The 248482-nt window shown below is 32.1% G+C and overlaps 5 protein-coding genes across 8 annotated transcripts; 3 read left to right on the top strand and 2 right to left on the bottom strand.

Moving 5' to 3' along the window:
* The first annotated feature begins 41517 nt into the window (after positions 1-41517).
* LOC139488233 (uncharacterized) lies at positions 41518-167696 on the top strand. The gene is made up of 27 exons (XM_071273714.1): positions 41518-41676; positions 42986-43296; positions 108920-110371; positions 112130-114606; positions 115140-115370; positions 117987-118150; positions 118775-118942; positions 141105-141341; positions 142972-143096; positions 146672-146833; positions 147956-148048; positions 148685-148828; positions 149163-149271; positions 149936-150159; positions 150543-150782; positions 151723-152179; positions 152444-152610; positions 153426-153653; positions 154410-154580; positions 155187-155347; positions 157008-157674; positions 158601-158733; positions 160581-160828; positions 161468-161642; positions 162779-163990; positions 164360-164472; positions 165953-167696. The coding sequence occupies exons 1-27, from the start codon at positions 41628-41630 to the stop codon at positions 166121-166123; spliced, it is 10089 nt and encodes a 3362-aa protein (XP_071129815.1). The 5' UTR covers positions 41518-41627; the 3' UTR covers positions 166124-167696.
* Positions 79162-85171, bottom strand: LOC139489339 (uncharacterized). Its single transcript, XM_071275647.1, has 2 exons — positions 84790-85171; positions 79162-81261 (listed from the first exon to the last, which is right to left on the bottom strand). Exons 1-2 carry the CDS (start codon positions 85169-85171, stop codon positions 80663-80665), a joined length of 981 nt encoding a protein of 326 aa, XP_071131748.1. The 3' UTR covers positions 79162-80662.
* Positions 167697-177458: 9762 nt separating the features above from the next.
* LOC139488231 (AP-1 complex-associated regulatory protein-like) lies at positions 177459-213211 on the bottom strand. Of its 2 annotated transcripts, none has more exons than XM_071273713.1 (9): positions 213066-213211; positions 212015-212066; positions 187769-187789; positions 187130-187155; positions 182248-182344; positions 181165-181337; positions 180414-180493; positions 179426-179521; positions 177459-178651 (listed from the first exon to the last, which is right to left on the bottom strand). In XM_071273713.1, the coding sequence occupies exons 1-9, from the start codon at positions 213107-213109 to the stop codon at positions 178467-178469; spliced, it is 774 nt and encodes a 257-aa protein (XP_071129814.1). In that variant the 5' UTR covers positions 213110-213211; the 3' UTR covers positions 177459-178466. The 2 variants fall into 2 exon arrangements, with proteins under 2 accessions (XP_071129814.1, XP_071129813.1); XM_071273712.1 differs by having other exon boundaries at positions 212015-212063; positions 213066-213201.
* Positions 192386-203294, top strand: LOC139488227 (uncharacterized). The gene is made up of 3 exons (XM_071273706.1): positions 192386-192756; positions 200820-200966; positions 201605-203294. Exons 1-3 carry the CDS (start codon positions 192540-192542, stop codon positions 202009-202011), a joined length of 771 nt encoding a protein of 256 aa, XP_071129807.1. The 5' UTR covers positions 192386-192539; the 3' UTR covers positions 202012-203294.
* LOC139488230 (methylthioribose kinase-like) lies at positions 212886-246316 on the top strand. 3 transcript variants are annotated; one of them, XM_071273709.1, is made up of 9 exons: positions 212886-212954; positions 218749-218858; positions 224444-224578; positions 224745-224874; positions 225114-225285; positions 240376-240619; positions 241265-241427; positions 243290-243386; positions 246069-246316. In XM_071273709.1, the coding sequence occupies exons 2-9, from the start codon at positions 218778-218780 to the stop codon at positions 246214-246216; spliced, it is 1170 nt and encodes a 389-aa protein (XP_071129810.1). In that variant the 5' UTR covers positions 212886-212954; positions 218749-218777; the 3' UTR covers positions 246217-246316. The 3 variants fall into 3 exon arrangements, with proteins under 3 accessions (XP_071129810.1, XP_071129812.1, XP_071129811.1); XM_071273711.1 differs by having other exon boundaries at positions 212928-212958; XM_071273710.1 differs by having other exon boundaries at positions 212934-213024.
* The last annotated feature ends 2166 nt before the right edge of the window (positions 246317-248482 follow it).

Genomic DNA, 248482 nt, shown 5'->3' with positions numbered 1-248482 from the left:
AAAAAACTGCACCAAATTTTAAAAAGATGGTACATTTAGTCTGTTTGTTAGATCTGAAGTACCTGTTTTGGTACATCCGAAGTTGCGGGAATCAGTTCTTTCTTATATGCAATTAAAGGTGTGTTGATTTTTTCAGTACAAAACACCATAAAGTGTTGCTTTGACATGCAATGATTGCCACTTTATTTGAACTTAAAATGAAAGAGGTGTTCCTGCTTGAAATGGAGGAGTTTAACATAGAAAGCAATGGGACCATAAATTAGTGGTGTACTTCCTTTAAATGATCATGTTTATAAACTCTATTGACGGATATACTTTTTATACTATTTGTTTTGCTTTATGTTTTTTAAAAATATAATTCTCAACTTTTAACTTAATAAATGAGCTTTTCATAAATCAGGACTTCTTAATAAAAGTTGCTGCTTATTTATAGAAAATATGAAAATCCTAGATGATTATGGACATGCGCATACATAATTAAGGATCTTTGTGTTTTTGTTAAAAATATTCTGTTATTGATGTTATGTTGTCAAGTTAAGACATTTCTATGGGTACTAACTTTTCACCTCTAATTGCAGATCTTCTTTTTTATGTATGACAATACACGATATTCCGAATTTTAACTCGTTAATGAACTTCCCCATTTGACCTGCGTCATTTTGGGGGGAAACTCGTCATATGACATTGTGACGTAAATATATTTGCCATGTGATGTTAACTTTTTTCTTGATAAAAGCACCAGTATGAAAATCGTGTATACATTTTTTTTTCTTTTGGAGAAAAATTAATCGACATGTGTTACTTTGTTAGTGTACTTGCTTTTCAATGATTATATATACTAGAACACACCCGCGAAATCGCGGGCATCAGACCGTAGTTTAAAGAATGTAAAGTGTTGTTGGAAGAATTTTGTAAAATATTGAATGACTGGGTTATTGGGGACAGGAAAATGTTTTTTATCCCTCCTCCTTTATTTCCAAAATTCCCAACTTTTGGTTTTCTATCAATTTCAAAAACGCTTACACAAAAATCGGCAATCCCGCGTCACGCTTAAACCCCAATGAGACCCACTTTGTACATAAATAATGCCGCTAGTTTTCTCGTTTGAATTGTTTTACATCGGCATGTCGGGGCCTTTTAAAGCTGAGTATGCGGTATGGGCTTTGCTCGTTGTTGAAGGCTTGTACAGTGACCTATAGTTGTTAATTTCTGTGTCATTTTTGGTCTACTGTGGAGAGTTGTCTCAACATGGCAATCATTCCACATCTTCTTTTTTTTGTAATCAATGAATTTTGTAAAAGATTTAATGATTGGAGAATTTCAGTTAAGGTATCAAAAGTTTACATGAATTATTTTAGCGCTTATCTGTATAGTATGAACATTCATTACGTATATAAATAAAGTGTATTTACTTTAAATTCCAAGTTTACTAATCGATCCATGTTGGTCATTGATATAGTATACAGACCTTCTATTTAATAAACTCTGTGACCGCCGTGGATAGTAAACTTGAAAATGATAGCAGATAGAATAAAAATACACTTTATCCTGCAATTGGGTGTTCTACTATACAGATACAGCCCTACAGATATCGCTATGCTGTATCTGTATACTATACAGATATCGCTTTAAAGCTCCGCCCTCTGTCAGACCTGGGAACAGTATATAAATATATGTTCCTGGTCGGACTGAGTATTGCATGAACCTGCGTGACCTCAGAATGTGTCTTGCACTCGCATTCCAATGAGGTATCAATTGCGAATTATCGAATTTTATACGTTCTCAGTCTGTTTGTTTTCAAACATTTCTTTAGAGTAATAAGAATCACATCAATTTTCTGATAATACACACATGAACAACAGTCTTTCGATTTCAAAACTTGAATGTCCATCTGATGAGTTAAGCTTTTTCAACTGATTTGTTCGTTCTTATGTTGTACGGTTATACCACGGTCCCAGGTTAGGGGGAGGGTTGGGATCCCGCTAACATGTTTAACCCCGCCACATTATTTAGGTATGTGCCTGTCCCAAGTCAGGAGCCTGTAATTCAGTGGTTGTCGTTTGTTTATGTGTTGCATATTTGTTTTTCGTTCATTTTTTTTTTATATATAAATAAGGCCGCGGTTAGTTTTCTCGTTTGAATGGTTTTACATTGTCTTATCGGGGTCTTTTATAGATGACTATGCGGTATGGGCTTTGCTCATTGTTGAAGGCCGTACGGTGACCTATAGTTGTTAAGTTCTGTGTCATTTCGGTCTCTTGTGGACAGTTGTCTCATTGGCAATCCGATACCACATCTTCTTTTTTATATTGAATGTGTATGATTGTGTAACAAAAACAACCATGTCAATTTCAGCATGCATGTATGTCGAGTCTGAAGCGTTATACAACTCGTACACTCCTGTTTCAAATTGGACAATGTTTTGTTATTTGTTTTTTCTGTTGAAATTAGTTGTTCAGTTGAAATAGATAATTATTCACCTTGAGCGATGTTTTATTGTTGAACATTCGAGATTCTTTTTTTGCGAACCCGTCTTCAGCTGAAAGTGTGATTACTGTATCGTATTACTACACGGGTCTCAAGGGATTTCAAATCGAAAATAAATGCAAAACATGTGTTTTTGTGTCTTTAAAAACACAAATAACATACAGAATTAATTGCAGGAAAAAGACAATAACTGTTTAGGTCTTTAAATATCAGCTGTATTTGTACTCGGCTCGAAACAGGTGTAGTAGCTCACTAAAAGCTCGCATACTCCTTGTTTTCTAGCCTCGTACAAATACAACTGATATTTAAAGGCACAACAGTTATTGTCTATTTATTCGTACATGTAGTATATGTAGTTCAAAGAAAAACGCAAACCGGAAGTCTAATCTGACTTAAAATTTCGTCCAATGACGGGACAATATCCGGATGTCTTTTTTCTCGTTTTTCTCCCAAAATAACTCGATCTGAATAATCATATGGATGGATGACAAATGCGACTATGCACTGTACATATAGGACACAGAGGCGTGTTGATTAATTTATTGTGGAAAGAAGAGAAGCGACACACAAAATGAGGTCTTCTCGTTTAATAGTATAGATTATATATTAACCAGTTTATTTAACATGATGGATTCATTTATAACAAGGAAATTCTCATTGATAGAGATATAGGTATCAGTCAAATAAGTCGACCTCAGACATAATGTATACAAAATTTACTTCAAAATGTACAATTTCAATCTCTATTTTAAGATTGCGGTGTTAAATCGACTCCTCTTCTACGTTTACTTAACAACTACCTACGGTTTGCTTCATTATGTTCATACGACGCTGGCGTTTGAAAAGCGATGCATTTAAAATTAATCACACCCAATTACCAGTTATGGATACTAAAGTTATATGTTCCCTTTTGTTATTAAATATATGTTTTTATGGTATTTTACATCCTACGTTCTACTGCAAAGTAAATAATTTTATCCCGATTTAGAGTAATTTTTTTGCAATATGATTGGCTTATATTGTCCTAATTTTCAGTGCATTTTTTTATTTAGTCAAATCGAATTATCTCCCTTATACCATTGACCAAGGAAAAAGTAAATTGAAGACCTATTGGCGATCTTCTGCTGTTGTCTGTTGTATGGTCGGGTTGTTGTCTCTTTGAAATATTCTTCATTTCCATTCCCAATTTTAAGATTGTTTTAGTTGATTCCCAAAAGTGGGATATGTTGGATATATTTTTGGAAATATATATAGGGTCATAAAATTTTTAGAATGAATTTGTTATACTGTGTGCGACTACGGAAATTATCATGGAAAAAATACAATAAATAAGTGGTGTCATAAATAAAACCCAAAAGTACCTTCTTTAATCCTTTCATTTCATTCAAAATTCACAGTGGTCATGATAATGATTTTAAATAGACAAATTGCACAAATTACAAAGATTTATCAAAACTTTGATTCATTGAATTTGTTGCGAGAACAAATCTGTGTTTCCTAAACCAATATTTAAACACCAAAACATTATTGAAAGTTTTCAGTTCCGATCATGTTTATACAAAAAATTTAAGTTTGTTTGTCTGGTATGGATAAGAATGCTTGGGCTTCTCTTGTGATTTATTTATAATTTTGTCATACCGAAACCTTTTAAAGTCTACCTTACGACATGCTTTAATCATTGTTGAAGGCTGTATGACCACCTGCATATTTTAAAGCTTAAAGTTTGTTCCTTCGATCTGTATTGATAGAATCTTCTTAGTTCTACTCATTTGTTAACCATTTTTGTTTCGGAAACGGAAATCAAATTTGCAAAAATTATAAAACAGGGTGAAAAGGGCGCTGTCGTTTAAAGTTTTAATCCTGATATCTGTAATAAGTTTATTTACCATTAAACGAAAGAATTCGCTAAAAGAATTCGCTAAAAGTTGACGGCAGAAATATCATTAATGCAAGCCATAAGCTACAACGTATTATTGGTTAGCAATGGACAATATTATCAGTTTTTTTTTTTATTTCATTTGTCGTTTTATATATTTTTTAAATTAATAGATTTTGTACACTATTTCGGTACAACCAATCACCCAGAATGTTCAAGAGTAGTCTGCTGATGTTTGTCGCCGGATAAAAAAATAAAATGACTAGTTTCACCGTATCATAATTTGGTAAACGTTGAACATTATTTTTAATGTTTAGTGATTTCTTAATTAATATGCACTTTTCAAAGCACGAATATAATTATATGTATTTTTTAATTCATTGTATCACATAATGATCACATTTTACAATGACATAATAAAATATACACTATAACAATCAGTAACTAGCCATTGAGTTGGCTTCAGAGACACATACATATGTATGTACTAAACATTTTACCTTTATAAACTCTAACGATTTGGTTGTCTGTTCCAATACCACCGAACACCCGAAATGAGTAAGGGGTCATTGGTTAAACGATGTTTATCGTCTCCTCAGCTCTAAAAATCTAAAATGTAATTATTTAAATTTGTTTAAAATGGAACGAACAGTTGAAGAATGTGTATTTTGGCCACTCTTAAGACAAATCTAGACATAAAATCTTAAGAGAATAGGTCATATCCATAAAAGGGGGAAACGTTTTTAAACAACGATGAACAATGTCGATCAAAGGATTTGTGGTAATCATTTTAGTTGTTTGGGGATAATTTGTAATGTACAAGCGAGCGGGTTTTTTTTTTTTTTTTTTTAAAGATTTGACTTCTAAAGAAACGATTGACTGTAACATGTCCGTGTTGTCTTTGAAACCAATGAACTGCTGCTACACAACATGCATAATATGCACGTTTGAACATTGATTATGTGATTTCTTGGAATGTGTGATTTAGGTCAGCAACAAAATGTAGTTTATGAATTCATCAACCATTTGATTTCCGGAGGCGGGGTTACTTGGATGATTTTGACAAAATAAGGAGATACGTTATGGGAAAACTATTCAAATGAGGTGAATAGTCTACTCTTGAATGCTTTGGGAAATTTACGAATAGATTAACTTAGCCGTATTTGGCACAACTTCAATTAATATCAATTATTTGTTCATTTTTATAAACCTGTTACAAAAATTTGGAATATTTCGAAAAGCTAAGGATTTTCTCATCCCATGAATAGATTACCTTAGCCGTATTTGGCAAAACTTTTTGGAATTTTGGGTCCTCAATGCACTTCAACTTTGTACTTGTTTGGCTTTATAGCTATTTTCACCTAAGCGTCACTGATGAGTCTTATGTAGACGCGTCGCAACGCCCGTTTGGTGTATTAAATTATAATCCTGGTATCTTTAACATAGATACCTTCACATAGACACGATGAAATGAATCTTCACTATATGTATTTAGTTGCATGTTTTGTACGAAATTACCATGATAAATGTGTACAAAATCAAAAACTATTTCTGCGCAATTAAACCTCACATAATTATATAGGTTGCATTTCTGTTAATATTGACACTGCAATTTCCTATAAGCACTCCTTTTACGGCTAAAACTGTACCACTTTTACTATAAAGTTTTGAAAAAAAATCTTATCCTAGAATTGAAAGTTCCTATGCTCCACAATGTTTTTCAAAGGTCAAAATATAGGGCTGTGCGGCATATTTCCAACGTTTTTTAACTACCCCTACCTCGAATGAAAGGTTACCACAGATTTCAATGTAAACAATATGCGCATGTTTATTTACTGGTAACATTCCCAACTTATGTCTCTGTGAGATGGAACACAGAGAGCATAACTGGGAACCAGTATGTAAACAAAATAAATTTTCTATGAATATTCAAGATCTTCCCAAAAGAGGCGTGTTTTGAGAAACAGCTGTATTTACAAAGTGCAACCTATAAACAGCTTACATAACAAAATGTGAAGATGAAGCTAGATGCTATAAAGAGACTGTGTCGCTCACCTTAGTCTATGTGCATATTAAACAAAGAACACAGATGGATTCATGACAAAATTGTGTTTTGGTGATGGTGATGTATTTGTAGATCTTACTTTACTGAAACTCTTGATGCTTATAATTATCTCTATCTATAATGAACTTGGCCCAGTAGTTACAAGATAATAACCAAAAGCTACAAATTTTCTTTAAATTATCAATTCAGGTGCAGCAACCCAACAATGGGTTGTTTGATTTGTCTGAAAATTTCAGGACATATATATCTTGACCTGATAAACAATTTTACTCTGTTAAATATGCTCAAAATTATTTTGTTTCAGAGACAAACGCCAAATCTACATTTTACCCCTATTTTCTATTTTAAGCCATGTTGGCCATTTTGGTTGGTTGGCCGGGTCACCGGACATATTTTTCAAACTATGTACTCCAATAATGATTGAGGCCAAGTTTGGATAAATTTGGCCAAGTAGGTTCAGAGGAGAAGATTTTTGTAAAATTTAACGACGGACGACGACGAACGACGGACGCCAAGTGATGAGAAAATCAGTTAGAATTCCTTCTCAAATATGGTATAGAATATTAAACCATGAATACTTCCTCGGTGCTAGATATTCGAGCTGACAAAGTGAAAATGTAGGCCAAGAAAGCATTTTAATGGCTTCATTTAAACGAAATATTGCACTAAAAATACCAGGATGATCCTTCACATATAAGTATTATTTAAATGTGTGAGTGGTTTTTTTTTCCAAACCAAAAGAATATAAGTGACCATCATGTAACAACATAATAGAACAACACTAGACAAACATAGCAACAAACCAAATAAAACATGAAAACCAGATGATGCAAAATGCACAAAGGGTGTCCCTCTTCTAATGTTGAGCTTTTGGTGCTTATTTAATAGGATCAAAGATGAGTACCATAATTTAACAAAGAAACATATATTTAGTGCATACAAATAGCTTTTTCTTTGAAACTATCTCAAACATTTAATAATATTTTGAATAAATGATACAATGGTCGGTGATCTTATACTTATTTTGAGTATTTGGTGTCGATCTGAAATCCGAAACGGCTATCACTACAGGACAAAAGTTATATAACCAAATAAGAAAGATAGTGAAACGAAAACATCGAAGAATGGTACAAGCGTGTTTAACACCATACTGAATATACATTGTAGTTAATCCCACAAATTGAATAAAAACACCTTAGAGTTCTAATATAAATAATGGATCAAATTAAGTAATATCTCCGTAGTATTGCCATTTGTATCAAGGAAAATGAAAGTTACAAAGTGTCATGAAACAAACAAGACTATTACTATCCACACTGATATGTGTCCACACTTGTTACATAGAAATATATTATAATACATTTAGATTCTTAATTAATTTCAGCTTTCATTACTTCAATTAATAGATTTATTGACATAAATAAAATGCCATCTTTTAAAGTACTTCTTTTTCACTTTGTAACCTGAGACATGTTCCGTGAGTAAAAGGTGAAATTTTGTTATCAGTCATATAATATTCAAAAACCAATCATCATTTAATCGATCGTGTCCTGCTCAGAAATATTATGAAAGATGACCTCATGTCGTTTGATAATAACAATGGGGTGGTTATTGACATAAAAAAAGAGCATGCCTTTTAATATACTTTATCCCATATAATTGACCACTTAACAATACGGCTGTAGAATTACAATAAACACAAGGCATAACACAGGCAGTGATCTATGCAACGGGAAGTTATATAAAAAAAATCTCCGATCTGTTTTATTTTGTTGAAACTGATGTACAGGTTCTTCTTTTGACTTTTATAACAGCAATTTTCAAGATAATATGCATTTGCAGACTTCTTATTTTTTATGAGTCGTACATGTGGAAATTTAAGAAATAATGAAACAAGAAATTATTTCCTTTGTTAATGAATCTCCACCGTATAATGCCTGGTCGTGGAGTTAAAGAAACGGGGAAGCTATCGAGAGAGGAAATTTTAAAAGAAAATTGTAGAATCACGTGCACGTGTGTGAACTGGTGGAACTTGACAAATAGAATGGGTTGTGTACGCAATACCTCGCATAGCACCGGAAATAGTTAGGATGAAAAAAAAAAACGATCCCAATAATTCATCCGAATTTTTCAAATATACACATGTATAGAATCATTCTGTACTTAGGGGACGACCATTTGATATTCTAAGGGGGTGCAGGAGGATTTTGAAAATAGATAATCACAAAAATGAATGGTTTGTTCTGTGGTAGTTTGAAAATAAATTACCTGACTGGCAATGTATTGACAATAAATAACTCAGCAGGTCTAATCGAAAGTATGAGATGGCACCAGATTCTTCGTAAATTCATCTTTTCCCCAAAAACAATCGCGAAACACTTCCCAAATTTTTTAATGATAAAAGTATAAATATTATTTAAATATACTTGATATGTCTGAAAATTGGTTTTATTTAACTTTCAAGAGGTATCTTGTCTCAGGAAACCTTACCTCACTTTTATTTTAACATATTTTAAATGCTTCATGTCGGAAATTTTAAACTAAACCCTTGTCTCCATATCAAATTGTGTTCACAGCGAGTGCCTTGCAAGAAGCAAATTCTGTTTTCCCTCAGACGTAGCCCTGATTTTTTCGAGATCAATATTTCTTATTTATTTGTCTTTTGTTCATTGATTGCCCTTCTATATTCTGTTAGTGTTGCATTCTTTTTGTAATCTAGTAATTTTGTTATGAACTTGATCATGAGTTTAAAAAAAACGGCAGCCACAGACTTAACTATGTGAATTCTATTTTTACTTTATCATGCACATTGGTTTTATGATGTTGTCCCTAGAAACTTAAGTCTTACACTGAATTTATACATTTTGCTTTGAGACCAAAATATTGTTGAAAAATTATTAATACAAAACTTGCATTTTCAGATTATGAAAGGGTCTTCGGAACACTCAGAAAGCATGATTTTGCATCATTTGTTCTATAGCTTCTTGGGCCTTCAGTGGCTCCAAAACCCTTTAAAAAAAATTTTCCTCGCTCCGCTCGGCGAAATATGTTTGCCAATAATTTTAAAAGAGGCGTTACAACCAAACTTCAATACTATGTATGTATGCAATACATGTATATGCAGTTGGGAATATAAAAGATTCATTTCTGCAGAGGATGATCATTGATTCTGATTAAAATGGTACATATTAATGACTTGGCTATACATGTATTATTTATAATAAATAAATCATTTAAAAGTTGTATGTTTTCGAATATCATAAATATAGTTGTGAAAATGAATAATCAGTCCCTTGCTTTAATGAAAATGAAAAATATCAAATGGTCGTCCCCTTATCTGGACAACTACTCGATATTTGGTTTCAAATTATTCGAACAATACAAATATTTCAAAAAAGATGTGGAACCCTGTATAATCAAGAAAAGATGGAGCTAAAGTCTATACAGTATCTTTCTTTCAATTGAAGTATATTTATATACCAATTTGCATTTCTCTTTGCAGCAGAAATATCAATAAACATTTTTCAGTATGTATCATTATCAACCATGTCAACCGATAAGGCTTTTATTTTTTAGCATTTCCAATACTTAGGAAAATATGTAACACACACCCACGATTTGTATGACAATAATGTACGGTACAATGAGAATAATAGCGTTATATAGAGTAGATTTGTGGTGACGTTACAGTAGACATCAATAACGTCGCCGAAAATTTTATAATTTTCCGCTAAAAATCAAACTTCAAGAGAATTTTGCTTGAAAACTAGTACGGTTGCTAAGGACTTTCTGTGCACCAATGGATTCGTCGTTTATTTTTGAATCGCAATTCAAATTTAAAAAAAAATCTGTTGACTAACGAATTAAAAATCATGATAAAGTAAAAATAATTGCCGTTTTTATGAATTTCCCTATATATATATATATATATATATATATATATATATATATATATATATATATATATATATATATATATATCCTTTGTATTTCTGGCGTATCATGTTGTTAGTTTCAACAGCTTGTATTTGAAAAACGAAAACGATTACCCCCTTTTTTATTTTATATTCTGATGTATTTTTACAAGCAGAATCCACATGTAAAATTAAAAAAAAAATCCATTGATTAGTTATATTACGTACACTTCGCCACAGAAAACTACACGACCCCGACGTTAATTTGATGTATAACCATTTAAAACGTCGAATGTAACATGAAACTGTTAAAGAGAAGAAGATACCTCTCGTTACCAGAAAAGGTAATTACCAGAAACTATAGCCGAGGCTCCATCCTTGGTATCCTTCGAGGGAGCTTTCAACACTTTCTATCTAATACCGCCACGGAAGCCGGATTGGTATAGGCCAGATGAACGAAAAGCAAATGGACCCCCCCCCCCCCCCTTTTCCTTCCCCCTTATTACTTTGCTTTATCATTATTCAAAAAAATAAATCTGTCATACTTACTTGCTTGTATATTTTTGGCTATCTTACACAATTACTCTTTTCTTGCGCCCATCGGAAGCGTTGACCATTGGTCAAGTTTGACAGTTCAACGTACAATGTAGATGTAGAAGGTAGAGTACCCACATAGGGCAAGAGAATATATGATCGGTATCTTCTTTTTTAAATGAATTTTTTTCAAGAAGCGGTTTTAAAAAACTTGTTTTTAACATGCAGGCAACATTACTTTTCTGGAAATATGAAAATATACCTGACAGAATTATCTGGGATTTTAAGAAATATATATACTTATTGAGCAAACAAAACATGTTTAAAAAAAGTTAATTCAATCTCATTCAAATCAGATACACAAGTAAGAAACTGTGCAAAAAATAAATCAAATATCCTTTGTAAAGTTACTAATGAAATCAATATTTTTTTCAAATAGGTATAAACTACATGTATCAGGCACGTTTCCAGCCATTTTGAAAAGGTGGTTCCAAGCTCCGGAACATCAGTGACCGTTCACATAATTAAAAAGTATAGATAAATTAAGAAAAAAAATCGAAAAATGGCGTTATCACCTTGTTATGAGCTACTAAATATTTCATGTGCCCCATTTAAGCTAGCGTTCACAATGAAAATTAACAAAACAAACAAGTAATGTATCGTGCTTTGCTTTGACTATTCTTTTACTCATATAATCATTGTTAAGATTTATGAGCACAGTTTATTTATCTAAACCAAGGGGGGGAATCTACGTCATCACGCAGGGTGTCGGCGATTGAAATTGGACCACCATTTTGTCGCTTCAAGGTAAGAATTTGACTTATTATGCCAGTTATATGAGGGTTATGATTATACAAAATAGTCCACAAAAGACTATATAAAGTAGGAAAATAAATGAGCCATCGCTCAATATTATTGGTTATCTCAATTTTGCAAACACTTCGATACCAGTTTTAGGAATTGGGTCAACATGCAGGATATCGGCAAAATTTTTCATAACAACATCTTGATTATCAAGAACCGCCTACTTTATCAACAAATGAACATGTCCGAATTCTTTATTGTACTCGGAAAAATACTTGTTACTCACAAATATCCGTCATTATGGTCGAAAAACGTCTTATTTTTAAAAAATTGAAAAAGGATGTCGGCAACACATCGAATATCGAAGGATGTCGGGGACACACTAATATATACTATTTTTAACACATATGTTATTCAACATGTGACTAGATCTAATTTAAAACTAATGGTCATGACAAAATCAAATTTAAACTTGTGCAGGCGGAAACGATCGCGAATACAATCTGATGTTGAACAGACGACCAGATCGCCCACTATATCGCCACCCGTAAAAAAATCAAAACCATGCAAGTCCTCATTTGTCATCAAAATAAAAACGCCTGGCAAAAATGTTAAGTTTCCCCAATGCCAATTACTGAAGAAATTTCACCAAAACCGCCAGTAGACTTGCGCAAATGTCACGATAGAGGACCAACAGGGCCATGCATACGATTGTTTGCAGATCAACTTCAAAACGACATGTTACATGAAATGGAACATGAAATAAAGGATCCCCCAAAAAATGACAAACTGCAAGAATTAGCACTTGCTCCTGCAGTTCTTTCGTATTCTAATGTGTGGTTGAACAACGTGTAGTTATATAAGATTGTTTTTTTTTTTACAGAGGATGACCTTGAGGTCACTCCGATGTATTGTTATCGCTTTTTCCGTCATTCATAAATTATAGTCAAATTAGTTTTGGGTTTTCAACACCAGTGAAAAAAGTGCATTTTCATACCTGCGATTTCTGTTCTCCGGTTGTACGATGTTTCAACAAAATATGGAATCATTTCAGTTGTTGATTTAGTGGTGAAAATTTGACTGAATTATATCTTAATAAATACGATTTTATATGTTTAATTGGTCATGTGTTGGTGTTTCAGAAAAAGGTCAGGTACTCTTGTTCATTCATAAAATTATCGTTCATTCATAAATTTATCGTAAAATAAAAATCACTACACAGGTTATACGTGTAGAGTAAATGACCACCTGTAATCTAAAAATAGCGGTCTCACTAATAACGACAAGAAGAATTTTAGCGACAAGGAACGTCAAGAACGGACAAGAAGAATAAATTAAGCGACAAGAAGACTATTTAGCGACATGAAAACTTCTCGTATCGCATGAGGATGACACATATCAAATGAACAATTATGTGTGGGACTTAGTTTTAAGAAATGATGTCAAAGTAACACTATGAAAATATTTTTAGTAAGATGAAATATATATTTATTTTTTACAGGTTTATGTCTTGTAAGTTATTTTATTTCTGTCCCATTTTTCAACATTAGCGTCTCGAAAGGTGAAATGTTTTAACTGAATGGTTAATTTAAATTAATTATGAAAATTGTTAAAATTAAATAAAGAAAAGTAATTATTGCCCAGTTACAAACACTACCAGGGGATAATCCATAATTACCCCCAACTTTAGCCTGGTAAACTTGTTGTCTCCTTGTGAAATATAAAACATATTAAAAATGATTTCCTGCTTAAGTCTTTTATTGATATAAAGTCAAAACCTTCTTGCTTTTCACTAGACAACCATGTCCTGTCAGGTTTAATTCTTATATATGTAGGACTCTAAAGTGCGATGGTACTCTAAAGTGCGATGGTCACGCTAAAGTGCGATGGTGTACGCTAAAGTACGATGGTGTCTCACGCTAAAGTACGATGGTTGTTTGTTTCATAAAGTGCGATGGTATAGCACACTCAGGGGCGGATTTAGGCGGGGGCGTGGCGGGCGTGCGCCCCCCCCCCCCCTAAAATTTGCAAAGCATGGGTTGTCCTCAGCTGAATAAAGTATCTGAACAGACGACGAATATTAATGTCGTCGCATTGCATCTGTTTTAACATTCAAAGAACTATATATAAAACATTCAATAGTTTTAACAGAATCAACGTGAGTACTAATAAACTGACTTACGGTTTATTTATAAATTCTATAAATATATTATACTTCAAAGAAAGGTGTCAAACGCGGTACTGCGTTTGGTGAAAAAATATCATAGGCTTTTAGCAGTTCAAATAAAACAATTGTGACAGGGTAGTTGCGGATTTTATTAACAATTTCTTGGATAATCGAAGTTCAATAACACCCCTACCTCACTTTCCCACGAAGTAGGCGAAAGTGCCCTACCCGCGGTTGGGTTGGTTATTTCATCATGACACGGCCAAGAAAACAGTCCTGTTTAAATTCTTTCTTAATGAAATATAGGAATACTGGTTCAAGCGAAAGTTAGTTTATTAATTTGTATCATTATTTAATATCTCTGTATGATATCAATATAATATGTTTCTTACTTTCAACCTGTAAAGTTTGCCGAAGCATACATACACGGTAAAGGCCCCAACCCGTACTACCGTATTACATAGGATCCCACGAAAATAAACATATCTTCGCAATTGGACCTCATTCTGATTTTACTGTTTTGCGGTAAAAATGTATATAAAAATTTTGACATGACCTCCGGAAAAAAAGAGAAAAATTAAGAAAAGGCAATTAAAAATCGCTGGCAAAAGTAGAAATTTTTTTTTTGAAATCTTATATTGGTTGGTGAGCTATTATTGAGTAAATGAATAGAAGCTCGCAGATTTCTTGTTAATTAGGTGATTGCAGATTGTAAGGGGTGGATTTATGCGGGTTTAGCTTGAAACTTTAAATTCTCGCTAATTTTACCACAAAATATTTATTTCTCACTACGCTTGGCAAGATATCTACATTGCACCTCTCTAAAAGAATATTTCAATAATTTCGATATTAATACCTCAAAAAAAATTTCGCCTCGCTCCGCTCGCCGAAAATTAAATTTGCGCCCCCCCTAACCGAAAATCCTGGATCCGCCCCTGACACTAAGTGCGATGGTATAGCACACTAAAGTGCGATGGAACAAAAGAGAAAGGTTCAACGGCACTAATTTTAAAAACAAGTCTTTTGTGCAAAATCTAGTTTGCTATGATATAACATATAATGCGATAGGCTTTTACTTTACCGGTAGTCTTATTTGACTGTTTCTAAATTTAGAAGATGACCTAGTAATAATTGCTTAAAAGGTAATTTAGGTGTCACAAAATACTATATTTCCTTTAAATGAATTTTGAACAATTCGGTCGTATTGGATTGATTGTTGGTTGATTAACGTTCAGTGACAAATATTTCATGCATGTTCAAGACGAGGGGCATATTGGATAATTGATGTATCCGTTTAAACAGCCTATTAATGCAAACACATCCCTTTGTCAGTTTCAAATACAAAATTTAGTCATTGTCAGAATAGATAAAATTTATTTGTACATGCTTTAATTCAAATGCGAGAGAAAGCCTTAGGGGTTGTTGTTCGAGCTTTCCCCTTTTTCGTAGCGAGTATTTTACTACAATGTACCCACTGATATTTAAATGGACAATTTATGATTTACGCTAGAAAACGTGTACCTTAATTTTACCGACGTTTATACTTTTCAATAAAATTGACAATATTTTAACGTAAACTTAATTTAACATTAATATGCATCTTTTCGCTTCCAATTTTTTTTTCATCTTCCAGCATGTTCATTTTTGGTTTGTATAAACGACTGTTAACGTCATAATCTAAGTACGTTTAGTACGTCTATACTTTCGCGGACCATCGCACTTTAGCGTATGGAGGCATCGTACTTTAGCGTACACCATCGCACTTTAGCGTGACCATCGTACTTTAGCGTCCCCATCGCACTTTAGAGTCTTTAGAGAAAAATAAGTCCCCAAAATATTAACATGGCAGCAATTGCTTTTACAGCCTTTAAGGCTTTGATTTTTTTACAGAAGAGTGACCACCATGCACTTGCACTGCACTATAATAATAGTAGAATAGAATTATCATATACAAATAGATGAAAATTATATATACATGCAATCGTAATATTAATAATATATATAACAACAAACCAGTGTATTCTCTACGACTATTATTATATACTAGTAAGTATAATAGTCCAAGGTATACTGATTTCTTGCACTACAATATAATAGTTATTACGGTGAGGTTGAATTTCCTGTCCTTTATTCATCATCCAAGCACGAACTTCTATCAGAAAAAAATATCTCTGTAAATTAACCCAAGTTTCAGGTATAGAGATGTGATCTGTTTCTGTGACATGCGCTTTTGACCATCCACAAGAACCTGCGGTCATCCGATGTTCAGTACTTCAGTACTTTGATTAAATCTGGTGTCTGGGATGACATTGCATAATTGTCTGGCGGGAATGCCTTTACCAGCATAGTTTCCCATGAGATCTTTTTGTACTGTAGACATGAAAGTTCGATTAAAAAGCCAAATTAACTACGGTATCATATGCAAGTAAAATGTAACGAAACGCACGTCTGGCGTATAATATTTTAAACCTGATACTTTTTATTAGCTATTATTAGTGTATTTCTCTGTCCTATATATTTTCTTCCATTTTTTTGTAATGTAATCCTGTCAGGTAATATTGTCATTTTAATGTTAAATTTATTATTGCCATTAAAGTGGAAGGTTTAGCATGTCACAAAACCAGGTTCAATCCCCAATTTTTTCTTCTTGAAATGTCCTGTAACAAGTCAGGAAAATTGCCATTGTTATATAATAGTTCGTTTCTGTGTTTGTTACATTTTAGTGTTGTATTTCTGTTGTGTCGTACTTTTCCTCTTATATTTGATGCGTTTCCCTAAGTTATAATTTGTAACCCGGATTTGTTTTTATTTATCGATTTATGAATTTCGAACTGCGGTATACTACTGTTGCCTTAACTAAACATCCGGTAGATGTAGGGCCAGATGAAATGTCATATATATATATATAGTATAAAATAAACTCATCATAGATACCAGGACTAAATTTTATATATAAGCCAGACGCGCGTTTCGTCTACAAAAGACTCATCAGTGACGCTCGATTCCAAAAAGGTTTTAAAAAAGCCAAATAAAGTACCAAGTTGAAGAGCATTGAGATCCAAAATTCCAAAAAGTGTTGCCAAATATATATATACAGCTAAGGTAATCTATGCTTGAGGTAGAAAAGCCTTAGTATTTCAAAAAAATCAAAATTTTGTAAACAGTTAATTTATATATAAAAAGACTTGGTCCAATAATTGACCCCTGTGGAACCCCTGGCTTAACTGAAACGAAATCTGACTTTCACCTTCTAAAACTTTTTTTCTCTCGATTATTTACAAAAATTGATTCCTGAAATTGAGTGCATGAAATGGAAGCAAGCAAGGAACACTAATTCTGTTTTTTTTCCGTATCTTTATTATGGTTGATATAATCAAAGGACACTTACATTGTTAATATATTAGTGTGTCCCCAACATCCTTCGATATTCGATGTGTTGCCGACATCCTTTTTCAATTTTTTAAAAATAAGACGTTTTTCGACCATAATGACGGATATTTGTGAGTAACAAGTATTTTCCCGAGTACAATAAAGAATTCGGACATGTTCATTTGTTGATAAAGTAGGCGGTTCATGATAATCAAGATGTTGTTATGAAAAATTTTGCCGATATCCTGCATGTTGACCTAATTCCTAAAACTGGTATCGAAGTGTTTGCAAAATTGAGATAACCAATAATATTGAGCGATGGCTCATTTATTTTCCTACTATCTATCGTCTTTGGTGGACTATTTTGTATAATCATAACCCTCATATAACTGGCATAATAAGTCAAATTCTTACCTTGAAGCGACAAGATGGTGGTCCTATTTCAATCGCCGACACCCTGCGTGATGACGTAGATTCCCCCCTTGTAAACGTACCATATATCATTTCCCCCTATAATTGAAACAACAACATTATAATTGTACAATTTAAAAGTAAATTCTAGTATTCTATTTATGTGCTGGTCTTCATTTTTAGCGTATCTTTCCCATTAAATGAAAAAATAGACGAACATAAACTTCACACATGCTTTTGTTTTACAGGTCTATTTATACATATAATATGTATAAGTCTTTATATAAGTAACTTTGAAACACATATATGGAAATATCTTTATTCTTCAGTTTATGTATTTTTAATTTTATTCACGACCAATACATGTAGATACATAGACTTGTGCCGATTTTCTTTCTGAGGTGGTTCAGAGTTTGAATTTGAAATTAAATTAATGTCACAATATCAATCAATTATATATGTTAGCGGCAATAAGTAAAATCAGGCATTAATTAAGCTTAAATCATAGGCAATAGTTGTAATAAGTTTATTGCAAATCAGCATATAATATAATGCTATAGCATCAACAACATATATAATATAGTAAGCGACATAATATAAATGCAAACAGGAAGCAAAATAATAACAAACAAAAAACAAAACAAAACCAACATATTAAACAAATAGTATTATATATAATCTACTTTATCAGTTGTGAGCGTAGTTTCCAGTTTTCACAATAATATTTAGGCAAAAATCTTAAACGCAGATGTCTATAGGCTGGACAAATCATTACAAAATGATATTCATTTTCAATAGCTTTCATATTGCAACATTGACATAGTCTTTCATTACGAGGCACATTATTATATCTACCAGTTTCAATGTTGAGTTTAAGTGAACCACATCTAAGTTGTGTTAAGAGTTTAACATTGACATCAAAAAGTAAATATTTTTCCAAACAAAAGTCAATTTTGAACATTTTCAAAATATCCAATTTTTCACAATCCAACATACTAGAACGCCAGCTTTGTATAAACTGATCATAGAGGCGTAGTTTCAAAACATCATATGAAAAAAATACATTTTCTTGGTTATACCATAAAAAATTATAACCAAGATCATTTAACAAGGTACGAACATTTGACGCCCAGTTTGTTTTACCATTCTCAGCATCATTAACTAACATTTTATATACATCAAATACAATAGGAGGTTTCTTGGTAACAATTTTCAACCAATATTTAAGTATTCTTTGTTTTCTAATAATATGCATTGGCAAATGTCCAAGTTCACCGATAACAGCACATATAGGTGAATTTTTACCAACTTTAAGTACAAATCTACAAAATTTATTATGAACCTGTTCAATGTCCTTGGCATGATGAAACCCCCATATCTCAGAACTATAGCTTAAGATCGATCCAACAAGACTATCGAACATTTCACATTTCTGTTGAGTTGAAATGTACAACATCTTAAATGAATTAAAGAGTGACGCAAGAGCTTTATTAGCTTGCTGGGATAATCTCTTTTGGGTTTGCTGAAATTTTCCGTTATAGTGAAATCAATTCCCTAGGTAAACAAAAGAGCTCACAACTTTGAGCTCGTGCTTGTCATACTACCAACTGTTATTGACTTGTTGCCATCCATTACGGAATACAATTATTTCAGTTTTATCTTTGTTCACTTCAATGTTCCATTTTGAACAATATTTTAGAAATTTATCAAGAAGTAGCTGCAGTGCCTCTGGTGTTTTACCGAATAAAACTGTATCGTCAGCAAAAAGTAGCAGATGAATCAAAATACCATTCACACTAACGAAGTCGTCGTTGTTACTTGTTTCAAGCTCCTCAGCAATGTCATTAATGAAAAATATAAAAAGTAAAGGTGATAAAGGCTCACCTTGTTTCACGCCAGAAATATTTTCAAACACTTCCGAAAATTCTCCATCAGTTTTCACACGGAGACGCACAGTTGCATATATCGACTTTATCATAGTAATTGTTTTGCTACTTATTCCAGAGTTAAAAAGTTTATACCATAATATTCGTCTGTCTACATTATCAAACGCTTTACAGAAGTCAACAAATGCACAGAATAGTTTTCTTTATTTTGTAAAGTATGAGAAATAATACCGTGAAGCACGAAAATTGCATCAATTGTTGATTTATTCGGTCGGAATCCAAATTGGTTTGCTAATAGCTTTTCGTTCTCTTCAGCCCATGTTATAAGACGTTTGTTCAAAATATAAGTAAAAAGTTTTGAAAATATACTGACAAGTATGATTGGTCTATAATTATTTGGGTTTGACAGGTCCCCTTTTTTCGGCACAGAAATAACAATTCCATCACTCCAATTTTCAGGGTAATAACCATTATCGAACAGAAAGTTAAAAAGCGTCAGTAGAATAGGCACAAAAAGTTCGGAATCGGACATGAACATTTCTCCTATGATTTTATCGAATCCTGGACTTTTACCCATTCGAAGGTTTTTAAGTGCGTCTTTAATTTCGAAATCTGTGATAGCGCAGTCAAGTTCTCCAATAGAAAGATTATTCACATATGGATCGTTAATTAATTTTCTAATATCTGACGATATTTCTTTTTGGTCACCACCCAAGACGGCTTTAAAGTGCTTGTACATACTGTCCGCATCAACTTTACACGATGATTTGGTTTTTCGTCTAATTTTTGACCAAAATGCTTTTGGTTCCGTTTTTGCCAATTTGCACAATTCAATACCTTTCGATTTTTTATATTGAAATTTTGCAGAACGTTTAGTCTTGTTCGATTTTGTTTTGCCTGTATATATAATTGTTTGTTTGCTTCATTTCCATTACGTAACAAAAGGTATTACGAACTGAATTAAACTGAGCTTTCTCAAATTTACATCTCTGGTTGAACCACTCATTATGTTTTACTGTCTGATTAAATTCCTTTTCATGGGTCAATCTTGAACTACCGAACACCTCAAACGCACAATTATAAATTATATCCGTTAATGACTTTACCGCCGAGTTTGCATCACCAACTTGTTGTAAATTTTCAACAATCTCAGTCATAACGTTCTTGTGCAAGTTCAACTTAGTTTTATATTCTTCCACTTTATCTTTTTCCCATTTTATAAAGCTGGATACTTTTGGCAAATTTTCTTCTGTAACAGTTTTGATACCAACTTCAAATACAATGAAAATTCATTAATATTAAGAATGCCAAAGTTTGAAATTTTATCATAATCATTTGGTGAAACTAACATATAGTCAATTAAACTGCGACCATTAGGTGAACAAAATGTAAATTTTCCATCTCGATCATTTCCAAGTCTTCCATTGCAAATTGTTAGACCGGTGTTATAGCACAGTTGTATAAGCAATTTACCAAATCGGTTAGCAATAGTATCCAACGAACAACGAGTTGGGATATTGGGAACTTCATCATGCCACATAAGATCAATGTACTTATCTAGATTATCAGAAGGTAAAATATCATTAATTAAACCAGTGCGACTATTAAAATCGCCGCATACAAACACACTACCTTTGTTACAATATTCTAAAAAAAATACTCTCAATACAATTAAAAAAGTCACAATCATTTATTGAATAAAATGACGATCTTTCATGTGGAATATAAACAAAACATATATTATGTATGTCATCTTGCATATGAAACAAATCTTTTTTTAGTTTCACTAAAACAATACCATTTGTTAATTTTTTTTCTACAATAATACCGTTATAAATATAAGGTTTACAGTAAACAGAAATACCACCTTCCCTTCTAACTCCAATATTCTTTTTTCTAGAAAAGCTTGTTAAAATTTCGAAATTTGAGATATCAAGCCTTTCGCTATCACTCAACCAAGTTTCACATAAAAAAAATTAAATCATATGCATTGATCATATTTAGGAAGTCATTATCATCAAAACATGAATATAAACCATGAACGTTCCAACTGAGACATCTAATGTTATTAAATTGCCCTCTAGTGTGCTGCTATTTTTTTGTATTCTTTGCCACCAACATGTATCTTGTCTCTCACAAAATAACATTTATGTCCTTCATCGCACAGTTTTTTAAGTTCAGGTAGTAGAGTTTTCCTTCGTTTTTGTATTTCACCTGGCAATTGTTCTGAAATTCCAAAATTGGTGTCTTTTAGGTTTTTACCATTTTTTCTCACTTCCTCACGCTGTTTAAAACTACCAAATTTGACCAGAACTGGACGGATCCTCTCACCTTTGTTATCCATTCTATTGGCTTTCAGTATCTGGATGGATTCGCGCATATTTGGCATTTTAAAGTTTTTTTCACAGATTATCAAGGATTCTTCTAGACAATCTTCATCATCTTTTTCAGGAATGTTATAAAAAACTAAGTTCTCAATATTTGATTTTATTTGTGTATCTAAGAGATCTTCTCTCATTTTTTCATTCAAGTTTTTAATTTTTACAAATGATTGTTCAATTTCTTTTTTCTGTGCTGTCATTTTTTTTTTCAACGCTCGAGACATCTGAATGTTGAGTATTTATAGTTTTTTCTATGTTGATGACACTTGATTTTAGTTCGTTACATTTGTTTTTTTGGTCTTCATATTGGTCACTAACATATTGTGTTGAGATTTCAACAGCTGCAAGTCTTTCACTAAGTGATTTTGTTTCTTGGTCTACTTGTATAACTTTCATATTCATAGAGCTCACCAATATACCAATCAAGTTTATCTAACCTTGTTTCGATATGACGCATATTTGTAAATAATTCATCAACCCACACTGGTCTCTGTGACATCATGGATTGAGAAGAATTTGGTGGAGGATGCACCATGTTTGGAGTAGAACAAAAGGGGGGTTGAGCCATTTGTTGAAGTGGTGTTTGTTGAAACGGCTGAAACGATTGCATTTGTTGTGCATATTGTAATGATGGGTTCACAATTGATAAATAACTGGAGTCTGGATTGTATTGCAATATATTTTGATGCGATAGACCACTTGCACTTGTATTTGAATTGTTTACATTTGTCATTGTTTTAGGTGCACTCGACTCGTTCGGCACAGGACCGATAGCTTCTTTATTTATGATTTTAGACTTCTTTTGTTGTTTTTTTTTTTACGGCTTTTTAAGTTCAGTTTCACTAGACACATTTCCGTTACTTGCATTTGCTTTCCTTTTACTGCTCTTGCTATTCATAGTGTTACATAGTAATGTTTTTTCATCACAACAAATTGTTTACAACTTATCGGCTTGCCGCTTACATCATAAGCTAACGCCTAAGTTATTGCCTGAAATTTTTAGGCATTAAGCTTATTACCTGAAATCTGATGATGATTATTCAACCTATTGCCGAACATAATTTCAGGCAATAAGCTCTGGAATTTTTGTATTTTCGGTAATTTATTCCTGATATAAAGTATTTTCTTATTTATGTTACAAATATTAATAAACATTCATTTGACTGATCTTCAAATTTTAGTATTTTTCATATTCAAAACAGATTAAACTCGTACTTTTGTGGGTTTATTCCCGATTGTCCCACTTTTTAAAATTTTAGAGTTCTGATTGTCCCACATAAAAAGTTCTGATTGTCCCACATTATTTTATGAAGTAAAATGTTCTTAGATAAACAAGGTAACTGTTGTTTGTTTTGCTAAATAAACAAGAATTAATTATTGCACATAAAATATTAATTTTATAGAAGTATAAAATATCAATTTTATAGAAGTATAAAATATCAATTTTATAGAAGTATAAAATATCAATTTTATGTAAGTATAAAATATCAATTTCATAAAAGTATGAAAATATTAACTTTATAAAAGTATAAAATATCAATTTTATAAAAGTACAAAATATTAATTTCATAAAAGTATGAAATAATAATTTTATAAAAGTACAAAATATTAATTTTAGAAAAGTATAAAATATTAATTTTATAAAGGTATAAAATATTAATTTTACAAAAGTATATAAAAGAAAGTCATCAGATAAAAACACTTTTAATATAAAACCAATATTATATCTCTGACTTATGAAATATATCTACAATGTTACGTTTAATATTTATAAAACAAATGTCAATACCACAATTTTAATAATATTTTCTTTGTAAAGTTTTCAAATAAATAAATAAATAATGCATGCGGTACGAGCATACGTTCAGATATACTTATATGGTCCAGATCGTACGCGTACGGTTCAAATACTCATATTGTCTGGACCATATATACATGTAGCATTGTTGAAATATTTTTTTGTATACTTGTACTCGTCTCGTCATGGATAATACACAATACAGAACCACATCCGCGTATATAATTTATTCAATTCATCTTTCATTCTGAAACAAATTCATTTTCCTTTTCGAAAACAAAACAAACATGCAAACCAATGAGTGATGAAAATCTGCTGAGCACTACAAAATGCATGAATGTGTTGTATTTTTTTTTATCATTATTTTGATTTCAAACAAGAACATAATGGTTCAAAGTCTATTTTTGAGATTTATGGACCATTTTGGCTGCTGTGGAGCCCAACAGACATGCACTGAATGGAAATCTTACTTATGTTTAATAGATATTTGCAAAGAAAGGAGTAGGTCCTTTCAGGTTCATCTGATGAAAGATTTTGTACACTTTTTAGTCACTTAAGTGTCTACTTCAGTCGATTCAATTAGTTTGTGTGAAAGATTTGAACTGATTTAGACATTTTAGACGCTCATATTCAAGCTTAAATATGGAAAATCTATCAAATACGTCACTTTTTAGATAGTTTTTGTCAAAAATGAAAGTGGCCGCATCCGTGTTCACCCTCAACCTTTATATATGTTATATATTATCATCAAATACAACTTACATTTAAATATTAACAATGAACACGAATGCAGCCATTTCCATTTAAGACGAAAACCGTCTAAAATTTAACTCAAATGCTAAAATTGTGAAGATTTCAGTAATTTAGCATGACTTAATGATGCTAGTTCCCGAAATATGTGCATTGTATTGTCAAAAACAGTCCATATTTAATTTGTGCAGCAGAAGTATTCTATTTTCCAATACTTAGCTAAAAGTTTACACTATAACAATTCTGTAAAACTGATAAATTTTGGGGCGAAAAAGGGGTCTTACTGAACCTACTCCTTTAAATGTCAAATATAGGCTCCACATTATGTCTCCAGCATATACATAAAGAGAACGCTATATTGGAGTTTCTTGCGGATGAACAAAATGTTTACTAACGAATAAAAAGAGTATAAAAGCTAGATATATAACTTTTCCGAAATGTTGTCTGTATGGTTGATAGAAAATCGCAACACAAAGATCAAATTTGTGGTGATCTTTTCATTCATCAAAAATATAATTTGTGCTGACAAGATGTACTTTCTTAGAACAAAAGTCCATGCTTTTAATTAGATCTATAATATCAGGTGTAAAAAAGAGAAAATTGATATTTTGATAATAAAAAAAAATTGTTTGGACTCTAGCGGAACTTGTTATTGTGGACTTTAACGGTGTTTTCTAGTAGACTTTAGCGGAAGTCATTTTGTGGACTTTAGCGTAAATTTTGTGGACTTTAACGGCGTTGTGGACTTTAACGGTGGCCCACACAGCACACAATCTAGACTAGTACAAATGTATACAAATCAAAATTACAATCGTTTAATTTATTCTGTCATTGATCATGACGCTACATCTTGCCCAGTGCCTGAAGACACATGTCCATTGCTTTACACTATGTGTTCTCCAGCCCATGTCCCCGTTAATTGCATCATTTGGCGTATACTTGCCCACACCCTGATAGCTCTGTTCTGGAAAGCGTTAATACAATAAAAAGAACGAGTACCCAAAATGGATGCAACGTAGCTTATGACTGACCTGACCAGAGTATCAAATAATGTTGTAAAGGTACTGTGCTGGAAACCACCATGCGCTTAACATTTAACAATTAATAAACTTAGAGCTCGACTTGCAGACCTTGCTACAGCTTTAGCCATTTCATTATAATCGAGATATTCTGTCAAATGTAGACCAAGATATTGGTAACAAGATACTTTTTGTACTGTATTATTATTTAACAAAAAAAAATTTAGATGTCTAGTTGTTGAACCGACTGAGAGTTCCTAAAATGGACAACTTTAGTTTTATCTGAGTTTACATTCATACAATTGGTAACACATCCATTACTTAATACATTTAATAGAGCTTGTAAATTATTTTCATTTTCAACAATAAATACAATGTCATCAGCATACCAACTTTTTCACCAGCAATGTCAACACCAATGTCTAGTGCTTTTATTACATCAATTGAAAAAGTTAAATTGATTACAGATTATTATTTTTAAACTGCCATTTGATATTCCTGTTTTAATTATTTAAAAAATCATTATGAAATGACATTTACAAGCTTAATTGACAAAACATATTCTTTTAACTATATTTTACAATTGATTTTTTTTTGTTTGTTCAGATGCAGAATAATAATAATAATTAACGCATCGAGGCTGTCATGTTAAAAGGTTTATTTGTTACTCAATATACAACACAATGCATTAAAAGAACTTTTTAAGTTAAAAGTCAACCGATTCAAATTTTAAATAGTTAATAACGTTTTAAATAGCAATTTAACATTAAAGTACAATCTTAGGGGAAATGGTTGCTAAGTATAAAATCAATCATTTAAACTAATGGGGCAATGTATTCGTCGTGTGAGTATTATAGTGTTATTTAACATTGAGAATGGAAATTGGGAATGTGTCAAAAAGACAATAATCCGACCAAGAAGAAAAAAGTCGAAGGCAAATGGTCTCCAACACATCGAGAAAATCCAGCGGACTTCAGCTGGTCCTTTAACGAAAATTTGAACTAGTTCATTGAAAATGGACGTCTCACTAAACTCTAAACATTTGAATGAACTGAAATTAAAAAAAAAAAACATACAAAGGCTCCTAACTTTTGGTAGGCGCAAAAATGCGGTGGGGTTCACCATGTTTTGTGAGATCTCAACTCCCACCCTATACCTCTAAACAATGTAGAATAAACGAACACATAGTAGTACGCACCATCTTGCGGATTTTATTTATCAAAACTCGTTCGCTGTGTCCGTAACTTTTTCGATTTAAATGAACGTTATCTATGTACGTGCATTACTGATAAATTTTGATTTTACCAGTTCAACACTGTAATTTGACCACGATGCACCAATAATTTTTCTCGAGTGTCCGACAACTATTACACGTTTGTATAACAGAGAAATTTGGATTTATGAAAAAGTTGACAAAGTTAAATTCTCTGAAAAAATGGACGACGTTGACTGGAATGCACTGCTTCCTGGTAATAAAGACGTGGATGAACTATCTGAAATATTTACTGAAACATTCTTAAATATAGCGAGGGAATGCATTCCCACTAAATTAGTTACTATACGTAGTTCTGATAAACCATGGTTTAATGGTGAATTAAAAAGAGAAATTCGGAAACGAGACCGTTTTTAGAAAATATGCCCTGAAATCTAAAAGAGAATCGGATATTGCGAAGTATAAGAAACAGAGAAACAGAGTTAACAATTTAAAAAAACTTGCTTAGGAAAGATTTGAAACTAATTTAGATAACATCATATTGAGTAATGCCCCAAATTCAAAAAAAACTATTGGAAAATAATGAAAATGCTGATAAAGTCGAATAAGAGTTCAAATAATATTCCTCCTCTACAAAACATAATAAAATATGAGGAGTTCAGTGACATAGTTTATGAGGATAGCGAGAAGTGCGATTTGTTGAACAAATATTTTGGTTTGATATCCAAACTGGAGGAAGCAAAATGTTCCTATATCAGAGTTTAAAGAAAAAACTAATACTTATATTCAAGATATATACATAAATCAAAATGAAATAATTGATATTATTGAAACTATTGATCCGAATAAGGCATCAGGACCAGATTTGATTAGTCACAGAATGCTGAAAATTTGCCCTAAGAAAGTGGCGGTTCCTTTACAAATAATATTAAATAAATCTCTTCAACAATGTAAGTATCCTTCTAGCTGGAAGATTGCAAATGTTATTGCTATTTTTAAAAAGGTGATTCGTCATTACCTTCAAACTATAGACCAATTTCGTTAATAAGCTGTGTAGGTAAAATCATGGAACGAATTGTTTTTAAACATGTATATAATCATTTACATATGAATAAACTAATTTATGAATATCAGTCTGGATTTTTGCCAAAAAATTCAACTGTACATCAGCTACTAGAAATGTATAATTGTATTCTTAACTCACTAGAAAAGAAGGAAATAAATTGTTTTGTCTTTTGTGATTTTTCGAGAGCTTTTGACAAGGTTTGGCATAGAGGACTCTTGCATAAAATGAAAGCTTACGGAATACATGGTAATTTACTTAACTGGTTTGAGAGTTATCTTTGTGATAGGCAACAAAAAGTTGTGATTAATACATCATCATCCTCATTTTGCAGTCTTTCAGCTGGAGTACCTCAAGGCTCAGTACTCGGTCCCTTATTATTCATAATATATATAAATGACATTGCAGAGAAACTCACATCTCTAACTAGACTCTATGCGGATGACACTTCGTTTAATTACTCGGGGAACGACCAAGAACAAATAAAAACTGTTATTGGTCGTGACCTCGAAGAGCTAAACGAATGGTCACGGAGGTGGCTAATGTCTTTTAATCCAGACAAAACAGAAATAATGATTTTTTCAAATAAAGATGCACCCGTTCTAAAATTCTGTTTAAATGATAAAGAAATCCCTATAACAAAATGTCACAAACACCTTGGGGTAACGGTTTGCTCTGATGCTCAGTGGAACCGTCATATAGACAATCTGATTATCAGTGTTACGAAACATTTAAATATCCTGAGAAAACTCAAGTATCAACTTTGTAGGAAAAACTCTATTTAGTATCAATAAGACCAATATTTGAATATGCAACTGAAGTTTGGGATAATTGCGGGATAGGATATGTTAATAAACTTGAAAGTTTGCAGCTAGAAGCTGCTAGAATAGTTACTGGTTTGCCTATTTTTACAAAATCTGAAATTCTGTATGAGGAAATTGGGTGGGAAACTTTAGCTGACCGGAGGAAAAGACGAAAATTACAAATGTTTTATAACATTCAACATAACCAAGCTCCGGATTGTCTTTGCAAACTTGTTCCACCTAGTGTACAGAGCACAACTGCATCCCTTGAGAAATAGAAATGACATCATTGTTCCTTTTTGTAGATCATTTCTTACTAAAGAATCTTTTATACCATCAACTATTAACCTATGGAATCATACCGATTTGTCCCTTCGAAAATCAGACTCTATATCAAAGTTTAAAATCCAATTAAAAAGGTTAAACACCACAAATAAATATGTACCTAAGCACTATCTATATGGACCGAGGAAACTAAATATGATTCTAACACAATTCAGATGCTACTCATCTTTCTTGAACTATGACTTGTTTAGAGTCAATATAATTGCTGATCCATCTAGCTTTTGTGGATGTAACATTGAGACTGTACATCATTTCCTTTTCGACTGCTCTTTATATACACACCAGAGAAAAATTATGATGAACAAGCTAAGATGGCTTCCTGATTACCTTATACTGAATGTTAAGTTACTTAAATCTGGTAATCCGATTCTCGCGTATGAACAAAATGTGAACATATTCAAACACGTATTCGAATTTATCAAAAGGTCTGAGAGATTTCTTGTTATGTAGAAATGTTTTTACGGTACATCCACGTCATCATTATCATCATCGTCATCGTTTTCACTGTTTACATTTATTTCTGTTTCATTTTTTTTCTCAATTGATAAACTCGTAAAATATTGTTTATTTTGATATTGCAATGGGTCTATCTTGCCAAAAAGAATGATTTGAAGAACAATTTCTAAAGTTATTTTCTCTATAAATGATATTATAATAAAAGTTAAAATAACATTTTCATTATACACTTACACATGGATATTGTATTACTACAGTTACAATAAAATCCAATATTTGTCATATGATTATTTTTGAGGCAATACATCTCATCAAAATTATCAAGTTGTCCAGTAGTCTTTTTTTAAGAATCTTTTGGCCTAAAATTGTCTTGATCAACATAGTACGTATGCCGAACTTTTGAATAAGTAACTACGACATGAGACAGATCAAAATTGATTTATTAATCAAAATTGTTTATCTTTAACTGTAAACAATCGAATGTATGAATGAATGTATGTCACTTTCAATTTACTGCAATTACGGCTCATGAATTTTACACCTTTTATTATCTAAATCAGCGAAATCAATAGTATTCAGAAGATAACTTTTGTTTCGTGTTATAACGAGTTTTGATACTTTGGCTGGATACTTTCAACCACATACGCAATTGCAGCTTTTTTAGTTCAGGTGTTACATATATCTGTCATTAATATGTACAGCTGATAGAATTGAAAAAAAATATGGTGGCAGTGTTTTCTTGTTTTGTTTTGTGTTTTTTTTTTCATTCAATTACTAAACCGTTTGTTGAATTTATGTGCTGGTTCTTTTTTGTTTGGTTTTGTGTGTGTGATGTTTGGTTACTGTAAAATTGTGTAATACATTAAAAGTGTGGCGAAAGATATTGAAAACAAATTGACAATGCCATGACAAAAAACGAAAACGAAGAAATTAATAGAAAAATTATATACAAAAACAAAACATGGAAAACTAAAGACTGAGCAACCATGATTATCCAACCAAATTAAAAGTTGTATAACACTAATTAACATAAGTGATACAACGCTAATAAACATTAAGCATACTTGTCATCGTACTAATAGATGCCTTTCATGAGTAACATTTTGTTGATAATTCACTTCCTATTTTACTTAGAATTTTTCATTATGTTTTGTTGAACAAAATAAATATCATCGACCTTTCTTGATATAAAGCAAACTTTACACGGCATTTGTTTGTTTAAATGTTAGTGACTTTAAGATCTTTGTAAATATTTAAACCTATCACAACATATCATATGACTTTCCCTTTGAAATCACACTACAGATGAAAAAACCAAGATTTTACAAATAAACAGTGTATTAATTTTAATTTTTTAGATTAATATACTTTAACAGTGTAAGAAATATGTTTATCTTTTAAAAAATACAGGTAAATCTTCACGGCCGACGCTCGGCTAACCGAGAGATTGGTCGGTTAATCTATATTGAGTATGCGGCTATATCGGCGGTTGGTCTGTTAATCAGGTTGGCTAAAGTCTGTTAATCAGGTGTTATCGAGAAAATCATTGAAAGTTCAGCATGTTTCATTGTATAACTTTATAAATGTACTTTCATCATAAAAAGTATTCATGTCTAACAAAACAATTCAATGTACTGAATTTAGTGGTGTAATTATTATTTTTCTAGCTTCGATGTACGATCTATAAAATGAAAAGGCGGGTTACTCATCATTAAATTTATACACATTTTACACACATAAAATGTACACAAAATGACACATTGGTTAAATTTACTTGCATTCAATATTTTTAACATCGAAAAAAGAAAGGCATTATGTTTTTTAACCATATTGATATCATTGTGTGAAAAATCTACACGAAAATCTGTATTTTGGTGACATAAATCAATAATTATTTAAAACCTGGTCTGTTAATGGGTCGGATGTATAAAACCCGGTCTGTTAATTGGTCTGTTAAAAGTTATGAATGGCAATAAAAGTATAATTTTATTGCTATATGGGGTGTTATCTGATCAAATGAGTAGGCTCAAGACGAGCGGCTAAAATATACGAAAACAACACATGAGCAATGAAACATAACATATACGGAAACAACACATGAAATTGAAAATTGATAAAAATGGTTTCAAAAATTGTAATATTAAAGTAATATTAATTTCATCCAAGAATGATCGCATATATCATGTTGATTCTGTTTAATTGTCATGAATGACACAAATTTGTCATCCACATTGGTAACCAGTATATAAATCAGAGATAGTAACTAAACATCAGTAAGTAAAATATATTGGGATAACAAAATATGAAAAATAAAGAAAGAATAATGAGTAAGATAAATAAGATGTAGAAAAAAATGACATAACAATTTAAAGAATACAGAAATAAACAATACCCCCAATCCGGACCCTCATGGTATACACAAGAATCTGGATGGAAACGCGGAATAAAGAATAATATATAAGGACAGAAAAGAGTGATACATTGCTAAAACCGAGAGAAAAATAATACTTGTTTATGAATACAAACATGAAAAACCGATGGCTGTTGAAACAGGAACGGATTGCGATGTACTTATATTGGTGACAAATTCTAGAAGTTTACATGCGGACAACTATGATGGCAGGTTAATGCCATTTTGCGTTTTAGCGCTTTAGCTTTTTCGCCTTACATATTCTATATAACGAAAACGCGAAAACGCGAAACCGATTTCTCGTTTTCGACTTGGCGTTTTCGCGATTTCGTGTTTTCGCCCTATAGAATATGAAAGGGGAAATCTCGAAAACGCGAAATGGACTTCACCGGCCAACATAGACAACTGTATTTCTCCTCTGCACTTATGTAGAAAGGAACTAAACCGAATAAAATGAATTGAAACTTAAAATAACCAAATGTAGCTGCATTCGCCCCTTTCCGTTTACTTCTTTAGAGTGATTTGTAAACAACATATGATTAAGTAATAGAAGAAAGAACCAATTAGATGATGCTGACGAATTCGGTTTTAACGTCCAGTATCAAATATCATGCTCATATGTGAACGAGAACACGTTACTAGTATATGTACCATGTGTTGTATTAGAAAGACACTTTCAGTCGGAATTGAGAACGTGCTACTTCGAACAGACACAAAAATTAAGGCTAATTGAAAACGTCAATAAAAAATTCATGCATATTCCAGAGGCCAATCCATATCACGCTATATTGAAGTGACACACCCTTCAATAAAATGCAAAGAAAGTCAAAATAAAAATGCGCTTTCTAGGATACTGGGCGCCGTATTGTCATTTTTGTTTACTCAGGAACATCTCATTCTTAAATTTTTCAAGGGGAAAATATAAAGGTAGCAAAATTATTGTCGTAGCTAAATAACTCTTAACTGACACAATTTCAATTGTCCAACCCATTAACAGACTTTATTCCCATAATTTTCACTAAAACGTGGTATTATTCACGTTATTTTACAATTATGAAATATTTACTAATGTCAATTTATTTTTTAGAACCACAGTACTATATTTTGTCCTTTAAATGATATCTAACTTTGTTTGTTTCGCCTTTTATTAAAAAAATTGCTATGCGTATAAGCATAAATACTACATACTTGCGCGACGCCTTTTAGTTTTACTGAAAACTGCGCAGACTAAGAAATGTTTTTACAAGTGCAAAATGTTCTATGATAGATATCATTTTGTCAGACACTTTTCTTTTTTTGATTTGCTTCTTATAACATGCCAAAAATCTATATATTTAATCAAGTTTAACATTAAATTAAGCGTTTTACTCTTAACAGACGTATAACCAACCCGATTAACAGACCAATCTCCCATATAGCCGCATACTCAATATAGATTAACCGACCAATCTCTCGGTTAGCCGAGTGTCGGCCGTGATCTTATGTGAATTTTAAATTAACATTGATTGCTATACAAATTATTTATCAAAACATCTATTGTTATATGCATGTGGGAATAGAAGGAATAGTGGTTTTTAAAATAGGAGGAAGGTGCAATAGACATGACTTTTGTATTCATTACATTTTAAAATAATCTAAATAAAGCTGAAAATTTGTTAATAGATATAGGAAGATGTGGTATGAGTGCCAATGAGACAACTCTTCATCCAAATAACAATTATAAAAGTAAACCATTATAGGTCAAGTTAACATAACACAACAGATGACTTCCACTTTGACATATGACCAAGCCAGTGACATACTTTCGTGCAACAAAACATTATAACAAAAACAACGAACGAAGGTGCAATAGACATGACTTTTGTATTGATTACACTTTAAAATAATCTAAATAAAGCTAAATATTTGTTAAGAATGTATTACATATATTACGTTTCAGTATAAAAAATGAACACGGCATTTGTTTGTTTGAATGTAAGTGATTTTAAAATCTTTGTAAATATATTAACCTAAGACAACTTATGACGTTCTCTTTGAAATCACACTTCAGATAACTTCCACTTTGACACTTGACGAAGCTAGTGACACACATTTGTGTGAATGTAAACTTTATAACAAAATCAACTAATGATTGAACAATATACATGACTTTTGTATTCAATACATATGAGTTTTTGGTAGATGGATTTCTATTTGTATCCATTTGATGCGTTGAGCCTTTTCACTGGTTTTTATAGTTTGATCTTATTTTGTTCTGTTAAACCACTGTCCCACGTATGAGGGTTGGGTACATGTAAAAAAAAAATAACCCCGCGACACTTTATAAGTCCCAAGTATGGAGCCTGCAATTGAGCGATAGTTGTTTGTTGCTGTTGATCATATGCATTGTTTGTTTATTGGTTTGTACAGTTTTTGTATTGTTCTGTTTTACCACTGTGCTAAGAGTAGGGGAGGGTTTGGCGCCAACTTACATTAGTTTTCTTGTTCGATTTGTTTTACATTTGTCATTTCGGGGACTTTTATAGCTGACTATGTGGTATTGAATTAGCATATTATTAATGGTTGAACGGTGACCTATAGTTATTAATTTCTTATCATTTGTTTATATGGTGAAAAGTTGTCTCATTGGCAATCATACTCATCTTATTTAAAGTATACATGATAAAAAAGAATACAGTATATACAGTAAATCGAACTTAACAAATATGCAGGCTATTAAACATTTACGTGTGCAGATTAATATTATGGAGTCAACTACATACCACTATTTGAACTACGTAACGGTATTTCACGAAATTTTTTGTAGAGACTGCTACGTAATTGGAGCATTTGCAAGTTTTCTTAAAATTTTCTCATTCAATACTGCTGTTATGGAAATTCAATCTTTAAATGTCAGACATTGAAACTGTGTGTATTTAATATTCGTCAATACTTCGTGCAAATTACATGCTTCATATTGCTATACAAATGTAGAATTGGCATACTACACATAGAAGCGTTGCCAAATCACTGATGCACAAAGATTTTCTAAAATTAAATCGTAGAAAGATTTTACAACCGTTCTATATTAACGGAAAAATAAGTGGAAATGCACGTCAAAATGACGAATTGACTGAACCTTGCCTCGAAATCGTTTAATTTCTTGTTAAATTGTTCTCATTGTACGGAAAGAAAGGTATGGGAAGATAGATACTGACACGGAGATTTCAAAACTTGACATTATGAACACCTCAATACTTGTTTTTCTGAGTATGGAACGAAAGAAATTGGTCATGTCAAAATGGAACTGGCCGGTTTTGTCAATGTTTACCACCCGGTTTTGTCATAGATTTCACAATGCATAACCCGGTTTGGTCAAATAAAAAAAAATCATAATCGCATTAGATGATGATTGATAATTTAATTTCAGTGTTAAATGGAGTTGTGTGGGTCGTTGGAAAACAAGTTCTTTTACAGGACAATGGCTAATTATTTATATGATCAGTCTCAGATTCAAATAAATAATAAGCAAACACTTGAATTCCTACTCTTATAGAACACAAATAATTTGAATTTTACTTTGCATTCAAAATTTTTTAACAGCAAAATAGATAGAAATGAAGGTTATAACACAAATTGAGGTTAACATATGTTTAAACTTGAAATTCGAGTTATTTTTTATCACTAATTGTAACTATTACTAGTATAATAGTCTCAGGTCATCAACAAAATTCAATAATAACTATTTTGTTAATCCATGGAAGTAATATTTAAATATTACTTCCACGGTTAACCTTACTATAAAAACGGGTCTGTACTGTCGCCATTGTGTTATGATGGTCGTACACTGACGTTGGTCAATATATTTTGACAATATATACGGACAGACGGATTCAGTTTATTTCAAATTGGACGTAATTCAAACAGCTTTTACATACCGCCGAGCGTAGCAAGTCGAACAATATTTTCTCTATTTTTTGCTTTAAAAAATCGTTAAGTACATGAATCAATATAGTTTTGGCAATCAAAGGTGGGATGGGAGGCGTGCAACCTTTATGTCTTCTAGGTTCGCCACTTATCTTATAAAGTGTATACCGAATTAAAATATTGTAAGAAATAAGAAAACAGGGACACCCACGAAATCGGATTATGCTAGTTTGATTATGTTTATTATAAACACTCTCATTGATATTTTTAAAGAGAGACCAAGAGATTCGAATTCATAGCGTTTTGAACTATTTGTATAAAGCTGCATATGTCAAAAGTTAGAGGGTTTGACTGCAACATATAAAAGTATGGAACACAGATCTAACGATTTTGTTTCTATTTGCCATATGTCCATTGCCCTTGCCCTTGACCTCATTTCTATATTATTTTTCCTTTGACCACATGCAATTCATGTAAGCGTGCACTTATTTCCTTGATTAATTGGTAAATGTTAGGGGTTTGTGTTGAAAGTTTTAATAATTAGAATGTGTTCATGTCCGTCTGCCAGGATCCATTAGACCACGACTTAAATGGTCCCATAAACAATCGGTTAAGTTTCTGTGACCATTTTTTTTTATCTTACAGACCTTCCAAATAAATTTTAATGCAATCATTTAAGCATTTGTGACATGTCAGTGCGTACACTTAAGTATAAATAACATATCTTATTTTTTTTTTTGAACAAAAATGCCAGTGAAGTTGTTGGCTGTGTCCGATCAAGTTATCTCGTTCGTGAAATTTGAAATTTTCAGTTGTTACACAATTTTTTTTTAAATTCAAGAACGGTGCAATTTTGTTTGGAATTCTTGGTTGTGTTTAGCTCACTTGACTTGACCGAATAGGCAAAGTCTTTTTTTTTTCATCACTTGGCACCAGTCGACCGTCGTTCATTATCTTTCAATAATTTTTTTTACATAAATTTTCACATCTAAAATTACTAGGCTGCATTTAACTAACCTTATCTAAAATCATATGTCTTTTTTAATAATAATTAGGGTATCGAGTTTTAAAAATTCAACTGTGACCCCGCTTGTCAACCAAGATGGCCGTTATGGCTAAAAAAATAAACATTGCAAGTGCATAATGTCAATTATCTGAAAACAGCCGTAGACATAGAAAATTCGAAAGGGGCAGATGATTATCTTCAAAGTGTTGTCCATTTTCTTCAAATTTCTCAAAAAACTTCCTAAAGGAGTTATTGCATTGCCCTTAAATGACAAATTTGAAGTTCTTTTTATCAATTTCTAACTATTGTTTTCAAACATATAAAAGTAATATAGGATCAAGAGGCTCTCACAACTACAGCAAACCGGATTTATTAACAATTTATTTGTGTCCTGGCAATATCACAAAAACCATAACCGATGAACGGTGAAAGTGAAAATCGTTAACATCAAATTTGACCTCCATTTTGCCATCAGTACCAACATATTAAATTTGAAAAGCTTAGGTTGAATAGTACATGAGTAAATGCAACAGCATGAATGGAAACGCCATTTTTCGATCTTTCAAGAACCATAACCCCTGAACGGTAAAAGTCAAAATCAACATTATTGAACTTGACCTCCATCTTGTCATCAGTAACAACATATTAAAATTTGAAAAGCTTTGGTAAAACAGTTCACAAGTAAATGCACGGACACGACTGGAAACGCCATTTTTCAATCTTTCAAGAACCATAACTCCTGAACGGTAAAAGTCAAAATCGTCCTTATTTTACTTGACCTCAATTTTGTTGTCAGTAACAACATATTAAAATTTGAAAAGCTTTGGTTGAATGGTTCATGAGTAAATGCACGAACACGACTGGAAACACCATTTTTGAATCTTTCAAGAAACATAACTCCTTAACGGTAAAAGTCAAAATCGTCATTATTGAACTTGTCCTCCATTTTGTCATCAGTAATAACATATTAAAATTTGGGAAGCTATGGTTGAACAGTTCACCCGTAAATACACGGACAAGATTGGAAACGCCATTTTTCAATCTTTCAAGAACCAAAACTCATGAACAGTAAAAGTCAAAATCGTCATTATTGAACTTGACCTTCATTTTGTTGTTGGTAACAACATAATAAAATTTTAAAAGCTTTGGTTAAACGGCTCATGAGTAAATGCACGGACAACATTTGGTTGCCGCCCGACCGCCCGACTGCCGTACATCTCCAAATCAATAACCGATATTTTTGTCACAAAACTCCAGTTAAAAATGATATAGGAAGACAAGATATACAAATAAGTTGACTTGGCCGGTATCCTTATAAAACTTATTGACCTTTAATTAAGAGGGTTTTTTTTCGTTTCTTTGCGGTTTTACACGCCTGTCACAATTTTTGACAGGACGTATTATTGTATACATCCGTCCGTCCGTCCGTCTGTCTTTCCTCTCATCCGTCCGTTCATCCATCTATCAGTCATTCTGTTCGTCAGTCCGTCTATCTATCGGTCTATCCTTCTGCCCAGCGTAAACATGTCTCACAGTAACTTCAGAACAGCTTATCTAATTTTCATGAAACTTAATTTCTTATAATTGTCAAACGATCTGTAAACCTTTTAGTGAAAATCAAATTAAATCATTCATAAATTGTTGGTTTAAAAAAAAACAAAAAAAGACCGGGTGATATATATAGACGAGACTGTATGATTGTGTAGTAAGCAACATTGACAAAACCGGTGTATTTTAATTTGACATGACCCATTTCTTTCGTTCCATACACAGAAATACAAGTATTGAATGCTCATAATGACAAGTTTTGTAATATCCGTGTAACTATCTTCCCGTACCTTTCCTTCCGTACAATGTGAACAATTTAACGAGAAATTAAACAATTTCGAAACAAGGTTCACTCAATTCGTCATTTTGACGTGCATTTTTACTTATATCTCCGTTAATATAGAACGGTAGTAGAAAATATTGCATCTCACAATAGAAAATAGTTGTATATGTATATATATTCTTCGATATCATGAAAAATAAGAAAATAAGGAAACACCTATCTTTCTTCTGTTTATTGGTGTTCCGTCATTGTGCCGGATGTTTGATACCATCGAGTCCGAACAATTTTGCCGGTGTGGTTTAGACACAGTGTACTAGTGAGACATGCAATGATTTAAAAATAAACACTCACAAAATTATACGTTAACAATCAACGGAAACGGATGTCATTTTTCTGATTTGAATCGGAGAAAACGATGGACTAAGCCTGGTTTAATATCTGGCGTTTAAACGTATTGACTTACACCTAGGCTCAGTATTGCCTTAGGGAGTTGGGAACTTATTTGTGGTAAGATAATTTACCAATTTATCAACGAAGAATTTATTGCCAAAATAACCATGTAAAACATTATCGGTACCATCGCACCGACTATACTGATGACACCTTCAGTGACTTAAGTACTAACTGTTCAGCAGCAGTGATATCGATGGGTCTATCTTGCCAAAAAGAATGATTTGAAGAACAATTTCTAAAGTCATTATCTCTATAAATGATATTATAATAAAAGTTGAAATAACATTTTCATTATACACTTACAAATGGATATTGTATTACTGCAGTTACAATAAAATCCAATATTTTTCATATGATTATTTTTGAGGCAATACATCTCATCAAAATTATCAAGTTGTCCAGTAGTCCTTTATTATGTATCTTTTGACCTAAATTTGGCTAGAACAATATAGTACGTATGCCGAACTTTTGAATAAGTAACTACGACATGATACAGATCAAAATTGATTTATTAATCAAAATTGTTTATCTTTAACTGTAAACAATCGAATGTATGAATTTAGTTCGGTGTTATAACTAGTTTTGATGCTTTCAACCACAGATGCAATTGCAGCTTTTCAGTTCAGGTGTTACATATATCTGTCATTAACATGTCCAGCTGATAGAATTGAATAACAATATGGTGGCAAACAGCGTTTTGTTGTTTTGTTTTGTGCTTTTTTTCATTCAATCTTTAAAACCGTTTGTTGAGTTTATGTGCTGGTTCTTTTTTGCCTTTTTTGTTTGGTTTTGTGTGTGTGATGTTTGGTTACCGTAAAATTGTTTGATACATTAAAAGTGTGGCGAAAGATATTCAAACTCATAATTTGAAAACAAATTGACAATTGTTAACCCTCGAAATTCATTTTTCCCTCGGGCGATGCCCTCGTGAAATATGATATTTCTTGGGTGAACAAATCTTCATATTTGCCTTAGGCACGGGAAATAAATGCATGCCCGGTTTAACCCGACAATAGTTGATTATTCGCGCTGGGATATTTCGCCAAGGCTGAATCCGCATACATTGTTCTGAAAAATGAATAAAAACTAAAGGAATGATAATTACATTTAAACACATTCACACTTCAACAATTAAGACCAATAATAAGGCGCAGAACTATTTTTAAATGTTTAAACCCAAGATTCCTTAAATATTGAGGCACACTTTTGACACTGTTCAGCAGATTTTAATGAAATAGCTAACCAAAATGACACACTGCTAATATTAAGGCATACACTTAAACGTATAAGTATTTTTTTGCAGTCCAATGTTAATGTTAGGCTTATATGTTGCCTTTTTCAGATGTGCGGAGCTTTGTTCCGTATATGCTGCTTTAATTTTCAATGTTCCAAATAACCATTAAACGGCTATTTTGGTTTACATTTTCTGTTCAGCTACATATTGATCCGTTTAACAAATATCTTATTATTTATATCTGTCAACTTGTGTTCTACTACTGAATAGACGTTTTAAATAGAGAACAACGAAAGACATTACTCCAAGAAAAAGATAATAATTAATGTCAAGTTATACAGGCAATTTCTTATGACATTACATGAATTTAGTTGACATGGATATCAATAATGTGGTCATTTTTATAAATTTCCTGTTTACAAAACTTTACATTTTTTCGAAATACTAAGGATTTTCTTTTCCAAGGCATAGATTACTTTAGCCGTATTTGGCACAATTTTTTGGAATTTTGGATCCTCAATGATCTTCAACTTTGTACTTGTTTGGCTTTATAAATATTTTGATATGAGCGTCACTGATGAGTCTTATGTAGAGGAAACGCGCGTATGGCGTACTAAATTATTACCCTGGTACATTTGATAACTAATTATATACAACTAAATCAATTTAGATATGATTATGATCTTTTACTAGTAACTAAAAGGAACATGTAAAATTAATGATATACTTTTTCTTTTGCGTACGTGTACGGGGTTCGTTCTCCCTGTTCTTCAGTGTATAAAGTAAGAATGCTTGCCTTTATTGTTAGGTACCCTTATTTGACTAGCTTCTTAGAACGGACAGTCACACTTACAAACACAAATGCTTTTCTAAGTGATTATTCCTTTGCATACGACGTCCTTTAATGTTATTTATTTTATTTAGTACAATCAATATTCTATATTATAAAATTATATTAGAACATTCTATTTTTGTACATTTACATGGAGTTGTACCGTTGTGTTTGTAAGGTTTAAAGGATTGTGAGGGTAAACAGAGTTCATGTTGTTAGTAAAATGTATTAAATTAAAATCAAGTAACATGCCATATGTTTATATCAGTCATTTCCTTATCTGTAATACGAACATGTTCCTGAAGATTATTCATTTTGGAAACTTTCCATCTATAATTCATGGGAAAGCAACACATACAATATTTCTATGGGCGTGTTATGATGCCACTGAAATTATAGAATCGTTGTTTAAATATAATAATCAATATAAGCATCCTGGTTTTTGATTTCCCTATTAAATTACTCTGTTCCAATTTAAATGGTATATTTTAAATGACAGTTTTGGCATGAGCAAATTTGATTGAGCAGACAACTAATCAATGTTTAACTTTTCTGCTGGTTTTGATAAATAAGTTTTAATTTGTTATTTGATTTTAAGTTGGAAGAACTATAGAATGATGATGGTACCGATATTGTTACTTCTGTTTCTTTGTGGATATGAAGGTAAGGAATTATAATATTAGTAAACTCTGTATAACAAGTGCGTATTTTATTTAATTGCATACACGACCATTTGATGATTTAAAACACATGCCCTAGAAATGAAAATAACACGTTATAAACTGAGTGCGTCCGAACTTTTCTAGATTTACCTTTATCAGGAATGCTCAGAGCGGAATATTAGAAAGCGTCCGAAGCTCTTTTCTAGATTTACCTTTATCAGGAATGCTCAGAGCAGAATATTAGAAAGCGTCCGAAGCTCTTTTCTAGATTTACCTTTATCAGGAATGCTCAGAGCGGAATATTAGAAAGCGTCCGAAGCTCTTTTCTAGATTTACCTTTATCAGGAATGCTTATAACGGAATATTAGACAGCCAAGAAAGTATAATATAAACAGGTGAAAGGCTATATAACCATACAGAACCTAATAAAATAGACAAATTTATCTAAGGTCATCTTTGCCCGATTGAGATAATTTGGTATATTGGTTGGTTCCGCTGTGCTTTTAATTAACATGAGATGGTGCACTAATGGTTGACTGTTCTGAACATTTGGTAGATTTTTTGGGTCTTACATATGAGATGGTTCACTATGTTTATTTTAGTTTTTCAGTGCCGTAAGCTCAACATTGCATTTCTGTTTAATTAATTTGAGGTTATTAATACAGTGTTTTATCTTTAAATTTATTCTTTTCATTTGAACTAAATTATGCTAGACAGTACTTCAAATTGACGCAATGATTTGTCTATTTGAAAAATCTGTTTGAATATATCATCTGGCATATGATTTATGAAGGAATAATTCTGTTCATAATGGAAGACAATTTTGACATCAGACGCTAGTTTTCATCTGAAAAGGGTCATTAACAACGCTTGAATTAAAAAGTTAAAAAAAATAATCATAACTAAGCGTGTTTCACAAATGATATCGGATATGTTCCTTACGTCGTAACTACAATCCCCTTCACTTTCATGAATGTGACCTACCGAATTAGACTATTTATCGGATTTGTAATCACATAAGCAACACGACGGGTGCCACATGTGGAGCAGGATCTGCTTACCCTTCCGGAGCACCTGAGATCACCCCTATTTTTTGGTGGGGTTCGTGTTGTTTATTCTTTAGTTTTCTATGTTGTGTCATGTGTGCTATTGTTTTTCTGTTTGTCTTTTTCATTTTTAGCCATGGCGTTGTCAGTTTGTTTTAGATTTATGAGTTTGACTGTCCCTTTGGTATCTTTCGTCCCTCTTTTAGGTACTAAATAATTTCAATAAAGTAATATTAAAATATATGCATGTAACTTATTTTATAGCTGACGCTGAGATACAACTGCCTGGAGGCCATAAAATTAAAGCGTTTGAGGGCAACACAACACAAGTTCTAGTCTCATTTACAAAAGCAGACGCAGAGCTTCTTACAGCAGTGATCAGCTCTGACATAAGTATTACAATAAACGGAACGATAAATACTTTACATAACAATGGTTCCGTTAATATAACGCCTTCAGACATCAACACGTTAGACTATGGGACTTACAGGATCGAGTTCCATCTGTATGGCAATGGTAGTAGGGAACAAGTAGACGCTGCTTTATTTCACGAGAAATCCCTCTCAGGATTAACGGTAAGACAATTTATTTATTTTCAATGAGTCAGACCAATAATGTCGTATGCGAAATTGTGGCATACTTTACTTCCATCTATCTCATTCGGGTTTTTTTCTTACCCTCCTCTTTGGATATATACAAACCATGTGTACCAAACTACAGATACAACGTGTGCTTTGTTTTACAGCTTGTGTAGTAAGTATTCGTCACTTAGAATTGTTCTCTTTGTAATTCATATAAACTAATTGGTTTGATCTTGGTATCAAGTGAAGCAAAAGTGCACATGTTTAAAAGTTGCATTTTTTGTGGAGCGTTTTTTTGAGGAGCGTTTTTATTTTATGATGATATAAATACAAGTATTATTTTTGGTTCAGGAATTTGCTATATATTTCAACCAAATAAAACATACAAGTGAACATCAGCAGAAAACAAAATCTATTGTAGACCAAATTGTATACCAAATTTTGACCAAATAGACAATTATACTTAAGACTAGTATTCTGCTTCTTTCAACATCTGGTTTGTAAAAATCCAACCGTGGATGCAATATTTGTGCTGTTGAGAAAAAGAGTTTTTATATGTTATAAAGCAAAAAATAAAGGGTGACGAATACTTTTGGTTTTGCACTGTACATGCATAAGGATGATAAAATATTCAAGGAAAGATATAAAATAAGCAAGCATTGAAGACAAGCATACTAGTATATATTAACATTGACCTACCATATGGCATATCGCAATACGACTGTCATACAAGTGAGAGGTTTAGCTAGCTATAAAACCAGGTTCAATCCACCATTTTCTACATAAGAAAATGCCTGTGCCAAGTCCGGAATATGACAGTTATTATCCTTTCGTTTGATGTGTTTGAGCTTTTGATTTTGCCATTTGATTATGACTTATATCTACAAATTGACTATGAGGGTCGGTTGAAAACAAAAATTTACGACAAAAGAGATGATTTCAGTTTCCAAATTGTGTAAATTTTCATTTTTAAACCAAGAGTTCCAAGTAGTGCAGTTGAAATCATCACTTTGTAAATTTTACGGACGCCATCACGAGTTGGTTGACCGTTATGGAATATCCGTTTCACAGATGATATCGGATATGTTCCTTATGTCGTAACTACAATCCCGTTCCCTTTTCACGAATGTGACCTACCGAATTAGACTATTTACCCCTATTTGTGACATTTTTGCCTTTTGTTTTTGCTTGTTTTGTTCACACATCGTTGTCAATATAATGGAATTTGATGCGACTGTCGTACAAGTGAGATGTTTAGCTAGCTTTAAAACCAGGTTCAATCCACCATTTTCTACATTTATAAATGCCTGTACCAAGTCAGGAATATGACAGTTCTTGTCCATTCGTTTTTGATGCGTTTTGTTATTTGATTTTGCCATGTGATTATGAACTTTCCGAATTGATTTTCCTCTGAGTTCAGTATTTTTGTGATTTTACTTTTTATTTATATTATCTTTTTTCAGAGAAATTTCATTTTGGACTACGGTAACATAAACTTGCAATTATAATCAAAATCAGTTTTTGTTGATGTTTTCTTGTTTGTTCTACTACTTTATAGACTTTTCACTATTTTTACAAAGAGTCTAGTAAAAAATCTAAGGTATTAGAGAGTCATGGAAAGTTGCCCCCCCCCCCTTTTTTTTTTCTTCACCTTGTATCAGTAATGGGACTATTACTGATCAAAAGTATGGTCATGGTCATTTAACTGTTTTTATTTACTATCAGCGAATAAAATTAAAGATATAAAACTTTCATTTGAGATTATGAATGGGATTTTTGTGAGTTTATGCAGTGCTTACATCAGGCTAAGTTATCTGCCAAATACATGGTATAACGCAATGATATAGGGTATGGAACCTATGTTTTAATGTTTAACATCACAGAAACAACTTACTATCCATTTATAACAATTTAGGACATTTTTTTTTATATAAAAGCATATTGTCAGGGTGGGAAAAGCTAAAAATAGCTCAAATGCAGTTTTAAGGCTATACATTTTCAAAATCTGACTGTTTGGCCCAAAACAAATTAAAATGTGGTAAGTATCATTTCTATTTATCAGTTAGAACAAAACAAAAACAATCATTTTCTGATTTTGGGGTTTCACCGCATTTCGCTTAAAGGTGTCAGACACCAATAGACAACTTTCGAGTTCGATGCATTTCCGTCAAAAACTTTAGTTTTAGTGAACGTCACTAGTGCGTTTAGGTGCGTCGTGACTTCCGTTTCAATGTTGAGCGAGTGGTTGAAAAACTATAAAGCTATATTGCACGAATTATTCGGCAAATAGAATTCTCATAATTGACAATCTGTACCGCTGTCATTAGGGAATTGTGATTAAGTACCTATTGAACAATTCTTTATCTCTAATTTATCCTGCACAATGACGATCACTAAGACGCTTGATGAACGTTCATAGTGCAAGGATACAGGCGAGCCCCTCTATCTGGTAAATGACGTCACAAAGGCGCGTATAATTGACGAGTTTTTTTCCGGTGACTGATGAACTCGAAAGTGGTCTATTAAATATCCCTATCTGTTCAACAAAATTTTTCAATTTTCACAGCTTTCTAAATATTTTACCTTAAGTTTAACTTCATAGAAACCAGGTATATCCTGAATTGTACATGTAGCAGCTTTCTGCATGCCAATTTTCAACATACCTTTAAAGCCTTCTAACAAAAAAAATGACCTTCAAAGATAGGTACTCCAAAAATAACCCCTGGTTTTCTGGAAATCTTAAATTAGTATACTATGGAGCGCATTAATCCTCAATTTTTAATGCAAACTATTAGACATGTAAGTTTTGTCTCAAAATGGTCTAAATCTATTTCTCTTTCACCAAAAGTTTCATTTCTGCAAATTTGTTGGTTAGTTTAAGTAAACAATGACATTAAAAACACTATTTTGTGTCAGAGAAGGGCTACGTTCTAAATTAGAGGGAGTAATTAGTGGTCTGACTACTAAACGATAGTTGCTAGTCCCATAATCTTAATTTATTTTTCATCTATTCAAACGAGCTAATGCATCATCAGACATTGAATGAAATTTGGACGTAAATATTTGAAAATCTTCTTAGCTACTCAAAAGTCAAACTTGACATTTATCTTTGCAACTGAAAAAATTCGACAAGAATTTGTTGCAATTTGTCATTCAAAATATATAATGAGATTATTATTTCAAAAGCTGTGCCCATATATGGTCATTTAGAAAAAAATCTCGCGCAACTTTTGCACACAACTACCAACGTAATGACTTATTGTAGAATTAATTTCTTATGTCAGATTATTTCTTTGGAAAAAGTTTGATGCAGGATATAAAAAGGGTATTCATATCATAACAAAGACGGGTACGGGACCTAAAGATCCAATATTTCGAAATATTTTGCATGACAAACAGATTTGTTTTGTCATTTTGTTTACTCGTATAATGACAGTCCTTCAACAACAACGCTGAGTCATCCGGAGATTTTTTTCACGATTCCCCTAAGCGAGGATATGCAGGTTTTTAAGTGGTTCCTTGCGGAAACACCATTACATTAGTTTCATCTTAGTGTTTGTGTTGTCAAATTAGTTAATTGCTAAGTGATGGCAGTTCAATTTAACTATGATGTTTTAAAAGAATTGGTGTCCCCATGTACCACCGAACCTGTTATGTTGGTTATGATTTGCGTCATAAGTAACTTTTACTTTTTATTCTAGTATTTGTTCCGAAATTCCGGAGTAATTCTGATATCGTCATCTCCCATTCATTCAAAAATGGAATTACGTAAGAAAAACACCATTCGTATATACAATAAATAAAAAAATGACTATGTGCGTACATGAATTCGAATGATCGATGATACTTAATTTTGTATATCAATGTTGTGTCACAGCTACATGCAATAGACTTTTAGATTGAGATTTTGTTTTTAATGCATTTTTCAAAGCATTTAAATGGAAAGATACCTAAGGTAAAAAAAATATGAACAGGCAAATAAAACCATATTGAAAATAAAAATACAACAGAGACAATAAATAAAGACAACGGTAGTATACGGCTATTCAAAAGTCATGGATCCGGATGTTTTAACAGTTTATGCTCCGCTAGAAGCACACTTCTAATTGCTTAATAATTAGTAAATGTCAGGTAAAAAATACCAACCATGATAAAAGTGTCAAAATTAGCGTACAATGCATATGACATACGAAATAAATTGGCTATATCAAATATAGATTTTAATCAACATGTACACGAGGAAGTTCTTCATCCAAAAAGATTTACACACATTAACACCTATTAACATTCCATAAAACGTGTTGTAGCAATCAAATATTTGGTTATTTCTCATATTTTAATGTTAATTACACAAAATTTGAAAAAAAGTACATTCACAAAAATACTGAACTCCAAAGAAATTCAAAAAGTAAAGTCCCTTATCAAATGACAAAATCTAAAGTTAAAACACATCAAACGAATGGATAACAACTGTCATATTCCTGACTTGGTACAGGCATTTTCTTATGTAGAAAATGGTGGATCGAACCTTTTTATATAGCTAGCTAAACTTCTTACTTGTATGCCAGTAGCATCATATTCCATTATATTGAAGACGATGCGTGGACAAAACAAATAGACAAAATAAGTAAAAACGTAAAATAATAGGGGTACAGATTTTAATTTTCGACAATTTTGGAATATTTTTCGAATAAATAAAGGCAACAGTAGTATACCTCTGTTCAAAACTCATAAATCCATGGACAAAAAAACAAAATCGGGGTAACAAACTAAAACTGAGGAAACGCATTAAATATAAAAGGAGAACAACGACACAACATTAAAATTTAAACACACAGAAACGGACTAAGCATTAGACAAAATTCTATGAGAATAACAAATGTAAAATGTGCTCAATGTCGGTAAAGGTAGATACAGAGGGATCGTGGATCATGCGTACTCTTTTGCCGATCTTTTATGCTAAAATCATAAACCTTTTACAAGTATAACTCTAAACGTTGGATTGTCAGACCCCCTTTCCAAAATCATAGATACCCATCCGTGTTTTACACTTACAGTAAACTATGAGCCTTTGTGTTTTTGTGACCTCACTGTTACGTTATTTTGTTGGGATTTTTTTTTTGTAAGTGAGTTTACTAAATTTATTCCTTGAATAATTGCACAATACGCTTTTACTTTATTATATGAAATGTAGAATTGTGAAAATTGGTTCTTAAAATATTTATTTACAAACACAAATATGTTGAAAATTAATTAAACACAATCAATTAGATCAAACGTTAGTTTAATGTAATGTAATTCTACACATATCGAAGGCTGATATTGTTAATACAATAACCATGTATTATCTCAACCAATCATTCAATATGATTAATGCTTTATTTCAAAACTTTTTATTTATATGTTTTAACATCGATTTAATTGTGTCATTAAGATACTTATTATTACATTGCACTGAAGCCCAAACTGAAATAACGTGTATTGGAATTTCGTCCATGCAGCGAAATCATGAAAATTGAAATATTAGGTTTTTCGCTTGCTTTAACGGCGACTAATGTTTAAGTCGACAATTTACATCAAATCAGAACATATAAAAAAATAAGATGCGGTATGATTGCCTATGAGACAACTCTCGACGACGATGCTTGAACAAAACAAATCGAAAAAATAGGTAAAAACGTCAAATATATGGGTACAGATTTTAATTTTCGACAATTTTGGAAAAATTTTCAAATAAAATGTGCTCAATGTCGTTAAAGGCAGATATAGAGGGATCATGGATCATGCGTACTCTTTTACACTTACAGTAAAATATTAGCTTTTGGGTTTTTGTGACCTCACTAGTACGTTGTTTTGTTTGTTTGTTTTTTTGTGAGTGATAAAATTGAGAAAGGAAATGGGGAATGTGTCAAAGCGACAACAACCCGACCATAGAGCAGACAACAGCCGAAGGTCACCAATGGGTCTTCAATGTAGCGAGAATTCCCGCACCCGTAGGTGTCCTTCAGCTGGCCCCTAAAATATGTATACTAGTACAGTGATAATGAACGTCATACTAAACTCCGAAGTATACACAAGAAACTAAAATTAACAAGAACTATCTTTAAAAAAGATATCCGACGTATTTGAATTTGAGTATATGTTTAAAACTATCATTTCGATAACCTTCAGAAGCACAATGACTTAATCATGCAGGACCTCTTTAATTAAATCTCCATCTGAATGTAACTACAAGAAGGCGATTGCAGTGCACTGAAAACCTGCATAGACCTCCACCAGACACCAAACGACAAAGAAGTTAACAACTATAGGTCACCATACGGTAATCATCAACGGGCAAAACCCCGAATGCATAGTCGGCTATATATAAAAGGCACCGAAACGACAAAAGTTAACGAGAAAAATCACGGCCTGATTTTTGTTCAAAACAATAGACAAAAACAAACATGATACATAGTAACAAGCGACGACCACTGAATTACAGACTCCTGACTTTGGACAGACGCATTTAAAATGTGGTGAGGCAAACTAGATTTAAGGCGCCAACCATTCCCTAAACGGGTACAGTGGTGAAACAATATACCATGATGTACCTAAATAAACTCATCATAGATATCAGGACTAAATTTTCTATATACGCCAGACGCGCGTTTCGTCTACAAAAGACTCATCAGTGACGCTCGAATCCAAAAAAGTTAAAAAGGCCAAATAAGTACGAAGTTGAAGAGCATTGAGGACCAAAATTCCTAAAAGGTTTTGCCAAATACAGCTAAGGTAATCTATGCCTGAGGTAGAAAACCCTTAGTATTTAAAAAATTGAAAATTTTGTAAACAGTTAATTTATAAATATAACCATATCAATGCTAATTCATGTCAGCACAAAAAGTGCTGACTACGGGGCTGGTGATACCCACGGGGAAATAAATCTCCACCATGAGCGATGCCAGTGGTTGTCTATTTATCATAAAAAGTGCATTATCTGCTTATAAACTGTTTGATTGAATATAATCACAAGTTTATTTAATATTTATTTCAGTTTTTATAACAATTTTTTTTTTAAATTGAAAAACACTTTAAACAATAGTTAAAGTCTTTGTAACAATCACTATTAGTGCCTATTGATGTAGTAATAATATGACATTTCTATTGCTCTCCTTATAGAATGTTAGGCCTGGATGGTATCACCATTCTCCAGCATGACAAAGGAATTTTGTTTTATTGAAATTTGTGATCATTAAATTTAAAACATCATTTAAAACAGATTATCTCCCTCATGCTTATATAATTAATTGCAGTTCCATGCCAGAGTTTCAATATACTTTGATTGTTTTATGTAATGATCAATGATCGCTTTATGATTTAAGTTTGTATTATGTTTGGAATTTTTTAAATATTTCGATTAGAATCGTCAATATTATTTTTTAAAAGAAAAAATAGAAACTTTAGAAACCAAAGCAATAAAAAGTCGTAGCTGAACCATTGTAAAAAATAATCAACAAAAAAGAACGACGAAAATTCTAACAACAAATCATACAACGTTAGAAAAATTCTAAAGAATAAGCAACACGAACACCATCTACAAGCTATTAGCTCAAGAAGGGTTGGCAAATCATATTGTGTTCATGTCGTGTTATTCAAAGCAAGTAAAAATGTTGTGAACAGTCTTATCATTAATGTCACAATCAAAAAAGATAACGGGGGTTGTAGCTACGAACATTAGATAGCATATATAATATGCGCATGATCATCTGTGATACAGATATTTCATAACGGTCTACCATCTCATAATGTCGTCATGAACATTTGCTAAAGGATGACTTAAATTTTATCAAAAAATTGTACATGTCAACAGAGGGACAAACGAGAGTTTGTCTAACTATAGAATTTTTATCTTAAAAAAATGATTTGTCAAAATATTTTATCCTTCCAAACTATATCATTATATTTTTTAAACAGTTGAGTACTAGCTGAAAATAAAATGATAGCTTTAGCTAATTTGTCTGCTCTAAAGACCTATGTTTAAACATGCATATAGTCCTTTGATTCTTATAACAATCATCCGACTTTTAAATTACATTGTTATTTTGTAACGTAGCATTATCTTCACTGTAAACTCTTACAATTAATTTCTAAATTTTGCCTTAGTAAGCAAAAGGTTGCCAATTACTATAAAAATTTTAAATAACGACAAATAAGAAGTAATACAGTCAGGCATTGAGTTGACCTTGGAATCAACTGGTCTAGTTTTCTGATGAAAATTCTATACAATATAATTAGATATCAAGGAGTGTTCATCTGTATTACAATGCAAAGTACTTATTATTAAAATTGATTGGATATTTGGATTAAAAAAAAGGTATACTATAAATTGAGTGGTAAAAAAATATGCACATTGTATATTAACAACAAGTTAATTGGTGTTTTTTTTCATAATTGACAACAAATTTCTTCATGAGTTCACATAAAACGAACACAAAAAATGGATTTAAATCAGCCCTAACATATGAAATAAATTTAATGAATATTATCAAAAGCCATTGTCTATAATGAGTCGTACGCATCCTTTGAATCTGCAGACATTTATAACATTGCTCTGGACTCCCACATAACTTTTTTGTTTACGTCATGGCTTTATTGACTGAACATCATTTCATCATTATCAATTATACAATTAAGAACGGATATTAGAAATATGTCTAAAGCACAACAACCCGACCAAAAGGCAAAAACCAGCTCAAGGGTCTTCAACACAGCGAAAAACTGCTCAAGGATCTTCAACACAGCGAAAGCATCACACCACCTGGTTGCGGGTTTCAACTTGGCCCTAAACAAAAATGAGTACTATAATCCTCTTATTTTGAAAAACTCTAACAAAAGCTTAATGAATTTATGCAATCGTAATCGGTTGAATGAAACAAGTCCATAAATTGATCTACATGTACATTAAAAGTGCATAGAAATGAATAAAATTGACAGTCGTATAATCTCATTCTTCTGCTTGATTGACTCATTGTTAGTCAGAATTGGAAAAATAATGAAAAAGTGAAACATATACTATTAAATCGTCTTTATAATGAACATCACTTTTTTCTTTATGTTCACAAGTATGACCAACATAAAAGTAGTGATAAGATAGTCAACGGTTAGACTATAACTATACGGTATGGGGATTTATAATTGTTGAAGACCGTACGGTTGTCAATAATTACTTACATTCACTTCATTTTGACTTTGGTGGATGGTTATTTTATTGACAGTCTTACCATATCTCATTATTTTTTTATATAAGAAAAACACATAGTTATGTAAACTCGCAACTATCAATTGAACGTGATGAACAGCTGTTAACAATTTCAAGTAACGATTTTCAGTAAATCATTTAAATATATATTTAAAAAATGTTTTTACTGAATATAAGTGATCATAAGTTTTCTTTTTAAGTAAAACGTTTTAATGATTTTATCTCTGCATATACCCACTCATCATTCGGATATGAAATTATAAAATTAAGGAAGTAATCATCAATGTGAACCATGGAAACTCATGTCCCTGCTCATGCACTTTTAATGACATTAGTTTCGAATCGGAATGTCATCTTTAAAAACCTACAAGTGAAGAATAGTATCATAATTGCAATTATAAACCAAACCCTGACGGAATTTTATAGAACATTTGTTCAAACAAGATAGGTGTAATTGCATTGTCGATAACAAATTTTCCAGTTGAATAAAAATAGGTTTACAGCTCTGTTTATCGAACAGTAGAAATTGACGAGCTTATGCAACGCACGAGGTACCTTGGAAACCAAATAAAAGTGACGGGGGCACAAGTTTCCAAGGTTCCAAACCTTCGTGATGGGTCTCAGACAATTTGCATTTCAACGATGAAGATGTAGATGTAGATGACATATGTCTGTTTATTCTGCCGTATTTATAATTATGATACGACTAACAATCACAATAGATATTCCTGCTACACTAGTCAAATGTAGGATAGTATTTGTAATATCAACATGAATACTTTATGCCTAAACACAATACACTCTGCTATTAACAATCTTCTCGTCTAACGTGGAAGAAAATGCACAAATACGGGACTTGAGACTAAATGCATATTAAATTTTCAAGCCTTGAATCTTCAGAAACTTCCACCATTTTTTCTTAAAAATATGCTTGTACCAAGTCAGGGCTATAACAGTTGTTTTTCAATCGTTTGACGAGTTTAACTTTTTGCTTTTGACATGTTATAAAGGACTTTCTGTTTTGAATTTTACTTGGGGTTCGGTATTTTTGTTATTTTACTTTTTTTTCAATCATCCTTGCTATATTGTAGAACCTGACTTCTAATTGCCATGTTTATCGTCGTATTCATGTTTGTTTTTCACATCTAATCATATTTCGATTTTGAGTCTTTAATGTTTGCTAATGAACATTGATTGATTTAGTAGTACAGTGATGTTTGCATGTAATTTGGGTATTGTTACTTTCGATCTAGCTAACAGCAAAGTTAGGGTTATCATAGACATTTTGTTATTTTTTTCTAAATACGTTCTGAATGGTAAAAAGTAAAATCACAAAAATACTGAACTTAGAGGAAGATCAATTGGGAAAGTCAATAATCACATGGCAAAATCAAATAACAAAACGCATCAAAAACGAATGGACAAGAACTGTCATATTCCTGACTTGGTACAGGCATTTTCAAATGTAGAAAATGGTGGATTAAACCTGGTTTTATAGCGCTAACCCTCTCACTTTAATGACAGTCTCATCAATTTCCGATATTTTTACATTGATGTCTTAATGGAATATTGTTACGGTTTTTTTCTGAATCCTTTTTACTTCGATCCTCTTGTTTTTCGTTTACTTTTATTCTGTGAACATACAGATATTTAAATTGATTGATTCATTAAAATTTATGTTGCTGTTTGTTTATTAAATAGATGAGCGCCGTATTCAGACAGCACATATGATGATTATCAATACTTACCACGTAATTTGTAAAATACAATAAAATCTTCTTTTTTTTTATCAAATCTTATCAAATGCTTGCTTAAATTGTTATAATGTTATTTACTCAATGGTAGATAACAAACATAACAAAAATCTTCGAGGACATTTCAAAAACGGAAAGTTTTAATCTAATGGCAAAATCAAAATCTCAAACATATCAAATGAATGGATAACAACTCCGATATTCCTGACCTGTTATATGCATTGTCTTATATTAAAAATTGTGGGTTAAACCTCTTTTTATAGGAGGAAAGTTAATGAAAAAGTGAAATATATACTCTTTAAGTGTCTATTTAATGGACATTATTTTTTTCTTTATCTTTGCAAGCATGTTAAACATAAAAGTATTGACAAGATACTGCACGGTTAGATTATAATTATACGGAATGAAGTTTTTCTCGTTGTTGAAGGTCGTACGGTTGCCTATAATGGCTCATATCCACCTCGTTTTAACTTTTGTGTATAGTTGTCGCATTGACAATCATATCACATCTCCTAATTTTTTATATAAGAAGAACTCACAATGTAAATTCTCAACAATCAATCGAACTAAATGGACTCTTGCTGTTGTTATGTTCAATTAACGATTGTCAGTAAATTAGTTTTCATTTCAGTTTTGTTTTTTGTTTTTTTATTTTTATTGAAGCGTATATTTAAAACAAAAAAATCACTCATGAGTATTATTCTATTGATTAGACATGTTTAATGATTTCATCTCTGCATACTAACACATTATTTAGAATCGCGATAATTCAGGGAATTAGCATGTCCCTGCTAATGTTTATTTATGAAAAAAGTTTCGAATTTGATTATTATCTTTAAACACCTACAAACGAAGAATAATACCATAATTACGAAAAAAAACTAAAAACCTGATAAAATGTTATAGATTATTGTCGATATCTAGTTTTCCAGTTGAATACTGTTATGCCCTGCTAATGTTTATTTATGAAAAAAGTTTCGAATTTGATTATAATCTTCAAACACCTACAAACGAAGAATAATACCATAATTACGAAAAAAACTAAAAACCTGATAAAATGTTATAGAATAATTGTCGATATCTAGTTTTCCAGTTGAATACTGTTATGCGGAATTAATATACATTTACAGCTCTGTTGAACGAAGTGAAAAAAGTAACGAACTTATGAAACACACGAGGTACCGCAAAATCCAAATAAACGTATTCTGACCTATTGATATTTATGATACGACTAACGACACCACAAGTTAGTCCTGTAGTCTAACGTAAGATAATACTAGTAGTATCTATATCTATAATTTATGCCTGAATTCAACACTCTGCTTACTTGCTTCTTATTGTCGATCGTGGTAGAAAAATGCAAAACAGGGAACGTTTGACCAAATATATATTCAAAGCCTTGTATACCTCCAGTAAATTTTACCATTATCCACATAAGAAAGTCGCTGTACAAGTCAAGACTATTAATTTTGAAATCGTTTGATGAGCATGAGTTTTTCATTTTGCCAGACTATAAAGGACTTTCGGTTTTGAATTTTATTTGGGGTGTGTTTTTTTTTAGCTATTCTTCTTTTTTCCAAACATACTTGCTTCATTGTAGAATCTATATTCTGTGTGCCATGTTTTTCTTCGTATTCAGGTTTGTATTTCACATCCAATCCTAATTCGAAAAAGTAAAATCACAACAATACTGAAACCCGATGAAAATTCAAAACGGAAAGTCCCTTCTCAAATGGCAAAATTAATAGACCAAACACATCAAACAAATGTAGAACAACTGTCATATTCATGCCTTGCTACAGGCATTTTCATATGTAGAAAATGGCGGGTTGAACCTGGTTTTATAGCTAGCTAAACCTCTCACGTGTATGACAGTCGCATCAAATTTCATAATATTGACAACTATGCGTGAACTAAATAAATAGTCATAATAGGTTTTAAGTCTTTAATGTTTGCTTCCATGTGTACATTAATTGATTTTGTGATGTTTGCATGTAATTTGAGTATTGTGACGTTTTCTAACTAGTTTTCGATCAAGCTTACAGCAAGTTGGGGCTTTCAGACATTTATTGTTTTCGGGTTAGATACTTGACACGTGGCATAGTTCTAAATGGAATCTTGTTACCGTTTACTATAAAAATCCTTTTCATTTCGACTCTTTTGTTTTTCGTTTGAATGTTGTTTACCTTTATTCTGTAAACATACAGAATTATTTAAACCGATTGATTCATAGAAAATTAAGTAAATGTTTGTTTATTAAATTGATGAGCGCCATATTTAAACAACAATTAATGCTTATTTTATACTTCTCCCGTATAAATGTATTAACTTATTTTTTCACTTTTTTTATGATATCTTATCTCATGCGCGCTTAAATGTTATACTGTCATCTACTGTATGATAGAATCTACTGTTGACATGCACATGCATAGAAGTTTTAGTTGATTATAATTTAACGTGCTTCTTTCGCTTTATGAATAAACCCATGCTCTAAATCCAATATAATTTGTTTACCCATGTGTATATTGACTACTGCAGAATAATGAATTTTATCAAATTTGAATGCATTTAATATATTACATTACATGTAACTTAAAACACTTCCAAACTCTTAAATGATGCACATGTTGTTACTAATTAATTTATTATGGCTGTAATGTGTTGCAATTTGAAATTGACATATTTAAACTAGATAGGAACGACAACCGTTCATAATGGTTGTTCCAAACTCCTCCCTCTGAAAAATTCCATTGCCAGTCGTTTGCTTATTTGCAAACAAAAAAGTGAGGTTAATGGAAGAGCCTACACAAACGCTCTACACTTATACACATATAATATAGAAATAATTACCGTAATTGTCCTAATCAGAATCGAAATACTTGATGCAAGCTATACTTTATTGTAGTTTTAACATGGGGAAGCATTAAATTCGTGCTATTTTAGCCGTCACTAACGCTCGGGCAAATATAATCACGAATATAATGCCTACCCATGTTAAAACTACAATTCAGCATAGAACTATTATTTCCTACCCAGCACATGCATCAGTTGAGTTAGTTTGCTGCAGCTATACAGTGTTGTCATGTGTCCTTTCTTCATTTCTGCATTCTTTACTCTTAAGCTCTTTTTTGTGATGTTAAAATTTATCTGGTTTAAGTTATTTGTCTACAACTTGGTGCTCATATATCTTTGACATTTAAATGAAACCTACTGATAACACTTGTACTATTATCCGTTTCCTTTTTCTGCTGCTTAATGAACTTTGCCTATACAGGAGCACATTTTTTTCTAAATCGCAGTGAACACTTATGACTTCGTATAAATATTGTTGGAAGGTAAAACAAAGATCAACATATTTTTGTTGTTCAACCTCAAATGATATGCATGCAACTACTAATACATTGTAACCGACATCATAAATACAGAACGTACATTATTGTTACATTAAAGATAAAAGCCTAATCATACTTCCTCGAGCAAAGTTGATTAAGATATATTTGACTTTTACTTTAAGGTCCAACTTCTACCATTTCGGTTAATATGCATCACTTACTAGCACATATTGGGCTTCTACGGAACCGTTCAATATTTATAAGATGGATGGGCCGGTGCAAAATGGGGCGGGGCAAGAACTTTTTTTGTGGAAATATTTGGATGGGCCAGAACATATTTTATAGGAAAACTTTTGCTATCAATTTAATCGGTGTGTAGGAATTATCTTTTGCAGGCACTCAAAACATGTCTTAACAAACTGGTAGCTTGGCTCATTTCTGTCAATTTTAAGGATTTAATTACGGGGGAAAGAGCTAGAATTTTCTATTCAGACTATCTTTTACATTATTTTATAATAGAATACCAATTTGTTTAATATTTTGGTGTATTGCTATTAAATTTATGGTTTTAATTAATAGGTAAGAAAAAAAAGCTAATTTTTTTTAGATAAGGCTAAATTCAGATAGTCAACTTTGAATTTTTTATAACTTTTTCAAATCAACTTGGATTTTCCTACAACTCTACAGCTATCTCATTTATGTATTGGATCTTATAGAAAGCCAGATTGTTTGGTTGTTAGGTGTATTGCTGTTAAATTTATGAATTTGATTAATAGGAAAGAAAAAACCTCAAATTTTAATTTTAGGCTAAATTCAGATAGTCACCTTTAATTTTTTAGTGACTTTTTCAACTCAAATTGGATTTTCATAAAACTCTACAGCTATTTCATTTATATATTGATCTTACAGGATGCCAGGTTGATTGGTAGTTTGGTGTGTTGCTGTCATTCTTATGGGTTTAATAAAAAAAAGTTTTAAAAAGCAAAAATTTTCAGTTTAGGCTATATCCAAATAGTCATCTTTAAATTTTTTTATTACTTTTTCAAATCAACTTCCATTTTCATAAAACTCGACTGCTATGTCATTTTTATATTGATCTTACTGAATGCCAGGCTGTTTAGTACTTTGGTTTTTTGCTGTTGTTCTTATGGATTTAATAAAAAGGTTAAAAAATGCTCAAATTTTCAGTTAAGGCTAAATCCAGATAGTCATCTTTAAATTTGTTTATAACTTTTTCAAATCAACATTTATTTTCATAAAACTTTACAGCTATTTCATTTATATATTGATTTTATAGAATCCTAAGTTGTTTTGTTGTTTGATGTGTTGCTGTCATTCTTATGGATTTAATAAAAAGGTTTAAGAAAAAGCTCAGATTTTCAGTTTTTGAATTTTTTTCATTCATAACTTTTTTCTTATCGACTTGCATTTTTATAAAACTCTCCTGCTATATCGTTTATATATTGATCTTACTGAATGCCAGGCTGTTTAGTACTTTGTTTTTTTTGCTGTCATTTTTATGGATTTAGTTAAAAGGTTAAAAAAAAAAAAGCTACAATTTTAACTTTAGACTAAGTTCAGATGGTCACCTTTCATTTTTTTTATAATTTTTTCAAATCAACTTAGATATTCATAAAACTGTACAGATATCTAATTTATAAATTGATCTTAACGAATTCCAGGTTGTTTTATAGTTAGGTGTTTAGCTGTCAAATTGAGGGAATTAATAAATAGGCGAAAAAGGCTGCATCAAAGTCAAAAACATGTCTGTCTATATTTGCTTAAAAAGACCATATTAAATTTCTTTCTTTTTTGAAGAGTAGAATAGATAAAGATATTCAATTTTTTTTTTGAAAAGTAGAATAGATAAAGGGACATTGATATTTGAACTATAAACATGTTCTGTTATTAGAACAATAATTAGTAATTCAGTATATGATAATATGTTTGCTAGTCCAAGACTTATTGTCCCTTAATTTAAATTATTTCCTTTATTTTAAATCAATATTGTATTTGAGGCTGCAGATATAAAATCAAATTTAAATTCATACTGGTTTTAAAAATTGATAAAATGTATGGTTCTGATACACACATAAATATATACATATAGAATTAACTAGCACATTTTAAATTTTGTATTAACTCTAAAGTCTATTCTTTGATTTCAAGACATAAAAATATAAAAAAATTTAGAATAGAAAAAGAACCTAAATCATTTTTGATTGTGTTAGAGTTTTAGAGAGGCAAGGACTTTTTTTATAGATTTTTTTAGATGGACATAAGAACTTTTTTTCAGAATTTAAAAGGATGAGCATTTACTTTTTTAATGAAACAATATTAAGAATGCACCGGCCCATCCATCTGGTAAATATTGAACGGTCCCTAACGTTCCTGATGAAGGTTATCCAAAAAAGCGCTTCGGACGCATTACATTTATAAAGTAAAGTTTTTCATTTTTACAATAGATGTTAACGCGTTCGAGTTTGTTATGTATAAAATAAAATTGAGAATGGAAATGGGGAATGTGTCAAAGAGACAACAACCCGACCAAATAAAAAACAACAGCAGAGGGTCACCAACAGGTCTTCAATGTAGCGAGAAATTCCCGCACCCGGAGGCGTCCTTCAGCTGGCCCCTAAACAAATATATACTAGTCCAGTGATAATGAACGCCATACTAATTTCCAAATTGTACACAAGAAACTAAAATTAAAATAATACAAGACTAACAAAGGCCAGAGGCTCCTGACTTGGGACAGGCGCACAAATGCGGCGGGGTTAAACATGTTTGTGAGATCTCAACCCTCCTATATATACTACCAAATGAACAAATATTAATCTCGTTTTTAGAAAACTTGTTATAGGTTTCTCTATTTCAACCATGACCAACCGTACGTCAAACATAAACTTCAAATAAAACTATGTAATTTCATTTCGTTTTGAAATGTCTGTTTGAACAATTATATGTTATTATCAAATGATGATACATATATCTTTATTTCGCATATTAGATTTGTCTTATTTAAAAAAAAAACTTATATTGATCTCTTTGATATATTTGTAGTATACTTGTATATCAAACGGTTTTTGTAATTATTTATTTGAAATAAAAAAAACAAAAGAATCTACTTAAACTTTACAAATTTCATTGAATAGAAAATCGTTTTAATCGAAAATGTAATTAAGATTTTGATATAAACTTAGTAAAACAAACACAAAATGTATGTGATAATCAATTTATCTAAAGTATTTATTATTCGTGGTATGCTATTTCATGGAAGCATAATACGTTCAAAGTCATATTTATCAGAATGGATATGGAGTATACGTCAATTAGATATTACAAAGCCAATAACTTGTGCATATTTTAACGAACAAAGAAGTACTGAGAAAAATCTCCGTAAAAAATTGATATATTAACATGATTGTACAGTTTATAACAATATTATCTGTTCAAACATATTTGTGTATATCAGTAAGTAAGTATAATGCTAGTAAGAAAAATGACACGGTTGCACATTTTCCCACTTTGAATCTAATTGAAATTACAATATATAAAAAAATATATAAAGTATTGTATTTTATTGTGCAGTTTTGTTGTAATGTGTTTCTTGTGAATTTTGTGTTCTTTTGTTGTCTAACCAAAATTAACCTTATATCATTTCAGTGAAATTCCAAATATTATCTCCTGATGCCAGTATTTACTATCATCTCATTCTAATTTTGTCATATCAACAATCTTCTCCCGATTGTGTTAATTGCAACAACTCCTTCTACGTTCTATTAATTCTGACCCCTTTTCCCTTTCTATGAAATAATCACATATCCTCCCAATTATTCTGTAGATTCAAAAAATTTCCCAATTCTGGTTACTCATATAACACATGTAAATAGTTATCAAAGGTACAAGGATTATAATTTAGTACGCCAGACGCGAGTTTCGTCTACATAAGAATCATCAGTGATGCTCATATCAAAATATTTATAAAGCCACATTTCTTTTACATTCAAAAATCTATCCCCTCCCCCATGTTCAAATAATTCTTATATTCATAATACATTTTTAAAAATGCAATATATCTCAAAAGAGAAAATCTAAATGGAAAAAGTTGAATTGATGTCACAGCGTCACAATCAATTACAAAAATTGAAAGACTGAACCAGGGGCCATGTCAACGAAGCTGTCCTAGGACTAGGACATGTCTTAGGATGGTCTTAGGACACGTCTTAGTCCTAAGTCAGGTTAACGAAAGTCTCCTAAAATAAGATATGTCCTAAATTTGGTCCTAAAGTTAGGACATACAAATAGGTGTCTTAGGATAGTCCTAAAGGTTACAATGTCCTAAAACGTAATAAAAACAGCAAATATGGCATAAACTCAATACTAAAAATACTAATACAATATTAAACTATCAAACTGTTATAAAAATTAAATTAATAAAACATTTTTTTTTAAATTTTTGTTAAAGATTTAATTGTATTACATTAAATTATTACGTGCTGCCTTTTTGAAGCCTAAAAAATACTATCAGTAAAGCAACTTTTTTGCGACTTACCAAAACGGTGCAATAAAAATTTAAATATGGGAAAAAATTACTTCTTTTTTAACTAATCCTCATTCGATACATGTAATGAAATCGAGTGGACCTAAGGACAAAACTAGTTAACGTACTAAAATTGCAGCACGAATATCGTATTTAACCAAGGTTTTGTGACTATTTACTTTTGTTTTCGTATTAAAATCATTTATATCTTCCATCATATTGTTAAATAACGTATTTATTAGTATTACGTTAAATCTTTAACTTTTATTTTGCGTTAATTGTTTTCCATATAAAAGTAATTCTCCCTCTCTTTACATATATAAATATTAAAATACAATAAAATCTATGTCATAGAAATCTCTATATATTTTTTTCAATTAAATATATATGTGTTAGGATGGTCCTAGGACCATCGTAGTTAGGACTGTCCTAAAACAGCTTTGTTTTACATCCTAAGACATGTCTCAGACACGTCCTAAGACCATCCTAAATAATGTCCTAAGAAGACCTATCTTAGGACATATCCTAGGATACTTTCATTGACACGGCCCCAGATGTTTTTATGGTGTTAAGAATCAAATTGAAAACATACAAAAATTGTGTTGTTTACCATTTAATTTTCTTTTACAAAAAGACTCTGTTTTGTTAATTTGTCGACATGATTTCGTTATAAAATATAGGTAATGAACTTGTAAATGATAAATTGTATCCAATCTAGGCAGTCATGACCAATATTTGATGATGTACACAATCGCCTTAATTACCAACTAATAAACTCAGCCAATCAGTAAAAAGTTAAATACCAAGGGATCAGGAAACATGTGCTATTTTAGTTAGTTCAAAACAAAATGCATTGACATTTATAAACATTGGCATCCCAATGGGAACAAATTGTGCCCCTCTACTTGCCGACTTGTTTCTTTATTATTATGAGGCTGACTTCATGCAGGAACTTCTTACGAAGAAAGATAAGAAGTTAGCAATATCCTTTAACTCTACTTTCCGATATATAGATGACGTTCTTTCACTAAACAATTCAAAATTTAGTGACTATGTGGAACGCATCTATCCCATCAAATTGGAGATAAAGGATACTACAGATACAGTTAAGTCGGCTTCATATCTTGACTTACATCTAGAAATTGACAATGAGGGTCGGTTGAAAACAAAACTTTACGACAAAAGAGATGATTTCAGCTTTCCAATTGTGAACTTTCCATTTCTAAGTAGCAATATTCCAGCAGCACCTGCATACGGGGTATATATCTCCCAATTGATACGATATTCCCGTGCTTGCATTTCCTATCAAGATTTTCTTGATAGAGGGTTACTGCTCACAAGGAAGCTATTAAACCAAGAGTTCCAAATGATGAAGTTGAAATCATCCCTTCATAAATTTTACGGACGCCATCACGAGTTGGTTGACCGTTATGGAATAACCGTTTCACAAATGATATCGGATATGTTCCTTACGTCGTAACTATAATCCCCTTCCCTTCCATGAATGTGATCTACCGAATTAGACTATTTACCGGATTTGTAATCACATAAGCAACACGACGGGTGCCACATGTGGAGCAGGATCTGCTTACCCTTCCGGAGCACCTGAGATCACCCCTAGTTTTTGGTGGGGTTCGTGTTGTTTATTCTTTAGTTTTCTATGTTGTGTCATGTGTACTATTGTTTTTCTGTTTGTCTTTTTCATTTTTAGCCATGGCGTTGTCAGTTTGTTTTAGATTTATGAGTTTGACTGTCCCTTTGGTATCTTTCGTCCCTCTTTTATAAATATTGGATATGTTAAAATGAAAATGAAAACGATTCTATTCAAGATATATACAATTCCTATTTCAAAATTTTACGATTAATTGTTTGATAATTGATTAATTTAAATTTACAATACAAATTCAATACTATTAATGAAGATGTTCACATGAGTTCGTCTTACCAAAACGAAGTTAATAATAATGATGACTTTATACATGTATTCCTGGATTTACTTTGACTACGTCATGACTTAATTGAAATTCTAGCATTATTTTAACATAAGTAATTATGTATAAAATATAGTCAGCTTTGACAATTGATTACGATGTAGAAGATTAATATACACTAAATACATGCACACATGAGGTATTATACAAACCAAATTTACGTATTAAAATATATTCATAATAACGAGAGCAACAGCAGCGCAAAACGTTCTAGCTCCTTTACGAGTCCAGCGTGGAAAACATTCAGCACGTATACTACTAGGCCTAACACATTCATTGAATGTGATTTGAAAACAATACGAGAGGGGACTTGAGACCAAAAACACTTTAAAAGTCTAGAACTTTCAGAAACTGTCGAACATTTTGATTGTACCTGACTTTTATCTGCCATGCATATTTTTTGTCGTATTTATGTTTGTATTTTTGAATATATATTTGGTTTTATGGGTTACTTACCTCTAATTTAGTTCAATTTTAAGTCTTTAATATTTGTGTTTGAAAAAAAATAGGCTTAATTATGTTTATATGTAATTTAGGTTTTGTTACCTTTTTATCTTGACCGCAACACATGTTGGACTGTAACATGCGCACTGTTTCCAAAATAATTTTGTTTCTGTTTTCTCTTTAATTTAAGCTACCTCGAACTCTATAAAAGATATCATGTTCCCGAGAAACCTTGTATTTTACATGTACACTTCACAGAAGTGTTTGCATCGATTGATTGATTGACCATAAACTTCATATTTGTTTATTAAATGGATGCGCTCTCGATTTAAACATCACATATAATGATTATCCATGCTTACCTACATGTAGATTATTGTTGACTTGTTTGTCACTTTCTAATATTTCTTATCAAATGCGCGCTCTAATTGTATTAATTTTATCTACCGGATATTAATAAAAATCAGCTATAGAGGTGTCAGACCACCACTTAAAAATCCCTATTTGTTCAACCAAATTTTGCAATTTTCACAGCTTTCTAAATATCTTACTTTAAGCTTAACTACAAGGAAACCAGTTATATCCTGAATTGTACATGTATCACCTTTCTACATGCCAATTTTCAACAAATGTACAAAGCCTTATAAGAAATTTCTAAATTTGAAAACACAGGTACTACCAAAATAATTCCCGTTTTTCTGGAAATCTTAAATTAGTATACTATGTAGCGCATTAATCCTGAATTTTTAACGCAAATTAAACTCATAGACAACTGAATTTTGGCTCAAAATAGTCTAAAAATATTTCCCTTTCACCAAAAGTTTCATTTCTGCAAATTTGTTGGTTAGTTTAAGGGAACAGTCATTATTTATCAGCTGAGGGGGTTGGTGCATTTTAGGGGGTCATTGGTAAAAATATCATACCACTTGGGGGGGGGGGGGGGTTACCATCAAAAAATATTTTTTATGAGGGGGGTCACACAATTAAACTTGTATATAAATTGTTGAGGATATTGAAATGTGCAATCTGTGAAATAATGGCTGTCGTTATTAAATCTCTCAAGTTAGTGAATCTAATCACTCCTTTATATATCACAGTCATCTGTTACAGTTCATTATCCATAGGATGTGTAAATTTACAATCAAAGGATTAAGAACTGTATGAAACATTTTGACCTAGTTTTGACCACTGGAAACATTATTGTAACAATTATAAAAATCATTGTAATAAATTACTTTGCTCTTCATGGGCTCTTTAATAGGAATAAAAAAATATCTTATAATTATTTTATGAAATTATTATTATTAAAATTGAGAAAGGAAATGGTGAATATGTCAAAGCGACAACCACCCGACCATAGAGCAAACAACAGCCGAAGGCAACCAATGGGTCTTCAATGTAGCGAGAATTGCCTTTTTTTCTCTTTTCTTTATATTTTAACCCCCAATATTATATATTCTTTATTTTTTTCTTGTATTTTTTCTATTCTTAATTTTTTTCCATTTACTGTTAATTTGACCCTTTCTTCTTTATTTCTTAAACCCCTTCAAGACCCTCATAACAATACTTAATGCGCACCATGGCATTCACACATACAAAACAATACACTTTATGATTTCGAAAAAACATCTCCACTGAAATAGAATTCGTGATATTTGCAATGTGTTATTCCAGTTGCACTTTCTATATTGGGATTCTGATTTTTTTTTCCTTTATACCTAAGTAAATTAAGGTATAAAGGTAAAAAGAATTCAAAGACAAATGCCTGTGATTTGGATTGCAATACAAATAACTATATGATGACAAAAATTAAAATCCAATAATTGTTTCCTCTTCTTTTTTAATGTTTTATCTTTTTTCATTTACAAATAATTCTGTGACAGCAAATGTACATTTATTCATTAAAGAGAATAAAAATCATTATTGAAAGTTTATCTATATAAAATTTGTAGAGTTATTAGTTGTAGCAAAGATTTGTATAGTCAAATCCTTGGTTGTAGGAAAATAAATTTGATTAAAGAATTTTCTGTATTTTTTTTTCTTTTTCGTCATCCCATTAATTTTAATTAGCACATGCTCATGTATATAAAAATATTTGGCATATAGTGCCTTTGATAGTTTTACTATTTTTAAGGATTAGCATTTTTAAAGTTAGGGAAAACAATAAGTATAGACTATGACTTAATTTTGTACATGAATGTTCAAGTTAAATAACAATACATTTGTTCCTCATTTAAATGCGTATTTTGTCACATCTCAAGTCCTACATACACATGTCAGATATTCTTATTTTAGAAAAAAAGTCAAGAAGAAAAATTCTTTGTTATACTCTGGGTTTCTCAAAGCCTGTTACAATGAAGCTTGTAGTCATCACCTTCTCACAACTGTTAATTACTTGGATTTTTTTTTCGAGGCGGGGGTCAAACTTTTCAAACTCTTAGAGGAGGGTCATTATGTGGTTTTTAAGAATGAGATGGGGGTTGCCAACAAAAAAGTGTATGTGAAAAATTTGAACCGACCCCTCAGCTGATAAACAATGACCATTCCCTTAGTAAACAATGACATCAAAAGCACAATTTTCTGTCAGAGTAGGACTACTTTTACTAAATTGAAGGGGGTAATTGGTGGTCTGACACCTATAGACATGCACATGTATTGAATTTCCATGTTTGTTTGTTGTAGATATACGCTGTTATACTATGTTACTTGTCTCCATGTATTAATCTTTGAAATAAACATGTAAAGCTCCTTTTTGAGTTTTTAAAAATTAACTAGTTTTTTCTAGTATTTTAATGAAATCTACTTATTATTATTGTTCTGATCTGCTTTTCCTATCTCTGTTGCTTAAGGAAATTAACTTCTAATGGTCTTTTTTTGATTTTACAATGAATAAATATGGCTTTTTTATATGAACAAAAGTATTCACATTGATTTGAATATAAATGGAAAAAAAGTAAACATAATCATACTTTTGTTGTTAAATCTCAAATGATAAAAAATGTACATTATTGTTAAGCATAATGTAAAATCGTAGTTAATACTTTAAGACAGACGCAAAGAGTAAAATAAATTAAAAAAAAAAACCGAAATCTTATGAAAATCCAAATCGGAGAGTACGTTATGAAATTGCAAAATCAAAAGCCTAAACACAGCAAGCTATATGCATATACATTTTTTAACGAACGAAGAAAATTCTGCGAAAAAACACCATGTTCGACTTAAGGGCATACGATACAGTTTTGAACCTGTATTTACAAGTTGATGAAAATTTGCATATAGGCTATTTTTTACCTGATTAAGGGGGTAGACCTTGGTTCAGGGAGATAACTCTTTAAATCAGTTAAGCGTTTGTAAAAGTCAAGTTCATCAATGTATTTTAAGCATTTACCTGAAACAGATTGAAAATAATCTATGTAACCTAGAAGCTTAGAATATATTTTAAAAAATGGTTGACACAAACGTACTGATGATTTTAAGAGTTATTTCCCTTAACCTAGGTCTACCTCCTTAAATCAAATGTGTAATAAAAAAATATACCTTCATGTGCTACTTTTTGAGTAAAATGAGGTCGAAATTTTGTATATTTGCTCAAAATTCAGATTTGTGTCCGTATTTTCTTTTTCGAAAGAAAGACAGATCTTTTTTGTTTTAAAAGATAAACACAAATGGTTTTTTTTTGTTAAATAATCGGTAATTTCTGTATTTTATAAGTATCATTAAAAATTATGCAATTTTTATTCAGAAATAACTCATATTTATCACATATTCATGAATAGACGAACAAACGTCATTTTTTGCTGCATATTTATCAAAATTAAAAAAAATCCTCTATTTACAGTTTTATAAAATTTGGGTCACATAATCTCCTTGCAAAATGAAACAAATTGCCGTTTTAAAAAATAGGGGTCCATGCACTCGGTTTCAAATTAAATCAGTTTGAATGATAAAAATCAGTCGAAAATGCATCTTTTCCCGATATGTCATAGTTTGACGTCGCGAAAATAACATTTTACGTTAGCAACGTCATTACCTCCCCTGTAACTGTATCGTATGCCCTTAACGTCGATTTATATTACAAAATACAAAATTATGCATGTCATACCCATGTTTGTTCAACACAAACTTGTGTCAACTGCAATCAATTACAAGCCCTTGAAAGAAAGTTAAAAACCTGAATGCTCTTCAACTTTATACTTGTTTTGCTTTATAAATATTATGAAATGAGCGTCACTGATGAGTCTTATGTAGACGAAACGCGCGTCTGGCGTACTAAATTATTATCCTGGTACCTATGATAACCAATTAAAAAACAAATCTTGTCACGGCGTCACAATCAAAATCTATTACAGAAATAGAAAAACGAAACTTGGCTTTTCTCATTAATAAATATTAAATGTCTGCAAATAATTACTAGATAATGTTTACTACTGAAATTTAACGAAATTATCCTTGGATATGTTATAAGAAATGTCTTATGGCATTATTCATGGATGTGTCTGTCGAAGGATGTAAAACAAAGATATATTAGAATAGTTTAAACGTAATACTTATAAATACATTATCATATGCTATCAAACATTATGAATTAAATTTATACAACTAAACTAAATTGTCTTAGGATTTGTAAGAGGCCATTATCGTGTTGAAATTTAAGCTATAATAAACTAATTTTGTCCTTATGTACACTCGATTTCATTTTTTTTCTTCTGAAACCAAACTTTTACTGTGTTCCACACTTCAGTTATGATACCCTCGGGAACTAATATCCCACCAACAGAAGTATCGATCCAGTGGTGTAAAAAAGACAACACGTTAAAAGTATCATGTGTCAAACTACTTATTTGAAAGCTGCAATACATGACCATTTCAGAATAATTTGTAATTAGGAATGCAATTTTAGTTCTTTAAAAATGTACTTCCACAAATGACACAATGTACAAAATGTATTATTAGAATATGTGTATTACGTTAGTACAAGCAAAACCAGACAAAGTAATTATAGATTTTTGTATCAAGTTGGTCTAAAACAATCTGAAATAATGAAACACAATTGAATTTTTAAAATTGTAGAATTTTTTTTTTTAATTAGTTAAACTTTAACACTAGCATAAAAGTTTAATTGTGTTTAAATATTTTTTTTATTGCATTTATGTCATATTTGTTGCTTTTATTTCAACTAAGGACATTGCAACTTTTAGGACTATCACACGACCATTCTAAGAACCCTACGTATAACGTCATGGTACCCAGATTGCACCTATTTTGACAGTTTTTTAACCTTCGTTTATTTATACTTCAGACAAAAGTTTTCATTATATATATGTTTATTTTGTAGATGTATCATTATTTAATCTATGGTTTCCCATATTTAATTTTGAATCCATATGGAATCTTAGAAAAATTGGTCTAAACTGACCTCCAAACCATCAATGATTCTGAAATGAAGAGTACCCAAATTGCATCCATGCTAAAATTCGCATCTTCAAAAGTCTACTTATAACAGACCTTTGTTAATGTTTTTCAAATATTTTGAACAATTGGATATTAGTCCATGCTTACTCTTCATTTTTTAAGAAAAAGATGCTTGTAACATATTGTATTTGCTCATTTTAAAAAGATGACGTTTTGATGACGTCGCATGGTGACGTTTCAGTACATTTTGCTTTTGAAAGTTTGCTATGGCTTGCTATCAGTTGTAAAGCAAGTCCTTGGAAACGTCCGTTGTCGTCAAGCTTTATCAGCAACAATAGCAGGGGGAATTAATTAGGTGGCGCTATAGTCGTCCGTAACGTCAAAAAGTCCGCCAAATCAATCGGCTAAAAGATTGACGTTTAAAGTATTTTTTGCAACTTGTCATGCTTTTATTACAATTAAATTTTAAAATTTGTAGGTTTTGTGACCAATATAATTTCTTTACGACATACACACATTACAAAAAATAGCTTGTTATTGCTACTCCTTTATCCTGTCAGTTCTAAAAAAAAATAGCCATCTTTTTTGTTCGCCAAAAAAATCGATTTTTCCTAATTTGACGTTTGCGTATCCAAATACAGAAAAGAACGGTTATAATCTTAAATGAAACCGGGAAACCTATTTCAAATTTATACACTGTTTTGAAGCCATCATTTTTTACTTTTATACATCAATTTTAGTGACCACCAGCCCAGATAGCAAACATGTGTTGGGCCAATATTGGCATTCTGTTGGCAACATTGTTGGGCCAATGTTGGAAAACTATGTTGGGCCAACGTCATTTTGCTCATCGGCCCTCAGTTGGCCCAACATGTTGGGTCTTTGTTGGCCCAACATCAGTATGCCAACGAGGTTAACTATATTTGCCAACAATCTGCCAACAATGTCAACTATTTGCCAACAGTCTACCAACGTCGTCTAGTTTTGAAATTATGTTGGACTAATGTTGGTCGAACAGCAGTATGCCAACGATGGCTTCAGTCTGTCAAACATGTTTTTCATGCATTTGATGATATGTATTAAATAAAAATTATTTCTAGTATATAATGTGTATTATATTGCAAGGTCAATCTCAGCTGTCATGTGGAGAGTGTGATATTACACTCGTGTCAAATGAGCAGCTGAGTTCAGTTGTTTAGATTAACAACTTGCAGAAACTATATTCAAATTTTATTTGTTTTTTTGGGCTGGTTTTAAGTATTTTTTGTTTGTGCATAAAATTATTCAATCATTAAGATACATACATTTAAATGACTACACAGATTTGAAAATATTAGATAAAGAGAATGAAGAGAACATTTTTTGGTTTGCACTTTGAAATAATATCTAAAAAAAAATTAAAAAATCTGTGGTATAATACGGGGAGATAAGAACTTAATACGTTGGCATATTGTTGGCACAATGTTGGCTCATATTTCAATATTGTCATGAAATATCAATGATATGTTGTTGTTTTTTTTATAAATACTGTATACTGTTTTAAAAACTTTTGAATTATTCAAAATACTAAGAATTTTCTAGCTCTTGGCACAGACGGTTCCTATTTGGGAAGACTTTATTATTTGATTTTTTACTAAGTCCTCAATGCCCTTCAAACACAATCTATATTCTCTACGATAACATAGAATCATTCAAATAAAGTTCGAATAAAATTGGTTAAGTAGTTTCAGTCAGAAGATCTTACACTGAACCAATGGATAACGTAAGTCAAATATCGTTGGGCAAGCTACTTTAAAAATAACAGTTGGTAAGAAGATGTTGGACCAACATTGGGCCAATAACACCAAAATGACAGTTGGTGGAAAGTCGTTGGGCCAACAAGGGGCCAATAGTGTCAAAATAACTGTTGGCTGAGTTTTGTTGGGCCAACAAGGGGCCAATAGTGTCGAAATAACTGTTGGCCGAGTTTTGTTGGGCCAACGTCGGTTTCTTGTTGTGCTGCCAACGCCAACTATTTACCAACTGTGCCAACCAATCACCAATGTTGGCCCAACAAAGTATTGCTATCTGGGAGCCATGTCAATTTTTATCTGGTTTTAGCTACGTTTCTACTTCAAAACAGTAAAGTTTAGCTTCTTTTCATTGTACCTGTTTCAAAGTACTCTAAAATACTGATTTTATTAAAGACATGATTGAAATTTTGATTAAAAGTTGTGGATTTTCACAATTCCATACGATACTTGTATTTTAAAGTAACTATAAAGCCCCTTTTGATCCCCTACACTAATTGACGGTGACATTGTTTTCTTTTTTCAACATACGTCATGTAACGTTTATAACAAAATATGTGTCAGGGTCATGTGCATAGTAAAAATTTACACATTGGAAAGTGAAACAACAAACAAAGATCTTCTTTATTGCGTTTAAAGCTAAACGTCTTGGAAAATTCTGAAAGATCTGACAAACTATTGATAGCCTACTATATGGATGAACAAAAGCACAAAAATAGCAATAGAAAATGCATTGCAAAGAAAATTCTGTACGAAAAAAACATATGAAAAAAGAAAATGAAGGTCAGTTAATAAAATCTTGCTTATATTATTATCTCTTTACTTAGTAAGCTATATTTCCATTCTCAATTTTATAGTAATAAGAGCAAAAACTAGCTTATCAAGCCAAGTCAGCCAAACAAGAAGTTTATTCATAGAGATGATTTCTTACAAAATTGAATTTATTCAAATGGCAAATTCTTGTCAAATTTAAGCATCTTTGATCATTATTGAAGTAAAATGCACAAAATTTGTCCCACCAGTTTCTTTCCATAGACATTGGCCTAAACTTTGGGTGAGACAGACTATCGCAATGTTCTGCTCCAAGATAATGTAGTACTATAGTGACTAACAAGATTTTGTGAGGTAGACGAAATTGACCTTAAAACGATCATATTGACTTTTTTTGCTCCCAAAATAGGTAGATCGGACATATTATGACTTTATTTAACGACTACCTTAGTTTGGGATTAATTGTAATTAGCATGTTCCTATAAGACTGAAAAATGTTGGTTTTTTTTTGTAAGATAAATAATTATTTTACCTGGCGTAGCCGTGTGTAAAGTGTATTTTGACATTTCTCTCCGAAACATGACTTGTTGATTGGAATAAAACGTCTTATTTGTAAACTTTTTCTGTTTTTCTCCGCAATTGACTATTAAAAAAATAATCTATCTACTGTGTATTTGGAAAATTTTGTGAAAATAGGAGAATTGGCAATTCTTACCTTTCATACCTATACTTTCATTGATAAAATATAACATGGACTCATCCAGTGTCCAGTTTAAAGGTCATTTTAGTTATTGTAACATTCATGCACGTTCTGATTTAATAAATAGTCATGTATGAAAAGTATAAACAGTTTGAAGGTAAACTAATAATAACTTAACCCAATCAAATTGCTTTATATTCAATAACAATGACTGGTCCACATTATAATAAGTAATAGGGGTAAGCTGGGTAGGGAGAAAGGGTAAGATATTCAAAAAGTTTGGGCTTCAAAAGTCCACATAATTTTTGACTTTATACAGAAAATTTGTCCTTTTAAAACATAACATGTTTCCAAAACAATACGTTACTACAAAGTAAAATCATTTATCAAAACACTGCAAAAATTTTCATTTCGATTCGTACAGAAGTTTTCTCATCAAGTGCGTTGAAATAAACAGTGGTATAGCAAACATCGAATTCCCTCACAAAATCTTGTTAGGCACTATAGTGTTCGAATTCTGATTATTGGATATTTTGAGTTGATACTCTTTTGAAAAGATAACAGCTTGAATAAAAAAGGGATTGAATGTTCACCGACAATATGAATTTCACTTCATTTTGAAAATAGGTATCACAAACACTGCTTTGCGGATCGGTCATTGGTTGAAGGGAAAATCAAAAGAAATATACGCGAGACAACGATTCATGAATGAATATTTCATGAATGAATATTTCATGAATGAACATTTTCCCGCACTATTTTTTACTATGTACGATATTTACAAATTAATGTTTATTATTGAATAAGTAAAAGCCCGAGTGTATCGAAAGAGTCCGGTATGCAAGAACAAGTTGATATTTGACCAAGTTGTCGGATAATTGACAAGTGATAATGGTTTAACAAATTTTTTAACAAAACACAGGTGATAGAATATTAATTCTAATATGACGTGCTTCTTTCGCTTTGTAAACAACACCGTGATAAAATTCTCGATATATCTATACTTAGCGCAGACTCCAAGATGTACACAAATGGCTGTTTAAATATGCCTCCCACGTAAATCCACATGTATCGTTACCTATGTGTAAACGGTTGTGGATTTCGTTGTATTAACAGTTACAATTGAATAAAACCCTACAGAACATTTATTCTGATTCTGACGCATAACAAAAAGAATTTACACATTAGAGAACGGAAAAATGGACAAAAACAAAATAAATTAAAATTCCGCGAAATTCCAGTAATGATTTTGGCGCATTAACGTCATTTCAAAACATGACGTCATACGTATGAAAACGTCAAAGCTGTAGGTTTTTCTATTGCGTTTACCTTCTAAACTCGGATACAATTGCATTAAAATAAATTATTGAGGTAGATGTTGCTTGTTTTCTGTTCTATTGCATTATTCGCACATTTACTGATTTCAGCAAGTCAACATGGCGGCTCCTTGGTTACAACATGTCAACAGTGAATTTGACGGTAGCTTACGATAAAAAATGTAAATTTAAAATTGCAAATGTTGGGTTTACTGAGAAGTAACAAAAGGAATCACATTTTTTTTCTAGCGGTTAGTTAAGAAATCATTCATGCAGGTTTATTAAATTTGTTTTACATTTATCGAACAGTGGGTAAAATAGAACAGCCACACACACGGTGTATACCCATCATCGCTTCAGTTTTTTAATGATCGTATTTGTCCTATTAGAATCGAAATAACGCTCAGGATAAAATTCGAATATCACGGCCCAGGCCATGTGTAAATTTCCAACAAATCTATGGCTTCCATGAATTATTTCTTAATTTTAATGCAATTATTTTGTAACAATGGTTCTGATTGGATGACAATACGCGTAAAATTCTCTATCTCCTTGTCTGTAACTAAGGAAGCCGACATTTTGAATTGCTGAATATATTGACATGTACAGAAAATTTCTACAATAATAAGACAAAAAACTCACATGTTGCACCTAAAAATTTTCTTTTTATCAAATTTTCTTTTATTCTGAAGCGGCACAGAAGCAAAAAAACGCCCCCCCCCCCCCACCCCCTTTCGTGGGAAAAATTTGGTTGATTATATAGGGAATCATTGAAGCATGACTGGAGCATGCCCCTGCCAACGCCCCCTTTTAAAAATAAGAACCCAAACAAAACGCACAACGATAATTATATTAACGAAAGGAATATCAACAGCTTTTCTATGACCGAATCAGATTGAATGTTCATTAAAAACTCAGCGGCAGGTAGCAATATTCACGGAATGAATCTTGGTTTTTTATAAGTTACTTTGTAAACTTTTAGTACGATCATGATTTCAACAAATCAGTCGGGGTCCCATGATGTGTAAGCCTAACACTCTAGGGTACCAAGTATGGTATAACGTTGGTATGGATTCAACATATTGCATGCCTTCCTTGGCATTAAGATTAACAAAATTGCTACAAAGAAGAAAAGAATCCAACTTTTAATGACATTTTACGTTGGCATTTTCGGCGCCGGAAATTGACAACGTTTATCTATATACTGACACAACTTCGGTTGAGTTCGATTCCGGCAATTATGCTTAAAAAATCACATCCAGTAAAATTTATTGATGTCTTATCATATATTTGATATGTTTCAACCATTTTTAGTGGATAATTTTTTCGAGAGATGAATTACTATCGTGTTCTTCAGAAACGAGGTAAAGGGAGGAACAGGGCCCCCATAGTGGGGACATACAAGGTAAAGGTGACCATTCTCCATTTCTACTCGATAGAAGTGCCTAATTTTTTCAAAACACATACATTTTGTACCAAAGTTTAGCATATGACAGTTTTAAAAAAATTGAGTCGGAGATTTTTTAGAAACACCTCATAATTTTAGCATATCAATAGACGTAATGGAAAAATAGCCAAAAATGGCGCCTTCTTCAATTTCGAAAAAAATCTATAATTTTACAATTCAGTGACACAAACTGCTATATTTAAAGTGGTTTTATACCTAATGATTCACCTTTTCATGATATTTGAATAAATATTTACTTTAAAAACAGAAACTCTTCCAATTTTCAAATCTACCGACCATGCAAGGAAAAACCTATAAAAGATTGAGACCCCTACTTCAAAATGGGAACAATTTTTTGCCCTGGCATGGACACCTCTGTTCTTTACGAATTTCGATGCCAAAAACTCGCAAGAATAAGTTGTAAAATTTTTTAGCAAATCGAAGGATAGGTATTTTTTTGTTCCCATTTTTGATATAGCCATTTAATCCTATAGTGCAGAAAATCAAAATCCGATATTCTATGTTTAGATGTAAAAAAATAAGATTTCCTTATGTTTCAATGATCAAAAATGAACATAAAATGTAAACTCATATATTTTTCTCATGTAGATATGCTTAAAATCGACAGTATTTATCGTCCGCACTTTGCCGCAAACGAATTTAAAAAAAATACAAAAGCGCGCCATTTTTCAGTTGACGTCGGCCGACGCAAAATAGTCCAATTTTCGGCGTAGGACTACTGAGCGCCGCCGAATCACATTTTGGCCGAAAAGGCACATCCGGTTGTCCTACTGGTTTATGTTTGACGCCGGTAGCATACCTATGACGTCACCCAGGGAAGGGACCAAAGAAGATAACATCTTTTCGCGACATTTTCTTTAATGAAGATTTTACACTGAAATCATGATTGAAATTGAATAATAAAATTGTTTTGCATTAGAATAGAGATAACTGTATTGTATTTGAAGCTTTGCGGACGACCATCGGTAGTTTTACTGTCACAAATACCCGTTTACCTGTCTCCGCTCCGCGTCGCCAGGTAAACTAAATTTGCGACAGTAAAACTACCGATGGACGTCCGTAAAGCTTCAAATACAATACAGTTATCTCTGACTTAAATAATCGATAATTATATGGCTTATGTCTCATGATCACGCCAAGGACGAGTAAAGGTAAATACCGGCTTTAATACTATAGAAAAGTGCATTGTTTTTGTCAAACTGACATCGATCTGAAAGTGTTGATGCCAAAAATCATTTGAAAACTTTTAACTCCGTTCATATATTAAAGTTTAACATTCTAATGTGGATATAAGAACCTTCACTCGTTAAGCATGCTCAAGTGGATCGAACTTACATCAGAAAAACATTGTCTTAATGACAATAAGTATCATAGCAACCGTATAATTTAAAAGCAACACAGTCATCATCTACTTCTTAGAATATTACAGTTCAGTGTATCAAGACCGAGATCAATCTAAAGACAAGTGCTGTAGAAATTATTAAAATGATTAAATAACATTTGTCCATGTACTGGCAAAATGACTTTCTTAGTGCTTAACAATGCAGTGGCAGATCCAGAACTTTTAATCCTCACACTTTATTCCTGGGGGAGTATGATTCTTTAAGATTGACCAATAATTAACAATGTGTCGTCCTAACACATAGGCAATGATTACTAGTATATCAAATAAATGGCTTAAAACAAAAATCTCAAATGGCATTGCCCCAAATGGTAATTACACAGCAGCAACTCAAATATGTTACAGGGTTATAAACACCTCAGATCAACATTGTATAAATCTAGTGTATATAAACTTTTTATTCCTGAGTTCATACTACTATTGTTATGCCTCCACCATATTGAGTTTTATCCTTGTCTGTAAGTATGTTCGTCCCTAACTTGTATGTACGTCCATCATTTTGTTCATGCATCCCAAAATAGATTTCTGTTATCTTACTTTCAGTTTGCCTGAACCAAATTTTATAAAACTTGTACGCAATGCTTATAACCACAAAACACAAGTCAAGTTTAAATTTTGTTGGCGTCACTTTCACCATTCTAGATGTAAAGGGGTGAAATTTTGAGTATACCCTTTCAAGTATATATATCCTTATATATAAGTTTGACTTGTAGCTTTCTTCGGTTAAGCTGGGGTCACACATTCACGATTTTTACTGACGTCCTTGACAGGACCATTCCCGATTTAAATTTTTAATTAAAAGAGGTAGGGCCAATATGCCGAGGATTTTTTTCACAGAAGGGCCAATTTCAAAAAGTGCCAACAGAGTAAAATTTCCTATAAAAACCAAAAATAAAAATGCTTTTTGATCAATATCTCGATTTACATATAGTATGATATGTGTGATCAATAGTTAATTTAACCCTAAAAAAGGATGAAAGTCCAATATCCGGATTTTCGGATGTTTTTCTGTGGAAAAAACAGGGAATCCCCCAAGAAGGACATTTCAAACCAAAGAAAAGTCATGCTTTTTATGACTGTTGTTATTCATACTACTTTTTACTTCAAAAATGAAATTGGTTTAGTGTGTCCTTATTACATAAAAAACAACTTTTTAAAGAAAAAATTGTAACATCGATAAATTGTACCAATATAGCTTCTAAATAAGAGTAATAATGATAAGAATCGCCGTAGCTCCACCAGTAGAGCACAGAACTACTAATAATTGACGGTTTTGAAGAAAGGGTTCGAACCTCGCTCAGAACTTTTGCATTTTTTTGTGTTGTTATATTAAATTTTAAAGTTTCTATCATATGTTTTCGGTTGTTTGCTTGATTCATAGAGTCATTTTGGTTCATTTTGACTATTCAGTTAGTGTACTAGTAAATAATTTTACGTGTATCAAAGAAAAAACAATGTATCGCTTATTGTGTGCAATCCTATGACTGTCCATACTCTTGAATTACTTTCTATTCATGTGTTTACGTTTCTACATATATCCAAGGGACAACTGCCGTCAAACTGATGTAAGTGCCTGTACTTAACCAATAACACGAGAATTAATTCTATAGAAATTAAGCCTACATGTTGCGGGTGTAATATACACATAACTTAATTAAAGAATCAAGTTTAAGGCAAAGCATAACAAACAAACAATTTATGTGGAATTAATGGCCACAGTTCACTTTGAATGACGAGGTCTGACATGATAACAGAATGACGACATGATTGTTTTAACTGACAAATCTGTGCACCATTGGTAGCAATGGATGCTCAAGTTCCTCCAGGTTAAATTCTAAAGAGAACGAGGGCCATGATCCCCAAATACGTCGGGTCTTATTCGCATCACCCCCTGGTTTCAGGGGAGTAAAGATTAACAATTTAACAATTTCTAGATCATAAAACAGTTAAGCTCGAACTGGTACCAATTCAGAACCGGCCACTCATGGTATACATGAGATGGTCTCAACAGAACTTCCTGCGGTAGCGCAGGAAAGTAAAAAACTAATATGATCCGACGTACAATACAGGAACGGATCATGACCCCTTAATCTTGCCAGACCCCGCCAAACAACCTTTTACTGTGACAAAACATTTTATTACCATATAATGAACAATTATACTATTATTTGAGATATAAACTCTGAAAGTTCATAACAAAATTTAAAGTTCTATGTGCGTTCCAGGTGGATAAACTAAAATCATACTGATTGTTCCAATCCCATTGCTGGTGGCTGTTTGTCCTGGTAAAACTGTATAACACTCACTCGAATTTAGAATACGTAGTTCTCAAAAGTTTGTTCGGCAAGCAGTTCCAACGGCTTAGTTTAGTCATCTTTATTTCGTCCAACAACGTAGTATGTGTTCAAACTTCTCTCTGAACAGCCTGAAAAATGAATAAAACAGCAGCAGACACAGGTAATTGTTGGTAGATTGTGAGGGGAGGTGGGTGGGTTTTGAAACTTTCACTTTCCTAGAGCGGCTAGTTCAATTGTGTGGCTGAGTCACGTGATGTTTATAAGCCGCAAGCAAAATGCGGATCGGAATGGTACAAATGTCATTTACGGAAAATACATATATTAATCAAATCTCTTTCATTAAATTGGTTTATCTTAAAAGTGATAAACCTTATTAATTAAAGAATCAAGTTTAAGGCAAAGCATAACAAACAAACAATTTATGTGGAATTAATGGCCACAGTTCACTTTGAATGACGAGGTCTGACATGATAACAGAATGACGACATGATTGTTTTAACTGACAAATCTGTGCACCATTGGTAGCAATGGATGCTCAAGTTCCTCCAGGTTAAATTCTAAAGAGAACGAGGGCCATGATCCCCAAATACGTCGGGTCTTATTCGCATCACCCCCTGGTTTCAGGGGAGTAAAGATTAACAATTTAACAATTTCTAGATCATAAAACAGTTAAGCTCGAACTGGTACCAATTCAGAACCGGCCACTCATGGTATACATGAGATGGTCTCAACAGAACTTCCTGCGGTAGCGCAGGAAAGTAAAAAACTAATATGATCCGACGTACAATACAGGAACGGATCATGACCCCTTAATCTTGCCACTTGAGTGTGTCTATACGCACTCATTAAATACCCCCCCTTTATTTTCTCTTAAAAACCATAAGAAATGCTATTCCAAATTAGACCTCCGGGAAACGGCGAATTTTTGGAGATGACAGGAAAGTTTCAATACCCCCCTGTATGTTGTTCAAGTATATATTATAACCAATATCGGATAAGTGAGTTCCGTCATATCTATACAAGTTCAACTCTTGAGCTCGGATATTGGGATGCTGAATAACACAGTGCCCATCATTCAAGACATAATTGTTAATGGCTGAGTTTACTCTTTTGCGAGATCTTTCAATAGCTTTTCCATCTGTAGCACCGTGCCAATACCTTCGCATTAGCATTTCGCTCCATACGATGCGAGTGTTAGGTAGAAGTAAATGTAGACGCAAAATATCCCTTTCAATATTTTGGATAAGTTCCAAGGTTTTAACTTTTACCAGATCATTGGAACCAAGCTGAATGACTATCATGGCGGGAGGAGAAAATTTTTCAACTGCGTGTAATACTTTGGCATTAAAATCATTCCACAACATACCCCTTTTTCCAAACCAGCGTATGTACACCCCTCTGCTTTGAAGACCAATGTTTGGGCCCCCGTGTCTCGTTTTTGCATTTGTCTGTGCCCAATATACAATTGAAGATCCGACGAACCAAATAGCTTTTGAACCTAAAAGGAGGTATATAATATGTATTATAATATTAAAACACTTCGTGAGCTGTAATAAAATTTAAAGACTCAGATACGAATATAGCGTAAATATGCAACGGAAGACCATCGGCCGCACTGCTTTATAATGTCGTCTTTAACACCGTTTTTTGCCATATCAGTTGCTCGTCCTATCCGAAAAGAATGAGAACGAATGTGAAACGGTAGTTCACAGAAACCCAAACATTTTTGAAGCAGAGAACAAAATTGGTATTTAGTTAAGGCCAAACCATTAAAATGTGTATATAATTTATTTGATCCATTAACACCGGAGAAGCGAACCTGCAAGTAAGATTGTAATAGCCTAATAGGACAGATATTCGAATCGGCATGGCTCTGAATGATCAGAGTTATGGAATTGTGCTTTTGATCGGTTTTTGAGCTGCATAATTTTACATGTAATTCGGTTTGGCCATTACTCTTATCAAAAGTGACATCTTCACATTTTAAAGCATGTCCGCTTTCGTCAGTACGACTGTTTATAGCCAACTCACTTACTCGAAGCATGGCAAAATACGCAAGAGAAAAAGCAGAAGAAAACAATAAAGTTTCATATTGAGAATTGCAAACGCTGCGTAGACTGTGAATTAAACGTTTTAACAAGTCGAACGATATCGGTGTTCGAACATCTAGTTTTTGCGGATTTTTCCTACGCAATCCTTCAATCATTTTGCTGATGATGAATGATTTTGTGTTGTCTGTTATATTGTTAATCTTGTGTGTGTGGGCCAATCCGGAGATGTAAGTAGAAACAGTCGACGCAGAGAAACCTTTGTACGACAGGTATGCTATGAATTGAGCTATTTCGTCGATAGGTACCGGCCAGATATCACGATAGTTATAAATAAAGCGAAACTTTTTAAAACATTCTACAGCTGTTTTATAAGTTTTCCAGGAGTTCGAAGCCATTGAACATTTAAGTAATAGGTCTGCCTCGTCTTTTAAACTTTCCATAGATGGGCCGGAATCGTGTGTGGGTTTGCATCTGCTGTGGGGCATAGTTTCCGGAACTTCTGAAAATCACAACGAGAGAGGGAGTCAGCAAGAGAATTCAAATGACCTGGGATATGTTCAGCTTTAATCAATATGTTGCATTCCAGGCAGGCCAATACAAGTTTTCTGATTAGGGACATAACGCTTGTCGACTTTGAAGACTTTTTATTGATTATAGAGACTACACTCTGGTTATCTATGTGAAATAAAATTTTCTTGTTTTTTAACATGCCTCCCCAAATGTTCAAGGCAACTACTACTGGGAACAATTCTAGAAAGGTAATATCGGTTAAAATTCCAGAAATTATCCAATCGTGGGGCCAACTCGCCTGGGCCCATTTCCCTTCAAAATAAATACCAAAACCTTTTCCGACCCCACCTGCACTGTCAGTGAACAATTCGAGATCTGAGTTAGATGACCAGAATTTATCCAGAATTACGGTAGTACCGTTATAGTTGGATAGAAATAGTAACCAAATATTAAGGTCTTCTTTCATAGCCTTAGTTATTCTAGTTCTGTGATGGGGCCTACGCAAATTGCAAGTGGCGTCAATCAAACGACGACAGAACGCTCGACCCGGAACAATTACCTGACATGCAAAATTTAGTATACCAATCAAAGATTGTAAATCCCGAAGGGTGATTTTGGATCTACCTAAACAACAAGAAATTCTGGCTTTTAACTCAATAAGTTTGTCTTCGGGTAGACGCATTACCATGTTGATGGTGTCAAATTCTATACCAAGGAATATCAACACTTCCGTCGGCTCGACCGTTTTTTCCTCTGCTAACGGAACCCCCCAGATTTTACAAGAATCTTGAAAACACTTTAGAGTGTCATGGCATTGTGAAGTTTGTGCTTCGCCTCCAAACAGAAAATCGTCCAAATAATGTAATATATTGTCGTTTTTTGACTGTTGCTGTACAACCCAATGCAAGGCGGTGGAAAAAGATTCAAATAGCGCCGAGCTAATACTGGCCCCCATTGGGAGGCATTTATCAAAGAAATACTGATTCTCAAATTTGAACCCCATCAGATCAAAATCACCGGGAGAGAGTCTTAGCAAACGAAAAGCCGATTTTACGTCGCACTTGGCCAAGAGTGTGTTCTTTTTCAATCTGTGAATCATATTGACAGCGTCGTCTATACTTGAGTATTTTACAGAACAGTACTGCTTGTCAATAAAGTCATTAACGGAGTGATTTATAGGAAAGGACAAATTGTGAATTAACCTGAATTCTGAACTAGATTTTTTAGGGATAACCGAGATCGGAGAAACCCGAAAGGTGGGGAATGGAGGTTCTGAAAAAGGACCGGCTACCCTACCCAGGTTAATTTCTTTAAAAATTTTGTCCCTAGCTATGGTGGCTTTCTCCCCAATCAGCTCTTTAGAATCAATATCCCTAGGAAGTCTCGGACCGGAATATTTTAATTTAAACCCAGTTTCGAGACCTTGGATCAGGTCTCGCGCAACCTCTTGATACGGGTAGTTTTTGAGAGCTTTCTTTACTTCATCGACGTTTATTGGCGAATTACCTAGAGAATACAAATGTGTGTAACCTGCAAATTAAAACAAAAACAAACACAAATTAGTTAACATGATAAACTATAGTAAATACAGTACAAGGAGAGATAACTCGCCCATTTCTAAAAAACAAGTTCAATATTGTACTGAAAGAAATCTACATATAATTTCTTGGAAAAATAATATTTACAAAACAAGGTAAAGAAAGCGGAATTAATTTCTGCAATCTAAATAGGGATGACTACCATTACATTTCGAGCATTTGTGCGTAAATTTGCAATTCTTGCCAAATCTACAAGTACCCTTGTTATTGAAATATCTGCATGTAAACACGCGGCGTTGTCCTACATTTTGACTCGATACCCCACTTGTTGATGAATGCCCACTATGTAATTGAAGGTTGTTGCCATTTGAAAGTCCTGTATTAAAAGAAGGACTAACGTTCGGAGTAGATACACATAGCAACCACAGTTCCATATCGACAACTCCCCATGAAGAAAAGGGGGAAAAAACTTTACGTAATCTAAACTGCTCATCGTAATGAACCCAGCCTCCAGTGTAACCTCTCGAGGCTGCCCTTCTGACTGTTTGCATGTATTTGAAAAACTCCAGACCTTTGTTGGGCCATTTTTCGAGCAATACACTTCCATAAATCATGAAAGCGGAAGTCCAGACATGAATACTTGTTATTGGACTTTTCTTTTGGTTAACTAATGATAAAACCCCCCCTTTTAATACCAGATCACCCTCTAAATTTTGCTCCGAGTGGATCTAAGAAGAATGTTCAGGTCAATGAACTCACCGTTCCATATTTTTTCCTTAATTTTGACCGGAATGTGAGATGAAATGGGATCAAAAACACTTGAAATGTATGAAGGGGATTGGTCCACTTGTACATGTTGTAAACTAGTATCTAAAGACCCAGAACCCGACCCGTGAGAAACAAAATGATTCGAGACAGATAACATACCAAGGTTGTTGTTTGCTGGACTCATCCCGCTGGGGCCAGGTTGTGGATTGGGAGGTTTCCAAGCCCCCCTTGGTCTGTCCAGTGCGTCTCCCTCGTTACCATTTGGACTTTCTGTATCCATTTCATCTTGAATCCTGAAAGGAACGAATGGGGGTTCCTGATGTGCGTCTGATACAATGCTGATAACTGGACCACTAGCAATTGCCAAATTAGAAGAATCGGTCGCTGTACTAGAAACTTGTACGGTTCTTGTCGTGTTCTGTGATTTTGAAAGTGCTCCTCGTGTGGACGGCACTTTGCCTTTTCTGTATTTCTTTGCTGGACCTGCAGGCTGCTGTGAAACTTTTTTGGGAACATTACGAGGCCTCTTTGGTGGTTTCATAACTGATTTGAAATCTATAAGTTGCGGATGTCGAAGATTTCTTGACGATTGTCTTTTTTGAAACTTTCACTTTCCTAGAGCGGCTAGTTCAATTGTGTGGCTGAGTCACGTGATGTTTATAAGCCGCAAGCAAAATGCGGATCGGAATGGTACAAATGTCATTTACGGAAAATACATATATTAATCAAATCTCTTTCATTAAATTGGTTTATCTTAAAAGTGATAAACCTTATTAAAATAAGGCCATTTTGTTTATATAGATTAGACCGTTGGTTTTCCCGTTTGAATGGTTTTACACTAGTAATTTTGGGGCCCTTTATAGCTTGTTGTTCGGTGTGAGCTAAGGCTCCGTGTTGAAGGCCGTACTTTAACCTATAATGGTTTACTTTTTAAATTGTTATTTGTATGGAGAGTTGTCTCATTGGCACTCACACCACATCTTCCTATATCCATTGTATACAATTTTCATAACAACAAAACACATTTCGTCGAAACCTTTTTTGAACATGGTATTATATGTAACAAATGCAGTGAACAACAATTTTGTCGCCAAATCACAAACTGTAAAGATACTAGTACTGAAATTTTTACCACCGTCTATACACGGGTACATAACTCATCAGAAAAATAAAACAACATAACAGAACAAATCAATTACACTACAAATCGTGATTGTAGGTAAAACATCAAGAAGCTGTTGCATCTGTATCACAACGAAGGGCCGATTTGTTAAAATTACAGAAAAGGCAATACAACATGAAGTAGTAACACAGGGTGATCTATGACCAACTGATGTAAGATGTACTCCGGTTAAAATATATACATGTACATGTATTTTCTTGTCTAATCTTATAGACGATAAAGCCTTAAAAAACCAGGACAAATACTGTGTAACAGATACACATATTCAGAATGAGAAAATCACGATTTGAATTAGTTCGATATTACTTGGCTCCTTGAGAAGTTACATGGTATGGCTCCTTGCATAAAGGATGTTAATAATTTAAAATAAAATCAATATTAAAAAATCAGTAGTCATGGCCTTGTTTTTGTAGGAATACCTGTTCAAGGTATGAAAATAAATGATGTAACGTATTTTTATGTACTATAAATAGCATCTATCGGGCTATTTAAAACATGATTTACCTATCTTATCGAATGAAACAAATTGCCGACAAATTGTCCCTACCTCTTTGTAATGCGGGGTTCACACATTGCCGATTATTGCTCCCGTTTGAGATCAGACAGCGATACGAATTGAAAAGTAAAAAAGTTGGATTACTATCCTCAATTATCTGGAATGTCCTATCATTGTCTGATCGCAGTCGTTTAAGTTCGTAACAGATTCCTACGGGTCGGGAAGGGTCCGAATAGTTCGGCGAAGCACCCCGACAGTTAGGTGCGTCCCGTAACATTCGGGGCAACTCGGCCGATTTAGTATAGTCGAATTACAATCGTGCCTATGTGGTGACAGATTCTGTTGTATCGGATCACAATCCCAACAAGGTTCTGTGTATTCTGGACGGTGTCCTGTGGAACGGGAATATCTGGAGAAATATTTTATTGCTGTTTTTTCTGCCGTTTGAGTCCAGATTGCATCCAGATCTTGTCGATTGCGAACCGTTTTTGCCGAGACCATTCCGGAACAGTCCCGTTATTAATACGAAATTCGTCAATAATATCCACGTCAGAGTCCCGACAATTACAGAATACAATACGACTGAGACCAGACTAAGGTAGCAATACACAGTTAGGAAAAAAACTTAAAATTGACACTCATAATTTTTAAACACCCCCTTTCCCCTCCTGTCTAACAAAGAAGGCTTTATATGTGTGTTATGCATGTATATACTTGTAGAAAGAGAATCTTCCATAGATTTGATTTCTAATGGTCATAAGGGTGAAATATAATCCCTTTTGGGTGTAACCATGGCAACAATCTGCATTTCTTAGATACAAAATATAGCAAAAAAGGGGGGTGAACATGTCACAAAAGTCTCCAAAATTTGGTCTAAAGGAAAATTTCAATGAATTACAGTGATACCTTTCCTGAATCCATAGGTTTATATCTATCAAGTGGTCCAAAAAAAATCATATGTCTTCCTGCTCGTTTTTCCATAAAATTGAATTGAAAAGATCGAGCGCAAAATCTTTGTTGATAAACACTACAATAATTTATGGACCTATGAACGGTACGGATAGGAAAATACGGACTGTCAATCATTGAAATGGCCTATAAAACATGTTAAAATCAATCTAAATGTTCATATAAACCCACTAAGAAGGCTATGTTATTCTTCAATTACCTAAAAATCAATTTTATTGTACAAAAACTTTCATATTTAAAAAATTCACAGGGGCCATAATGCGAAACTAAACTTCTAACTGTGTATTGCTACCTTAAGGATTAACATTTTTTTTCCCAATTCCACTTTAAATGGATTTCTGTTTTCTACTAGTTAAAACGAGCATTTTCGCCTGCTAGTTTTTAAAATCGGTTCAGAAATAAATATTTTATGAAGGTTAGCAGTTGACACTGAAATGCAACAAAAAAGTGATTTTATGAAACATGCCATGTCAAAGTGCATTTTCTCCTTTTTTAGTCAATTTTCTAAAACTATACCTTCTAAGACTGTCTTTCCTTGTTTAAAAACCTAAATTAACCTTAACAGTAGACAACTTTTACAAGTTAAAGCTATTTTAAAGCTCTAGAATGTCAATTTTGTTGTGTATTACCATACCAAGGCCTTGGTTAAAATTTAGTCAATACTGAATTTATTTATAACAGCGGGGAAAAAATTGGGCTTAGTCCATGCTAAATTGTGACTTTATACTTGCTAAAATAATAAATTTGATTTAGTCGCATGAAAAAATATAAAGCGTTCCCTTCTAAGGTTTCTACATAACACGCAATCTTCTTTTCCAAGGGGTAGCCAATAAAGTATCAATTAATAACGGAACCAAGTCTATGTGTCAAAATGTCTATATTGGTTGCTATGGACAATAAACAACAAAACTAACATACATTGTCATACTAAAGGTTGTTTCTTCCTTAGAATTGTATCTATAACCTAAATATCAATAGTTTTGTGGTATGTTTGTCTGAAAAAAAGGCAATTATTTGCTTTGTCAAATGCCATAAGGTAGCAATACACAGTTAGGAAAAAAACTTAAAATTGACACTCATAATTTTTAAACACCCCCTTTCCCCTCCTGTCTAACAAAGAAGGCTTTATATGTGTGTTATGCATGTATATACTTGTAGAAAGAGAATCTTCCATAGATTTGATTTCTAATGGTCATAAGGGTGAAATATAATCCCTTTTGGGTGTAACCATGGCAACAATCTGCATTTCTTAGATACAAAATATAGCAAAAAAGGGGGGTGAACATGTCACAAAAGTCTCCAAAATTTGGTCTAAAGGAAAATTTCAATGAATTACAGTGATACCTTTCCTGAATCCATAGGTTTATATCTATCAAGTGGTCCAAAAAAAATCATATGTCTTCCTGCTCGTTTTTCCATAAAATTGAATTGAAAAGATCGAGCGCAAAATCTTTGTTGATAAACACTACAATAATTTATGGACCTATGAACGGTACGGATAGGAAAATACGGACTGTCAATCATTGAAATGGCCTATAAAACATGTTAAAATCAATCTAAATGTTCATATAAACCCACTAAGAAGGCTATGTTATTCTTCAATTACCTAAAAATCAATTTTATTGTACAAAAACTTTCATATTTAAAAAATTCACAGGGGCCATAATGCGAAACTAAACTTCTAACTGTGTATTGCTACCTTAAGGATTAACATTTTTTTTCCCAATTCCACTTTAAATGGATTTCTGTTTTCTACTAGTTAAAACGAGCATTTTCGCCTGCTAGTTTTTAAAATCGGTTCAGAAATAAATATTTTATGAAGGTTAGCAGTTGACACTGAAATGCAACAAAAAAGTGATTTTATGAAACATGCCATGTCAAAGTGCATTTTCTCCTTTTTTAGTCAATTTTCTAAAACTATACCTTCTAAGACTGTCTTTCCTTGTTTAAAAACCTAAATTAACCTTAACAGTAGACAACTTTTACAAGTTAAAGCTATTTTAAAGCTCTAGAATGTCAATTTTGTTGTGTATTACCATACCAAGGCCTTGGTTAAAATTTAGTCAATACTGAATTTATTTATAACAGCGGGGAAAAAATTGGGCTTAGTCCATGCTAAATTGTGACTTTATACTTGCTAAAATAATAAATTTGATTTAGTCGCATGAAAAAATATAAAGCGTTCCCTTCTAAGGTTTCTACATAACACGCAATCTTCTTTTCCAAGGGGTAGCCAATAAAGTATCAATTAATAACGGAACCAAGTCTATGTGTCAAAATGTCTATATTGGTTGCTATGGACAATAAACAACAAAACTAACATACATTGTCATACTAAAGGTTGTTTCTTCCTTAGAATTGTATCTATAACCTAAATATCAATAGTTTTGTGGTATGTTTGTCTGAAAAAAAGGCAATTATTTGCTTTGTCAAATGCCATAAGGTAGCAATACACAGTTAGGAAAAAAACTTAAAATTGACACTCATAATTTTTAAACACCCCCTTTCCCCTCCTGTCTAACAAAGAAGGCTTTATATGTGTGTTATGCATGTATATACTTGTAGAAAGAGAATCTTCCATAGATTTGATTTCTAATGGTCATAAGGGTGAAATATAATCCCTTTTGGGTGTAACCATGGCAACAATCTGCATTTCTTAGATACAAAATATAGCAAAAAAGGGGGGTGAACATGTCACAAAAGTCTCCAAAATTTGGTCTAAAGGAAAATTTCAATGAATTACAGTGATACCTTTCCTGAATCCATAGGTTTATATCTATCAAGTGGTCCAAAAAAAATCATATGTCTTCCTGCTCGTTTTTCCATAAAATTGAATTGAAAAGATCGAGCGCAAAATCTTTGTTGATAAACACTACAATAATTTATGGACCTATGAACGGTACGGATAGGAAAATACGGACTGTCAATCATTGAAATGGCCTATAAAACATGTTAAAATCAATCTAAATGTTCATATAAACCCACTAAGAAGGCTATGTTATTCTTCAATTACCTAAAAATCAATTTTATTGTACAAAAACTTTCATATTTAAAAAATTCACAGGGGCCATAATGCGAAACTAAACTTCTAACTGTGTATTGCTACCTAAGCCGTTTGCAATGCGATAGAGCGGACTGTGATAGGATTACGTTCCGACAGTACCTGCTGATCCCGATTATGCCGACAGTTTTCGAACGGATAACTAGTCACTGTCTGATCTCTGTCGGATTACATTCGGTAGAATCGGGACGCAGTCGTAACAGACTCGGTCGAAATTTACCTGGCGAAAGATACAAATTGGATTAGAAGCGGATTGAGAACGGGATTATCGGGATAAATTCGCTTGGAAACGGTTGAATATCGAAGCCTCCTGAAAAATATCTGAATGTTGTCGTGATTAAATTATTTGTTTTACAAATTTTAATTAAAGTTTGAATTTCCATCCACGATTCACAGGATCTTGATCAGACTTTTGACAAATTTTAATCGGGAATGATCCTGTCAAGGGCGGCAGTAAACATCGTGAATGTGTGACCCCAGCTTAAAACAAATAATTTAATCACGACAACATTTACGTGTTTTCATTTTCATATTTATTGAACGGTAAATGGATTGTATTTTATTAAAAGCATAAAGGATTATAAAAAAAAAAAGATTTACTTTTGAATACTTCTAATGATTTACGTTTTGAACATAGAATGAAATGCAAAACAGTGTGGCTGTGGCCATTGCTTGACACATTAAATTCATCCATTGACTGGGGGACAATTTAGGTGAACGTTTGTATGTAACGACCACTGCTCACTATGTACGTTTTAAAGACACTTAAACTATGGGGTCACCAAAAGTTCTCAACACCTTAATAAAGTAATTTGAAAATCTAATCAGAAATAACACGATGTTTTGATTTATATCAATTATATAAATCAAAACATTAAGGTTATTCCTGATTAATTTTTTGAATTATTTTACAATTAAAGGCGTTAAGAAACCTTTGGTGACCGCACAGTTTTTAAAAATGTCTATCGTAGGTACGTCGTGAACAGTGGTCGTTACAGACAAACGTTCATGTAAATGGTCCCAGTCAATGGATGAATTTAATGTGTCAATCAATGGTCACAGCCACACTGTTTTGAATTTCATTCTATAGGACAAAACTACAATCAAGTCCTTACAGAAACTGCTGCATTGTCAAAATTCAAACGAATTGAATGAGTAGGTCATTACGAGTAAAATTTAAACACTTAAAATATGTATGTTCTATTGATTTCATTGGTTCAAAGACAATACTTTTAATGCTCCGAAAAATCTCTATTCAGGTCTGTATAGACTAATTTATCATGGAATTCTTTGAGTGATTGAACATCAATGTTTACTCACACCGAAACATTTAATGTATTGCTTTTGACGTGAAATGAAATGTTTAAAAGGCATTGTAACTAAGACAATAAAAACATACTGAACTATATATTCGACAGCAAGAACTTCCGCAGGTTGAGCAGGTACTCCTTGCATGTACGTAGCTATGTTTACGTCAAAACGCCCAGGCGTACACTTAAATTTTGCACACAAACTATTTTAATAGACACAAATTAAATAAAACTGTTTGGAAGCACACGATGCTTGAAATCCTTTTTTCGATGGCTTTTAATTGAACATAAAAGTGACGAAACTTACTCTTCAATTAAATGGTATCATATGATATACGTGTTCATTTTCTGTCATAGTCTTGGCCCGTATGCATAAAGCTACTTATGTTAAGATTTGTTCCAAAAGGACGGTTTTTTTTACATGTCCTACGATACATAAGTACGATTGGAGATTTTAATAAAAGTGGTTTTATGCTTATCAGCCTCTGAATCTTCTTTATTACTTTCCCTTTGTTTAAAGCTATTCATTATCTGCTTAGATATGATAAGTGGTTTGTATTTTTGTCAAGCCTGTGAGATTTGTGTAGACGAAACGCGCGTCTTGCGTACTAAATTATAATCCTGGTACCTTTGATAACTATTACACAAAATGCAAGACAAAGCGATCCTAAATTTCGTCGTCGTCGTTAGCGGCTTCAATATTCAAAAAGTTTTTTTTTTATCCTCTATTTGACTAATAAATGGGATTCGCTTTATGCAGTCAACAGTACGCTTTTACACTGAAAGCAGCAAAACACATGGTTCCATGGAACCCTTCATGCAGACTGAAAAGTATGAACATGTATATGTTGCTATTGAGTTCTCAATGACAGAAATGATATACCCCTATTTTTGACATTTTTACATATTGTGTCTGTTTGTTTTGTTCACGCATCGGTGACAATATAATGGAATTTGATGCGACTGTCATACAAGTGAGAGGTTTAGCTAGCTATAAAACCAGGTTCAATCCACCATTTTCTACATTTGAAAATGCCTGTACCAAGTCAGGAATATGACAGTTCTTGTCCATTCGTTTTTGATGCGTTTTGTTATTTGATTTTGCCATGTGATTATGGACTTTCCGAATTGATTTTCCTCTGAGTTCAGAATTTTTTGTGATTTTACTTTATATTAATCTTTTTAACTCGTTAACTTACTCTGGGCTTCGTCCCATCAAACCCACCAAGAGGCCCCAGACCCTTGTCGAGGTTCGGCCGTACACGTAGAAATGGCTTAGCTACGCTACTGCCTTGTGAGCCTTCTGTTATTTTGTAAAATTTGTTTTCACGATCATTTGTATCATACTGGTCCTATTGGATTGGAAATAAACGACAAGATCTAACGCGTGACCCAAAATTGTTCTAAATTAACAATGATTAAACGATACTGACAACATCAATTTAACTTAATGAAATATTTGTTTGATAATTAATTGTTTCTATTCAGCCTCAAATGTTTATTTCGATCAACTTTTCTTTTAATATTCAAATATTGATACTGCAAAAAAGGTGTTGATGACATGATTTACTCCTCAAACAAGAATATATAATTACTTGAATCAAGTATATCGAACTGAGCGAAATAACTTTTCGAATGTTACCGAACAAACTGAGATGAGTTGCATCTAAAAAAAAAAAAAGAAAATAAAAAAAGAAATTTCAATTATATAAATTAAAAAAAAAGATGAGGGATAAATGCCAATGAGACAACTAACGGCCTAATTTATGTACAACAAAATGAACGAAAAACAAATATGTAACACAAAAACAACGACAACCACTCAATTGCAGGTTCTTGACTTGGAACAGGCACATACATACAGAATGTGGCGGGGTTAAACATGTTAGCGGTATACCAACCCTCCCCTTACCTGGGACAGTGGTGTAACAGTACAATATGAACTAACTATAAGAACCAGTTGAAAAAGGTGTAACTCATCAGATGGATACAAATACAACACAGAGTTGACGTGGCCAGATATTTGTACATCACAACAACAAAAGGCACTTAGTACACATCTGAGAGTACTCGCAGTTACTGACAGCTAATTTAAAGCCACTAACAGCTAATAAAAATGATAATGCATTTAAGACTAAATTATCCATCAGTAGACATCCAACAACCTTATAATTATGCATGTTTAAACATATTATTACTGATTTAATGCTTCGCTTACTAATCCCTGAATCTCGTTCATTCATGGGGTCAAATATGAAATCACTAATAAAAGTTGAAATATTGCTTATATCTTTAGAGCAGCAATCTCAAATATGAGTACCATTCGTTTTGTGAATTTCCTGACTAGTTTGGTCTTTTTTTCTTATTTGGAAACTAATACAAAACCAATACGATTAGCAATTGTCAAAATAGAGAAACAAAACGACTCAAAAGTGGAGATTTTATTAGATTACAACCGTTGTACTTCCTATTGTAACTGGAAAAATTAGCTTACTTTTTTATTTGTATAATCTATCAATCAATTAATCACTTCACCTAATAAACAGTCTTGTATTCAACCGTATACACAATTTTATACACAACTTGTTAATCAATCATCGGTCTTTATAGTTTATGTTTGATATATAGGATAGATTTAATATTTTTATTGCGTAAACCCCTGAGGGTTTACGCAGTATATATTGGACGAGTGATGTAGTCTTTCGGAACACCGGATGTTAGTCGGAACACTTCTGGTCTTTCTATGACCACCTTTCAAATACATGCGCAATAGCTATGACCACCTTTCAAAGGCATGCGCAATAGCTTACTAATCTGTTGACTATGCATTAGCATCTTAAGTTGCTATAGAGATATTTTACGTATGATCTGAAATTTATTATGATATAATATTTTCTTGCACACGATTACAAGCTGCTAATATTAACCTACATGCGTAGTATTTTAATTAGTCAAACGATGTAACCAGCTGTGTTTAGATATGAGATAAGATTTCATGTAAACAATGCGCTTTATATTCTGAACGAGAATAATTAAAAATAAAATCTTTAGAAAGAGTTTTAGTAGCATTTTATTTTAGATTTTACGTTTAGTGAAGATGTACATGTTGTAAAAAGCAAGCTATTTATTTTTTTATACTGAAATTAAAGGGAAGTCTATCTTGCATATGATTAAATTACAGTTATTTTTTTTGGTTAAATATTGCAACTTTCATAAAAAAAAAATGGTTATTAAAAATAAAATTAAATAGATATTGAATATGAAAAAATAAAATATTTTGAACGAGAACAATTAAAAATAATATCTTTAAAAAAAGTATTAGCACTTTTTGAAATTTTACGTCTAGGATAGACCAAGGACATGGAAATATAATCATAAATACGTGCCTCAAATAGGTGTAAAAACGAGGATTTAAAAAAAAAATCGTTTATTGAAAATAAAGTTAAAATTAATTATGAAAGTTATGTCCGTATTTATTTTCATTAATATTGCAAATTTAAAGTTATTTTCTTTGTTTAAATATTGCAACATTATTTACTTTTTTTTAATAGCCTCTGAATCCTTTTCGTCATTAAAATGCGACTGATAAGTATAGATATTCAATATGAAGGGGGAAAAAATAACCGTGACTGAAATCTAAATCTAAAATTTATTTTTAAAAAATACACATTTGACCATGCAGATGTAAGAAATGATACTTCAAGCAATGAAACAACGAATTAAATGTGCCACTTTAATTACGACTGATAACCTAAAAATGAATCATGCATGCATTTTTGGCAGACTTAACCAGGTCGGCGATAAGATATCGAATATAAAAAAAGAAGATATCGGGTTTGGTGTCAATGAGACAACTATCTACAAGAAACCAAAATAACACAAAAATACAAACTATGGGCCACCGTACGGCCTTCAACAACAGGCAAAGAACGTACCGCATAGTCGGCTATAAAAGGCCCCGAAATGACAATGTAAAACAATCAGTCAAAAAAAAAAATTAACAAAGTCCGTATCATCGTATGCGTAACTTAGTTGCTCACCAGAGGAACTCTACGCAAGCGTTTAAACACGCGTTCCATAAGTTTGAAGTACGTCGAAATGCAAAGGTATACGCTTGGTGAACGCTTTTACTTCAGGAAAATTTTAATGGAACATAAAAAAAATCATTCAGCTCAAGCGTTTGTCAAACGTATATACCTGTAAACTGCACGCACATAATATACACGCTACACGAGCGTTGAAAACGCTACAAATAAGTTTTAGACACGTTAAGGGAACATTGCATACAAAAATACTCGTCGCCTTAAAGCTTTCATTTAGGAAAAGAAGTCCGATACGGGTGAAACTTCATCAAACCTACAGAAGATATTACACCCTCTCCAACCATGCAACATGGGACTAGACATAGAAGTACAGGAACTACTCACATTAGTTTGAGCTGTACAAGATCTACAAAAATATCCCGCCTGCCTCAAAGGTGCATATAGGATCGACCATGGTCCAGCACTAATGATACAAATACCAACCAGAGTTACAATGACATGGTAGTAAGTCTTTAAAGGCCACCGAGCGGCCTCCAAAAATGAAAAAAAAAAACACTATTTAGTCGGCTATTAAATGCCACGACCATTAAGATTTAAAAACAAAAATCAAACAAAACTAAACAGCCTTATTGATAACAAAATAATTTACGAAAACAACTTGACCGACATGAATTATGAACAACAACCAGTGTACTACATGTTTCTGGCTTTAGAATGGACATTGGCACATAAACAATGTGGTGGCCATAAACCCAACCCTCCCAAATGAACAAAACCTTAAGGACAACACATCGCAAGAAAAAACTGTAAAATATCAGTTGCAATTCGCGTCCCTAAAATTATGGGTACGGTGCACAATAATCACTTACATAAAAACAATAGACACAAATCACTGAAATAATCGGATTCGCACTTACCGAAAGCTATTTCAAAGCTAGTGAACATGTAGACGAACCAGTGGACATGCATAGACGGACTGGTAAACATGTAAACAGACGGGCGAATGTGACAGACTTATTGACAAACATTCACATATAGACAGACCTGCAGTTGGGAATGTAGGAAGACTAGGAGAAACGCTAAGGTACGCTTTACGCACACCCAATACACGCTTTAAGCTCGTTGTGCACACGATACAGATATGATTGACAGGTTGAATGCATCAAAATTACTAGCATTTTGGTAGCGTGCATGATTTTTTTTACCTCGGCCGACGTACGTCGGATCTATACGTTGATGTGTGAAGCCGGTATTACATTATTTAAACCACTAAACAGGCAATGTCAGTTTCTAATTCTTATGCACAACAAAAGTAATATAAGACAATACATCTTTATTAAACAATTATCTAATATATATATAATGCCAAACAAGCATTTGGGTTTACGATTGCATTTCTTTTTTTAAAGAAAGCAACTTGTTTATTTATTATTAACACTGCTTACAAATATATTGATACTCATTACTCAGAGGTGTATAGCAAAGGGTAGCAGGGTGTGTTTTGTTTAACACAAACAAAATTTGTATGAATTAAACCATGGAAATAAGATATGTTGAATTCATTTAATCATTTACATAATCAATATGAAATATGATTTATCCATAATTAGGGTTACAAATATCGCGCGTGAATTATTTGAAAAGTAGGAAAAGATAAATAAATGAGAAAACTGAAAAAGCATGTACAATATGAATATTTTATTAAGCCATTCATATAGAATTATGGGAGACGATTATTTACACATGTATGTGTGTTTATTCTGCATAAAATTGCTTTTCAACAGTGAAAAAAGTATTTGTATATAATTGAAAATAGGGATTTATAATTTGCAATGAAAAAAATATCCCAATTTGAGAAACAGATATTCAAAAAGGAAATATTTTCTTATTGCATAATCACTTGAAATACAAATTGAAAACAATGAAAGAAAACAACCTTTCAAAGTTCCTTTTCTTGTCTTTCTTCAAGAAAAGTATGAATGACGTTAAAAAAAATAAAAAAGGAGATAATTAATGCCTCTTTTAAATCTGAAAGTTCGAAATATCAAAAAAAATTCCCACAAAAAAAGCATACTATGTTTGTACAATTCATTAAAACAATAATCGAAAGTTTATGTGAATAAAAATTACCATATATAAATATTTGACAAATACGGCATGATTGACAAAAAACAGAGATCAATTGATGTCGATGTTACTACTATAATAGAATGAAATTCAAAACAGTGTAGCTGTGGCCATTGATTGACACATTAAAATCATCCATTGACTGGGACAATTTAGGTGAACGTTTGTATGTAACGACCAATGCTCACTATGTACTTTTTAAAGACACTTAAACTATGGGGTCACCAAAGGTTCTCAACACCTAAATAAAGTGGGCGTATGACATTTGCGCCGATTTTGAAAATTTTCATTCTTTCATTTGCGCCGATTTCATTTTTTCATTTGCGCCGATTTTATATTTTTTCCTAATTGAATTTACAGGTAAGTTACAGGTAAAATCATACTTTTACATTGACTGATCACAGAGTATAAAGACAAATCAAGTGACATTGCAATTGGTAAATGGCTATCCCAATGTTTCGGGTAACCGTTCCTTTTCCTAAATGAAATCGATGACTGCTTCACATTTCACATTGTCTGACACTCCTTCTCTGATGACAAATGTCATACATTCTTAGACAACGTACAAGTACACATTCCATAACGGTCACCCAATTCGTGATGGGGTCCATAAAATTAACAAAGGGATGATTTCAACTTCACCATTTGGAACTCTTGGTTTAATAGCTTCCTTGTGAGGAAATGCGATCTCTAGAAATGCCCCAACCAGTAAGTATGCCAGACAAAGAAAAGATGGCCTTCGTTATCGACAATTACGCCAAATATAGAAGAGACGAAATCATAAGAAAGGAATATATTAGATGTGTTGCCTATACATACTCGGCAAGAGCAGATTTATGATTTGAATGTATTTCGTTTTTATGGATTTGAATGCTGTACATATATTTTTAATTCGTCATTTTAGCATAAACAAAGTGCTTTTATCTTAGGTTTTTACTTCTCGATTTTAAGCAGGAGACAACAGTTATATACATGTTATGATTGAAAATTCATAACATATGTACAACTGGCTAACTGAAGAGGTCTTTAATGATAAATGTAAATAACATTACTGGGATAGAGAGTTGTCTCATCTTCTTATATCATTTCACCTGTAATTTACCTGTTATTTACCTGTAAAAAAATCGGCGCAAATGAAAAAAAAATTGGCGGAAATGAAAGAAAAAATCGGCGCAAATGAAATGCAGATCGGCGCAAATGCAAAACGCCGAATAAAGTAATTCGAAAAATTAATCAGAAATAACACGGTATTTTGATTGATATCAATTATATAAATCAAAACACAAAGGTTATTCCTGGTTAATTTTTCGAATTATTTTATAATTAAAGGCGTTAAGAAACCTAGTTTGGTGACCCCACAGTTTAAATGTCTATCGTAGGTACGTCGTGAACAGTGGTCGTTACAGACAAACGTTTATGTAAATTGTCCCAGTCAATGGATGATTTTAATGTGTCAATCAATGGCCACAGCTACACTGTTTTGAATTTCATTCTAGATCACCATACTGTCTCTTCAACAATGAGCAAAACCCATACCGCAAGGCAAGCTATCATACTAGGCCCAACATGAAATAACTACTGTAAAACACAAAACACTGACGACCGAATGTATGTACACAATAATATACGAAAAACAAATATGATTTACAGAAATAAATGTCAAGCACTCAATTACAGGCTATTGACTTTGAATAATATGTATTTAAAGAACGTGGCGAGGTAATCCAGTTTGCCGACGACCAACCCTCCCCTAAACCTGGGACAACGAGCGCGAGGTAATCAAGTTTGCCGCCGACCAACCCTCCCCTAAACCTGGGACAACGAGGTATTCAAGTTTGCCGACGACCAACCCTCCCCTAAACCTGGGACAACGAGGTAATCAAGTTTGCCGACGACTAACCCTCCCCTAAACCTGGGACAACGAGGTAATCAAGTTTGCCGACGACCAACCCTCCCCTAAACCTGGGACAACGAGGTAATCAAGTTTGCCGACGACCAACCCTCCCCTAAACCTGGGACAACGAGGTAATCAAGTTTGCTGACGACCAACCCTCCCCTAAACCTGGGACAACGAGGTAATCAAGTTTGCTGACGACCAACCCTCCCCTAAACCTGGGACAACGAGGTAATCAAGTTTGCCGACGACCAACCCTCCCCTAAACCTGGGACAACGAGGTAATCAAGTTTGCTGACGACCAACCCTCCCCTAAACCTGGGACAACGAGGTAATCAAGTTTGCCGACGACCAACCCTACCCTAAACCTTGGACAACGGTCAAACATCACAACGCATTAAGAACAAAATCTAAAAGTCAGTTTAAAAAAGGTCTTAATTTATCAGATCAATACTAGGAAGAGTATTAGCGCCACACATTTTTTTCGTCCTATGTTTGCGTTAAAACGCAAACCTTTGTATAACGCAAACATTTGTTTTATCTTATTTCTATTTTAAGATTCAAAGGAAACAGTAGTTAGTATTGGAGGAGGCTGTATATATTAAAATTTATCACCTTTGTAGTCAAAGTAAAATGCTTGAATAATTATATCATTTACTAATAATAAGCAGAATAATATAAGAATATGTGGTATGAGTGCCAATAAGAAAACTCTCAATCTAAGTCACTATTCGTAAAAGTAAACCATCATAGGTCGAAGTATGGTCTTCAGCACGGAGCATTGGCTCACACTGAACAACAATCTATAAAGGCCTCCAAAAACAATATCCATGTTGAAAATCGAGTCAATTGAGGTTATACCGAAGTAAAAAAATAAACCTTGCTAATATAGCTATAACCTAATATAAATATACTTCCAAAGTAAGCTCTCGTTTGAGAACTGTGTAGAGTAGGTTAGATTCAAACATGCTACCCTTTGGCAATAAATGTATAGAATGAAGATGCTTTTTATTAATAAAATTATGTTCTCTCTATTCAAATTGCTACCCAAGCATCTTAAAAATACTTCATTATATTGAAATGAAAATTCAATGACTTTCTATCAAAGAATCTTGATCATATTGTGAGATTTAATAAAAAGGTTTCCTTGTCAATAATTCATTTTAAAACAGAAAGATAATTTTGTCTATTTGACTTGGAGGTTTCGCAATTGTATGACATTATTTTTTATCTTTCAATTTGAATATGACTATATACTAAACTATATCTATTTTTTTGTTAAATTATATGCTTTTCTGATGCACAAATCAGTCTTAATTTATGTATAATTGCACTTCAAGTATTCCATTATTCCTATGCATATTTATTATAATGATTTGGCCTTGTATGTATGTTTCTTTTTTTATCTTCTAGTAAATCACATCCGAAATGAATGACAGACGGACATATATACAAAACTTAATGAATAATTGAAATCAAAATATTTGCGTTAAAAAAAGGGAAAAAATGTATGGCGCTAATACGCTTCCGTAGTACAATACAGAGCGCAAAAACAACTTACAATACACAAGGTACATTTTTAATTGATCCTTCTTTATGTTTTGTAAATCTTTCATTTAGAGAACATATCTATCCAACTCATTTAAACTCTCATGAATTAGTTATTATTTGCTTCGAAAAAATGCCTGTACAAAAAATGTACCTTGTCATGAATATAACAGTTGTTTATCATTTTGTCCGTTGATTGATAGAGTTTGGTTCTAAAAGGTTTTTTAATCGACGTCCCTTTTCAGGATATTTCTTGGCGTTCGGTATTTTTGTTATACATTTTGGTCAATCATAAATATTCTTTATTTCTTCACTTTATTAAACATATTTAATAAAAGGATGTTAAGGTTTATTTAATGAAAACTGGCCCTATTAACTTCATATCTAAAAATAGACATGGTTATACTTTTAAAACGGAAAAATTCATCGGTCATTATTTCCATTATATATAAAGTTGAGAAAAAATACCAATTAATCACCGTGTAGAACGCCACATGCGGGGTGTCGGCTATGTTTGACATGGGTGGCAATTTTGAAGCGACGAAAAAGTAACAAGGTAAGTTCAAGCATCAAAATTTCTTATTTTAAGAACTCTCAGTACCATATAATGTATTGCACGGAAGGAACCACAACATAATCTATTTTCTGAAAGCAGAAGCAGTCGTTTTCAGTGCTCAGTTTTCTCAAACACCTCGCCCTAGTTTTCCGTGTTGCAGATTTTGAGGCTTTATATGCAAATTTCTGTATAAAAAACTACTTAACACAACTACCCTCCGTATTATTTATATAGAATTGTATTCCTCTCATGGACTTCTACCAAATACCAGTTTCTTACTGAAAATTAATTGGTTTTAAAACTATTATTCGTCAGAATGTAAAGTGTCGCTCGGGGTGTCAGATTTTGTATCTCAAGGGGTAGAGGCTTGTCATAAAAAAGAATACATTTTCTTATAAATCGGTCTCTATCTGATACTTTTTTTATTCAAACACACCTACACTGTTATGATGACAAATTACAAACTTATGGTATGTCATTTGGTCCATATTTTAGTCTTTTAAGTAAGGTGCATTTTATTGATAAACATATCAAATAAAGCCTCAAAGTAAAAAATAATTGGATATGCATATAAGTTTAATGTTATTTGTTTTATGTTATACCTTTAAATCACAAAAATATTAACAAATACACGTAAGAATATGAAAATTACACGTATGAATGATGAAGGGTGTAACCGATTTATTATCAAATCATTAATGATTTAAATTAAGTTGCATAGGAATAATTAATTAAATGCTTTGAACAGACCAATCTTTAATCTTTCTATGATGTTTTTTTTTTTTATCAATTCCGTAAATGCAAATGTATATTCGAGATCGTAAATGATTTTGTAAATTTTTTACTTAGTATCTGTATCAGTTAATTTTCACAAACTGATTTACCACCAAATAGATTTGTTGTTGTTTAGACATTATATAATTGCATAAACGTATATATATATTCGTGTTAAAGTAATGGAATTAACGAGAAGGATTTGAAATAGACCACGAAGAGCAGTTTGTATGTCATGTGTGTACCAAAAGACATAAGCACGAGTCATCCCTTAATAAGCACCTAAAGATACATAACGGAGAGGAGCATCCTTGTAGGAAATGTGAAAAATCATTCCGTACCATGGACCTATTAAAAAAACACAAAAGAAGGACACACACATAAAAAACTACCCACCTTTGTGCTGAGTGTGGTGCTTGGTTTAATTAAAAAATTGCATTGAATAATGTGAGGTTTAAGTATAGAGAAAAAAAACATTGGTGTGTTCAATTTGTGACAAGAATTTTAAAGAAAACTATGCTTTAAAACGCCACCAGGAGTCGCATATAAAAACAAAGAAGAATGTCCTAATTGCAAACAATACTTCAGGGATGTTGTACAGCACCTTAAAAATGGTAAAGTTAACAATAAAAGGACAAGACAGTATGAATGTGACATCTGTAAAAATATTTTGTTGTGCAAAACATATTTGCAGAAGCATTTGATTTGTAAGCATCAAAATCCAGAACAATACAGATGCGCTTGTGGGAAAACATATTCGTATTCCAGCTCACTGAGGAGGCACGAACGAATGTGTCCAAACCATTTATTTTGAAGCACAATATCTATAACGGCTATAACGGCAGGGATAGTCTATACCATTTCAATTTTCGATGAACAAAGTTCAAAAGACATGGTGATGAAGTATGATGCAGTTTGGCTGGTGGAGGTTTCGGGCAGATCTTAAATTGAGGACTATTTTGTGATTTTCCCTCAGGTTTGGGTTTATTGAGCCATAGCCTTGACTATTTTCTGACCATAGCAGTGACGGAAATCATTTACCAGCTTTAAAACTAAATATTTTGAGCCATTTTTTACTATGAATGAAATTAAAAGCACATGTTTATAAGACTTATTTTGTCATAGTAAAGAAGTTGTGTTTGAAATAAAATGTATCATATGAAGATTAATTTACATGCAAATATATCTTTCTTTATGACAAGCCTCTACCCCTTGAGATGCAAAATCTGACACCCCGAGCGACACTTTATATTCTAATGAATAATAGTTTTAAAACCAATTAATTTTCAGTAAGAAACTGGTATTTGGTAGAAGTCCATGAGAGGAATACAATTCTATATAAATAATACGGAGGGTAGTTGTGTAAAGTAGTTTTTTATTCAGAAATTTGCATATAGAGCCTTAAAATCTGCAACACGGAAAACTAGGGCGAGGTGTTTAAGAAAACTGAGCACTGAGAACGAGTGCTTCTGCTTTCAGGAAATAGATTATGTTGTGGTTCCTTCCGTGCAATACATTATATGGTACTGAGAGTTCTTAAAATAAGAAATTTTGATGCTTGAACTTACTTTTTTACTTTTTCGTCGCTTCAAAATTGCCACCCCATGTCAAACATAGCCGACCCCCCGCATGTGGCGTTCTACACGGTGATTAATGTAGATTAATGATTTTAAAATTAAAATCTAAAAATGAGTGGATGTGATATAATTGCAAATGAAACTACAATCAACTTGATTTAAAAAAAATTAAAAAGTGGTTAATATTTATTACAAATCAATGTCAGAGACCGTTACATAGAGAATACTTAAACAAATTTCATAGCTTAATATCGAATTCAAATAAATTCTCTCATTATTCAAATAGTTAATCATATCGATACTTTTATAGTTACAATTTTAGAGTGTAAAAAAACAACGGCTTTGAAAATTAAAACTTTTAAACGAGAAGAACTCATTTTGTGTGTCGCTTTTCTTCCTCCCACAATAAATTGATCATCATGCCTTTGTGTCCTATGCATAGTCGCATTTGTCATCCATTCTCATTACTATTCAGATGGGGTTATTTTGGGAGATAAACGAAAATAAAGGTGTCATACCACCAATTACTACCTCAAATTTAGAACGTATGTAAAAGTCGGGCAAAAAATAGTGCATTATTTTGATGTCATTGTTTACTTAAACTAACCAACAAATTGGTAGAAATGAAACCTTTGGGGAAAGAGAAATATATCAATAAAATTGAGAATGGAAATGGGGAATGTGTCAAAGAGACAACAACCCGACCAAATAAAAAACAACAGCAGAGGGTCACCAACAGGTCTTCAATGTAGCGAGAAATTCCCGCACCCGGAGGCGTCCCTCGGCTGGCCCCTAAACAAATATATACTAGTCCAGTGATAATGAACGCCATACTAATTTCCAAATTGTACACAAGAAACTAAAATTAAAATAATACAAGACTAACAAAGGCCAGAGGCTCCTGACTTGGGACAGGCGCAAAAATGCGGCGGGGTTAAACATGTTTGTGAGATCTCAACCCTCCCCCTATACCTCTAACCAATGTAGAAAAAAGTAAACGCATAACAATACGCACATTAAAATTCAGTTCAAGAGAAGTCCGAGTCTGATGTCAGAAGATGTAACCAAAGAAAATAAACAAAATGACAATAATACATAAATAACAACAGACTACTAGCAGTTAACTGACATGCCAGCTCCAGACTTCAATTAAACTGACTGAAAGATTATGATTTCATTATATGAACATCAGGCACAATCCTTCCCGTTAGGGGTTTAGTATCATACCATCATAACATATATGAGAAGAACATAACCCGTGTCATGCCAACAACAGTTTTTAGAATAAATGTGTTTAGTTCCGATGCAAAGACCTTATCAGTGACTCAATATTAACGCCAAAATATGCAATCTTTAATGACTTGACAACAGTATCGTAATTATATCCCTTCTTAATAAGTCTATTCAAAGGTTTTGTAAGTTTCTGAGGTGAATACTGACACCTTTGTGCTTTATAAAGAATATTTCCATAAAAAATTGGATGTGAAATACCTGAACGTATTAGAAGTCTGCATGTTGAGCTATACTTACGAATGATGTCTTTATACCGATGATAAAATTTAGTAAATGTTTTGACTAGTTTGTGATATCGAAAACCCTGGTGTAATAATTTTTCAGTAATACATAAATTTCTCTCGTTAAAATCTAAAACATTGTTACATACACGAGCGAATCGTACAAGTTGAGATATATAAACACCGTAAGATGGTGACAAGGGCACGTCACCATCTAAAAACGGATAATTAACGATAGGAAATGAAAAATCATCCCTTTTATCATAAATTTTAGTATTCAGCTTTCCATTTGTGATATAGATATCAAGATCGAGAAAAGGGCAGTGGTCATTGTTAGTATTAGCTTTATTTAAAGTAAGTTCAACAGGATAAATTTCATTAATATACATACTGAAGTCGTCATTATTGAGAGCTAAAATATCCAAATATCTAAAAGTATTATTAAATTTGTTTATCAGATGTTGTTTCGATGGGTCTTTGCTTATTTTTGTCATAAATTGTAACTCATAACAATACAAAAACAGGTCCACAATAAGTGGTGCACAGTTAGTCCCCATTGGAATTCCGATAATCTGACGATATACGGAATCCCCAAAGCGAACAAAAATGTTATCTAGTAAAAATTCAAGGGCATATATAGTATCAAAGCATGTCCAATTAACATAGTTTTTTTGTTTATTGCTACTAAAAAATGACCTAAAAGAGTTTGAACATATATATTCACATTCTGATTTTTTGAATGCCCATTTAATTAGGTGTGTGAATTTTTTCTTAATGAAAATGTGAGGCAATGTGGTATACAGGGTAGAAAAATCAAAACTTTGAACAGATTCAAAATCACCAATATAAGCATGCAATTTATCAAGTACTTCCAACGAGTTCTTGACACTCCAAAAGTAATTTATTCCACTATTTTCGAAGGCCTTATTTGAACAATTTATTATCAGGTTTTTAATTGTACCAAGTGTGCTGGTAAGAAGAATAGACAATTTAGTAGTTGAACAATGGCTTGAAGACCATTTTGAGCTAAAATTTACTTGTTTATGAGTTTGCATTCAAAATTGAGGATTAGTGCACTCCATAGTATACTAGTTTAAGATTTCCAGAAAAAAACAGAGGTTATTTTTAGTGGTACCTCTATTCGAAAGACCTTTTCTTTTTTATATGATTTTAAACATCTGTTGAAAATTGGCATGTAGAAATCTGATACATGTACGATTCGGGATATACCTGGTTTCTATGAAGTTAAACTTAAGGTAAAATATTTAGAAAGCTGTGAAAATTGTAAAATTTGGTTGAACAGATAGGGACTTTTAATTGATGGTATGACACCTAAAGGCGTACGGATATTCATTCCGTCATCAGACCGACTTTTATGTCAGACATGACTTCCGGTTTTAACATTGAGAACCAATCGTATGATAGATAACAAAAATGAAAAATGAATAAGCCAATCAGAGTGTTGTCCATATCGTGGTTTTTAGATTGTAAGAACCACTACTATTATACCTCGGTTTTAACAAGGATTTGTATACAAATTCAAATCCTTGGTTTTAACTTGCACATAATTTTCATATGTACTCGGACGGGGACAGGACAATTATTTATTTTTTTTGCGTTTATCTGCATGTTCTGTATACTATAATTAAAATATACTACTATAATATATTTATAGACACTCTATATAATATAGGACATATAGCAGTGATCGCCATTGAGAAGAAACTTAGAATTAATAGTTAATAGAAAATTAAATACACTTTAATATTTATAATATGGATACGTATGTTCATAGCAGAGACATAGTATGTATTATATGTCTCTGTTCATAGTATACAGAAACGCCAAAATAATGGAATATAACAGAAAACAAAATGATAACGGACTTTGAAAAAAAGAGTGAGGGCTTAAAAATAGTGTCCTGTCTCCATGTACCTATATGACTTTTGATATCATTTCTTCAATTCTCCAGACATAAAATCTTTTACAAAAATCATTCCTTAAAGAGATAACATACTTTCAACCAAGCTTAAAATGCTCGCGATTTATTATCGGGTTGATAGATGACTTTCTCTATAATATGGCATTGATCGCCTATGAAAAGAAACTTGAAATTGATAGTTAATAGCAAGTATACTTTATTTATAGGGTACGTATGTTCATAGTATACAGAAACGCGAAAATAATGGAATTTTACAGAAAAAAATAACGGGCTGAAACTTTTTCCAAGCACCTATGAATTTTGATACCTTTTCTGAAATTCTCCAGCCTGAACTCTTTTACTGAAATTCTCCAGACACAAAACCTTTACAAAATTTCTCCCTACAAAAGTATACATTCCCGCGATTTTGCGGGTGTGTTCTAGTACTAATCTAAGTATAAAAACAATATTTAGTGTCACAAAAATATAAACTTTTTTTGTAACCATCGAAGTTCATATAATACGAGGTAGGGTTTGTTTTGTTTTTTATTCTATTGCATTTGATTTCAGCGAGTCAACATGACAGCTCCTTCGCTTCGAAATGTCAATTTTGGATTTGACTGTAGCTTACGAGAAAACATGTAAATTAAAAATCGAAAATATGGGTTTGAGAATTAAACATATTTTTTTCTAGCGGTTATTAACGAAATAATCAATGCAAGCTAAATATTTATGAGAATATTTGAGCTTTATCTAACAAGAAGTAAAAAAGAACAGCTACACACACGGCATACCCTACCTCGCTTCAGTATTTCAATGAACCTATTTGTCCTATTAGAATCGAAATAATTCATGAAAGCTAAAGCTCGGGATAAAATTCGAATATCACGGCCCAGGCCATGTGTAAATTTACAACCAATCTATGGCTTCCATGAATTATTTCTTAATTTTATCCCGTGATGCCAGTGTGTAAATTGAATTTGAAAGACTTGGGTAAATGCACATTTTTACAGAATACTTGAAAAACCGGAACCTCTTACCATGCATTTGGTTTGTGGAATTATATATATTAATCATTAAACCACTACTGTAATGTACTTTCTGCTGATGATAGGGAGTTTCCCTGTCTCTCTTTTGAATAAAACAACGAGTGAAGATAGTGTGATCGGGGTGTAAGAAAATGTGGTTTTTTGTGTCTGTTTATGAGAGGTCCTTGGTTAACATTTTATGGTTTGAAGTTGCGCGAACTTTCAAACCGGTGTTATTTTTTTAATATTTTTATCGTGTTTGATAGAATATATTCCGTGTTTTTACAGGTCACGAACAATGTTTTGGAAACTTTGATTAACCAGGACACACAGTTTGGTGCAACATTAACAGGTGGAAGCAGTGCAGTTGTAGAATGGATTTCAAATTTTGATTCCATTGTTACATATGGTGTTTGTAACGGAAGTCTAGAGACTATTGAGACAACCTTAGCTTTTCCGTCTGCGCAGAACTATACTCTGACTGTTTTGGTTATCAATAGTTTAGGACAAAATCTATCTGCGCAGATTGACGTCATAGTATGGAAACCTGTAGAAGGGTTTTCTTTTAGCATATCACCTGCAATAGCAAGTGTCAACGAAACGATTACATTTACTATATTACTGGACAACAACAACAGGTTACCTATGGGGAATATCATTTTCAACATATCGTTTGGAGATGGAAACAATGATGTTAATTCTGACAACGTTGCGAGTGATTTAACAACAAACGGGATCATTTTCAGACATACTTACGACAAACAAGGAAATTATTCTATTACTTCCTATGCCTACACATCATTAAGCGAAACAAAATTTAGTCGTACAGCCTTTGTTTGGAATAACATTTCACTTCCAACAGCCGTGTCCTACATTGAAATAAAACAAAATGGTTTGTTCCTTTCTGATTACATTACCAATACTCCCTTTATGTACTATATTGCATATGGTGACAATAGGAATAAAACCAGCTCTACTGATATCATTACGAATAATCAACCGCTAACCATAAGTGAATGGGATAATAGTTATGCAAGTGAAGGAATTTATGAAATTGAATTTGAAGCTTGGAATCCATTTTACACAGAAAAATGTAAATATATTGTGAAAGTGCAAAATCCAGTACCACTATTAACATTACTACCATTGGAGATGTCGCCTTTATTGCTCTTCCCTGCAATTCAAAGTGGTGTAAACTTCACGTTGAATATGACAAATGAAAATAGCCTACCACCGACAAACATGACTTGTAAATTTTGCTTTGATGCAAGCACTTGCTCTGCAGACAAAGATGTTGATTTTTCATCTGATAATTTCTACACGATAAATCACAATTACACAGATACTGGTGTAATGAACATCACTGTTAATTGTTCGAACAATGTCAGCCACAGAATGGTAACCACGAGGATAAAAATGTTACCTGGGATACAGGGTTTTAAAGTTACAAATGGATATGTGTTATCTTTACCGACAAACAATTCTACGACTTCAGAATTCAGTTACTCGCAAGGTACCTTGATGTCAACATTAATCAAAGTACATGCAGACGAGATAATTTATATTACAGGCACTGTTGATAATAACACAAAGACTGGTTTTGTTACAATTAAAGAAGAGAACCTACCAAATGTTACCTATGGTAGCTACAAAGTGACACTCGAGCTCCACAGCGTTTCTGGGGAATTCCATGAAATAATCTTAGCACTTTTCTATGAGGAGCCAATATCTGGTTTTCAAGTAAGTCGTTACACGAATATACTCATCATACGATGATTTATGAAATATATTCTGAAGTACAGTTAAAACAATATTTTGATTTTCAAACGTTCACATATTTAAATTATAAAATAAAAATACAGGGATTCGGAAACCAGAAGAACTTTATAATTCCATCGTCCCTGAAGTAAACATTGGAATGACAGTCCGAATGTGTTATGATTTTGAGTCGAAAGTCGATTTTATTAATCAATAAGTTTACCGATACTCTGACATAACTAAATAAAATTTGAAACACCTTATTAAAAAACGAATTTTGAGTGAATGAACTCTGTAAGTTTACCTTTTAAATTATTACGTATGATGCCTATAGTTAATGAAGTAACGTTATGTTTGTGTCAAAAACAATAATTCCCAAACACTTTCAAAACTGTGTCGTAAGAGATTCATACTCATGTCGTTGAATATTTGTTCCAAAACATGAAGCTACGTATACCTGTCTCTATTAATTCAGACTTTGTATTTCACATAGACATTATATAAAAATAATAAAAATAAAAATGTAGTTAATTTTATATCTATGAATGGAAAATGAAGATAGCTGGAATATCTAAATAATTTTGAGGAGGTAACCTTCAGAGTTCTATATAAAAGGTTAATTTAAAGGCAAAAAGGACAAATTAGAATAAAAATCACAAAAATACCGAACATGAAGGAAAATTCGAAACGGAAAGTCCCAAATGGTAAAATCACAACTCTCAAAAACATCAACAAATGGATATCAAACGCATATTCCTGACTTGACTCAGACATTTTCTGATGTATAAAATAAAAATTTATCCAAATGAACATTTTGTGAACAGTTGTTTAATTTACGTAGTTTTTGGAACTTTAAAATTCGAAAAAGGATACAATATACTAAATACTCGAAATGTGGCCCTTTCAATTTAAGCTTATTGCCGAGAGAAAATGCACTGATTTCAAAAAGTCTAAAATCATGCCTTTTCACCTTATTTTTTTTTGGAATATATAACGAAAAACAGTATTCTTACATCTAAAGTGAATGAACATAGAACGACCAGTTCAAATGAAGGTAAATGTTCTGATAAATTTCTCTCTTAAATTTCATGTATATCAAAAAGTATATAATCATAAAAGAGGGACAAATGATACCAGAGGGACAGTCAAACTCATAAATCGAAAATAAACTGACAACACCATGGCTAAAAATAAAAATAGACAGACAAACAATAGTACACGTGACACAACATAGAAAACTAAAGAAAAAACAACACGAACCCCACCAAAAACTAGGGGTTATCTCCGGAAGAGTAAGTAGATCCTGCTCAACACGTGGCACCCGTCGTATTGCTTACGTGATAACTAATCCGTTAAAGAGCCTAATTCATTAATGTTTGTATACATTTTGTACGAAATAACATTTTTGACGTGAAGAACTTTTTTTTAGAATATTAACTAATCCATAATCAATATTCATCTATCAAATCGGTATAAGATTTTATTCTAAGATTCTAAGAATTTGGAGATTTTAGTGACGGAAAATAAAAATATAGCTTTATTTTGTGAAAAAAAATTTACAGGCGGAATTGGGAAATAATATTACGCTATAATCAGTCACTTATGGTTCAATGTGTCAAAGTAGTCCAAAACCATCGTATTATTAATATAACTCGCATTTCCCCCAGCGGCTTAGTCTGACACAAAAAGTTGATAGTTTTTTTTTACATTGACATTATATAGTATATGTACGTATTATAGGTTAAAGAAGAAGCTGATCTGGTCTTAGTGAAAATGGCTACTTCATTTAACGTTCATTTTACAACAGGCAGTAATGCAGAAGTAGAAATAGTTATCAGGGATACCGAGTCCATATTAGTGTCATGTGAAGGAAATGACCGTGTCAATCAAGTCACTTATCAATACATTGATGCCATAGACTATACTATTAATTCTGTAGCAAGAAATACTATTACCAGTTCCAACACAGAATATGCAAAAGTAAAAACTGTCAAACCTATTAAAGGATTTGACATCAATGGTCCTACAGATCCCATTGATTCTTATACGAACGCTCGTTTGATTGTAACATTGGATAACTCAAGTCGGTTACCAATGCATAACTTAAGTTTGAATTTAGACTATGGTGACCTTTTAAACAGTAACATATCATTTAATGAACAATTGACCGATCAAGCTTTGAATGCCGGATACGTCAATAGTCATGAATACACCCAGCAAGGTAATTATACCGTGAAGGGTATTATGATGTCTAGTCTAAGTTCACAGACCATGGATCATGTTGTATATGTATGGGATAATATAACAAGCCTACGACTGACATCAAACAGGAGTGCGGTAGTAAATGAACCAATAACTTTCTCCTTTATAAATGTTCCAAGATGTGGATTTGAATATAAAATTGAATATGGAGATGGAGATGTAGAGAACAGTTCGTCCAATATTCTCTACGAAGACTATACTGAGACCACGTTTTTCCACCACTATTCATCACCGGAAGTTTATGAAGTAAGCGTGACACTTTGGAACTCATTTTTCAAAGTTTTTCATATATATCTTATAATAATCCAGTACCCTATTGTGGATTTTTACTTGTCACCTCAACATGCTCAACCACCTGTACAATATCCTATTCCAGATGGCGAAGTTATTTTTACGATTAATATGACCAATAATAATCCAGACCCGACAAATGTTACCTGTCAGTTTAGTTATGAAAATGGAATTGTATCTAGTAATGATTCAGTTGATATAACATATAATAAAGACGTATCGAGAATTCATTACTATACCGATGATGGGTTTAAAGATGTCGAAATTATATGTTCCAATATTGTCAGTAGTGTTACACTTACGACTCGGATAGATATAAAGGCGGTTAAACTAGAGGATTTTACATTTTTGTATCCACATGTCGAACCAATGAATATGACTTCAAATGCAACTGATATTCCAGTTTCTGTTGAATTTAATATCGCTTTGTTTGAGTGTGTCCGATTTCCACCAGAAGTACACTTTAAGTGGGACTTTAATGACTCCTCTTCAATTGAACCAACACAAAGTAGTTCTATGGAACATACGTTTGCGGAAAGGAGAAGGTATAAAATTTCAATAATGATTTATGACAACGAGAAAGAAACAACTGAGAAACTTGATATAAAAATAGGCGCGGTAGATTTTGATATTAGTTCATACCTCGGAGGGGTAGGAATTACGAATTTCACATTTACTATGACTGGACTTGGCAATGGAGAATATGAACTATTTCCTGGTATTGATACCGTGATACCGAAACAACAACTAAATGAAAATGAAGGCGTTAACATCTACAAAGTTTATGACGATTGGGGATCATTCTATCCAAGAATAATTGCTAGAAATGAAAATTTTACTGAGTTCCTGTACTTTCCTGAACCTATTGTTGTCGACTATAACATGTCTGTGATGAAAATTGACATGCCAAAAACTCTAAAAATGCCGAATCCGGGTATAGTTAATGTAACAGCATTTCTAGATGGTACTACTATTCCACTTCCGTTTACGTCATGTACATACGACATGCAAGATTTTATTGATTTTTCTGTTGTGACCTTAACACAAAATATTACTGATACTAGTCCTATGATATATACTTTTAAATATTTAACTCTCGGAGACCATGATGTCACTATCAATTGTTCAAATTATTACGACACATTTTTTTATCAGAGTACGATTACAGTCACAAACAAATGTTTTACAATTGAAGGAATATTTGATCGACAATATGCCAGACCTACTACACCAATGATAGTGTACACAACGGAAAATTTTGATTTAGCAAATCGAATGGGGGTTCACTGTTCAAATCAGACAATAACGTTTAATTGGGATGTGTATCGTATAACCACAGACCCAGAGAATAAGCAACTTATAAATAATACGGGAAATGAAGCTGATCAAGCTAACAGAGGAGCATACAGATTTTCTAAAGGAAAATTCAAGGAGGGGTTATATGAAATATTTCTGAATGTTTCGTTATCAACAACATGGATTCCAGAGAGAACGTATCTGGAGTTTATAAGGCCGGATCCAATTGCATTTATCGAAGGTGGATTTCAGAGGACCAGTAAAATTTCTAATAAATTTTTAACAATAGATGCTTTGACATCATCTTATGACATTGGTCTTGGATATGGTGGGAATGTAGATTTGAACTTCACTTGGACATGTTACCGGTAAGTTATTCTTTGCAATTGCGAAAAGTGTCTCCCACTTTTATTTTTATTTTTCATTACGCAAATATAAGAAAAGTACAGGCTTCAGAGTTGGACGCAGTGGAGTATTATGGAGGTAGCATCACCCCCTCGCCGTGTTTTGTAGATAACTAATATGCCAATGCTAATGGGGACACCTAGTATATCCCTCCTTTTTATATGACAAGCATGTGATGAACCCCTCCTTTTAAAAAGACTGGATCCACGTCTGGGCATTACCCTTTGAAGAGGCATGCATGTTGATTTATGAAAAAAAATGTCTTACTCTTGGTAGTTAACGGTTTTTGACTTTCGTAATAGATTTTGTCTATTATTTCCTATTAGCATACATTGTTCAACGATTTTTTTCATTTAAAAAACTGGCCTTCACATCTGACATTTTCATATACCTTTTACAACATTAAAACAATATTATTGAATTTACTTTGAATTCAGTAATGATTCAACCATCTAATCCATGTGTGAAATAAAAATATTGTTCTTTGTTTTTGTAGAAAAAATGCGTCTGACTTGGATGATTTGGCAAAACAGTATGAGGAACTAAATTATGGAAACACAACCTGTATAATAAACGAAACATCTCGGGGTATAGCTAATCTAACATTTGAAGAAGGAATTCAGCAAGGTTACATTGTAGCAGTTAATGTAACCTTGGATAAAGTATTTGCCGAGTACACTCAACTGACTATGACGGTCGATGGCAATAGCCCCGATATATACATTCGGTAAAGTATGACTATATGATAATATTATTATTTGAATATTGTATGTGAGCTTGAATTGCCTAGTTCGACGTCATGAAACCAATAATCCATTTCTTAAGTTGCAAACTCTGTTTTAATCTTTGTGATGAGACCAATAGTCATTTTTTTCTATTGAATTAAGTATCAATTTTTAAAATTAGTTTACAAAAAAAATAGTTGTACAGTAGGACAAATTGTTCATGCTTTTATAGAGCAAGTGGAATGAGCCTAGTTTATACTGCAATATCTGACTATGTCATTTCGAAGTACATTACTCAGTTATGGCAAATAATGGATGGTTAAAAGGTGATTATAAAGCGAATATTTATAACAATTAGGTACATAAAAAAAATTGGCAGATGCGGGCATGCAGCTTTCCCTGAGTTATTTCTTTTTGTTACGCTTCCAGTGGATGCGCCGAATGTAAAATGTTTAGTCCATTTTTTTTTTCAATGAAATTGAAAATCAAAAAGTAATATAAATCTACTAAATAACATTATCTATATGTTAAAAAGACATTGGTTGAGCTGCTAAACTTCTAACATGTTGTGAAAATCAGCAAAAACTGTGAAAATAGCCACATAATGAGATCGTGTCATTAATATTTAGATTAAAGCAACACACAGCTGTATTAAAAAAGAAGTTTTGCTACAAAATACATTCAAAAAATATAATTTGAAAATCATTTTGTTTTTGCTTAGGTTTAACATTTTGTTCCTGTACATATTTGACCAAAAACTACATGTGTATGCGTGACATGTTCATTTTAGGTCAAATACGTATATTTCAATATGTTTATGACGTCACGGTTACAACGAATCTGTCCCTTCTGCACTTAAATGTTATCAAGTATACAAGAGACGTGTAGTATATCAACTAACAAAGTGTAAATTAAAATGAATATCAAAGTTAAGTCCATAGTGGTATAATTGTGTAAGAATTTACAAAGTTAACATTATATTCACCTGCCGAAAAGTGATATTCATCGCACTAAACGTCACATGCTTTTATTTGTATAGTTATTGTAAAAACTATTTGTTGTATGCAATTTTTTTCGGTATACAATTGTCATTGAAAACATTGATTTCTTTCAGAATATTGAATAAAACAATTACTGTCTTTCGTGTCGGTAAACATGTGGTTTAATTGCCCTAACCGTTGGCCTAAATGAATTTCATTTTTTTTTCTCAAGTCAATAAAACCAAATATTTCACCTTATCAAAAGACAATAAATGTGATGTTTCGTCCCCGAGGGTATCACCAGCCCAGTAGTTAGCACTTTCGGTGTTTACATGAATATCAATTATATGGTCATTTTTATAAATTTCCTGTTTACAAAACTTTGCATCTTTCGTATAACTTTTGTGATCTGAGCGTCACTGATGAGTCTTATTTAGACGAAACGCGCGTCTGACGTATCAATTATAATCCTGGTACCTTTGATAACTGTTTACACCACTGGGTCGATGCCACTGCTGGTGGACGTTTCGTCCCCGAGGGTATCACCAGCCCAGTAGTCAGCACTTTGATGTTGACATGAATATCAACTATATGGTCATTTTTCTAAATTTCCTGTTTACAAAACTTTGCATTTTTCTAAGGACTAAGAAAACTAAGGATTTTTTTATCACAGAAATGGATTACCTTAGCCGTATGAGTCTTATTTAGACGAAACGCGCGTCTGGCGTATTAAATTATAATCCTGGTACCTTTGAAAACTTTTTACTTTGATAAATAATTGCATTTTTGTTAATTTTAAACATTCTTTTGAATTGATCTTTCAAGATGTTTATACAAATCTTTGAATCTGAGTGGGTGTTTATTTTAACTGCACACACAAAGATTGTATGCCTCTTTAGTTATCGATTTATTACATTCGGGTTTTTTTTTTTTATTATTGTAGATTATAACAAATTATAATTCAAAGTGAATTATTTACTAAACCTTTCACTTGTTTGACAGCATCAACTAGCATTTAATCGGCAACGATTAATAAACAAAACAAACAAGACATACTAGATAAAAATTTCAATGAATAGGGGTACAACAGCAACACGAACCCTTAAGAAAGCTGGGAGTGATTTCATGTGCTCTAGAAGAGGTAGCAGATACTGCTCCAGTTGTGGCACCCGTCGTGTTGTTCGTGTTATTACAAAGCCGGTAAATATTATTATTCGGTAGGTCAAGTTCGTGTTAAGGGAACGGGATTGTAGTAACGACTTAAGAAGCATATCCGATATCTGTTATACGGATATTCCACAACGGTCAAACAAATCGTGATGGCGTCCGTAAAATTAACGAAATGATTATCCTTTTCCTTGTGAGCGTTGCGATGAACAAGTGTTTTTAAAAATTTACTCAATTTGTCATTCATTCCATTTAAAACAGTTAAGTTTTTTTTTCTACATGTGAAACTTTGCAATAACTATACGCGCGTTATACTTTCTGATGTTATTTAAATGAGAATTGAATTGAATATTTTTTCACCAAGGGTTTAGGCGTCGGTCTTAATTGTTTGTGTTGTGTATGTTTTAAATAACTTCAATATTCAAGTATCACACTAAAATACATGTTAGAGTTCTTAGTCGTTTATTTCAGGTGCAAACTCAACTGTGATTCGAAATACGCTGTAACTGCTCACTCTATATGGGAAGTTGTTTGTATTGATTGCGTTAGTAAACCTACATACATGTGGAAGTTAAAGGAACAAAATAATGACACTTTGGGCTGGTCAGAAGTTTCCAATTTAAAAACGAAAACAGGTAAAGATTTAAAACATAAAGCATAATGATGTAGATTGCAAATGACCAATGTGAAAAGGACACACGATGTAACTATTTATTATTTTTCTTATCATAAGCTCTGTAAATGTATAAGTATATTTGCAATACAATTATTAAGTTTCGAACTTCGTTATAAATATTAAATCCATAGACGACTTTTGAGTTCGTTGCATTTTCGTACAAAACTATTCATGCATTATTTGTCACTTCCTCCCTATGTTGAATAAGCACCTGCAAAAATATAATGTTATATTGTACGAAGTTTTCGGCGAATTAAATCAGAACTGCTGTCATTTGATAATTGTAATCAAGTCCCTACGGAGCAAATGTGACTTCTAGTTTATCTTCAATATTAAAAACACATGGTGAAATTCACCAGTGCAGGGATACAGTCCATCTGGTAAATGACATACTAATGCCGCAAATCATTGACGAAATTTTCCAGTGAAAGACACAAAGAAAGAGTTTTATTAAATCATAGCTCGAATTTGGCCTTGTAGTCTTAAAACTTTCCTCAATTGTCGGAATAATAATTTGAGCTCAAAACACCACTTTCAGTATTAATGATTTCAGTGTTAGACTAATCTGAAATTAATATTTCAGGTCGCACAAAGCAGTCATTTGAAATAGAGGATTTCAGTTTAACGCAGGGTAAAAATTACAGAATAGAAGTATCTGTGACAGACCTGAATGGAGTAGGAGAAGCTAAATGGTCATTCTTTACTAATGCGATTCCGTATGGTGGTGTTTGCAAAGCAGTAAATCATACAAGTATGAAAAGTAGAAATAAAAAAAAATAGAATTAACTACAACCTTATTATCTAAACAAGTGAGGGGTTTAGCTAGTTATAAAACTAGCAAATGCCTGTACCAAGTCAGGAATAACAATTGTTATCCATTCATTTTGGTGTGTTTGTGCTTTTGATTTTGCCATTTGATTACGGACTTTCGATTTTGAATTTTCCTCGAAATTCAGTATTTTCGTGATTTTACTTTTTATTATGCTTTGATATACACCCGAGGCACATGAGGGCATTATCTTTACGTCGAAGGCTTAAATCAATAATTTATTCCCAAGATTAAAAATGTAAAAGCTTAAAAAAATTGTGACATCTATTGTTAATGTATGACTGGTCTGCATTAAGAACTCATGATGAAGGTAAATACAAAAACTCTCCTGAGTTATAAAAAATACCAGGTTTAAAATGTAATACGCCAGACGCCCGTTTCGTCTACATATGACTCATCAGTGAATAGAACAAAAACTTCTAAAAATTGTGCCAAATACGGCTAAAGTTTAATTATGCCTTGGAAAAGAAAATCCTGAATATTTTGAAAAAATCATATTAGTGAAAACAGGAAATTTATAAAAATAATTACCATAGAATTGATATTCTTGTCAACACCGAGAACTGACTACTGGGCTGGTGATACCCTCGGGGACGAAACGTCCACCAGCGGTGTCATCGACCAAAGAAATTTGTAACGTGTTGCTTTTATTTTTATGGAAAAAAACGGCGAACTAGGCAAAATATTTGTGATATCTCACTTTCAATGATGGTTTACAGTGAATCTAATCATGAAAAAAGAACTCATTCATTTAGTTTATGTTTTAACGGAAGGTTGGTAATTCTTGACTCCTGTTAAATATATTAATTTTGTTGTCACACGTTTCTTCGTTTTATATTATATTAGCATTACAAATATCTACATTGCATACGTCATGATTAAATCAGTGTTCCAGATTAATGGATGTTTTCAATTCGGGGTTCCATTTAGTTCATAACAATCGACACGAGAAAACCATGCCACTAAATAAATGATATCCGATAAAAAATGAATTGAATAAAACATTTCGTGTGAAATTTAGTGGATACATTTAAATATACTCACTTAAAATCTTACTTGAACAGATTTTTTTTTCTAAAATATATTTATTTTCAAGAGATTTGGTTATATTATCAAAATACAAAACTCAAAGGTAAATTTAAAAAGGGAAAAGTGCATAAAACTTAACAAACGGTAGACTATATCAACCAATAAAACGAACGGATATTCCCGATTTGGTACCCCAATTTTCTGATAACTCTTCTTTGTTAAAGTCATAAGAAACGAGTAACCGGTGAAAAATAATGTTCTTCTAATTCTTGAACCAATGCATACAAACATCATAAACTTAGTCTTCTGTTCAAGAATTTTTCATTTTTTTCTCATAAATTTCGTATAATCGTCAATTTGTTTTTCAATCGGTCAGTGTTGTTGTGAAAATAAGGCAGGTAATTAAAGTTCGTGTTTTGAAGCTGAAGTTAAACGATTGTCACCTGTTTGTCAACAATCAACAAAAAATCAACAAAAAAGCATGGAAATTGAGCACGTGTTTAACATGTAAATTCAGATAATAGTTTATTTTAAGGACATCCATGCGTATTGCGATCACCGGATTTTTACAAGATGGGTCACACTGAGGTCGCTTTAATTTGCATACGGGGAAATTGCTTCCTAGAAGGAATCAATTAAAATAAAGTAAACTTCTTCTTAATATGAATAAATTAAAGAATTTTCTTCAGAAAAAAGTATATGTACATATGTTTTATAATGAAAACTATCCATTGAGTTATAAAAAAACATATGCATTATTTTTTTTTAATTTGAGGTTACTTATGACTTTAAACATGGCTATATAACTACGGATGTCAAGTTGGTTCAATATTCAACATTCAACATTCAACATTCAAATTTTTTTTTTTTTTATTTTTTTTTTTTTCTCGTATCCATTTTCAACATTCAACATTCGATTTCAACATTCAACATTCGATTTCAATATTCAACATTCAACATTCAAATTTTTTTTTTTTTTTTTTTTCGTATCCATTTTCAACATTCAACATTCGATTTCAACATTCAACATTCGATTTCAATATTCAACATTCAACATTCAAATTTTTTTTTTTTTTTTTTCTCATTCAAATTTTTTTTTTTTTTTTTTTTCTCATTTAAAATTTTTTTTTTTTTTTTTTCTCGTATCCATTTTCAACATTCAACATTTGATTTCAACATTCAACATTCGATTTCAATATTCAACATTCAACATTCAATTTTCAACATTCAACATTCGATTTCAACATTCAACATTCGATTTCAATATTCAACATTCAACATTCAAATTTTTTTTTTTTTTTTTTTTTTTTTCTCGTATCCATTTTCAACATTCAACATTCGATTTCAACATTCAACATTCGATTTCAATATTCAACATTCAACATTCAAAATTTTTTTTTTTTTTTTTTTTCTCATTCAAATTTTTTTTTCTTTTTTTTCTCGTATCCATTTTTTTCAACATTCAACATTCGATTTCAACGTTCAACATTCGATTTCAACATTCAACATTCGATTTCAATATTCAACATTCAACATTCAAAATTTTTTTTTTTTTTTTTTTCTCATTCAAATTTTTTTTTCTTTTTTTTCTCGTATCCATTTTTTTCAACATTCAACATTCGATTTCAACATTCAACATTCGATTGCAATATTCAACATTCAATTTTATTTTGTTTTTTCTCGTATCCATTTTCAACATTCATTTTTTTTTTTTTTTTTTTTCTCGTATCCATTTTCAACATCCAACATTCGATTTCAACATTCAACATTCGATTTCAACATTCAACATTCGATTTCAACCTTCAACATTCGATTTCAACCTTCAACATTCGATTTCAACATTCAACATTCGATTTCAACATTCGATTTTCAACTTTCAACATTCGTTTTCAACATTCAATAATCGTTTTCAACATTCGATATTCCACTTTCAACATTCGTTTTCAACATTCAACATTCGTTTTCGACATAGGATTTTCAACTTTCAACATTCGTTTTTAACATTCAACATTCGTTTTCAACATTCGATTTTCAACTTTCAACATTCGATTTCAACATTCAACATTCGTTTTCAACATTCAACATTCGTTTTCAACATTCGATTTTCAACTTTCAACATTCATTTTCAACTTTCAACATTCGATTTCAACATTCAACATTCGTTTTCAACATTCAACATTCGTTTTCAACAATTGATTTTCAACTTTCAACATTCGTTTTCAACATTCAACATTCGTTTTCAATATTCAACATTCGTTTTCAACATTCAACATTTGTTTTCAACATTCGATTTTCAACTTTCAACATTCGATTTCAACATTCAACATTCAACATTCGTTTTCAACATTCGATTTTCAACATTCAACATTCGTTTTCAACATTTGATTTTCAACTTTCAACATTCGTTTTCAACATTCAACATTCGTTTTCAACATTCGATTTTCAACTTTCAACATTCGTTTTCAACATTCAACATTCGTTTTCAATATTCAACATTCGTTTTCAACATTCAACATTCGTTTTCAACATTCGATTTTCAACTTTCAACATTCGATTTCAACATTCAACATTCGTTTTCAACATTCGATTTTCAACTTTCAACATTCGTTTTCAACATTCAACAGTCGTTTTCAATATTCAACATTCGTTTTCAACATTCAACATTCGTTTTCATCATTCGATTTTCAACTTTCAACATTCGATTTCAACATTCAACATTCGATTTCAATATTCAACATTCGTTTTCAACATTCAACATTCGTTTTCAACATTCGATTTTTAACTTTCAACATTCGATTTCAACATTCATCATTCGTTTTCAACATTCAACATTCGTTTTCAACATTCGATTTTCAACTTTCAACATTCGATTTTCAACTTTCAACATTCGATTTTCAACTTTCAACATTCGATTTCAACATTCAACATTCAACATTCGTTTTCAACATTCGATTTTCAACATTCAACATTCGTTTTCAACATTTGATTTTCAACTTTCAACATTCGTTTTCAACATTCAACATTCGTTATCAACATTCGATTTTCAACTTTCAACATTCGATTTTCAACTTTCAACATTCGATTTTCAACTTTCAACATTCGATTTCAACATTCAACATTCAACATTCGTTTTCAACATTCGATTTTCAACATTCAACATTCGTTTTCAACATTTGATTTTCAACTTTCAACATTCGTTTTCAACATTCAACATTCGTTTTCAACATTCGATTTTCAACTTTCAACATTCGTTTTCAACATTCAACATTCGTTTTCAATATTCAACATTCGTTTTCAACATTCAACATTCGTTTTCAACATTCGATTTTCAACTTTCAACATTCGTTTTCAACATTCAACAGTCGTTTTCAATATTCCACATTCGTTTTCAACATTCAACATTCGTTTTCAACATTCGATTTTCAACTTTCAACATTCGATTTCAACATTCAACATTCGTTTTCAATATTCAACATTCGTTTTCAACATTCAACATTCGTTTTCAACATTCGATTTTTAACTTTCAACATTCGATTTCAACATTCATCATTCGTTTTCAACATTCAACATTCGTTTTCAACATTCGATTTTCAACTTTCAACATTCGATTTTCAACTTTCAACATTCGATTTAAACATTCAACATTCGTTTTCAACATTCAATATTCAACATTCGTTTTCAACATTCAACATTCGATTTCAACATTCGATTTTCAACTTTCAACCTTCGTTTTCAACATTCAACATTCGTTTTCAACTTTCAACATTCGTTTTCAACATTCAACAGTCGTTTTCAATATTCAACATTCGTTTTCAACTTTCAACATTCGTTTTCAACATTCGATTTTCAACTTTCAACATTCGATTTCAACATTCAACATTCGTTTTCAATATTCAACATTCGTTTTCAACATTCAACATTCGTTTTCAACATTCGATTTTTGACTTTCAACATTCGATTTCAACATTCATCATTCGTTTTCAACATTCAACATTCGTTTTCAACATTCGATTTTCAACTTTCAACATTCGATTTTCAACTTTCAACATTCGATTTCAACATTCAACATTCGTTTTCAACATTCAATATTCAACATTCGTTTTCAACATTCAACATTCGATTTCAACATTCGATTTTCAACTTTCAACCTTCGTTTTCAACATTCAACATTCGTTTTCAACATTCAACATTCGATTTTCAACTTTCAACATTCGTTTTCAACATTCAACATTAGTTTTCAACATTCAACATTCGTTTTCAACATTCGATTTTTAACTTTCAACATTCATTTTCAACATTCAACATTCGTTTTCAACATTGAACATTCGTTTTCAACATTCAACATTCGTTTTCAACATTCGATTTACAACTTTCAACATTCATTTTTCAACATTCGATTTTCAACTTTCAACATTCGTTTTCAATATTCAACGTTCGTTTTCAACATTCAACATTCGTTTTCATCATTCGATTTATTCAACATTCCAACATTCACAATTTGTTTTCAAAAATTACCATTCTTTTTTTTATCTTTATTCAATTCTTCAACATATATATTCAACAAATATATTACATATTACACAAAAATATCACAAGGCAATGTTTTGAAGTAAAATCACATATATAATCAGCACAATAATTAGAAATTAAATGTTATGATTCTCAATATTGGATTTTGACATTCTTGTAATTGTATCATTCAACGCTTGGCTTTAAGATTCAACATTTGTTTTGAACTACGGTGATAAAGTAATCTAAGACTTTCAAATTAAATTGTTTATATCTTTGATAAAGATTAATTTGTTACATTTAGATATTAAACAGATCACAAATTTAAATTGTACAATATAATATTACATAAAGATGGTACAAAAAAATAGATTGATTACAACATGACACTAACAAGGGAGGTAATTACTTTTTTAAACTTACAAGAAAACTAGCACGTTAAACTTAGAGTATAGATTCACAGGTCAGAGATTGTCAGATCAAAATTTTTTTAATCGGAGATTATGTCGACGGATCATATGCAAAAGTCTTTTTCAATCTAAACAATAAGGGTGCGTGATCTTTAGTCTTAAGTTTGGAGATGATCTAAGATGATAAGACATAACAGTGACTATCCTCTATTACTATTGTGGCTATTGTAAAATGGGTATAAATGGTCCGGTTCCGCTTATTTATTTCCCCTCAAAAACAAACACAGGGCTGCCGGTTCCTTGCCGGTATTGTCGCAAAACGTTCTGCAAGTTCACATTTAAAACCGCGAGTAGCTTTCAATTTTTTTGCCATTCGGAGTCTATTCAGTATGAATATTGCTCATTTGTGAAGGCTATATGGTCACTTAAACTAGAAGGTGTGGATGGCGTTTAAGGAATAGAGAATAGCGGGGATTGAATATTAGAGACAATGGAACAAAAATGAATAACATAGAATAATGAGGTGTTCAAATATAAAGAGAATAAGTTAACTGGCAAAAAGTATGAAGAATAGAGAAAAATGGCTCACACCATAATTTAAAGAGTATATAGAGAAACATTATTAAGGGTTTCGCGGAACCCAGTGTCTAGCCTACTTATGCTGTTAATCGCAGGCTCAACAAAAAGTGTGACAGAATGAAGTTTAACCATAATTTCGTTTTTGACTGGTAACCGATCGTATAAATACGCGGATATATATCATCGATTACAAAATAACATAATAATTATCTTATCGCTTGTTATAAATTCATATCTGCAATGAATACTAATAAGAACGGAAATTAATAATACAAACATATTGTGTCGTTAGAAATATTTATATGCATTAAAATCTATGCACACGTACAAAAGAAATGTGTTAACGCATGCGGAAGAATATCACAAGAAAGTTTTGTTGGAAATTATGAATGTCTTCTCAAATCCAATATATTGGAAAAATCGAATTGTGATAGAAGAGTGTCCACCATGCATGTGTACTGCACTTTTATTAGAATCGTAGAATAGAATGTTATACCATGAAAATTATACATACATGTAACTGCTATATACAAATATTAATATAATATAAATATAAACAACACATCAGATTATACTGATTTGTATCACCACAATGTAATAGATATTAAAGCAGCGAGGTTGAATTCCCTGTCATTAATTTTATTCTTGTCTTATAAAAACATAGATATCTGTACATAAATCTCAGTTTCAGGTATAGAAATGTGATTTCTTTCTGAGACAACTGCTTGTGACCATCAACAAGAACTTGCGGTCATCCGATGTTCAGTACTTCAGTACGTTGATACTACTTGTAAAACAATGTAAATACGAATATAGAAACCAAAGAGATTGAAACCGAAAACATAAAAAATAATCAGTTCGGAAACGTTATTTTTTTTTTTAAGTCAAAGAAGATTTAGTGTAAACCGATATACTCTGTTATATGTTGAAAATGGAAGCGCTAGCTGAACCAAAAATAACCAATAGTATATAAAAAGTGCATGGAATGTATTCTTGGTCCATAGTTGTTAGCTTGAGAAAAAACCTTGATCCATGTAAACATGCACATATAGCAATTACTTAAAAATACACATCTAGTAAAATGAAAATAATTGTATAAAATCGTGGTTGATATTAAGATTGTGGTCTTACTTATACGTTAAAATGAATAATATGCATTATAATGTAAGTATAAGTCACTGTTTTTAAAAGGTTATAAGCAAAGACAGCCAATGTGATATGTTGTAAGCACGCTCGTCCTAAGAGTAAAGAGATTCGCCTCAGACTTGTCCTGCATTTGTTTCACTCATAGTATCAAACTAAGTTTTAATGTTTTAAAACATTTTGAAGATACAAAAACGACAAAAAATATGTACAAAACAGACTCTTTCGTTCATTTCTTTTACAAAAATTAGGCAGTTAGTTTTCTCGTCTGAACTGTTATACGTTGTCATTTCGGGGCCTTTTATAGCAGACTATGCGATATGGGCTTTGCTTTTGAAGGCCGTACAGTGACCTATAGTTATTAATTTCTGTGTCATTTTGGTCTCTTGTAGAGAGATGTCTCATTGACAATCATACCACATCTTTTTATATATTTCAATCATTTAACAAGACATCAAATTGTTATTTTGTGTTATTCTTGCATCTATAATTCTTCTCAAACAATTAAAAAAATTTCAGTTCAAATTCAATGGAATTTTGTATTTGCACCGGCTTGAAAAAATAAAACCATATAAAGAAGCAACTTCGAAAATCTCTGTACTTAAAGCGGCATTTCACATGAGTAAAATATAAGATCAACGTTTGAAATTTTCCGTGAAACAACGTCAAAATCGTTGTTTTATTAGAAACGTCGTGTAACGCTAAGTGGCACCAATACCGTGCGTAACGTCCTCGTTATTTTGTCCCTGGTAGATTGTTATTGGTTTTCATACGTTTTTTTCTTTATTTATCTCTATTATAAATAAGTACGTGAGCTTTCATAATATGTTAACATATGGTTACTGAAGTTCTTTTGCGTCCTTGTTACAAAATGTATAAAGTTTATTACTATACTCATCATAGATATTCATTGCGTCCGAAGCATTTTTCGGGCGGGGAAAACAACAGTATATTTCACCTATTGGTACTTTAGCGGAACTATTTCCTTGTGCGTGTTTTGTTTTCTATACATCAGGTAAGACTTTTCATTTTTAGAACCTGTCTATCCCCCGCCTTTCCCGTGCAAAATATCATAATAAAACACATAATCATAGCTAATAGTTTATTCTTAACCCAGACTAGAAAACATGCCTTTGAACATAGCCACTCACAAACAAAATATATTAAAAGCAATTTTTTTTACACTTTTTTATTTTTATGTTGTTTTAGAATATAAATTTGACTTGAATTTATATGAGTATAATACATATACATGTACATGTATATACCAATCTAAGTTAGTGTATATCTTGTTTCTAGTCTTACTTTACAGTAGAGCTACTTTGATAGATCAGGTTGACTGATAAGCTGTCTATATAAAGTAATGGGACAATGCATGGAATGAAGACATCACCAAGTCACCGTATGCAACATTTAAAAAGACATCCTGAGCTTATCATATAGTCATCACCTACCCACCAACACGGTGTGAGCTCTGGTTTCCGCGTATTTATAGATTATAGATCGGTTACAAGTCACACGCAAGTTACGTAAAGGAAAGCTCTCTGACTCGCAACAATAGACCGGAATGACTTTACGATCATCCGCTGTAAAAGGGACAAAATATACAGATCCGAGAGTAATCGCAGTTACTGACAGCTAGTTCAAAGCCAATAAAAACTAATACAAAAATCATGTATCTAAGACAAATATGTCAATCAGTGCAAATCCACATCCAGTGGTTTTAGTATAAAGACGTTGTTAACAATAAGAGAAGCATAGATAACAACAGATTGTAGTACCTTGATGTGTAAAACAATGATATTTGATATGGTTTTAAGTTACTGATAACAAAATTACTATTTATACCAATGAGAACAATATTCAAAAAATATTTTTATAGTGTTTGATTGGTATTGAAAGGACTGCTAAGTTTGCTGCCCTGATCATTTTTAATTTACATGCATTCAGTTTCTTTTACATTATTATTGATAAATACTACATTGCAGAAGAAGTGGCAATATATCTTTAAGTGAAAGATATTGTTTGTGACCTTAGGGAAATTTATTTGGATATGCCGATTATGGTCTCATTGAGATTTACCAGACCTTCATTCAATTTCAGCACATTTTTTACGTTCCATTTATGGACTTCATGCTGTTCGTTCTGTTCGTCCGTTCGTTCTTCCGTTCATCGGCCTGTTTGGCTTCAGGTTAAAGTTTTTTGGTAAAGGTAGTTTTTGATGAAGTTGCAGTCTAATCAATTTGAAACACAGTACACATATTCCATATTACAAATTGTGACTTGGATGGAGAGTTGTCTCATTGGCACTCATAACACACCTTCTTATATCTATATAATCTTTTGATCGGTTTAATTGGGGTCTTGAGCTGGCATGTCAGTTACTGCTAGTAGTTTAATTTATGAATTAGTTTCATTTTGCGTAGTTTTTTTGTTGGTACCTATTCCGACATCGGACTAGGATTTCTTTTAAACTGAGTGTTACTGTGCAAATTGTTGTGTGTTTGTTTATTCTACATTGGATAGCTATAGTTGTATAGTTGTATAGTAGGAGGATTTAGATCTCACAAAGTATGTTTAACCCCGCCGCAATTTTTGCGTATGTCCCAAGTCAGGAGACTCTGGCCTTTGTTAGTTGTTTTATGGTGTTTTTTTTAATTTAATTTTAGTTTAGTGTAGACCTATTGGTGGCCTTCGGTTGTTTTCTGTTTTCTGCTCTTTGGTTTGGCTGTTGTCTCTTTGCCACATTCTTTATTTCCATTCTCAATTGTATTAATTGAATAATTGATTAGTTGATTGCTTGATTTGTTAATTGATTGCTTGCTTGATTGATTGATTGATTGATTGCGGGATTTGCTCATTGTACTACAAACAAAAGTAATGATCATTTGAGAATCCTTTATTTGTATTGTAGTCTTCATTTAACCAATGAAACTCTACATTTACTTTTGCCTTAGAATTATATTAATGACTGTCTGGTAACTATATATAAGACATGCAAGAATGTGAAATATAAAAACTTATTTGGCCTTCAATATCTCAACCTTTTGAATGTATGTAACTTCTTTGTTCAGTTATATTTCGAATTTGACATTGTTTTTACAAACTACCATTATAAATTTCCGGGAAATGTTCTGCATAAAACCCTTTGGGAAAGCACATTGACGTAATTTTCCAAACATTTATTGTAGCCCAATAATTTTATAAGGTGTTGCAACATGTAATTGTAAAGACGTTACAGCCGATTCAGTGAGTGTGTAGGCAAATGTGGTATTATTGGTTAGATTGCTTGCTACATTGTAGCTGTATGGTGAAGTCATTATTAGGTTAGGCAAACTACCCTCCATTAAGAGTAGACTGGTCCGACATATAACCAATTAAACTGCCTGTAGGACTAGGCTACTTCCACAGAAGGGTAGTATACAGAACCTTACCTAAAAAATTTAAATGACTTCACGGTTTAACAAGAAAGGTAACCAATGATATTACCTTTGTCTACACACTCAATGCAATCGGCTGCAATGAAAATGCGGAGTTTGTAAGACTAGGCTTAACCAGCCCGTCGGCAGGATCCAGCTTTCAAAGATATATAAACACACATTTTGCATAAGACTCAAACGTACTTCAAATGTTTTTATTAATAAATAACCACTATATCACCAGTTAAGTAGTCAAAGACACCATTTAATATTTTTTTTTTAAATTTCATTTATGGTTCATTAGTTATATACAGGTAATATAAACCGCTTTCAGTATTTTATACAGCGTGCAGCACGCTTTATATTTTAAAGAGTCAACAATTTTGTGTGTTTACAGAATCGTAAATAGTTATGATTATTTTTAAAAGATGACAAATTGCTCTATTCTATGAAATATATAGCTTTCGGAAATTCCATATTCACGGCATCCTGTAAAATAGTTCATGAACAGTAATAATTGTTCTGCATTAAAAGAAAAGAAAGTTGCACTCTTGATTTTAACTTTTTTTTGGCCACACAAAACTGATTTTACAAAACATTCTACCTCGGAAATAATGGATTTCGCTTGATTATTATTAGACCAAAGGTTTATATTTTGTAATCACTTGTATGGTGGGCAAGGAAATTATTCATTAGCTTAAAAAGAACAATCCTAGCTATATCCAAACTTGTAATTTTGATCAAGTAGGCCCTATATCTCTAGCTTACGTTTTTGCCTAGTGCAGATAAAAGTATTTTGCCGCAGAATTGTTTTTATTAACTATCCGGGTTTGGTATCCGACATCAAGTTGAGAACTACTTTAGAAGAAAAAATTAAGCAGAACAACACCCTGGATTTTTTCTACTGTAAACCTCTGCTATCAAGCTTCCCTTTGCACCTATAGTCGTGCAACTGACATCGAAAAAGACGCTTAGTTAACGAGTTTAATGGTCCGGAATAACACACAGCTGTAAATTGTTTTAAATGATAGAATAATATCTATATTTTAATTTCCGTTGGGTCGTAAAAAGTTTCCATGGTCACATTTTTGTATTTTATCCCTTTAATAGGGGTACCCCTCAATTTACGGTTTTGAGTAGTTGCCTTAAAATCCAAAAATATTTTTTTTTGTTAAATTTCCCGCTATTTTCGTAAATATTTTCTATGCACATATCATTAAGGATCATCGGAATGATAAAGACATAAATATAATACCATCCCCAAGTAAAACTTTCAGACTTAAAGTTGGCTGTTTTTTAGATAGAAATGTAACGCTCCTTTTCTTTGAAAACGAGAAAACATATGATTCAAAAACAGTATTTGACATTTTAGAGGACAAAACATATTATTGCGATACTGCATGCAAATTTTGTTGGGCAAATTCCAAACAATTTTGTCAAAAACTCAAAAATAAAAACATCATTTGTACCTTTTTTAATTACGAAACTTGTCTATCCGTCAATCAGCTCCACAATTTATTTTTTCCTTCACAATCAATTTGATAGTTTCGATGTGATTATGAAGATTTTGTAGGATAAGTTTATTTATTTTTGAGTGATTTGAATATATATAGTAGTTCTTTCGTGTATTTTCTGTAAATAAGTTATATTTGTGTTAATAAAATTTTGACTTTTCATAAAAGTTAACCAAATCCTTCGGATAAGGGTTTTTCAGGATGATGACTATAGTTGATATTGTGTGAAAATACATTGTATGTAAATGTTTAACCTCAGAGCAATAAATATGCATGCAAGTGATCGGGGGGAAAGTACTATTGCAGTTTCGCAGAGATTTGGTGTGTGACAAGGTGATGCTAAAACCAACTTCTCTTGATATTCTGCTGTCCTTGGGCGAATCATCAGTGATGTTATGAGACTTGCACAAGAAGGCAAAATTGGTGCGTCTTTAAATTAGATTGATTGATTGATTGTTGGTTGCTTAACGTCCAGTGGCAAATATTTCGTGCATCTTCAGGACGAGAACAAGTTAATAATAAAAACAATAGGTAGGTTTTGTCATAATAGAGGTCATTCGGGAATTGGTCGGGAAAATTTAGACTGCCACTGGAAAATGATGGTATATTGGATTGGAACAGAACTTGCCGTTGCAACAGGCCACCTACGGACCCCTCAAAGAGTTGTTGCAAGGGTTTTTAACGTGCAGAGAACGTGGCACTCCCTTTACACGAGGCATCGGATTAAACGTCCCCATTCTGACCGGACGTGACTGCGAACTTGATACATCCCGCACAGCCAAACGGTCGTCCCACTTCGTTTAACTGCCGGTCGAGAGAAGACCAAGTGATCATATTTCGTTTCCCAAGTCACCCTTGGGGAACTTTAAAATAGAAACAACAGAAATCCATATACTGTATGTGATCAAACTGATCGACATGTATCCTCACAACCTGACACTTGTATACGATCTCGTAGTTTGGATAGGAAAACAGGGTTTTTGTGTAAAAGAAAAACCAGAAAAAAACCCAGAAAACTACACAAAACTGAGTCCTTTAAACGTGTTGACAGTCTTTTAAGGTGTGCTGTGCTAATTAATGAGAGTAATCATTTATCCATGCATAACCAAGTAAATGTACTTATTGAGGTCAACACCTGTGCAATTAAGTAAAACAATTACTGAAAAATCAGAATTTGAACTTGCTGTCAGTTCATTAATAACGATTGTTAGTGATGTGATTTGTTCTTCCATAAGAAAAAGCCTTTCTCATGTAGCACGACCAAATACATATACCGATCACATTTACCCAAGATTGTCTCTGATGCTTAACAAACTGCCAAACTCCAGAACTAACTAGATATTGTGACACCTTACAATTCAGACACAGTGGGGCTAAGGGATATGAAATATAGAGTTTAGCTCTATATAGGGGATGCCATATATGCTGCAGGAAAATCAAAGTCTATGTTAAGACTTTCAGAATTACACCAAGGTGTGTCTGAAAATATCAAGGGTATATTAAAAGAAGAACAACTACTTCACCCTGGCACCAGTGCTCTTATGAGCTATGTCCTCGGTTTGGTATTTCTATGGAAATGATGTCCGCATATCTTCTTAATAGATATAAGAAGATGTGGTATGAGTGTCAATGATACAACACACCATCCAAGTCACAATTTATTAAGGTAAACCATTATAGGTCACGGTCCGGTTTTCAACACGGAGCCTATGCTCAAAAGTTCATTTGTTAGTTAATTTGTGAAAAATAACACAAAGGCGCTTCTGAACCGTATAGTGTCCCTAAAAATTTATTTAACAAAAATTCTTAAATGTATGGCTATTACAAATTCAATCGTTTCTGTAGCAACATTCGCCCAATTACATTTGGGATTGGCAGTGCAGATATATCATGCATATGCATATGGGAATATGGGTCACGAACATTGATCGAAACTTTGTACTCACATTGCTTTTATGTTTCCTATGCATTTAGGTAAGACTATATCTGACGAGTTTGACAGAATCTTGACGGTATTTACGCTCCAGATGGCATTTGTACTGTGCTATGAACAAACTCTGTCCTGCGCCTAACTTGTTCTTATAAAAAAAGGGAAGTGTCTTGTTAATATGCTTATACGCGTACTTAATCCGCATATGATGACTGAGAGATTGATTCATGTCCCCATTTAAGGGAGTTCGCTTCTCTGTTTCAAAGTAATTAAATTTTCAAAACACTAGTTTCTATTGATAGGGAATCAATAAAGGAATCCAAAGAGCTGAAAAAATATATAGGTCACCGTGCTTGTTTTGGAGATATGAGCCATTGAAATTTAGGCGGGAAAATATTCTCTCTTGACTTTTCATAGCTACATGTATATCATTGACAATTGACGTTCTCAAAAACTGTTAAAAAGTAATTAAAATTTTATAAATCTTTTGCAGATGACTTATCATTATACATGTAAAAGATTTTCAAAAGAAAAAATGGGGGTCACCGGGCATTTTTTTCCAAGGCATTCCAATGGATAAAATCAGAGGATTCCGAAAATCTGACAAAAAATCAAAAACATGACAAGCCAGCTTCCTTAATGAATACTTCAGGTATCGTGCGTCGATCGCTTTTAAAAGTTATATTAGGATCATGACTGATTTTGAATTACAACATTAGAAAATTGGCATTGCATTGTGTAATTTTTCATCCTTCCCTTAAAAAAATAATGAGTTAACTTTTTTTACCAGGATTAATCCACTAAAAAATGTTCATGCACCAAACTGACTTTGTTTTACACCCAATTTGTTTTCAACCTCGCATTCGCCTCGGATGACTATAGTATATTTTGTGTTATAACTGCTCTGTTTAGACTTTACAAATACACAATATGTATTTATCTATAACTAGATACTATTTTTTACAAAATACACAACCTTTAAGATGCAAAATTAAAAACACTGTTTCAGCGCTTGAATTTTGTTTTTTTTTAAGATAGAAAAAAATTTGAAATAATTTAATAAACTGGTGTTTTATAGTTTAGAAAATAATTCTGTAATATACTTTAGTGAAACACTATACACAATATGAAAGTTTATGGATGTGAAAAGGACAAGGCCACTTCTTCTTTTGCTATGCCTAAAATGGAAAAAATCAGAAGGTTCCAAATCAACGCTATTTTGTCATGGCAGCTCTTCATATAAGTTGTCAAATTTGTCATTTTAACATCGTTTATAGCATATGCTTATGATCGAATTGTTTTTGTAGCATTCTATTGAATAAATATCAGAATATTTCTCCTTTTTGTCCTTGTGGTTGAATTATTGATATTTTTAGGTCTGACCTTTAACCTAAATTTCACAAAATTGTGACCACTCTGGATTTTTACGACCCAATTTTTCTTATTTTATATGTTTTCCTCTTTCCGTCGTTATATAATTTAGGTGTGTGTTCTTCCGGACCATTAAAGTTTTAAAAAATGACCTGTGGTTGCAGTACTACTAGTGCGGACAATTTTTATTACATTTTCGGTAAGGGTTGGGTTGGGTGTCCGACCCCGACTTTGGTCATATCTTTTGAAAATAAAATAAGCCAAATAACAACCTTGATTTTTTTCTCCAGTAGACATCAGCTAGCCTACCCAGCTCCCCTTTACACATTGTGCGGACAAATGTATGGCCGTTGAAATGTGTTTTATAATCTTTTCGGTAATGGCAGGGTATGGTGGTTAGCTGAAGTCCACTTGAAAAAAAAGTGGCCTCCAATGTGGTTTTATGCAGAACAGTAACCCGCAAATCTATGGTAGTTTGCAAAAAATAAAAGTATTTTTTGTTATAATGTGATATGTAATATGTTGGCAAATAATGAAACCTCGTATCTTAATTAATAGACATCGAAATAAAGAGAAACCGTATGATAACCAATACAAATCTCCCAGAGACAAACTAACATTGATTAAGGCAACTAGTATGATGGTCTGAATTCAGGGTTCTTAATTTCTGTATTCTTTGATATTTTAGGCCATTTTTCTCTATTCTAAATACTTTTTGCCAATTATTCTCTTCTCTTTATATTTTACACCATTATTCTAGTCTCTATAATTTATATTTTTTGTCAACTATTCTCAATAACATAATACCCCAACAACGCCGTCTAGTTCAGGTTACCATATATGTAGCCTTCACAAATAAGCAAAACAAAAACCCTATAGGCTCCGAATGCCAAAATAATTGAATGCTTGTCCAGGTTTGAATTGTGAAATTGCGGAAAATTGTTTTTTAATCAATTTATCAAGCAAAACATATTATCGTCCTCGATGTTCACGGTACTGACAATACTGGCAGATGGACGTTGGTCATCAATTCTAATAATCTTAGATCGACCTTTCTAAACTTAAAAGTAAAGTTCACGCACCCGGTTCCTGATTGTTATTAAAGACTTTTGATCTGACAACCGCTGTGCATGTATACTTTAACGACTAGGCTAGTTTTCTTGTCAGTTTTAAAAAGTAATTACCTCCCTTATAAGTGTCATGTTGTAACAAATCTATTTATTTGTACCATCTTTATGTACTTAATATTATATTGTACAATTTAAATTTGTGATTCGTTTAATATTTAAATATGATAATTTATTATTTATCAAAGGTATGAACAAGGTAATTTGAAAGTCTTTGATTATTTTATCACCGTATGTCAATTCAGAAGTCATGCGGTTTATTTTGTCTACATTATGTTATGTCTTCATGGAAGGGTTTACAATGCCCTCCTGTGACAGAATTTACAAATAATGTGAAACTAGAAAGGAAAACTGTTTCCATTATAAATCGGCTAATAATTGAAGTTGAATACTAATCTCTTTTTGAGAAAACGAAAAATGGAAACTTGCACTTTAAAATTTATTTTCATTTTTAATTGGTTTTTAGTGAAATAAAAAACAAAAAATGAAAACACTTTCGTTTTCCGTTTTGGTTTTACAAAAATAAAACACAAAAAACGAAAACACTTGTTTTTCATTTTGGTTTTCGAAAAATCAAAACCGAACAATGGAAACATTCTCGTTTTTTATTTTTTTATTTTGATATTTCAAAATGAAAAACAAATGGACTCAAATATACACAGATATCGGATGTTGAATGTTGAAAATGAATGATGAATGCTGAAAACGAATGTTGAAAGTTGAAAATTGAATGTTGAAAACGAATTTTGAATGTTGAAAATCGAATGTTGAAAACGAATGTTGAATGTTGAAAACGAATGTTGAAAACGAATGTTGAATGTTGAATGTTGAAATCGAATGTTGAAAGTTGAAAATCGAATGTTGAAAACAAATGTTGAATGTTGAAAACGAATGTTGAATATTGAAAACGAATGTTGAATGTTGAAAACGAATGTTGAAAGTTGAAAATCGAATGTTGAAAACGAATGTTGAATGTTGAAAACGAATGTTGAATGTTGAAAACGAATGTTGAATGTTGAAAACGAATGTTGAAAGTTGAAAATCGAATGTTGAAAACGAATGTTGAATGTTGAAAACGAATGTTGAAAGTTGAAAATCGAATGTTGAAAACGAATGTTGAATGTTGAAAACGAATGTTGAATATTGAAAACGAATGTTGAATGTTGAAAACGAATGTTGAAATTTGAAAATCGAATGTTGAAAACGAATGTTGAATGTTGAAAACGAATGTTGAATGTTGAAATCGAATGTTGAAAGTTGAAAATCGAATGTTGAAAACGAATGTTAAATGTTGAAAACGAATGTTGAATGTTGAAAACGAATGTTGAATGTTGAAAACGAATGTTGAATGTTGAAATCGAATGTTGAAAGTTGAAAATCAAATGTTGAAAACAATGTTGAAAACGAATGTTGAATGTGGAAAACGAATGTTGAAAGTTGAAAATCGAATGTTGAAAACGAATGTTGAATGTTGAAAACGAATGTTGAATGTTGAAAACAAATGTTGAATGTTGAAAACGAATGTTGAATGTTGAAATCGAATGTTGAAAGTTGAAAATGAATGTTGAAAGTTGAAAATCGAATGTTGAAAACGAATGTTGAATGTTGAAAACGAATGTTGAATATTGAAAACGAATGTTGAATGTTGAAAACGAATGTTGAAAGTTGAAAATCGAATGTTGAAAACGAATATTGAATGTTGAAAACGAATGTTGAAAGTTGAAAATCGAATGTTGAAAACGAATATTGAATGTTGAAAACGAATATTGAATGTTGAAAACGAATGTTGAAAGTTGAAAATCGAATGTTGAAATCGAATGTTGAATGTTAAAATCGAATGTTGAATGTTGAAATCGAATGTTGAATGTTGAAAATGGATACGAGAAAGAAAAAAAATTGAATGTTGAAAATGGATACGAGAAAAAACAAAAAAAATTTGAATGTTGAATATTGCAATCGAATGTTGAATGTTGAAATCGAATGTTGAATGTTGAAAAAAATGGATACGAGAAAAAAAAAGAAAAAAAAGAAAAAAGAAAATTTTTGAAGGTTGAATGTTGAATATTGAAATCGAATGTTGAATGTTGAAATCGAATGTTGAATGTTGAAAATGGATACGAGAAAAAAAAAAAAAAAAAAAAAAATTTTGAATGTTGAATGTTGAATATTGAAATCGAATGTTGAATGTTGAAATCAAATGTTGAATGTTGAAAATTGAATGATGAATGTTGAATATTGAAATCGAATGTTGAATGTTGAAATCAAATGTTGAATGTTGAAAATGGATACGAAAAAAAAAAAAAAAAAAATTTTGAATGAGAAAAAAAAAAAAAATTTTTGAATGTTGAATGTTGAATATTGGAATCGAATGTTGAATGTTGAAAATGGATACGAAAAAAAAAAAAAAAAAAAAAATTTTGGATGTTGAATGTTGAATATTGAAATCGAATGTTGAATGTTGAAATCGAATGTTGAATGTTGAAAATGGATACGAAAAAAAAAAAAAAAAAAAAAAAAAAAAAAAAATTTTGAATGTTGAATGTTGAATATTGAAATCGAATGTTGAATGTTGAAATCGAATCGAATGTTGAATGTTGAAATCGAATGTTGAATGTTGAAAATGGATACGAAAAAAAAAAAAAAAAAAAAAAAAAATTTGTATGTGAAATGTTGAATATTTGAATCGAATGTTGAATGTTGAAATCGAATGTTGAATGTTGAAATCGAATGTTGAATGTTGGAAATGGATACGAACGAAAAAAAAAAAAATTGAATGTTGAATGTTGAATATTGAAATCGAATGTTGAATGTTGAAATCGAATGTTGAATGTTGAAAATGGATACGAAAAAAAAAAAAAAAAAAAAAAAGTTTTGGATGTTGAATGTTGAATATTGAAATCGAATGTTGAATGTTGAAATCGAATGTTGAATGTTGAAAATGGATACGAAAAAAAAAAAAAAAAAAAAAAAAAAAAAAATTTGAATGTTGAATGTTGAATATTGAAATCGAATGTTGATTCTAATGCAACAACGTTTGTAACGTTCATTTTGATTGGATAACGTCACTTTCTTACATGGCATCAATTGACAATTGATGCTATGGGACGTACGCGCAAGCGCAGACGGCATATGACAGATTTTAAATTCATGTTTTAACGTTGTTTTCTGTCAGTTTCATTAGAATGGAGATAACAATATTGTATTTTAAGCTCCGACGGCATCAATTTGGGATTTGATGGTCGCAAATACCCGTTTACTGTCTCCGCTAACGCGTCGCCAGTAAACTTAATTTGCGACCATCAAATCCCCAATTGATGCCGTCGGAGCTTAAAATACAATACAGTTATCTCCTAAATGTTGAAATCGAATGTTGAATGTTGAAATCGAATGTTGAATGTTGAAAATGGATACGAAAAAAAAAAAAAAAAAAAAAAAAAATTTGAATGTGAAATGTTGAATATTGGAATCGAATGTTGAATGTTGAAATCGAATGTTGAATGTTGAAATCGAATGTTGAATGTTGAAAATGGATACGAACGAAAAAAAAAAAAATTTGAATGTTGAATGTTGAATATTGAAATCGAATGTTGAATGTTGAAATCGAATGTTGAATGTTGAAAATGGATACGAAAAAAAAAAAAAAAAAAAAAAAAAAAAAAATTTGAATGTTGAATGTTGAATATTGAAATCGAATGTTGAATGTTGAAATCGAATGTTGAAAGTTGAAATCGAATGTTGAATGTTGAAAATGGATACGAGAAAAAAAAAAAAAAAAAAAAAAAAAAAAAAAAAAAAAAAAAAAATTGAATGTTGAATGTTGAATGTTGAATATTGAACCAACTTGACATCCGTTATATAACTGGCAAAACATTCCGCTTTTGTGAAAGTGTTTTTATAGGTTCTTTATATTAACCAAATTGGTACATGTGATAATTGAAACTAAGTAGACACAAATTTTTAAATATACACACAGTTACAACACAACTGACTTGTATTTGCAACTTGCAGTTTAAACTCATCCTGCTATACGTATTCTAATGATTTTGTAATAAAAATTATCAAATGTAATTCATATAAAACTAGGCCGTGTTCACACCAAACGCCGTGTACAGTAAACATGTTTACATTTGGTTTAATGTAATGTACACTAGTTTCACATTAAATTGTTCACATCTATACACCTTGTTTAGCTACCTGTACATAAGATTTGTTCACACTTTTAAATTATATGTCATTTAAATGTTCATTACCAAATTTTCGAACAACTTTTCTAGCAGTTAGGGAACGACCATTTGACTAAAAAAAAGGGGGGATGGATTTTTCCACAATTTGATTAAAAAAATAGGGTCATAAAGATGATTAGAATGAACAAATATTCTGAATCCAAAGTTTCCCCATACATTATAACGGATCTGAGATACTACACAAACAAACAAACAATTAACCTCATCCTTTTTCAGTAATGCATTTATGAGTGAATCGTTGTTTGAGTAAAGACCAGTGGCAAACATTTCTGTCAGTGTGTACGTCCAGTCGATTCGGAAAGACCTTTTCAAATGAATTATGTGTTCGGCAATGATGATGGATGAGTCTTGATAAGGGGTTAATAAGGCTACGTAAAGTGTTTTTATAACAAATAAATATATCAAGTTTAGACAAATATTTCGGTAAAGAACTTTATTAATAAGTGTTATAAGTATCAGTTTTATATAAAAATTCCTTAAACATACATGGTAAACATAATGTTCTAAATGTCTAGTTTTGTGTACACTTAACCTACACAAGGCCTACATCGACTATCGACTGCATGTAGACAAAACATGATTTAAACTACATGTACACATTGAGTTTTATCAATGGGAACGTAATTATGTTTAGACTATGTGTGAGTTACACTAACACAACACCGAGTTTAGGTCAACGTGAACACGGCCTTAATTTGCAATCAAAATTTTAGATTGTATACTAGTATTAAAAAAAGTTAAAAGGCAAATGCTCATCATTATCAGCGTAACATTTGTTATGATACTAGTTTCAAAGTAAATATATACAGTTCTAGGTCGCCCTCCAACAGAAGACGAAATAGATGGATCTATCGTGCCTACGGGAAAGGCATTTTCTACGAAATTTGCAGTTTATTGTTTTGGTTGGAAAGATGAAGCGGATCGACCAAAACGAGATGCAATTAAAGACATCGAGGAACCACTAATGTATGAGTACATCATTGTTCAGTATCTTAAAGGAAGTAACGACCTGGATTTGAGCACCAATACATCAATTTATAAAGGAGGTAATTCGTTTCTGCTATATTTGTAAAATTAAAAAGGAAAAAATGAAGAAAATTATATGTATGGTGTATACATCTATGAAATAAAGTTTAAATGTTTGAGCGTTCCGGGTGAAGAATCCAGGAAAAATAAAATGAGCGATAGTTGTTTAAGCGTTATTTTTTTTATAAGCGTGTTCGTATATCAAAACACTCTAACAGGTCAAGGAATGCATATATTTATCATATATTTAGTACAAAATACAGCAATTTTGTATATCTAAAAAAGGTTCTTTTTTCCAGTCTGTATCACCTACCCTGTATCGCATACCATGTATCTCATACCCCGTATTACGTAGCTAAATCAGTATCGCATAGCTAAATCCGTTTGACCTATGACGTCCAGTTGCTGTATTTCTTGGCATAGAAAACAGTTACTTTCGTCTCAAGAAATGTCATATAATTTCAACAAAAATCGATATTTTTCAAAAAAATGTTACCCCATAACTTTATGAGCGATTTTTATAAAATGGATACAATAAGTATTTTAGTTGGAACTCACTCTTGTCCATTGACGATTAAACTGAACAACAAGGTAGGTTGTATTCTATAGGAAGGAACAGTTGACAGTATCGTTAGAGAATGCTTTACGATGTGGATATTAAGCAAATAAGGAAGTCTATAAAAAATACTGGAAAATCCTTTGTTCTTTTCTAGGTTACATTTTCGGACGATTTAAAAAAAACGTACATCATATCAATCTGATTCTATTTAAATATAAGATCAACAGAATAATACATGACAAAATCTGTATCGCATGCTGTATGACCACGAGAAACCAATATCAGCCCCGAGGTTTCTCGTGGTGATACAGCATGCGATACGGATTTTGCCATGTATTATTCTATATTTATAATACATTTAGTAGTAAATACAGTAGTTTTTAACATTTGATAAATAGCCTGCTGTTTAATCCATATCGCGCAACTTTGATGCACACCCTTTAGCATACCCTTTATCACACCCCTAACCTTAATCTCACCCATTATCACACCCCAACTAATTTTTTTCATTTTTACATAAACCAATTTTTTATGCAAGCTTCTTCAGAAATATTTTTCCTCAAAATTGGTCCGAAATGAATGGTCATTCGGGCATGACGCAATTAATTGAATGACGTCATTGTTTGGCATATGACGTCACAAACGTCGAGTTTTCATATTTCTGACAAATGAAATGCAACTATAAAAAAGAACTCAATAAAATACCATACATACCACACAAAAACACAATAATCAAAATATTTATAAAACAACAGCACGCAAATTGTAAGGTAACCCAGGTGCTTCAGATGAGTAATTTAGCAGTTCTTTTAAAGCTTTTAAAATAAGACAAAAGTAGAACTGAAGGTAACCCAAGTACTAGGGATCAGAAAACATTTCATATATACTTCCCTGTTGAAATATATGATAAAGCGTATAAAACATGGTAAAATCCGTATCACATGCCGTATCACCCTCTACCAATATCATCCCTTGGCTGATATTGGTATTTCGGGATGATACCGCTTATGATACGGATTTTGCCATGTATTATTCCCTATATATTGGATAAAATAAATGTAACAATTAAAAATGATTTTTCTTGTATAAAGGAGAAAGTACAGCAACTGACCTGCGATTACCTGCCGGAAGTCCAGATTTCGATTATACTGTTGGCTTGTTTGTAAAAATAATTGATAGGTTTGGAGACTATGAAACAGTAGAGTGGACTGTAAACGTAAGTATCTTATTAAAAGAATTTATTAGATTGAGTTTCAGGGCAAAACATTTTTATGAATGGTAGTTTTAACATTTGCTGATGTCTTAGGCTTAGGATTTGACGAAAATGATTTACCAATCTGTTCAAGCAATTAATGTATACCTCAATAGGGATTACATGACTTGTGATACTGGTAGAGCTGACACTGTTGACCCTTAGAACGCACTTTAGTTTACTCTAGAAATCACTCAAGTAACAGTAACTTACGAAAGGAGCATCCAGTGCAATGTACTTTCAAGCTTCAGTTTTGGTTGGTTCGTAATGCTCATTTGTGATTATTAATAAAACAAGAAGTGGTTCTTCCTCTTCCAAATACGGGAATAGACAGCTATGTAGAAGTGTAAAACTTCCCGGAACTTGTGTGCTATGTACATACGGACTTAATTGAAATTAATATAATGAGGGAAAATAGTTAACAATAACATATACACATTATGTACAGTGGCTTGGTAGTTTGATAACTCCTTCAAATGTTAGAGTGAAGATGCCACTTTTGAAGGATTTCAGGGTTTCAGATATACCTATTACTTCAGGTAGTGAATTCCAATCAGAAATAGTGTGAGGATAAAATGAAAATTTGTAGAAATCTTTATTTATTGCTATTTGCCTAAATTTATGTTCCACCCTAGTACGTCTATCAGATATTGTTAAATTGTCCTTTGGAACTTCAAATACATTGTAACACCCAATTAATTTTATATGATTTTTAATGTGACGTCACTTTGAGCGTGACGCTAGTTATGGCTAACAAGGCTGTGAATTTTTGAAATTTATCCGTTTCTGTTCTTTAGCTAGTCACCACTTCAGTTTAATCATGTGTATCTATTATATAGTCATTTTATAAAATTTACTGTTTGCAAAAGTATGTATTATTATCTATTCAAAATAATATTAAATGATGTTCTTGTCCCTGGCCGTATTGGTCACAACTTTTTGGAACTTTTGGTCCTCAGTGCTTTTCAACTTTGTACTTGTTTTGGCTTTCAAGCTTTTTTCATCTGGGCGTCGCTGGTTGGTCTTGTGTGGACATGGAGGGTGTCTGGCGTATTAAATTTTTAACCAGGTACCTTTGTTGGCTATTAATCGTTTGTTTCTCTGTTCTATATGTTCTCCCATTAATTTGTGTTGTAGTCCTGTCATGTAATGTTGTCATTTTGTAATGTTACAATTAACATTGCCATTAAAGCGGGAGATATGACATGCAACAAAACCAGGTTCAACCCACCATTTTTATCTTAAAATGCCCTGTACGAAGTCAGGGAAACGGCAATTGTTATATTATAGTTCGTTTTTCTGTGTGTGTTACGTTTTAATGTTATGTTTCTGTTGTGTCGTAGTTCTCTTACATTTGATGCGTTTCCCTCAGTTTTAGTTTGTAACACGGATGTGTTTTTCTCTATCGATTTATGAAATTCGAACAGCGGTATACTAATGTTGACTTTATATATAGCATAGTTAATCGAGCCTTTTCTCTTATTTGTAAACTTTCCCGTTCTAATGTAAACTTTCTTACTCTTGAATATGGATGAAAGTAATGTTTAAGTAAAATCATTTCCGGATCCAGTGGGCTGTAATAAAACGTAAAGGGGATTGAAATATTTCTATTGTCGCCTTAACACTTTTAAATAGACATTAAATTCCCATTTATAGCATTTACACAATCTGCCTGATTAGTACAAAGGGATTTTGTCAATCCCTTGTTATTTAAGTGGATTACGGACTTTGTCTGAAAATTAGATGAAAATAAGACATGTCCTTTATATATCAATAATTGTATATAAAAGTTATCAAAAGTACCAGTATTATAATTTAGTACGCCAGACCCGCGTTTCGTCTACATAAGACTCATCAGTGACGCTCGTATCAAAATATATCATATTTTTCGAACTCATCATATTTTTCAAACATATCATATTTTTCAAACTCATCATATTTTTCGAAATTAAATTTTGTACGACAGACGCGTGTTTCGTCTACAAAAAAACTCAACGGAAACACTCGAATCAAAAAAAGTCATCTATGGTATTCTATTCCCGGGTAGAAGATTCTTAGCATCACAAAAGTTTCAATGTTTTGTAAACAGTTAATTCATATTATGACCATATCAATGATAATAATATCAACACAGACGAGATGATGTATTCTCTATATGTGTATTTTTTACATTAATCCATAACACTGTCCCACCCAGATCCTCCCTTATTATGTTGTATATATGTCAGTTGTACCAATAACCAGTATGATATATCTTTGGTGACCTGACCGAATGCTGAAGAGTTACAGTGCAGATGAAAGCACCTGATTTACACTTAACAGAGTTCAGTCAAGGGACCAAGAAATGCCAATAATAATGGCTGCTGCAAGCAAGCGTTGCTTCAGGAATAGTTGAGTCTGTGTGTGCATAAAACAAAGGCCCTACTAATTAAGCGCTGATTGGTTAATTCAAAATTAGCTATGAATCTCATTGATTAATTAGTATGATCTCGAAAAACAATTAGTAAACGAGAAGCAGATGAGGCAGTGACTGGGAAACCCCATTGCTGATTGGTTAAAAACCTAGACATGCAATTGCCCCCAAGTAACTACTGAATAGCATTCCAAAACGTATTAAGTATTAATACTCTATTTAAATAAAATTGTTCCGTAAAAAGTGTCTTTAGTAAAAGCACACATGTTCAACTCATAATAAGTCGTTGAATGGTGGTTAAATTTGATATATCTGATGATTATTTGAAGGCATTATTCATATACGAATTTGAATACCTGAATCAAATACGATTTCTTTTTTCACGGTTTACATTTTAACTGCAGTGACAGTAATGGTTCTTTCAGCAACTCGTTCCTTACAAAACATCTGATTCACTCTGTTCATGTATGGGGAGATCAATAATTCCCATTTAGAAGTTGTTAATAGTTAATAATGAAAACAAATTAGAATAAATCACTAGACAGTCACGTTATTTTTTTCCGACTTAGTGTAAAATTTAACAAATTTATTTAAAAAAATATATCTCCCGTTGAAATTTATCAAAAATAAACATCAAGACACACACATTTCCCGGCTTTATTTTTGTATTTTTAGCGAATGTCTTACATCAAATAGCTATTATATTATTGAACATTGTCGAACGTACGCCTGTACTAATTGGTTAACCATAATGAAATATCAGTGTTTACTACGTATACAATGTTTCTATTTACGTGACCACATACCCGTCCTCTTTTTCTTGATTGTATTTCGGGATCTTTTCACTCTGTTCGTAATAAAAGAGTAAACATGGATGATGAAAGGTGCCCTAAGGTGACCTAATCCTTGACTTAACCTTTCAACATATTAAACATAAGATTTCACATAAGTAACACGACGGGTGTAATAAGTTAAGAAGGACCCTTCTAGAGCAACTCAGTTTAATACCATTGCTTTCATTTCATTTTCTTAAAGGCGTTGTCAGATTCTATCGACGAGTGTATCCCGGTTTATTTTTAGTATTTCGTTTACATCAGCTAACTTTCGTATTTCTTTAACTTAACAGGTAACAAGAGATGAATCACTCGAACCAACAAATGTGGAAGGTGCAAATAAATTGTTTGGTGAATACGACGACAGTTACAACATCACAAAAGCAGGCGGAAATGACATTGCTGTTCTAAGGTTAATTTCATCAACGGCGAGCATGTACAGTAATATATTACTGGTAAGAAATAAATTTTATATATTTTTTATACATATAACTCTTCGACTGTTTCGGTATTTATACATCGGTGACTTTTAAACATTCGGCTCTGAATGTTCCTGACGAATGTATATCCAGCTTTACTTTCATTTTTTATGGAACCAGGTCAATACCGCTTCTGGTGGACTATCAGTCCCCGAAAGTATCATTAACTCAGTGGTCAATACTACGGTACTGACATAATTTATAACATACCATTAAAAAAGGGACGAAAGATACCAAAAAGACAGTCAAACTCATAAATCGAAAAAAAAACTGACAACGCCATGGCTAAATATAAAAAAGATAAACAGACAAACAATAATACACATGACACAACATAGAAAACTAAGGAATAAGCAACATGAACCCAACCAAAAGCTAGGGGTGATCTCATGTGCTCCGGAAGGGTAAGCAGATCCTGCTCCACATGTGGCACCCTTCGTGTTGCTCATGTTATAACAAATCCGGTTAATAGTCTAATTCGGTAGGTTACATTCATGAAAGGGAAGGGGATTGTAGGTACGACGTAAGGAACATATCCGATACTATATGTGAAACAGTTATTCCATAACATTCAACCAACTCAAATTAAATTGTTTGTGTATTTTGCATTTGAACATTATTAAGAAACTAAGGTTAACTCCCTCATTTAAAATGACTTTAGATGGATTTTGCTTTCAAATTAAGAAACTTTTATGAGTTTCTGTAGTAGGATCGGAATTCTAGGTACAATTATTATATTGTACAAATGATAGTAGTAACGTGTAATATTCTTAGAATTTATTAAACTGGGAAGCTTACATTTCAGATAATCAGTGTGATGTCGTAGTGAACCTGCTGTTTTTATAAATATTTATATATAGTGTCGTAATTAATATGAATTAAACATGATAAAGGGTAGGTATCAACAGGAAATCATTTCAACATTATAAAATCTCAAGTTTATATCTAGAAGTCAGTTTGTGATCTGGACGAGTATATGCATGTCAGTATATTTTACCATAATATTTAATATAACTTTATATGATTTTCAAGGAACAATTGGTTGTAAAAATGTTTGCGTTGATTTCTCATTTAAAATGTATCTTTTTAATACAACAGAGTAACAAATCAGCGACTACAACTGAAGAAGAATTTGACTTGACTTCTACCGAGGAAGATACAATTGACGACGTTCAGGCACTTGTCAGGCAGGTAATACTTTCTAGGGAAATTGATATTTGTTTTGTATACGTATGAATGTGCACTCTCAATGTTTACTCAAATGGTTGTCTTATAATAAATGAGGATATAACAAGTGCACACTTAATTAATACTGCCCTTTGTTTAACTGCGATCTTAATTGCCAAAGTCCTGTCTTAGCTGGATGGTTTACTCAGGGAACTCTGGCACGTTAAAGTATAAACAATAGCCATCAAGATAGGTTAGAATGTGAATTTGGTGTAAAAAACAAAATAATCAATCAATTAAATGAATTGTATAAATTGGGATTAATAGAACCGCTTTGATTTTAATTATGCTCATAAATAAATTATAAAAATACGATTAGGTAAAATTGAAATGGTTGTGCATTATATTTCAAATGACATCAGTGTTAAAAAGTCTATGTGATCGTTCGACTCAAACCGTGAAGTTAATGATAAGAACCCCGGATAACAAAATGTATAAATGTAAATGCGAAAACCAAGGACAATTGATGAACAACAAAACTGACAACCTATTTTCTACAAGCAAATTAAGTTGACATTTAGTTGCAGGGGGATTCCTGTTAAAGTATGATTAAGCCATACTGTCGTCTATTATCTATTCTGATATGCGATTTTCTTTCAGAAAACCAATGAATTTGTCACCGAAATTTCAAAGCTTGTACCTGTCAATTCAACAATCAAAATGTTACCATCTGATGCACACTTAGTTGCCAGTACATTGGACGAATGTATATCTAATCAGGATGCTATAACGCAATCTGCTTCGGTTAGTTGGTTTATTTATGCTCTTGAATATTCACAGAAATAGCATTAATGGTATAAATTGTACAGCACCAGATGAACATTTCGATTATAGTTATATCTGCAATCAGTATATTTATTGCATATTTTAAACTGCAACTGAACTCAAGTATACTACATATGTTTTAAGATTTTTATGACACTACTGTGATATAAGTTTTTCCAGAAAATAATAAGACGTATTTCATACGTTTTCAATATATTTTATTTATAGTTCAACAATTAAAAAACTACATTTTAAAGAGTAAATAATGAATTAAAATAAAAACGCTTCTTTAATAATAAAATTATAATTATAGGAAGGCATAACAAATACAACGTATGAACTAATGCTAAACATACAGAATGCATCGAAATCTAATCCTATCCCAATGCAGGAACTGAATGCGATCAAAGGTGGAGCTCTTGGTAAGTAATTATGTAATGATGACAATATAATATAAAATGCTTTTAGGATATAAATCAAATCATTGACAACTGTTCACGCTGTACATGACCAGGTACAGGCACTATGCCATGTGGTGAGCGAATAAATTTTCGTTTTTATTAAACCGCCCTGTATGTTTATTTATAGATTTGGCATATGCTATTCTAGATTTACAAAGTTTCTTCTTTAAATTGGTTTGCAAAAACACAATGTGCTCATGTATTTCTGTTTGTTTGAAGCACAGGTAAACTTGTAGCGAGAGAACTCATTGAAACTAACGTAAACACAATCTTCAATGACCAGTATTGTTTAAACAGTACCAAATTTACTGCACTGTTAAAATTAAAAATGAACAGACTGAGTACTGCTGCACATATAACAGGGGGAAATCATGTTATATAGCACAATGTTGACTGCTGTACCCAAATGTTTTGACATTTTTTTCTTATGATGTATGTTTAGTATGTTCACACGAAGAAATGAATGTACCAAGTCAGGAATATGTTAGTTGTTTGTCATTCGTTAGATGTGTTTACGCTTTTGATATTGTCCTTTTCTAAGGGACTTCATGAAATACGGTAGTATTAATATTTGACTATTGTTTACTTTTGTTTACGCTTTGCTTCTATTACTCTTTTTCCACAGATGTTATAGACGTCATATCTAAAAATCTAAAATTCTTGGAGAATACAACAATTGAAGATTTGAATACCACATTGACCTTAGAGCAAGTTGAGTCAGATCTTCGTGAATATCTACTGTACCATCCGGAAGAAACAACGAAATATCCAATTAACACGGAAACTATACAAGCTATGTATGAGAAACGTATGAAAATTAGAGAAAAACAAATAGAAGTCGGAAATAGCGTAAGTTGGAGTAATTACTTATATTAAGCTATATGCAACAAAATGAAACATTTTGTTTTCAAGCAGCTTCTATACTATTATTACGATTATATGTATTTACATATATTGAACCATGATGATATACTTCACATTGATAATTTGATGTGCACTTATCAGTTATCGATTTTTTAACATTATTGCATGTACCTCGTAAATATTTTGTATGGGATATCTTAATATGTTTAGTATAGTTATTCAAATTGGTAATTACAACAATGTGCTTTAAAAATCTCTCATTTTCAAATAAATTGCATTTTGTTCCGCTTATTTCAAATGCAGCATTATCATTTTTTTTTTAATTAAAGACAGCGACTTTTCTAACTTTTTAATTAATTTTATTTCAGACTGAGAAAACAACTGGGAAATTATTTGGTTGTATTGACACTGTAAACGAAGTTAACTCAATAAATGTCGCTTATGGACAAGGACCATATGAAATAAAATCATCAAATCTCCAGCTTACAATTGAAAAGGACAGCGTTTCAAATCTGATAAATAAGACTAAGCTGTATCGTAATGGTTTTACCTTTGATATGGAAAATGAAACCTTTACCAATATAACCGATGAAAACGTCGAGATACAGGTTGGCAACATAATAATACTTAAATATAATACTGATAAATAAATTCAACAAACAAAAAAGGATTTATAAAAAAAAAAAAAACTGAACATTTGTCTTTGAATGCGAAAAAATATATATATTAGCAAATATTTTGTTATCATTTCATATAACATGAGGATACAAGATTTGTTTAATAATTCATGTCAAGTGGGACACAAACTTGTTATTGTTTAGATAGCAAGTAAAGTGTTTTATTATATAGAAATATCTGGTATATAGTTCGTGACAATGTATGGCTATTATCATATTCTGCAACTCTTACAACTATTTCAAATAACACATTTAGTTTATTTTGGTGCGGACACCTTAAAAATGACGCAAAATTATTTTCCATATTGACGTCATAGAAACTCTACGGAACCACATTGTAAACGCTGACGATGTATGGCCAGTAACTGTACATATCAATAATGATTATACTGTCAAAGCAATTTGACCATTCAAACACAGCTGCAGTATAAACAATCATTAGAAAGTCTTGGGAGACGAGTAGATTCAAACGATACAGAAGTACGGGAATGTTTTTGCTACAAATATTTACCGTAATACGACTATCCTGTTCATAGTTCTTTTAAAAATATTAACAGGTTTAGAATTATTTTAAAGGGAAAATGTTTGCTTCAAGAAAATATATTGTTCTTTCCTAGAAAAATGTTTTCGAAACTACAAACCGTTAAATAGTATTTTCTAACAATTTTGTAAAATCAGTATTCATTTGTCTATAATTTTATAAAAAAAAACACATATTGAGGTATGATTAAAAATAAATATAGTGAAGACAACTATTTTGACGATGCGAAGTTCCATGATTTCGTACAAAAGTTTAAATGTTTATGTGCATGAGGTTCAGATGTAGTATTAAATAACATAGATTTTATGAATATAATACACTGTTTCATAGGTTTCTGTATTGGAATCTTCGCCTATAATCCATGCAGGTGGTGCTACAAATATTCATGGGAAAATTGTCCGCTTAACAGCTCGCAACGATGAGGGAAACGAAATACACTTCCCAGTTCCCATGACAATAGAGAATGAAGGAATAACCCATTATGCTGAGTTTGATACCTCCATATTTGACGATGAACACGATGGGCTAATGCATTTCAGAGTTCGTCTTCAAGACGACAGCGATGCCTTGATAGCCTACATTTTACCCGAAGGATTTGATGAATATACAACCGAGACCTATAATTTGACAGTTTATGCGACTTCAAAAATAACTTCTACAGTTGGAGAGTATGAATTTGAGGAAGCTGTTTCTCCCCTTAGCTGGACTGCTTTCGGATTTAAAGTATTCATTCCAAGTGGCACTTTTCCAAAAGGAGATATAGTGTTATCTCTCAAAAGCAAAGAAGGTATTGACAATCTATAAATTGATAGTTAACTTTTTTTTTTAAATAATGAAATGATTCTGTACACTCATGTATTCATAATTAAGTCTTAAGACTATTTTTTTACTGTGTTTCATGTACAGGAAATAGGCAGATTTGCATTTAAATTCATATTCAAATAGAAATTTTAACTATTTTTTCCAGTGAAGATAATTGTTAACGTTAATTTGTATTTTAAAATGACTTTTATTAGAATCATAGCTGTAACGGTTATCTTATATATTAAAGTCCCACGCAATACATCTAGAACAGAAGGTTCATTACGAAGACGACGTAGTGTCGGTTTAGACAATCCATCAAACCAAACATTTACCAATATAAGTATAGCGATAGTAACAACTGGCTGTCGTGTGTATGATGAAAGTTCTAATTCATGGACTCCGAATGGATGCAATGTAAGTACTAGTGTCATCAATGTTGATTTGTGAAGGTCCAATTTTCGACTTTAATTGAACATTTTGTGTCATGGTTTTAAATCTAATATTTTTCAAAAGTTGATATCAAATTGCAGTCTGATATTGTATTGGAAACTGCCAATATTTTTTTTCGATCTCATAAAATATTTAATCGTCCCTCATATGAAATGCAAAAAAAGTAAAAGTGAATTTTCGAAATATATACTTTCATGAAAATAAGAAGATGAGTTCTAATGAGTCATTTATCCATTCAAGTCACAATGTTTAAAAAGTAAACACTTATAGGTCAACAAAGAACGGCTTTCAACATGGACCCTAGATACCACCAAACAACAAGATATAAAGGGCCCCACAATGACTAGTGTAAAACAATTCAAACAGAAAAACAAAGTATGATCTATATAAAAAACGAGACATTAGAAACACTTATGAATCAAACCAACATTTTCTGTCTGTTTTTGGATTGAAGAATTGTTATTTTGCAATGTTTGAACGGTTAATGATTGTGTGCTCAGTGCAGCTATCCCTTCTGTATCGAATCAAATTCATTTATAATTAGATCCGTATTCTAAGAATCTAGCAAAGCAGGTGATACATGTACCACTAAATTAAGTTACAGCACGAATGCTGCTTCTGTTCTATTTTCAATATAGAGCCTATTATCTTTAAACAGCAAAATAACACATTATTAATTTCTGGTGTCAAAACACCTTGTGTGAGTTTTCTTAAAGTTTTTTTTAATGACAACTTTTGTTAGTTTTATTAGATTATATAACGAAATGCATGTTTTACAGGTTCTACCATATTCTACTCTCAACGAGACATTGTGTAGATGTGAAGCTGGTGCAGGAAATGTCTTTGCATCTTCATTTTTTGTACCCAACATGATTGATTTCCATTCTGTGTGGTCCAAGTTTGACGTTAACAATGCAGCCATATATGGCACATTAATTGCATTATTCGTTCTGTACGTTGCGGGTATGGTATACCTTAGACGAAAAGATAAGATAGACCAGATAAAGGTTAGTTTCTGCTACATATTAATGTATAGGAAGATTATTTTCAAACTCACCTAGGCATTTTGAGAAGATTGCCATTAAGTGAAACTTGAACAAAACTATTTGTTCTTTTAACGGTTTTACATTCTGGAATATTACATTTTTTTCTACCCGCATTGCAACTTTTGTCGTCATTGCTTTTCATCAAACATGAGTATATCAAGAAGTAGATCATTGAAAAAAACTTATGGAGAGAGCATCACTTGCAAATTTTGAAAAAAATTAAAGCAACACTTTATAAATTTCAAAGACCCGATTTATTTGCACAATATTATCATTAGCTTGAAATTATTTTCGTCGATGTCATCCGTTATCGATACCAAAATATAAAAAAAAAACATATATAATGACACGTACAAAAATCATCTTTATGTTTTTTCTTTTCATTTGTATTCGAAAACATAGGTACGTAGACAGACTTTCCCTTTATACAGGTTATTTGAGAAACGATTCAAGTCGATAAGGTTTATTGTAAACAATCGGTGACAACGAAAAAGTGTGTAGTTTTAGGAACCGATACATTGATTTATGGATGTTATTTTATGGGCGTATGCCTTGACTATCTTACCAATTTTTACCATCTTTGAAACGATTATGAGTTGCCTATGCGCGACACAGGCGGGCTCCTTTTTTATTTTTTTGGACAAATATGATTAACTATACATTCACCATAGTGTATCAGTACTAGTACAATGTGCAATGTTAATCTTATTTTTTCAGTGGATGCCGGTGTTACTCTGTGATAACCAAAAATCTGCTGAATACTTTTACCTAATATCTGTATATACTGGGCTCAGACCTGGATCTGGTACAAAGTCGAATGTTAGTTTTATTCTTGGAGGAGAAGATGGTGACAGTGGTGTACGTCTACTAAACGATGGAACATCTGAGGTAAGATTTTTTTTAACCTTTACAAAATATTGTTGAACAAATATTAATTTTGAAAGAAGTTCCAGCGGTTTTATGTACGTTTATTGGTGAATAATGTATTTTAATAATATTATTATATTTGATATGATTATATTTGATATAATCTAGTACAAAATATTTAGACAGGAATATCTTGGATAGTAATTGTAAAACAAATCCGCTTGTATTAATGACTTCAAAAAATAATTACAACTGAGAAAGAGAAAAATCATAAAAACACTGAACTCCGATGAAAATTCAAAACGAAAAAACCCCAACAAATGGCAAAAACAAAAACACAAACACATCAAACGAATGGATCACGACTGTCATATTCCTGACTTGGTACAAGCATTTCTTAAGTAGAAAATGGTGGATTAAACCTGGTATTTGAGATCATTATAAACATATTTTGATTTATATTTTCTTAAGATTATCTTACATGTATCTGATGAATATTCTATCCTAGAATTTGTAAAGTCCTTTTTTCGAAAGCGTTTTTTCAAAATATTCCGAAAATAACAATATCTGTAGTTACAAACGTTATCTCAGAAAGTACGTAATATCAAATTTTGAACTTATTATTAGGGTATACAGAGTAAATCTGTGAGAAGTTATATAATGGCGACACCTGAATGTCTTGGCGGACTGACATATGTTAGAGTATGGCATGACAATAGTGGGGAAGATGACGACGCGTCATGGTATTTGCATCAAATAGTTGTTGAAGATATACAAACCAAAGAAAAGTAAAGTATCAAAGTATAGACAATTTATAAATTAGGTTTCCAAGTATTTTCTCTGGAATATAGTGTGAACATTCAGTGGTCACTATTTGAATTGAAGGGTATAATGGAATATGGTAAAAAAAGATTTACTATATCATTCTATAGTTGACTACATACTACAATACGTTTGTTAGGGAGGTTTTGCTTACCCATGGCTTACATTTCAGAATGTGGTACCCTTTCGGAACACATTTAAAAGTAATAAATACAATATTTGGAAAATCGCTTCCTGTATCATAAAATACGCATATGTACGCTTGTCTTTTTGGGGTGATGGGGGAGGGGCATTTTTTAGTATATCGATTGAGATTTATAAATGGGAGTTTGTTTTAAGCACGTAAAATTGATAAGACTAACGGTCAATGGAATCTTAAAAGCTGCCTTTTCGTTTACACAAGGAACATCTCCAATGATTATCTAATAACATTAAACGTTATCAATGTTACCGCATCACATGCACATTCCGACTGATAATGTCGCTTCAGTGATGCTCGAGATCGAAATGATTAAAAATCAAAAACTCATAAGAACGTCGAAGATCTGATAAAAATATAACAGGACCAGAAATATAACCACTCCCGCGCAAGGAAGCAGATCATGGCTAGAGATGTGTAAGATGGCGACACTTTCCCTAATTTCAATGTTTTTTGTCACTGCAAGCTCTATAAAAAAATTACCTATTAAAATCTATATAATTTTTAGCATTTCAAAGATAGAAAGAGATCTGCTGCTTCTTATTGAGTGATTTTGAAGGGTTTTAATGATTAAAATTATGGAGTCATCTACTCGAACGTTTTACCAGTTTTCAAATGTTTATCTTATGTCTTTTTTTTTCTATTCCCGCTTATGTCATAAGTGTTGATTTAATTGGTAGATGAAACATGCACAACATTTTCTTATATAGATAAGGCCGTTAGTTTTCTCGTTTGAATTGTTTTACATTTTCTTATCGGGCCCTTTTATAGCTGACTATGCGGTATGGGCTTTGCTCGTTGTTGAAGGCGGTACGATGAACTAGAATTGTTAATGTCTGTGTCATTTTGGTCTCTTGTGGACAGTTGTCTCATTGGCAATCATACCACATCTTCTTTTATATAAAACAGGAGACGATAACTATATCGGCGCATTCTACATCCCTTCTTTTTCAGTTCATGCGATTTCCTAAATTTGAATTTTTTACCTTTATTTATATAAAAATTATTAATGATGAGATTTGAACATCGGTAAATTAATGGTGCCTCTAATCTAAAGGTTACAAATGATGTGTTTGATATGAACTTCATATGAAAATAATTGATTTGCATGTAACATAATAGGAAATGTATGTGTCAAAGATTTTGCAACTTGAAACTTGAAAAAAATGTGCACCCAGACTAATTCACATGATCATACATTTAACGGAATATTTAGAGAAGGGAAATTACATGTAAATGTAGACAATAATCCCAAAATATAAAAAATGAAAATAAAACAAAATTATGATGGCAGTATAGTATTTATGGAACAATCCATACAAGTATTGCTACACATCTATTTTTTAAAGTGGAATGCACTATCTTACAAACAATACCTTAAAATAAACTGACTGATTTCATATGATATATGTTATGTAAATTTTTAGATTTGTATTCCTTTGTGACCGATGGTTGGCTCTGGACCTTGATGACGGAATGGTTGATAGGTTATTGCCAGTCCTTGATAAAGATAACGCAGGATTTGAATCAGTGTTTTCACAGCAAACACGTCTCAATATATCTGAAAACCATCTTTGGCTTTCCATAGTGGTGAGACCTCAGAGAAGCTTGTTTACCCGAGTGCAAAGACTTTCCTGTTTAATGTCACTACTTTTACTTACCATGATAACAAATGCAATGTTTTTTCAAACAGAAGATGAAGAAACAGTAATTGCGGACACGGTACGGATTGGAAAACTCCGGCTTTCCTTGAAAACAGCGTACATTTCTGTAGTTGGTGTTTTAATAACAGTAATACCAATTATGATAATTACACACTTATTCAAGAATACAAGAGTGAAGAAGAAAATTGTAAAAGATGGAAAGCAAGATAAAACTGTTGTTAAATCGAAAGAAATTACTATGGAAGAAGAAGCAAAATATCCTCATTGGGTTATCTACATATCATGGATTATAGTAGCTTTATCTATTATTGTTCCAGCATTCTTTATGCTACTTTACAGTATGGAATGGGGTACATCTAAATCTGAAGAATGGCTGACAACATTCGTGTTGTCCTTTGTAGAATCTCTGTTTATTGTAGATCCATTGAAGGTAAGCAATTCTAGCAGAAGCTTTTTAGGAAGGAAAATATATAGATATTTGAGATATATATACAGACATTTCTGATTTGTAACAATTGGGGTGATAAGAAACTGTTTATAGAATAATAGTATTATGTAAGAAATTCTATATATTTTACATAATATATTAAGCGCAAAGTTAAGAACGGATTCAAAACGAAACAGTATCTACTCAAGTGTTTCCATCTAAAAAAAAAGATAAATACCAAAACACATAAAACATAAAATGAGAACCATTCGGTCTCACAATCGTATTGCATCATGGATTTATCATTGAAAAAATAGTTCGTGCTTTAGTTGTGAAATTCCTGTCGGTGTGAAATAATGCTTCAAAAAAATACCAAGCATATACTTATACAAAAACGAAACTTTCACTTATCTAATTTGTCAATAAATCAAAATATTGCGGTTCGTAGAACAAAGAGAAAAGATAAAAAGAACGCTCATACTCATAAATCGAAAATGAACTGAAAATATCATGGCTAAAATCGAAAAATTACCGAAAGTCAAACGACAGTATGAAAACACAACATAGAAAACTAAAGACTGAACAACAAGAACCCCTAAAAAACGGATTTCAGGTGCCCTTAAAAGGTATGCAAATTCAACTCTACACGTGACACCTGTCATACTCATAATGTTCCCATTAAGCAACTTAAGAATTCATACAAGTTCAACGTGCTTGTTTCAATATTTTTACTATCGAAAAACAAATATTAAAAACAATGAGTTTGTAAGATGACTTATTTTGCTTTGGTGAATAAATGATTTGCTGAATCAATGTCATTGAACATAAGAAACTGAAAAACAAGTTTTCAATTCTTGAAATTATTTTCAAATAAAATTATGCTACGTACCTGAACTCAAACATATTTTATATCGTATATTTAATTTCAGGTGTTGATTATTGCGCTGTTTATTGCATGGTTGATTAAAAAACCAGCAGATGATATAAATCTGAAGATAGATATAGATTCTGTTCGAGAACAATGCAAGAACAGCACCGAAAACAATTCAAAACAGTTCCTTTGTAAGTTAAATATTAAGAAAGTATTGGGATTGAAGGTATACTTAGGGGGAATACTAATTATCCCCCTTTCTACATAAAAATTATGTAATACAGACGTTCATCAGACGTCAATATACCAAATTATACAACTGAAGAGTTTTATACTCTTCAACGTGGTATTGGATTTTCACACACTTTGGTTTCGAATATCTTTGCAGATACTGGTATATTATATATACATTATTTTTTGAAGTATGCGTATGATGCAGTGAAATTGGTACAATTTCGTGTTATTTAATAAGAATTGTAGATTTAGAAATCTTTAATGTATACATGAACAATTTAGACAGACCTTTACTGAGTTAAGCATATATTAAACACATGTACAGGAGGTCTGATATTACAAGGTCACAATGAGTCTCCATAGAGATACCTCAACCTATCGATAAACTTAAGACTAGCAAAACGTCCCAGTTTTCTTATATTAGGCTCATTTTAAATTAAATTTCAAACACTCCCAAAAGTGTTTTGTCCGAAATGAGTTCATCATTTTCCGTATAAACATATTATATCAAAATACGATTACCATGTTAAGCTCATATATACACATGGAAAAAAGTATTGCAACACCAAATTGAAATTGAAATTAAAAAAACACTCTATTTTTTGTGATATAATTTGGTAAAATAGAACTAGTTAAACATAATTTAAGTATCACCTGAGTTTAATCAATAAATATCGACTCGATAAGTTTTTATCTGCACATGCAGCTACTGTACCCGTAAACAGCAAAACAGATGTTTTACCCTCATTGTTTTCAACACTTTAAATAACCAAGTTTTTAAAGTTATGTTATTGACACCTTGTAATGGGTCCTTGACAACTTTTAACTGCAGCAAGATGGCAGATTATCAGCATAAGAGAAGCAGGGATGTCGCTGTAACAACTGCACGTATTGTTGGTCATCACCATTCCACTATAAGTCGTTTCGAGAATAAAAATCAGGCAATAAACGCTGTTAAAAACCTTCCGAGATAATGAAGACCCCCTATACCATTTGCTAGAGAAAATCAATTATGGCAGGAATCAGAAGACGTTAAGATGTGGTTATTCGTTTGAATGGAGGCTGCGCACAAAGTACTAATTCTTTGGCATATAACGATCAACGATGATGTTAACAGTCATCTGAAGATTAATTTTGAAATGTCTGACATTGTAAAGTTCAACTACAGTAAAATGCATTTTTTTTGTACAAAAAACACTTCATTTTGTTATTAGAATTGTGGTTATATAAATCATTTTTTTTTTCAAACATTTTTTGTTCGTTTCAATGCCAATGTTATCATAAACTATGTTTCAATAATATTGTACACATATTTTATGATATTTCATCCAAAAAAAGAGGCTGATTTTTTAAGTTTTAACAAATCAAGGTGTTGCAATATTTTTTTCCATGTGTATATATCATTTATCAAGCAAAATGCAGTTTTTGATCATCATTTAAAGGATTGGAAAGTTGGAAGTTGTGATGTCTTTCCTCGGTTGCGTCCAATAAATTATTTAGAGATGGGTATTTGATGTATTTTTCTAAGCGTTTTGCATTTAGAAGTAAAAACAAAAACTTGTGACTTCGGACTAATTTTTCCGGGTAAGGAGAAATTTCTTCCTGCGGCTAATACCTTGCGACTACTCTCTAGCACGTTTTAAATCTGGTTCAATGTGTTGGTCTAGTACATAACTGACTTCATATTCATGAATTCCCCTCATGATATGCATGTTATGTTTGTCAATGAACAGAAACTCACATAGCATCACACCTCCATCATTATGAAGTCCATATTTTAAAAATATATCTTATTTTTTTCCAGCATTTAGAATGGAAGTAATGTCTAAATCAGGACCACCTGTTGAGAATGCACTTCAAGATCAGAGAATTAAAAGAATGAAAGAGAAAATTGCGCAGCAAGCTTTTATAGAGGTTATCCTTCAAATACTTTTTGCAGCTGTAATATTTTCAATCAGTTACGTTAACCGAGACGACAGATTTTACAGACAGAAAGAAAACATCGATAACTATCTGTATGCATGCAGTAAAACTCAATACGGATTTTCTAAAGTAAGTTGTCTTTTTTATGTTTTCCATTTTTATTCAGCCAAAATTTCTTAGCTCGTCAAAAAAGCTAACAGTTTATATTTTTGGAAGCTGTGAACAATGTTCATTACACGCATTGCAGTAAAGAAATGTTTTCAATTAATGTTATTTTTTTTACTGGTTTCCAAAAAAAAGTGAAAACGAGTCTTTGGAGAACCTTTAACACAAATATTTGTTGCATATATTTCATAACAATCCAAGATTTTAAATATACATAAGCAGATAACCTAGGATAGTATGATACTAAGATCCAATAATCATAAATGGTAGTTATTGTTTACATTTTAGTAGATGTTATTGAATTCGGAAAATAATTTGTAAAACAATTATTCGGCTACAATAAAATATACTAGAGTTTTTGTAAAACAGGGAAAAACTAGTTTTCAGTGACGATTAAAACTGACTTCAAACTGCTATTACATTGTTAGTTGATATAGTCACGTTTTATGGTTTTCCATCCTTTTTTTAATTTTCCTTGTTGAACTGTTATTTTGTTTTGGTGATTGAAATAGTTCAATCACATTTTACGTTAGTAGATAAAAATGAAGTAGTTATAAAAATAATCAGTATATTTGTATTCAGAAAACAATCTTTTTTTAATAGGTTCTCTCACAAGAAGCCTTTGTAAATTGGACTAAACAAACATTAATACCATTTACGTATCCAACTGAAAAATATAATGGCAAAGGCATCAGTGCCTTTGACAAATACTATGTAGCTGACATGGAAAATGTTCGTGTTGGACAAGTCAGACTTCGACAGGTCCGGACAAATAAAGGTAAATAACAGTAGAAACGACAAAAGAAAACAAAATTTTGATTCACATGTAAATAAGTTGCACATCACATTATTCATCCACTAGTCGATGATGAAGTTGCTTATTTTCTAAAGATCTGTATAAAGTTAAAAACGTACAAGAAATACCATACAATATCCATTTCTGTTTAAGATTTCAAATAAACATATCATGTGGAGAATACATTAAAATAAAGTATTCTGCATCACATGTTTGGTGTTGTATTTAACCTAGTGTATCGAAATAATTTTTAAAAAACACAGATAACAAGAGTCTGTCCCCAGTACACGGATGCCCCACTCGCACTATCGTTTTCTATGTTTTCTATGTTCAGTGGACCGTTAAATTGGGGTCAAAACTCTTATTTTGCATTACAATTAGAAAGGAACATGTGTACTAAGTTTCAAGTTAATTGGACTTCAACTTCATCAAAGACTACCTTGACCAAAAACTTTAACCTGAAGCGGGACGAACGGACGTATTAACGAAAAGACGGACGGACGTACGGACGAACAGACGGACGGACGTACGGTCGAACAGACGGACGGACGTACGGTCGAACAGACCAGAAAACATAATGCCCCTCTGCCATCGTAGGTGGGGCATAAAAACAAGTTTTGTTAAATGGTTTTTTTTGTGCTAATAGCCATGTAACATAATGGTGTTGTAAGAATGTATTTTCTATTTCAGAATCCTCTCCCTTTTTATAAAATGTACACAATATGCGCCTGAGTGAACTTTCTATTTTGTTTTCAAATACCTGGGTCACGCATAATTCATTTGTTACCTTTTATAAAGTTGTTTTCACTAAAACAATAATTTAAATAGTTCACAATGGAATTGTTTAATGTAAAACTTTCATTAAATTGAAGTTAATGACATTTCTCGGATTTGTTTTCAAACGTACTTAGAACATTCGTCATTTCTGTGTGAAAAAGTTCAAATGATCGATTGTCAGATTCGGTTTTCAAAATAACAAGATGGAGAGGAAAATAGCACTTTATAAACTGTGTGCTTCCGAAGCCTGGGATGTTAAAATACGTAAAACATAAGGGGATCTTGCCAAAAGTATTGTGATTTTTGATGCAATGATTTCACACTTTCATTTTTATCTTCAGATGACTGTATATATGGTGGCCTCACAGAAAGTCGTTTTTGTGTGCCTGCATATGATACTGACAAAGAGAACAAATCACTTATGGTACCAATAGGACCAATAGCATACACATCTAACGCTTGGAAGTATATCGGCGCAGATGAAATATGGGGAATTGCAATCACTGGTTTATACAACACTTATAGTGGTGGAGGGTTTATACAAAATTTTCATAAAGAAAAAGCTTTAACTATCAATGCCATTGACGAACTAACGGCAAATAAGTGGATAGATAGACTTACGCGTGCTGTTTTTGTCGAGTTTACTCTTTTTAACCCTAATTTGAACTTATTTTCCTATACTATTTATCTAGCCGAATTTTCAGAAAACGGAGGCGCTTATAATTGGATCGACACACAAAGTTTTCGTGCAACTACAATAACTGATGCTACAGGTGCATTCTCTATACTCTTGTACATCATTTACTTAATTATAATCATTGTTTTAACGTACAAACTAATTAAAAAGGTTCGGCTACAAGGCTGCAAACAAACTTTCACAAATTTTTGGAATGGTCTTGACATTGTTTTATGCACGCTGAGTTATGCTGCGACTGTTGTGTGGATATTCAAATATATTTATACGAGAAAAGCTATGAAGCAGTTTAACGATAACAGAGATGCATTCATCAATTTCCAACATATTGTTGTCTGGGAATATATGTTTACATGTATTCTTGGCGGGCTCTGTTTTGCGGCAACTTTACGCATTCTAAGTGCGTTAAAATACAACAAAAAACTGACAGAAGTTGCAGAAGTTTTGCGAAAAGGAGCAAATCCTATATGTCAGTTTGCTGTGATGTTTATGTGTGTTTTCTTCAACTTCGTTGGATTTGGATATCTACTCTTTGGATCCACTGTACGTGAATACAGAAATATGTTTATAGCATTTGGGAGTTTAACAAACACATTGATTGGAAGAAATAGTCTGGATTCAATGATTAGTGCTTCACCAGCATTCGCAGAATTGTATTTCTTTGTTTATGTTTTCTTTGTTATATTTACATTAATGACAATGTTTTCCGCCATTTTGAACGAGAGTATTTCCGAAGTGAGATATGCTCAAGCGGCTGATACTATTGGCATAATGCAGCTTGTGAAAACAACTATGAAAGATATACTAAGTTTAGTTGGAGTTCATTTTAGCTCCGGTACTTCAAAACGTACCAAAGATAGTAAGTATATAGTATTTATATATAATCATATTGACTCTGAATGTGTCTTCATACATATATTAGGTTGTTTTACTATTTTAATGCAGTATACTTAAACATTTTCTTTTATTTACTATGCCTGCAATATTTTTAAGATTTTTCGTGAAAGAGGAACAATTGCAAAATTCAATGCGCAAAATAAAGTTGGTGCGAGTTTTCATCATTTTTGAAGGTCGTATTTACTTGCTAACATCTGAATGAATGTGTTAAAATAATCATATCACATCAACATCAAATTTCTAAATGGCAAATTTCACTTTATAATTGCTATTTGATTTGGTTATACAATATTGGTACGAACAGTCAATATGCATAACTATCTCCTTTCAGATCCCAGAGGAAAACAAAAATACAACAATGATATAGATACGTCGAACGTATTGGGTCTCATACGAGAAACATTGGATGATTTTAAATCTGATGATGAACAAGTCAAACCAAAGGTAAGGAAAAGTTGTGACCTCATGGACCCATAACATTTTTTTAATTTTATATATCAGACATTCAGATTTATTATTTCAGAAAATGTTATTTTAAAATTTAGTTTGTGTAATTTACGTTCAAAAACATGTATACCTCAGTTCTAAGATGATGGTGAAGTCTTACCCTTTTCTCATTACTATTCATGTAAAGTTGAAGTTAATTCGGGGAACTTTTTTTCATGATTTTATCGATTTTTAGAGAGCAAATATCGTTTTAAATTAAACAAAAAATATTCACTTCTTGGAACTAGTACCAATATATATGTACAGTGCTACTGGTTGGTGTGGAGTGTACCAATTAAAAGAATTTTCAAATGAAGTTTTTATAACATTGGTATTTATATTCACCAATGTAGAATTTCATGAATAATGTTACATTTCCACAAACAAAGTGCTCTAAGACCTGTTGTGTCTTTTTTTTTATGTTAGAATGTACAAGAACACGGCCACGACCACTCTATGATGATGTTCGATGTATTTCTGTTTATGTCCATCTGATGAGTTGATACTTTTCAACTGATTTTAATATTTCTAAAGTTGTACTTATACACCACCGTCCCAGATTACGGGAGGATTGGTATCTCGGTTACATATTCAACCCCGCCACGTTTTGAATGTATGTACCTGTGCCAAGTCAGGAGCCGGTAATTTAGTGATTGTCGTTCGTTGCTGTGTTACTTAATTGATTTTTTCGTTAATGTTTTTGTACATTAAGTAGGTGGTTAGTTTTCTTGTTCGAATTGTTTTACATTTGTCATTTGGGGGTCTTTTATAGCTGGTCATGTGATATGGCCTTTGCCCATTGTTCTAGGCCGTACGATGATCTATAATTTTCTTTTTTGTGTCATTTGGTCTCTTTTGAAGAGTTGTCTCATTGGCAATCGTACCACGTCTTGTTTTCTATAAAATCTCATCATAGATGATCCTCAAAGCAAATGGCAGTTTCTTTTTACACTGTTTAATAGGTCCATCAAGTACGACCAGAATTTAGTGAATGTATCATATAAAACATGGTAAAAATCTAATTCCCCAAACAAAGTTCTTGATGAGCAGATTTGGAGTTATTGTTATGGACTATCTAATAACAGTTTACTTCAATACAGAAGTTTACAGTTAATAGCGTTTAAAATTTAACTAGAGCCTGTCTTGCCAAAGCAAACCACAAAAAATATGTGGATGGATACAATTAGATTTAAGGAGTAAAACTATATCATGTAAGATTCTATGAGGTTTTTACAAAATTCTGTCAAAAGATTCAGGAACAGAAAAAGATAAAATAGTTGTACTGAAGGACGAACTGACTAACAGATGGACGGTAGCACAAACAAAAAAATAACAGAGGGACGTACGGACTACGACATTACTAATTTTTACCCGTTTAGAAATTGGGGAGTATACAAACTGGAAGTATATCACATCATTATTTTCTTTCTGTTTTCAGGATAGCCTGACAGCACCAGAATATGAGGGAAACAAAGATTTGTCAGCAAAATTAGACGTTAGACCTGAATCACGTCCATGTACTGCACAGAGTGTCAAAATTATTTTACCAGACGGGACAGAAGCAAACGACAATGAAGGATTTTACGAGTTTTACAAAGGATATTTATAAAACGTGCCCAAATTTTCTTGAGACATTTATTAACATTGAATTGTTTTCTTGTTTTAACATTTGTTGTGTATGAAATTTTGTTTTACGAAATAAGACAGTATTGAGAGTTGACAAATACAGTTGATGTGATATTTTGCAATACAGGGTTTACTTGTCTCAGACAAACCTCGATAAAAACTAAAACTAACTTTTTTTAATCGGGACAAACACGAAAGCCTGGATTTGATTTTGAAGAATATAAAATAAAAGCACATCGTGAAGTATAAAAAGTGTGTGTGGGGGGAATGAAATTGGGAAAAGTACAAAATAGATATTAATAGGGTACTGAAATATAAAGAATACAGAATAATGTGCAAATCAAAAAAAAAGGATAGCAAATATTGTGCAACGTAAAAATAGAATAGAGAAAAATGGTTTAAAATAAATAAAGAAAAAAGAAATAAAGTATCCCTTACTAAACCCCCAAATAAGTTTAATATCCTTGGGATATTTATACTTTACATACATGTACCAGTCTTATCCAATACAAACAACATCTAAATTTAATAGGAGTGTTCGTTTGGACATATTTCACCGTCTTGGTCTTATAAGGTGTTTTTTTTATTAGATAGTTCTAAAGTCATTACAAAAGATTGTGTCATAAAGTAATGCACGTAATAAATTTCCTTATTAGTTTCCAATATCATTATTTTTATGCAAACGGAGGAATTCATAAAATATATGCGTAGAATAAGTTCATGAAAAATATGTTAAATAAAGTGCAAGTGATTGGACTTTTATATTTCAAATTGACACCTTCGTGGTACTGGATAACTGTGATGCTGCGGTACCCTTAGAATCTCGTTTTACAAGTTACTAGTTATTAGATTGAGTAAAATAAAAACTAATTCTTCCTTTATGTCAAGACATATCGATCAAAAATATTTAAAGAAGCAGCGGAAGATATATTATGCTCTCCGGTTACATCGGCTTCTTCAAGCTACAAGAACTGGCCGCCATGATCAAGCCATCCGTGAGAGATCAGCAATCAATCGATCGATCAGAAGAAATAGGTCAAACAAATGATCAATCTCTATACCTGAATGCCGTGCCCTTGAAAAGAACAATTGTGTAATGAAATAAACATACACAACACTGCAAGTTCAATAAAAAAAAATTATGATGTAACCCGAAATGACCTCGTCGGTTTTTTAGTATAATTAACATAATTCCAGATTGAGATTAATTTTCCAGAAGTCAAAATTACAATGAAAGTCTATAAAGACAATGTCTCCATCTTTGCCATCTTATTCTAGATAGAACTACTAGCATATATGATCCCGGTAAACAGTACCATATTGTTTCGAACATAAAATACAATAACTCAATGTAATTGATTATCTTTTTTGTATATAACTTTTCTTTCATATTCAACTGAAGGCTCCTGGCCTTGTCGTTTTGTGCACACCGTAGTACTACATTTTTAGCTCACCTGTCCCGAAGGGACAAGTGAGCTTATGCCATCACTTGGCGTCCGTCGTCGTCCGTCGTCTGTCGTCTGTCGTCGTCTGTCGTCGTAAACTATTTCAAGAATCTTCTCAAGAATGTTATTATAGATAGAGATAAACTGTAAACAGGAATAATGTTCAGCAAAGTAAGATTTACAAATAAGTCAACATGACGGAAATGGTCAGTTGACCCCTTTAGGAGTTATTGCCCTTTATAATCAATTTTTAACCATTTTTCGTAAATCTTAGTAATCTTTTACAAAAATCTTCTCCTCTGAAACTACTGGGCCAAATACTTCCAAACTTTAATTGAATGTTCCTTAGGGTATCTAGTTTGTAAATTGTATCCGAAGTTATGATCTATCAACAAACATGGTCGCCATTGCTAAAAATAGAACATAGGGGTCAAATGCAGTTTTTGGCTTATAACTCAAAAACCAAAGCATTTAGAGCAAATCTGACATGGGGTAATATTGTTTATCAGGTCAAGATCTATCTGCCCTGAAATTTTCAGATGAATCAGACAACCTGTTGTTGGGTTGCTGCCCCTGAATTGGTAATTTTAAGGAAATTTTGCTGTTTTTGGTTATTATCTTGCATATTATTATAGATAGAGATAAACTGTAAACAGGAATAATGTTCAGCAAAGTAAGATTTACAAATAAGTCAACATGACGGAAATGGTCAGTTGACCCCTTTAGGAGTTATTGCCCTTTATAATCAATTTTTAACCATTTTTCGTAAATCTTAGTAATCTTTTACAAAAATCTTCTCCTCTGAAACTACTGGGCCAAATACTTCCAAACTTTAACTGAATGTTCCTTAGGGTATCTAGTTTGTAAATTGTATCCGAAGTTGTGATCTATCAACAAACATGGTCGCCATTGCTAAAAATAGAACATAGGGGTCAAATACAGTTTTTGGCTTATAACTCAAAAACCAAAGCATTTAGAGCAAATCTGACGGGATAATATTGTTTATCAGGTCAAGATCTATCTGCTCTGAAATTTTCAGATGAATCAGACAACCTGTTGTTGGGTTACTGCCCCTGAATTGGTAATTTTAAAGAAATTTTGCTGTTTTTGGTTATTATCTTGAATATTATTATAGATAGAGATAAACTGTAAACAGCAATAATGTTCAGCAAAGTAAGATTTACAAATAAGTCAACATGACGGAAATGGTCAGTTGACCCCTTTAGGAGTTATTGCCCTTTATAATCAATTTTTAACCATTTTTCGTAAATCTTAGTAATCTGTCAATTTACAAAAATCTTCTCCTCTGAAACTACTGGGCCAAATACTTCCAAACTTTAACTGAATGTTCCTTAGGGTATCTAGTTTGTAAATTGTATCCGAAGTTGTGATCTATCAACAAACATGGTCGCCATTGCTAAAAATAGAACATAGAGGTCAAATACAGTTTTTGGCTTATAACTCAAAAACCAAAGCATTTAGAGCAAATCTGACGGGATAATATTGTTTATCAGGTCAAGATCTATCTGCTCTGAAATTTTCAGATGAATCAGACAACCTGTTGTTGGGTTACTGCCCCTGAATTGGTAATTTTAAAGAAATTTTGCTGTTTTTGGTTATTATCTTGAATATTATTATAGATAGAGATAAACTGTAAACAGCAATAATGTTCAGCAAAGTAAGATTTACAAATAAGTCAACATGACGGAAATGGTCAGTTGACCCCTTTAGCAGTTATTGCCCTTTATAGTCAATTTTTAACCATTTTTCGTAAATCTTAGTAATCTTTTACAAAAATCTTCTCCTCTGAAACTACTGGGCCAAATACTTTCAAACTTTAACTGAATGTTCCTTAGGGTATCTAATTTATAAATTGTATCCGAAGTTTTGATCTATCAACAAACATGGTCGCCATTGCTAAAAATAGAACATAGGGGTCAAATGCAGTTTTTGGCTTATAACTCAAAAACCAAAGCATTTAGAGCAAATCTGACATGGGGTAATATTGTTTATCAGGTCAAGATCTATCTGCCCTGAAATTTTCAGATGAATCAGACAACCCGTTGTTGGGTTGCTGCCCCTGAATTGGTAATTTTAAGGAAATTTTGCTGTTTTTGTTTATTATCTTGAATATAATTATAGATAGAAATAAACTGTAAACAGCAATAATGTTCAGCAAAGTAAGATCTTCAATTAAGTCAATTTGACCAAAATTGTCAATTGACCCCTTAAGGAGTTATTGCCCTTTAAAGACTTTTTTCACAATTTGTTCATCATGTTGACTTACTTTTAAAAATCTTCTCCTCTGAAACTGCTGTATCAATTTCAGCCAAACTTAGGCTAAATGAGTTTCAGAGTATCTAGTATAAATTTTATATTTTATTTCCTTGTATGTCAAGAAACATAGCTCCTATGGCTAAAATAGAACATAGGAGAAAATGATTATTTTTTTTGGCTTTTGAAGAAAATAGGACGATCCAAAAAACATTTAAATAAATTGAAAAGCCAAAATAATCATTGATGAGAGATTTAACCAAAAGAATTAATGTGAGCGATTCAGGCTCTTGAGAGCCTCTTGTTTTAGTAGAAGTTTTTAACCACTTGCTTAATGTATATTTAAGCAATGAAGTCTCATTTCAGAATAAAGTAAATGCTCTCCATTGTTTGTTATGTCTTTATAAGAACTTTGCCGAATTAATTAAAAAATTATGATTAAGTGGTTTTTTTTTCAATACAGAATGAGATTTAGGGAAACGGGAATAGTACCAGGATTATAATTGTATACGCCAGACGCGCGTTTCGTCTACATAAGACTCATCAGTGACGCTCAAATCAAAAGTCAGTTGTTAAGTACATATTTAAATAAGATACGATACATTTTTCAATCATTGACACATGTCTTTGGCAGTTTTATTGGCACAATGAATCATATTGCTTTTTACCTAGGTCTAGTAACTGTTCGACTCATTCCGTCATTCTAGTCTCCCTTATTGTTGAAAATTATCAAAATGTTCAGGACTTCTTTCTGCGGGAAATATTTCATTTTTGGTTTCCAGCTTCCTTATGGTGTTTGTGTGAAGAAATTCTTTCTGAGGGAAATATTTCATTTTTGATTTCCAACTTCCTTACGGTGTTTGTGTGAAGAAATTCTATCACCAACCTTGCACTATTGACAATAATGATAAGATATTTTGTTTTCAGTTTTAATATAATATGTAGCTATGAAATTTTACATCAACCGTTTAGCCACTTTCTATTTGTCAATAGTTTGAGATTTTTCTCAACGCTCCTTGGTAAAAAAATATTTTTCGTCATTTTAGGCTTAGTAGCAAAAAAGAACAAAGTAATTTGAAACATAATATTTATTGTTGGGTTCTCTGTGGCTTTTCATACTCCAGCTTAGTAATGATATATCCCAACTCGTTCGTTATATGACGATTTTTTTTTTATTTCTATGATCGAATCGAGCAATCTATGAATTACTGGTAAATTATTAAGTCAAGATGGTGTTAAAACAAATGCTTATAATCTTGAAGAAACTGTGATTTTTTTTTTCTGTTCGTTGTTGTCACCTTTTTTTTTTAATTATGTGTTAAAATATTCCTTTGACATCTTCCACCTCTATTGGAGCTTACGACCAGGCAACAGGCGGGTTTCTAGTTCACAACTTCAGTTTTTAAATACTAGTAGTCGTTGTAGATTCACTATGCCACTTGGAGAACGAGGTCCTATCAGATTTGGAAACCGCATATTATATAATAAAAAATATTAAACATTAACGAAGAATGAATTCTACAAAAAAAGTTGAATATGCTCGCAACAACAAAAAATGTGTTCTTTTTTCACACTTTTCTGATATGCATTGGAATGCAAATTACAATATCTATATTGATTTATAAATATAAAATCAAGCCTTGTCAAATTGATTGGAAATTAAATATGACATTGTTTTTGGAGCGACTGTGTCCTGGAGGAGAGTCCATTTTCAATAAGGTAAGTACTTTTGTATTTCTTTAAAACATCGATTGCACATTTGTGTTTATAATTTACTTTGTTATGATTTAAAACAAGTGATTCTTGTGTATGTTTAAAAATAGTATTACAATTTTGAATACCGTCAAGTCTGTCTAAAAATAGATCAAGAAAAACCCAACATAGCAAGTAAGTATAAAATGTCTTTAGCATTCCAGTCATAATAATATAATCATACAATATTAAGCTAATAACTAGACACGTTGCAATCCTGTCTCAATTCTATGTTATTAATTAGATCCTTTCTAGATACAGATATTATTATTTTGAATTTCCACGTATATAAGTACATCTGGCAATTGCGATACACAAGATTCACTTTTTCAGAAAAGTCCAATTCAAACATTTACTGTGTTCCACATATTTTCTATAGTCTAAGTCACAATATAAATAAATCGAGAGTCGTAGATTTATTCATTCAATGCTTAATACGCTATGTTACAAATAGTTTGTACCTGGGTACGTCCGTACTTCACGAGTTTATAATTGACACGAGATTAAGTATGGTCACACATTGTTACCTTTTGTCGATTGACAAATTGTATCTTAAACATGTTAAAGTAGTAGATCATGTAGATAAATCACAGAAATTAAATACTTTTTTTTAACTCTATACCATTATGAAAAATATTAATTTTTGTACACTTAATGTTAATGGCATAAAAAATAAAGAAAAATGATTGAGGGTTATAGAGTGGATTAAACGCAATAAATGCTCCATTGCCTTATTACAAGAAACGCACTTTAACGAAGACACAAAAACAAATCTTGAAAAAGAATCTGATTTTATTTTCTACTGCAGTAATGGCACTACAGCTAGTAGGGGGTAGCAATCGCTATAAATAAATACGCAGATATCGAGGTAATTGATAAATTCTGTGATAACGACGGGAGACTTATCCTATTAAATGTAAAAATGAATAATTTAATTTTGTCATTAGTTTGTCTGTATGCACCAAATTACAGGACTGATAGGAATTCATTCTATAAAAAGGTCAACAATTTTATAAAGGAAAATTCGATTGGCATAATTTTAGTTGGAGGCGATTTCAATGAAGCGTTAAGAAATATTGATAGGAAAAGTTTAAATAAAAATGCACGATTTACCGAACCTGTTAATAGTTTAAAAACTTTTATTAAAAATCATAGCCTTATAGATATTTGGCGCTTTCTACACGAAAGCACACAACAATTTACATGGAGAAGAAAAGATAAGACTCAAGCAAGTAGGATAGACTATATTTTAATTGGAAAAAACTTTCAGTCTCTGGTTGAGAATTGTAAAATAAAACCAGCGCTTATTAAAGTGACTGACCACCAAGGGGTAGTAATTAACATTCGGGTTTTAGATTCTGAAAGAGGGAATGGGTACTGGAAATTAAATAATTCCGTTTTAAAAGATATTGAATATCAAGATAAAATCAATAATGTGATAAATAGGTTTAAGGTCGTATAATCAATAGTGACAGCAGTGATATCCGTTTACTATGGGACAATTTAAAAGTTGAAATTAGGGACGAATCTACGAATCTATACTTTACTGTAAAAGAAAATCAAAGTTATCAAGGGAGACAACAAGAAAGTTGGAAAACGAATTAGAGCAACTTACGAAATTAAGAGATGAACAATTAAAGGAAGATGAAAAGTTAACAAATGATATAAAACAATTAGAGGTGCATTTAGAAGAAATTTATAAATATAAAGCCAAGGGGGCTCAAATTAGATCTAGGGAAAAATGGGTGGAATTAGGGGAGAAGAATAACGCTTATTTTTTAGGATTAGAAAAACAGCGACAGGTTAAAAAATCTATTAATAAGCTTAGAAACGAATGAAACGAAGTAACAACAAACCAGGAAGAAATTTTGGAAATGATAAAGAATTATTATAAACTATTATACACTACAACATGCCCCGATAAAAATCTGTTACATTCATACGTTTCTGATACTATTATGGAAAAGGATATAAATATTGATGACTTTAAAGAATGTGATGGGGATGTAACTATAGATGAATGTACTAGTGCAATAAATACGATGAAGCTTAATAAATCACCAGGTCTTGACGGCTTGACTTTGGAATTTTATAAGACTTTCTGGGAAAAATTAAAACTAATGTAAGTTAAAGTTCTTAATAAGGGACACGAGGAAACACTTTTATCTTATACCCAACGAACAGGTGTACTATCTTTACTATTTAAAAAGAATGACCCCTTATCTTTGGACAATTATCGTCCTATATCATTATTAAATGTAGATTTGAAAATACTATCCCACGTTTTGGCTCAGAGACTTAAAAAACTGCTTCCTAAACTAATTAATGAAGATCAAACTGGGTATGTAAAAAATCGTTTTATTGGATTCAATTTAAGGCAAATTCAAGACATTATGGACTATGCAGAATCATACGGAATTGATGGGGCTATCGTATTTGTTGATTTTACTAAAGCTTTTGATTCTTTGGAATGGGAATTCATGTTAAGCGTTCTAAAACATTTCGGTTTTAATGAATCATTTATATCATGGGTGGAAACTTTATATAAGGGAATACAAACATGTGTAATAAATAATGGATGGGTATCTGAGATTTTTGAAAACTCCAGAGGAATCCGTCAAGGATGCCCTTTATCTGCTTTACTTTTTGTTTTGTCAGTAGAAATTATGGCTTTGAGATTACGACCAAACCCCGACATCAAAGGTATCCGAATTACTATTGATAAAAAAACACATAGCATAAAAATATCTCAATTGGCGGATGATACAACTCTTTTTTGTAGTTCAAAAACCGACATATCAAATGCTATGAATATAATAGAAACGTTTGGTTCTTTCTCAGGTCTGAGATTAAATCGTAGTAAAACAGAAGGAATATGGATAGGGGCGCTTAAACATAGTAAAGATAAAATTGAGGGAATACGCTGGACGGACAAACCAGTTAAAGCCCTAGGAATTTATTTTGGACACAACACAAACAAATGTGAAAAGTTAAATTGGGAAACTAAAATTGATAAAATGAAATCCTTACTTAAGGCTTGGATAAAAAGAAAATTAACTACAATTGGAAAAATATTAATTATAAAATCTTTGATCTTACCTAAATTTACATTTTTGGCTACTTCGTGTATTGTTCCAAACAAATACATAAAAGAGATTGAAAGCTGTTGTTTTAAATATATTTGGGAAGGTAAAAATGACAAAGTAAAAAGAAATACACTTATTGGCGATTATCAAAAAGGGGGGTTAAAAATGGTCGATTTTGATAGCTATTTTACATCACTGAAAGCTTCATGGGTTTCCAAATTTAATTCAACCACTATGCCGAACTGGAAGATTATTCCTACCAAATATTTCAACAATCTGGGAAAAAATTATCTTGTCTTTAACATGAATTTAGATAATGTTAAATCACTTAAAGAATTTGAAAATATACCAGACTTTTATTTGCAAGTAATTTCAAGCTGGGTGAAAACAGGGGGAGGTTTTACAAAATTTAAAGATAATTTTTCAAATATAAGAAAACAGATTATTTGGGGAAGTAGATACGTTAAACATTGTAACAAAAGTTTGTTCTTTCAAAACTGGGTTGCAAGTGGTTTGATTTATATCAACGACATACTTGATCGTGAGGGAAAGTTATCAGAGGTTTTTATTTTAGAAAAATTAAGCAATAAGTCTAATTGGATTGCAGAGCTTACGATATTAAAATCTTCCATCCCAAAGGAATGGCAGCAAGTTCTAATTAAAGAAAACTCTTTAAAGAGTAAAATCAGTATCAATAAGGATAACTTGAGATGGGGAAACAAACAAATACAAGCAAAAGATATCTATAATAAAATGTTATATAATGGTCTAGTAGATCAAAAATATACACAGCCAATTGGTATTAATATTTGGACAAGAAATTTAAAGTTAGATAGCAAGCCAAATATGTCATTCGTAAACGATTTTATATGTAAATTTTTAAGAGAGAATAAGATGAAAATGTTTAGATGGAAACTGCTAAATTATATTATTCCCACAAATCAATTACTATTTAAATGGAAAATTTCTACTAATAGTAAATGTAATTTTTGTCAAACAGAAGATGAAAATTACTTTCATTTCTTTATAACATGTTCTTTTTTAAAAGACTTTTGGGATAAAGTGGAACATCTTCTTGCACAACTCAATTTTAAAAATAAGATATCAGTTAAACAATTAGTTTTTGGATACAAAATATCAGATAAGGGTTATTATGGTTTTAACTATTTTTTGACTGTTTTAGGTTTTTACATTTTCAAGTCATACTATGTTTCAGAGCAAAACTTGAAATGTATAGATGTATATAAATTGTTTATAAAGGAATTAAGAAGGGTTATGCATGAAAGCAAAATAATTTCTCAAAGTCTCATAAATTTGAAGAAACTAATTTAATAGAATAATTTGCATATATTGTAATAGTTTATGTTATATTGTTTATTATATTCTGAGTATGTTCCTTGCAACTCAGAAGGTTTTTTTTTCACAGGAATACTCCTCTGGCGCTTGGACAGTGAAGTATAATTGTAACAAGATATCTTTAGAATAAAGTATTTATTTGTTGTTAAAAAAAAAAAAAGGAAATTAAATATGGTCGATCTAAGGTGTCTTAAATCATAACAAAATGTTCATTCCACTTTTGTTTACTTGAGAGGACTTATTCTACAGAAAAAAAAAAACATTGTTTCTAGTTACCTAATTCACCAACAAAAACGTTCGTCGATATGATCCCATGTCCAGTTCGCACTATCACATTGTTATACTCTGTTAAGCCAGAAAATTCGTCCAAACCCCAATAAGAAAAATATTAAATGGTTCCCTTATCATAAAGATCATGTTTATTAAGTTTCAAATTCTTGTGACCACAAAGAACATTAAACAAAACGTTTACCTACCTTAAATCAAAACTTTAACCTATCACATTTTCATGTTCAGAAAAGGGTTAAATGTCTCATTTGGCAAATATATTACAACGTTTACAAAATAATGAAAATATGCAATAATTTACAAGTAAACACGAACTGACATAAATCAAAAATGTTACCCATTATAACCATAACTTTAACCCCGTACTGTACGAACGAACCCATATTATATGATAGAACCGAAAGCATAATGACCATCTGTTGTCGCCGACGGTGCAATTGAATTCATTTATTGCAAAGTTTGTGTTTACTATTTACATGATTAAAAAAATAAGCATTTTTTAGTGACAGATAAAATTCCAACTTTTCAGCTATATAGTTATAAGAAAATTTTGTATGAGGTGCCAATAAGACAACTCTCTGTCCAAGTCACAACCATTTGAAAGCTCTCTCACAGACAAACAACCCATACTTATATGTATAAGGGCATACACCTAAAGCATTGGCAGCATTCTACTGCATCCACCCAAAATGAGCAACAAACCCTGCAGTAAATAGTTAAAAGAAAATGTGGTACGAGTGATGCTTGTGTCTATAGTCACGTTTCGGACTTGACTTCAATATAAGTTATTTTTGTATTTTTGTAGAAAAAAACTAAATTGTATTACCACAAGTTACATAAATCCTTGAAGACATCGTGGTGCTTGTCTTGTTTTTTTTTGCGTTTTTTTTTTCTTCTATTTTGCCATTATGATAGCGCTTTCAATTTGTTTTTGAATTATGTGTTCGAATATCACTTTGGCATCTTCAATCTCTTTTTTAATCAATAAAGATCGGAGCAGGTGTGTTTCTAACTCACAACCTTAGTATTGAAGGATTGGATTAGCTGTATATACATTAGGACTCTAGGACAACGAAGCCCTGCCTATTTTGAAAACTGAATATAATAATTCAACAAGTCTATTTTCATAGCATTTATTGCAGATATAAAGGCTTCTTTATAAAATGTATATGTTTATGTATATATAAATTCTCAATAACGTACACTGAATCGTAAATACAACTTGGATCCTCCAAAATATTGCTCACAACAAAAAACATATATTCTACATTCACACTTATCTGATATGCATTGGAATGCTAATTATAATATATAATGATTTAAGTATATCAAATCAAACTTTGTGTCAAATGGATAGGAAATTATATATATGGTCGGATTAAGGCTTCTTTAATCATGAGAAAAACCTACAATTCCACTTTTGTGTATTTAAACAGGACAACAATGTAAAGAAGAAAATAGTTTACATAAAAGATCAGGTTATATAATTTACAATCAAAAATATGTGTTCATAGAACACCTTGCCCAGCTTGCCCTTTCCCATTTCTATGTTCTGTAAACCAGGAAAATTACCTCAAACCCCATTTGGAATATATAAATTTGTTCTCTCCATTATAAAGAACATGTTGAGCACTTACTTTCAATTTGATGTGCCTACATATAATCTTAAAAACAAAAACTCAAACTTTTCACATTTTAAGTTCCATAAACCGTGAAGGATCAAAACCTTCATTTGGCATATATACACAAATGGATTTCATAATGAAATTATGCATCAAATTTCAAGTTGATGTGAATACAATCTGACCTAAACTGTAATCTACCATAAACCAAAACTTTAACCCCATACTGTTTAAACGAGGCTAAAAGCACTAAAAACACAAGGCTCTCTCAGCTCTAACTGGCGACACAATAAAACTCATATATTACAAAGTCTAAGTTAACTATGTACGTACTTGAAAGATTAAACATGTTTAAATATATTATTATCAACCAAAAATAGTGATTAGAAAAAAAATAAAGCCAACCTGAAATGTTTTGTTTTCGTAAAAAAACAAAGCACCTTACATCATTTTAAGTTTAGTGGCCACAACCACAAAAATATATCACATTGGAATGTGTATTGTTAGGAATCATTTCGAGATCTTTTGTCAGATGTAAGAAGTTTTTCTGTATCACAGTCAGCCGATACAAAATCATTATCCCATTCTAATTCAACGGACTGTGCTGGACTTTCTTTGTTTCTTGTACCAATGGTAGCATAAAGGTTTTCTTCAGTTAGTGATCTTTGTCGCTTTTGAGGCACTACACCTAAAATCAATTCAAATAATCGAAGAAAAAAAGTAATGAGTGTGACAATTTTTTAACTTAGTCTGTTACTTTAAAAAGATTTATTGTGAGTAGTCATCACTACTATAGAATAACGTATAGTAGAAGGATGATGCAAGCTTATTTTCATTCTTCATTTAGAGCTCCTTGATGAAGTCTGTTACTTCTACCTTCCCGTCTGATAGGGTTGATATGACAATATTTGCATAGTTCATTGATCAGCATTCACTTTTCTTGATTAGGTCTATTTCTCAGATACTATACGTAAAGTGTAAACCATATTTCATGTATAAATGAGTTAAAAATGACATGTTTGTCTTGCAGTGTTCATATTTTTATGGTTAATTGGTAAAAATTAAGGTTGATGAAAAGTTTCATTTCTCAAATACTTTAATTAATAGGTCAATATGTTTTGGAGAGTACAACAAATGTAATGATGACAGTGGTGTGCTTGACTGTCTGTCATGGTTCATTTGATCTTTACCTGATTTTCCCATTTCATTGATAAATTTGAGTAAGGTCCATTTCTCAGATATCATATATGACAGCTCATTCATCTGACCTCATTTTCATAGATCATAAATAATGTTAACTTAATGTTATACCTGTAGCAAGACCATAATATTAAAGCAATTTTACAGTAAAATTCAATCATGATTTGTAGCACGTGAGAAATTTTATCAAGTGCACTCTACATTTACCTATTCATCCATATGCAGTTTAGTGTTCTTGCTTATATACTTCAGTATGGCTTACCTTCTTCATGTTCCCATTCTAAGTCTATCGATGATGATTTGTCTTTGGTATGTGTCCCTGATAAAGAACTTGTTGAACTATGTCCATCTGTTGAGCCTGTTCAATTTAAAATAGTATACATATTTGAGGTATTTGAGACAGGCGTTCATCTGATTTAAAAACAGTTTTCTTGGTCACCATAATTTTCACAAAAATGTTTGCTTCACATTGATTCATAGGCAAAAAGTAAAATCACAAACATACTGAACTTAGAGGAAAATCAATTCGGAAAGTCCATAATCACATGGCAAAATCAAATAACAAAACGCATCAAAAAGGAATGGACAAGAACTGTCATATTCATAGGCAAACGTCTCTTTTTAGTATTTCTGCAAATCTTACGAAAATCAAAGTGAAGGCCAACACTAAGTCTCTGATGGCACAGACTGACTTCAACCATTGTTTGACGACTACATCAAAGTAATTTATGGGAAAATCAGACAATCAAAACTGTATTATTCAGAATTTGGAAAAATATAATTCAATCATAGAGGCAGTATTGGGTATGGAACAGACCATCACAGTGGTTTCGTGGTAACACGGTCGCCTCTAGTGTGGAGGTATTTGATTTGATTCCTGGTCGTGTTAAATCCAAGACTTGCTTCTCTAAACACACAACATTTAGAACAAATACTGGTTGTGACAGATACACAAGAATGTGTTCGAGTATTGAGATGATATATCGTCGTTTAGGCTGTGGACATTGTGTCGGTGCAATATAAGCAGAATCCATACTCAAATAAAAATCAATTGTTCTCGTTTTGATATGCAAGAATTCTATTCCTCTGAACGTTTTAAATATGCATCATCGAGATATACATTAATCGTATGGAACTAGTGATAATGACACTAGTTGTTCAAATATACCCAACAATTACATCGGTATTAGTGTACTTTAGGGGGTTAATCTCTTTAGAATTATTTTCAACTTCAAAAATCACCTACTTACCGTGATTTAAATGAGTCTTTTTGAGGGATCGCGCCCTTACACTTTCTAAGAACATATCAAAATCATCTTCTCCTCCTGCACTGAAACATTTAAAAATACATATACACTATATATAAAAATGGAAGTTTTTCAATGAAAAAAAAATAGAGTCCTCAAGAATCTTCAAAATATCTGATCTATTCGTTTACTTGCCGGAAATGATTGCTTGTATTAAGATCTTTTTTGATTGTATAATAATACTGTATACCAAAAAAATCAAGCAAAAAGACAGCAAAACAGTAAGGCAACATATTTTGAATAACTTTCTTTTTTCAAATAATGAAGACAACCACATCCATATGGCCTATATATTCAACGCATTGTGTAATGTTTAATAAAAATCCTTCATATTAGATCAACAAAATATTTTTTAAAGTTCATGAGTTTGTCGCGCGCTTTTCTTTGTTTAACTTCATCAGGAACGTTCAAACAAAACAACTGACAGCAAAGACTGTATAATACCAAAACAAAATGAAAATATATATGACTAAAGTGACATAAAAAAATACAAATTCGACTATTTCAAAGGTAAGCTTTGTCTGAACCAGCTAAAATCTTTTATCAACGGGCACTGGGAACTATCAATCTACCAGTTTAAGTGAGAACATGATAAGGAAACAATGTACATGAAACAATATCCTCGTGATACACTTTGAAAATATCACATATCAGAGGAACAATATTAACTTTTACAGTTTTAAAATTTAATTACATTTCCCATTCGGTTTCATCATCACCAAGCCATGATTTACCACTTTTGGAAATATTTTTATTTTTTGCCGTTGTCTCTTTTGCTTTTTGGAATTTAGCAACCCGTGCTGCTTCACGTTTAGCTTCATAGAACTTTTCTTCTTCAGCTCGGATTTCTTCCTCTTCTTGTCTCAGCTTGAAAGTAACAAATAAATGAATTGAAAGGGTAAAATGTCAAGCCTTTGCTAACTACTAGTATACATTAACATTTTTGTCTCTACTCTAAGAAAATCATTTTTTTTATTTGACAATTTTCTCTCAATAATTACACTAGCTCTTACTCTATATAGCAGTTTGAATCACAAAATTATTAACAATTATTTTAACTAATTTTTACTTTGAGATTGCACTTCTAAGTTTTGTAGTGATTATTCAAATGATCATAACCTCTCTGAATTAGCACTGCGTTCGCTTGATTAAATACTATTATAATTATATAATGTTTCTGATACAAAGACAGATCAAAACTTGCTAAGTTAAAACTTCATTTGAGAAATACGTTAAATATATTAACTACGGAAATCTTGATATTAAAGTTCGGTCTTATAAAAAAAATCTAACCAATGTTCGATAATAAACTATTTATATTAAAACTTTTAAAAGAAAAGCTCCAACAAAGATTTTCAATATGATTAAAATGTATAAACATGACTACAAAATACAAAACAAAATTAACATGTTTTCAATATATTCAAAATACGTAAATTATATTACATGTGCATACAATTTCATAAAATAACATACTATATAAATATAATAAAATATAAACGTAACAGAATAAAAAATATAGCAAAGTGAAGCGTTTTGTGAAAAAAATATGTAGTGTATTCATAAATATTATTACCAAATAACGATTACTCCTAAACCTTCATTCATGCATATATAAAATTATCAAAATGGGTTTATTTGTCTACGAGACAGTCATTAAATAAACATATGTCTTGGATTTTAAACTTTAAAAGAAAATATTTTGCATTTAAAGATATTTTTACAAATGGATACAAAAGTATTGTACCAAAGAAACTGTTAGCAAATGTTATCCTACCTTAGAGTCGATTTCAGCATCAAGTATTTTTTGGTGTTTAACGATGTCCGTATAAGATTTATTCAACAAAAGCTGTTTTTCTTTCTCAGTCACCAATCTAATATACAAAAAAATAAAAGGAAAATTCAACACATGCAGACATTAATTAACTAAAAACATTGCGACGAGACATCTTGTCCTTTATTTTGTATTTGTACAACATGAATAAATATAAAATAAAAACAGCCACGTACAACACATTGTAATATTTTTCAAGTTACCTTACCCGCTCAGCATAGGAAGAAACTGTAAAAGGCCCTGGTTGTAATTCCAAATTTACTCTACAAAATCAACTGCTCAATTTTAAAAAGCTAAAATCTGCTTTGAAATTTAATTATATGACAAACAAACCTCCATCCCACTGAGATGAACATTGGCTTAGATGTAAAACATGTAATTAGATGATCTTAAATACTGATCCAGAATTATGGAAAAGGGGTACCAAACAAGGCAATGTTGGGGTTTGGACACATGTAAACAGTTTAAACGTTAATCATCTATGTAACCCCACTAGGAGGAGAATTCCACTTAATCATGCCATTAATACATTTGTATGATCATACCATCATTTGTAGTGTATAAGCCATACGTAGTTTAAAAAAACAAACTATAAAAAAATTCAGGATAATTCTAAATCTCGAGCTTTCTCTGAAACTAATTCTATATAAATGTTTGATTTTTCAACCCTGTATATCACCACTCATGTGAAATTAAAACATAATCTTAAAAAGAAAAATCAAAAATGCTTTTAAATATAAAACTAGCAGCATGCGCTATAAATTTGTTAATAGTGAACAAAACGGGGAAACATGCTACAGAGAAACCAGTAATCAGTATTGGAGACCTACATTTGCGCGGATTTGTAATTGAAACGCATTACATTTGCGCAGAGAAATAGTATTAAATTTGAGCGAATTTACCTGCAGTTTACCTGGGGTTTTTTTTACCTATAATTTGGTTTTCGATTAACATCGTCACATTATATATTGAAAAGCATATACTAATATAAGACAAGTCTCTATTTGTTTATATAAACATTAAAAAGCACTACATTTAGGTAAAAGAAAGGTTTTGAAGAAAATACAGCGACTATCATGGAAAAGAACATTCAAAGTATACAGTAATGAATAAAACGCAGTATACATGCGGATGATATCTTTCCTTGCCTGATACTTGTATTTTAGCGATTTGAGATAGCATTGACGAACATTTCACCAGTTTAAAATTTCAGAAACTGTTGAACCGTGAACTGAATTTTCTCTTTGTCTGTGCGTTTTACAAAACTGTTCAGTTTAATGTCCTAACAATATTAAGTTTTTTTTATTATATGTTTTGTATAAATCCGCGCAAATGTAACTTTTCAACAGGTAAATTTCGCGCAAATGTAGAACCAACCGCGCAAACGTAACGCCCCGATCAGTATGATAGAGTTAATAATCGACAACATATTTGTTGAATCTGGATGTAGACTTTTTCAACAAATTGTCTGCATTCCTATTGGAAAGAAATGTGCGCCTCTCCTTGACGACCTCTTGATATATTCATATGAGTCGTAGATCCTTCAGACACTTGTCAAAAACAAGGCGATAAAAGAAACTAGATCATTTGATTTCACATTCATTTGTATAGATGATGTTCTATCCATTAACAATCAACAACTGTTCTGATTGGGTTCCATCAATATATCCCCCAGAACTAGCAATTAAAGAAACAACATAAATGGCTTCCTCTTTCTCATTCTTAGATTTAAACCCCAAATTAGAGGTGAGCGGTCATCTCAGTACCAGAATATATATGACAAACGAGACGATTTTAATTTTGTAATTATCGATTTCACCCACCTTAGAAGTAATATACCAACTTCTGCTAAATATGCGATTTCCCTACTCATTCGGTATTCAAGGGTTTGCAGCCGCTACTCAGACTTTATGGACGTCCCCAGTGTCTGGGCAGAAAGTTGATGAACCAGAGTTATATCAAAGAACATGTTGTCTTCTTCATCGTTCATCGGAATATACCCAGAACTTTGTTGATAGATATTCCGTGTCAAAGTACTCCACGTCCTTCTTAAATAATACATGATGGTCGAGAGGTACATAGTTTAAAATGTCCACGTCCTTCACAAATAATACATGATGGTCGAGAGGTACATAGTTTATATGTCCACGTCCTTCACAAATAATACATGATGGTCGAGAGGTACATAGTTTATATGTCCACGTCCTTCACAAATTATACATGATGGTCGAGAGGTACATAGTTTATATGTCCAAGTCCTTCACAAATAATACATGATGGTCGAGAGGTACATAGTTTATATGTCCACGTCCTTCACAAATTATACATGATGGTCGAGAGGTACATAGTTTATATGTCCACGTCCTTCACAAATAATACATGATGGTCGAGAGGTACATAGTTTATATGTCCACGTTCTTCACAAATAATACATGATGGTCGAGAGGTACATAGTTTATATGTCCACGTCCTTCACAAATAATACATGATGGTCGAGAGGTACATAGTTTATATGTCCACGTCCTTCACAAATAATACATGGCGGTCGAGAGGTACATAGTTTATATGTCCACGTTCTTCACAAGTAATTCATGATGGTCGAGAGGTACATAGTTTATATGTCCACGTCCTTCACAAATAATACATGATGGTCGAGAGGTACATAGTTTATATGTCCACGTCCTTCACAAATAATACATGATGGTCGAGAGGTACATAGTTTATATGTCCACGTCCTTCTTAAATAATACATGATGGTCGAGAGGTACATAGTTTATATGTCCACGTCCTTCTTAAATAATACATGATGGTCGAGAGGTACATAGTTTATATGTCCACGTCCTTCTTAAATAATACATGATGGTCGAGAGGTACATAGTTTATATGTCCACGTCCTTCTTAAATAATACATGACGGTCGAGAGGTACATAGTTTATATGTCCACGTCCTTCTTAAATAATACATGATGGTCGAGAGGTACATAGTTTATATGTCCACGTCCTTCACAAATAATGCATGACGGTCGAGAGGTACATAGTTTATATCTCCACGTCCTTCACAAATAATACATGATGGTCGAGAGGTACATAGTTTATATGTCCACGTCCTTCACAAATAATACATGATGGTCGAGAGGTACATAGTTTATATGTCCACGTCCTTCTTAAATAATACATGATGGTCGAGAGGTACATAGTTTATATGTCCACGTCCTTCACAAATAATACATGATGGTCGAGAGGTACATAGTTTACATGTATTGACGGGGTTTGTCATCTTTTAAACTACATGTTCTGGTGTTATTTTAGTTATCTTTATAAATTATTAGCCTTTACTATTTATTCCAATGTTTGGACATATTCTTTTAGCGTGGCTCGGTACTTATACATCCTGCCATTGGTTTTTTTGTGCTATAGATGGTATTTTTTTGTATTCTTGTCTTTCATTTTTGTTTATGTGCTTTGTTTTTATAACATTGTTTTTCTTTGTTGACACAATGTTGACTGCTGTATAGAAAATAAGAAGATATGATATGATTACCGAAGGGACGAATCTCCACAAGAGACCAAATGACACAGAAATCAACAACTGTATGTGTACCCTATTTGTGACGGTTTAACATATTATATCTTTGTTCGCACATACTTGGCAATACATGTATAATGGAATTTTATGAGACTGTTATACAAGTGAGAGGTTAAGCTAGCTATAAAACCATGTTTTATCCACCAGTTTTACATAAGGAAATGCTTGGACCAAATGATAATTATAACAATTGTTTTTCATTCGTTTGAAATGTCTGAGATTCTGATTTTGCCATTTGATAAGGGACTTTCCGTTTAGAACTTTCCTTGGAGTTCAGAATTTTCTGTTATTTAACTTTAACTATAGACTGAGACTGTGTCTCGGTTTTTTAACGTGCTAGCACAATAGTCTACAAAACTACATTTGTATGTACATTATCCTACTTACATTGTTGTTTTAACGATGAGCCCACCTTACTCACTTACTCCTTAATATTTACGAGAAAAAAATCATAACATCGTTATCGAAAAGGTGAGGCTACAGAACATCTTTATCGAAATGGTGAGGCTACAAATAAACAGTGAAAGTGTAGCACTGCTTTTGCATCACCTGCATGCGTATTCGATAGCTACCTTTTCTATTTCTTTCTTTTAAAAATTACTGGTTTACGGAAGAATATCTACTCTACTTTATTTATAAAATTGTTAAAACCTGTGCATTAATATTACAGGGTTTTCTTTCCTACAAATTTATATATACACATTCTTTATAAATTTCATTTTTTATATACTTTCTGAACTATTAGACAGAATGTTGGCATACAAAAACTCAACCTGACCTGCAGAAAAATTCATGTTCTTTTACAAAGTTCTTTTAACCTATTTATTTCAACACAAATATATCATTGTATGTAGTTTATCATGTACTTCTTTTTAAATAAAAATAAATTTCATAAATTGAATTCTGTGTTAATAGAAATAGTACTTGTGCAACCAAATGATTATTGTGACACATACAAATTATACGATTAAAACCATTGTAATGGTAAAAACCCATGCTTTCTTTATACAGTATATCAGATTTAACATGATGAATTCTCTTTTCATTAGAACCTTTGACAGGGATAAAACATCGATAGGGATGACATATATTAAATACCCCAAAAGTCTACTCTTTATATCTACCAATACAATCGTTTACCGTGCATTGTGGGCTTTTTATATACTCATAAAAACCTATACAAATGACTTGACTGATCATTTATAAGTTATTGACGTTCAGTGATTCGTAATTGTCCTACCTTGTCATTTCATCTTCATTGTTGTCCTACAAAGATAAACATATCAAATGATATGAAATAAAAATTTTAAAATATAGGTCTAAGTCCTTATATCAATTTAGTTTTCTTTCAAGATGTATTTTTCAGATTGTAAAGAGTCAAAGCATATAACGTTAACATATATACTTATCCGTTGTAACGTATTCAACTGTTTTATACAAAAACATGAAAAAGTGAGATAATTATCGCTATTAATGAATTAATGATAAAACATTTCTTCAAAAGGAAAACTATCGCAGTGGTCGTTCGCATACAGAGCGTTATAAAGACGAATTTCTCAATAGCTATTTCATTTAAGAAATAGTAATGTTTCACTGTTATATAAAAATAACGCTTTCATGATATAAAAATTCTTTAGTGGATCAACTTATCAGAAAATTATAAATTGGGTCATCCATGAATTTTGATTTTTTCATAGTTATATATGAAATATTCAAAGTTCAGTGCGTCAAATATGTCAGAAAAAATTCTATATCCTGTATCTTTTTTTTTCTCTCTTTGTGGAAATAAATAAAAACTTACATACATAGTGAGATGTCGCATTGTCGATTTTTATATTTTTTTCTAATTAATAAAAATTCAGTTTATCATTGTACTTACATCGTCCATCAGATTCTCAAACTGAAAAAAAAAATAAGAAAGAAAATGTATCTACGTGTCTACATCATACATGTATATGCCCATCATGATTCTATGTACGTATAGTTTAATTTTGGATGTAGCGCGTCTTTTGATTGGCTGACGTTATTTTGTTATCAGCCCATAGACATAATTTAGTCATGTGACCATGACGTCATCAGCGTTTTTTCATGGTTTTCTACGGTTTAAAATGGAATTTAGAATTAAATTTTAAGAAATGACTTTGATATTTTATCTGTCTATTCAAAATAACATTAAAAAAACTGTTAAATAACCCGCTACGCTTAAATAAAGTTTACATTGGCATCCAGTTCTTAATTTGTCAATTATAATTATTCAGTAGAAAAGAAAAGATATGGGATATCAATGGCACAAGATCAGTACATGCACAGCAAAAACACAAAAAAAAACAAGTTTGGACTGTCCTTCTAATTAATAAAATATACATGTAGACAATGTAACATATCATGCTCTTCAAAGCGATTTTTTTAAAACAATTTTTAACCAGATGCTCCGCAGGGCGCAGCTTTATACGACCGCACAGGTTGAACCCTGAAAGGTTGGGGCAAGTATGGACACAACATTCAAGCTGAATTCAGCTCTAAATTTGGATTGTGATTAAATAGTTGACACAGCATAGGTTTTGGACACAGAATGAATGTGGTCTAATGAACTTAAAATATTTTTTTTGCCTTTGAGCAAATCACTATGCTGTTGAATATTAATCCTCTCAAAAAAATGTTTGAAGAAATTTTCTTTTTATCTATGAAATCTGAAATGAGAAAAATTTAACCCCCCCCCCACCCCCACCATTTTTTTTTTCACATCCCCCTTTCCCTTTTTTCAAAACTGATCTCAATTCAAATTTCTAATGGAGTTTGCAACAATAACTACTCATTTAAATACATCATAAAATATTAAAATGTAACAAAAAGTGCTTGTTATCACTGAATGGTAAAGATTTTTTGTATTTATCAGTTGGTAGTAAAAGTGAATATACATTGTGTATTGTATAAAACAATGATTTAAGTTGATTCAACTACTATTCTGGACAAAGAAAGATAACTCCAATCAATTGAAAACTTCTTGCTATTGCACAATATTGTGCAATTAGATATTTCTTGCTATTGTGCAATACTGTAAAAACTGGGCCAATAATCAAAAATCTAAGTACATTTTTAGATTCAGCATATCAAAGAACCCCAAGGATTCAATTTTTGTTAAAATCAAACTAAAACTAAGTTTAATTTTGGACCCTTTGGACCTTAATGTAGACCAATTGGAAAACGGGGCCAAAAATTAAGAATCTACATACACAGTTAGATCTGGCATATCAAAGAACCCCAATTATTCAATTTTTGATGAAATCAAACAAAGTTCAATTTTGAACCCTTTGGGCCCCTTATTCCTAAACTGTTGGGACCAAAACTCCCAAAATCAAACCCAACCTTCCTTTTATGGTCATAAACCTTGTGTTTAAATTTCAAAGATTTCTATTTACTTATATTAAAGTTATTGTGCGAAAACCAAGAATAATGCTTATTTGGGCCCTTTTTTGGCCCCTAATTCCTAAACTGTTTGAACTAAAACTCCCAAAATCAATCCCAACCTTCCTTTTGTGGTCATAAACCTTGTGTCAAAATTTCATAGATTTCTATTTACTTAAACTAAAGTAATAGTGCGAAAACCAAGAAAATGCTTATTGGGCTCTTTTTGGCCCCTAATTCCTAAACGGTTCAGACCTCAACTCCCAAAATCAATCCCAACCTTCCTTTTGTGGTCATAAACCTTGTGTTTAAATTTCATTGATTTCTATTTACTTATACTAAAGTTATTGTGCGAAAACCAAGAATAATGCTTATTTGGGCCCTTTTTTGGCCCCTAATTCCTAAACTGTTTGAACTAAAACTCCCAAAATCAATCCCAACCTTCCTTTTGTGGTCATAAACCTTGTGTCAAAATTTCATAGATTTCTATTTACTTAAACTAAAGTAATAGTGCGAAAACCAAGAAAATGCTTATTGGGCTCTTTTTGGCCCCTAATTCCTAAAATTTTGGGACAAAAACTCCCAAAATCAATCCCAACCTTCCTTTTGTGGCTATAAACCTTGTGTTAAAATTTCATAGATTTCTATTCACTTTTACTAAAGTTAGAGTGCGAAAACTAAAAGTATTCGGAAGACGACGACGCAAGACGACGACGACGCCAACGTGATAGCAATATACGACGAAAAATTAAAATCTTTGCGGTCGTATAAAAATGACAGATTGATAAGCCCAATTCTTCAGGTTACCTCCAAACTGAAAGGTCTATTTGGCTACTGAAAAGTTTTTGAAGCTACTCTTTACGATTAAATAAAGCTCATATACATTAAAACAATATAAAGAGGTTATAAATATGAAAATGGTCCAATTTATTAATAGATTTCTTTTTTTTTTTTTTTTGTGAATGTTCTAATACCAGGGAATGATCCTATACCATGCAGATGTATAATTTATCAATACTCCTCTCAACCTCACAAAATAGCTCAATTTGAAGGATCACAGCCAGGGGTATTTAATCATATCTTAATTCTTTTCTTTAATATTTTAATTCCATTTTATTTGGAGATCGGTGTCATTGAATATGATAAAGTTGGCACCATAAAACTTCACATAGTCCTCTAAATATTGTAGTACATTTGAATTTCTAGACATATATATCCCGTGCACGAAATTTGTAAATTATCCGTTTTATATGGATCAATCTAAATTAATATTCTTTGAATTCGAACAAGCTTATAAAATTCAGCAACATATTTATGTTTTTTTTTCTTTTAAACAGTTTTAAAAGCAGGATAATAGAACAATTTTAGGAGTCAGTTTGGTTTAATTTTGTCAAAATACATGTAAACTGTGGAAACTATCGCTTATCTGTTGTTGGCCTGCAATTCAATAATCCAACCCCATATAAATATGTATGCATGCATTCTTCAACTTGACACTGAGCCGGAAATTGCTTGTGCATGATGGTGAATTTTCGGATATTGAAAAGAATGTCGACATTGATAAGTGGAACAATGGAGTCTCCAAAGAACCATTTCGACGACGAATTCGCTCCAGAACATAATTATACAGCTTAAACAAAGATTTTCATATTCTTTAATCTAACATCATCACATGAAATCTAAGACCTAGAAAAAATGTTATAATATGAATGGCATTTGCACGTGCTGGTCTGTATATTTTTATTGATATTGAAGGTGTTTTGGAAGTGTTCTTCGAAATTCATCCTGATGGTTAATTCTGAGTCTTTGTCTAAAAACGCACAAAATGCTGATAAGATTACAAAGAGTCCATGTATTTTCAATTGTTTCTTTGATTTTTTTGTAAATTTTGGTATATGTTTTATTATGTAACAAATCAAATATAAAAAAAAAGCGTGGAATCGTTGGACATAAATTTGACAGCTAATTTCCCTTTAATCAAACAGAAATCTATATATAGCATCAACTTTATGTGTAGATGCTGCTGAAATATCCACAAAAAGGAGTTTTAAAAAAAGATGAAATCATTTATCTTTTTGTCATGCAAGACGAATTTCAAACCGTCTTAATATTCGATTTAATATTAATTTGAAATTAAAGTACTGAACATAGTCAAGCTTTTATCTTCAGATTTGACGGAGCTTAACATTAGATTGCATTTCAGGCATTACAAAGTATATTATAATGTAAACATGTGTTTTGTCTGCACTTTATTCAACTTTTAATTTCCTATTTTAAAATGTTAATTACACGGCACATTATAGAATAGAAATTGTTTTTTTAAATATCTAAGGGAGCTACCATTTGATTTTTATGGGGGGGGGGGGGGGGGCTAGGATGAAATTTGAAAAAAATAGGCAGGACAGGAATTTTGAGTAAAAAAAAAGGCAGGATGAGACACTTGCAAAAAAAAAAAAGGCAGGATGACAATTTTGGTAAAAAAAGTCAGGATAAACTAAAAAAATAAAGGCAGGACCAAATAGAGTGAAAAATAAAAAGGCAGGACAGAGATTACAACTAAAAAAAAAGGCAGGACAAAAAATTTCATCCTAGCCCCCCCCCCCCATAAAAATCAAATGGTAGCTCCCTAAATGCAGATCGGTGCATCGGTATATCTAAGCGCTACGTGTGATGTTACTCAATCATATTCGACAGGATTCGTACACTGAAAACGTTCCATCAAAATAATTTTAAACGTAATGATATAAAAATAAATATCTTAAATAATATTTGATACCAGGTTCTACTTGTATTGTTATTGTGATTCAAATAATAGTTTCTTTCTTATAACATCAGTTTCTTTACGTTTTTCATGTATATATTATGTATGTATTGTCTACGAATCTACAAACATTATATGAGGGCAAATAAAATATTTGTTTTCTTACATGACGCATTATTGTAGAATACAACGAACATACCATACCTTTCAAAAATCAAAATGGATAAAGCAAATGTTTTACATGAAAGGCAATGAATAGACAATATCAACCGCGTATTTAATTAAAATATTTGATCACGTGATAAGAAATCGAATAATGAAAAAAACTTCGCACCTATCACGTCATATCAATAGACCGTACGTTTTTTAAATTCAAATGTTAAATGATGTCAAACGAACCTTTTTACAGAAGTTTATAGCATTCATTTCTAATTAAGATTTGGGAGAATATAAATGTGAACAATATTTTCAGCAAAACGTCACCATGGGTATATGTGGAGACGCTTCAACTTGGGCAAAAGTTGCCGCAATTTTAGATTTAATTGGATTACCATTGTTTATATCTGGATATGCTACTCCAGCATGGATGGTGTCAGAGACAATCAGGCAACTCTTAGATGTTTCTATAGGACTTTGGCAAGTTAATGATTGCTCCTCCGGGTCATGTAAAACTAGCAGTGTTCCAGATTCTTATAAAACTGGTAAGGATATTCCATCTTCAAAAGTTATTTTTTGTGGAACTTATTTAGGAGTAAAATGGATATTTAAGAAATTAGTGTTCCAATATATAATGTTATCTGTAACATAAATATTGTTTCCTAGTAATTGTTCGTATAATTTATTAAAAAAAAAAAAAAAAAAAGAAGTTATAAAAGACCTTAAAGGGCAAACTGAAACTAGCATTTCTGTTCACTATAACATATAGCCACATTTGTCTTTCAAAGTCTCTTTTCATAAGCACCATGTATGAAAATGGACTAGATGAAAGTTTGAACTTTGTTTTATTTTGGTTTTTTTCAAAAGATAAATCGAAAAGTTGATTAAATCTAGCGGAATTTGAATATTAAACGTCTTAATGATATTCTAGACATTTTACTTTAATTTTACACTTATGGATAAAATTAAAACGTTTGACAGTGATTTATGTTGCCAATGAAGTCCGGTATGTTATTGTTTTATTTACAACGAAGACTTTTCGGAACCAACATGGATTAGTTCGTGCTTAATATCTCATCTGAAAGGTAAAACATTGCCTCAATTCTTGAAAATGTTGTTTTCTATTTGGAAAGTTCAATAAACACTTAAAATTTATCTTCAGCATTAAAATAGCATATTTCTGTCATTGTAATATATACTGAGAATATATAAGAATAACTCTACGAAAGACAGCCAATATATAATTGGAAAAAAGACAGACAACACTCGATCTTTCTCTAATTCCAACAATGGAGTTAATTGATCCAAGCATACTCGTATAAGTGCGCGAAATGGACAGATATCTATAAAAGTGTAACGGATAAAGTCTCTGTGCAATGACAAACAATTTATTTTTGACAATCTTTACAACAAGATGAAGTTTGAAGTAAATAGATCCAAGCATACTCGATTTTTTTTGATTCGATATTTCTAACGACTAAATTAAAAAAAAATATATTTGTAACGACAAACAAGAAAATAAAAAAAAATGATTTTACTTTTACCCATCAAAACAATAGTACTATAAAGTTTTAAGATTATTTGCAAGTAAATGAACGATATGTTACCGAGATGCTCTCAAGAGCATGTGTCGCTCACCTGTGGTTACTGATGTTTTGAAAAACATGTAAAATAAGGTTAAAACATAATAAATAGTATTAGATATTAGATATTATTAGATACTATAATGATATCTAAGATAATAACAAAAAACTGCAAAATTTCCATAAAATTATTACAGAACTCAGGGGCAGCAACCCAACAACGGATTGTCGGATTCGTCTGAAAACTTCAAGGTAGATAAATGTAAATCTGATTGAACAGCAATTTTTTAAAGGTTTTAGTCTCAGAGATATAAGCCAAAAACTGCATTTCACCCCTATGTTCTATTTTTAGCCATGTCAGCCATGTTGGTTGGCAGACGGGATCTTCGGACACACATTTTTTAAACTAGATACCCTAGTGATGATTGTGGCCAAGTTTGGTTAAATTTGGTCCAGTAGTTTAAGGGGAGAAGATTTTTGTAAAAGTTATCAGACGACGAAAACGACGGACGACGGACGCCAAGTGAAGAGAAAACCTCACTTGACCTTAGGTCAAGTTTAAGGTCAAGTGAGCTTAAAAAAAAGAACTTAATCAGATGGCGGCCAGTCTCAGATTGAAACAACAAACTGCAAAAATTTCAACATCAAACAAGATAGCCTTCACCAATACAATAAAACGTTTAAAATGTCAAGTAAATCAAGCAGAGAATACTCTAGTTAAATTACCGTCAAACTAACTTTACTGTAACTTGAAAGGACAAAAAGATGCTCCGCAGGGCGCAGCTTTATACGACCGCAGAGGTTGAACCCTGAACGGTTGGGGAAAGTATGGACACAACATTCAAGCTGGATTCAGCTCTAAATTTGGATTGTGATTAAATATACACTCCGCCATAAGTTAAGCACCACCATTTAATTTCGGAATAATTATTTTTTTAATTATTTTTTTTATAAAAGAAATACTATATATTAAACCTGTAAACAATAGGTAACTTTTGGATATAGGTAAAATGTCAATCGATTACATTTTGATTGTTCAAAACCAGTTTTAACAACCTGTCTTGTGTGTTTTTCGCGTTACTGTTTTTGCCTAAACACAAATGATTTTAGCACGTGCATTTCGCACTTGAATTAGCCATTGATATCAAACTTTTAAGATGGCAAGACGAAAACTGAGTATTGCGGAACGCTGGCAAGTTGTAGGTATGGCAAATACAGGTCTAAGTTGCCGTAGAATAGCGGTCCATTTTGGTGTTAACCACACTGTGATTATCAGGCTCGTGCAGAGATACCGACAGACAGGGTCAGTTGAAGACCGCCCTAGAGCAGGCAGACCACGTAAAACTACTCCCAGAGAAGACAGAAATCTTTCCCGGCAAGCAAGATTGAAACCTTTCTCGTCTGCTGATCAGCTTCGTAGCCTTTGGCCTATTTAGGGTAGAGTAAGTGAGCGGACTGTGATACGTAGGTTGCATAGTTTCCGTCTAAGGGCTCGGAGGCCAATAAAGCGCCCGGAATTAACTTTAAGACACGGTAGAGCAAGACAACAGCGGGCTAGGAACCATCGTCGATGGACTTTACGCAGCTGGAGTAGAATTCACTGGTCCGATGAAAGTCGTTTCTTGCTGAAGCCCGTCGACGGCAGAACACGTGTTTGGAGGGAAAGAAACACCGCATATCGGGACAATAACATTCTTGGTACAACAGCTTTCGGTGGCGGCGGTGTAACAGTATGGGGATGTTTTTCCCATGACTGTAAGCTTGATATGCATGTTCTTCATGGTACCCTGAATGGACAAAGGTAACGGGATGACATCCTGAACACCATTGTATCGCCTCATTTTGACAATCACGCGTTAGCTGATAGACCGGTCTTTCAAGATGACAATGCGAGACCTCATCGCGCACGAATTGTCAACGCATGCCGGACGTCGGAATCAATAGACACTTTACCTTGGCCGGCCATGTCACCTGACATGAACCCAATTGAACATGTATGGGACTTTATCGGCCGTAAACTTTACCAGAGACAACCAAAATGTGCAACAATACCAGAATTGATGGTCGCTTTGGTACAGGAATGGCAGAGATTTCCACAGTATAGACTACGACGACTTGTGCAAGGAATGAGGAGACGTGTATTGAATCTCTACCGGAAGCGCGGAAGCTATACACGATATTGACTTTATGAACCTTAATTGACAGTAAATGTATACTTGATTGTTTTCCCAAAAGTTCAAAACTGTATCATTATTTGAAATTAATGAAAATGATCAACAAATTAAAACATTTTATAGGGATTTTAACTTGTTTTTAACGTAAAATTGAAAGTTCCCTTCACACAGCAGGAAGCATAAAAAAACCCTAACTTTTATTTTTTTATACTGCACAATATTTACATTTTATTTAACCAATGTCAACACGATTAACTCTTATTCAAAAATATTGAATTTTTGGATTTGAAAATTTCTTATTGATAAAAATATGGGTGGTGCTTAACTTATGGCGGAGTGTATAGTTGACACAGCATACGCTTCTGACACAGAATGAATGCGGTCTAATGAACTTAAAATTTTTGTTTTGCCTTTGAGCAATTCACTATGCTGTTGAATATTAATCCTAATATAAATCTGAAATAAGAAAAATTGCTTATTTGGGCCCCTTTTTTGCCCCTAATTCCTAAACTGTTGGGACCTCAACTCCCAAAATCAATCCCAACTTTCCTTTTGTGGTCATAAACCTTGTGTTTAAATTTCATTGATTTCTATTTTCTTATACTATAAAGTTATTGTGCGAAAACCAAGAATAATGCTTATTTGGGCCCTTGTTTGGCCCCTAATTCCTAAACTGTTGGAACCAAAACTCCAAAATTCAATCCCAACCTTCCTTTTGTGGTCATAAACCTTGTGTCAAAATTTCATAGATTTCTATTCACTCAAACTAAAGTTATAGTGCAAAAACCAAGAAAATGCTTATTTTGGCCCTTTTTGGCCCCTAATTCCTAAATTGTTGGGACCAAAACTCCCAAAATCAATCCCAACCTTCCTTTTGTGGTCATAAACCTTGTGTTAAAATTTCATAGATTTCTATTCTCTTTTACTAAAGTTAGAGTGCGAAAACTAAAAGTATTCGGACGACGACGACGAAGACGACGACGACGAAGACGACGACGACGCAGACGACGACGCCAACGTGATACAAATATACGACCAAAAAAATTTCAATTTTTGCGGTCGTATAAAAAGAAAATTTCAAAAAATCGAAAAGCAGCTTCTTCCCTCGATTCAAATATCACAAACAAGCGCAATGAAAAGCGAGCTACGCATTATCTATTTATTGTACGACGTGCAGACAGACGGACAGATAAAATAACCGACGGAACATGGTATTCAATGGATATGACTGAATTGTTTTTCATTTGTCATTTTGAAGCCTTTTATAGCTGACATTTGGTATCTGCTTTGTTCATTGTTGGAGGCCGTACGGTGACCTATAGTTGTTTATTTCTGTTTCATTTGGTCTCTTTTGGAGATTTGTCTCGTTGGCAATCATACCACATCTTCTTTTTCATATTGGTAATTTTTGGTTTAAATATATTTTACTTATATATCGCACATTTGACGATAAAATCTTATGTTTGGTTCTAGCTGAAATAAAGAACATTCGCAAAATAATTACCTTAATGATACGGTTTTTTTCACGTTTCTTCTTTTCTTACGATAAAACGTAAAACGTAAGAAGCATTTACCATTTTCGGTCTCCAAGTTACAGATTCTTATTCACTTTGAGGTATTTAAATTTCTTTTACATTTCATCGATAGATAACATGTTGCTTAACATCCAATAGCATTTATACCAAGTATTTACTGAATCAGATGCGAATCCAGGATTTTAAAAGGTTGAGCAAACTAGGCAAATTTAGTTTAGTTCTCCATGATGAGAGCCCTCCCCCTTAATCCGCCTCTTTGGACGACTAAGTATTTTAAATATATCTGTAAATAAAGATCTGCACCATCTGCGCATGATACGCCTGTCGCTTTTTCAAAGAATAAAACTTCTCAATGGCATATCAGAAATTAAAAAAAAAATAACTAAAGGGAGGTCATTTTAATATATAAACCAGTCATCACTGCTGACAGCATTTGTTAATTTTTGTCCAAATACTCGAAAATTCGATTTTTTAAAGTAAATAACACCCCATTACTAGAAAACGCAAAATCGAAAATTTATAAAAATCGAAAAGGAGCTCACGTCAATAGATATAAACAATTCACCATAGTTTAATGCAAATTGGTAAACGCGTTTTTGAGTTATTGTGCGACGTTTTGACGACGGACGGACAACGGTATACCATAATACGTCACGTAAACGGGCGTATCAAATTGATTGGGATAACATAAAACAACAGATGTAAAATAGATGTACCAATATATACAAGGTGCTTTAATTGATATTGTTCATCGTAAAAGCTGAAACATGATCTCGAGCAAAAAGGTCTTACTTTAGCTGATGCACTCACATAGGAGAAATTTGTAATTATGTATCATATATTATATAAATAACACATAGCTGAGAGGGTGATAGAGCAGATTGTTACCTCGAGAAAACATTGGCAACTGAGGCGAAGCCAAGGTTGACAATGTGTTTTCGAGGGGTAACAATCTGCTCTATCACCCTCTCAGATTTGTGTTATTTAATTTATTATACTGAATGTTCTGTTGTTACTGTCGATTAAATTTAAAATTCAAAGTAATAAACTACGAGATCTTGTACATAACCTTGTCAAACGTCTCCGTGAAGGGTAATAGAGTATTTGTCATAGGATAGAGTCGTATTTAATAAAGCGCACACTTGATCAAGCGTCTCCATGAAGGGTAATAAGAGTAAATTGACACTCCGTATTAGCCAATCAAAATCTGGCATTTTGACATGAAGTATAATAAATAAAGATGTTTGAAAATGATCTCTTGAGTCTCAACCACTTACATGCATAATAGTATGCAGAGATTCAAAACGAATGACTTTTTCTTTTCATTTAACCAAATGACTTTCTATTTAAATTTGAATTCCAATATTAAATGCAATTTGTACACATATAAAATAGAATTCTTATTCGTAAAATTATTTTGAAAGCTCTTTGAAAACCATCCCAGTATGAACTTTTATTTCCTCAGAATTTTAATGGAGTTGTCTTAAGTTTTCTTTTTCTTTTCTTTTTCAAATGTGGGTTAAAGTATAAATAGGATTTTAAAAGAGATGGTTTTACGTCACAGACCTGCCAACTTTTGAAAATCTCCATGGGGGATTTAGCGCGCGACAAGATTTTTAAGGGTTACAATTTTAGCGACTTTATTGTGAGCATTGTTTTTTACTCCTAAAACAGTCTAAGTTCTCTTCTTTTTTCTTTTGGTATACTAATGATGAACTTGTAGGCCTTGGTTACTTTTATTTGCATGATTCTTGTACTATTAAATTATAAAATTGACAATAAATAACTGAGGAATAGAGAAAATGGCATTAAAAATAAAGGATTCTAAGTAGGGACCCCCCCCCCCCCCTTTTCCCCCCTCCAAAGACCTTCTCATCTATGAACCTTGACTCAAAACACCTAAACCTACATGTCCTAAAGTAAGAAGGATGAAGACAGATTTTGATTTAGTCTTTATCAGTATCAATGAGAAAATGGATTAAATTTGAGTTATCTTTCTTTGTATTCAGAGGTGCTCATACCTGCGGAGGCTTATACAGTAACACAGTAGAAGTATATACAAAATGGCGTCGATTTTAGATCAACAACACGATGTCTGGTTTCAAAAATTAAACAAATTTCAAGATAAACGTTGTTTTCTTGAGAGTTCTTTACAGTTCTCATCTTTCAATTAATTATGATTTTGCTGTGGAACTACGGCAAATGTTGCAAATTGTGCTTGTATGATAAATTAATTAAAATTGAAAGGCTGTTTGACCAAATTTATACAAATTAATTTTGAGGATTGTTACGACCCACTAGGTAATCTGATTACATACAACCACTAATTATGACACCTGTTGTGACTGTTGATTAGCGTAGGGTCATTAACTTGTCATAATATGTCCCCAGGTAAAATGATTGATTTTTTAAAATTGATCTGAAAAACTTCAAAATCGGTACACAATAATTTTTTAGGGTATATTTGTTGAAAATCGGGATTTTGACTAATTTTACAATACCGATATCGGGATTCGGGTTGAGGGGTAAAAATCGGGATGATACCGCGAAAATCGGGATAGTTGGCAGGTCTGCGTCATATTTTTATTTAATTTCGTTACACCAAACTTTTTTTTTTCTGAATCTTAAATCAACACCGGAAAGGGAATTTCGTCTGGAATTTTTCACTAGCATTGAGTCAATTTTTAAAATTGAGTGGAACCTAGCGGCATAAAATAAGAGTCTGAAAATGCATTATTTAACTTTTATACCGATATCCATAATATTGAAGACTTAATCCATTCATTTTTTACTCACTGCTATTGGTCTTTTTAATTGAAATATTTGAATGATATTTGAAGTGTAAGCTAAAAAAAAATTGAAAAATAAGGGTGACCAGACGTATTCAATTCCCGCCACAAGGTATTCATATTCTGTGTGTAGAATTTGAGTATTACAAGAAACAAATGTTCCCTTTTACTTTTTCTCTTATTTTTTTCAAATTTGAAGATATGATTTGATGACATCAGCGTAATATGGATCACGGATTTAGGGTGCTTATGTTATTGTATAAGTTAGTTACTTACAATCGACACACCTCGACAGATTCCACCGCCTATCGCGTCAAATTAGACTGAAAATGGCTAGATATGCCGAGGCGTGCCGAATGAGAAATTTCAGATATAAATTTCGGAAAACAAAGTCTTGAAAGGCTCTTGAATTGAACTGATGTCTAACAATGAGAAAGTATTACATGATCCTCTTAAATTAGACAAATTACAAACACAATTTCGTATAGATTAGAACAAATAATTATGAGAAAAATTTTTCTTTACAGGTTCGTTTCTTGGAACTCAGGCTCTAGAGTCACTTGCAATGGTAGGATACGTTTTAGCAACTATTTTCATAGTTATCTATGTTGCTACAGAAAAAGCTAGAACAAGATGTTTCGCCATTACCATAATGACATTCAGTTTAGCATCAAGTAAGTGTACACAACATGCTCCATTCAGATTTGACATCGAATGAAAAATACGATATACAATTATAATAAATCATTAACTTTAACCAAATATAATTGCCTCTTTTATTAAATTTTGAAGTATTTCTAAATGTATTTTGATTTAAATCCTAATTTAGTGTCCATTTATTAAATGTGGATTAAGAAATAAAGATGTTCACGGGATTCATGTACATCGATACGTAATATGACATGTTATATTAGATCCCGAAGATACACAAGACCAAGGAGATTGCCATGCAACCTCTTTCGGTGAGACGATGACGCTGAAATTCAAATTTTAGTTTGTTTTTAAAGGACAAAAAATTGCAACCAAAAAATTGAAACTGGCGAAAAAATATTGTTTTGAGATGGTGTGGCTAAAATGCAAATTGACAAGGGGAAGATTTTTTTTACCCTTAATCTATTTTTAAAAAATGCACTTTACCAGTAGCATATTACCAGGGAAAACTTTAATATTCCTATCGATGTTCGTATAGAAATAATACCGTAATTATCTATACGCATATTTTTTTTAAATTAAGGAAATCCAAAAAAATATTTTTAATCTTATATACAACATAGATAAATGTTCTGATTTTCTGTATTCGTTTCTGTTTCAGCCTTTTTCTGTGTGATCGGAATGATTATCTGGCTGGCAGAGATTCCAGAATCGTATTTTGGATCCTGGTCACTTGGGTTGACAATTGTCGCTGCTGCTTTATATGTGGTTGCTAGTTGTCTTCTGATAAGAGACCTTCGTGCGCAGAAAAAGGCCAATATTCTGAAAGTTCAACCACAAGAAAAAGTACCACCAATTCCTTTACAACCTACGTACTTTATTCGAGATCACAGTCCAAGATATGAGAGAAAGGCGCTTCCTCCACCATCAGAAACATATTCACCGAGAACGCCTCGGTCAGTGCGGGTCGATGTGGTATCCCCAGCCTTCACAGATAACTCTAACAGATCACAACGCCGCTATGGAACACCAAAATATTCACAAAGATATGATTATAAAGCGCGATAAAGTGAAGTTACTGCATGTGGATAAAGTTATAGAAGTTATTATTCATTAGCTATAGGGGATCCTGGTCCGTGTCAATTGCAGTAAACAAGGATTTCAACTCGAGCAAATTGTGACGTTTGTTAATGTAGGATGACGCTGTTCATTAAATAGAAGTTATCACAAAGCATGTCATTTGTTCACTATGGATACATAAATTCTAATTCATACTTTTCTAAATTCCATATAGAGTGTTCAAACACAAGTTATTGTCTTAGATTAAAGAATGAATTGTTAGAACTTAGAAGTGACAAATTTTGATAGAAATAAGCGAGATCACAACATGAACCGTCAGTGCCTTGTTATACATTGTGAATGTCATCATACGAAAACCTTGTCTCAAAAAGGAATCAGTTCAACATCCTCAATTAACGTTTCTTTACAATGCCTAAATAATAGGCATATAGTCGAAAAATTATTTCTATGGCTGTATTTGAATTACATATTGTATTAATATTTTGAAAGACGTTTTAATTTATACAAACGAACTATTATAACCGACAGTATATCGTTGATGTATGCTTTTGAACTGAAGCGACTTCATCGCACAAATGGAATAATCAAACATGTGGGGGAAAATCGTTATCGACAGGCTTAAGAAAATATGTACACAATGAAATATGGAAATGAAGGATAGATGTTTACTATAACCTAAATCCGATAAAATGTCAATTAAATACAAAAAAATGTTTTTAACAATAATATCATTAAAAAAGTAATTTTCGTTAAATTTTCTGTATGTAATGAGGCTATTTTGTAGATTTAGTTTTTCTAAATTAAATTAAAGGAATTAAAGTCTTAAAAATGATTAAATTCAAATTCAAAAATTCTGATTTCTGACAGATTTATTATAAACGCGTCTTGTGCAAACTTATTTACTAAAGGATGTTATTTGAATTGTAAAACTTTTTGGTTTTTGAAATTATAGGGCCAATAGAGGTCTCATTGTACCTCTTGTTACATCGATGACCATTTTACAATTTATTTATTTTTTAAACAAACGCAGTGAAATTAACGCATTTAAAAATTATCATCTAATTAAATATTGCGGGAAATGAAACTTTTGACCAACATTCTGTGATTTGGTGTTCACTTTTTTAATTATTAGTTTTTGCAGTCAGAAAATAGTAGAAAACATTTTGTTTAGACTCACAGGCACTTCGCTCTGAATGTTTTTTTACCAATATTATTCAATATTATAAAAGTATATTGGTAAAAACATTTTCAAAGACAAGTGACTATGCTTAGTGCTCATTTTTTTTTTTACATAAATAAGGCCGTTAGTTTTCTCGTTTGATTTTTTTTACATTGTCTTATATCGGGGCCTTTTATAGCTGACTATGCGGTATGGACTTTACTCATTGTTGAAGGCCCTATGGTGAACTATAGGTGTTAATGTCTGTGTCATTTTGGTCTTTTGTGGATAGTTGTCTCATTGGCAATCATACCACATCTTCTTTTTTATATTTAGACTATAAACTTGTTCTTTCTTATGGTGTGATCGTGTACCCAGAAGTATACATGTTGTTTTCTGTTATCATCACTATACTATTACTGGGACCAGTATATCTAACATCAACATATGTGTTCCTGGTCGGCTGTCGACTACTTTATAGTTTACAAATATTTAATTCTTTGATACTTATTTCTATTTGAAATTTTTGGAGCGATGCAATGTACTGTAAAATGTACTATAATATTACTTTCTTTTTAATTGAAAACCGTTTGCCTTTAAGTACGTTTGCTTAAATACAATCACACCAATTTCCATATGCTCTGACCAAATTTAATAACCAGTTACTTTGATTGAAAAGATTGAAACTTGATGACCTGTTCTAAAATTCCATTGTTTTGATGTCGTTGTTCTCAAAAAGTTGTTTGTGGGAAGGTCAACACAATGTACTGGGTTCTGTTGACACCGTAAACAAAACGACAATGAGCAACACTGCTGAGAAATAGAACCGTATCATTACATATTGTAAGAATGTAAATCATTTTCATTTTCTTTTTATCTTTTGACAATATTTACCACATGGATAGTGTCATGGCTTTGTATAAACCAACAATGAAATTTTGAAAGAAGACAAAGTTTGTTGAGAAAAAAAAAAGAGAAATGTACGTAAATAATGGCATAAAAGAAGATATGTTGTTCAATTTAAACTTATGTTATCATAAAATATCAGGTAGATTTATTAAATAATTTATTGACGTAAATGTACTTTTGTTATTCATATTTTCATTATTTGTTGTTGTTGAATAATCTTTTCTTGTTATACATTGATGTTTGTCATTTGATTTCATTAAACATATAAACATCAATATATTGTCTTTTCTAGGCCTAAACATGCAAACAGTTTGTGGTCCAATGACTTTCATTGTTCCTGTTAAAGTCATAGTGAACTATATATTGGTCATGAAATCGTCAGCTATATTTCAAACGGAAAATCAAAGCATTGGACTTCACTTTTCCCCAAAATTAACTAAAAATGAAATTGTGAAACTCTCAAAATTGTGCAATCTCTGTTGTTGTAATTTATAATGAGTTCTTGGATACTCATATAGCATGCAATGGACATATTTTAACTGCAAACATGACAACAATTGGTGATAATAATTGTTTATCTGTAACTCCTACAAAATTGGTACATGTATATTAAACCTGGAATTTTAGAAATATGGAGCAGTTTATATGAATTTCGTTTTTTTTTGTATTGAACAGATTATTTAGAGTAAATATTTAGTTTTCACTGAGACATGATACATGTATTATATGTCTCTGGTTTTCATCAGTCCTTCATGATATGGAATCATAGATTTATTGCTCTATTTGGCACATGTCACAATAACAAAGAAGAACTTTCCTAATACCCTACATGTATATACCTGCATTAAACCTTATATAAGTATCAATACAACAGAAAATATTAGTTTGAAAAAAAAACTATACAGACCTCAAAAGATATTCTTTTGTAAACATATCTTGAATGTCTTGCCAAGAAAACTGTTTGTTAATAAGTTCAAACTGAAACTTGTGTAATTTTCTAAGTAATTTTGACAGAAATGTGAATTGTAATACATGTTTTCTTGGCTCATCCACTCAAGGAAATACTGATAAATGCCAAATTGCGTCACTAAAAAATCTTTCAAATAATATTCAGATCAATGTGTCAAAAATGTCAAAAGCAAGGAGATGATGTGTTGTTAGTACTCTTACAATTGAAAAAAAAACAGCTTTGGGCCTCTTAAACCCTGGACCAACAGATAAAAGTGTTGAAGTCTCAGTATATAACTCGCTTTGTATATTGCATTATACTTGTGCATTTCTACTAACAAAATGCAATAGGAAACTCAATGATTTCATGAGAAGAACAACTGTAATTAACTTTTTAGACATAGTGTTTTTTTTCCAAAACATGAGGTAGCTGTGCATTGGGTTTGAAACAGGTCTCAAGGTGTAGCTAATCTAAATACTGTTTGTGATAGGTGAAAGAAATTGGGTAGTAACCATACCTGTGTCTGCTAATAAAAATCAAAATAAGCACTTTATAATAACTGGTGAAATCATAAAAAAGGCATATGTTTTTCATACAAGTTACTCATACAATAAGTAACAATTCAAACATGAATCATGCAGCATTTGTTATGTTACTGTCAGATTATATTGCAAGGAAATAATGATCAAAATCGACTTATCTGAAACAAATTATTTATCTTAGTATTAAGTTATCCAGTCTTTCACATAATATATGAGAATTTTTTTTATCTTTTAAACATGCTAGATAAACAGGGATAAATGTCTCTTGTTTGTGTTATTCTGTTTTTTACACCATGTAGGTAGGCAAACAACAAAACATATATTATGATGATACATAAAATGGATAACAGAACATATATCATGATGATATATAAAATGGATAACAGAACATATATCATGATGATACATAAAATGGATAACAGAACATATATCATGATGATACATAAAATGGATAACAGAACATATATCATGATGATACATAAAATGGATAACAGAACATATATCATGATGATACATAAAATGGATAACAGAACATATATCATGATGATATATAAAATGGATAACAGAACATATATCATGATGATATATAAAATGGATAACAGAACATATATCATGATGATACATAAAATGGATAACAGAACATATATCATGATGATACATAAAATGGATAACAGAACATATATCATGATGATATATAAAATGGATAACAGAAAGCACCATAATTATTGGAGCAGTGTTCTCCTAAGGATTTTTGAATAGCACCAATGTAATGCCAGTCAACAGCTTTGTGAAATGATTCCCATATTTATTTTGTTTTCTTGTTAGTTTTTGTGTCATTTCTTTACATGTATGTCTTTTGTTTTGTTAACTGTGGTATTGTGTTATGTAGACTTTGGGTCCGAAAATTATTGGTAAAAAAGAAGTAAATCAATAAACAGTTTGTACACTTTAATATCTTTTAAGAATAAATCAAACTTATCCCCGGCTTAGTATATATCTAGGATTTTGATTGGTTAACGCACGTCGTTACAAAACCCATAGCCCCTGGGTGTTGCTAACCCATATCCCCGGACGTTGCTAACCATTATCCCGGGGAACGTCACGCAAGTTTTCCTTAGTTCTATGATTCCTCCTTGTGAAATATTGAATTCTGTAGATTGTTCATGATGTTTGTAATTAAATATTTCATTCATTAACGATGTTGTCCTACTATGCCGATCATTTACACTCATTTCATTTAATGCATCACTTGACTGCCACATTTTCAAGGAATGGGACTACTGACCTAGCTATGAAAATGACCCACGTTGACGTCCCACCATCTATGACGTAACTCTCACAACATTGAGCGCCAAATTTGACTCAATTCATTTTCTCTGTCTCCATATTAAAAACGTCTTATATTTGACTACCTGTAGGGTTCTACCAAAGGTAGTACCATACACCCCGTAGAAACTAAGTAAAATTTCCAAATTTCAATAAAACTTTTTTAGATAATGAAAAAAACGTTGTTTTCACGTTACACTTTGTACCCGAATTTCCATAAAACTTGCCTAATTCGGACTAAGACCGGGGATAAATTCGTTATCTACGTTCATATCCGTAGATATGGATATTTTAACACCCTTCAGTACCCTGTACACCCTTCGGCTACGCCTCATGGTGTACTTGGGTACTTCAGGGTGTTAAAATATCCATATCTACGGATATGAACGTAGATAACTTATAATGACTATACACCAGACATAATGTTATAAAAACCAGCACTGAAAAAGTAAGGTAGTAGGTCACACAAACCATCAACAACCTAGGCCCACAAAATGATGAAACAACAATTAACAACACAAGGTCTGGATACTTTTAGTCTTACCTCATACAGACACAAAAACGTTAATGAAACAGTATCTTTTATATATGTACCATATTCAGTGGAAATTTTAATTGTTTGAAGGATTTTTCATACCCTTTTTAATAATTGTTTCAGCTACCACGTTTGTCTATCTTATTAGTATGGCTATGAGGCAAAAAAAAAAATAATATGTGTATTTCCTATTACCTGGTACACCTTTGTAAACCCGGTGCTCCACAGGGCGCAGCTTTATACGACCACAGAAGTCGAACCCTGAACAGTTGGGGCAAGTATGGACACTACATTCAAGCTTGATATAGCTCTGAATATGGATTGTGAATTAATAGTTGACACAATATAGGTTTCTGACAAAGAATGAATGTGGTCTAAGAACTTAAACTTAAAAACTTTTAAATTGGACATTTACCTACATGTATTATGGTCCAATATCTCAAATTAAAAAAACATGGTTAGATTCAGCATATCAAAGAACCCCAAGAATTCAATTTTTGAAGAAATCTAATAAAGTTTAATTTTGAACCCTTTAGACCTCAATGCTGACCAATTTGATAACTGGGCCCAAATATCAATACATATGGTTAGACTCATCATATCAAAGAACCCCATATATTCAATTTTAGTTGAAATCAAACAAACTTTAATTTTTTACCTCGATTTGGGCTCACTTGAAGACTGTGCTTATAATAAAAAATCTAAGTACATGTTAAGATTCAGTATATCAAAGAACCCTAAGAATTAAATTTTTGTTAAAATCAAACTAAATTTATATTTGGACCCTTTGAACCTTAAGGTAGACCAATTTGAAAACTGGACCAAATATGAAGATTCTAAATACACGGTTAGATTCAGCATATCAAGGAACCCCAATAATTTAATTAATGATGAAATCATACAAAGTTTAATTTTGGACCCTTTTGGTCCTTAATTCCTAAACTGTTAGGACCAAAACTCCCAAAATCCATCCCAACCTTAGTTTTGTGGTTATTAACCTTTTGTTTAATTGTCATAGGTTTCTATTCACTTATAATAAAGTTATTGTGGGAAAACCAAGAAAAATGCGTATTTTGGCCCTTTTTAGCCCCTAATTCCTAAACTGTTTGAAATAAAAAAAAATAAAAAGAACAATCCAAACCTCCCTTTTGTGGTCATAAACCTTGTGTTAAAATTTCATAGATTTCTATTAACTTATACTAAACAAGAGGCTCTCAAGAGCCTGAATCGCTCACCTGGTAAACAATGTCTTCGGCCATGTTTTTTGACGAAATAGAAAATAAAACACAAACTTTATTTTATACACCCTACTGATCATTCAAATGAAGTTTGGTTGAATTTGGTTGAGTAGTTTTAGAGGAGAAGATTTTTGAAAGTTAGCAAATATGATGAACAAATTGTGAAAAATTGTCATTAAAGGACAATAACCCCTTAAGGGGTCAATTGACAATTTTGGTCATATTAACTTATTTGTAGATCGTACTTTGCTGATCATTTTTGCTGTTTACAGTTTATCTTTATCTATAATAATATTCAAGATAATGACCAAAAACTGCAAAACTTCCTTAAAATTACCAATTAAGTGGCAGCAACCCAACAATGGGTTGTTTGATTCATCTGAAAAATTCAGGGCTGATAGATCTTGACCTAATGAACATTTTTACCCCATGTCAGATTTGCTTTAAATGCTTTAGTTTTGAGATATAAGCCAAAAACTGCATTTGACCCCTATGTTCTATTTTAAGTAACGGCGGCCATGTTTTTTGACGGATCAGAAATCGAAGCACAAACTTTGTGCAGGATAATCTAAGGAACAATCATGCTAAGTTTCATCCATATCCATTCAGTAGTTTCAGAGGAGAAGATGTTTGAAAAATTGTTAACGACGACAGACGACGACGACGGACGCCAAGTGATGAGAAAAGCTCACATTTCCTTTTAGGAAAGGTGAGCTAAAAACTGCAAAATTTCCTTAAAATTACCAATTCAGGGGCAGCAACCTAGCAACGTGTCGTCCGATCCATCTGAATATTTCAGGGCAGATAGATTTTGACCTGATAAACAATTCAACCACAGTCAGATTTGATCTTAATGCTTTGGTTTTTGACATTTTACCCCTATGTTCTACTTTTAGCCGTGGCAGCCATCTTGTTTAGATGGCCGGGTCACCGGACACATTTTTTAAACTAGATACCCAAAAGATGATTGTGGCCAAGTTTGGATTAATTTGGCCCAGTAGTTTCAGAGGAGAAGATTTTTGTAAAAGATTACTAAGATTTACGAAAAATGGTTAAAAATTGACTATAAAGGGCAATAACTCCTAAAGGGGTCAACTGACCATTTCGGTCATGTTGACTTATTTGTAAATCTAACTTTGCTGAACATTATTGCTGTTTACAGTTTATCTCTATCTATAATAATATTCAAGATAATAACCAAAACAGCAAAATTTCCTTAAAATTACCAATTCAGGGGCAGCAACCCAACAATGGGTTGTCCAATTCATCTGAAAATTTCAGGGCAGATAGATCTTGACCTGATAAACAATTTGACTCCATGTCAGATTTGCTCTAAATGCTTTGGTTTTTGAGTTATAAGCCAAAAACTGCATTTTACCCCTATGTTCTATTTTTAGCCATGGTGGCCATTTTGGTTTGTTGGCCAGGTCACCGGACACAATTTTCAAACTAGATACCCCAATGATGGTTGTGGCCAAGTTTACATGTAGTTCAATTTGGCCCAGTAGTTTCAGAGGAGAAGATTTTTGTAAAAGATATCAAGATTTATGAAAAATGGTTAAAAATTGACTATAAAGGGCAATAACTCCTAAAGGGGTCAACTGACCATTTCAGTCATGTTGACTTATTTTTAGGTCTTACTTTGCTGAACATTTTTGCTGTTTACAGTTTATCTCTACCTATAATAATATTCATGATAACCAAAAACAGCAAAATTTCCTTAAAATTTCCAATTCAGGGGCAGCAACCCAACAACGGGTTGTCCGATTCATCTGAAAATTTCAGGGCAGATAGATCTTGACCTGATAATTAATTTTACCCCTGTCAGATTTGCTCTAAATGCTTCGGTTTTTGAGTTATAAGCCAAAAACTGCATTTGACCCCTATGTTCTATTTTTAGCAATGGCGACCATGTTTGTTGATAGATCAAAACTTTGGATACAATTTATAAACTAGATACCCTAAGGAACATTCAGTTAAAGTTTGGAAGTATTTGGCCTAGTAGTTTCAGAGGAGAAGATTCTTGAAATAGTTTACGACGACAGACGACGGGATGACGACGGATGCCAAGTGATGGCATAAGCTCACTTGGCCCTTCGGGCCATGTGAGCTAAAAACCAAGAAAAATGCTTATTTGAGCCCCTTTTAGGACCCCTAATTCCTTAACAGTTCAGACCAAAACTACAAAAATCAACCCTAACCTTACTATTGTGTTTATTAACCTTGTGTTTAAATTTCATAGATTTCTATTTACTTATACTTAAGTTATAGTGCGAAAACCAAGAAAAATGCTTATTTGGGCCCTTTTTTGGCCCCTAATTCCTAAACTATTGTGACCACAACCCCCAAAATCAATCCCAACCTTCCTTTAGTGGTATTGAACCTTCTGTTAAAAATTTATAGAGATCCATTCACTAAAACTAAAGTTATTGTCTAAATGTGTCTTTGGACGACGACGTCAACGCAGACGACCGACAACATCATACCATTATACGACGCAAAAAAGTTTTTTGTGGTCGTATAAAAATAGAGTAGGAAGGTAGGGATTTTTTTTATTTCATATTTTTTTTTTTACATTGAGTCTATGGGAGGGACATTCTGATATCAATGCCTCGTTCACACGGACATTTAATTCAAATTGAATTCGAATGGAATGTGAATCGAATTCGGAAATCGGAAATCGCGTTCACACACTCTTCTTTTTTAACTCGATTTGAGTCCAATTGGCTTATAATCTAATTCGCATTAGAAATACGCTTTTGTGAATACGAATGAAAAGTTAACGTCTTTTGGACAGTAAAGCAAATTTGACGTGCATTATAATTCGAAATTAGAATTGACTTAGGACTCAGAACGTTTCGAATGGGAAATTAAACTAAATCAAATTAGTTAATGTGAATCGAATTCGAATTACATGTGAACTCAGCATAACAGTGCTTATTGAAAAATTCAGGGTAGGCTGTTTTTGAGCTTAAAAACTAGGGTGGGTACCGTAATAGGAAACACACATCTTTTTTTATTTGGCCTGTCAGAGAGTAAGAAAATATCTTAATTAAGTTACCTCAACATAAAAGAGTTACAGGAAAGATAAGTCAAGGGTTAACAGATGAAAAGAGTTATCAAGTATGCATAATTTTCAAGACCAGTTGTAATACAAATGTGAGCTATTGCAAATATTGAATCTGCATTTGTTATAAAGTTATGAAATATGTGGTTTCTATATCATCTATAGAAAAACAAAGTATATGGGGTATCCATCTAAGACACAAAATCTATTCATGCACAGCATGTACACTCTAAAAGATTACAAAATATAAACTGAAGGAAACTTACCTCTATGGAAATATCTCTTTCTACATTGTATCTTGTTCTCAAAAACTTTCTTCTGAAAAAAGGTTCAAGAATTAAACATTGCAGTAAGAGCGTAAATTCAAGATTCCTTCAAACACTTTAAGTACACACCTGTAGTAAAATATACCAGCTCAGGGTAAAATATTTGGCATAAAATGTTATAATATTGGCAAAAAATTATGTGATTATGTGATTACTTTTGACACCTTGGGACCTGTTTGAATAGATAAATAGTTCAGTCATGTCAGTTGTGCTTTAAGTTACCATCAGGAACTACTTATATATAGATATTCTGTTCCCAGATTACCTTATGTCAAAAAAAAAATAAAACTTTAGGGAAAATATTACAAAGTGAAAGTGAAAGTAGTAATTTTGTCAAAGTGAAAGTAAGGTAGTAATCATGGTAATTAGCTTTGAGCTTTTTATTTATGACTTAAATCATGTAAATGCTGCATCAGTGCTCTCAAAGGGAAAAGAAAGATACATTTTGATTAGAGGTCTATATTTTACTAAACTATTTCTGTTCTATAAGCAGTTTAATGTATTTCATGTTAGAGGCCTAGTTTTGTTGGTTTTTTTTTTTTAATTTATTTCAGATTCCAACAAGCACTATCAAAATGAATTGTAGTCTGGAGACTATAGTTTAGCATAGATATATATGTCTCTGTGACTTCAGCTACTTTACTTTATTTTCTTTTTTTTTTTTTAATAAGTTTTGCATTGAAAAACTGGATTTGATCATTTCAAATAGGATATATGGTGGGTACTTTTGTTTGTCCGATTAGTCCGTTTTATATTATGCATCTTAACGTCCGACCAGTCGAACAAAATTACCGGACTAATGGTACATTCCGTGATCGATTTTGCGACTATAGCTCGACAGCCCCTCGTGACCTAGACCAGTTTGCACAGGTGATCGAAAGTAGGTATGTTTATATCAGATAATTTCTCCTAAATCTCAATAAAGGGGGCGTGTCGTCTTGTGTTTACAGGTAATCGCTTTCCTGAATATTTACATATACATATTATGCACCTTTTGTCAGAAATACCAAAACACCTTCCTAGACAATTCCCCATGATTGAGGAAGAATAAACAATATCACAACATGATCTTTCGTCATCAATTGGGAGCAGACATTTACTTCCTGTGTAAACAGGAAATGTACAAATGAACAAAGAGAGACAACTTATCGAAATATAACTAATTACCAAATTGCAACGTAATTTGACCAACACTACAAAATATTTTATGCATCCAACCAGAGACATATAATACAATTGTATTATATGTCTCTGATTCAATTTCTAAAATTTCAGATTTATTTCTTCTGTGGTGATTTGTTCTTCATATATAAATTAATGAGCAATTAATTCCATTTTATATTGTGCAATTTTTTTGAATGAATCACAAACTAGGATTGTAAAATGACAGAAAACATCAAACGGAAGTTTTGTACAGCCTTGACTGGCTATATAGCCCTTGCACAGTCGGTGGCAGCAAATAATTATAGGTCTATTTCTTTAAAGAAATGTGCACATTTTTATGAGAGGAGTGCAATCAGTGAAAGAATGAATTATTAAGAAAAGGATAAAATTTATGTATGTGTTTAATCATAATTTTTCCATTGCTTTTACAAATACCCAAGGATTTGTATAGCAAGACTATACAAATCCTTGAAATACCTAATAGTGTTTATTTGATGCAATATTTTACCAAATAGACGTATGAGGGGAGATAGCTCATATGATATATATTATTTTTGTTAACGAATATATTGTTAAAATTTGAATTACTGGCCGGGCACTGATTCTATTGTGTTGTTTGCTTATGTGTTAAAAAATCTTTAAAGTATCTTCTGAGAGCTGTTTTGCTTACGAATAAAATTACGAAAAAACACTGGAAATAAATCATTTGTTTGCAAGTCAAAAATTCAACCACATTTGTTTTTTTTTTATTCTGACATACAACCTTTAAAGTAACCATACGCTGTTATAGTAACCAGAGCTTCAAACAAACCTATTGGGGAAAGTAGATACAATTTTCTAGTTTTCGACAAGACAAATCTTAATTTCCACAATATTCACACTGATACCAGTAATAAATACTAGTACACCGATGACGACTTCCTCAAAACCGCATGACTTTAGTTTTATAGACAATATATTTGTTGATCTTTTTTTATTTATATTTCAACAAACAGTCGGTATTCTCAAGGGTAATAATTGAACACTCTACTTTCCGACTTGTTTTCGTCCTCATGTGAAACAGAATTCATACAAAATCCTCTGAATCAGAAATAGATATTTTTAAGCCTTTAAATTGCCATGTTCTTCAACTTCATTTTCAGAAACTATTGTATATTGTTTATATCCTGTTATTTAAATTACTAAATATACAACATGTCCGTACACGTGAGTGTATGTCACTGCACATATATCCCCACTCAGTGGGGTGTTGCTAAACGGCAGAAACGGAAAACGGAACGGAAACGGAAACGGAAAGAAATATTTGTTTGGACAGAATATAAGGGGGGGAATGGAAAGAACTACGAAAATAAGTAACGACTGAAGTATAAATAAAATCACACAACAATTATGTTGACAATAGAATGGGAGCTAGATATCAAAGAAAATAGCAAACAGTTTTGGAAATACATAAAATTGAAAGCTGAAAAATAAGATGTTAGAAAGAGCACGTGCCGTATTCATCTAGTTCTATGTGGATATTAATTAATAGGAACTCTCAAACATTAAAGACTTGAATAGTTCATGATAAAAATTTCTCTGTCTTCTTCAGTTTTTACCCAAAACACAAGAGAGGATGCCAGTCCTCTATCATTTCATGTCAATCATTACTTTAAAAAGTCTACTTACAATAAGGGAATATTAACTTGTTTGAAGATCTTGCCTTGCTGATCAATTTTGTTTCAATAGCTTCTAGCTATCGGTTATAGTTTTCAAGATATTTGGTAACAACACCAAAGATTGGTAATTAAAACCATTAAGAGCGAAGACTCATGATAATAACGAGTCGACTAACGATTTCGCCGGACATTTGAGTCAATGACCTCCTTGTAAATCTTGTTTTGCTAGTAACTTTTGTAATTTTTAGTGTTAAACTATTTTTATATTTTTCTATACTATAGGCAACCATTGAAAGTGATAAAATGTGTCATATTAGGGCGATAATTCCTATTAGAAATCATTTGACCGTTTTTACGTGAATGGACATAAGGTAGAGCGCTAACTTTCTGAACATGTTTTTCGCATCAGGTTTCGCTATTCATAGAGGTTTTCAATAGACACCACTTGCATTTCATTCCTATGTTTTCATTTCGGCCAATGTCGGTTATCTTGGCTGGCAAGCAGGGTTATCCAGCCCACTTTTAAAACTAGATTCACCAATGGTAATTGTTGCCAAGTTTACCTAAAACTGTCAAACGACTTCCTTTAAGACATTTGCTTGGTAATATTTGGCCCAGTAGTTTCAGATTTTTTTTTTTTGGGGGGGGGGGGGGGAGTAAACAAAGCCGATAACGGACAACGGACGTCAATGACGTGAAAAGCTCATGTTGTAGGGCCAGGTCAGATTTTTAAAAAAATCTCAAAGTATACCACCACTTATGACTAAAACCAGCAGAAAACGAACATGACAGAGCAGAAACACTGAATGAACAATTCAATTTATATAATTACATAACTAAGAAGACATCAACTAAATATGTACCACTAAATAGTAAATCGTTAAATCCAAAATGAAAAGACATAATAAATTAAGTAGAGTGAGAAAAAAATAGAATATGGACTCATTACATCAAAAGTATGAAGGCCAATGCGAAGAGAAATAAGCAATAGAATAATGTCTAAAAAATATATAATGAATTAACAGCTAACCATTTTATCATTATTTGCTAATTTTACAACAATCATCAATACCAGCTGAATACCTGATGAATGGACAACAGCAGACGTTTGTACATTTGCGCTATGCATTCTAAGATGCCCTAACATATAGTATGCTCCAACATAATGCGTAACCGGCTGGATTATTATAATATCATCAATGCTTTTCGTAAATATCGCAGTTGCAACTTTGTGCTATCATCACCTTTAGTTTATATGTTGTGTTTTGTGTACCATTGTTTGTCTTTTTGTCTATTTGTTTTTTAGTCTTTTGGTCTTTTTTTGTGTTTTTAGTCATGGAGTTGTCAGTTTATTTTCGACTTGCCGTGAGTTTGAATGTCCATGTGGTAACTTTCGCCTATCTGTTAATATTTTAAATAATAGTAAAACATCATACTGAATGAGTGACACTATTTTCCATTGTAAAAATGAAGAAAAAAATCACGACTACTTGAGAGGAACTGATTTTTCAGAGAAGAATTAAGCAGTATGATATTTAAAGCAGACTGAGTGTGACATTTTGATTTTGAAACCTGAGGACATAACTACGACTATCTTGGTAAGGGCACTGTGCAAATCATATATCAATGTGTGCTACTATTTTCCCGCCACTTGAATTGTATCACGTCAATTCGTATCGATTAGTTTTAAATTCTAGGAGATGCATATTTGCTTTTCCGACGTTAATACCAAACAGCGTACTTCAATATTGTATTCGGGTTCCTTATCGGTTGTTGTCCATACATCATTGTCCCATTATGTTTCTTTTTAGTTTTCTTTCCATTATACACGAAAAGTTACAACGAAAATCACTACTGCAGAACAACGCAACAAGATACACCACATCAAAATTTAAGACAATTAAAAATGAAACAAAAGAAAAAATCGATGAAAAGCATTTCCACCAAAATGTAGTACTTCACAGCCTATCTTTTATATGGAATCGAGGCCAGTTTCCATCTTTTTAGGCCATATGTAGATTTATTTTTGTGCTGTTGGGTTACTATCTTATTGACATTTATTCAACTTTTTCTTAAATGCGAAAGGTCGAACAGATTACTAAATCGCATAAACGACGTATGCATGATCTAGCCTGGGATCTTGTATTTTAAAATCATAGTCTCATCATGATATGTCCTGCTAATTATTTCAATACTTTAAAATCTTTTATTTTAAATTTATTCCTCTTTTTTTCTTTCTTGTAAACATGTGTTATACTTTATAAAACATGCATATGTAGATGAGATAACCAAAAAGAAAAAAATTGTCAATTCTTTCAGTTTCCGTTTTCCGTTTCCGTTCCGTATTCCGTTCCGTATTCCGTTTTCGACGTTTAGCAACACCCATCTCAGTAAACTTGAGACTAAGAGAAATCAAACTTGAACTTTTCTACATATTACAAAGGAGGAAACATATAGTCTAGGGATACCTGATGAGGATAAGCCTAGGTCTACATGACCATAACCGAAACACCCTTTTTTAGTATACACACAACATTTCTACTACAATTAAGCAATTGTGAATTTCTAGAAAAATATTGAAATAAATGTTGAAGAATGTATTCCATAACCGGAAATATTTATCATACACTGAGTTTACCAGCTCTTAATTACTCTAAATATATGCACATAGGAAATTGATTTAAAAACGAAGGATTATGATAAGATATACTGAATGTCTGCTTCGTATCTTGATCCTTTCGAAGTTTCTTCTGTGGTCATGTCTGACTAATAACTTTGAATTTTCAAATTTGAGCATCTTCACTAATTTCAATATGTGAAAGCGAACATTTTAGTTTAGTTTGGGAATATAAATAATTCAAAAGATCACTAAAATAAAAAGTAAAACTTTTACAATAAAGGAATATAAAACTTATTTTTAATTCGTCTGAAGCAATTTTTTATATGTCATTTATGGAATTGAGATTTTGACCTTTCGAAGCTTATAAAATTAATTCATATTTTCTTTCTTTTTTTTTAACTGGGGTGTTCATATTGCTCTATCCAGTTATCTGTGTATTGATATGTTCCGTTATGTTTGTCTTTTCATTCAAAGTTTTTTCCCAAAAATAACAAAAAGTAACAGGGTTGTCTATAAAAAAAAATACAACTATATTCAGAATGCATACTTGTTTATTTCTCTGCCAAGTGAAAGAGAAATATTCGGAAATTGTTTCAGTTTGAGCCTTTTTTTTTTACTACAAAATATAATTTAAGAGTTCACAAACAGACGGTGCACAATCGTCTACATCAAATGACAAGTTTTTAATTGAAAGATTGTTTGAAATAATAATGATTTTCTTCCTCGGGAATATTATAGATAACCTGGGCTGTATTTGGCAAATCCTTTCGAAATATTGGGGCTTCAATGCTCTTTAACTTCGTAATATTTTTTTATGACTGTACTGATCCTAGAAATATAGTCTAACGATGTGTTGGTTGATAAGAATCTGGACTTAATAATTCTACGGAGGGATCCAACTTGTGGGAGTATATTCGGCGTCATAAAAGCAAAACAGTGACTACCGCATTGCCTTAAGCAGTACATACCACTGTACATAAAACATAAAATTGACGAAAAAGAATCAACAAAATGGCAACAAAAATTAAAAACAGGTAATAACAAAAGATATTTGCTTCGTGCATTACCATATTTGATTCCTCAAAGGGGACCAAATTTGGTCTTTATAAATAATAAAAAAATAGTTATAAATATATATCATATTCTAAATATGTATTAAATTCGTTTCACTGAATTATATTTGTAATGCCTGTCAATTTTTGTTTTATTTGTTTAAATTGATTTTATTGCAGGCTGTATATATTCACATATCCTGTTAAACATGTCTGCAGAGGACAACACGACAATGTTTGAAAATGTTAAACGAATATGTCACGACAACCGTGGTTGTAAAGGACTAGAGGTAGGTTGTATAACTTATAGACCATCTTCAGTTTTCATACAGCTGGAATTTGACCCTGGCGGGTGTATGAACCGGGAAGCAAGGGTGTAAATCAATACCATTGTACCCCTTATTGACCTTAATGGCCCCCATTTTTTTTTATAGATAAAAAAAAATGAAGATCTAGACTATTAGACGATAGAAAAAAGAAAATAGTTTTTTTTTTTAATTTTGATTTTATTGTCACTTTAACCCCTTTTTTCCCCTTCTTACTTCCACTTTTCAGTACTCTATATGCCGCGGCAGATCCTTGGAATACAATACCAGTTTACTTCTTGTAGAAACAAGTGTGTTGCCCAAGGATTTAAATTTCATACGTTTATGCCTTGCTGACAATAGCGATTACAGTGGTAAGATGGCTGATGGCTTATGGCTTATGGCCATACATTCAACTACTAGTGGACCTCTTTTTGTGTCTTATTTTTTATACTTATATATGATTTCAATGTTCCTATTATTGTGTTTCTATTCATCTGCGGTTTGATGGGCTGGATAGTGACGGTCTTGCTTCTTTCCTAAACTAATGATGTTTTGGTGTTTGACAATCCGAAAAAGTTGTAAATCGTCAGTTACTTTTCATATCAGAGTTTGGATCTTTCTTGAATATTAACGTCTCTATGTATCCTTTTGTTTATAGTAGGGTGCCCAGTATCGAAAAAGACGTCTAGTTAACGAGTTTAAGTTAACGGAGAACATACGGCTAAATTTAGATGCAAACTGTTGAAAAGCATTATATTTTCCAATCATGAATGTCGTCGTATGCTGCCGTGGTCACGTTTTTCAAAATTTCGTTGTTTCTTATGGTACCCAAAGATACTGTACAGTACAGGTCATCTTCAACACAAAAAATAAAATTATTCCTCTTTGTTTTATTTGTTCAAATTGTACTTATCATTTAGCTTAAATATAAAATTATTCATATAAAGAAAGCTAAAAAATATTTATATAATTTAAGTATAAGTATTTCATGATTTTAGTAGGTCTATTTTTATAGCTGAAATTAACATTTTCAACGAAAGCAATTTTATTACGTGTTACTATCACGGCATTTTTATTCGGATTGAAGCAATAAGACAGGGTTCACATTTGCGCCAAATATCTTTCGTGTAATGGTAATCGATGCAAAGAAAATAGCAATTTAAAACATAAATTTAGTCCAAATTTCTGCCTTGATTCAAACACGCATTACCTCGTGTCGTGAATCGTTTTGTAGTTCACACAACCAGGTCATTAATTAGGACAATTGTCACTCACTTCGTTTCTCATTTATGCTTGTTGTATGATTAATTTTTATGTTTTGAATAGTCCAATAAATTTGAAGTTTGTTGCTTTGTTTGAGGAAATATTTTTGTTGTTGGTTTTTATAACTTTAATTGATTTATTGAAGTGACAGTTTTGTTATAATTGTAATACACAAATCAAATCCATCGGTCACGTTTCAGACCCGGAATATGGCTGAAGTTTTTTGTTTTATTTGAGGAAATATTTTTTGTTGGAAAACTTTAGTTGTTGTATTGAATTCATAGTTTTGTTATAATTGTAACATACAAATTAAATCCTTTGGTCACGTTTCAGACCCGGAATATGGTTGAAGTTTGTTGTTTTATTTGAGGAAAAACACTTTAGTTGTTTTATTGAATTCATAGTTTTGTTAGAATTGTATAATATGGCACACATTCACAGTCCTGTTAAACTATGTCCATCAAGTCCGAAACGTAGTAGGAATGAAATACAATGGGATCAGTGTATTATATGTCAGGGTTCTGCTTCTGAATTGCTCATTAACATGCGAGGAATTAGCAAACATAGCTTTATTGATGCTATGGGTGCACGGAAAGATCATGTATATTTTAGGATATTGCATGATGTTTCAGACCTAGATCATCTTCGTGCTGATAATTACAAAATATTATACCACCGTTCGTGCTATAAATCCTACACTAGCAGACACAACTGCAGTTATTTTAAAGCTGAATCGTCATTAGGTACGCCCGAGCAAACCCCTGCAGCAGTTCAAACATATGTGCCAAACATGCAGGTTCAATCTATTTGCCAAGTTTTAAATTGGGATGTTTGTTTTTTTTTGTTTTTTTTTTTGTGAAAATAAAACATTCAAAAAAGACAGGAAGCTCCGCAAAGTAGAGTCCAATGACAGAAAGGATAATTTAAGAAGATCAGCATTTGAAAAGAATGACCTAAGGATGCTTCAAATGATGGATGACAAAGCATTTTTTGACAATGCAGTCTATCATAAAGGTTGTATTACCAAATATTTGTTAAGTAAAGCTAAGTCTGAAAGCTTAAACATTGCTAGTTCTATACTAGACCACGACACCGCTTTTCGGTCGCTAATTTCAGATGTACACGAAGATTTATTTGTTGGTAAAAAGGCATTCCCCATGTCGCAAATATTGGAAATATATATTTCTCATCTTCCTGATCACCTGCCAAAGACATACCCTGTAACCAAACTACAAGATAAACTGGAAAGGTATTACGACAAGGCAATTATTGTGCAACCACAGCGCGGTCAAGGGAAGTCAAACTTTGTATTTAGCAGCAACGTATCAATAGGCAACGTTGTTGAAGCCGCGGGAAAGTTAAAATCAAAGTTAAAGACATCTGAAATTGAACAGGAAGTATCCGCGGCTAAAATCCTTAGACGTGACATCGAAAATTTAACCGTTCCTACCGATGATTACCCAACTCCAAACGAGGCGTCCTTAGCCGTGTCTATGGAGCGGATGCCTTCATCGCTTACAAAATTTGTCTGTTGGCTGATGGACAACAAGTCATTTAAGGACGCGTCTGAACCCTATGTTGTTCCGTTTGTAAAAATAAAAAAAAAAACACCCTGCCATTTGGTCTCTGATTTTGACGTGGTTGGTAGGCTTTCAAACTAACAGGAGACCGTATATCATTGTAGCTAATATAACCTTCGATCATAATTTTCTTTATGTACTTGTTCTTTCTCTCGTCTTTCTTGTTTGTCTTCTGTCATACTTATGTCACCATGTCTTCAAGATTTTAATGTCCCCATGGTATTTCACGCATTTTGTGTTTGCATCTTTTTGTAATATACATCGATGTTGTACATAACACTGTTCCTTAATAATTTTTTGAAAACTTGTAAACATTATGGTCAATTGTTGCTCATTTAGTCATCTGTATGTGTAGGATGCGGTAGTTTACCTGTTTCTAATAGACGTTTTGTTTTCATAACTTTAACCCCCCCTTTTTCTCCGTTTGCAATAAATTTGACTTTTGTAAAGCAAAGCTATACACAGAGCTTTATATTCAACCAAGTTTAACGTTAATGTTACACAAATTTCGAAACAAATGATAATATATACTATTTTATACCCAATAACTGAAATTTGATATTTACCTAGAAATTGACGAACACCTTACTATTTAAAGACGTAAAAAACACATTTTGTTTTCGACAAATTATTAAAGTTAAGATTTAAAAAACATCTTTAGATGTTACTTGTATCGAATTGAAAAAAAAATTTGAAATTTCGAAATAAAAATAGGTCAAGGTCACTGTTATTGAGTACCTGTTTGAAAATTTCAAATTTGCACCCTATATGCAAAAAAGTCAATCTAAAGTCATTTTTGGGGATAAAAATATAAAAATAAGTTCTAAATCTAGATACAAAAGATATTTTTCTATAAATAAGTCGTTTTTATTTTGCTTCAAACGCATATATGTAGGAGAAACAAGCTATCTAAAAGTGACTGTGCATATTTCTTGAATTTTGGCTTTGACCTTTGATCCCGATTTAAAAAAAACGTGACCACGGCAGACAACGACGACAACGCTATTTCGATGAGGATTGTTCTCCTCTTTCCAATGATATAAAATATAGCCGTATGTTATTCCGTTAAGGCAAATCGATAATATTTGTTGATTGGGCACCCTACTATTAACCATGGAAGTAATATTTAAAAGTATTTTCCGGTTAAAAGCGGATCCCGAGTTAAACAGTTAAATACCGATGAATCGATCAGGTTTCACATGATGTTTAACAAAATAATGTAGGCAAATCTAGACATAATTTTTTTTACTGTTGAAATGTGCAAAGTTTATCGAGATTGAAAAAAGGATAGTTACTTTCAAGTATTAAATTTATGTATATGTCATAAATGTCATTACATTATTGAAACTGGACAACTAAAATGTGGATAAAATTTTCGTAAATATGTATATTTAAAAAAAAAAATGTTTATTGTGGAATGCTTGTATTTAATTAATATAACAAGCTACAGCAAAATTATAACAAACCGACGAAATGGGCTCTTTCTTACGGCAAATTCACTTTTACACAAATTAGTTTACGTATCAAGAACTTAAATTGAAGGATAGAACCGTTTAGAATTGTGAATATTTATTTGACTAATACACGAAAGACTTAGATTTTTCGTATTTAATAAAGGGGTCCAAACGTATTTTTTTTTAACAATCATCTTCTTAACTTACGGAAATGGTTTTTTAACTGTCTGTAAATATTAAAATTGAAAATGACCCAGCCTTGTTCTCCAATTTCGTATGTGATAGATGTCGGTTTAAACTATTAAGATCAAACTAACCAAAAATAGGAAAAAAATGGACTAAAATAAAAATTGAACGAATGACTCTATTCGTCAGGGTACATCAACGGAATGTAACGAATGGACTATTCGGGTTACTTCGCACGTATATACGACAAAAACTTGTCTGTTCGTAATTCTCCGTGAACACGAAAATGACCGATAAGTGTCAGTGATTTGATCGATCACATGCGGAGAATCAACTTCCATGCCAGATATTGAACCAAATAACGAGTTATCGATAGATGGGCGGTAACGCAGATGAAACCTTTGAGGTGACGACGATGTTATTCCTTTCAATATTACTTCCATGGTTTAACTATAGATAATACTGTTATTTTAAAAAAGAACTTTCTGTTTGAATATATTGTATTCATACAACGTGTCATTTTTAATAGTTAGTATAGAAAGTCCCTGTCCTTCTAAATCCACGTGATATGTTTTATTCTAGATCTACAAATAGAGCCAGAAGTATAGGTAATAAAAGCTCTACCCCATTAGGGTCGTTATGGTTTACTTGTACATTTTCCTAGAAAAAAGAACTAACTTGTACTTTTCTTTTTACATTTTTGAAATAAAAATATACAGAAAAGTGTTATACAATTTTGTATCAGCTTTCATAAATAATTCTTGAACAGTTCATCATTTAGTCCTTTTTATAGAGCCTCCATGTATCAGATTGGTTGTGTTTTTTAAACGTCAGATGGCAAAAACTTTGAATAATGCGTATTGAGGATGAAATCAAGAAGGTAGGTTCTGTAAAGTGAACAAAAGTTAGACTACTGTGCTTATTTTTTTTAAAATGTATGCTTTCTTCGAATTGACAAATGTGGTGTATTATGGTCAACTATCATTTGAAAAATGTATTTTTGGAGAGAAAAAATGCTCCTCTTAAAATGATGCAGCAACTACTTTTATTAAGAAAGTTCCTATTATTTTGTCTATTTTTTTAGTTTGCGACCAACGTTTCCGATCTTGTGGTTGAAGAAGTTGGAGACGGCAATCTGAATGATGTTTTCAGAATATTATCGCCAACTTTTAAAGGAAGAAACAGTGCAGTAGCAAAACGTGGTCCTCCTTATATCAAGGTAAATACTAAGTATTTTAGATGTATGCTAATATTTTGAGAACTATAGAAAAAAAAGAACGCATTTCAAAATTATTTTAGTTAGCCATCCGTTGATAAACACAATAAATATCATTGAAGGTGGTAACAAAAAATATAAATATTATTTTCTTGTAACTTTGTTATAGTGCTTAGGACCAGAATATCCACTGACCATTAACAGAAACAAAGTAGAATATGATGCGCTGTTAAAATTCGACTCTATCATACCAGGTTGTGTTCCAAAACCATTGTGTCGAGCTACAGACGAAAATATATGTAAGTTGATCTAGCTATTTTTATATTCATTCAAAATATTGTGCCTACTTAGAGATACAAGTAAAAACGATTTTCATGTCTGATGTGTTTAAAATTCAGCTTAACTACAGAATGTCGAAAGGAGAAAAAAACGCTATTTTAAAGATTTCTACGTTTTCTTATTTTTAAAGGACCGCTTTCTTATGCCTATATTTCACTCCTTTATATTTAATTTATTTGGTTCCGAATTTTTATTTCAGATTTTATGGAAGATTTAAAGGACTATGAATTGATGAGACATTTGCTTATAAAAGGAGTTAATTGTGAGGAAGCCATTTTAAAATTGGCACAAAACATTGTACATGTACACAAAGAAACACAGGTTTCCAAATTATCACAGAAAGAAAAACAAGAATTAGCTGAAAATTTTAAGTATGTATCTCAATAAGGAATTATTTTTATTTTTCAAAGGAGAAGTAAAAGAAACTTCAACTGAAATAGCAGTCTTAAAATGACAAATATTCAGTGTTTGATGTTTCGAATATGTTGATCAGTGGGGTGTATCACAAAAAAAGTAAAATAACAAAATCACCGAACTCCAAGGAAAACTCGAAACGTGGAGTTCATTATCAAATGCCGAAATCAGAAGCTCTAACACGTCAAACGAATGGAAAACAACTGTCATATTCCTGACTTGGTACCGGCATTTCCTTATGTAGAAAATGGTGGATTTTGCATGGTTTTATAGCTAGCGAAACCTCTCACTTGTATGACAGTCACATATAATTCCATTATATTGACAACAATGTGTGAACAAATTAAACAGGCATAAATGCGGTATTTGTCCAAAAATGATCTAACTTAAGATAAAATATCAATGGAAGACACAGGAATATCATGGTCTCCCTATGGTCTTTTCAAATGCAAAAGTATTTCGATTCTTGCGGGTTGTATAAATACACACATATCATGTATGTATAAGTCTGTGTTTGGTTGTGCGCGGTATATAAATACACAGCTACGGCCGATCGGAATTTCAACAACCTTTTTCGTGGTCTATGCAATGCAAAATTTCTTAACCTATATATCGATCCCTCACATTCCTTGACAATCGAATGTACAATCATTCATCGTTCGGTCCCTATTGCAATGGGCGCAGGTAGTGTTGTTCCGATGATCGGAATAAGTCGGAAATCAGTTGGTTGGGCCTGGCGATGTCGATAATCGATTGGCATTTTGTTCAATCGATTGTCGTTAAAGTTTCCGGACTTTTAGCTTATCAACTTCCGGTCCGTTTACGGATTGCGTTTTATATGCGCAGTCAAACAAATAATAACAAAAAATATCAGTCGATGACAATAACAATGTCAAACATCCTATAATTAAAGACATAACCAATTTCCTTCTTGAAAGAACGTGACAAAAGCATTGACTATAAATTTGCAGATTGATGGAATGTTATTTAAGATTAATAACTTTGTATGAAATACTTTCTTTCACTGAATACCGGTACTTGTTACTTGAGAGCGTACAAATCATTCTGATTTTAGACAAAATAATGTCTTTGCTTCATTAGAACGTGTTGCAAATTGCCTTTTATTAATGTTTTATCCATTTGTAGCATCAAATACGTCATATTCCTTTCCAAATTGCTTGCCAAACATCGTTTATTTTTGTAAATTTTCCGAAATTTGTCCGCCATTTATAAATATAAGAATCACGAATCGGATACGGTTCAACTATGTAATAATTCCGCATTCTTGCAATTATAAGTTCAGACGCACGAATGGCACAATTGACAGAAAATAATGATCACAAAAGTGAAAAAAAAACATTCAACACGAATTAACAGACATTGGCTTAATCCTCTTTGTTTACTGTATCTATACTATTAAACGAGAAGACCTCATTTTTGGTGTCGCTTCTCTTCTTTCCAGAATAAATTAATCAACACGCCTCTGTGTCCTATAGGTACAGTGCATAGTCGCATTTGTCATCCATTCATATGATTATTCAGATTGAGTTATTTTAGGTGAAAAACGAAAAAAAAGGCATCCGGATATTGTCCCGTCATTGTACGAATTTTTAAGTCAGATTAGACTTCCGGTTTGCGTTTTTCTGTATACTTTGAACATACATATTCTACGAATAAAGTGTATTTTCAGAATTTTATCTGCTATCATTTTCAAGTTTACTATCCACGGCGGTCACAGAGTTTATTAAATAGAGAGGGTCTGTATACTATATCAATGATCACCATGGATCGATTAGTAAACTTAGAATTGAAAGTAAATACGCTTTATTTATATATAGTAATGAATGTTCATAATATACAGATAAGCGCTAAAATTATTCATGTGAACTTTTGATACTTTTTCTGAAATTCTCCAGTCATTAAATCTTTTACAAAATTCATTGATTACATAAAAAAAGAAGATGTGGTATGATTGCCATGTTAAGACAACTCTCCACAAGAGACCAAAATGACACAGATATTAACAACTATAGGTCACCGTACGGCCTTCAACAAAGAGCAAAGCCCATACCGCATACTCAGCTTCAAAAGGCCCGAAATGACAATGTAAAACAATGCAAACGAGAAAACTAGCGGCCTTATTTATGTACAAAAAATGAACGAAAAACAAATATGTAACACATAAACAAACGACAACCACTGAATTACAGGCTCCTTACTTAAATAAATGTTCATAACATACTGTATGTTCATATTGAAATTGATAGAAAACCAAAAATTGGGAACTTTGGAAATAAAGGTGGAGGGTAAAAAAAACATTTTCCTGTCCCCAATAACCTATGACTTATGATACTTTTGCTAAAATTCTCCAGTCATTCTGTATTTTACAAAATTCTTCCAACAACACTTTACATACTTTAAACTACGCTCTGAATGCCCGCGATTTCGCGGGTGTGTTCTAGTATATTATAATGCAAATGCATTGTTTTATTTTTTTCTGTTAATTTTGAATTTCTTAAAGTTAAAAACTTTATATATATTTTCTTAATTAGAAGCATTCAAATGTTCATACAGCTATGTTATTGAAATTGTTTTGTGAGTTACACCATTGAAATTTAGAAATGTTAGTGTCATTGACTCACTGTTGGTAATTAATGTTGTAATAATGAGATAAAATATGTTCAATATGAATCTTGATTCTTATTAATTCATTGTTTTAACTGCTAAATAGATAATTATCAAAGGTACCAGGATTATAATTTAGTACGCCAGAATATGAAAAGGAAAATGAATATATAAACTCTGCAATGATATGGAATATACACATTAGACATGTACAATGAGACTAAATGCATGATTTCATTTTAAAAAAAAAGGGCAAGGTATTATGATGCGATTATAACCGATAGTCGGTTGGTTGCTGTCAACCGATTGTAATAGATAATCGGTTGGTAATTTCAACCGATTATCCAACACTAGGCGCAGGACATTTTAGCGAAAAATTTTCAACTACTAGGGGACATTTGAGCGCCGGAATTAGAGCCCATTTTAGCGCCGAATTAAAATGTTCACCTGTATTTTCGATAGCCCATTTTAGCGAAAACTCACCTGGTTGAATAATACTCATTTAGCTTTGGGCAGAAGTTTAGTGTAATTCAAAGCGAACAAATAATGGTGCAGAGTCGTTCCATGTCAATACACTACACGAAATCCCGGATTTGAAGAGGTATGCAAATGTTATGTAAATGTATTCAGAGACCGACATTTACATATATTTATAAACCGCTGCATTTAGTTTATCTTGTCTTTACATGTAGTAAATATCAACATTTCTTGTGCTATATCCTCCTATGGGCGGTGGTTTATAAAATATATTAACACCTAATCAAACCATTTTAAAGTTTAGAATTTGCATATATTTATAACCATCTCAAAACTTTCGCAAACTTATGTATTTGTATACCTCTGCAAATTGAAATCTTTGTCATGTATTTTTCTATGATGTAAATTCATTCGCAAATGTGTTTCTTTGTCTAGGTAGCAAAGCATCATCGTTTAAATAATTTTATAGGGGTTATAAAGTGTAAGGTGCATCTACATTTGCCTGGTATGTAAACCAATTGAAAACGAGAACTTTATAGAGGGGTGTAAAGCATCATTTCCTTTATTCTACAGAGACCTGACAAATGTATTGTAAAGGAATATTTTTGTTAAAATTGAGAAAGGAAATGGTGAATATGTCAAAGCGACAACCACCCGACCATAGAGCAAACAACAGCCGAAGGCAACCAATGGGTCTTCAATGTAGCGAGAATTCCCGCACCCGTAGGTGTCCTTCAGCTGGCCCCTAAAATATGCATAATAGTACAGTGATAATGGACGTCATACTAAACTCCGAATTATACACAAGAAACTAAAATTTAAAATCATACAAGACTAACAAAGGCCAGAGGCTCCTGACTTGGGACAGGCGCAAAATTGCGGCGGGGTTAAACATGTTTATGAGATCTCAACCCTCCCCCTATACCTCTAGCCAATGTAGAAAAGTAAAAGAATAACAATACGCACATTAAAATTCAGTTCAAGAGAAGTCCGAGTCTGATGTCAAAAGATGTAACAAAAGAAAATAAATAAAATGACAATAATACATAAATAACAACAGACTACTAGCAGTTAACTGACATGCCAGCTCCAGACCTCAATTAAACTGATTGAAAGATTATGTCTTCATCATATGAATATCAGGTACAATCCCTCCCGTTAGGGGTTTAGTATCATACTATCATAACATATATGAGAAGAACATAACCCGTGTCATGCCAACAACTGTTTTTTTAGAAATAAATGTGTTTAGTTCCGATGCAAAGACCCTATCAGTGAATCAATGTTAAAGCCAAAATATGCAATCTTTAATGACCTGACAACAGTATCGTAACTATATCCCCTTTTAATAAGTCTATTTAAAGGTTTTGTTAGTTTCTGAGGAGAATACTGACATTTTTGTGCTTTATAAAGAATATTTCCATAAAATTTTGGATGTGAAATACCTGAACGTATAAGATGTCTGCATGTTGAGTTATATTTACGAATTATTTCCTTATACCGTTCGTTTTTTATGAATTTTAGATTTTAAGTTTCCGAGTTGTGGGGTTTTATTTATGTAAGAAGGGGTGATTTTCCAGTTTTCGGACAATAACTCAAAAATGCTTTCAGCAGTTTTTATGAAACTTTGGTGAATTGTTTATATCTATTGACGTAAGCTCCCTTTTTAATTTTATAAATTTTAGATGTTAAGTTTCAGAGTTACGTCATTTTATTCATAAAAAAGGGAGGACTTTCCAGTTTTCGGACAATGCTTTGAGCAGTTATCAAAAATCTTTGGTGACTGGTTTATATTTATTAAGATAACCTCCCTTTAGTTTTTCATGATTTTCTGATATGACATTGAGAAGTTATTGAACTTTGTTCTTTGAAAAAGTGACGGGCGTATCATGCGCTCATGGCGCAGCTGTTTATATTTTCTATCATGATCAAAAGTTTTTTTTGTGTTTTTTGTTGTTGCAATAATTGCATTTAACATAGTCTTTGCACACATTTCAATTGAACTAACATTGAAACAAGATTGAAGGTTATATAAGTCTCAAAAAGTTTTAACATAATTCAAGAAGATTTGTAAATGACAAATACATATTACACTAATGTTAATAGGGGCTCGTATCATGGAAAACCTATCTTTAAAAAATAAGGCAATTGTACCCTGTACAACAAGACGAAGTCTAGACTTATAGTTTTAGCGGAAATGTATATGATTCGTGTTTGAATAATGGAATATCTTGCACTTCTTTCTTATACATATTTACGCAAAGTCTTAAAATAACTACATGTATCATTGTACTTGCTTTCCACACAGGCGGAAAATAAGGAAAGAGGGGCAACAAAAATAAACTTCCATTATTGTTAAATCGCATTGATAAGTGTTTAAAACTCTAAATAAGTTGAAATATTTTCCAATAAAAGAATAAAACAAAAACTTTTATTTTACATACTCCTCCGTTCACGATGTTGTAATACCTATGCAGGTTGAACTTCAATTTAAAGGTTTATCTATTGAAGTTTTAGTTCTTTGGGTACCAAACGTGACCTTTTTAAATAAATTAATTTGTAATTAGTTAATTATGCAAAGTGCAAATCTGGCAGAATCTATCAATGCAAATGCCCATATATTCAAATTACTATTCAAAATGTGAGGTTAGTTTATAAATTAATAGTCATTGTAAAAAATGCTTCAAAAATTTTTAAAAAATCACAGGTGGCTCAAATGTAATAAGAAATGTTAAAATGAATTGCTTTTGGCAAGAGACGCACACTCATTTCATGATTGTATCTACTAATCAATGCACATAAGTTATGGACTAGTACTGCACCCGTATAGACTAGCATTGGGGGTCGCAGGTCATAGTCCAGGTACTAGCAACAGTGATTTTTTTTTATTTTTTTTTTTGGGGGGGGGTGGGGGTATGTGAAATACTGCTTTCCTGTGTTATGTCTCGTAAACTTAGGTTCTTAGTTTGTTAGGACAACAGTTATGCGCTGGGAAAAAAACTGCAGCTTCTATTTTCATTAACTAAGATAAAGATATGGGTGTCCCTGACCACTCTTACAATTTTCTGTAAAGTTTTCAGTAAAAAAAGAATGTTGACAAATATCATATGCTATGAGAATTCAAAGACGATTTAAGTAGAGCAAATAAAAATTAACCAATCGTTCCGAGAAGGGTAAAGAGTACTCTAAGGGTTGCAAGCGCAACATGAGTTTAAAGGCTGTCAATCCTTCTAAGATTGCTACTAGATACACTCTTAGCAGATGAGATTAATCTTTAGCACTAAGATTGTGCCAAAACTAATTTATGACAGACTGAGTGCTTCGTTTTTATCAACCAAGTTTCATTAAGCATTTACACAAAAAATTAAGTGTGAACGTTTACAACACAAAGACAAAAGTACAGAAATGAAAAATGCTACCCAGGACGTCAGAGTAGAGAGGAGACATGCAACAACGGCAGCGGATGAATACAATGAACGAAATGGTCCACAAAAGTAAAAAATAACCTAAGACTAGAACTATGTTATATGAAAGTCATAAAATGAACTACCTAAATATAAATCTTGTTCATTGTAAATAAAAATAATCAAACTTAATACGTACGTAACTTTTTTGTAAATCGTGACTTTTTTGTCATGTGATTTCCTGTCCTTTTAATTTTTGTCCCTTATTCGTAAAATGCACTAGTAAACTGAACTCTGTGATTCGTAAAATAACGAATAGATATCAATTTCATTTGTAATAATAAGTATACCTAGTTGACAATGTTTCCAACTATACAAAAGACTTTATGAGAAAAAATAATATTTTTCAAATCTATTTGTTCCTATGAATTACGGCGCTTCTTTCTTTTAACAGTCATAGGATAAAAGAGGGTCTGGAAAAGGAGGGAGGTGGGTGTTCTTCAATTCTTAATATTATTTACGCCATTTTTTCTCTATTCTATATAAATTTTGCCCATTATTCTCTATTTTTTATATTGTAGAAGCCCACTATGCTCTATTCTTAAATTTTTGGCCTATCCTTTTCTTTTCTATTCTTTATTTTTTTAGCACATTATTCTCTATTCTGTAAACTCCATCCACACCCTCATATATAGAAGATACCATTCTAGTTATCTACGTCTTTTTTTATTTCACTAAATTATTATGATTGTATCTCTTAATGTTAATTTTTTTTTATTTCTTTTTTAAAAGTGGTGTCTTTTTCTAACCTAGATTTGTATACATGTTTAATTATGCTCCAGATTTTTTTTCATTTTCAATGCAGTTTCGTGTTCCCCTCTAAGTGGGCAATTTTTCTTCATAATCCAAAACTGTGTACTTATATTTCAAGATAACACGACACCGAATGGCATATCTCCCGATTTCTAAAATTTTTGGCACACTTGTACTTTGAATCGAGTTACATCGGAACATGTAATAAAAAAAAATGGGGGTCACCACTTCTGTTTTTTCGTAAATTTGATTAGAAAACGTCAATTTTGACGACAAATTTACACAGGGAAAATGCTTTGTTTTAACTTTTCTTTTTTTTTTTAATTTTTTCAATAGATGGCTTTGTTCTTATATACGGAGAAAACTAAAAACTAACATAATATCCCGGATTATGCCTCTAAGGTGCATGATTTTTGTATTAGTTGTTATTAGCTTTCAACTAGCTGTCAGTAACTGCGAGTACTCTGTACTTGAAGTCTTTTGGTTGTTGGGATGTATAAGTACCCTTCCACGTCCACTCTCTTTTTGTAAGATGTATTCTATTTGCATCCATCTGATGAGTTAAGCCTTTTTTAACTGATTTCTACAGTTTATTCTCATGTTGTACTGTTACACCACTGTCCCAAGTTAAACTGGTCCGTCATTCAATCTTAAGCTTCGCACCGTTAGTGTAACGATAAGGGAACACAACAGGGGTCCAGTTTATGTCCCAGGTTAGGGGAAAGGAGGGTTGGCGCCTTTAAACGAGTTTAACCTGACCACATTCTGTATGTTCCTGTCCCGAGTCAAGTAGTCTGTAATTTAGTTTGTTGCTATGTAACATATTTGTTTTTAGTTCATTATTTTGTACATAAATTAGGTTTTCTCGTTTGAATTGTTTTACATATGTCATTTCGGGGCCTTTTATAGCTGACTATGCGGTATGACTTTTTTCATTGTTGAAGGCAGTACAGTGACCTATATATGTAAATTTCAGTGTCATTTTGTCTCTTGTGGAGAGTTGTATCATTGGCAATCATACCACATCCTTTTATTTTTTTTTATATATATAGAAACACATATGTCATCATCCTTGTGTTTTATATACATTGCTTCAAAGTTGACCGATACGCTTAGAATTTGACAGAAAACGTGTGACGTTACAGAATAAAGTAATTTGGTAAACAGTGATATTGAGGTACAATTTGAATTGATTGATTGATGGTTGCTCAACGTCCGGTGGCAACTATTTCATGCATTTACAGGACGATACAGTGCAATTTGAATTGTTGTGTCTGAAAAACACATTTGGTGCAGCAGTCAAGAAAGGTTAAACATTCTGTTATTTGTGGAAATTAAAAAGAAAATCAACATCCTGATACAATACACAATCTTAATATAGCATGCTTTGTACATGTATGATGTAAACGTGTGGGTTGTGTGCGTAGTTAGTCGGACCATGGAAGTGGAAGTATTATATACTTCCATGGTCGGACAAACCTTGCAAACTGTATGCAAAATTTCACTCAAATACACCAAGTTCAACATTCTGTCGTTCGTGAAAAATTATTAAAGAAAAAAATGATCCCGAGAATATATATGCACCCTCAATATAGGTAAAAAAATATATCGGCGCAATATATTTAAAAATGCCAAATTTAGCAACATGTCATAAAAAAACAAAAAAACCATTGACAAGATGAGAATCGTTAGTGTATGTACTAACACCAGGTACATCATTTAAAAGTTTAAGCTTAAAAACTGTACATAATCCTACGAAATCAGCCGTATAATCCTATACTAGTATACCAAGTGCGGGACTGTCGAAAGGACACTGGTAAAACAATATGATCCCAGTATTTAGCCAAGGGCACACAATTTATATTAGCATATATAATGATGTTCTATTTTATAAATTATTAAAAATCATTTGGTGACAAAATATCTTTTTGTATAAGCAGTTCATAGTGGATGGTAATTGGGAGATATCAAATATAGCAAACTAACATGTACGTCATTTTGACTTTGATGGAAAGTTGTTTAATTGGCAATCATATCACATCTCCTTATGTCATAATGGTTTGAGTTTTTTCAAGACTAACAAATAAGTACTAGGAGAATAAACTATGTTGCTGTTATAGCTTAAATCTTACTATTGTTGTGAACATGTGATGTTATAATTTGATAGACTTGCTATACTAAATATACTTATTTCGGGGCCTTTTATAGCTGACTATGCGGTATGGGCTTTGCTCATTGTTGAAGGCCGTACGGTGATCTATAGTTGTTAATTTCTGTGTCAATTTGGTCTTTTGTGGAGAGTTGTCTCATTGGCAATCATACCACATCTTCTTTTTTTATAATTATAAACTTTCATATTCAAGAGAACCCAACAAATTTTTACTAAAACTACCGTAAGAGATTAGCAGTAGAAAAATACTTGTCCATTCTGCATTAGTCACGTGTTATCTATATGTCTTTGGTTTTGATTGTCGTTATAATAATTGGCCGGTTGCTGTGTATATCCCACATTTACATTTTTGCAAATAAAGAAATAGCAACCCTTTTAATTTACATAAACACTCGTATACTTGTTAGAAAAACTCCTTATAAGACTGTGAATACTCTAGGGCTTTTCCCGACGCCCAATATGCCCCCCACAAAAAGGCACCTTTGCTAATCGCATGTGAGTCGTTTTGTCTCCCCACTTTGTGAAAAGGTGCGTTTTTTACCAGCTGTACCAGGCCTGTATATCATATCTAACTCAAAACACCAAAAACACACCCATCTCCGAAGACCAAAGTGCAAATTAATATGAATCTAAATTCAAAATGATTTTAAGATTTGTCCCTCGCGCGACGCGTTGATGTGGACATTGAAATATCGGGCGTCCGTCCTTTCGTCCGGTCTTGTTAGCTCTCTAACGTGTACAATTCTTGCCAGATTTTTATAAAACTTATATATCAGGTATATATCAGCCTTGTTGCTGACAAGTTTCAAAATCAGTGCCGACTAACTGCTTATTGCATTGAGTAAAAACAAAAAGCGACTCAAAGACAAACACCAGTTTACAAGTATACGACATAAATATGAGGATGTCAGAATGTGACAGTAAACCGAATTTATTTTACATTTATTAATGACTTGCTATTTTTATTACCGGATTTCCAGTCCCGTTATTGATTTATTGTTGTACTGCGGACGAGCAGGCGGACTGCTCCAGAACTTATTTCCGTGCGATGACTTATGAACCTTTCATCCAAAGGTTTTCAAATTTTGATATGTTGTAACTGGTGAGAAAATGGAGGTTAAGAGTTCGATATTGACGATTGACTTTACATCATTCATCAACAACATTATTTTGATTTGAAATGAAATGCTATTGCTAAGAAATATTTTTAAAATTTTGAGCCTTCGATTAGAACAAATACATGTACTGGGATTTTTTTTTATATCATTATACCTATAAATAGGATAAAGTCAAGATTGGGAAACCAAAGGGCACCAAGATATTTTATTAAAATTTTGAATTGATTGAATACTACCATATATATCTTCAGAATAAAACTGATACAGGAGCAGGAAGGTTATTGAAATTGATGTAGTTTTTTTTTTCCATTAATGTCGGTCATTTTTATTCTTGTTAAAACATGAAATACAGAGATTACCTGATTCAAAAATTAAATTACTTGCTTTGCATCGAATTTATTGTATCTGCTACATGTATGAGAAGCGGGGAAACGAGAATGTTTTTTTTTTTTTTATATACAAAAGATAATTGTTTAAAAACAGTTTTACTGTATAAAATATTAAAAACATATTTTTAGATACAATGTTACAGTAACTGTCCTTATTTCTCTTTTAATTTTCAAGCATATAAACTTTTAAGGGACGACATCAAAAGTTCAATGTAGGATAAAAAACTTTATTCACATAGTTTTTTCACTGATCCCCACACCCCCCTCTTAACTTAATTTTGGAAAAATTGATTTACCAATAGGGATATATGTAAAAATCGATTTTAGATATACAAAACTTGCAGAATTTTAACCCCCCACCCCCAAACTATTTGATTTAAGTTTTTTATAAACCGCGGTCTCTCAAAACTTTACATACGTCTGTAAAGATATGTTGCAAATATCGATAAAAAACTTAAATCAAATAGTTTGGGGGTGGGGGGTTAAAATTCTGCAAGTTTTGTATATCTAAAATCGATTTTTACATATATCCCTATTGGTAAATCAATTTTTCCAAAATTAAGTTAAGAGGGGGGTGTGGGGATCAGTGAAAAAACTATGTGAATAAAGTTTTTTATCCTACATTGAACTTTTGATGTCGTCCCTTAGAGTTCATTCTTAATGACATCGTTGTTTTCATATTTTGAAGTACAAAAGGAAAACCTGCTTACAATTTAGTACAGTGTTATTATAATAGTGCATTTCTCCCTACACCTGAGATTCATGTAGTCTTTGCAACTGGACGTTTACACAAATTAATCCATCTACCCATTTATTATGTGGCTATAAGATTTTAAAAAAATATTTGTTTTTTCCGTAAATGCGAAATAATCGACACATCTTACAGCATTTACTAGGGTCTGGATGGGGTCTTTCATATCTGTATTCTATGATAATTTAGATCATATTTCTCAATTTTTTTTATATTTTATGCCCATTGTCATGATTATTTTCTATTCTGTATATATATTAGACCCTTTTTATCTAATTTTTTGGGAGTAAATTATTTTCTTTTTTTCTTCTTTTAGCTCTAACCACGACCCTCATTTACGTTTGTTGTGCATGCGAGATATAAACTGCAGTCTCGCAAAGCTATACCTGTGTGAAGACAACTTAACAGTATAAATGTTTCATATACTAACTATGAAGTAAATAAAATGCATTTCTTTACGTACATAAATACATCCGACAAATGTTTTCAAAAATAAGCAAATATTTGTCAGCATTTACTTTGGTTGTAAATGTTTTATAAACCGCGGTCTCTCAAAACTTTGCATACGTCTATAAAGATATGTTGCAAATATTAATATTTATCAAAATAACTATGATAGTGGAAAGTATTATAGTAAATAAAATACATGTCTTTACATACATAAACTATATCGACAAATGTTTACAAATATAACACAAACATTTGACAGCATTTACTTTGGCTGTAAATATTTTATAAACCGCGGTCTCTCAAAACTTTACATACGTCTGTAAAGATATGTTGCAAATATCGATATTTATCAAAATATTTATGATAATGGAAAGTATAAGTAAATAAAATGCACTCCTTTACATACACAAACGATATCGACAAACGTTTTCAAATATAACACAAACAGTTGATAGCATTTACATCGGAGTGGCTATTTGTCCGGCTAGCCGGACGAATAGTGCCAGGGCTATTTGTCCGGCCATTGTAATGCGCATGTCATATAATGTGCGTTCGGAAGTGCGTGTAACATTATCTTCAGGAGCCCCAAGGGGGCGCGTGTAATCTGATCACTGATTTTCAATTTTAAGATCATGGCTGAAATATTTGTGATAAATTTTGAAGTTTTCGGAATTTGACAATGGAACACGATATTATGAACTTCCAAGAATGATATAATCTTATGAAAGGGACTGTAAAAAATTGAAATCACAAGGAAAATGGGAAATAAAAGATAATTATATATAATTGATCGGAGAATTAGTTTTACAAAATTATTCGATTCGCTACAGCTGTGTACAGGTGGAAAAGATGTTCAAAGCAAGTGTAGTTGAAAAAGGCCTTTACAATTGCAGGTCTAACTGAATGAAATTTAGCTTAGTTATAATCCAAAAATGAGTCTTGCAAGACAAGAAAAGAAAAGAGAATTTTGGGAAAAGGAGCACACTGTGACACCCGATCCCCTCGCGTAAATAAAATAAAAAAACAGTGTTTTTTACTCTTTTGAAAAGGGGGGGGGGTCATTATAGAAAAATCTCTCACCTTTCACTCAAAATATGGATAACTTTATGTCAAGGGGTCTATAATTCTCTTTGACAGCTACAGACATAATAATTTTGTACCTTTTTCAGCTAGACAAAATCCTTTACGTGAACTTAAAATGCACGAGTCAAACACTATACCCAAGTTTGTTGTTTGTTTTACAAGTAAATTCTTCTCTCTTCTTATATAAAAAATATGGGATACATATGATTTTATTCTAATTATTCGTTATCCACATTGGACTATATACTAGTATGAAGAAAACAACAATTTCAATTACCAGTAACAAGATTAGGCCCTAACACTAAAGATTTCAAACATGTGCTACCCCCTGGTGATGCTGAAGATAATATTACACGCACACACAAATATTATAGTGACATGCGCATTGTATTGGCCGGACAAATAGTCCTGGTACTATTCGTCCGGCTAGCCGGACAAATAGCAACTGCCCATTTACATTGGTTGTAAATGTTTTATAAACCGCGGTCTCTCAAAACTTTGCATACGTCTGTAAAGATATGTTGCAAATATCGATATTTATCAAAATAACTATAATACTGGAAAGTATCAGTAAATAAAATACATTTCTTTACATGCATGAACGATATCAAAAAACGTTTGCAAATATAACATAAACATTTGACAGCATTTACATTGGTTGTAAATGTTTTATAAACCGCGGTCTCTCAAAACTGCCCACACCTCTGTAAAACATTTATGTAAATTTTAAACTTTGCATACATCTCCTATCCTGGAAAGTGCATGCAAATATAAGGCCTATCTTTACATATCTTTAGAATATGAATAAAGATATGGAAATAAAATAATGATCTTTAGCATATCTTTGAGAACGTCCTAAATAATGCCAAAGGAATAATGCATTTACATATTCATTAGTAGGTCCGCAAATATATCTGGCAGAAAAGTAGTTACATTTGTCAAACATTTACATGATTGCCCAAATTGTTGTAAATCTGCCTTTTCGTGTAGTGATAATAGTAATTTTATAGTTGTCACCCAGCTATATGCGTTTTTCATGATTACTATTATCAAATTGCAAACAACAACACATATAAAAATACAAAGTATAGGCGAATGTGCACCAAAATCTTAATAAGATAAAGAGATAGAACGGTTCCTAATGCAAATCAACAGGGGTTTGTATATCCAGACCACATTACGTACGTTCTCTAGAATATAAATTCCAGGCTAGAACGAACTTTTATCAGTTGATTAAATCTTTTAGACATTTAGTGCTGTTTTTAATGGACATCATATGTTTAATATTGTGCTGTCTTGAGTCTATTAAAGTTTTTTATTTATTATATAGTATAATGGGTTAAAAATATTTCGCTAAAATGGACATTGACAATTTTAATTTTTCGCTAAAATGGGTTAAAAATCAGGCGCTAAAATGGGTTCTACTTTGGCACTGAAAACGTCCGATATTTTTCGCTCAAATGTCCTATCAATCCGCTAAAATGTCCTCTGCCGATTGCATTTTCCTATCGCATTTAATAATAATAATAATAATAATAATAATAATAATAATCATGAAGCATTTGTCAACTGGATTTGAAACAGAAAACAATGAGTTAAAGAATCTAAAATTAATGTTTGTTCTCATATGAAAACTTATCATATTCATTTACATCAATACCGGTTTCTCTTGAATTATCTATTGACAATGATGTACTTGTACTTAAAAGGTTTCCAAGGTTTTACAAATAAAAAGTACTTAGATAAAATCTTCCATAAACTTTGTAGAAACGAGGAAATGGTGGCATTGACAAACAAATTTGTCTTTACCGCTCCATTTGTAAATGGAGAACCAACCAATCAGTGTGCAGATAATGTTCGACCATTGTTACCGCAAATATATGATGATCCCAATGTCTTACAAACTGCTGAAAAAATGCGGAAATTGTTTTTAGAAAAGAAGGAATGTCTGTTGCATGGAGATTTGCATACTGGTGCTGTTATGTGCACTTCTGATGGGAAAGATCCAAAGGTAAGTTGTTCTCCTCTTATATTTAATGCGTTTCCCTCAGTTTTAGCTTGTTACCCCAATTTTGTTTTTAGTCCATAGATTTACGAGTTTTGAACAGCGGTATACTACTGTTGCCTTTATTTATTTGAATTACTGGTCAAATTTTAAAAAATGAACAACATTATTTTCGTTTTATTGTGAATTTACTTGAGTGATCTATAAAAATACATATTTTGACATCAGTTTTCATGTTTCTTACAACTCTTGATTTATACTTTCAATTTTTCGTTGGTTTTAAGTTTTAAAATGATTGCCACAAACTATCTGTCACAGTTACGTACTGCAAATCGTGTTTTTTTTCTCGATCTAGCCCCTAATCATAATCAGTTTTTGAAAGGGGTTGTAACTATATGTCTTATTCTTAAAATATCCTGTACCAAGTCAGGAATATGGCGGTTGTTATCCTATAGTTCGTTTCTATGTATGTTGCATTGTCGTTTGTTTTTTGTTGCACCTCCTCAGTGTTTCTGTTGTTTCGTTGTTTTCCTCTTGTGGTTGGTGTGTTTCCCTCGGTTTTGGTTGGTGACCCGTATTGGTTTTCTCTCAATCGATTTATGACTTTTGAACAACGGTATACTACTGTTGCCTTTATTTATTACATTTCAGATGATGGATATAGAATTTGCCTTTGTTGGACCATGTGCTTTTGATGTTGGAATGTTTTTAGCTAACTTGATTTTTACCTACTATCAACATATGTCGACACAACAGGACAACGATACACATCGTCAGTATGCCTATGGTATTGTCAATCTAGGCAAACGATTCGGTAAGTACATAGCAAAACTCATCATAGCCACTAGCATAATAATTTGTACGCCAAACGCGCTTTTCGTTTACACGAAGACTTAATAACGCTCGAATTAAAAAAGTAAAAAAAAATGCCCCGAAATAAAGTGAGAGGTTGACATGTCGATAGAGCAATGAGAACCCAAAATGCCAAATACAGCTATTCCTGGGGTAGAAAATCCTTAGTATTTCTAAAAAAAGTCTTGTGAACAGGTCATTTATTATAATTATGACCACATCAATGATAATTAATGTCAACACAGAAATGCTGACTACTAGGCTGGCGAAACGCTGGATGATAGCTCGTTTTAAAAGTTTTAGGAATAAGGAATTGGAGCTTTATAAGTGAGAGAAAACATATACTCATGTTATGTAATTTTTCCATTTTTTTTATATAGATTTCATTATGATTGCAGTCAGAATTTTAAATTGTAGCCAGTTCCTTTGTCCTTTGTTGTTAAAGTTTTCACATTTTTAAAAATTTCTATCGGAATGATTATTAATCTCCTTCTGGTTTAAAAAATATTTAGGAACTTTAATGGTCACCATGTTTAATTTTTTAAGATTGGTTTGACGTCTTTGGCTGCATTTCTTTCTAACCAAAATTTTGTAAACGTTGTTTGTTGGTGTTTTCTAAACGCTACGAAAATAGAAACAAATACAGCGTTTAATAAATCTTTACTGACCCTGTTTGAACTTTCAATTATGCATGCACATGTTGTTGGTAAACAGATTTTTTTCAAACGTAGAAAAAGTATATCGTTTTATCAAGTTCAGGTTAGAAACAAATGTAGCGTTTGTACTATAAACAAACGACGAACGACAAACTGTAGACGCATCTTTAGCGGTTGCATAGTTTGTCAAAGTTTATGTAAATTTTGCGTATGTTAGAAACAAATGACCAAAACATGTACGCGCTTATTCGTTTGCATCGTTTGTGTTAGAAAGGAATGCACCCTTTATAACATCTCATCTGTATTAGCGATTTTCATAATTTTAAGGTCAATATTTTATCTGGTAGATGATTGTTTACGCCTTGTATAACTCTTATACTGTTATACCACGTTAATCAATAAAGGTTAATATTGCTCATGTTAAAGTTCAATCTGATGGTTGGACATAACGAAATCATACATCTATGTTACGGTAGGTTTGATAAATTTTCCCCTACCTTTCATTAGCCCAGGAGTCAGCACTTCTGTGTTGACATGAGTTATCATTGATATGGTCATAATTATCAGTTGAGAAAATTTTGGTTTTCCAAAAACTATGGATTTTCTAACCCATGAATTGAATGGCTGTATTTGGTAACTTCATGAATTTTGATCCCCAATGATCATTAACTTTGTCTTTATTTGTCTTCTTTTACATTTTTTAATCGAGTAAATAAATACTGATGAGTCTTCTGTAGACTAAACGCGCATCTTCCGTACAAACTTTGATCCTGGTATATATGATGAGTTTATTTAATACGAATTTTACTCATCACAATTTTATTGTGTCAAGATAGTTTTCTTTTTCTTTTGCCAAAACAGAAGAGGAACGACAACAATAACTCAATGCTACATTTTTCTAGAAAAACATTATATACTTACGTTACATTTGTACCTCACTATAAAATGTACATATAAGAATTTTAGAAACGTGAACAGTGTAGATTTATTTCATATATATTTTCGCACAAGTGCTTGTTCTGTATAAAACGAGTCACTATCTTTTGACAGAATCAAGGGTCTGTGTCTTTTCGCTTCAAATTTACAAAATACATTGCTACACTTTATAAAGACATTGATTAACATTACAAAGCAGTTGCAGTTATACTTATTTTTGATACTTGTATAGTGAAAATTTACATGGAGCATATGACCTGCATCAGTGGCAGTATTGAACATTTTATGTCAGAGGTAACAGGATTCTGTGGTTGTGAACTCATAAGAAGGTGAGTGATTCAATCATAGAAGCTCATATTAAGTTTTTTTTTATATATTCATTCTGTGTTTTCATCAAAAGATAACCATTTACGAAACAAATGATTAGTGAATGATTTTACAATTTCGGTCTTCTGGTGACAAGAAGAAGGCAAATTGTATCCCTTGAATGCAAATATTAATTGTTTATAAACATCTATCAAATTAATTTTTTCAAACGGTCACATCTTCATTAAAGGTAAACCTGTCTTATTTTGGATCATCTATGAAATGAAAGACACATAAGCAACGGTTCAATAGATACTTTGCTAATATAATCCTTATAGATTTCAACTCCCACATTCATAATGACTGGCGAAACTTTTGTTTTCATTATTTCATGTCTGCATAAATTCTTCCCAATTTCTACATTTAAATTATTAAAATTAAGTTCATGTTTATCATCAATTTGTAATGTATGTTGATAAGCGGAGTGAAATTGTTTTTATTTATCATATCATGATTATGACACAGAGTGAACACAAGAAAGATACGGTGTGATTGTTTTTTAAATTTCTCGTGTCGTCCGGAGTTATTTTCAACGCATTAACGCTCAACTATGTCACCCTACGAAACGAATGGACGGTATAATCCTGACATTGAACAAACATTTTTAAGTGCCGATATTTTTAGAACTTTAATTTATTGTAATATATTTATTGTATAGTCCTATTATTGGTCTCCGTAAGCCATTTTATGTATGTGGAATTAACTATGTGAAACATGTTAAGAGTGTAAAAATACAAAACCGTTGAAATTTTTGAAATATTTTCTAAAATAAAAAGTTTTGGTCAATTTGCTCGAATAGGCTTAATTTTGCTTTACCAGTCCTCTTGCTTGCTTTGCTTTGATTGGAGAGATGAAAGAGGATAGTCATTTATAGTTTTGTCCATCGACAAGTCAATTTTCAATTTGCCCAAATCTACCATTATATAATTCTGTAAAAGAATATACTTAACCAGTATACTTTACTTAGAATTACATGTAAGCCTGAGAAAATCTCTGTTTGTGAATCGGTTGAACCCTGGTTTGAGCTTTACATGCTACAGCTTTTCAATCAATCGGGGAATGTTTGGTTTGGGCATACATCAACACATCTATTTTTACTGCAGGCTTTGCAATATTTAAATCGGAATTATAGAAAATGGAATGTTATTAGTAGATAAAAAACAGAAAATGATGAACACTTTTAGCAAACGATAAATTGGATCGGGTTTCTGTGTATTAATATAATTTGTACAACTCCCCTTATTCTTGTGAAGCGTGTGATTTACACCGAGGCTTGCGTTGCTTTACATCGACGCCACACTAGTTTAACCAATCGGGGAATGTTTATTTGGGACATGTGACCTATTATAACTGCAGGTTTTAGAATATTTTAATCGAAATTATAGAAAAATGGAATGTTGTTAGTACATACAAAACAGAAAATGATGAATACTTTTAGCAAAATATAAATTGGATCGGGGTTCTGTGTATTCACATTATTTGTACATCTCTCCTAACTGATGCAATATTTTGGATTTTCTGTGACCTAAATGGTTCGCGAAAATTGATATTTTTAGTAATCGTTTGTGTCAACATTGTTGTTCATTCGAAATTCACAGTCCACTAATAGCCAAGTATGTAAAGTTTAGAGCAACTTAAAAGAGAGGGGAAGGATATCAAATATCAAAATATACTCATTTATAGTAGAAAATAAACTAACAACGCCATGACTAAAAATAAAAGTGACCAACAAATAAAACAACTGTTACAGTACACATAGCGCAAAACCACTGAGCAGCATAACACCCCCCAAAAAAAAACCACTTAGGATGATCTCAGGTGCTCTAGAGGGGTTAAACGTTTTGTAGGAATTGATGCAGTATGCATAATCATTTTTGTCGAGCCTTCGACTTTAGTCGAAAAAACGAGATATGGCGATCCTACATTCGGCGGCGGCGATGGCGTCCACAAAAATTCACTTTGTGGTTAAAGTTTTTGAATTCTTAATAACTTTCTTAAAAGAGGGGTGAAACAAAGCTTGATTTCTACCAAAATTTTGTAAAAAAAAAATCCTGTTTTTCCGTATTTTACTTATAAATGACATTCACTCTGTGGTAAAAAATAAAAAAAAAATAATAACTTTATTAAGCTATCCTGGATTGGTACCAAACTTGGACAGAAGCTAGTATCTAGAAAGTAATTTTGATAAAATTCTGTACCTGTTTATCCATATTTTACTTATACATGGACTTAGTTCTTTTTCCAGTTAACATTATATACAGTCTGCAGTTAAATTTTCAAAAGAATAATTAGACTATTCATAAACTATCCTGGATTTTTACCAAACTTCGACAGAAGCGTCTTATAATCAAAAGATAGTATCGAGAGGAATATTTTTATTATTTTGTTTGTCCTCATTTTTGTTTAGCCTTCGATTAACAGCAAAAGTAGGCGAGACACTGGTTTTCCGCGGAACCCCTTACACATTTTTCATATATGAATTTAATCGAATGTAACATTTTTTCAGTAAAACAAACATTACATTTGCATTTACTTAAAAGATTGAAATTGAAAAAAAAAAATATTTGTTATTTCTTTTCGACACAGTTACCATCAATCTTTTTTGGATTTTTTTTTTTTATCATTAACGGTTTCGTTTTTCATAGGACTGTTGGTGTTGCCCATGTAGAAGACTTCAAGGATTCAGAGTTCGGTGAACAGGAAGCGTTGGGTGCTGGTATAAGACTTTTACAAGCTGTAGACAGGATAGAAACAGTAGATAAATTAATGGTTATAGCACTTATGCTTGCTTAAATAAAGTTACATTTGTATTACATACAAACTTTGTATATAACAGTCTGCATTAATTCACAATTTTCAAAATACAAGGTTAATAAAGTCATCATAGATACCAGGATTATATTTTGTACGCCTGACTAAAACATGTAAAAAACCATTTGACTTAGTAATGCCCGAATTATAGACTAGCGCTGTTGATTTTTCTCATTTATTATTATATGAAAATTCAAATGGAGCAGAACATAGATGTTTTAAACATATTGGTTTTTGTATTTATCCACTTTTTATAAAGTGTACGCATTGAATATGATTACAAGATTTATTTTAATATTTTCAACTATCTCAAATGTGAAATGAAGTCCATTGCAGATGCTTACATTCGTCAGCCAATAGATAAGAAATCATATTCCTCCAGTGCTGAACCTTAATCACACATCTATGATCATTTTTATTTTCATAAGTGTGCAGTCTGTTAAATACCGTACATTTCTCAAAATCCCAAGCAGAATTTATTCGGGTGTATATGTTTTCATATAGTTGGTACCAAAAAATTCATCTGGGCAACATGTATGATTGAAGTTAATTCAAATTTTATTCGCAGTCTAAAAAAATGTATGCAATTATGGTATAATACATTGTTATACTTTTTTATTTATCTCGATGTATATTTAGTGCCATAACTAACCCATAATATATCTTCTCTTCCTTTTAACTGCCTTTACAATTATTAATGTAAATGCAAAAAGAAAAGTTAAGGAGAACATTTTGAAAAAAAGAGACACACTAACACGATTTTTGAGGTTAGTATAAAGAAGCCAGAGGACTTTTGCGTCAGAACCATGCCAACTGCCACCTTTGAAATGTACGAAATATTTGTGTCCATATAAGGAGTTATTAATATGTAAAATCTGTGACTGTATGTTGTAAAACTGGTCTTTTCTGGTCAGATATATTGATCCAGTAGTCAACATAACAGTAAAAAAAGGTATGATATAATTCCTCTTTGCTGAAATAAGTCCGGAAATAACATATCCCATAAACGGGTGATGTTTTGCAGCAATCATGAGGTCATTAGAAATTCCCGATGGATTTGTCTCCATTAAAACGATACCCTGTGATGCAGATAAACTGTTGAGAATCTTATCTATTGCATTTTGACGGCAAGCAATATCAAGATCAGAATAAATCCCGCCGAAGCAATAAAGAAGAAAATATCTGGCAACGTCTACCCTTTGAATATCAAAGGGGTAACTGTCATATGTTTCTATGAACCATGGAAATGTATCGCTCATAAACTTCCTTAACATCAAGTCGTCCCAAAATAAGTACGTTATCTCCATTTTTCCGCACTTTCTTATACGCCATGTTTTTTGGGCTGCCCACCATACTTCCGGTACATTTCTATCTTTCCATGTTTGATGTACTATCATAGGTATTCCTTTGTACGTTGAAAAATTCTTCCATTTATGTGATATTAATAAACCAGGATCTTCAATCAACGAAGAACGTGTAACATACATGAATGTAATCCATACATAAAATCCCAACATTAAGAGAAACACTCCTAATATTACACTAAACACAAATATTTTCTTAATAATTCGATGAAAAAACATAGTGTCACATTCAGTATCACCACGAGGTAACTTGATAAAAGAAATGTTAAGCAAATATACCGAACACAAAGATAAACGATGTGCATTTGATAACATGGTATTTAAATAAAACTTAATCGGTCATAGATCATTATTTTAGAAACACTTGGCTGATAAAACTATCAATATTGCAAACCATACAAAATTTTGAAAAAAAATGTACGGCCAATGCTTACAATAAATGTAAAGGGCTGCCGAGCAAAATGTTAATGGCAAACCCCTCATCAAAAACATTAATTGTTATGCTTGCCCTTATATATTATTATCATTATCCTTATAATATTAATATATCAATATCCTTGCATGTCCCTTATAATATTTATATGGCATTATCATTATAATATTTTAAGTCACGATCCTTATCGGATCCTTATAATACTTATATGTCATTGTCCTTTTTCTTATGATATTTATATACCATTATCCTTATCCTTCTAAAATTTATATTATTAGTTACATAGTGTGCAAGTGACCTATATATTTCTATTCCGTTAAATTTGGATTTTCCTTTATCTATTTCTATCTTTAGTAACTATCTATCTATCTATCTTCCCGTCAAGAAGATGACTCATTCTTAAATGAATATACTCCAGCGTGAATGAACAGCTAAAAACCTTCAAGTATGT

This window comes from Mytilus edulis, chromosome 9 (genome assembly GCF_963676685.1).
Source record: "Mytilus edulis chromosome 9, xbMytEdul2.2, whole genome shotgun sequence".
Taxonomy (NCBI): domain Eukaryota; kingdom Metazoa; phylum Mollusca; class Bivalvia; order Mytilida; family Mytilidae; genus Mytilus; species Mytilus edulis.
Note: the sequence above shows the minus strand (reverse complement) of the source record. Positions and strands in the feature narration are given on the sequence as shown.

Bases quoted from the DNA above. Each gene is read 5' to 3' on its own strand.
- LOC139488233 (XM_071273714.1), top strand. From the start codon at position 41,628: ATGATGATGGTACCGATATTGTTACTTCTGTTTCTTTGTGGATATGAA. The intron at 150,160-150,542 runs GTAAGTTGGAGT...ATTTTATTTCAG, and splicing joins AAATAGAAGTCGGAAATAGC to ACTGAGAAAACAACTGGGAA. The intron at 163,991-164,359 runs GTAAGTATATAG...ATCTCCTTTCAG, and splicing joins TTCAAAACGTACCAAAGATA to ATCCCAGAGGAAAACAAAAA.
- LOC139489339 (XM_071275647.1), bottom strand. From the start codon at position 85,171: ATGAAACCACCAAAGAGGCCTCGTAATGTTCCCAAAAAAGTTTCACAG. The intron at 81,262-84,789 runs GTATGTTATCTG...ACCTCCTTTTAG, and splicing joins TCCAGCAAACAACAACCTTG to GTTCAAAAGCTATTTGGTTC.
- LOC139488227 (XM_071273706.1), top strand. From the start codon at position 192,540: ATGGGTATATGTGGAGACGCTTCAACTTGGGCAAAAGTTGCCGCAATT. The intron at 192,757-200,819 runs GTAAGGATATTC...TTTTCTTTACAG, and splicing joins TCCAGATTCTTATAAAACTG to GTTCGTTTCTTGGAACTCAG. The intron at 200,967-201,604 runs GTAAGTGTACAC...TTTCTGTTTCAG, and splicing joins GACATTCAGTTTAGCATCAA to CCTTTTTCTGTGTGATCGGA.
- LOC139488231 (XM_071273713.1), bottom strand. From the start codon at position 213,109: ATGGGGAATTGTCTAGGAAGGTGTTTTGGTATTTCTGACAAAAG. The intron at 187,156-187,768 runs GTAAGTACAATG...TTATCTTTGTAG, and splicing joins TTGAGAATCTGATGGACGAT to GACAACAATGAAGATGAAAT. The intron at 181,338-182,247 runs GTAGGATAACAT...GTTACTTTCAAG, and splicing joins ATGCTGAAATCGACTCTAAG to CTGAGACAAGAAGAGGAAGA.
- LOC139488230 (XM_071273709.1), top strand. From the start codon at position 218,778: ATGTCTGCAGAGGACAACACGACAATGTTTGAAAATGTTAAACGAATA. The intron at 224,579-224,744 runs GTAAATACTAAG...ACTTTGTTATAG, and splicing joins GTGGTCCTCCTTATATCAAG to TGCTTAGGACCAGAATATCC. The intron at 240,620-241,264 runs GTAAGTTGTTCT...ATTACATTTCAG, and splicing joins CTGATGGGAAAGATCCAAAG to ATGATGGATATAGAATTTGC.